General features: G+C 45.6%; 1 protein-coding gene across 1 annotated transcript; it reads left to right on the forward strand.

Moving 5' to 3' along the window:
* The first annotated feature begins 116,364 nt into the window (after positions 1-116,364).
* SLC35F3 (solute carrier family 35 member F3) lies at positions 116,365-238,979 on the forward strand. Its single transcript, XM_047703587.1, has 7 exons — positions 116,365-116,786; positions 132,178-132,502; positions 223,945-224,164; positions 230,500-230,625; positions 232,644-232,836; positions 233,602-233,691; positions 237,232-238,979. Exons 1-7 carry the CDS (start codon positions 116,711-116,713, stop codon positions 237,465-237,467), a joined length of 1,266 nt encoding a protein of 421 aa, XP_047559543.1. The 5' UTR covers positions 116,365-116,710; the 3' UTR covers positions 237,468-238,979.
* Positions 238,980-288,358: the final 49,379 nt, after the last annotated feature.

A 288,358-nucleotide genomic window follows, 5' to 3' on the forward strand; every position in this document is an offset into this window, starting at 1 on the left:
TGCTGAGACAAATGGAGATCCACGTGCAAATGAATGAAATTGGATCCCTATCTCTCACCACAAGATCCCTGTCCTATACCCCTCCACGCCATGGAGGGGCTAAAACTGAAACTCTTAGATGGAAACATAGAGGTAAATCTTCGTGATCTTGGATTATGCACATTTTCTTAAATATAGCACAAGGAGCATAAGCAATCAAAGAAAAATAGATAAATTGGATTATCCAAAGCAAAAACTTGTGTGTGTCAAAATGCAACCTGGAGAATGGGGAAAAAAAATCTGCAAATCATATATCTGATAAAGGTCAAGCATCCGGTATATCTAAAGAACTCTTACAATGCAACAATAAAAAGACAATCCAATTTTTAAAGGGACAAAGGCTTTGAATTGACAATTCTCCAAAAAAGATATGTAAATTTTCTACAAACATGTGAAAGAGGCACAACATCACTTATCATTAGGGAAATGTAAATCAGAATCACAGGGAGTTACCATTTCACACCCACTTAGGATGGCTAGAGTAAGTTTTTAATAAGCAGAAAATAACAGTGTTAGTGAGGATGTGGAGGAACTGGAACATATTTTGCCAGTGAGAAGATAAAATGGTTCAGCCGCTGTAGAAAATACGTTGGCAGTTCCTCAAAACCCTCCATGTAGATTCTGTTGGAGACCTATGTTCACACAAAAACCCGCACACGAATGTTCATGGCAGCATAATTCGTGATAGCTAAAGGGACAACCCTAATGTCCACCAACTGATGACAAGAGAGACAAACGTACTTGTGCTCTGTCCCCACAGTGGAATATCACTGAGCCATTAAAAGGAATGACGTCTTGATAAATGCTACCGTATGGATGAATTATGCAACGTGGAAGAAAAGTCAGACACAAAAAGCCAGGAATCTTATGATTTCTATGATCCGTTTCTATGAAATGTCTGAATAGGCAAATCCATGCAGAGAGAAAGTGGGTTGGTACTTGTTAAGGGTGGGGCGAGAGCAAAACCGTGAGAGGCTGCTAACAGGTATGGGGGCAACGGAAATGTTCTCAAAGTAGACCATGGTGCGGATTTCACAACACTCTGAATAGACCACGGTCCACTGGATTGTGTACTTTCAAATGATAAATTTTATGTCATGCAGATTTTATTCAATGAAAATATGCAGAAAAGGAAAAGACCTTCAGAGTAATATTTAATTCCTCTACCTCTCTGTCTTCCCCATCCCCTATCCACTCCTACAGAGCTAGGCTTACTTGGCAACATCTCATAAAGTTCCTTTCCTCCCCATTCCCACTGCCATACATTTAATGATAATACCTAGTAGGACTAATGGCCTTCTAACTGGGCCTCCTTCCTTGATGTCTTGACCCTTACTGACAGTCCAGCACTTCACAGCCTAATTCATTTGAGTACACTTTACCCCCAAAGCTCTTAAACCCTACATGAACCCATGCCTTGGCCAGAATGTTACAGGCTGTGACCAATTTACAAATGGTGTGCAGGCCAAGGGTCATTGGTTGCAATTCAGAACACATGTATACACTTGGGACCAGAATTCTCATAGAGAGAGGTTTGATCCCTAGGCAACTTGTAGGAGCATCATATGCCACTGTCAGATAACTGAGTCCCAGTGGCACTAGAGGACAGAATCCCAACAACACAGTGTTTTGTGGGACTTGTACACCCAGCTCCAAGCTGCCAGTGCTGGCTTCCATGACAAGATCCAGGACTTGGAAGAGGGGGCAAGGGATGGAGTTGGCTGCCCTGAGCCCCTGCGATGGGGTGAGCATCCTTTTGTTAGAACCACAGACCCTTCGCTATGGCTGGAGTCGCCCATTCATGGCTTTCCCGCAGACCGCCATTTCTTGATGCTTTTAGCCAGGACCTCTGCCCTTGCTCTGGGCCACTGTAAGACCACACACCTTCAAATCTCCTGCACCATCCAGATCTGGGCCCCTTGGGTGGGCTGGTAACTTGGCACCCCTTCCAAGCAGCACTCTCATATTTGTTCTATGAGGCCAGGGAAGAGTTGCTCTTTATATTAATATACAAAATAGATTCATGTAAAACATAATCCATGCCTACTAGTGAAAGTGTCCTTATAAGATTTGGTGAACCGTAGCTCACTTTTCTATAGCTTTCATCCCCTTCTCAGGTTCTCCTGTCATTTTTTGAACAACTTCTTGAAAAGTATACAAACGACTTCATGTGTAAGTAAAAACACCTGTAGGAACCATTACTTGGATGCATTCTTGGATTCTGAGGTATCCACTCCCTGCCTGCCCAGAGCTTAAATGAATTGCCTTTGTCACAAAAACTCAACCAAGACAGAGCAGTGAGGTGAAGACTGTTTGGCTTTACATTCACTTTGTTGGTTTTAATTCCCAGGCAAAGGGGTTGCCCTGTTGTTTACGTAAGCATTGGGTGTACAAACCCGAGGTAATCGGCATCCTTTTGTAGTATTTTCCCAGTGATATTTTAGCCCCGCTTAATTCTTACCTGTTGCCTGACCCAACGATCAGACAGCTTTGGGAGGCTTATCTGAGAATTTTATTTTATTTTTTACTCAAATTACCTATTGGGCGGGAAGAGGAAGAGATAAGAAGACATTTTCACTCTCTCTTTCTGATTTACCTTTTCTTCCTTAATTCTGCAGGAAATGATGAGGCCATGCTGATAAGAAAGCTGGCTTGGGCAGACGTCTGTTGTCCTGTGCAGCTCCTAAGCTGGCGTCCAGTGGTTGTCTGGTTATCCAGAGGTGACTTTTCATAGGTTTTAAAAAAGCAGGAATGCTCATTCCCAGAGCGCTCCTTGACAGGGTGTCCTCGCTGTTTTGTCACTCAGCCTCTTCCGTGCTGGTTTCCTATCACTTGTTCTGTTCTGCTTGGTGCTTTTTTGACATCTTCTGTTGGTTTTTGACCTGCATTGGAATGTTAGTGGCATCTGTCCTGCTGCTCACTGTTGGAGCTTGCCATTCTCCTGAGCCCACATACATCCTACAGAGTCTCTGACAGGGAAGTTGCACATGGGGCCTGAGTCATACAGATTCCCTCCTTTCTGTCCAAGTGTCTCCTGTGACCCCGCTGTCTTCATTCCAGAGAGCTTGTGGGGCTGGGCTGCCCATCCGATTTCCAGTCGTTTCTTGGGAAGGTTTGAATAAGCCTTGAACTTCTTCTGAGAAATCTCTCATTCATGTATCTATTTGATTCCAGAAGCCCTGCATTCTTGCCATCAGGATAGCTCTGTGCTTTGAGCTGTGGTTGATATACATTTTGGGTGGGAGAGGAGTTGTGAGGCAGGAAGTGAAGTAGCTTTCTGGTACAAACACAATTTTTTAAAAAAAAGTGATTATCAACCAAAAAAGAAAAAGAAGAGAAAGTAAGTGATTATCACTCTGATGAACCATTTTCTCTAATTCTTGGTCACGTTATTGCTGAGGAATTGCTCCAAAAAATGTGTGAGTGGAGTGGGGAGCAGATTGGTCACAAATAGTTTTTTGCCTTTAGATTTTGTATGTACCTGTGTGGTTAGGCCTCCCAGTGGATCCCACTCAACTGTGTCTAGGATGCCAGTACGAGGCACAGAATTAGCAATTCCAAAAGCCAATTCTACACAGTGAAAAACGACATATTTTCTGAGGCCTAGAACCAACTAACTTTGGTGGCCTAAGGACATGGCCTAAAGACATCTATATTTTTAAAGAAACCACTCTAAAGAAATAATGTACTGTAAATGGTTCCAGAGAACGTCTGGGTTTGTCTATGGCAGGGAAATTAGCAGAGGACAGAGGGAAACCCTTGATGGCCCAATTGAACTCCCAGCCTCCAGACTCTCCCAGGTCTTTCGACCCCTTGGCTTCATGGGTTCTGTTGAAATACAAAAGGGGTTGTCATGTTTCTAAATCTCAAAGACGTTAGATGGAACAGAGAGTTTAGAAACACCAGGCTGCCCAACCGAGACTGGTTGTTCTCGATGCTGGTTGAATATATTTTGGCATCTTCAGATTGGAGCACCTTTCTGGATCTGTTTTGAGGATTTTTGCCCTTAGAAGAACCAAAGAGTCATATCAGAAGTGGACATTCTAGACTCAGCCTGAATCCTGTATGTGTATGGCGAGAGGTTTAGGGGGCAGAGCAGAGAACACCAGTGGCATGGATTTCTGACGGTGTCTTGCAGAAACGCACCAGTTCTGTGCTTATGCCAAAGGCTTGCCTAGGCTTCCCCACTCAGTCTTTGGCTGAGAAAGGCTTCCATGGCTGTGAGATACAACTGCGCGGCCAAGTGGGAGGGGGTGGAGATTTCCCGTCTGGTGTTGACAATTAGAAATTATCCATACCTAGATCTTGATGATCAACTTGGGCCTTCAGTAATAATTGGGTTTTGTTTTCCAGGTCTTAATGGAATTTTTGACTAGCCAGATTTGGAGATAAGCATCCTCTCAAGAATTCTTGTACTAGGCCCCCTGTTTCTTTCCAGTCTTAATTGAAATGGGATATTACTGCTTGACTTGAGTCTGGGCCTGTCTAGCAACCAATTTTGTGGTGTAATATATATCCAAGCCATCTAGTACCCAGACTTTAGTGTCCCCACACTAGAGATTTCCTCTTATTTGAAGGCTATAAAGGTCATAAACCTTATGCCTCTGTCAACGATGTTTCCTTGAGTAGAGGCTCTCACTGTAAGCCCATTTTTATTATGGCTGCTCTCTGGGGAATTTCAGGTGCTGTCTGATTCTAAGAAGGGACAATTTCTGATCCATGGTTGAGAAATCACCTGGGAATAAGTGGTGTATAGCATAACTGTTGGGTTGAACCATATGGAAACACCATTTCTTAGGTCAAAAATAGTCAAATATCGGCAGTTCGGTATATTTTCATGGAAAAGAATATAAGCTCCTTGAGGTCAGAAGGTAACTTGTTCATTTTTGTTTGTACCCTTCCCTCACGGCATCTTAGCCAGTGCCTAGCAAAATTGTTGGAGAAATGAATGGATGGATGGATGGATGGATGGATGGATGAATGAATGGATAAATGAATGAATTTGGTCCCTGTTGGAATTGCTTTTGTCTAACTCAGGATCTGGATATATCCCCATATGCTGCATCCATCTCCTTAAAATCAGGTAACCCTTCATGACACCCAAACCATGTTCTAGAAATGGAAAGCTGTCTTATAGCGCTCAAGCCCGTGATGTGTGCTGCCGACAGGGGAAGAAGCAAGTGAAGGGCTGAGATTATGAAGGGCTTTGAGAGCCATGTCCAGGAATTTAGACCTTATTCCCTAGCCAGCTGGGGGTTGTCAGTGCGTTTTGAAGTGGAGGAGTTAGCTGAACATGTCTGTATTTTAAGAGGAAATGCTTTTCTTAACTTGATGGACAGAATGCTAATATTGAAAAGAGAGATGTATTTACCTCTAAGAAAGGGATAATTTGTGTGCATTCAGTCCTGTAGAATCTTTCCCATAACACAGTATAAGCTTGATTACACATGATTAACCATTGCGGGTTGCCAGGGTGCTGGGTTTCTTGGCTGGGATGTATTTGTCAATCATACAAGGTTTATCGAGGTTGCAGATCCATGTGTCAGCTAGAGAGTGGGTAGCTGGTGTAGTTGAATGTCATGACAATTAAGATAGTTGGTGGCATCTCAGAGATACCACCTGGGGCTGCCGGAAAATGAACAAGCTTGGTGGGTAGCTGAGAGATTCCCTGTGGCCCTCACTCTGCCCCATCCACAGCCTCGTCCTGCTTCCCAGGAATGTCTGACCCATTGTCACAGCATTGTCAGAATGTGAGGGAGACTCCTGGCAGGACTGTGAGTCAGATTTCTTTGGGTGTCATAAGTTGCCCCTTCGTCTCATGGTTTTATTTCAGATGCTGAGTCCTTTGAGAACTCTTTGAGACTGACCTGTGAGCCTGACATGACCTGTTTGCACTCCTGGCTGGGGCAGGTGCTTGACAAAGGCACAAATAAGAGGAAGTTTCTCTCCTTTGCTGCCCACCTTACTGGCCACCAACCCCCCCCCCCATCCCTAGGGTGACCTCTAAGCCTTGGGTGTGCCATGCCCCTTGGGGGTGCAGAGAAGGATATCTTTGTTAGTCAGTCATACCAAATAAGGATTATCTGATTCACCTGTGGAGCTTCTAGAAGTTTTTCATGTCTCATGCCAGCCCAGCCTTCTGTGACAATGATTAAACACTCACTTTAGCTGGTGGTGTACCTGTTAGGTGTTGACTAAGTGCTCAGTGCCCAGATTCTGAATGTTGGAGCTGGAATTACCCAATGGTCAGCAATCCAGGACTGCCCTTTCTCCTTGGAGAGGGGCACAGGGTCTCCCCGAGTGAAGTGTCCTTCCCCGTGTCACCCAGCTCTTCTTACGGAATAAGCCGGCTGGCTCCGGCATTCTGGACTTTATTCCACAGCTCCGTTGGGCTGGGCTTTCTTCATTCTGTTCATCAGGCAGCAGCTTTCCTGAGCCCTTCAATTCTAAACCAAACTGGATCATCCGATTGACTTTTCAATCTACCTAGAAGCAAGTCCATAGTCCTTACCTGCGACCCGGCCTTCTTCTGCCTCCTCTCCCCTGCCCTTTCCTGCTCACTCTGTCACAGCCATGGGGCTCCCTTGGTGACTGGGGACACACCCAAGTCATTGCTGTCTCAAGGCCTTCGCACACTTTTGTCCCGCCTGGACTGTGCCTGTCTCCCATAATTACACAGCCTTTCTTCATTCGTCGTTCAGGGAGCCCACCTCTGCTCACACCCCCTCTTCTTGATATAGTCCATATTTATTTCTTTGCATTTTCATTCCTGCCCCCAGTCGAATGTCAGCTCTATGAATACAAGGACTTTATGTCTTCCCTGCCATTGTACTTCCAGCGCCAACCACAGCGCCTGGAGCATACAAGGAACTCACTAAGCATTTTTGAGTCAATAAATGATTGGATTTGCTATAATAACATAGAAGCCATGGATTAGATTCTTTTTTTTTTTTTTTTAAGTTTAGTTTGTCTCATATTTTTGGAGGAAGCATTTTGGCCTTTGCAGTGTTGTATGTGTCTGTGTTCATAGGGAACTTCCAAGTTCCATAGGGAACCCTAGAGGTCTGTGAGGGTTCCATGTAATTATTCATGCACCTGGAAAGCTGGTGGCCTTCCCTCGGAGGGTTTCAGTGGCATCTTACAAGAATATCTTGCAAAATCTCACACATGGCGTGCTGTTCTCCACTTCTGTGTAATACTCAGCCATTTTGCTCTAGTTACCGGCTCAGCTCTTGAAGGCACCTGAGTGTCCTTCACCAGGAAGTCAGCGTGGGCTGTGGGGATGGAGAGAAGGCGGAGCTCTCGGTGGAAGGAGGCAATGAGGGCAGGCGTCTTGGGAATAGAGAAGGAGACAGTGGGCTTCCTGATGGGTGGCTGGCATGGCCAGCCCACCGAGCAGCAATGACCGTATTGGACGATGGGGGCCGTCAGATTGGGGGTGTTGAGGGCAAACAGGAGAGAAGGTGAACCCCTGGACTGTCTCACACCGTCACCCAGTGTTTGGGAAGGGCAGCGGCCTGAGGCATTTCAGAAGGTCCTTCGACCAGCTGCAGGAGGGCCAGGGGCCTGGGTGATCGAGTCTTGGGATGGACCAAGCTTGCCAGCATTTGTACCTCAAGGAAGACAAGAAAAGAGTGTGTGCAGGCACGAAGAGGCATCTGCCACGGGGGGCGGTGGGGGCAGTGGCCTCAGTCTCTGACCACCCAGGGATCAGTCACCTGGCACTCTGGTCACCATGTGGGCAACAAGTAGAAGCTGAGGTGTAGGGCACAGAAATAAAGGAGAGGACACACGTTGGTTTTGGTATGAAAGCAAGATAAAAAGGAATGCCAGCGTCAGCTCCGTGTGCTCAGGCCTTGGAAGCCAGGAGAGCTCCTTTTGAAAGAATGTCTTCTTTTGTAGATCATATGTATTTTTTAAAGTAGATGGAAAGGTCCAGTACTTGAAACTCTTGTTTAAAGAGCCGGGATATAAAGCTAAATTACAAATGGGCCTCTGGTCTGAGAGTTCGGCATGGTACTGGCAGTCACAGAGGGCCATCCAAGGTCACTGCCTCCGTTGCCCTGGGTGACCAGGTGTCACCTGTGCTTCATGCCATGCATGCAGTCAGTGTTACCAGGTTCCAGACACTGTGTGCTCTGTGCTAGAGGGACGGATTTGAGTAAGATTTATGTCCAACCCACGAAGCCTCCAGAGTCAAGCCAGGAAACAGGCAGGTGGACAGACTTTCGCTTTCCAGTTGGGGAGAGAGATGCACACAGCTATAGCAGAGCGGGGGCAAGGGAGATGTTCTTCCAAGGGTCCTGACACACTGTGGAGTTGTTCAGGCCTGAAACGTTAGTTGTGCAATAATGACTTCACTTTAGCTGTGGTTTTTTGTTTGTTTGGCTTTTTAATTATACAAGTAACACATGAATATGTTTGCATCGTAGAAGAGTCACTCTAAACCAAAATACGTGGAAGAAAAAGCAAAAGTTCACTTCATTTATTCCCACTCACCAAACCACGACTCCTCAGAAAAAAAACACGTTATTCATTTGGTCTGTGATCTTTGAGACCTTTCTCTACCCACTTAGAACATGCAGACATGGGGATTCCTTATGGGGGAAAGGGTGTTTGTATTTACATGGGATCTTTCTTCCTTCCATGTCATTTGATAACTTGCTTTTTTCCACTTACTCTGTCTTCAGTTTCCAAGCCTCTCCACAGCTGCCATAGACTGTGGCTTTAGTGTCCTGTGGGGTGGGTGGCGGGGCCGTGTTTAGCTGACCCTGCCCGACTTAGAGTCAGCACGCTGATTTCCTTGAGCCCCATTAGTGCCCATCTCATCCCCTGGGTTGCCTATAATTATGAGGAGCTGGTTTTCCTCCCATTAATGCTCAACATGAACTACTGTTCACGCCCCGTTGCCACACCACAAAGGGCTTCACTGTTTCATTTTTAGAATTACACTTCCAGGAGCGGGAAGGTCAGCCAGGCTGGCGGAAAGGTTGCTGGGCGCCTCTCCCAGGGAGCACGAGGCACACCCAGAGAGAAGCTCCTCCTTGAGATTTAAGTTCCAAGGATGGGCTCTTGGGTTCTAGAATTTCCCTACTGCAAGCCTGTCTCCACCTTGCTTTATCTGCAGGCTCCCCCGCAGAGGCGTCCGTAGGCTTTCATAGAAGCCGTGGAGTAAGGGATTGAGAGAGAGTTGACTGCTACTCTTGGTGTCCTCCCTCCCTTCTCTCTCCCACCTCTGCTGGAGCTCTTAGACCCAGACTGTTGTGCTCCCCAGCTGCCCCCATGTTTCTTGCCATTCTGAACCCCTGAGGGCACCGCTTTTAAGAATGTGATCTCAGGACCAGCACGGTGCTGAGAAGACTTGCCCAGGCTCCCCACCTGTTTTACCAAGGATGCAAAGTACTGCAAGGAAAAGTGAGGATTGGGTGGGGTGGGGGGGCGGGCACGTGGCTGGCTGGGTTGGAAAAGCATGTGACTCTTGATATTGGGGTGGCGAGTTCGAGCCCCACATTGGCCGTAGAGATTACTTCAGCTAAAAAACCTTAAAAAAAAAAGTGTCAGTCACTGAGAAGGCATCTGTGCTGTCCAGGTAGCGGAGTCTCCGTGGCTCCCTGTCTCCATGGCTCCATCCGTTTACACTCCCGGCCTCGCCCCTGTAGGTACTGGGTTTGCTTCGCTGTGGATGAACTCGGGAGTCTGGGCCTGCCCTTGCCCCATAGAGTCTCTGGATCATAAGAAACTTATTTCACATCTCTCAGCCTCGGTTTTCCTAATTTTTGGAAAGTTTCTCGGGATTCTCTGTGAAGTTAGCATGAGACCATGTCTGTTTCGGCCCCTGGAAGCTGTCAGGACCAACATGTGAACATGAGGGACATTGGAATATGCTCGTGTGTAACTCTTCCCGGTGTGCCTCCTGCCACCATCCCTTTGCCAGGACACATATTTGAGACCAAGACGCTTTATCTCACCTGGCGTGGAGCTCATCGACTCTAAGACAGCTTTCCTGACTTATTCCCACCCTGTTCTGAGGAGGTAATGTACGGGCACAGACACTCGCGAATGGAAAAGTGCTACAAGATGTCAGCACTGATAACCTGATCTGATTCATATTTCGTCTCCCACCAGCTCTCAGGCCCCATCGCCCTGCCCCACACTTGTCCAGCATTTTTCTGTGCTTATTTATTATTCGTTTCATGAGCAAAGACCAAGCTTTCCATTGTTTAGTTTCTCCCCTAGGATGGCTTAGGTCCCCCTGGAGAAGTGCAGATAGATCAGCTCCTTCATGGGGTGTGTCCCTGAAAAGGGGCCCAGGAGACAGTTGCAGGCTGCTGTCTCTGTTCTCCCATCTCCAGCTTGGGCCCCGGCAGCACCCCCTCTGGGCAGTTCCAAAGGGGGAGAATCGGTCCAGCTGAACAAGAAAGAAAACACCAGCCTCTTCGGTGCACTCTTGACAGGGACGTGGACAAGTGGGCCCACATTTTGCCATTTCCCGTGTATACGTGGCGGCAGGATGATCAGAATAAACTGGGAAGGGCAAGAAAGACTGGAATGCCGTTGGAGGGGGCGTCTGCAGCTGCGAGATGTTTTTGCCAGATGCAAACATGTTGGTCAAGGCCAGGCCTGCCGTTCACCAGGGCTGTCAGGGCAGTGGACCACCCAGGCAGTGGGGCAGCCAAGCTCCCTGCTCACATGGGCTATGTCAGGTCGGACATCCGAGGGACGGGTCAAGCCAGGGGTTCCCACATCTGCTCTCTGCAGTGCAAAGCCTTCACCTCTGGGAGCTGAGTGGTTGCCCAGAATTTGGTTCTGTCTGTTTCTGGCAGTCGCTCAATTTAGAGAGAAATCACAGAAGCCTGTGATTCTGAAGACAGATGAGGGAGTCTGTGCAGGTTCCTGCTCAGCCTCTGTCCTGGAGGGAGGCCAGATAAATGATATTCAACCTCAGAATCCAACTGGAACTGGTTGGAGATTGATTTGCCTTTTAAATCCTCTAACTCCACGCTTCATACCGTGAGTGATTTGAAGTTGGGCTTCAGAAAGCAGAAGCACGATGTGCTCCTGGCGATTTCTCCCACCAGCCACGTGTCGGAGGAGTGACGCTCTGCGATCAGAGGCCGTTGTGGGCACAGGACGCATTTCCCAGTTGATGCCTGCTTGCGTTGGTGACGGTCTCCATAGAAACAGCGAGTGACTGATAGCCGATTTCTGGGGACAGCACTCCCTAACCCTGGAGCAACTGTAAGGGCCTCCGGTTTCCAAACCTATCTCCCTCTCAGAAGTTCCTGGATGTCATGGCAGCATGGGAACGGGCTGGAAGGTTGGTGATGAAGCATCAGGGAGACCTGGGGGGATCCGTGGCAGTTGTGGAGGCAGATTTGTACCTAAAGGGGGCAGGAATGGCAAGTGATGGCTTAAGATGGTAATGGGGAACAATAGCTCTTTTTCATTGTCTCTGCCTACATGCATACACAAATCCACACACGTGTACACGTAGGTATCTCCATATGGACACATAACAGGGAAGAAAATGTGCCTCCTTATCTGCTACAGCCCTCATTTTTGGAGCTGGTCGTTGATACTAGAACTCCTGTGTCTCACCATGTGTCACGCTTGACCTTCACCCTCGGCCTGGGGGTACTTGCTGCTTCAACTGATGGGGTATCTCCAGATTGCGTTCCTGAAAGGTCTGAATTCTCAGCGGTCCTGCCATTTTTAGTTGCCATGGTTATCCATTAACTTTTACTGTTGGACCTGAAATCACCCCTGGAGAAGAAGGGAGTGGATCCTCCAGTTCTAGGAAACCATAGGAGGATTATGGGATGGCACCTCGAAGTTAGTGGTGTTTAACTTGACGTGGGCCAGCCAGCTTGGCTGGGTGCGGTGAGTTGGATTTAACCAGATTTGGGTTTTGCATGATGAGTATGAAAGAAGGAGGAGGTGGGAGAGCTGGGGACACGCACACGTGTATATCATGGCCCGCCACAGGGCCCACATGGGCTGAGGAGAGAAGAGCAGGCATCACTGGGGAAGGGGATGTGGAGAGCTGGGGAGGCCACTGGACTCCAAGTCAAGGGAGGTGACGTGATGTCACGTGTGACCCTACAAATCCGTGCACCCTGCCTGAGTCGGTTCTAATAATTTGGAGCCTACACGAATCTCTTAGAGAGGGAGATTTCATTTAAACAGATGATTTGATGCCAAAGAACTTGGGACTGCGTGTCACGAAGGGCAGATTATTGTCGTTGGTGGTGGTACCCCAGGAACCCAGCAGCCTGGGGGCCCATCACGATTCTGCCACTTCCTGGAAGAATTCTGCCAGGTTGTTAACCTCCCCGGGCCTCGGTTTCCTCCTCTGTAAAGTGGGAATAATGGTAGGATCCTTCGTAGAGAGGGGGTGAGGATGAAGGAGGTAATACATGGGAAGCACTTAGAAATGTGCTTATTAGCACGTAAGGACTCCTCAGGTCTGTCTGATGGGGTGAGTCCACTCCCCGTTCCACCCCGAAATAGGTGGAAGGTTCTGCTTAGATTTTTTCTTTGTATACGTTTGTGTCTGCCTAAGATAGAAAACTGTTTCTAGCCCCAGCCTCGGCAAGCTATGAAACAACACGCAGCTCGTATTTACGAACGTGGCCTTTCAGCGCCTTTTTCGCCTTCCTTTTGCTTGATCCTCCATGTGTTCTGTAAATATTTCCCTTCCCCCTTCTTTGTGTTCCCTCTGAAGCTCTTAGGGTCTGCAGGTTTCTCCTGAACTCATTTGTGTTTTGAGGAATCGAAACGTTAGCTACAAAATGGCCACCTCTCCTTTCCCACAGCACCCCCTCACCTCACCGTTCCCAGGCGCCCGGGAAAGGCAGCCAGCTCCTCCCTCAGTCTGACCAGAGATGAAGAACCAGTTGTGAAGCTTCCCTGGGAGAGGGATCCCTTCAGAGGGCGACTGGTCATGGCTCTGGTCAGGCTGTAGGGGGGCTTCCCCTCTGCTCACCTCGTGGTTCATCACCATGCCACCAGCTCTTTGTCACGTGGAACGACAGAGGGGGTAGCTCCATCTCTGTTTGGATGGGTTTGAATCCCTCCTCAGCCAGGATAGGAAGAACTGTATTTGCGGGACATGTGAGGAACTACACAGTGTTCATTGTGGCTGGAACAAAGGGCCCCGTAGCGGTTGTGGGAAGTGGGACTGGAGAGGTGGGGGGCACTGGATCCGGAGCCAGAACTACAGGCGTCATCGAAGCATCTTAGCTTGAGATGTGAGATGAGCCAATTCTGCCCTTTACAAAGGGGGCCCTCTCACGGGGTGCGGTACATGGAGATGAGGGTGGGGGGCCGGTGTGGAGGGGGGAGCCCCCTTACAGAGGACTTCACAAAGCTAATCGTGCAATGAGGGAAACAGCATTTTCTGTTTGTTGAGCACCTACGTGGTATGGAGCACTTTGTACACAACATTACCTTATCTAATCCTAGGAACAGCCAGAGCCCCAGCTATCACTGGCTCACTGTACAGAGGAACTGCTCATGCTGGGGGAAGTTACCAGATAGCGCAGGGTTTGGGGCTGAGACTTGAGCCAAAGCCCTCCCCACCCCCACCTTCTCCCAGCACAGCATACTTCTGCCACCAGTACTCCCCAGTCTGCAGATAAGTTATGGAAGTTGGACTCAGTCTGTGGCTGTGGGAGTGGAGAGGAGGAGGCAGGACGGACTTGGTGATGGATTTGTGGTGGAAGAGTTGAGGGAGAAGAAGTCCAGGGTGACTCCCAGGGCTTGAGTTCATCTGACTGGTGGATAGTAAAATGACTGACAAATATAGGCCGGTTTGGTGGAAATGAGAGAGAGATGGAGAGACCAGTCGGGGTGGACACACTTAAGGGACTTGCCACGTAGCGCTGGTGAAGTGGTGACAGTGGTGGTAAGGGTCATATTATAGAGTGTGATGGAGGTGGTGGTGGAGGTGAGGGGATGTTGGTGATGGTGATTGTGGTGATGGTGGTGGTGATGGTGGAAGGGATAGTTTGGACACTTGCCCATGTAGGAGGCCCCCTGCCTGGTGTGGGGAACACAGCTGAGGTTCTGTAACCCTTGGATGACTTGGTGGACACTTGCCCATATAGGAGGCCCCCTGCCTGGTGTGGGGAACACAGCTGAGGTTCTGTAACCCTTGGATTACTTGGAGGAACTGATGGGAAGATAAAAGATTGCAGAAGGTAAAATGGAAATGTTCTGCCCCTTTGAGTCGGTGTGAGTCTGTTATCACAAGCCTGACTTAGAAATACTGACTCTGTTGATGGCACAGAGCCTCCCAGAATTCTGTTAACGGTCCAAGAAAGCAGTGGGAGTGCCAGCGAGCTTTAAATAGCGATTGCTTTCCATAGTGCACTGCACACCATCCGACGTGCTCTGAACGACGAGGGTGTGAACTATCACGCAGTTATAGATTAGGTCTTTGCTGGTCAAAAACCATTACAGCTAGATAACCCTCAAAAGAAGAGAAAGGAACAGAATAGAAACGAGCGAATACTGTCCTCCTCCCCATCACCCCCTGGCTTTCCCTCAGCATTCTGAGACCTCCATGCAGAGATGCAGACCTTCTCAGATACTTGATATCTTTCTCCAGGATCCCCAGGATCCTGGTTTCAGTTTCTGCTGCAGTATTTCTGGGAGCAGTTATAATGGCTAGGGTACCTGTATCATCCTCTTGACATCTGTATGCTATTCCTCGAGTGGCATTTTTGTGTGGACTCCACTACATCTAGTAGAAGGATGCCCAGGAAGCCAGTTCTGGCTTGCAGAGAGTCATAAAGATTGGGTGGATATTCTTCTTTCCAGTGCCTGGGAGTTTTTGATCAGTTCCTTTGTGCCTTTTCCAGGGAAATGTGCAGAATCTTCCTGAAGTCTGTGTGTTGTTATAGTGAGTCTAAACAATCCTGGAACAACTTGGCTATCTAACTTAGAAATAAATAGATCGAGAGTGTGGACACATACGCCCATTTCTGTTCTGTGGGAGGGAGACGAGAAGCAAGCGGGGGAAGGAGGGACTCCTTCTCTCTTGGGTCTAAGCCAGTAAACGGAAACCTGGTCTCCCCGTGGCACCAGAAGTTGGTGCCATATGCAGGGTTTGGATTATGTATGTGTTTCTTTCTATGGGGCCTGTGACTTCTGCCAGAAGGAGCTGGGTCAGGGCGGGACCGGATGCCCACTAAGCCACGTGGTTATTCATGCTCTTTGCTGCATCCCCTCCAAGGGTTTTCTGGAGCCACTCTTTGGTGGTGACCTACCTCAGGAGCCCCTTCTCTCATCCCTCTTCATTCCACCAACTGCAACCACCTGGGTCCTCTGCCAGCCTCCGGAGCACTGGCTCCTTCCCACCAGATGGTCTCCACCCATGCCTTTCCCTCCACTGGGAATGCTTTCCCGCCTCGCCTTTCCATCCCGAATTAGCTAACTCCTTGTCATGCTCGAGGTCTCCAAAAAGGTATCCCTGAGCCACCGAACAGGTCTCAGTCTCTGTGCATTCCAGGACCCACTGCAGTGGTCATTCATTAAACAGCAGGATCCACATTCCTTTTCATCCTGGGAGCTCCATGTGGGCAGAGAGCCTCCCTTTCTTTAAATACTCTTTTTCAGTGAATACTTACCACTGATTGCATTTACAAAAGAAACACAGTGTCATGTTCTCCTCCTCAGGACCCCTGGGAACTGGGTAAAGCAGCGGTGCTGAGAGAACCTCGGCCAGGCTGCCATCACTGTCCTGCCACTCGCCCACCTATTACATGTGTGATTGGTGGGTCTCCTGCAGGTTCAAGGGGATTGGGGAAGTGCAACCAACATGTTCTTTTTTGTTTGTTTGTGTCAGAGAACCAACACATTCTTAGCAAAGTCACTGCAATATATGGGTCATCGTGAGGCTTAAATAAGAAAATGCATGTTTAGAATGGTTCTGGGCACACAGTAAGTGCTCAGTAAAGTTGCTTGTTTTCCTGAGCCGAGGAGGATCCAGAGTGCCCCTGCAGAGCTTGTGCCCAAGCGTTCTCAGGTATGGGGGTTGCCAGAATTTAACAAACTAGTCAGGGCACATTCTCTTTCTACATCAGTAGGACAGAAAACGTGTTGGAAGGCCTGGAGGTCAAATAACGGCCCGGAGGTAAGTTCAAACCAAGGTCCTTCTTCAGTGACCCTCAGTTAACTGTGGGCAAAGCATTTAAGTTTTGTCGTGGCCACAGCCAGAAAAACTTAAAATTGGCCAAGTGCGTCTTCTGCCCCCGATTCAGGAAGCCTAAAGCAGAGGCTGGAGAGCGGCTCCCACCCCATGGAGAGGAGATGCCACCTCCATTCCCCACACTGCTTTCGACTGGGGGAGCCCAGGGCCACTGTGCCACTTGTAACTGCTGTGCCACCATCTGGACTCAGCTCCCAGCCCTGCGGAAAGGATCAGCGCCAGCGGCGGCCCAGAAAGAACGGACTCTCCCCCTCTCCGCGTGTAAGCAAAAGAAGCCGCTCACGTCTCCCAGATCGGCTGCGGCACTCTTGAACAAAACTCGAGGACGAAATCTCAGTCCAGATTCGTATCTGGACCAGATCTGTTCAGGACGTTTTTGTTGTTGCCTTTTGGTTTTTCACTGCTGCCTCCTGGTTTGGGAGGAGACAGAGAAGCCAGATTCGGGAACATGCCCTGGGCTCTCAGAGCAAGAAAAGAGATAGAAGGCTTTTTCCAGAAGAGCCCAGCCCTGTGCAGGACCCAACCTTTCAGCAATGGTGTTTTCTCAGCCTGGGATGTTGGGACCCTTGTTTCCTCCCCGTGGTGGGTGACAGACGGGTGAGCGAGTGCCTGAGCTCCCTCACATCTCACTGACCGGCAGGTGAGTTTGAAAGCACCAGTAACCCAAAGACGTCATCGCACCGTGGCTGCTGCCCGTGCCGTGGTCAACTCTCGTGTCTCCCTCGGAGTCCTCCTGCAGCCGCGGACCCCCCAGACGAGCACGGAGGCAGGCCGCCCAAGCAGCTGCTGGCTTTCCACGTGGAGACTCCAAACCACAGCAGCTGAAGTCTCAACTTCTGAAAGTTTTTGGCAGGAAACACGCACAGATGGCCAAGCAAGCTCATTTATCTGCTTGAACTGAAATAGAAGCCAAACAAATGGGAGAGAAGGAAAGAGGGACAGGACAGAGCACGGGAAAATTCCCTGACAGTCATGATCATCTGCCATCAGATCGATACTAGGCAAAGTTCTATGTCACACTCTACATAGACATCCAGGTGCTTGTGGGGGGGAGGAAGGGGAGGAAAAAAGCTTCTGCAGAATATATATGTAAGATTAGCCTTGCTGGAAATAAGTGGAAGTTGGTGGAGAAGGAAGAGAGATGGGTGCGGCTTTGTGGGCAAAATTTGGAGCACAGTCTTTGGGTCAGTACACGAGAGAGATGGCAGTGAGCTGAGGTCCAGCCGGCCTGTCCCTGGGAAGGCCATCAGCCAATGGACGTGCGTTTGCCTGCCTTGGTTCTCCCCTTCTCAATGGTTCCCTGATGTTGCCTTGGCAATTCCGTGTCATTATTATTCACAGGAGAAACGCATGCATCTAAGCATCTGCCTCCAATCACAAGCACATCTGCCTTCAGGGCCACCCTCGGAGGCCGGGGGTCCCAGAGTGTGTGGGGAGGGGACAGTGGCCAGCCTCAGAGCTGTGCATAGGCAGACATGCTCGAGGACTCTGCAGCCTTCTGAGTCGTGGGCCTCCATGAGAGTAACTGATAAGTGTCGCCAGGCTCCATCACGATCACAGGTCTAGAGAAGTCCTGTAAGCCTTGATGGGTTTTTTTGTTTATTTGTTTCCTTTTATGTGACACAAGTGCCTGGCTCCAGTTTTGATTTGCTGAGGCATTCCTTCCAAAGAGCTATCACTTCTGCCGAGGCTCTCTTGCAGGACACACAACTAGATCAAGACCCAGGCTGCCTTCCCCAGCTGAAGCTTCTTTGTTTCAGAGACCTCGGTTGACTTCAGCAACCAACCATTTGGGCCACTTGCATTTTCTCTCCCCGTGCCTCTGTATCCCAGTAAAAGCAGAACCCCTGGCCTGGGAGCTCTCTGACTCTGTACCAGCGTGTAGACCCCAGGTGCGTGATGTAATTTCCAGGTCTTGCAAGTCATAAACCTTTATTTTTCAAAAGTTTCCCAATGATTGTTGCTGAAGGGCATCTTGGGATCATATTAAGAACCACAACATTTGGTCCAGTTGTCACATTGGTTTGGAAAGGGGAAAATGCAGCAAGAGAGTCAAAAAGAAACAGAGGAACTACAGAGTAACTGTAAGATGGCGGTGGTTAGTCTTTACATCTTAATAATTCTTTTTTTAACGATTTTTTTCTTTATTTGACAGAGAGAGACATAGCAACAATGTGGAGGGAGCTGGAGTGTATTATGTTAAGTGAAATAAGTCGATTGCAGAAAGACAAATACATACGATTTCACTCAAATGTGGCATTTAGGAAACAAAACAGATGAACATATGGGAAGGGGAAAGTAGAGAGAGAGGGAGGGAAGCAAACCATAAGAGACTCTTACTGATGGAGAACAAAGGGAGGGTTGATAGAGGGAGGTGGATGGGGGAGGGGCTCAGTGGGTGATGGGCATTAAGGAGGGCACTTGTGATGAGCACTGGGGGTTATATATGTAAGTGATGAATCCCTAAATTCTACTCCTGAAACCAGTATTACACTGTATGTTAACTAATTCGAATTTAAATAAAAATTTGGGGAAAAAAGGTAAAGTTAAAAACAAAGTTAAAAAGGAAACTACCAAAAAAAAAAAAATTAGTATGGATCCCAGCAAAAATACTGGCTCTGGAAAAAAAAAATGGACAGAGGATCTGAATAGACATTTTGGAGACTGGCCCTTAATCAGGTAGGTCATCTGCAAATCTCTTCTCCCATTCCATAGGCTGCCTTTCAGTTTTGTTGATTGTTTGCTTTGCTGTACAGCTTTTTATTTTGCTGTAGTCCAGGAGTTTATTTTTGCTTTTGTTTCCCTTGCCTCAGGGCACATATCTAGAAAAAAAAAAATGCTGGGGCACCTGGGTGGCTCAGTGGGTTAAGCCTCTGCCTTCGACTCAGGTCATGATCTCAGGGTCCTGGGATCGAGCCCCGCATCAGGCTCTCTGCTCAGTAGGGCGCCTGCTTTCCCTCTCCCCCTCTGCCTGCCTCTCTTTCTCTCTTTCTCTCTCTGTGCTCTTTCTCTTCCTGTCAAATAAATAAATAAAATCTTTTTTAAAAATTGCTAAGGCTAATGTCAAAGGAGTTAGGGTTTTTAGTGTTTCAGGTCTCACATTTAGGTCTCTAATCCATTTTGAATTTATTTTTTGTGTATCATTCTTTCGCACGTTGCTGTCCAGTTTTCCCAGCACCATTTGTTGAAGAGACTCTGTTTTTTCCTTTGGATATTCTTTCCTGCTTTGCCAAAGATTAATTGACCATAAAATTGTGGGTTTATTTCTGGATTTTCTGTTCTGTTCCATTGATCTATGTATCTGTTTTTGTGCCAGTACCATACTGTCTTGATGATTACAGCTCTGTAATAGAGCTTGAAGTCCGGAATTGTGATGCCACCAGCTTTGCTTTCCTTTTTCACAATTGCTTTGGCTATTTGAGGTGTCTTTTGTGGTTTCATACAAATTTTAGGATTGTCTGTTCTAGTTCTGTGAGAATGCTATTGGCGTTTTGATAGGGATTGCACTGAATGTGTAGCTTGCTTTGAGTAGTGGAGACATTCCAACAATATTTGTTCTTCTAATCCAGAAGCGTGAAAGTCTTTCCATTTATTTGTGTTGTCTTGGGTTTCTTTCATCAGTTTTTGTTACAGTTTTCAGAGTACAGATCTTTCATCTTTTTGGTGGGTTTGTTCATAGGTATCTTATGGGTTTTGGTGCAGCTGTAAATGGAATTGTTTCCTTAAATTCTCTTTCTGCTGTTTCATTATTAGTGTATGGAAATGGAATAGACTTATGTACATTGATTTCGTATCCTGTGACTTTACCGAATGTGTTTATCAGTTCTGGCAGTTTTTTGGTGGAGTCTTTCGAGTTTTCTATATGTAGTATGCCATCTGCAAATAGTGAATGTTTTACTTCTTTATTGTCAATTTGGATGCCTTTTGTTTCTTTTTGTTGTCTGATTGCTGTACTATGTTGAGTAAAAGTGGTGAGAGTGGACATCCTTGTCTTGTTCCTGATGTTAGGGGAAAAGCTCTCAGTTTTTCCTCATTAGGGATGGTGTTAGCTGTGGGTTTTTCACAGATGGCCTTTATTGTGTGGAAGTATGTTCCCTATAAACCTATTTTACCGAGGGGTTTTTTTTTCTTCATCATAAAAGGGTGTTGTACTTTGTCAAATGCTTTTTCTGCATCGATTGTAGTGGTCATATGGTTCTTTGTGATTTATCACATTAATTGATTTACAAATATTAAACCACCCTTGCAACCCAGGAGTAAATCCCAATTGATTGTGGTGAATGATTTTCTTTTAATTTTTTATTTTTTAAATTTCTTTTCAGTGTACCAGAATTCATTGTTTATGCACCACACCCAGTGCTCCATGCAATTTGTGCCCTCCATAATACCCACCATGAGGCTGACCCAACCTCTCAACCCCCTGCTTCAAAAACCCTCAGGTTGTTTTTCAGAGTCCATAATCTCTCATGGTTCACCTCCCCCTCCAATTTCCCCCAGCTCCCTTTTCCTCTCCATCTCCCCATGTCCTCAGTGTTATTTCTTATGTTCCACAAACAAGTGAAACCATATGATAATTGACTCTCCCTGCTTGACTTATTTCACTCAGCATAATCTCTTCCAGTCCCATCCATGTTGACACAAAATTTGGCTATTCATCCTTTCTGATGGAGGCATAATACTCCATAGTATAAATGGACCACATCTTCCTTATCCATTCATCCATTGGAGGGCATCTTGGTTCTTTCCACAGTTTGGCGACCATGGCCATTGCTGCTATGAACATTGGGGTACAGATGGCCCTTCTTTTCACTACATTTGTATCTTTGGGGTAAATACCCAGTAGTGCAATTCCAGGGTCATAGGGAAGCTCTATTTTTAATTTCTTAAGGAATCTCCACACTGTTTTCCAAAGTGGCTGCATCAACTTGCATTCCCACCAACAGTGTAAGGGGGTTCCCCTTTCTCCACATCCTCGCCAACACATGTTGTTTACTGTCTTGTTAATTTTGGCCATTCTAACTGGTGTAAGGTGATATCTCAATGTGGTTTTGATTTGAATCTCCCTGATGGCCAGTGATGATGAACATTTTTTCATGTGTCTGTTAGCCATTTGTATGCCTTCATTGGAGAAGTATCTATTCATGTCTTCTGCCCATTTTTTGACATGATTATCTGTTTTGTGTGTGTTGAGTTTGAGAAGTTCTTTATAGATCCTGGATATCAGCCCTTTGTCTGTACTGTCATTTGCAAATATCTTCTCCCATTCCGTGGGTTGCCTCTTTGTTTTGTTGACTATTTCCTTTGCTGTGCAGAAGCTTTTGATCTTAATGAGAATTGATTCCATTTACTATAGCACTAAGAACCATAAGATACCTGGGAATAACCCTAACCAAAGAGGTAAAGGATCTGTACTCAAGGAACTACAGAACACTCATGAAAGAAATCAAAGAAGACACAGAAAGATGGAAGACTGTTCCATGCTCATGGATCGGAAAAATAAACATTGTTAAAATATCTATACTGCCTAGAGCAATCTATACTTTCAGTGCCATTCCAATCAAAATTCTACAAGCATTTTTCAAAGAGCTGGAGCAAACAATCCTAAAATTTGTATGGAATCAGAAGAGGCCCTGAATTGCTAAGGAAATGTTGAAAAAGAAAAACAAAACTGGAGGCATCTTGTTGCCTGATTTCAAGCTTTACTACAAAGCTGTGATCACCAAGACAGCATGGTACTGGCATAAAAACAGACTCATCGACCAGTGAAACAGAGTAGAGAGCCCAGATACGGACCCTCAAGTCCATGGTCAAATAATCTTCGAAAAAGCAGGAAAAAATATAGTGGAAAAAAGAGTCTCTTCAATAAATGGTGCTGGGAAAATTGGACAGCTATATGTAGAAGAATGAAACTCGACCATTCTCTTACACCATACACAAAGAGAAACTCAAAATGGATAAAAGACCTCAACGTGAGGCAGGAATCCATCAGAATCATAGAGGAGAACATAGGCTCTTTGTTATCAGCCACAGCAACTTCTTTCAAGATATGTCTCCAAAGGCAAAGGAAACAAAAGCAAAAATGAATTTTCGTGAGTGATTCTTTTTAATGCATTGTTGAATTCAGTTTGCTGGTATTTTGTTGAGCATTTTTGCATCTATGTTTGTCAGGGATATTGGCCTGTAGTTCTCTTTTTTAGTGGTGTCTCTATTTGCTTTTGGTAATAAGGTAATGCTGAGCTCATATAATGAATCTGCAGATTTTCCTCCTTTTTCAATATTTTAGAATAGTTTGAGAAGAATAGGTATTAACTATTCTTTAAATGTTTGGTAGAATTCAGCTGTGAAGCCACCTGGTCCTTGACTTTTGTTTGTTGGGAGCTTATTACTGACTAAATTTCTTTGCTGTTTATTGGTCTCTTCAAATTTTCTGTTTCCTCCTATTTCATTTTTGGTAGTTTGTATATTTCTAAGAATTTATGCATTTCTTATATGTTGTCCAATTTGTTGGCATGTAATTTTTCATATTGTTCTCTTATGATTGTATTACTATTGTATTGGTTGTTATTTCTCCTCTCTTGTTTATGATTTTATTTGTCCAAGTTCTTTTTTTCTTGATAAGTCTAGCTATAAGTTTTATCAACTTTATTGATTTTTTTTTTGAAGAACAGCTCCTGGCTTCATTGAACTATTTCATTGATTCTACATTATTTATTTCTGCTCTCATCTTTATTATTTCCCTCAAAGGTTTTAAGTTGGTTTTAGGTTTTGTTTGTTGTTCTTTCGCTAGCTCCTTTGGGTGCAAGGTTAGGTTATTTGAGATTTTTCTTGCTTCTTGAGGTAGATCTGTATGGCTATAAACTTGCCTCTTAAAACTGCTTTTGCTGCATCCTAGAGTTTTTGGACCGTTGTGTTTTCCTTTTCATTTGCTTCCATGTACATTTTTATTTCTTCTTTGGTTTCCTGGTTGGCGTTTTCGTTGTTGTCTTGGTGTTGGTCTGCAACAGAGATGGATCTTGAGGACATTGTGCTAAGTGGTAGAAGTCAGAGTAAGACCGATACAGCTTGATATCACCTCCGTGTGGGATCTTAAAAAAAAAAAATCAAGCTTGTAGAAACAGAGAGTAGAATGATGATTACTGGGGTAGACAGGATGGGAGATGTCTAGAATACGAACTTATAGTTAGAAGATGAATAAGTTCTAGGGATCTAATTGACTATAAGTAACAATGCGGCACTGTATAGTTGAAAGTTGCTAAAAGGGTAGACCTTAAATCTTTTCACCACAAAATAAGAGATACTTATTATGTGACATTATGGAGGTATTAGTTAACACTATGGTGGCAATCATGTCATAGTAAATGAATGGTCAGATCAACACATTGGGCACCTTAAAATTATACAATGTTATATGTCAATTTTATCTCAGTGAAGATAGAAAGAAAAGGCAACCCTTGGACCCCAACCTTTTAAGGGTAGGAAGCAGGCCTAGACTGTGCCTCAGTTCCCAAAGAGAGAATATTCTCCAATGTTCTTTTCAGATTAGGCCAACAAAGATAATTTTAAAAAGGACCTTCTAGAGGATAGAGTCATTGGCCAGGAGACCAATAATGAGGAAGCTACTCCCGCAATGTAAGATCAGGGCCTCATCAAGGGAGACCCTCTGCCCCCAAGGCAGAATCTTGGGTCTTCAAGATAACTATGGTCACCAGTTAATCTATGTGTGCATTTCTTCCCCTTTCCAAATGGGAATTTTGGTCAAAGTGATTTTGCTCCTACCATCATACATTCACCATCATGTATCACATTTGGGGTGGGGGTGAGAAATGGTCTTCCAGTAAAGAAGAGTCATACATGTAACTCTTGGAAGATACTGCTAGGCACCACACAGAGGCTCCTGCATTTTGAGGTGGAAAGTGATAGTATGGGCTTTGGGAGCTACCTCTGAAGGAGGAGATGGGGGTGTTCTGCAGGTAGGAAGAGATGGGAGTATTTATGACCAGGAAGGCAAACTTGCAGATTGTATTACTATTAACGAAGATCAGTTTCCCCTCCCCAAGGGAAGATTGTCTTTCCTTGCCTTACTGCCATCAGGATTGACCATGAGATTTTCCCTGGCTAATGAAGTATGAATGGAGATCATACTTGTCAGTTCTGGGCAGAAGCCATAGAGCCAGCTTGTGGTTTATCCTGTTCTCTGTTCCATCAACCATGAGATCAGCCATGTTCCAGTCCCAGCCATGTTCTGTGTTCCACCATGCTGCGTGTCAGAGCAAAGAATATAGATTAGAGTTGTAGCCAATTCGTAGTAGGCAATGCCACATGACTCTGAAATAAACCTTTGTGGCAAACCACTGGAATTTGTAACTATAGAATACCCTGGCTTGCTCTGAAGGATACACACCCTAAATTTGGGCGGCGGTGTTCCCAGTCCTGGGTGATTCATCGTGATTGGTCAGAGGCAGTCATGGGAGTCCCATTCTTGTTTGCTAGTAATTGGTCTGAAGTGGTCATGTGACCAGTTCTAGTCAATGAGGTCTGAAATGGGAATCTGCTGGGGAACTTCTGGGAAAAATTTTCCTCAATGATGAAAGAGCAGTATTAAAGAATCTTGTTTGCCCCACTGGTCCAATCGGCTAAGGCTGCCATAACAGAATACCACAGGAAGCTAGAAGCCCAAGATCAAGATACCAGCAGATTGGTTTCTGGGGAGAGCTCCTGCATGCTTATAGATAGCGCTTTCTCTGTGTCCTCACCCGGCTTTTCCTCTATGTGTGTGCAAGTGCACAGAGAAAGAGTGAGCTCTGGTGTTTCTTCTTCTTATCAGGACACTAGTCCTACCAGATCAGGGCTTTACCCTTACTGCCTCATTTAACTGTGATTACCTCCTTAAAAATCTTATCTCCAAATACAGTCACATTGGGCTAGGGCTTCAAGAAAGGAATTGGAGGAAGAGGGCACAATTCAGTCTATAAGACCTACCATGTTTCTTTTTCCTTGCAATGCTGTCATGTGAAGACACAATGCATGGAACTGTTGCAGCCATCGGGCTCCCAGGAGAGGAGGCATGGCTGAGATCCTCGGGACAGCTGAGTGGTAGAGTGAAAAAGAATACTCATTTTTCTTGTCACCATGGATTCACCAAACCAGTCCTGGAACTACCAAACTTGATACCTCTTGCCGTGTGAATTTGTTTAAACTGTTTTAATCCATTCCATTGGTTGATATTAACACAGTGATACTCTCTAGCAAGCCATCTCAAAATCTCAGTGTCTTACAACAAAATCGTTATTCTTACGCTCACAGGTCTGAGCCTGGCAGATACGGGTGAGCTTGGCGGAGTGCCTCTGCTTTACACTGCAGGTGTCTGGGTTGGACTCTGGGCTGTGGGTCGGGTTCCACTTGGGACTCACCCTACGCACATGCTCTTGGCGAAGCAAGTAAATGGCCAAACCCAGCCATTTTCATGGGTTGGAAAAGTGCTCTCCATCCACAGTAAGGAGGGCCCTGCAGAGGTAGAGGACAGGCTACGGGGAGTGCAGAGCTGGGACCCAACAATCCTACCTCCCACACCAAGTGTCACGTTCTGCATCCAGCAGAGAGCGACCTCGTTGATTCAGTAGCACGTGTACGGCTGTGAAAGGAAGCCCAGAAGAATAGAGAGAACACGGGCCTAATTTACGTAGACCTGGAGTCAAACCCCAACTCCATGCATTTCTAACTCTTTGTCCTCAGTTTATTTAAATCTCTGAGCCTTGGTTTCCTTGGCTATAAAGCAAGTTTTACAGGTTAAATGAGAGAGCAAAGGAAGGCAGTTTGCAGGGCCCCGGCTTGGCCTTAGTAAACAGTAACACTGTTTCTCTCCCAGCCTTTTATTCATGGCAGCAGTCAGAGTACAAGTTATAAATCACTAGGACTAGACTGCATGAGAAGCTCCCTTTATGGCCCCTATTTATCGTATTTGGAAAATCCAACTTGCATATTTGGGCACTTGCCTGGTGAAACGGGGTCTGTAATTCCTTTTCTTTTCTCCCAGGTCTGAGTGATGAGTGTCATACGCATCAGCTCCCACAGAAAAAAAGACTGCCCAAATGCTATTATTTCCAGAAATAAGCCACTGAAAATCTATCATTCCTAATCTTTAGTAAAAAATATTGTCCACTTCCAATACAACCTCATGTTTGTGGCCAGAAAATAAATAAATAAATAAATAAACTGCTCTGTTTGTTGTGTGTGTTTTTTTTTAAACAAAGGGAAAAAAGACACAGTCCTAGAGAGGTCCCTGGTTGTCTTTGTAAACACACCTTCCAATTTTTAGATTTCCCCACATCTCCCACAAGTGATTGCTGTAGCAGTTACGAGATGTAGGGACACAGTTCTTCTAATTGTTTACGGACTGGATTTCGGGTAGCAGGTGGCCCGACAGAGCGTCTTGCTGGAGCAGGGTCTGAAATGGCTGTCAGAAATCTCAGGGGGGAGAATATTCTACTGAGAAGGTCATTCCGTTCCGACCACCCTGCAGGAGGCAGCCCCTGACACAGGCAGTTGGCACACACCAGACGGGATTTTCATGGCAGAAGGGCAACTGCTGGGAGCCGTCTTCCTGGCGGATCTGCGCTTGCAGTGGGAGGGAGTCAGGCCTTTGGCTTGAGGCCAGGATCAGGAAATCCTCGCCCTGCCGCGGGGTTGGTGCAAGAAAGAATTATCTTGCTAAAGTTTGTGCTCTTCAGTGGATTGGGGCAGGAAGGAATTCTAGAGTGTGTAGATGTCCTTTCTGGAATTTTTTCTTCAGAGCCTACGATTAAACCTCTTCTCTCACCCTTTGGATGTCCTCGGAAGGTACTAGACTTGGAGGACAGTACATGAAAGAACAGAGTCTCGGGTGTGTCCTGAAGCTCATCTCCCTTTGGCGGAAGGGTGGCCCGCAGCTGGGCCTCAGAGACTCCTGGAACTGGCCTTGAGCTTCTCATTGCCATTTCTGTCTGCGTTTGCAGACTGACTTCTCTACATGGCTGCTAGCACCTTCAGTTAGTTTCTTCATTCGTTCTCTGTTCCCGCAAACCTTTGTGGAGAGACAGCTGTATGGAAGGACTGTTCTAGGTGAAAGGATCCAAAAATGAGCACATCACCCTTGGCCCCTCAGTGGTGGCACCAAGGGGAAGGAGGTGAAGGAGACGCTTTGCTCTGGGCAGTCTGGGGAGGGTGCAGTGGACACCACCTGGTTCTAAAGTCAGGAATATCTGTGCCATGGGACCAGGGACAGCTTCCTGGTGAAGGAGGGGTTTGAGCTAGGCTTGGGTGGGGGGCTCTGGAGGCAGAGCTGTAGCGAAATCCCATGGCCCAGGCCACCCACTGCTAGAGAACAGCCCTGTTCAGAGGACAGCAGCTGGGTCAGGTTGGCAGCCATATGGCATGATGGGGAAGGTGATAGAAATAAGACTGGAAATGTAGGATGATTCCAGAAGCTTGGAGGCCTTGGAGCACCAGGTAGGGAATTTGAGGAGAAGGTGGAGAAAAGGGGGAGATTTCTGAGTAGAGGGAAGATAGAATATCGCAGCATAGAGCACATAAGCTGGATACATAGTAGGCTATCACTTTAGACCCCCCAATCCTTGCAAGAGCCCTTGGGTGCCAAGATAAGAGTTGGTGGCCATGGGAACAGAGCAAGGAGGATGAGTCGCAGAAACATGGAATCCAAGGTGAATTTCATAGAAAGTGGCTCCACACAATGTATTGCTCAAGATCACGCGTTAGGTTTGAGCACGATGTCCTACACATAGTAGGTGGTCAGTAAACATTTGCCGGATGGATGGATGGATGGATGAGCAGGTGTTTGAATAAAAACAATGCATAAAAATAGACAATAAATTCCATTTTTCTAGTAATCAAAAGAATCAGTAATGACATACAAGTTTTTGGCACATGACACAATAAAAAAGGTTCAGTAGGATGCTGTCAAACAGGCAATTTCATCCACAGCTGATGGTAACATGAGATGGAAGAGCTTTTAGCCAAACAGATTATACACACTTAGGTACAGTAATTTGCCTCCTGTAATTTGTCCTGAGGAAAGAATCCTAACTCCAGAACAAGTTGGAATTGTAACAAGTTGGCTGTTGTAACAAAAATTTTAAACACTCTAAAAAGGGTATTGATCAAGTTCATTAAATTAATAAAATAGAATTGTGTAGCCCCTTAAAGTTTGAAAAGATGGAAGACTCTGCTTTTTATAATTCTGTGAAAAATCTAGCATCAGCTCAATTGTATGAGCTGTGGTTCTCTCTGGGTGGTGTGCTTTTAGGACGTTATTATAGGAAACATGGGAAACAAGAGTTTAAGGTAGACAGTAAGTTAACCATTTCTTTTTTAATCAGAGGAAAGAAAAGCACAAGCGAATTTTACTTTGGGACTTTAGCTCCCACTTCGGGATAATAGGGCTTGTTTGCATGAGTTGAAGGAAAGGCTTCCTGGCTTTCTGCAAGCTTCTTTCTTGGGGGCCCCCCTCCCCAACCCAGAGCCAGAGCCAGCACACCGCGGGGCCCGTGCGCCCTCTGCTGGCTCATGGCACACTTTCCCCGGACCGGGGCTTCATTGCTGAGAACCACAGACAGCTCTGAGAATTTACTCCAAGGAAAGAAAAAGTCTTCTTTTTAAAGTAGAGGAAGTAGTGAGTTTGGTGTTTGAGGACACAGTGAGACCTTCGGGGAGGGATGACCCGCGGAATCCCCATTCGGATTCTGGGAGAATCCAGTGCATGGGAGGAGCTCCTCCTGGCCCTGGAGCAGGGTGTGTTAAGTTTCTGCAGCCCCGGCCCTGCAAGGCAGGTGGGTAAACGTGTGCTTGGATGCACAGCGGCTTGTTCCTGTCATTAAAACAGTGCACAGAACACCCCACTATCCCTTTTCTCACGGAAATCCTGTGTTGGAATTTACCTTCTGCCCCCTCCTTCCAAGAGAAATCTCAAACAGCCACCCTCTTGCATTCTAGTTGGGAGTTCTCCCCAGTCTCGGGGAGTGTCCAACTCGCCTTCTTAGTGGCTGGTTCCAGGAACAGCCGTCTCTGCCATTGCTTAAAGTTTCTGAGGGAAGCAGAGAAGCCTTATGAGCCTCTAATGATTCCCACATTTATCCCCTCTGCCTGGCGCAGATTAAATTCTTAGGGTCATCAACGTAAGCACTTGGCCTTACACCCAAGACACAGAAGAATCAGAATAGAGCCAGCACAGAGCTGGAGGTCCCTCAACCCTGGCCTTTTGCCTTTCTTCCTGAGAAATTTGGTTTTGGGGGTAGGGAAGCTCCACATACCCTCACTACAGGTTAATATTTGTAGTCTCTTAGCTTATGAGAAATTTAAGAAGAGATGAGAGATAAGAAAGGCATTGATACTGTAGATGGTGTTGGAAGGTGTAATTGGGATTAGAGGTGTTTAGGGGTTTCATGATAGGATGCCCTCAAATGAAGTCTTTCTCTTTAGCATGGGTGATGAGGTGCTCCCTCCTCCCCCACATAGTGCTGTGCAGGGGAACATTTCACAGCGGCTCTCCAGGAGTGGACTCGGTGGCCCCTGTCAGTTTCCACAGTGAAGCGGCTCCCCACCCCCCCAGCTGATTTCATGTGCCAGTGTGACGTCACTGAGCCTATGTTCGAGGACACGCGCACTGCGGTCTTAATGAGCAGCATGAAGTGGCTTGAGCACAGCTCGCATACCATTTATAGATCTCTCCTCTTATTTTGGAAGGTTCGAGCACATGTATTTAGGGCTGATGAAGATGCCTGATGCCTGTTTTGTATTTTTGCTCAAGTATAGAGTAAAACAAATCTGGATAATAGACACTTGAATATCTTTAAAAGGCTTATAACAATTTTCTTAAAAAAAAAAAAAAAAAGATTGTGTAGGGGCGCCTGGGTGGCTCAGTCAGTTAAGCACCTGCCTTCAGCTCAGGTCATGATCCTGGGGCATGGGATGGAGCCCCAAGTCTGGCTCCCTGCTCAGCGGGGGCCTGCTTCTTCCTCTGCCCCTCCCCCCTCGTGCTTACTATCATGTGCGCTCCCCTGCAAATAAATAAGTAAATAATCATTTTTAAAATTGTGTATTTGCTCCTTTAAAAATGAAGAAAGGGAAGTGAATAAAACTCTGTATTCTATAGGACTGATTTATCTTTGCAGATACACCTCATTTTCTTGTATTTTGCTTCATTGCCCTTGACAGATACATTTTTTACCCAGTGGTGCTCATGGCAGCCCTGTGTGGAGCAGGTCTGTCAGCAGCACCCTTTTTCCTACAGCATTTGTGCACTTGCATTTCTGGGTCACAGTTTGACCATTCTCGCACTATCTCTGACTTTGTCACTGTCATTCTGGGGGTTGTGGTGATCTGTGATCAGTGATTACAGCTTACTGAAAGCTCAGATGATCGTTAGCATTTTTTAGCAAGCAAGTATTTTAAAATTAAGATATGTGCGCTGTTTTTGAAATGTGATGCTATTGCACGCTTAGGGATTACAATGTGGTGTGAACATAAGGTGTATATGACCGGGAAACAAAAAATTCATTTTACTCACTTTATAGTCCTGTTCTGGAACTGAACCTTCAGTGTCTCTGAGGTAGGTCTGTAATTATAAACTGATGTATTTATGAGAGGTTCTGTTATAATGAAGGACTATTAGTTTGAGAGGAGAATTGCAAAATACCATATAATGGTTAAAATATCTAGGAGTGGTGACTGGTTTGGTTTTGCTCTTTTTACCTTGAGCAGAACCATGAATCTCTCCCTTGGATTCGCGAATGCTTGGCATTGAAAATGATGCCCTTGTTTGCTGACTGATTTCATGTGTTAAAAAAAATTAGCCTCAGAGTAAGATTTAAAGACCTGGCAGAATTTTAGGCTGGAATGCGAAGAAATGTCTTGTCTTAGGTGTTCAGGAAGAATTGGCAAGGGGATTTCGTCACATCCATGTGCAGACACAAGATGGTGCTAAAGGAGTATCTTTTAAACCTGGTTCCTTTGTTTGGAAACAGTCCGTAGAAATAACTAAGTAATGTGCTTTTTTGCCACAGGTTGGTTTTTTGTTTTTGTTTTTAAGTATCTCTTAGGGTGGAAATAACTACTGGCCTAGTGGGAGGAAAATGCACGTTAAGGTTTAGAAAACAAACAGATCAATGTGAGGAGGTCGTCAGGCTCTACCTCCCTTGCCCTGACTTCCTGTCCCTTCAGAGAAGCACATTAGTCTTGCCTGCTTTTGCTTGGGGCTGCCTAAGTGTGACGTTGGTTTCCCCTCCTGGAGAGAACATGACACACAAGCCTTCTGTCTGCCATCTGGGGGGCTTCAGAGTTTCCTTTCTGACCCCCCATCCCTTTCCTCATCCCTAGCTCTGCCCCTTCCCCCCACTGCTGACCATGTATCTGCTTCTGTGAGATGCCTCAGCTTGGGGTGCTTTTGGAATTTGTAGTTTTAATTTATGCCTCTCTTTGGTCTCTGGTCCCTGTGTGCATTTACACAGCAGAGTCCTCAGAGGACCAAAAATCCTGTCTGCTTTTGATGGCTGAGCCAAAGCATTTCCCTCAGACTGTTCCTCTGCTTGTGGTTGTGGTGGTGGTGGTTGTTGTTGTTGTTGTTGTTTGGCCTTGTATCAGGGCTTAGGACCCCAGTTTTTGCCCACTTCTGAGTTCTGAATTCAAATTACCACCCACTTCTGAAGTCTGAATGATGGAGAACAAGGTAAACCTAAGTTCAGGTAAGATTATTTTGAAGGAAGGTGAGACTTTGAAAAGTTATAAAGATAGCAAAGAATTGTCGTATACCATCAAATTCCCTAAATACTAATCATTTGCCATGCTTACTTTATGATTTTCTGTCTTTTCTGAACCATTTGAGAAAATGTTATGGGTCTAGTGCTTTTTTCCTTTACTTCTAAATACACTAAATGAAGACATTCCTCTATGACTGTGATACTTTCATCAACAGCAAGGAACACCAGTGTGGTGTTATTTTCTAATGGGCATACAACTCAGGTTTCACCAAGTGCCCTACTAGTGTCTTTTATAGGAAGGGAGAATGTGTTGTTGGTGCAGAACCTAGTCAAAAGTCACACATGGATTTAGTCATCATGTCTCTTTAATCTCCCCTAATTTGAAACCATTCCTCTGCCCATCGCTGTTGTCCATGGCCTTGACCCTTTTGAAGAGGCCATTTGTTTTGTAGCATGTCATCATTTGCTTTGATATTTCCCCATTATTAGATGCAGGCTATGCCTCTTTGTCAGAAACACAATGGAAGTCCCCCTGCTCTGTACCGGAAGGCACATAACAACATCACTGCTGATGTCACTGTCCCCTGCTAAAGTGGTGTCTACAGGTCTCTCTGGGACAAAGTTACTTTTTCTTACCTTTGCAATTAATAGATAGGCATTGAAAGATACAAGAGACTAGGTCAGTATCCTGCTTGTCATCAGTCGTCCCTCTAGTTTTACTATCCATTGTTGATTCATGTTGGAAACAAGTACTACTAGCGATCAACAAACCACATTTTTCAAAATGCTGCCATTTCTTCTGTACTTGTTGACTGGCTTTCAACTTTAAGGAGAAATTTTCCTTCCTCCTCCACTTATTTATTTCTTTGCCTTGGTCAATGTGGATTCATGCAATCTCATTATTATACAAACTATAGCTTATTACTATTACATTTTTTTCATGCTCACACTGCTCTACATTTGGCCCATGGAGTCTTCTTTTAAGATGGTGTTTGTGTCGTTTTGACGCATTCCAATCATTGTTTGATTAATTAGTTTCTTTCTACTGCAACAAGAAGTTCTAGGATCACGTAGAACTTTATTGGCCCAAGCCTTGAGGTCAGCCATGTCTTCAAACGGTCCAGTTCATTCGATGGCAGATGGGTTTTAGCAAGAGAGATCTATAGGGTACTACTGGAATTATCCCAAGGGAGATTGCTTTTTTATGACCTTTAGTCTTGTCACCAAAACCAGAACGAATTCAGTAAGAGAAATTTCATTCATATTTTTCCCTGGCTCCATCTGTGTATTCCATGCTTGACAATTTCTGGTGTCCTCTAAAATGCGAGACCAAGGACTCCTTTGTTGGGCTCGCCTTTCCTTCGAGGACACTGGGCATGACTCAGCTCTGAGTGCTAAATGCAGAGGTTGAGCCCATACAACATGACTCTGGCTTGAAGGGCTTCATGCAAGGATCCCATCCATAGAGTAGACAAGAAACCAAAAAAAATTTTGAGCTCTGTAGAAGGAGCCCATCTACCCCCAAACCCAGAGCTCCCTTCACTGTGCCAGGCTGTGATAAAACGTGGGGTACCCGAAGTCTGTCGAAATGACTGGTTGACATTTTTTGTGGGTTTTGTTTTGTTTTCACTTAAAGAGTATCTAGTCTTCCAGAAGATAAAATACTAATAGTGCAGCGAGTGAGAAAGGCCTAATGCCTTCCTTTCCACTACTGAGTGGAAGGGGGAGGGGGTTCCATTTCTTACGGAATGGACATGAATTCTCAAGTGTCTTCTCAAAGCATTGGAAATCGGCACTGCCAGCACCAGAACACAGACCATACTGGTTTATGTTGTTCTGGGAATTATATTAATAGTAGCAGACCTGCTCACATCTCTGGGGTATCTCCCATCATCCGGGAACTGCATTCAGCATGTTGGCCCATCAGTTTGAACCCTCCTTGGACCCTGAGCTCCCCTGAGCCTCTAGAACACAGATGCTGTTTCCCTTCTGACTATCAGGTACAGCCAAGTGTTCGAGTCCAAGGAGACAACTGCTGCTCTTGCCCCAAGCAATCAAGGTTCTCTGCACGTCTGGAGCCACCGTTACCTAGATGAACATGAGAACACTGGGTGTGGCGAGCGTTACTGGCCTCCTGTTGTAGAGGAAGAATCAGAAGCCCAAGGCCATTGCTATTCTTCTCCTCTGCCAGAGAGAGGCAGAGGCGGGCTGGACCTGTAGCTTCTGTGAATCACACCCGTGTTCTCTACAGGCCACCTCATGGCCAGAAACTGTCTGTGAAACAGTCCGATTACATTTTTCTACTCAAAATGCTCATCGACTGTGTTTGTCTTCAAGGGTCCTTGAAGCATTTACTAAATTGAGCAATTGCTAAATCTCATGCATTCTGCCAAATGCCTGAAAACGTTGGATTTTTTTGTGTCCCTTGCTATAGGTTTCCAGCAAATTCCTAACATTTGATCTCTTTGGGTTCCAGTGTGGGAGAGGATATATAAGAGAAACTCAGATGCTAAGCCTTTTCAGGCTTACCCATATTTACAGCTCCTTCAGTAGGAGAAAAAAGCACGTGATAGGTTTCCTTTTCTCTCACTTATGGCCATGTTATTTTCATCAGTTACAAAAATGAAAGATTATGTTTTTTAAGAGAGAGAGAAAGAGAAATTGGGTGGAGGGAGGGGTAGAGGCAGAGGGAGAGAGAGAATCCCAAGCAGACTCCATGCCCAGCATGTCCCCCATCGTGAGGCTTGATCTTAGGACCCTGAGATCATGACCTGAGCTGAAATCAAGAGTCAGGCACTTAACCGACTGAGCCAGCCAGGTGCCTCAGAAGTTTACTTTCTTGATGATAGAGCAAATGTCATGTATTTTTTTCTTTTATTACGAGAAACCTGGAAATGTCAGGTTAATCTTAATTAGAGATACTTATTAGAATAGTTTCATGTGGACTTTAACATTGTCAGTAATTAAGAGTTTTGCAGTCGTGCATTGTAACGATTTACCAGGGAACCTTTGCATAGAACCGGTTATGCTCTTTCTCCTTTTATAACTTGTGTGCCCCACCATGCTCACCAGAGATGAGAGGTACGATTTGCCTATACAGACAGATGACTGTACCAGATTTCAGTACTGAGTTTGGAAAAATCTTACACTTGGGTATATTTTGGAGTGTGGCAACATTAACGCATGTAGAATCGAACACTGATGCTTAGTCCAGACTATGTGATGATGTTCTCTCTGTCCGTAGAGGGGAATTAGGAGAAGGAAAGGAATTTAAAAAGGGCGGCAGGAGTGAGGGGTGGGGGGCAAAGGAACAACATGAGAGAAGAACAGGAAGGCCTATCTTTGGGCCCCCAGATCTGGGACGTGGGAGGTCAGCCCATCTGAGGCCCGGTGGGCAGCTTCTGCAGCTGTGATTTAAGAGAGAATTTGGTTTGAAAGACCCAGGGGGGTTATTAGCCATCTGAGCTAGCCAAGCAACCCACTGAGTCCGGGCAACCATCGGTCCTCTTGAGATGCGCTGTCTGCAGGTAGCATCTGGGAGTCTAACTTCCAGTTTTTGATGACGTCACAGGAGCCAGAGGCAGAGACAGAGGCAGAGTGTAAGTGTGATAGAGGGCGCAGAGTTCTCCCATGGAGCATCTTTGCTGCTGGTTTTTGCCAGTAACTTTGAGTGCTTACTGGATTCGCAGTGCTGGACACTGGGAAATAGACACAAAGAAGGCAGTGTCAGTGAGCTAGAAGCCCCCTGGGGGGCAGGCAGCTGCTGGACAGTTCCCGAATGCTCTATCCACAGCGCAGTCCTCTTGGATGGGGCGGCAGGGAGAGCCAAGACTGGCCAAGACTCAGAATTTAGAATTCTTAATCAGACGCCTCTGCACCAGTGTTCCTGCCGAGCTCTGCCTGCAGCTCCTGTCTGGACACCTTTGAACGTAAATGGGGACGTCACATTTGGCTTTCCTCTTCCTCTTCCCCCACCAACCTAGGATCCTGCATATTGTCCCCAAGAGGCTGAACTAAGTTATTACCCTGTTGTACAACGCACAGAGGAAAGATCATGAAAAGAGGTGAGGGAGGATTCTAGAGAAAGGATGCCGTGAAAGAGATTGTGAATCCCAAGATTCACCGCTCTGGTGGTGGAGACTGTGTGTGCACGCACATGTGTGTGTGTGCGCGCGCGCATGCGTGTGTGTGTGTGTGTGTGTGTTTACATGTAGCTACTGGCTGCACTCAACTTTTCCCAGCTCTGTTTTGGATCATAAGTGAACCCCTGGTGATCTCCAAAGTGGCAGATTCCAGGCATTGTGTGCTGTAGTTTATCAGTTCTACCAAAATTGGGAGAGAATGTCTCAGGAAGTCATCTGGTGTGACGCGGTTATGTCTCCGTGTGCACTGTCCCTCACAGTGACAAAACCACCACTCCCTCACAGTGACGAGACCGCCACTGCCGTGTTTCATAGCCTCACACCTGACCTGGCCCCCATGATCTTTCTCCTCACCTCACATCACCCTTCTTGGATCAGTCAGGGTTGCCTACTTTATGCTGCAGTAACGAATGAGCCCTAGATCTCAACAACTCACAACAACCCAAGTTTGTCTCTCCCTTAGCCTGTGTGTCCATTTTCAGTGGGCTTTGGCTCTCTCCCACATCATGTCATTGCAGGCCCCTTATGACATTTCAGATGACCCTTCTGGGCTTCATGTACTCAAGGGTATACTCTCCCTCCAGAGGGGCATGACTTGTCCTACAGCTGTATCTGATGTCCGTGGGGCAAAGAGATCTAACCCCCCAGGCAGAGGCTTAAATAAGACAATCTTGAGCAACAAGACACTCCGTTCAAGACTTCCTCAGCTCCTGACTGGCCAGTGACTGAGAGCCACTGTGCACGTAACCCTGCTCTCTGGTCTTCTCTTATCCCCAGACAACCTTCCACGGTGCCAGTGAAGTGATTTTCCTAGAGAACAGGTCTGAGCATGTCGCTTCTCCTCAGAAAGATTTTTCATCATGTTCACTACTCACAAATTATAATCAGAATGAGCACGGTACTGCGAGGCCTGATGGCTCCATTGGCTGGGCGTCCAACTCTTGATTTCAACTCAGGTCATGATCTCAGGGATGTGAGATTGAGAACCGTGTCGGGCTCCACGCTCAGAATGGAGTCTGCTTGGTATCCTTTCTCCCTCCCCCTCTGCTCTTCCCCTTGCTTGTGCTCTCTCTCTCTTTCTCTCAAATAAATAAATAAAACCTTTAAAAAAATTAGCACAGCACTCACAGCCTTCTGGGGTCTGGAAGCAAGCTGTCTCTCCATTTCCATTTACACCACAGCCCACAGCACCTTTACTCTGATTACTCAGAACTCCTCAGCTCCTCTGGGAACGTAAAGTATGTGGCTCAGAGCACATGGAGTTCTGCGGCTCTGGGCTCCAGGCCCTGTGCTTCTGCTGGTGGCAGGATCCTGGGCAAGGAGCCCCACCCTCTCACTCAACTGTTGAATGAGGATGATAATAGTATCCACCTCATGGGGTTGTGTGGTCTGATATTACTTAACAGGTGAAAAGCTCTATGCCTCGTCTCTGTTCTCCTCAATAATGGAAACCATGGTTTCTGCTGCTGTGACTGGATTTCTGTGACCATTTCCTGACCACGTCTTTAAGCTTCACGCGTCTCAACCCAATCTCTTCCTCCACTTTGAAGGTTTATCCTCCCATACGCACCCCCCCATACATCAGCTCATCTCTACCTGTTAAAGTCCTACTTATCTTTTTAACTGCATTTTTTGATGGAAATTATTGTAAATTGGCATGCTGTTATAAGCAATAACAGAGAGGTCCCATGTCCCCATTACCCAGTTCCCCCTTTGGTGATCTCTTGCTAAACTCTGGTAGAATATTGCAACCCGGGTGGAGATGGACATTGGTACAATTCGCTGATCTCACTCAGATGTCACCCGTTTGCCTTCTACTCATTTGTGGGTGTGCACATGTGCATTTGTGCATGCAGGCGTGGGTGTGTTTAGTTCTGTAGAGTTTTATCATCTAGGTTGGCACATGTGTCCACCACCACAGCCAACACACAGGAGAGTGGCTCCACCACTGGCTCACTGTTGTTGGCTTTTCAGAAGTACACCTGCCCCGACACCCACTCCCCCAATCCCTGGCAGCGCTCATCTGGTCGCCATTTCTGGAATCTTGTCATTTCCAGAATGCTGCATAAATGGAATCCTACAGCCTGCAGCCTTCTGGGATCAGCTTTTTCCACTCAGCATAATGCCCTGGAGAATCACCCACATCATTGTGTGTGTTAATCATCTCCTTCATATTGCTGCCTGCCTGTCTTACTTTCTAGGTTCCTCCACGGCACCTTCCCCATGGCCCCGGTTGGAACTACTCACTTCTTCCATGCTCGCTTCCCAATCATCAGTCCTTCTCTGTGATTCAGAGCTGTTTAATAGCCATGTCTTATATTTGCATAACTCTTAAGGGGTTTTCAAGTACTTCTGCATGCACAGCCGCATGCACTTGCATATAAATGTCCCTCCTGCCACTGCATGCATCTTGATGAAATAGAGATATGCCCTCTTTCCTCGCTTCGTGAACATCAAGTACAGCACCCATCACCATGACCCCCAGTAACTCCCTGCAGGCTGAAGTCCTTTCAGACGTATTTTTTGTAGAAAGCCTTCTCCCGGGCATGATTCAAGCAGACTTGATAATGCTGTCATTTCAGTGTAGCTGAAGGGGCAGATGTTCCTGGCCCTGTGTAAAAGAAAAAAATGTAGAACAAGGTGCTTAAAAAAAAAAAAAAAAGTAAGATAGCATCATAAGTGGACTGATTTAAAAGCCTCCTTTGTGGGATGATAACTTAGGTGAGGTGTGTCAGTATACAAGTATTACCATAATAGAAACAGAGTATCAAAAATATGATGCCCTAGATTTTCTTTGAAGGGAATAAATTGAACACAAGTTTACAGCAGAAGAGATTTGTAAGCATGGCAGTGTTCCTTTTTAGCATAAATCTGGAAAGATTATATGTTGCCTAAGAATACACTAGAAGTGTCAAAATAAATATTGCTCAAGTATCACGTACACATACATAAGCACACACATGCATGTTTATGAGCGAAGGTCCTAACATGGCATGAGGCAGCTCTACCTAGTGATTTCCAACATGTTTTCAAGAACCATCTGTCCATTGCTCCCTCAGAGGACCAGGACACACCCTGAGGGCCTGACCTCAGGGTAGTCCCAGGGTGAGGGTTCAGAGGGGAGAGATGTTTACCAGGAGTTGAAAGAGCCCGGGGCAAGTGTCGACCAGCTGTGTTCTCCAAGTGGCACGGGCATCCAGTCCAGAAAGAAGAGTCCAATCTAGAAAGGCCAGGAATGAGGTCTATTCAGAAAGACAGCAGGAGTTAGGAAGGAAGCGAAGATCCAAGACACTTCGTCTTCAGGGAGCTGGCAGGTCTAGGGTGTTTTGATTGGATTTACAACCGTGTGATACACGTTTTGCCCTTTGCTGTCTCTGTATCACCTGGCCAAGAGCAATAAAACCAGCACTAAGGGCCATGGTTTTTTGAATTGACAGATTATTATAAAGTCTACAGTAAGAAATGTAGGCTAACCGAGAACAAATTTACATAACCTACTATGAGATTCCAAAACTGACGAGGCTATGCTGATGAAGACGGTGTAGAATTGATGTTAAGATAGACAAACAGACAATGGAAAGGAATACAGAATTCATAAATCCAGCAAGTCCTGAAGCCACTTGATTTTCCGTGAAGGCACTAATGTCATCTGGATGCTAGAATATGGAAACAGCTGGATATGCACATGGGGCGTAATGAGCCTTGACCTGTACCTCCCACCGTGAATGAAAGCGGAATTGTAGACCTAAATGTAAAAGCAAAAACTGTAAAACCTTACAAGAAGTTGCAGAAAAATAACTTGATTACCTTGAGGTGATATTTCTTAGAAAGGACACAAAAGGCAGTAATAATAAAAAGAGAAAGTGAGAAACTCTCATTACCATATACAAACACTTGAAGACACTATTCAGAAAGACTAGGCACAAGTGCAGAAAAATATTTACAATGTGTACATCTGACCAAGAATGCACCTGGCACAGAAATCATTCTTCTACCTTCGTGATAAGAACTCAAACAGGCAGGGGCACCTGGGTGGCTCATTCGGTTGAGCATCTGCCTTCGGCTCAGGCCATGATCCTGGAGTCCCAGGATCGAGCTCCCTGCTCAGCAGGAGTCTACTTCTCCCTCTCCCTCTGCCTTTGCTCTCTGGCTCACTCAGTCTCTCAAATTAAGTAAATAACCTTTTTTCTTTTTAATTTTTTCCCAGTTTTTTGTTTTTAATTTGAGTGTAGTCAACATACAGTGTTACATTACTTTCTAGTATACAACTTAGTGACTCGACAGGTTTCCACATCATGCCATGTTCTTCACAAGTGAAGCTGCCATCAGGCCTGCTACATCACTTTTGCAGTATCATCAACTATATTCCTTATGCTGTCCCTTTTACTCTCGTGACCTCTGCTATTACTGTAGCAACGTCAGTTTCTCTTTTTGTGTCCATTGATATTTGCTTTATGTCTTTAGGTACTCATTGTTGGGTGTATAGGTATTTACAATTGCTATATCCGCTTGTTAGATTGGCACCCTTACTGTTACATAATGACTTTGTATCTTTTTTTTTTAAAAAGATTTTATTTATTTATTTGACAGAGAGAGATCACAAGCAGGCAGAGAGGCAGGTAGAGAGAGAGGAGGAAGCAGGCTCCCTGCTGAGCAGAGAGCCCGATGCAGGGCTCGATCCCAGGACCCTGAGATCATGACCTGAGCTGAAGACAGAGGCTTTAACCCACTGAGCCACCCAGGCACCCATGGTATAGGTATTTCTATCCTGGCCCTTCACTTTCAGACTATTCCAGTCTGGGCTTTTAAGGTGGAGTGGGAGAGAGTGTCCCCACAGCCCCAGCCCATCTACCCTTTAAAACCAAAACTTTCCGCCCCTCCCCCTAAATCCCAGTGCTACCTGGGCTGGTGTGGGCTTGGGGACCCTGGGCTTGCTGGGGTTACAAGGTCCCTGTGATGATGGGACCTGGCAGTTAAAGCATTGGGATCCGCCTGGTATGGCATCCAGACCTGCCCATTATGGGGTCCAGACTCCGCTCTGGGGTGGGTCTTTAAGGTGAGGTGGGAACAGAAATTGTGTCATTCTCCAGTCCCTCTAACCTGGAGAGCTTTCGGCCAGCTCCTCGGCTGCCTCGTGAGGTTCTAGTGTTGTCTCCTTTATATACTAGCTGCTCTTTTAAACCTCTGCTTTTTTTCCCGGGGCCCAAGGACGGAGGGATCTGTTCCAGTCTCTCAGTACTACCCCTCCCCGCAGCCCTTCACAGCATAGGGGGCAGGGGGTGCCCTTGTTACCGTGGCTCCTTCTCTTTTGCTGTCCTCTTGCCATTCGCTCTACCTTTGGTTGTTGGGTAGCTGTTGGGTCAGCCCTCAGCTCTTCTTTGGGAGCAAGTGTTCTATTACCAGGTGCAATTTAGGCGTGTTCCACAGAGGAGGTGACTTCTTCCCGTGTTGCCATGTTGGACTACAACTCCTCGGTGTCTTTCTTTAAAGCACATACGCACATGTGCGCACACACGCTTTCCTGGATGTGTGCATCTTTTTCTCTCCTGCAACCCTTTTAGCCTTTTTAAAAGAATTTATTTATTATTATTTTTTTAGTGCTCAGAGATTCATTAGTTGCATATAAAAAGAAAAGAATTCAAACAACCAGATTGGGCAAAAGACTTGAGTAGGCACTCTGGCATTTTACACATTTTGCAAAATAAATTCTCCAAATGGACAATAGGCATATGAGAAGTGGTCGGACATTGCTATCCAAAAACTACAGTTCATCCCACCTAATGTTTCTGCATCCAATTCCAGTGTAGGTGGTTGTTTTGTTTTTTTGTTTTTGCTTTTGTTTTTACACCCCACCAAGGAATTCACTCCATTCTGACCCTGTCTACCTAAATAGAGCATCACACCCACTAAGTCTGGGGCCCAGTGGTACAAGTCTGCCTCTCTTCCCGCCTGCCGATCATTGCCAGTCTCAAGTTCAGGCCAGCATCTGTGGTTCTGACCAACCAGCTGTAGACTGGAGGCTCCAATGAGACCCCACCCCCTCGGGTTGGAGTAATTTGCCAGAACAGCTCACAGAACTCTGAGACATATTTACTAACTAGATTACTGGTTCACATCACCACACACCCACTCAGTAATTTAAATTTTAAAAAGATGCTCAAGACCAAGCGTTGGCAAGGATGTGGAGCAAATGAAACTCTCCTACACCGATGGGTGTGTAAATTCACACGCTCACTTTGTAAAAAACTGTGTGACAGGATCATTAAAGCTGAATATGCTCGTGCCAGATGACCCAGCAATTCCGCTCTGAAATACACAGTATGCGTGGGCCAGAGACAGGTGTAGGAGGCAGTCCCGTAACAGCCGGGAACATGGAACCAGCTCTCGATGCGCTGGATAAGGAAATCGCCATATATTGACTGATGGGAATATTACACAGCATGAAAATAAAGAAATACTGTCAAATGGAACACGGGAAAAAAATCTCACAAATGAAAACACATCATATAATTTCAGGTTTGTATGATTCAGAAAGAAGCAAAATGATGTGTTAGAAGTGAGGATATTGGTTAACTTCAGGGTAAAGGAGGGAATGGAAGTAAGGAGGGTCATGGGGGGAGTTTCTGGGTCCTGGGATCTTCTATTTCTTGATGCATACACTTACCATTGGCTGCTTTTCAGTGTATGTGTTATGCCTGAATAAAAAGTTGTTGAAGACATTATATGATCTCCTTGAGAAATGTTGAAGAATTTAGAAAATATGGGAAAGCAAGTGAATTTTTGCCTATCTATGTTTCTGTTTTTTCCCTTGGGCCTGTAGGTGAAGGTCACAGACAGGCGGTTTGCTTCTCTCCCCCCCTGCCCTTACTGGGCTCGGGCTCCATGCACACAAGCCATCCTCCCTCCTCCAGCTTCCCTCCTCCCCAGCCCTGTCGCCACAGCAGAACTCTCCTGCTTGACATCCTTAGGGTGGGGCTGGGGGGGTTGTTGATGTCCACAGTGTGACTGAACCATATCCGCCAAGGTCAGAAAGAAACCGGAGATGGAGCTGGAGTTCGAGATGGTGACTGTCACCCTCCACACTGCTCTAAGCTCCCAGTTGCAGAGAGAAGGAGTCCACCATCCCTCGGTATCGATGTCGCTAGAATCTGTAACACATTCAACAGTGCTCTCCGCCCAGTGTCTCTCTCCTGGTTGCGGAGAGGAGTCTGCAAGGGGACAGCTTTTAATAGACCCCGACCTCCGAGCATTTCGCAGGTGGCTGTATCCCCCGGGAGCCAGGCACTTGTTAGTTGGCCTAATTTAGAACAGCTCACTTGTCGCTTTTTATAAAAGAACTGTTGACGCTCAGCAAATAGTAAGCAATAATAACAAGGTTCTCTCGTGAAAACAAAGTTTTTGTTTATTCTAGACTATGTATAAACGGCGGGGCGGAGGGAGGCCACACGTTTCTTTTTCCCCCAGCAGCAGCTGGGATGGGGAACATCAGAAACATTGCCTTAACACAGAGGTGAGGAGGAAAATAAGAGGAGGCTGGATTTGCTTCATCTCACAAGGTGGGAACCAGAGAGGATTGCCGAAACCCTCAGGTTCTTCTGCTGCCTTTTCTTCTCTCTTTTTTTCTATGTTATAACATTTTGCTTATCATGACATTAGTTCATGCCCAACAGGGAACATGTAAATAAGACAGGCATAAAGAACACACCTACCACCACCTCATTGCTCACAAATAACCCCCAGTTTTCCGTTATTTCTTCCTCTTTACATACGCTTTTTTTAAAAAAAGCTCCTATTGCACATCCTGTCATTGATTGCCTTATTCACTGAAAAATATGTTTTGAATGTTTGCTCGTATTATAGGACGCCGTGTTTCAACATCATTTGTAATGGCAGCCGAGGAAATTTGCTAATTTGAATTGTATCTTTTTGTTATATATATATTTTTAAAGATTTTATTTATTTATTTGTCAGAGAGAGAGAGAGAGAGAGAGCACAGGCAGACAGAGTGGCAGGCAGAGGCAGAGGGAGAAGCAGGCTCCCCACAGAACAAGGAGCCCGATGTGGGACTCGATCCCAGGACGCTGGGATCATGACCTGAGCCGAAGGCAGCTGCTTAACCAACTGAGCCACCCAGGCGTCCCTTGTTATATATTTTTGTCGGTTAAAATTGTTCATTGGTGTAAGTAATGCTTCAGGGAGCCTTGGTAGGTTTCCATAATTATCTTCCTATGGTAGCTTCTGGAAGTGGACTTGCTGAATCTAAGGGGATGAAAAATGTCAAGGTGAGGGGCACCAGGGTCGGTTAAGCATCTGCCTTCGGCTCAGGTCATGATCCTAGGGTCCTGGGATCGAGCCCCGCATCAGGCTCCCTGCTTGGCGGGAAGCCTGCTTCTCCCTCTCCCACTCCCCCTGCTTGTGTTCCCTCTCTCGCTATCTCTCTCTCTGTCTCTCTCTCTGTCAAATAAATAAATAAAATACTTAAAAAAAAAAAAAGAACGAAATGTCAAGGTGAAAAATGTCACACGTGTGGCCAGGTTGGGGTCCACATGTTACAACTCCTGGCAGCCTTTCCCTGCACTCTTGACAGTGTCCGCATTAGATTTCTTCAAAGCTTTGCAGTTTGGTTTGATAAAGGAACTGTGGCGTACCACGATTCCAATATGTATGTTTCCTTGAAACTTTTTCATGCTTTTGACCATATTTTTTCCATTTATCTACTAACTTCTAATCTTTTGTCCATTTTTATAGTGCTATTAATTGTTTCTTATTGTCGCTACATTGGAGCTCCTTATGTATTAAGAACGATATCCTGCATTGCAAAATTTTTTCTGCATTTTGCATTTGTGAATTTTAATTTCAATCTGGAGCACTATACTTAGAAAGGGCATTCCCGTTCCAATATTAGATGAACATGTTTCCTTCAGAGCTTTAATGTTTCAATTTTTACATGGAATTTCCAGTGATAGCTAGATATTTTTAAAATCACCAACAATCGTTGAGGGGTAACTTCATGCTAGGCACTGTTCAAAGTGTGTTACACATACTGAGTTATATAATCCTTGTAGCTGTCTCCAAGGTACACAACTGTTATGGTGCCAGATTTATAGGGGAGGCAAGTGCAGCACAAGGTGATTAAGTAAGTTGTTTAAGAAGCCAAAGCCAGGAAGCGACAAAGCAGGAATTTTAATGTTCTGAGCCTGATTCTGCACATATTTTCAGTTTTTATTTAGGAGGGAATGTCTTTCCAGAGAATTACAGCATCTCTCTTTTTTATGTGCATCAAATTCACCCCCAAAATAGCTGAAGTCATTTGGAATATGATCCCATTTGTTCAAAAAATTAAAAACAAAAGCAAAAACAAAAAAACAAAAACCTCGTACCTTGGCCTGCAGACGGAGGTGAAGAGTTGGCCCCCTGACCCCAAGCTGTCCTCGATGAAGCACTTTGTACCATGGGGGACCTGCAGGGTCCCCAGCTCTTCCTATGCAAGTTCCCCGTGGCACACGACAACAGAGAAAGCTGACCCAGGGTCAGTGCTGGAACTGCCACTTTGTCAGCCTGGAAGACCCGTCACTTCCCATTCTTGTCACCAGGGTCCCAACAACTGGCCCAGCTGATCAAGAGTTAAATGTAGGAAAAGCAAGATGCGTGCATCAGAAATGATGGTGGTGGGATGTCAGGCATTGTAACTGCTGGCAGTTTGAATCAAGGTGCCAAGCTAGGAGTAAGATCGTGGCTGTAACCCTCCCTTCCAGGGAGCTGTTCATCCAGGGGCTTAATTAAAACCAGTGGCTTAATTCGGTGGCTTAATTATCCTTGCTCTGAAATGTGGTTGATTTGATGAATCCAGGATGCATTCCATGCAGCCCGCGGGCTGAACACCTGCCTTGAGCAGAGCACCGTGCTAAGAGAGCCGGGGGAGACATGGGGCCTCTCATCTTGGAGATGAGGCAGAGGGATACGTGCCCAGATGGCGCCAGTAGAGAGACACTGATGAATATGAAAAATGAGGTAGAACCGAAATAGTCCACAATACGTGGAGTGTATATGAGAGAAGGGAATGAGAGCAGCAGGAAAAGGTGACTTTTTCAGATCACCGGGAGCACTGAATGCTATAGAAACAAAAATAATGTGTTCTTTCATTTAACAAATATTTACTGAGCATCCATTATGTGGCTAAGCACCAAAGACATCACACTGAACAAAAGAGACCAATTTCCTGCTCTTATCAAATGTGTTTTCTAATTGGAAAGACAGGCAACATTTTAAAAAAATAAAATAAAACTTCCCATGTAACACTGAGTGCAATGAAGGAAAATAAGCTAGAGTGAAGGACAGATCTGTGGCCCTCAGCTTCAACACTGCCTGCATGCTGAGGTCACCCGGAAGATGTGGAACACCCAGTGCCCAGACCCCTACCTGAGCACAAGGGGATTCAGACCTCATGGCTGGGTCCTAACCGTGATACCTTCTACCATGCAGTCAGGGTGAGAGGAAGGATGGTGCCTTGAGGCTCAGGGAGTGCCTGACCGAGGCGGAAGGATTAGGCCCTGAAGATCATGCGAAAAGCTATACTGTCAGCACCTGGCCCCACTTCTGGTACTTTGTAGGCATGGAAGAGTGAGTGATGGATGGATGGGTGGATGGTTGGATAGAAGGAAGGGTAGATGGATGGATGAATGAATAAAAGAGAAAGAGAGAAAGAAAGAAACTGCATTTGTATATGGAAAGGTAACAGAGAAGCTTGTTTGTTGAAGATGAAATTAACTGGGCTCCTTATGTGGGAGGTGCCCACACCCACCTGGGAATTGCAGGATTTACTAGGAGGACTCCCTACATTCAGGTTCATGACTACGGCCTATTGCAGCCAAAGGATACAAAGCAGACTCAGCAAAGGGAAAAGGCACATGTAAAATCTAGAGGAAACCAAGTGCAAGCCTCCAAGCGTTTCCCCCTTTGGTGGACTCCTATGCTTTAAGACTGAGAGCAGATGGGGGGCCTGGGTGGCTCAGTGGGTTGGGCCGCTGCCTTCGGCTCAGGTCATGATCTCGGGGTCCTGGGATCGAGCCCCGCATCGGGCTCTCTGCTCGGCGGGGAGCCTGCTTACTCCTCTCTCTCTGCCTGCCTCTCTGCCTGCTTGTGATCTCTCTCTGTCAAATAAATAAAATCTTTAAAAAAAAAAAAAAAAAAAGACTGAGAGCAGAGTCGTGATAGTGTAAAAGGTCATCTACCAAGGAGGCTCTTTAGGAACTCAGTGCTCACATGGTTTTGGGGACACTGGTCCTGTAGGCACCCTCTGCCTCACCGGTGCCAAGATTCCAGACCCCAGAAGGAAAGCAAGTGTTCAATATAAATCACATTGTTGGGCGCCTGGGTGGCCCAGTTGGTTAAACATCCGCCTTGGCTCAGGGCATGATCCCAGGAGATTGAGCCCGGCTTTGGGCTCCCTGCTCAGCGGGTAGTTTGCTTTTCTCTCTCTCTGTCCCTCCCCATGCTTGTGCTCTCTCTCTCTCGCTATCTCAAATAAATAAAATCTTAAAAAAAAAAAAGCCACATTGTGGTTTATTTCAAATTTGGAATCTGAGTTCACAGATGCCAGCCAAGGGTCAACCATGTGAACAGGCCTTTATTTATTTTTAAGATTTTATTTACTTATTTGACAAAGAGAGAGAGAACATGAGTGGGGGAGGAGCAGAGGGAGAGGGAGAAGCAGACTCCCCACTGGTGGACCCTGGTGTGGGGCTTAATCCCAGGACCCTAAAATCCTGACCTGACCTGAAGGCAGATGCTTAACCAACTGAGCCCCCCAGGTGCCCCTGAACAGGGCCTTCTAAGTAGAGTGATGTTGAACCTGCTGTCTTAATGACTCTTGTTCTCCACAGCAGCATAGACTAAGGACAAGATGGCCTCTTTATATTCCTATAACAACACTATATAATCCCAAAGTGGCCATTTCTTGTAAGTTGTTTAAAAGTTGGTGGACATAAGACTGAAATCTATCACTGTATTGCTATGCGTAGTTCCAGATTTTTCCTAACTGGAGACATTAGGACCATTTTTGAGAAATGTATAACATAACCTCTGATATCTCTTCTAGCTCAGCCTCCAGGTCACATACTTCTGTAAGATGGAGAAGACTCAGGGCATCTGGGGGGCTCAGTCAGTTAAGCATCTCTTCAGCTCAGATCATGAGCCCAGGGCCCCTGGGATCAAACCCTGCATGGGGCTCCCTGCTTAGTGGGGAGTCTGCTTCTCTCTCTGCCAGTCCCCCTGCTCCTGCTCTCTCTCTCTGTGTCAAATACATATAAAATCTTAAAAAAAAAAGATGTAGAAGACTCAAATGGGCAGTAAGAACTATAGCTATTCTTCCTGAAAGAACGCTGTATCTTCCAAAAAGACGTATTTTACACTTGAAAAAAGAAAGAAACCTCCAAATGAAGGCACTACAGGATTCTGTAGAAATGGCATACAGGACGCACTTGTAAGAAGGATGCACTTACAGGTTTTATATCAGCCTTTTATGTCAATTTTTCCTCTGTTCAGTGAATAAAGAAGAGTGAGACACTGTTTCAGAAATACAAGTTATAATGAAATGTGTCTCTACTCCCACGGGTCTGCTGCCCCCCATCCTTTCTAGATTTGGGGCTTCAGCAAGTCACACAGAGGTTCGGGAATGATAGAGGAGTGCGCGGTAAGATGGTCATAATAAAAGATCAGCCAGGGAAGCGGTTTGATGTATGGACTCAGTCATCCCTTGTCTGTGAGTCTCTCCTTCAGGTCCAGGAGACTTACTGAGCCTCCCTGCTTGATCTAAAACATAAGAATAATAAGTTTGACCCTGTCTGTCGCACAGGCCTTCCCTGACAATTTTGCCTGCAGGCAATTTGCCTGAAGCCTCGAGTTGCCAAGACGTCACCACTCCCCTGGGTTAACAAAACAATATACTGCACAGAAACCTCTTTGGAATCCCTGATGGGCGCACTTGGAACCTCCAAGAGAGAAGGATGACAAGGGTTGTTGGCAGCTATTAATTGGACGAAATTAAACGTATTGCTGGGCGTTGGGCACAGGGTGGCAATTCCATTACGAAGCCACCATGCGGTGTAGCAAAGACTGGTTTGTGGAGCGGTCACTGGGGATGGGCCTGGCAGAATGACAGGTCAGCACTTTCTCGCTGGCCGTGCCGATGGCGTCCTCCCCGGTGTCCTATCATCCGTTATCAGAGGAAGGCCGATAATCGACGAAAGCGTGAAACTGGAGGGGCTAATGAGTGATGTCCTGACTCAAGCCTTTGGGGTGTTTCGTAAGGCTCTTGCTGCGTGCGGTGGAGGGCGGAGGTGGAGACCCAGGCCCCTCACTGCCCCTCACTGGCCCTGCATCATGAGCAGCTCACCTCTCCTTGTCTGTGCCCCAGTGGCTCCATGTTCCTTTCGGATAGATTCCGAAGTAGGTTGCAAGGCTCTTTATCACCTGACACGGCTTGCCACTCCAGCCCATCTTTGGAGCGACCCCCCCGCCCCCCGCATCCAGGGTCCTCTTGGATCCCCAGGCAGTAAGCCCTTGGCCCGGAACACCCCTCTCCTCCTCCCCCTTTATGCCCTCGGCCCCTCTTGCTTCCATAGCACCTGCCACTCACCCTTTGGCCATAGGCTCAGTATCCGTTTCCCAACCCCGCCTCGGATCTCCCTGAGTCCCCTCCATTCCTCTCTGTCCTATCACTCATTTCACTGTCCTGTGCTGAGCCCAGCCACACCAAAAGCTACTTCAGTCCCTTTCACCACTCTGTCCCTTACCAGTCCCCAGTCAGTCCCCACCGAGCCTGGCAAATGGCCCTTCAGTAAAATACGCATAGAGCGGAAGAGTGTGGATTATCGGAAGGAGAAGCCCATGCGAACAGGAGGCAGAGGGAGAAACAGTTTTGTCTCACGTGGTTCGGAGCGCTGCACAGGGCTGGCTCGGGGCCGCAGACTTGACGGAGCACCTACCAGCTCCGGGTTTCCAGGCTGCGATTAGGGCCTGACGTGTTGGCTGGGAGAGAATGACAAATAGAGCTTTAAAAAAGGATGTGGGGCGCCTGTGTGGCTCCGCTGGTGAAGCATCTGCCTTCGGCTCAGGTCATGATCCCCAGGGTCCTGAGATCGGGTCCCGCGTGGGGCTCCCTGCTCAGCGAGAAGCCTGCTTCTGACTGTCGCTCTGCCTACTTGTGATCTCTCTCTCTCTCTCTCTCTCTCTCTAAATAAATAAATAAATAAATAAATATCTTTAAAAAAAAAAGAAGAAGAAGAAGAAGAAGGATGTGTTTGGTAGAGGGAGCTCATCAGTGAAATCTTTCCTCTGCCCAGAAGGTTGCCTCTCAGTCCCAGAGGCTCTGGTGAGAAGCGGTTCAGGAATCAGGAACAAGGAAGGCGCCCCCCCCACCCCCATTACAGGAATGAGCAGCCTTAGGCACTAGGAAGGGAGAAAGACACTGTTGTCTGTGTCAGCGCTGGGAGAGAGGGCCACCAGGATGCTGGATGCATCTGAAGGAAGGCTTCGAGCACCAGGGGCAGCCTGCTGGAACCCCGCGTGGTGCTCGCTCCGGGAAGGGAATCCCTTTTTGGTGGAATGGGAGTATTTCCTGCCCGAGGGCATCTGAGGAAGAGCAGTTTGCTGTTGGGAAGTGAGCCCGGGCTCCCGTGCTTTTGATAACACTTTTATGCCAGCCTGGAAAAGAGAGTGTGAGGTCAAACTCAGTATGAGGGACCCTCCTGATATGGTCGGAAGCCTTACAAATACAGTGCGGTCCCGCCTCCTAAATATGGCCGTTTTCCCACCGAGCTAGTCACCATAGCACTTACCCTGTCGTGGATCCCGGGTAACTGACCTCATCGTGGTTGCTCATGGCCAGATGTGTTACTACTGTCCTTGAGAGATCCGTGTCGTGGATTGGATTCGGGGGGCCTCTTCTTCAGAGGGGTCACGGGATGACACATGGGCAGGGCCCCGGGGGCGGTGGGGATGCTTCAGCAGTCAGGAGACAGTGTGCTCACATTCCCCTCCACTGGGCCCGAGGAGGGATCCCCGGGCCCCGGGGACGGAGATTCTGGAGGAGTGGAGCTGACCCTGGCAGGGGGCAGAATGCCCAGTGTCGTCTGAAGCACGTGTCCCCACTCTTGAGCAAAGTCTCAAGCTTCCTGAGCACGAAGTGCCACATCTAAGACTTTCAGCGCCCCGCACCTGAAACACAGAGCTGCCCGTGGTTTCATGTTGAGTGTTGGGATGTGCAGTGCTGACTTCAGGTTCCTACGGTTTCCAAACGTCGGAGCAGGTTGTCATGGGGGAGGCATGGGGTTAGCCCCTCTGAAACACAGAGCTCCTTGGAGAATGTCCTTTCTGCCTTCCCATGACAGATGGATGGTTCTGGGCTCTGACTCCTTCCTTGCAGTACAGTATCTGTACCTCTGCCCAGTGGCCTTTGTCCCTCGATCCTCTGTACTTGTGTGTGTTTCTCCACTTGCTGCCTTTGGTCAGGTGTGTTTATGGTCTGTGGACTGTTCCAGGCATCAGCCGAGTATTTCCAATCTTGCCGTTCCTCTAGCAGTTAAACACAGAATCTTTCTTTCTTTGATTAGCTTCTGATTCACTTAATAAATATTCAGTAAGAGCCGCTGCTCGAGTCCAGAGGTAGAGAATGACCAGATCCGCGCCCCTTTCTCCTGGAGCTGAGTCTGATGGAAGGGACGCAGGTGGAAACAGAAATGCCATATAACACGACCAGTGCAGTCATGGGGGAGTGTCCAGTAACCCGTCTAGGAAGTGGCACAGAGAACAGAGGGACAGTCAGCCAAGCGGATAAAGGATACATGGTGTTGGGATGAGAGAGTGTATGCCAGAAGCAGGAAATAGCATTTGGAAAGGAGAGTTACACTTGGTATAATCACCATCCCGGTTATATTGATCTTTGTGTGATTTTCACTGGGTCCTTTCGAATAAGACCTTGGTCTGCTCATCTTATCCTCCAGGTTGACAAAAGAAATGTTAAATAGCGCCAGACTGGGGACTGGCTTCCAGCACTGCAGCCCTGGGGCTTCCGCTGTATCCTGAGAAAATGCCTGGGAACCTCACAGCGACACTGGTTTTGAGCCCCTTCCCACACTGTAGTGCCCTAAGTGATACAGTGTTAGAATCAGACTCTTCCTTGGGGCGCCTGGGTGGCTCAGTGGGTTAAGCCGCTGCCTTCGGCTCAGGTCATGATCTCAGAGTCCTGGGATCGAGTCCCGCATCGGGCTCTCTGCTCAGCAGGGAGCCTGCTTCCTCCTCTCTCTCTGCCTGCCTCTCTGCCTGCTTGTGATCTCTCTCTGTCAAATAAATAAAATCTTTAAAAAAAAAAAAAAAAAAAAGAATCAGACTCTTCCAAAACTTCCAGGAACAAAATCCACTTGGAATGACATCCTAGATTGTCCCCTATTGAAAGAGTTTTGGACCGCAATGGATCAGACTTTGGGGAGCTCTGGAGCATTTTGAATTTAACAAGGCATCCACATGGTTTCTGGATCTGCAGTATGTTTCTTTTTTGTCTATTTGCTTAGCTTCTGAGAGGACAGTTGTAATGTCCATCTACAATTACAATTTTTTTTCTCCCTGTGGTTTGGTCTGTTGCTGCTTTTTCTGTTTCCAGGCTGAATTATTAGAGATAATGTCTTTATGATGGTTATATGATCTTCCTCTCTGTTCCTTTACCAAGTGCATTGTCCTCTTTTGTATCTTATGATAATTGTGGTCTTTAGTTGTATTTAGTAGTAAGATTTTACCCCATATTTCTTTCTAATTACATTTGCAGGGGGTCTCTTTTTCCATATTTTAAATGTCAGTTTTTAAATGTCACTTTAGTTTAATGTGAGCCTCTTACATACATGTAGTTGTGGGGTTTTTTTTTTTCTTCTTCTTTAATTGGTCTGTGGCTTCTGTTTATTGTTTATTTTTTATTTTTATTTTTAACCATTTAAATTAATGACAGTAACCACAACTTTAGAACAGTTTTCTACAGTTTTAGAACAGTTTTCTACAGTTTTATGTCATTTTCATTTAATGTATTTTTCTCTGTTACTGAATTCCACTGCATAAATGAACTTTTCTTTGGTTTCTTCTGATGAAATATGTTCCTCTGGTATCAGTCTCTACATTTAGAACCTCCATTAATTCTTTAAATATGTCAATATCCATCTCTTCCCAACTATAGGACAAGTATTTGGTCATGTGTAACAACCCTCTGTCTTTCCCATTCCTCTTCAACCCAAGAGTTTGCTATTGCCTGGATTTTTAGTTCTTTTTTTGTTTAATTATTTATTTATTTATTTGACAGACAGAGATCACAGGTAGGCAGAGAGGCAGGCAGAGAGGAGGAAGCAGGCTCCCTGCCGAGCAGAGAGCCCGACGCGGGGCCCGATCCCAGGACCCCGGGATCATGACCTGAGCCGAAGGCAGAGGCTTTAACCCACTGAGCCATCCAGGTGCCCCTAGATTTTTAGTTCTTAATTCTTATGGATATACTTTGTCTTTTGCCTTTTTTTCTGATCCTGCCTTTTTTTTCCCCCATAAAGCTAAAATAAAGGTTACCAACTATTTTTTTTTTCACCTTCCTTCCCATATTTTTTGTAGCATCAGTTTGTTTCTCTTCTCTTATTTAAGGGTGTTTTTGGTGTGGGTCATAGTGTAAAAAAACTCCTGATACATTTTATGCCTGAAAGAGTTTTGCTACATATTCAAGTGACAGTTTGGCTGGACATAAAATTCTAGGTTCCAAGACCCATAAAGCTATTACTCCACTGTCTTCTTCCACCCAATGCTGCTAATGTGGCTTCTGGCATCATTTTCTCCCAATGCCTTTATGGGTAATCTGCTCTTTTTCTAAAGAGACCAAAAATTTCTCCCATTTTTAATGTTGTTAAGTTTTACTATGTTTAATGATGGATTTATCCTTATCTCTCCTCTTTGGCACTCTTTAATTCTGAGAAATTAGTGACTTGTGCCCTTTCTGTGTGTCTGTTTTTTCTGCCCTCCTGGAATTCATAGAATCTAGTGTTGATATTTCTACCTCCATCCTTCATATCTGTTAGCTTTTATATAGTCTACATTCAGCTTGCTTTTTATCACATCTATTGTGTTTTTACTTCAAGTGTTACGATATCCAGAACTAATGTTACTTAGTTCTTTGTTACGGTTTCATATTCTTGCCTTACATTGATCTTCCTAAGTAGGGTTTTCTTATGTACTTTAAAGGTTTTGTGGATCTTTTTTTAATACCTCTGCTTTGCATGGTGTTTATTGTTTAGTTTTTTTGTCTTTCTATTTCCAGCTTACACTCCTCAATGTGGAATTATTTTGATCTGTAAGCTCATGTTTCCTTGGGAGAATCGGTTAGTCAGGTAATGATTTCAACAAAGGGCCCAAAGTCAGCTTAGGCCAGGAGAATTTAAGGATGAGACTGGGGAATAAACTCAAGACCAGCCAGGTCCTGAGGCATCACAAAGCCACCTTTGGTCATGCCCAGCCACCACTCTCCTGCTCAGGGTTTCACTTATAAACCCTTAGAGAGAGTTTCAGACTTCTGTTTGCTTCAGAATCCTGTGAAGAGAGAGCTTGTTACAGATTTCTGGGTCCCATCCGCACAGTCTCTTGTTGATATGGCTGGGGTGGACGTGATAATATGCATTTCTAGCAAGTTCCCTGGTGATGCAGGTGCTGCTGCCCCGGGGACCACACTTTGAGTGCTGTCTCAAGGAGATGCAACAGTGGGAGCAGGCAGGCTAATTCCACTGATTTATTATTATTATTACTCACTGATCCTAAGGGCAGGAAGGAGAAAGGAAGAGGGAGTGATTTCCCAGGACTGGCTGATCAGCACTCACCTGCCTTCATGGAAGGTTTACCCCAGGGGGCTTGGCACCTCCAAGCTAGTACAAACACTCATGCCTGTGCCCTAGGCTCTTGGTGCTGGCATCTGCAGTAGGGAATCAACAGTGATGGTCCACCAGAGGTTGTAAGAGAGAAGGGCAAGAGCAGGGAAGGCTTTCCTCTGACTGCCCTCGCTGTGGTCTCTAGCTACCCTCTCAGCACCTCACACATGGGTTCAGGATTCCTCAGGCTCTTTGGGGACCTCCCACAGGTTTGTTTCCCCTTTTGTTTTTGGTTATGAATTCTTGGTGCTCCTCCTTCAAGAGCTGGTTTGTGGGGAGGCAGCAGTAGTCAGTGGAGCTCACCAACTTGAACTCTAACACTATCTTCACTAAGAAAGCCTCTTCGACATTTTCCTCTTGAAGTTTAACTAGGGAGAGAAAAGCCACACATTAGAAGGAGCAGGAGGTAGACAGATCACCTCCCTGGAGAGCCAGGCTGCATGGGTGCTCCAGGATACCCGGGCTCATATCCAGCATAGTTAGAAATCTTGACCATGTATGCAGGAAAGAAACATCACCTGATTTACAGTTTAAGAAGGTAAACTCTGGTTGTTTTGTAAAGAAAACATGGTGGTTTGGTAAAATTAAAGCAGGGAGACCGGTCAAGAAGCTAATGTGGTAACCTAAGAGAATAGTGTTTTGGACTGTGGCGGTCCGAACAAAGGTTGAGAGAAAAGAATGAATTAGAAATATATTTTGGTGAGTGGGTAAATGAATGTCGGTGCCTCTAGACAATGGAATAATATTCAGTGCTAAAGAGAAGTGCACTTTCTAGTTATAGAAAGACCCTGAAGAACCTTAAATGCCTATTTCTGAGTGAAAGCAGCCAGTCTGAAAAGCCTACATACTTCTTGGCTCCAACTGTAGGATATTCTGGAAACAGCAAATTATGGGAACAGTGAACAGATCAGCGGTTGCTAGAGGTTAGGGGAGAGGGAAGGACGAATAGGTGTAGCACAGAGTATTTTTAGGGCATTGAAACCATACTGTACAGTCCCGTAGTGGTGGATCAATGTCATTGTACGTTTATTGAAACCCATAGAATCTATGGCGCTAGGAGTGGGCTCTAGTGTGAGCTGGGAACTCTGAGTGGGGACGATGATGTCAGCATAGCTTCATCAGTTGTAACAAATGTCCCCCTGTGGTCAGGGATGTTGAGAATAGAAAAGCCATACATGAGTGGGGGCAGGGAAGGTGGTGGGAAATCCCTGTACCTTATGTTCAATTTTGCTGTGGACCGAAGGGCTCCAAAAAAATAAAGTCTGCTTAAAACACCTATATAGTTTGGAGATCGGTATGATAGGTTGTACTGAGGAACTGGATATGGGAGTGAGAGGGGAAAAAAAAAGAAGCCAAATGAATTCCAGGTTTTTAGCTTGAGCAACAGGGTGTAGATGGGGCCGCTTCCTGGGATGGGACATCTAGGGAAACACATAGGGACGTAAAGTGGGGTAGGAGGTAGGGTGGGAACAGAGAATCCAGGGTTCTGTTTAGGACATAATTACACTTAAGATGCTTCGTCACCTCGTGGAGATGTCAAATGGGCAGCCAGCTGTATTGGAGTGTGAAAGGGAATCCAATCCAGGAGAGCCGTATAGGAGTCATGAGCACGCAAGTGGTTGACATCATGTAAGGAATCTGTGTCGGTAGGAAAGGGGGGGCGAGGACTAGATCTGAGTCCCGAGGCTGTTTGTGCCTCTGCGTTGTTCGAGCAAAGCTGGGTCCACACCTGTGTAGACAAGATTCCAACAAGTGGGAACTTGGACAGTGACTTTCTGGTCTCAAGCTTCCAAGGGTTTTTCTTTTCCCCAGAGTCCAATCTGAATTCTTAATCTTTCTTTATGGCATTGACCTTTTTAGCTGTTATGTGTTTTTCTAGACTTAGGAATGGTTTTAGGGCCTGCTGAGGTTCCTACAGACTGGTATGAGATATTCCAAAGGGCTTTGGTACTAGAACTATAACATATAAATTGGAGAATGGCTCTGACACAGTGACTCAGTCCCAGAACTCACTAACTGCTCTATGCCCAGCCATCAGCTCGTCTCTGATGACTTTCTTCAAGAACAAAGGAAAGACAACTGCTGACCCTATGAACCCCAGGACATTCATTTTTTGTGCTCTTTTCTTCCTCCCCTTGAAAAACACCCCTGAGCACGACGTTCTCACAACTGATATTTCCAAAGGAATGTGAGCTGCTTCACATCCCTGGCCGAATCCAGTAGAATCAGGAGTGGGTTTGTGTTGTTTTGAGTTTTCCTTTAGGAAGTCTAACATTATACATTTTAACATAGTTAAAATGTATAAATAACTATGTATTTTGCCATTCAAAAAGTATTCTATAAAAAAATAAAAAATTATTTTAAAAATATTTTAAAAACATGTAAAAATATAAAAAAGTTAAACAACAACAACAAAACAACAAAATGTATTATAACTGTCCAGAAGAGTCTAATCTCAAGAAGAGTAGATGGTACCTGGAAACCAGATCCTATCAGCAGAATGAGTGCTGCATGTGGCATGTTAGGCCTTCCTCCAGAGAGATTTCCAGGGCAGCTGCTCTGCCGTAGGAAGGTTCTAGAACCACCTAGGATTCTCATACATCCTGATCCCATGGGCTTTGGCTCTCGCCAAGACCACGTACGTAATCAGCAGTAAAGCCACGTTCTGATAGTCCTTTGCTTACCTAAACCTCATACTCAAAACAACAAGCTCTGGGCAACTAGATTTATTCTCTAACGGTTCAGCTAATTGTCCCCATTTAATTTTTACTCCAATGTCAGGGGTAACTCTCTACTTCCTGAGGCAGAACATGTGTATGAATGTAAATGCTCAGTCAATAAAGCAATGAATTTTTCTCTGAGAAGAAACGGGCAGCCTAATTTGATGACCCAAATTTTAGGGAAGGGTGGGATTGGTTTTGAGGCTGTGGGGTAGGAAGGCCTGGTAGACTATGTCTCTTTCTGAGCGTTTCTCGATCTCCAGCCAATGCTATACCATTATCTCATACATTTTTGTCAGGTCTGTGTCTGTATCTTCTCTGATTCTGTGCTATCAGGGTATACTCAGATGATCTCTGTGTGATCCCAAGATCTTTTTTTTTTTTAATGCTTGCTCATTTTCTTTTTCATTCCTTTGTGAGCTTTCATAGCTTGCCTCATTAGACAGTATCAATGGAATATATCCCATATCTGCCAACTGAAATCCACTACTGGTTGTTTAAAGGTCAGCCAGGGAGATGCCTGGGTGGCTCAGTCAGCTAAGCGTCTGCCTTCAGCTCCTGTTGTGATCGCAGGGTCCTGGGATCGAGTCCCGTGTTGGGCTCCCAGCCCAGCGGGGAGCCTTTTAAACCCGGCCTGCGCTCACTGTCTCTCTCTGTCTCTCTTCCTCTCTCAAATAAATAAAATCTTTTTAAAAACTAATTAATTAATTAATTAATATCAGCCAGTAAGGAGAGGATCCCAGGAAAATGGTAGCAGTGGCATTACAGTTTTCACTGTGTCTGTATTCCTGCACTGAAGTAAGAAACTAGATAGCAAAGACAAAAGCCCGTGGACATTGATAGTGAAACGAAATGAAAAGATATCCCCGCGATCCCAGAATGCACAGGTGGGATGGATGATGGGTCGTGCTGGTATCATTGTCTGTGGGAGAAAGAAAGAAACAGTGGAGCAGCTGCTGATAGACATGAGAACAGGAAGACCCCAAACAGCCAACAGGTGTTCTCTGGAAAGAACAGTCCCTTGTAAGAACCACACTCAAACTGGATGGGGTTTTGCTCACTCTGGTACCCGGTCAGCTCAAGGAGTCCATGGCAAGGAGGACTGAAGGGCCAGAGCCATTGAGCTAATGGGGCTGCTGGGAATTGACCCCCGGGGTTCCCTCTTAGGACAGAACCCCCACAAGAGGGACTTGGGGGAGGAGTCAAAATTGAACACGATGGCGAGGAACAGAGAGGGGAAGACTAATTCCAGAGGACAGCTGGGGAGGAAGATAGAGCCAGGAATTCCCAGAGAGCAAGTGGCCATATATGTAAACCACAGAAAACCGCAGAAAGAAGCCCTGTGAAGCTAGAGAAACATCCCTGAAACCCATCTTGTTCTAGAAGTTCAGAAGAACAAACTTCACATAAAAATAAACACCAGAAAAATATTAAAGTCAAATCCCAGGCAAAATTATTATAAGAAAAAAAGAGACCAGGGAGCAAAATAAAAACCCTACACAAGAGAACTGTGGTGGCAAGACACATCCCCAGACTGAACAAAACTGTAACCTGGCATTTCAAAATAGTAGAAAATTAGGTCAGATACAAAAGAACAATATAAATCAGAATAAGCGACCCTCAGAAATGAGGGGGCATAACTCAGGAAAGAATTAGAAATAAAATTTATTTCAGAAATTAAGACTAATCTAGGGACACCTGAGTGGTTCTTAAGATCTTGATTTTGGCTCCAGTCATGATCTCGGTGTCATGGGATTGAGCCCCCCTCCACCGGCCCACCACCACTGGGCTCTGTGCTCAGCGGGGAGTCTGCTGGAGATTTTCTCCCTCTCCCCCTGCCCCTCCCCGCCATTCATGCAGGCATGCTCTCTCTCTCTCAAATAATAAATCAGTCTTTTAAAAAAATTAAGATTGATCTAGAAGGAACAAACATAACATAATGCCTTAAGAGAAATAGAAGGTAAAAAAGAGGAAAATGGTGTTGGGTGATAGAAGTTCTTTATATATTTGGAATATTAACGTCTTATTGGATGTAAAATATCCAAATATCTTCTCCCATTCAGTAGGTTGCCTTTTTGTTTTGTTGATTGCTTCCCTGGCTGTGCAGAAGTTTGTTTGTTTGTTTGTTTGTTTTTATTTTGGTGTAGTCCCAACAGTTGAATTTTGCTGTTGTTTCCCTTGTCGGAGGACACTTATCTAGAAAAGTGTTTCTGTAACTGATGTCAGAGAAATTACTGCATGTGTTCTCTTGGAATTGTATGGTTTCAGGTCCCACATTTAGGCCTTTAATCCATTTTGCGTTTACTTTTGTGGATGGTGTAAGAAAGTTGGTGGGAATGCAAATTGGTATGGCCACTGTTGAGAAGAATATGGGGATTCCTCAAAAAATTAAAAATAGAATTACCATATGATCCAGTAATTCCACTACTGGGTATTTATCCAAAGAAAATGAAAATGCTATTTTGAAAAGATAGCTGCGTCCCAAGTTTATTGCAGTGTTATTTGCAATAGCCAAGATACAGAAGCAGTCTAAATGTCCAAACATAGATGAATGGATAAGGAAGATGTGGTGTACACACACACACACACACACACACACACACACACACATACACACACACAGTAGGATATTACTCAACCGTAAAAAGAATGAGATATTGCCCTTTGCAATAATATGGATGGACCTAGAGGGTATAATGCCAAGTGAAATTAGAGAAAGACAAATACCATATGATTTCACTCATATGTGGGATTTAACAAACAAAACAAATGACCAAACACAGAAAAAAGAAGCAAACAAGAAAACTCAGACTCTTAAATACAGAGAACAAATTGGTGCTTGCCAGAGGCGAAGTGGGGTGGGGGATGGGTAAAACAGATAAAAGGAATTAAGAGTATCCTTACTGTGATGAGCACAGAGTAATGTATAGAATTGTTGAATCGCTATTTGTACACCTGAAATTAATATAAACTGTATGTTAATTATACTTCAATTAAAAAAAGGAATGTGGTAAAGTCAGAAAGAGATAAAAAGAATTTGAGAGAAAGTTGCAAAATCCAAATATGGGCAAAGAAAGCTAGATCTTATGGCTTACAGGAGCTCTATAAGAAAAAACAAAGCAATGAAACATAAAACACCAAAAACTGTCATTAAAGAAAACTTTCTTGAAATAAGAAAAATTGAAGCAACATATGAAAAGTGTACACTGTATATTTGAGAATAACGGCCCCAGAATAACTAACACCAAGACATTTTCTTGTAGAACAACTGGATTTTAGAGAAAAAGAAAATAAATCCTTCCAGTATTAGAAGAAAAAAAGAGTAGGTGATTTAAAAGGGAAAGAAACTTTTCCACGATCTCAGAGGAAAATGGAATATAACATATTCATCTACTCAAGTAATGAAAGTTTGCCAAGGATTTTATACCAAGTATAAAGAGCATAAAAAGTATAAAAAGTAAACTCTTATCAACATGCAAGAACTCAAGGAATGTTGTTCCCATGAACACTTGAACACTTCCTGAAGAATCTTCTGGAAGAGTAGCTTCAGACAACCAACTGACTGAAGAGACACGGACATAAGGACTTGTGTTGAGCATTAAACTAAGTCAGGGTAAATTCAGAAGATATGACAGGTGTTCTGACAGTGTCACCGCCCAACTGTAACAATGGAGGGGGAGAATGTGGAGTGCTTACCCCCAAAACTGTGTTAGTGTTTTCAGGAATAGTGTGGGTGGCAACCAGGATTATTATTCAGGGACTCTTCTGTGTACGGTATAAGATAAATGAGCACAATACACTGCATTTTAATTCCACATCCCCTGTAAGTCTTTGAAAACCCACATTCCTAGTGCAAGAAAGAAGATCAGATACAACAGAAGTTAAATTAAAGCCCTGAAGTCTTAGATTTGAGCTGGGATTCTCAGTATGAACTGGCGAGGTATTTTATGTATGGGTCCATTTATCTGTTGCATACAAGTATTTCTTCATCCAGCGACCAGCCCGATAGCAGTGAGTGAGCCGCCCTTGCTCATTTTTAGAAACCTTTTGGAAAGGGCCTTTTGGAAAAAATATCTGATTCCTAGGTCTGGGCAGGAAATATGAAAAATGAACCTGAGCGCTCTTATAATACCAGTTAGTGAGGAAGCTGTCAGAAACCACAGGGGCCATGTGGGGCACCAAAAGCAAATACACGGAAAACAAATTTGATGTTCAACAGTCTTCTTGTTTCCCCCAAATCTAGCCATCATAGTTAAAAATCTAAAAATCGGGTTGCTGTCATTGTCAGATTTCCTTCCACTTATTTTACTCTCGACCAGTTTTATTTCAATACGTATCTTAATATGGGGTGCCCCTGTAATCTTTCGAGGACTTAGTATTTCTAAAGGTTTCAATCCAGCCACCTCCAGCCTATCCAGGAGCCCTGCCCTAGGCTTTAGAGGGGACCCTACCTGCTGTCATGACGAAAGAAATCCACCAGGGAGCAAAATAAACAGGTATGGGTAGAACTGGTTTCCCTGTTACTGTTTCTTTGTCTTATTTTGTTTTAGGACAACTTTATTTCAGGGAAAATTAGTACTTTGGGGCAGATGGTCTAATAAAGGTTTCTCTTGGGACTAGTTCCTTGTCCCGTCGTTTTAAAGAATCTTTTTTTTTTTTTTTTAAGATTTTACTTATTTATTTGACAGACAGAGATCACAAGTAGGCAGAGAGGCAGGCAGAGAGAGAGGAGGAAGCAGGCTCCCTGCTGAGCAGAGAGCCTGATGTGAGGCTCCATCCCAGGACTCTGGGATCATGACCTGAGCCAAAGGCAGAGGCTTTAACCCACTGAGCCACTCAGGCACCTCTGTTTTAAAGAATCTTGATAAACTTCCCTGTCCTTCTTAATGAACACTGCTCTTCAGTTGATAATGATTTTATATGTTGAATGAAATAGTTGGTTGAGCCCTGTGCTTTCTCAGTCATGAGCATGTACACCCCCCAAGATGTCCAGGGTAAAGTGATTGGAATATAAATTGGAAGTAGTTTAATTGGAAGCTAGTTCTATCCCTGATAATAACAGCTTTTGAAAATTGTTAGTCTGTCCTTCTTAAACTGACCCATTTCTGGGTTGTAAGAGTTTAGAGGATTTCCTTTCTTTGTATTAATAGTTCTACCAATGCCAAGCGGCTGCTCTCCTCCCAGCCTTCAGAAGTCAGATCTCCGTATTTACATAGTTGATTACCCTTGTCTTAGGGGCCAGTGTACTGTTCTAGTAAAATTTCTTGGATTCATTTGTAGCCCCTAAGGGGTAAATTTACATGCATTTCTGAATTGGGTTGTCCCATGAGTTTTACACTGCATTGCTCTAGCATCTACAGCACGAGCTCCTGACCTGGGGATCAGTGACCCGTGGGTCCTTTGTCCTGAGTCCTCTGTCCTAAGCCGCAGGGGGTTGAGAACACACCTTCACACCCTGTGAGACTCTCTTCTGTTGTTTCTAGAGTAGGGCCTAAGACCAAGTGTTGTCAGAAGCTCTCCAGGGGATCAGTGTGAGACCCAGCCCGATTTGCAGACCCCATGCCAGGTACCATGAGTGGACTGGAGGGGCCCAGGAACCTCTTAAAGTTTTCTGTTAAGGTGCTTACGTGTGCTTATGCATGTGTACAACTTTTGGGGCAGCAGGGGCTATAGTTTTTATCAGATTCCCCAAAATCTATAGCCCACAAAGGGTCATGAACCACAGTGGTATCAGACATGCTTCCTACCTCACTTCTGCAACCATCCTGGGTGCACCAGGGGACTGACCGCCACAGTGGTGACCAAGCATGTCTCCCTTCAGTGGAATTCTACCACTTCAAGTTCATAGCATCACTCGGGATCCTTGAGTGGACACAGGCTTCTGGGTAATAAAGTCTGTGGCCGAAAAGGCACTTGATGGCAAAGAACGAGGGGACATGAAGAGGTTCGTGAGCCTCTTAATTACCTGGTTTGCAGTACTCTGTGTGAGGTTTGCCTGAAGATCCTCTGAGAAAATACTAAAAGTTCTCGTTTCTGCATTTTAAGTTTTTTTCACTTGAGCCACTTATATACTTTGGGGAGTTGGCAGATTCCTGTTTGGCTATTAACCCGTCGATATAAATGTGGGACCTAGCTTGTGCAGAGTTGCTAATGATTACGATTGTAAGTAACTGTCAGGAAGGTGATGGTAGTATGAGTAAGAGGGCTTCCGCTTCAGAGTGCTCAAGGCAGTCTAGAATCCCAGCTTCATCCGAGTCCATCATTTCTGGGACACATAGGATCTTGTAAGTCTCGGTTCCAAACTATGGCAAACACGGCTAACCACCGCTGAAATGTAGTTAAGTATTCTTTCTCTTGCACTCCAAATGGCGGGACTGTAGAGCAAGGCCTCTCCTCCTGGGAATGACAGGGTTGGAGTGGAATGGGGAAATGGAAAGGGCATAGTTACTGAGGGCACGCCAAGGCTACCACCATGTGGTCCAAAGCACCCCCTACCCTGGGTTTACCAAATCCTGGCAGGTTAGCCTGAGAGAGGAAACAAAACAAACCTGTTAGAGAGATAAATGTAGACCTTCCAAATCAAAGATTAGCAAATCAAACCCAGCAGTATATGAAAATGGATAATGTAGTTTGGTTGACTAGGACTAATCCCCAAATACAAGAACCACCTGATGATGGGAAATCCCGTTGTCATCATTACGTGAATATACCAACAGTGCAAACCCATATGATTCCCTTGTTCTATGTTTAAGAAGTATTCAATGTGGTGGTAACTGATCGCTGATTTTAACACTTCTCAGGAAACTGGAAATTAGCAGGTCCTTCTTCCATACAATGACCATGGATGTATCTCAGACCCAGGGCCAGCATTGGACCTTGTGGGAAAGGAGAGGTATTCCTTAAAAAGCCAAAAGCAGCCAAAGGGTATCCACTGTGATTGTCCTTATTAATGTCTGAAAATCATGGCCAATGCAGAAAGAAGAAAGAAGAGGCATATATTAGGAAAGAAGCTGAAAGATTACTATTTGCAGGCAATTTGATTCTCTGCCTGGAAAACCTAAGAGAATCAGCTAAAATCTATTAGCATAACAGGCAGCAGTAGCTTTTCTAGCTACCAAAAGTAACCAGTAGGAAAAACATTACTTTTAAAATCTGATTCAGACCATCCACAAAATATAAAAGGTTTAAAATAAACTGAAAAGTATAGGATCAATGACAATAAAATAGCAAAACAGCCAGGAACCCTTTTTAAAAAGCCCAATGAATAAATAGAAAGTTCCCATGCCCTTCATTGCAAGATTCCATATTATAAAAATGGCTGGGCTTACACCCAAGTTAGTCTGATTTCAACTGTGTTACATTTGTAGATTATCAGTGCTTTCTTTTTTAAGGTGGAATCTGAAAAAAAGAAAATTCCTTTGATAGAAAATCAGGAGAAAATAATCAGGCAACTTCGAAGAGGGGAAAATCCTTAAGGGGATTTTTGGCTTAATAGTTTTTAAAATATGTTTATAACATACAATGATTAAAATATTGTAGTACCGTTTAAATACCTGTAGTTTAATGGAAAAGAATAGAAAGTAAAGAAAGGGATTCAAAAACACACAGATTAAATAAATGCTAACAATTGCCTGACAGATTTGTCAGAAAGGATGGATTATTGAAGGATGGAAACCTTAGAGATTTAAAAAAAAAAAAAACACACAAAAGAATTGGGGTGGAGTAATTTTGAAATGTGAAAATCAGAACATAAAATGACTATGGGAAAATTTTTTTTATAGTTATATGTTCTTGAGGGCAGTAAGACTTTTTCTAAGCATCATGTCAAATGTAGAAATGAAAAAATTTATGTTGATAAATATATCCATCTAAAATTTTTCACTTCTGTGTGGTGAAGAACTCCATAAGGAAAATCAAAAGGTAAATAACAAGTTGGAAAACATATCTGTAGCTGATACCAAAAAAGTTTCTGTCCTTAATGCATGAAATGTTCTTAAATATAAAATAGTGAACAGCTCCAATGAGCACATCAAACAGTAAGTCAGAGAAGTACAGCAAAAACAGAGGTAGCATTTTGTTTCCGTATTTTAAAAAAATGGAAAAAATAGTAATGCCCAGTGCTGGTGAGAATGTGGTGAAATCATTAATCATACACTATCCATGCAGTTACAAACTGGGACAACCTCTCTGGAAGATAATTTTACAATATACACCTGAAGCCTTTAAAAAGGACACAGTCTCTACCCAGCAGGGCCATTTCTCACCAGGTACCCTAAAGAGATCATCAGGGGTACGAGAGGGAATACAAAAATGTCCAGGATTAGAAGATAACATTTGGCAAGAATGTAGAGAAATCATAACCATCAGGCATAGCTGACGGAAATGTAAGTGGAAGACCATCTGGCAGTTTGACCAAAGGGTAGGCGTGGAGTTCCCTTACGACCGGGCCATTGGACGCCGAGGTGCATATCCAAGATGAACTGAAACATACATCCACAAAACAGTCTTACATGAATGGTCATAGCAGCATTATACTCATGAGAAGCCAGAAAGTGGAAACCGCCCAGATCTCCATCAGCTGATGAACGGATAAACAGAATATGGTCTATCTATACAGCGGGCTATTATTTGGAAGTAAAAGGAAGTGAAGTACACCGGGCAACATGGGCGAACCCTGAAAACATCATGGAAAGTGAAAGATGTCTGTGTCCAAAAAACCCACATATGGTAAGATGCCATTTATATGATGTGTCTAGAATCGGCAGATCCGTAGGGACAGAAAGTGAGTTGGTGGTTGCCTAGGGCTGGGGGTTTGGCAGGAAGAGGAGAGACACTGCTAACTGGTGCAGAAATTGGGGGGAGGACTACAAAAATGTTCTAAAATCGATTGTGGTGATGGTTGCCTAACAATGAATACGGTAAAAACCATGGAAGCATGCTTGCTAAGTTCATAAATTGTATGGGATGTGTCTTATATCTCAGTGCAGCTGTTGAGGGGAAAAGAGGGTTCAAGATGATTCTGCTTACAATAAGGGAAAATCTGTTTATGTTATCTCCTCTTCTGCTACCGCCTCATCCAAGCAGTGGCCTTCAGACTGGTTTCCTGTTCTATATTCTTGTCTCCTGCACAGTCCGTTTTCCACACGGAAGCCAGAATGACCCTTTGAAACATTAGGACGTCCCGCAGTTTCTCTGCTCAGAACTCCCCCGAGACTCCCAGCTAGTGCAGAGTTAAAGCACGGTTGTCCACTGGGCACTATAGTGGTCTGGCTCTTACCTTTGTGACATCGTCGATTTTTGTTATATGTTTGACACTTTTTCATAATTTAAGAAAAAGGAGGAACACCTGGGTGGCTCAGTGGGTTAAGCCTCTGCCTTCAGCTCAGGTCATGATCTCAGGGTCCTGGGATCGAGCCCCACATCAGGCTTCCTAGTCAGCGAGGAATCTGCTTCTCCCTCTCCCTCTGCCGCTCCCCCTCTTTGTGCTGGCTCTCTCACTCTCAAATAAATAAATGAATAAAATCCTAAAAAAATAATAATAAATAAAAAAGGAGAAGACAGGAGGAAAGCACCTACTTCCGCGGTATATGTTTATGTAAGAAGACCCTGATTCTGCAGACCCAGTGCAACAGCATGATTGCTTTCTCCTGGGGAAGAGTCACTGTTCGTTTGTCACATCAATGTCCTTACACAGCCTCTGAGCAAGGGGGACCGTTTCCTCTGAACATCATCTTTCCCATGGAGTTTGGGTTTCTGAGTTTGCATTCTTGGCTTCTTCGGTCTTTTGTTTCTCACACTGAGAAGTCATGATCCAGATTTCAAAAAAGATTCGTGCATTTCAACCAATATAAAGGAATGTGGGTGAGGGAATAACTTTATTTTCTCCACTCTTTTGGGTCATTTGAGTCAGATCATCTTATTTTTTCTAACTAGGCTGAGTACTTATTTTCACTGACAGGATTACTTAAGAATAGCTTTTATGGTTTGTTTGTTTTGTTATAAAATTAATACACATTCATTACAAAAGCTTGAGATACCACAGAAAATCAACTCTACTCATAACTCTACCCCAGCAATGTAGTATTTGTCTATCCTTTCAGTATTTCCTATGAATTTATATTTTACTTACATTAAACATTGAGATACTATTTTTTTAATTTAATTCTTATTTTTTAAATTATTTTTTTATTTTAGTTATTTTTATGTTATGTTAGTCACCATACAGTACTTCAGTAGTTTTTGTGTGGTGTTCCACAATCCATTGTTTGCACCCAGCTCATCACAACACATGCCCTCCTTAATACCCGTCACAGGGATAACACGTCTCCCCACCCCCCTGCCCTCTGAAATCCTCGGATTGCTTCCTGGAGTCTATCGTCTCTCATGGTTCGTCTCCCCCTCTGGTTTCCTGCCCCCTTCGTTTTTCCCTTCCTTCTCCTAATGTCCTCCTTGCTATTCCTTATGCCCCACAAGTAAGTGAGACCACATGATAATTGACTCTCTCTGCTTGACTTATTTCACTCAGCACAATCTCCTCCAGTCCCATCCATGTTGGTACAAAAGTTGGGGATTCATCCTTTCTGATGGAGGCATCATACTCCATTGTATATATGGACCATATCTTCTTTATCCATTCGTCTGTTGAAGTGCATCTTGGCTCTTTCCACAGTTTGGCTATTATGGACAAAGCTGCTCTGAACACTGGGGTGCATGTATCCCTTCTTTGCACTACATCTATATCTTTGGGGTAAATACCCAGTAGCATAATTGCTGAGTCATAATATTTTTAACTTTTAGAGGACCCTCCATGCTGTTTTCCAGAGTGGCTGCACCAGCTTGCATTCTCACCAACAGTGTAAGAGGGTTCCCCTTTCTCCGCATCCTCACCAGCATCTGTTGTTTCCTGCCTTATTAATTTTAGCCATTCTAACTGGTATAAGGTGGTATCTCAATGTGATTTTTATTTGAATTTCCCTGATGGCTAGTGATGTTGAACATTTTTTCATGTGTCTCTTAGTCATTTATATGCCTTCTTTGGAGAATTGTCTGTTCGTGTCTTCTGCCCATTTTTTTATTTATTTTGGGGGGAATGTTGAGTTTGAGACATTCTTTACAGACCTTGGATACCAGCCCTTTGTCTGTAGTGTCATTTGATATCTTCTCCCATTCCGTGGGTTGCCTCTTTGTTTTTTGTTTTGTTTTTTGTTTGTTTGTTTGTTTTACTATTTCCCTTGCTGTGCAGAAGCTTTTGATCTTAATGAAGTTCCAAAAGTTCATTTTTGCTCTTGTTTTCCTTACCTTTGGAGACATGTCCTGAAAGAAGTTGCCATGGCCGATGTCGAAGAGGTTACTGCCTATGTTCTCCTCTAGGATTCTGACGGATTCCTGCCTCACGTTGAGGTCTTTCACCCATTTTGAATTTATCTTTGCATATGGTGTAAGAGAATGGTCGAATTTCATTCTTCTACACATAGCTGTCCAATTTTCCCAGCACCATTTATTGAAGAGACTGTCTTTTTCCCATTGGCTGTTTTCTCCTGCTTTGCTGAAGATTAGTTGACCATAGGGTTGTGGGTCCATATCTGGGCCCTCTATTCTGTTCCACTGGTCTATGTGTCTGTTTTTATGCCAGTACCATGCTGTCTCGGTGATCACAGCTTTACAGTAAAGCTTAAAATCAGGCAACATGATGCCTCCAGTTTTGTTTTTCTTTTTCAACATTTCCTTAGCAATTCAGGGTCTCTTCTGATTCCATACAAATTTTAGGATTGTTTGCTCCAGCTCTCTGAAAAATGTTGATGGAATTTTAATTGGAATGGCATTAAAGGTATAGATTGCTCTAGGCAGTATAGACATTTTAACAATGTTTATCTTTCCGGTCCATGAGCATGGAATGGTCTTCCATCTTTTTGTGTCTTCTTCAGTTTCTTTCATGTGTGTTCTGTAGTTCCTCGAGTACAAATCCTTTACCTCTTTGGTTAGGTTTATTCCCTGGTATCCTATGGTTCTTGGTGCTATAGTAAATGGAATCAATTCTCCAATTTCCCTTTTTGTATTTCCATTGTTAGTGTGTAAGAAAGCAACTGATTTCTGTGCATTGTCTTCGTATCCTGCCACATTACTGAATTGCCTATGAGTTCCAGTAGTTTGGGGGTGGAGTCTTTTGGGTTTTCCATATAAAGTATGTCATCTGTGAAGAGAGAGAGTTTGACTTCTTCATTGCCAATTTGAATGCCTTTTATTTCTCTTTGTTGTCTGGCTGCTGTTGCTAGGACTTCTAATACTATGCGGAACAAGAGGTGCTTGGAGGTGCATGGTGGTATGATCCCAGGTTTGCAAATGGAGAAACAGCACAGAGGTGTTCACTGCTGGCCCAGGGTCAAACCGACAGTCAGCATGGGGATTGGGGTTCAAATTCAGATGTGTCTTTCTCCAGTGGTGGAGTTCTTAGCACTGCACCACCCTGCTTCCCATCATTTTGACAAACTATGCCTCTTTCTGGGATACAGCAGTGACCATCGACAGCTCTGCCCTCAAACCAGAACACCTTGGTTTGTAGTCAGTTCCTGGCCTCCGTGCCCCGTGTATCCTTTCTGGACCCACTGCAGCATCCAGGCTCTGATGTGTGCCTTCCTCACCCCCCACGTCCCCCTCATGGCCTCGGGGCAGCATCTGCTGGCTCGGTACCCACACACAGGTCCCCACGCCCAGCACAGGTGTGCGTGGTGCCTTCGCTCTGCCCTTGCCACTATCCTTGTCGTATTGTTCCTGGCTCTCTGGGGCCCACAGCTGCCTCTTGACATGAATTGCCCTGTGAGCACAGCTTGCCGTTCCTGGGAGGCAAGCTGCAAAAGCCTCCGGTGCTTGCTCTCGGGCCTGGTGCTCCCCGGCTGGCAGTGTAGATGCAGGTAAATACAGCACTGAGGGGCCCTCCAGCATGATGCGAGCTTGGGAATGCTGGCTACACATTCTCCCTCTCTGGGGGCTCATGTTTTCTCCTACATACCCCTCTCCCACCCACTCCTGACTCACTGAGCCCCCAGCGGAGGAGACGGCTTCAGGGATTCCAGAAACAAGGCTAGGTCTCTGGCCTAAGAGCAGGAGTCTTCAACAAGGACAGGAAAGAGTCCTAAGTAGAACGGGGCCAACAGCCTGTGGAGGCAGGCTGTCCCCACCTTGTGCAGGACAGGCTAGATCTGGACTGACTCCTTGCATCGCCGTCTTGGTCCATTTCTGCTCTCCCCATGCATCCTGGCCCCGCAGGCCAGCAGGGCTGACACGGGTCTGGGCTCAAGGGAGCTCAGGGTGAGCGGCAGAGGCTGCTTCTGGCCTGGACCTTAGGGGAAAAGACCATTTCACTTGGGCTTTCTCTTCACTTGCTCTTTCTAGCCCCCGAAGCCTTCATTCCTGGAGGCCTTAGAGAAAGAGATGAGGGATGCTGGTGCAGGAAAGTTACCGAGGAATGATCAAGGCCCAGCGTAGCGGGCTGAGACAACGCAGATGACAAGGGGCCAAGCCCTCTGTAGTTGATAAGCCCTGTCTGTTCGCCTGAGGTTCCCCCTGCCCCCCGATTTCCCCCGGAAATCCCAGCCATGAGGACAGCCTCCTCTGGCCTGATGAGCTGGCAGGCGTTCTGCACGCTGCTTCTCTTGGGTTCTGTCTAGTGCCGAGTGTAGTCACAATCCGCCCAGAGTGCACTCCCAAAGTGTGTTAAGTTGGTCGCAAGAACTAGACTCTGGGCTGTCCACCGCTGTGGGCGTGGCTGTTTGCACCCATAGCTCTGCTCCCTGGGGAACATGCCCTGCCTTGCTGTTTGCTCCACGCCTGTGCCCAAAAAGACTGTCCTCTTCCTAAGGCCTCAAGACATGTTGAACTCCCACCTGTTTCTTTCCCCTGGCAGTATTCGGTATTTCTAGCACGACTTGCCCCATCTGTTTGGATGCGGATGTCAGCACCTTCTCCCCTCCTCACCAGATGGGGTACGCCTCTTCCCTGTGAGCCACTGGGATTTAGCAGAACGTGGGAGAAAGCCGTGGATGCAGACAGGCCGGGGAAAAGGAAGACAGAGGTGAGGCCGGGGTAGATGCCCTGTACAGCAAGGCCAGCCATGCAGGGTCAGAGCGGGTAAGGGAGAGCATGGTTGTTAATTGCAGGGGGGGAAAGGCAGAGTGGGGGGGGAGGTCCACTCCCGCAGTGCCTGAAGTCACAGTGGCCTGGAGCGGCCACCCGTGTGCAGTGGACATGACCTGCATACACCCTCGTAGATTTCCGAGAGCAAAGTCCTCCTGTTAGAGGGGGAAGCCGTGAACCGAACAGATTTTCGTGGTGCCCCAGCGAGCAGATGGCCTTATTTTTAAATCCATCAGCCAGGTTTGGCAAAGCTCTCTCCCTCCCTAGCTGCCCTGTGGGCAGAACTGGTTCTGTTGCAGCCCAGCCACGCCGGCTCCCGGGAGGGCTCCCCTCTTGCTCGGACGAGCTCCGCTGCACCTCAGGCTGCTAGCGTCTTCCCGTTGCTCAGGCCTGGAGAGACAGAGCGCATTCAGACTCCGACTGCTTTCTCCCCTCAGCTTCAAAAATAAAAGTAATAGGCCTTCTCAGAAAGAAAGAGAAACAAAAAATCCCCTTGCTAATTAAAAAAAAAAAAAAAAACACCACCAACAAAACCCCAATTACAATGCAGGGGAGACTGTAGGGGAGGAATCGGGATTATAGAAATTCCCCCTCCCCTCTCATCCCCTCCCTTCCCCTTCCTCTCCTCCCCTCCCCATCCCAAGCTCAAGGTCGCATCTGAGCTCCTGCCCTCCACCACCTCCGCTCATGCCAGGCATGACAACAAGGTGGAGAGATTCCTTCTCTCTCTGGGGGTCAGACCTATAGCAGCGGCTGGGGTGGGAACCACAGACCACCTCGTTCTTCATTCTTCCTTCCCCCTCCTTCCTCTCACTGTCCCAGTCCTCCCCCCTCCCCCCAGCAGATCATTCACACCTTCCCAGTGGTTTAGTCCAGCCCTACCTGGAATCACAATGAAAACAACTGCTCGCACTTGAGGGCTTCCTGCTGGAAGCTCTCTCTGTCATTACCGCTCATTGTGCCCCTCCTCTGAGAAAGTGTGAGTGGCATCTCTGTCTTTCAAGCGAGGAACTGAGGCCCAGAGAGGCAGAGGGAATGCCCGTGGCCCTGCGGCTCCCATGGGCCGGAACCCTGAGGGGGAGGCAGGCTGCCCACGGAGGACGCTGGGGAAGGGCGCTGCGTCACAATCTGTGGCCAGGCAGGCTGCCCCATGACCAGCAACCCGTGCAGAACCATCCTGACTCAGCCGGGTGGGGCTCCACGCAGCTCGAGAATGATATTTGCAGTAGATTTACGACCACAAAACACCTTACCTTTGTAGTACGAAACATCTTTACCTTTTCGGGGCACTTTCCTATCTATGGTCAGATCATAACCCCTTTCAACACAGGGTGGCCGTCACAAGCCCCATTTCCTACTGAGCAGAAGGAAAAATTAGTATTGAGTACGTCCCTTATGCCAGGAATTCCCGTCACGTAGCCCCCCACTCCGCACACGCAACGTGGGTGTCACTGGGCTTGTTACACAGGGGAGAGCTCTGGAGCACAGTGAAGCCGGTTTGCTTATTGTACCTGGGGAAGCTGTCCTGTAGCCCAGCCCCTGTTCTGTCCCCAAGTCCAGGGGGTGGCCAGTTCTTTCTGGAAGTGACCTGATAGAACAACTTAAGGCTTCGTGGGCCATGGGGTCCCAGGCACAACCAGACATAGCCGTGCTGCCGACGACAGGGCCTGAGTTGGCGGGCCCCGCAGTGTCCCAGGACATGGCGGGCCACACTGGGCACTAGCCCCTGCCGCGGTCAGCGTGTTTGATTGGAGTCGAGAACCTCTGGTGTAGCTCACCGCCCTTCATTCAAGCCAGACACAAGTCCCAGGGCTAGGGCTCTGCACCCCAGGCCCAGAACGTGACTTCCAGGTGCTGTCTGAGGGTCACTAAAGATTCACTGCAGCTTCGTGTCATGGAGCCTCTCAGGGCACTGTGACAGCCAGGAGGCTCCCTCAGGGGTCTGAGTAGCTGGTGGCCCTCTAGTCCCTGATGGCCCCCACGTCACCCCACCCCCAACACAGCCAGGCTGCAGCTGCCTCCCCGGGAACCCCCACCCCTTCTCCCCTCTTCCCAAAATGAATGGAGCAGAAGTGTGGAGCCATGGCTTGGACCATCCTGTCCGTGTCACCGCTGTTCTGGCCCGCAGGCCTGTCTGATTAGTGCTCCAAGTGGACAGGACAGGACAGCCTGCCAGAGGGTCACTGTTACTTAGAGCAGCGGCTGTTAATGGCTCCTGGTAAGGGGAGCACGGCATCTGTGACTGCGTCGCCACCCGCCTGCCCGGAAGCGCGGGCTGAGAGTTCAAGGCTATACAGTCCTGGCTCTACACAGGGCCTCTGGGCCTGAGAGGCGGCTTTGGAGTCGCAGGGACCTAAGCATGTAGAGGAAAGCCAACCCCTGAGGACTCCGTCCAGCCAGCTCCCTCGAGGCTGGTGCAATCACGTGGCCAGACGCCCTATACCCCTGCCTGCCAGAGCTTGGGGCTTGGCACGTATAGAGGACACACAGCTGTCCTGCTGCCTCCAGTGGCTCGGCACCCGCACACACAGCTTTGGGGTGGGGGGCTGGTTGCCTTAGGCATCAAGGAACGTCTCCGAGAGGACCCAGAGATTTCAGGCAGTCCATGGGACCCAGAGATTTCAGGCAGTCCACGGGATCATGGGACAGCCAGTCTTGGGAGAGGCCAGGACCTCCGGGAGGCATACCCTGCAGCGTGACATCATGGCGTGGTTGGCCTCTCAAAGCGTGGCCCCCGGGAGTCCCAGTCTCTGCGATCTGTCCCTGTGATCCAATTCCCAGGAGAGGGAGTTAGACTGGGCTGGCTTTGGTCGGGCGTCTAAGCTGGACACCAGCTGGAACTAGGACACTGCCATGGCTGCCAGGGGCGGGAGGTGGGTGGGGGCAGGGGGCAGTCCTCAGATGTGTCTACAGCTTGATGTACGAGCTATAGTCAGAAGGCCTGGGCCTTCACCCGACCTCTGTAGCCAGTTAGCCATGTGACCTTGGGCAGGCCATCCTCCTCCCTGGGCCTCGGTTTTCCCATCAGGTCCTGTGGGCTCTGACATTCCGTGCTTCTGTAGTGATGGGCAGCCTAAAAATCAATAGACTCTACTTGGAAGATTCACTGGGTCCCCAGTGTGCCTGGCTAGGGGACACTGTCAGGGGATACCGCCTGAGAATAGTGCTCACTGATGCCTGTTAACCACAGGGTCCCCCGGGGGCCCGAACTCGCAGGCCGCCAGCCTCCGTGGAATCCAGTGGACAGATACCAGCCCCCAGGTGGCCGCACATCTTCTCCGGGTGGACGTCGCAGACCTCCACGTGTCTTCTCCAGCCCCGCTCCTTCTCGGCCTCTGTGATGATTAATTTTATGTGTCCGCTTGGCCGGTCACGGTCCCCAGATAGTGGTCAAACGCCAGTCTGGATGTTGCCCTGAGGCCCCTTTTCAGATGAGCTTGACATTTAAATCAATAAACTGGGGATAAAGCAAATTCCCTCCATGATGTCAGTGGGCCTCATCTCATCACATTGAAGGACTCAATGCATCACCAAAGCTGTTTCTTCCTCATTGCGCCACCTTCCAAGAAGACACTGAAGCTGAGTGGCCAGCAGACTCCAGGGTATGAAGTGCCCACTTGGACCCAAGACCAGTCCCAAGTGGCCGATGGACTGCTACCCAGGTGTCTATCCCTTTCCTGGGCAGAGAAGCAAAACCTCTGACTCCCTCTGGCATCCCCCAACCCCCCACCCTCTCCCTGTAGCCTTGTGCATCCTGGCTCCTAGCGGCCCCCGGGCTCCAGAATTCAGCCCTATAGGGCCAGGGTCCACAGCACACGCTGACCAGAAGCACTGAGGCCCAGGGTTACAAACAACATGACAGGGAGTGTCCAAAGTGCATTTACACCAAGGACTTCCAGTTCTAATAAAGCATCATTTCCTCTCCTCCCATGTCACTTTGACATGGCCCTGCCGTGGGGACAGTTGCCCTCTCAGGCTCTTGGCAGCCCAGACCGGTCCTTGTTGGGTGAAGCCAAGAGTTCAATTAAGAGATTTCATTTGCAAACTCATGCTTAGCTCACTGAGGAGAAAGTTCCATACATCCTGTTGTAGTAAGAATAGGCTACGTGTCTCTTCATTTTGCTCACTCTTGCCTCATCCGGTGGTTCTCAAAGTATGGTCCTCAGCCTGGCAGCCCAGCAACACCCCGGGGCCTGCTCGAAGCACACACTCCCAGGCCTCACTTTAGACCTCCTGAGTCCAAATCCCTGGGATGGGGAGGCCAGGGCTCGGGGTTGTGGCGAGCCTGCCAGGGGACCCTGATGCATGCGTCCCAGACTGGCTTGTTCAGTGTCATTCCTGAGGATCTCTGATGAGTACTGGTGCACCAGCCCAGCCTCGGAGGCCTTGGTTTTCTTAGTCTGGGAGCAACCTAGACATGAGTACTCTAGGAGGTGGCCTCACACTATGTTCACGCCAAGTGCATGGTTGAGGAGAGAACACATTAGTGCATCGATTTACGACCCAGACTACCTAACACACCGCAGCCAGCCTCTCTCACCGTGTCCCCATGTGATGGGTAGATTCAGTGTCTAGGCTTACTTAGGAATCAGGCACCTGCGTGCTTACCCATCAGAACCAGTGGGCTGGAGCAGGGGAGGCAATCCAGCAGAGTCTGGGCGGCCAAGGGTACAAGTAGCTGATGAATGAGCCATTGTGAGATACCCAGGGTGGCCGTGGGAGCCCTCGCCTAGTAGCTGGAAGGCTCTGGGTTTGAATCCAGGGCCATCAACTTTCTAGCTGTGCAGTCATAGGAAACTCGGTTAGCTTCTCTGAATCTGTCTTTTCATCAAAAGCATGAGGCTTCTAGTCTCTGCTTTGCCCTAACATGTTGTGATGAGTGAATGCTTCATGCCTACAAAGACCCTGGAGAGCACCCAGCAGAGCTGGCATTCGATACGTCAGCAACGTGTATTCATAAATCCACACCTCCGTTTGCTCTTCCCTTAAAACCCAATCCACCGTGGGCATGGGCAGCTCAAACAAATGGACCCTGCTCATGCTACCATCCCAGGGAAATTAATACGCCTGAACTTCAGGATTCCAGAAGTTGGGAAGTTGAGGTCCAAAACCTGTGGCAACTTTTCCCAGATTACGATGTATGTAAAAATTACCTAGAAAGTCTGTTCCAGATCCGGACCCTCCCAGAGATCCCCATTCTGTGCAGTGGGCTAGGTCTTGAGAATCTGCATTCACAAAACCTTCTGCAGATGATTTTTGAAGTAGTTGGTCTACCAGACTCCATATGAGAAATGTAGGCTCCAAACAGGCAGCTGCCCTTAGGCCCACTTTCATTCACAGGATGCAGAACGTGGATATATTTATTTCTTACGGCTGCTGTTAACAAATGCTGCAAATCTGGTGGCTGAGTTCTGGAGGCCACAAGTCAGAAATTAGGGCATTGGCAGGGCCGTGCTCCCTGCAAAGCCTCTAGGGAAGAATCCTTCTATGCCTCTTCCAGCTTCTGGTGGCTCCAGGAGCTGTTTGTTGACTTGTGACAGTGGTTTCACTGTCCAGTCTCTGACCCAGTCTTCCCTTGGCTGTCTCTCTGTGTCTGTCACTGTGTCTCTTCTCCTCATCTTGTGACGACGCCAGTCATATTGAATTAGGGGCTTTCCTACTCGAGCATGGCCATATCTTCATTAATTACATCTGCAATGATCCTATTTCCAAGTCAAGTCACTTCTGAGGTGCCAAGTGTTACGACTCCAGCATATTTTTTCGGGGAACATGGTTCAACCCCAACCATGGGCCAGGTTTGAGGGAACTCTAAGTGTTCAGATCGGGGAGGGCATAAGAGCTGTGGGAGTGGGGGCGCCTGGGTGGCTCAGTGGGTTAAGCCGCTGCCTTCGGCTCAGGTCATGATCCCAGGTCCTGGGTTCGAGCCCCACATCGGGCTTTCTGCTCAGCAGGAAGCCTGCTTCCTCCTCTCTCTCTCTGCCTGCCTCTCTGCCTACTTGTGATTTCTCTCTGTCAAATAAATAAATAAAATCTTTAAAAAAAAAAAAGAGCTGTGGGAGTGGATGGGCTGGGAAGCCTAATCTCCCCAGAGTAGAAGTAATTCTTCCTGCCTCCTTCCCAGAGCTAGGGCAGGGACGTGGGAGTGGGCAGGGGCCTGGTGGGCCCTGGGCCCTTGCTCCCTGGGCTCCTCCTCCTTCTCTCCAAGCCCCTGTTCTGTCTGTGAAATCTCTTGGCACTTATCTCTTGTCTGCGGGGCGGACAGCCCTGCTGAGCAAGAGAACAAAATGACATAGACCTCTTGTTTGGTCTGGTTTTTATTGAACAAACACCAGCCACTCATGGTCCTCACTTCATTCCATTGGGACAAGAGGACACCAAAAGCCATTCCTGGCAGAGCTGGGCACAGCTGGAACCATGCTACCAGCTCTGGCCCGTGAGGAGGGCCTCTGCACCCCCTCCTTGTGTCATTCTGTGGCAAAATATTGCATGGCCTGTACGAGGGCTGCCCCAGCCTACGAGTGCCGGGAGAAGTGGCAGTGGGATGGGGCCTCTGCCTCATTCTGCACAGGGCCATCATCTCTCCATTCTTAACCTTTCTTCTTCCTGAAGAGTGTCTGAGTTAAATAGAAGCTTCTGGGCCCAAGTGGGTGTGGTGACCGGGAGGTTAAAGGTCCAGTCCTGACTGCGGGGCTCGGTTCTCTACAAGCACTGGGGTCAGACAGCACCTCCCAGGGTAGCCAGGCACTCAGCGGCTGGTGTCTACTGTCCCCTCCTCAGCTGGCCTTGACAAGTGCCAGTTGTCCCAGGAGGCTCCGGGCAAGTGTCTGTGCCCTCTGGGCCGGTCACTCCTCTGCCGCCCTTACTTCCCCCACCCCCAGCCTCTACGCGAGTCAAAACCAGCATAGTAGTCACCAGAAAGGCAACCTGGGCCCTTTTTTTCACTCAGCAGGTATCTACTGAGTGTGAATTTTGTGTCAGGCACTTAACGATATTTGTTCCTTTGGCTCTTCGAGCTGCCGTGTGAAAGCTCTAGACGTCCTGAGTCCAGAACCGTGTACTTGGCCATCTCCTTAGAAAGACAGGGGACATTTGGGAATGTCCAGGGGCAGTTTTGGTTCTCACAGCTGGAGGCGAGGGCGCGGCTGCCAGCATCTAACCCTAGAGGTCAGAGTGCTGCTGACCATCCTGCGGGCACAGGACAGCCCCCAGAGCAAAGACTTATTGGCCCAAATGTCAAGAGTGCTGAGGCTGAGGAAGCCTGGTTTGGGAAATGCTTTTTCTAAAAGCTCTTCATCCACACTCCTTCTCTTCCCCGGCTTCCTTGCCTTGTCCACTGTGCCTTGGCCTGTTGGCCTTTGCTCCAGTCCTCGAGGCCAAGTTGTACCTTCCTTGGGACCCTGGCACATGCCGCACCCTCTTCCTGGAAGCTCATACCCTTGGAGATCTCCCCGGAGTTGTGTCTTCTTGTTACTTGGGTCTCCGTTTACGTGCCACCTCCTCAGTGAAGCCTTCCCTGACCTCCCAGACCGAAGTGCCCCACGTGCTCTCTATCACATTGCCATGCTTTTCTCCAGTCCTGGCACTACCACCACTGACCTGTTATTTACGTGTGTGTTATGGGGCTCCCCCTGTCGGATGGAAGCTTCATGAAAGCAGGTCCCTTGTTTGTCACCTGTCCTGCCTGGCTCTGGGTAAGTGTTAGTGATTCAAACAGTCGTATGGCTTTTCTGTTTAGTGATAGGCTCAGCATGAGCTACTAAAGGGCACCGGGGGAAGGGGAGCCACAGTCGGTTGAGCAGTCGGTTGGTTTCGGCTCAATTCGTGATCTTGTGGGTGGTGGGATCGAGCCCCATGTCAAGTTCCACACTCAGTGGGGAGTCTGCTTGGGGATTAGTTCCCTCTGCCCTCCCCTTGCTAGCACTCTCTCTCTCTCTCAAATAAATAAATCAATCTTAAAAAAAATCCGGTATTAATCATGTCTGAAGCAAAGCTGTGGCATCCTATCTACCACACAGGGTCATGCCACCTACAGTACCGGCTGACCACCCGTGCTTGAGCTCCCCTGTAGGCTCCCAAGTCTCACTCCCCAGTAACTTTCTGTCTTCCTCCACCTCGCGTCTATGAACTTGGTCCTCCTCCCACCCCAGGTCACATGACTGAAGGAACCCCTCTCCAGCATAGAGTGATAAGGAACATCCAGTCATGTCTCCTGTAGCTCACGGGTTTGCCTCTGACAGTTGCCTGTGTCAGACTGCATGGACTTCTGTGTCCCCACCTTTCCTGATCTCTAACCTCCATGCTAGTCATGAACACCCACCTTTTTCTTTATGTCCAGACTCCCACCTGCCCTCCTTGAGCTCACTCCGGTCCTTCTAGCTAGTTCCTGAGCTGAGATCTCAGATGGCTTATGTTGTGGTCAGTGTCACAGCCCCCAGAAACACAGCAATCACGTTTCTTCACTATTTATTTTGTAATCATTTTAGGCTCACAGGATATTGCAAAAACAATACAAAAGGTCCAGTGTGCCCTTCATCCAGCTTCCCCCAATGGCAGTGTCTTACTTGACCATAGCAGGAAATTGTCATTGGTCCAGCAGTGTAAACTAGACTGGAGACCTTATTCTGACTTTTCAGGCTTCTCTAATGCCCGTGTCCATTCACAAAGGGCTCTGATATCTAGCTTACCAGGGAATGGAGGTCCTTGTCCAGAGCTAGAAGAGAAGCTGGAATAAAAACCATGCCTTTCAGCTCCCACTTGAAAGCTCACAAATGAGAATCATAAAAATATAAAAAAACTTATGGTATGATTACATGCCAGGCACTATTCTTAGCACCTGATGTATATTAATTCTTTTAGTCCTTACAGAAGCCTCATAGTGTAGATACTCTTTTTATCATTTCAAGATTACAGATGAGGAGAGAGAGGCACAGAAAGGTTAAATGACTTATGCCAAGTCACACAGCAGCAAAGAAGGGAGCCAGAATCTGAGCCAGGCAGCTTGGCTGTGCCCCTTTAATTCTCTTAAACCCGTGTTTCCCAATCAAGGGCACAAACCATCTGGGGTCATAGGGTGGAAAGCCAGGGGGAGGGAGAACCAAAGCACGGGCTAAACATAGTGCCAGATTTGAGGAAGGTAGCATACCTGTTAGGTTAACAAGAGCATCCATAATAAAGATGAGAATGCAAAATCCTTGGAAAGTTTTAGGATATAATGTGGGATTTTATTTTATTTATTTGTTTATGTGTATTTATTTATTTATTTATTTGAGTCTGGGAAGGGGCAGAGGGGAAGGAGAGGGACAAGCAGATTCTGTGCTGAGCACAGAGCCTGATGCATGGCTCCATTGCACGACCCTGAGATCATGACCCAAGATGAAATCAAGATGTTCCCTGTCCCATCTGCCCCAGCCTTCTGGAAGGTTATTCCAACCTGACTTGGCATTAGTGGATGAAAAACTAGTAGTTTTACCCACTTTGGCTACATAATGATTATGGTAGCTGCTATTTATTGAGCACCTACTATGTGCCAGACAGTCTTTTGCGTTTGTGAGTTAAGGACACCATCTTATTTCATCGTACCTGGGTCTCTCTGAGAGGTGGTTATCATCCCCATTTTGCACAGGAGGAACCCGAGATTCAGAGAAGTTAGTGACCTGCCTGAGGGCACATGGTGAGCAGGTCCTGAAACAGATTCGACACCACTGCCTTGTATGTGTGTGAGCATCTGTGCCTAGAGACTCTCACGCCTCCAGCCAGAGGTCCTGAGGAAACCACGCCATGGAGCAGAGCCAGAGTATTTACGACTCAGAAACCTGGGAAGGCGTTTGTATGCACGGTCAGTCGCCGGTGGGATGCCTGTAAACCTGATTGAGGAACAGCCCCAGTGCTCACCCCCAAGAACAGTGGGGGGGCTTTTTGGGTTTTTGTTGTTGTTGTTTGTTTTTGTTTTTACTTAAACCACATAGGAAAAGCTTTCACAGTAGGGAATGAGGGAGAGAAGGCTGAGGCCCTGGTCTGACAGAGGCCAGTCCTAAGGGAGGCTACAAGGGAGATGGGAGGCTGCTTCCCATCTGAGATGGCAGCTGACCTGGAGGAGGATTTTATTGCTGCTTACCACCCTAAATTCTTTAGAGATCTGTGAATTTCAGAATTTTCTTAGACTCAGAAACAGGCATGCAGTTTCTGTATCTTGAGTGGGGACGTCACCATAGTTACCCTGCCCCATAAACTTTTTCATTAAATGCCTCTCACTTCATTGGTTGCTTTTATTCACCTCTCTTTGCAATCAAAGTAGCTCTGCAGTGTCTGCCCTGGGAAAATCCTTTTCATTCTGATCAAAAAGAATCATCTCTAGTAACTATTCTTTTCTTCTTACCGTGTCCAGAAGCAATAGGACAATTAATTATTTTTCATTCTTAAACACTATCTCATGTGCCCAGCCAGCAAGAACCATTTCTACATCTTTTGGCAAAGCAGAGGGGACTGGAGCAAGAGGAAGTGGTGGGTTAGAACTGGACTGCAAAGCCATCTGAGTCACCCTCTGTCCTGGAAGAAACAGTGGCTCCACACCAGCTGACTAGAATAGAGGTCCGGATAAGCCAGTGGGTCCAGAAGTATGTCCATGGTTTCTGGACAGCAAGGACCCACTGCCAGAGCCCAACTGTATGCGGAGGACAGACGCAGGACTGGGTGGTTAGGTGGGCAGCCCGTCTCAGTGCCCAGAGATACCAGCATGAAGGAATGACGGCTCAGGCCCAGGTCAGGAGTCCAGGAACACAGGGATCAGATCCAGACACACCACACCCTGTTTTCACTCCCAGTGCACAGTCAACACTCAGTATTTCTTGCCTCTTCTCTGCTTCATGTCTCTCCCTCCTCCACACCTTGGTGAACCCCACTGTGAGCCCATCCCTCCCCTCAAAGGTCCCCCAGCCTCAAAAGCTCTTCCCGACAGCAAGCACCCCATCCATATCTACCCCGGCCCTACAGCCCGAGGTTGAAGGGTACCAGAAGGCGGACCCTGGTCCTTTTTCTGGGACGTGATGGATCTCCTTCCTGAGCCATATGCTGACTTGTGTGTTAACCACACTGGGCCAAGAGGATCTGAAGACATCACACACACTTCTGCTTCCAAGGGCAGTTTTGCAGCCTTTACCAAGAGGGAACAATTTCACAGCGGTTGTGGGTGGCTTAGAGTTCAGGTGTCTTAAGTAGTTCATATTTGAGAACTGGAAACTGGTCCAGCTCTTCTTAGAGTGTCTGGACTCTACTGTGCACTGTGGAGAAAGCAATTTCCAAGTAGGGACAAAGAGAAAAATATTTACCATTTTTAGTGTGATGTTAAGAGTGAGTTAGTCAAGGGAAATCTGGGTTCCACTTGTGAAACTCTGAGGACCATCCACCCCATTGGCCATGAACGGTCCCTGGGCCCTCCTGATTGCCAGCTTCTGTGAAAGAGCAGGATCCCCTTCAGAACCTACTAGAAAGACCTTCAGACGGTCACTCTTCAAAGCCACCCCACAGTCTGATAGCTCACCGGGAGAGAACCCAGCCCCAGGGGACTGACAGGTAGCCCAGGGGCTGCTTTCTGTCATGAACCATTTACTTCAGACCCACTGAGTCTCCCCCGGGCCATTGTGGAAATGCATATTCCTGGGCCCTATCCCATGAATCCTGAATTAGAACCAGTGACCTGCCTTAAAAAATCATCTCCCAGGGACGCATTAACTGGCTCAGTCAGTTAAGTATCTGACTCTTGCTTTCAACTTGCGTCATGATTCCGGGTCGTGGGATCGAGCCCTGTCTCAGGCACCATGCTCAACATGGAGTCTGCTTGAGATTCTCTCTCTCTCTCTCTCTCTCTCTCTCTAAGATAGGTAAGTCTTTAAAAACGATAATCATAATCTCCAGGTTCTTGTTACATTCCCCAAACTCTGAAGACTACGGTCCCAGAGGTTCCAAGTCAGATCTGCCCCACTCCAAAATGGCTCCGTCGCTGGAAGTTGGTCTTTGCAGAATTATTCTAGGGGGTCTTGGAATGTTAGCTGGAGTCGTACCATAAATACTAGGGGGACGCACCATCAGGCCAGGTCCTGATAACAGATGAGCTCAAATAGTTGAGGTGACATGTTATGGTTTGGTAGTTTTTCCATTGAGCAAGCCGGAGTTCTGTTTTGCAGGTCTGGTTTCTCATTTCTCACAACCAGACAAGGAAGCCAGCTCATGGTTGCTTTCCAGTCCTGCCTCATTTGGGACATACTCTGGCTTCAAGCTCTCAACTCTTTGCAGAAACTAAAACCATACTCTAGCTTCAAACTTCCCTTCAACTCTTTGCAGAAACTAAAACCATACCGTGGGAATACTGAAGTAGGATCCTGGAAGCTTTGTTCCACAAAAAGAATTCCAAAAATGGTTGAGCAGTTGATAACATTTCAGTAAAAAGAGCACCATCCCCCAGGTGGGCCCTTCTGCAAGACCATTGTCACGTGGTTATGCGTGTTCTGCAGGGGTTGTGGTCCCACCGTGCCCTGGGATTGCTGCAGGGACAGGAGGGGCCACACCCAGCCCACAGTGCTGCACTGTGCTCCTGCCCCCTGCACCTGCCGTAGCCAACTGAAATAGGACTTTCAGGAACTACACATGTTTATCTGTTTTCAGCCATTTGTATGGTTTTTCTCATAGTTCAGTGAGAGAGAAGTTCATCTCAGTAATCCTATTAGACTGCTTCTACCATCTCCTTTAACAAAATAAATAAAAATAGTCTTCAGGGCATCTGGGTGGTGCAGTCCGTTAAGCATCCGACTCTTGTTTTGAACTCAGGTCATGATCTCAGGGTCGTGAGATCGAGCCCCGCATCAGGCTCTGTACTGGGCACAGAGTCCGCTTGAGATTCTCTCTGTCCGTCTCCCTCCCCCAACTTGCTCCCTCTCTCTAAAATAAATAAATAAATCTTTTTAAAAAAATTTAAAAATAGACTTCATATTTTTAGGGCAGTTTTGGGTTCACAGAAAAAGGGAGCCTACACACAGGTGCAGCCTCCCCCACTGTCCACATCCCCCACCAGAGTGGGACGTTTCTTACAATCAGGGAATCTGCATGGACACATCGTAGTCACCCCAGATCCATAGTTTACATTAGGTTCCGCTCCTGGTGTTGTACATTCTGTGGGTTTGGACAAATGTGTAATGACATCTGTCTACCAACGGACAGAGGAGTTTCACTGCCCTACAAATCCTCTGTGAGCTCCTGTTTATTCCTCCCTCCTGCTAACTCATGGCAACCGCTGAACCTTTCCCTCGCTCCGTAACTGTGCCTTTTCCAGAATGTTGTACAGTTGGACCGTCATATCCTAATGGACATGGAGACTGATGCAGAGAGGTGTGTGGCAGCACAGTACGACATGGCCAGAACCTGGATCTTCTGACCCCTGACCCCACACTCCCTCTGCGGGAATGCTGCCTGTGAATCCGTCCACCCCCCACTGAGATGATTTCAGACCTGGGTGGGACAGAAGTAAGGTGAGGGTTTCCATGAATGGAAGAATTTTAGAGGATGTTCAATTAGGTGGAAGGTCCATGGGCTTGATTTCCCAGCTCAAGGAAGCTGACAGATGGGAGCTTAAAAGCATTTTAAAACTAAGGCAAAAAAAAAAAAAAAAAGACATCGCTTCAAAAAATCACACCTAAATTCTTGGGACAGCAGGCTTAAGGCAAGTGTTCAGAAATTCCTTTACTAATACCTGCCTTTCTTATCAGCACCGAGTTGAGGCACACCGAGGGAAATTAGCTTTTGACGAGCCCAAGAGCATGGCGTTCAGCCTCTTGTATTTTTGCCAGTTACGTTAAAAATGACCTCATAGTTCCAGTTCAATTAAAGGAGAAAATACAGGGAGTGGAAGGGCAGGTAGGGGAAGGAATCATGCCAGTTCTCTGAGACTGATGGCCAAAGCCTCTTTGACTTAAGCGATGGAAGCCAGGATGCTTTATTAGCACAAAGCAAAAAGGTGGTGGTGGGGGGTGCCTCCCCTGACTCTGTCTTCCTAAGTTCCATGACCTTGAGTTGCCACTTAGACTCTCTGCAGAAGGACATTTGGGCAACAGTACACATAGAGCTCTGTTCTGGAATCGTGTGGACTCGATTTCTGGATAAGATGTTTTCATCCCCTGTCAACCTCAAGAAAGTGAGGGTGAGTAAAGGGAGCCCATGGTCTGGAAGTCACAGTCTGTAGCTCTAGGTTGGTTCATCTGTTGCTTCTGCACGTGAACTCTGATGGTCACTTCACTGCTCTGGGTCTTCTCTGACTTGCCTCCTTTTTGAAAGGAGGTGGCTAATTCTTCACACTAGATCTTCTCAAAGATGTCTGCATGGTCTAGGGGTCAGTGCCTCAATGGCCTTTCCTTGGGCACAAGTTTAGAGCTAGTGAGATGGGGATGGAGGGATGGCTGTCTTGACCTTCAGGTTTCCTAAAGCCTTCCCTAAAGAAGGAAGGAACCAGGAGGAGGAAAGGCATTTCTTCTGCATGACTCCTTGGAGGGAGGGCCTCTTTAGTGACTCAAGGAGGATACCTGTGCCCTACCAGGGCTTCGAAACACACACATACTCTCTCTCCAAATGCCTGGTTAGGGACTGAATTTAGAATCATCAGGTCACTGTGTATTTCAAGTCCTGGTCCTGGGGATTTCATTTCCCTCTCCTCTGTAGTTCCTCCATCTGCCACCTGAGAGCTGATCTATATTCCATGAAGTTCACAGAGTTCTTGGAGTAAAGAGTTTCAGAAATAGAAATCATCACACACCCAGGCAAGGAAGGAGGGCAAACGTAGGAGACTGTTATTCTTTTTTGTAAAAAATTTTCATTGCTTATTTATCTTTTAATTATGGAGAATGCCATGTCTACCAAGTGGAAAGAACAGTTCAAGGAACCACATGTATCCATTATCCAGATGTAGCAATTAGCAGCTGATGACTAGTCTCGTCTCAGCTGTCCTCCCATCCATTCTCCTCCCATCACATTGCTTGGAAGGCAATTCCAGATGTCATATCACTTCTTTTGAAGTATTTCTAAATGTATGTGTTTCTAAAATTAAAAATAAGTACCCCCTTTTTAAAAAAAAACCTTACAGCATCATATAAATTACTAGTGTTCAGATTCCCTGAATTATCTCATTTTTTTTTTTTTTGCAGTTTGTTGGAATCAGGATTTTTTTTTCTTAAGTTTTTATTTCAACTCCAGTTGGTTAACATACAACGTAATACTAGTTTCACGTGTACAATTTAGTGATTCAACACTTACATCCAACCCCCTGCGCTCAGCACAACAGGTGCCCTGCTTCCATCCCCTTCACCTGTTGCCCCCATCCTCCCACGCACCTCCCTTCTGGTGACCATCACTTTGCTCTCTGTAGCGAAGAGTCTGTTTCTTGGTTTGTCTCTCTCATTTTTTTCCTTTTGCTCATTTGTTTTGTTTCTTAAATTCCACATATGAGTGAAAGCATATGGTATTTGTCTTTTGACTGACTTATTTTGCTTAGCATAATACACTCTAGCTCCATCCGTGTTGTTGCAAATGGCAAGATTTCATTCTTTGTTATGGCTGAGTAATATTTCATTGTATGTAGATACCACATCTTCTTTATCCATTCGTCAGTGGGTGGACATTTGAGCCATTTCCATAATTTGCCTACTGTAGCTAATTCTGCTATAAGCATTGGGGTGCATGTCCCTTTGAATGAATGTCTTTGTATTCTCTGGGTAAATAGTAGTGCAGTTGGGAGATTGTAGCATAGTTCTATTTCTAGATTTTTTTGAGGACCCTCCATACTGTTTTCCAGAGTAGCTGCACCAGCTTCCATTCCCACCAGTTCCCCTTTCTTCACATCCTCGCCAACACCTGCTTTTTCCTGTGGGGATGGTTTTAGCCATTCTGACCCGTGTGAGATCGTATCTCGTGGTTTTGATTTGTATTTCCCTGATGCCGAGCAATGTGGAGCACTTTTTCACGTGCCTGTTGGCCATCCGAATCAGGATTTTTTTCTCTTTCTTTTTTCTTTATTTTTTTCCCCGTACAATTTATTTGTTGCAGAGAGAAGTTTATCGGTCTTGAGAGTGTTCCACGATCTGAATTTTTCGGATGACGGCTCTGTGGTGTCATCTGAAATATATTAAAATACATATGCCTTTGTCCTCTGTATTTCTATTAGATGTAATAGATAAAAGCTGGGTTGGATTCTGGTTTCATTCTCTATGTGCTTTTTGTTTTGTTTTTTGTTTTGCCAGAAAAATTCATATGTGGTTCTGTGTGTTTTCACCACAAGATGCATATTTTCAGGTTATTTGTTTACAATCCAGCAATTAATCAGAGACTGCAAAATAGTGATATTCTAGAATTTTCTTTTCATTTTACTCACTGGAAAACTTCTGTAATGAGTAATTTTCCCTTCATCAAATATTTCACTTTCCTGGAGTATAGTTCATGGTGAGATACATTAATTCTTTCCTGTTTTTTATCATTTTTTAAAAAATAATAAGTTGGCTTCATTCTCCAAAGGTAGCCGAGAAGTTCTTCCTAATGGATTTTTTTTTTTAAATAAACTAATGGATCCAGACTATTTGGGATTCCGACATACAAATACGTTTGAGTCTCTTCCAGTTTTTAGCTGTGTTGATATTCTATTGTCCCATCTTTGCCCAGAGGAATCGTGTGTCCTTTTGACCTGACTCTTTGATGGCTTCCTTTCCTTCTGCTATGACAGTGTGTTCCAGAATCATCTTGCACATTTATTGCTCCAGACTCAGAATCAGCCTTTTTTTTTTTTTTTTTTTTTTTCTAAGAAGCCCTGTGTCCTTTTAGTGGGAAAAGGTATTCTGAGGTCCCAGTCAGGGTTCAGGGAGTGCTGTTTGCTCTCTTCAGCTGCTGGAGATTCTGGCCTGTAATCGTGCCCTGGTTTACTCTCCAACCCCTAATGGTGAACTCTTGTCTTCTTTCCAGTCTTCTGCTGTTACAAGTAGTGCTGGAGCAGAAACCCTGTGCAAATGTCTTTTGGTATCTCTTGGGACTGATTGTCAGAAGTGGGATTATTAGAGCAGAAGGTAAATGCATACATCATTTTGCTGGACAATACCCACTGCCCCGTCGTAGGAGCTATACCATGTTACATCTGCACGTGCAATGATTCATAGTGTCTGTTTCCCTGCAGCCTTGCCAACTGCAGTATATTGTCAAACTTCTGGACTTTTGCCAATTTGGTAAGTGACAAATAGTGCAGTTTAAACTACATTTCTCCCATGAGGTTGATAGTTAAGTGCCACTTGCCATTCATTGTTTCCCCAGTTTTATTGAGATATAATTGGCATAACGTTGTACAATTTGAGGGTATATGATGTAAGGATCTATGTATATATTGCAAAATGATCAGCTCACAATAAGAATAGTTAATATCCATTGCTTCACACATAGTTAGAACTTTTTTCTTGTGTTGAGAACTTTCAACGTCTGCTGCTTCCGAATATACAACATGGTATTATTAACTATAATAACCAAACTGTACACGACATCCCAAGGTCATGTTTATCTTATATACATTTCTTTATCTGTGAACTGTCTGATCATATCTGCAGCCTATTTTTTGTAAGATTGTTTTGGTCTTTGTTTATCTAGTTTCAAAACCTCTTTTATATTAATGATACGAACTCTTTTGAGGTATAACTTACATGATTTCCCCGAAGTATTTATCTTTCTACTTTGCTTAGGGTGTTTTTTTTTTAAAGGATTGCAAACATTTTTATTTTCATGGGATCAAATTTATCAGTCTTTCCCCCGATCAGTCTTTGTCTGATTTTCAGATATACCGTCTCTGGAGAAAATACATATTTTTATATATTAAATACTTCAGAAAGATATATTTTAATTTTAAAAAGGGAGTTTTCTCATTTTATTGTCATTGTGAAAATTTAAGACCCCCCCAGGGCCTGATAGGGCATTGACAGATCCTTGTCTGAGTCAGCAATGCCTATAACCAGAGTTAGGTTGGGTAAGGACTCACCATACAAGATAGGGTCCATTATTTAATGGTGACTGTGGCAATCTGAGTGGGTTTGTCTCATATTTATAAAACTACTAATTTAAGTGCAAAACGACATTGTGGGCCCACCTGCAAGGCTGTGAGATGGCCCTGCTCATGCTCTTGTCCATCCATCCATCCATCCGTTCATCTGTGGTTAGAAACATTGCTTTGTTGACTATCTGCTATGCCCTGGGCACAGACCAGAGCAGTTCACCAGTTGTTATTTTTGTTTATCTGTTAACTTGCTTTCACTGGTATATTACGAGAGGTATGAGCTACAACAACAAAGGACACTCCGTTTAAATCTACGTTGATTAATGATTGTCTATATGCTAGATGTTATGAAAATATATCGAGATGTTTCTAATGGCATCGCTTTTCTAGTTCACTCTGTGCTGTCACACAACACGGTTTTATGTGTCATCGATCATCCTTAAGTGGGTCATTTATGAGCCGTGTGATGGCCGTCCTTTGCTGCTGTTATTTAGCTTATTGGTATTTTATGCTTTTCACAGAAAATAGATCTTCCTAAGTAAATATTCAGTCTCAGAGCACAATAGTCTTCCCCTGAGTAAGCTTGATTGTTGTAAGTATCCAAACTATTTTGCGTGCTCTGGGAAGCCTACAGAGCAGCATGGCTTCCACGATACAGCATCTACTGAGTCTACACAAGCTGTCAGACCTATGACTTTCATTTTTAGTCCTGATGAAGAAAAATTGAAAAATTAATCTCTAATGGGTGAGAGATTTTAATATTCTGAGTTTTTAAGACCCAACGTTTTGTCTCTTCTCTAATCCGCACATCACATAACGCCCATTGCATATGGTTTGACACATGGAGGGAACCCCTCCATGCAGCCCAAAGGCTAGAGCAGATGGGCTCAGAGGATGCTTGTGCCCATCCCAGCTGCCCGAAAGCCCACAGGCTGACACTCCACTTCTGGGGCCTGTGCTCATTTGTTCCTCAAAGGGGACTGAGGCTCCAGCTCCATGGGCCAGGGGAAGAATACAGACAACGGCACATAACCAGTAGCTATTTATTCAAAGTCTACCAGGATCCAGGCTCTGCCCTAAAATAAAAGTCCCGTGCTCCTTAGAGCACGGTCCCCAGACAAATGGCTTTGGTATCGCCTGAGAACTTGTTAGAAATGCAGAATCTCAGGGGTCTGTCCCAGGTGACCAACCAACTCGGGATCTGTAATTTCACAAGATCCCTGGGTGGTGGTTTTACATGGGAAGCCTGAGGAGCATTCTCTGGAGAATCAAGATGGACATGATCCCGTCCCTGCCTCAGAGAACCAGGACAATGGTCCCGCTCTAGGAGGTGAGCTGTGTCGTCCTCCCATCTCTAAGGAATAGATGGTGTACCATAGATATGGATTTGACAGATCAGTTCACAGGAAGGGGGGCTCTTCAGGCTGGAGTGGTCAGGATTGGCCTTCGGAGGGGATTCCAAGCGGTTCTGAGTGCTGGGTAGGCTTTGAGCTGACAGGAGGCGGAGGGCGTTTCTAGAGGCAAGACCGTGGCCGGGGCTGGAAAGGAAGCCGCAGACGTGCCCCGGGCTCAGTGAATGACCAGACTTGCCAGAAGCCAAGTGTGTTGCCAAGCAGTTTGCAGGACTGCTCCCTTCGCAGAGTAGAGAGAGGTATCCCCGAAAAAACGTGAGTGTTTGGGGGACTCGCAAATGTATTTCGTTGTATGACTTTAAGGTTGCTTATGTTGCACCCACGGCATTAGTTCCTGCCCTGAGGAAGAGCTTGTGGCTCAAGCCTGCCCCCGAGCCTGGCAGGGTGTGGGTCCCCTCAGGGAGCTCAGCCCACAGGGCCGCCACCCAGGGAGCCACTGGAGGGACTTCCGTCCTGGGGGCGGAGTGCTACCCACAGGGCCACTCTAGAAAAACCATCCTGCTCTGGAGAAGAGCCAGGGGTTCTGGTGGGGGCTTTGGAGGGGACGCTTAAAGCATCCTCATGTGTGCATCTAGGGTGTTGATTCTGAAGATGGTGAATGCTTTGGTTCCTCGGATCACACCAGCATCCGGGTACCTGCTACCTGCTGGGTACCTGAGTTCAGGCCCATGCTTGTGGTGGTTCTGTTCCGTGTTTATGCTGTCAGAAGTGTATTAAGATGACATTGCCCCTTTCTGACTCTAGCACTGATTCCTTTAGCCCTCACCTGGCCAGACAGCTGGTGGGTCCCGCTGGCTTTAATTCCCACAGCCTGCAAAAAGGAGACTTTTAACAAAGGCTTCTGCTCTACACTCTTACTAACACGGGCCAGGGTGGACACCATGTGCAGGCAGCATTTTACCAGTGGGCCCCACTGACAGACGAAAAGAGGCAGCAGGGAGAGGCCACTGCGGTCCACTCAGCTGCCAGCCAAGCCTTTCCCACGTAAGCACAGGGCTGTCAGGAACGCAACTAAATTGGAGAAGAAGAGAGGATTCCAGACCAAGAAAGGAAAATGAACGCACAGCTCCTGAGTACATGGAAGGTCAGCAAGACCCCTTCGGGGCTTAGGAATGGAACTGGGCACCAATGTGGGGGACCGTCCGGACATCTCCAGACCCTGTGATAGAAGGCGACTCACCTGTTTCCTCCAGCACATCCTGGTCTCATAATGTTCCACTTGTGATGATTTTTTTTTTAATTTTATTTATTTATTTGACAGAGAGAGAGATCAAGATCACAAGGAGGCAGAGAGGCAAGCAGAGAGAGAGGGGGAAGCAGGCTCCCTGCTGAGCAGGGAGCCTGATGCGGGGCTCCATCCCAGGACTCTGAGATCATGACCTGAGCCGAAGGCAGAGGCTTAACCCACTGAGCCACCCAGGTGCCCTCACTTGTGACGATTTTTAACCCATGTCCCTGTTCCTGTCATGGTAGCGCACCCCATGCCCAGTTCTGCAGGGCTGGTTAGGAAGACACAGAACAGCCTTCTGCTGCCACTCTTGGCCCAGACACCTCTTTCCAAGCAGGAGTACAGCAATGGCTCAGGATCCCTGCCTTTGAAAACTGCACACGGCCCTGAGAAGGACAAGGAAGACCAGCCACACCTCGGAAGCAAGTGAACAAGTGGGAAGGAGCGCCCAGAGGACAAATGTGGTCAGAGTCCTTCCCCTTGTCCATGCCACCCTTCACCCTGCCACGCTCCAGGCCAAAAAGCCCCCTGTGAACAGTTGCCAAGACAGTCCTTGTCTGAGAAGTCCCAGACCAGCTCGACCTCCGTTCCTTCCAGCCACGGAATGGTCCTGACCACCACATTACAAATTCACCTCTTGTCTTATTTCCACCAGATTTCCATGGCACAGTTTCTTGATTGAAACTTGACTTTATTCCACCTGATTTCCCCATCTCTCGGCTTCCAAGCATGAGCCCGGCAAGGAGCAGAACAAAATAAGGGAACGTTTTTTATTTTTTTATTTTTATTTATTTATTTATTTTTAAGATTTTTATTTATTTATTTGACAGAGATCACAGGTAGGCAGAGAGGCAGGCAGAGAGAAAGAAAGGGAAGCAGGCTCCCTGCCAAGCAGAGAGCCCAATGCGGGGCTCCATCCCAGGACCCCGGGATCACGACCTGGGCCGAAGGCAGAGGCTTAACTCCCTGAGCCACCCAGGCGCCCCAAGGGAACATTTTTTAAATCCAGATTTATCAAGGTGTCCAGTCCATGGGGCGTGTCTTCCTACCTGCTTTCCAGCCTCATTTCTCAGTGTACCTCCTGCTCGCTTTTCCTGTGACACCGTCGTCCTCTCCATGTTTCGCTTCTAGCTGGAATGCTCTTTGGCGAGCGCCTTAAATCCTGGCTTATTTTCCTCTCAACTTGCCGTTTAGTTTTCACATCCTTTAGGAGACCACCCCTGACACCCACAGACCTAGCACTTCACCCCATCTCCTCCTTTCACTTGCTCATTGTCTGGCTCTCCTGCTGAAATGTAAGCCCCACGAGGGCAGATGCTTTTTAGCCTGTCAAAGATGAACAACCAGACATTGGTTAAAACATTTTATACAGTGACAGGAGGAGAAAGTATTGAGTTCCATTCCAATTTGTGCAGAGGCTGACCAAGTGACTTAAAAGGAGAACGAGGAGGGGCGCCTGGGTGGCTCAGTTGCTTAAGCAACTGCCTTCGGCTCAGGTCATAATCCCAGGGTCCTGGGATCGATCCCCATGTTGGGCTCCTTGCTCAGCGGGGAGCCTGCTTCTCCCTCTCCCTCTGCCTGATACTCTGCCAGCTTGTGCTATCTCTCTCTATCAAATAACTAAATAAAATAAAATTTAAAAAAAGATTTAAAAGGAGAACGAGGAGTTGGGAGGGGGGATAATAGAGGGAGTCAGGGAAGGGGAAAATTATAAAAAGCAGGAAGAGCGGGTATTGATATGAAACCCACCAGAGTTTGCCAACTGGCACTTATCTAGTTAGGCTCCTACCCTCCCACAGAGGCTGGAAGATTGGAGCCATAGTTTCAAGTGTTGCCTAGAACAAACAGTAGATTCTTTGGGCATCCTTGAATCTTCTCTGACAGGCACTTGGAGGGAAGCTAGGGTCATCCCAGAGATGGGAGGCTTGAGCTCTTAGAAACTATGTCAGTGCCTGTTCAAGGCTTCATAGGCCAAGATTGAGGCTCAGTTGAGGCCTCAGAGGAGCCTGGCTAGAGTTTAGGTAAGAAGAGAATCTTTGTCAATGTCGACCCACCAGTACAGTACCAGACACGTAGGAAGTGCTCATTTAGTATTTATTGAATCGGTGTACAAATGAGTGAATGAATAACAGGAGGGGCGTGGGTAGAGGGGTGGGTGCAGAAGGGAGGGAGAAGCTCTTCCACCCATGGAGGACCCCAGGATGGAGGGCGACAGCTCAGCAGACCCTCAGGCCATAGAATGGGGTCCTGTGCCTGCTGGGCTCTCCCCCAGAGCTCTGCAATCTCTGTACAATGTGTGTTCACAGACATGCCTCAGAATCTTCATTGACCTTGACTCAATATCATTGATTTGAGGGAAAAGAAATTTCAAAAGAACCAGCATCAGGTTTTAATGCGAGCGTGTTTACAGCAATAACACATCTGTTGTGTTGAAAGACCAACCAGAAAAACAGAAGCAGCTGATCGACACCCACATTTTTATCCTTAACAAGATCAAATAGATCTATCCCTCTGATAAGCTATACAAACCGAGGTAGGAATTAACACTGAGCTACTAGAAAACCCTGCCAGGTCTCGTCCTCACCTGTGATGTACTGTAAATATAAGTAGGGGAAGAATGTGTTGGCATGTGGAAATCCACTGGGACTCCAGGGACACTGGAGAGATTTTTAGTAGGTGGTTAAACTGGTGAATATCAACTCTGGCGGCTGAGTGATTTCAGAGGAGAAAGAAAGGAAGCATCTAGGACAGCTGCAGTCATCATGTTGACCAGTACATCCCTAGTACTTATGGATCTTATAACTGGAATTTTGTGCCTTTTGACCATAGTTGTCCAGTCCCACCCACCCACCACTACCCCTGCTCAGACTCTGCTCACCACAGACTTGATCTCTTTCCCTATGACTTTGTTTTGGTTTGGTAATTTTTTTTAGATTTCACATGTAAGTGAGATCATAATAGTATTTACCTTTCTCTGTCTGATTTATTTCACTTAGCATAATGCCTTCAGGGTCCATCCATGTTACCATAGATGGGAGGATTTCTTTGCTTTTTTATGGCTAACTATTCCAGCGTGTGTGTGTGTGTGTGTGTGTGTGTGTGTGTGTGTGTGTGTGAACAGTGAGGGTTACATAAAATATTTTAAACTTATAATACCCTATTCTATTTTATTTTTTAAAAGATTTTATTTGAGAAAGAGAGAGAGAGACTACACATGCACACACGTCGGGGGAGAGACAGAGGGAGAGGGAGAGAGAGAATCTCAAGCAGACTCCCCGCTGAGGGCAGAGCCAGATGCACAGTTCGATCCCAGGACCCTGAGATCATGACCTGAGCCAAAATCAAGAGTGGGATGCTTAACTGACAGAGCCACACAGGCGCCCCTATAACACCCTATTTAAAACTGATAAATTAAGTTCAACAGAATTTGTAAACTTTACAATTTTCCTTCTTTTCTCCCTCAAATTTTAAGTTGTTGCTGTTAAGATTTACTTTTTTTTTTACTATTATATAACTTATAACAGATTATTATAATTATGGGGTTTTTTACTTCATTTTTTTTTTTAACTTTTAAACTAGAGTTGTAAATGAATTATGTACCACTATTACCATATTGGTGAATCTAACTTATGACTGTATATTTACCATTACCAGTGAGATGTACATGCCTTTTGTGTTGTTAATTAGCACTCTTTGACTTCCACACAAAGAACTCCCTTTTGTGCCCCTGGAAAGGCAAGTCTGGTAGTAATGAATTCCTTCAGCTTTTGTTTATTTGTGAGTCTTTATCTTTCCTTTGTTTCTGAAGGACAACTTCACCAGGTATAGGATTCCTGGTTGACAGTTAGTTTCCTTCAGTGTGTTGAGTATGTCATTCCTTTCTCTCTGGGCCTAAAAGTTTCAGCTGAGAAATTCACTATTAGCCTTGGGGAGATTCCCTTGAATGTAACTTCTCTCTCTTCTCTTGCTACTCTTAAAATTCTTTGTCTTTGACTTTTGACAATTTAAATATAATGTATCTCTGTGTAACCCTATTTAGGTTTAGTCTGTTTGGGATGCTTTAGACCTCATGGACCTGGATGTCCATTTCTCGCCCCAGGGTTAGGAAGTGTCTAACTATTATTGCTTTAAATATACTGTCTGACCCTTTCTCCTTCTCTTTTCTGGAATTCCCATAATGAGAATATTGCTTGTTTTCAGTGTGTTCCATAATTCTTGTAGGCTTTCTTTTTCATTCTTTTCTCTTTTTGTTCTTCTGACTGGGTGATTTCCAGTGTCCTATCCTCCAGGTCAATGACGATTTCTTCTGCACGGTCCAGTCTGTTTAAAACTCAGTGGAATTCTTCAGTTCAGTTCCTGTATTTTTCAGCTCTCAGAATTGTTTGTTGATGGCTGCTGTAACCTTTTTGGACATCTCATTTTTGTTCATGCATTGTTTTTCTAAAATCATTTTGTCGCCTGTGTGTGTCTCCTTGCTCCTTGCAGTTCACTAAGCTTCCTTAAAAGGATTATTCTGAATTATTTGACAGTTCATAGTTGTCCATTTTCTAGGGCCTGTTATTTGGAGCTTTATTAGTTTCCTTTGGTGGTGTCCTATTATAAAATCCTTTCAGATTTTCATGATCCTTGATTCCATACATTGGTAAATGTGCATTTGAGTAATGGGGTTCCTCTTTCAGACTCTACAGATTTGCTTTGGCAGAGGAAGGTCTTCATCAGTCAGCTCAGTTTGGGTTTCTGAGTGTTTCTGCTGGTAATGTCCTTGGGCAGGTGGGGCCTGCCATAGGGTCAGTTTTTTGGTGAGGCAAGTGTTTGAGCTCAGAAGACAAGGATCAGGAGGTGGGGAATGCCACTGGCTGAGAACAGTTGGATAGGTCTGCTGGTTTGATTCCCTGCCCAAGTGAGGGGAAACTGCCCAAACGTTTGCCTGGTTTCTCTGGTCATTCTGAGTAAGTGGTAGGAACTGGGTGCTATATTCAGTAGAGGGGGTCTATGAGTTAGCCTGCCTGGCCTGGAAGGGTTAATAGGCCAGGACCCAGAGCCTGTCATCTCATTGCATGGGAACCTGCATCAGTCCAGAGTATGCACTGAGCTCCCTGGTCAGGTGAGGCCACTGGCTTTGCTCTGTAGACAGCGGCAGCCAGGGACTATGCTCTGAGTTCGGTGCCCCTGTCTGTCTGTTGAATGGGCTTCAGAGCTTCCCATGTGCTGGTTAGCCTCTCTGGTCAGACATGCTGAAGGCTGTACTCAGCAATGAGCGGGGCTATGAATTGGATTCCCTCCCTCCAGACACAGCAGGGGAAGCAGCTCTAAAGCTGGTAAAGTTTTGTGTTGTTTTAACTCAAGCTGAACCACACTCCAAGTTCTCTGGCCAAACAGGGTCACTGGTGTTACTCTGCACACTATCAGCCCACCTGCCTCTCAGCTGGAATGTCACGGGGCCATTATAGCTTCTAGAATTTGCCTCCAGGCCTTTTGGGCAGACAGTCCAGAAAACACTCTGCGCAGAGGGCAGGGTCCTGTCTCAGCCCCCTTCTCTCCCTGGGAAGGGGTGGAGACATTCCAGGCTATTCTTAATTTCCCAAACCGGCTTTCCAGTTGGGAGGGGCCAGGAGCTGCCCTCTGCTTTGGCTGTGAGTAATCCCTCTCTGGGTACAAAGCCCAGGAATGCTCCCTGCTAAGTACTGGCTTTGTGTTGGGGGTGGGTGGGGGGGGTCAGTTCTGCCTGCCTGCCTCTTGGCTTGATTGCCTTTGAGCAGCACTGCTTCCAGTGGGAAGCATGGGGAAATCGGGTCTGGGAGGCCCTCCCCACAGCAGGTGGGGCTGTGACTCAGCACTCTGCCTGGGCGTGGGCAAGCTGGGCTCTTGGGCTGATGGAGCTCCTCGTTTGAGGATTCGAATCAGGCAGATCTGTGCGGTGCCAAGTTCCCTGGTCAGACTGTATCCTCCACCTGATTCTGCAGATGAACAAAACCGCTGGTTGGCATCACTGTTTGGGCACTGAGGTCTGAACTTGGCCTGCCGGGATCGGGGTGCTGGTTGTTGCAAAGCCCTCCGCCCTCCTCCATCACCGTCAGATTCCCAGTGGTTGAGACCCACAGATTCGCCTGCAAGCCCCGTGGTAGGAGATCAGAGTAGCGGCTCCTGCGAAGTGACCCACAGTGCTGGTGGAGGCTGATTTTTCCTCCTGGGTTCCCGCTGGAGGAACCAGAGACTTGGGGGACACCGCTCTGCATGGTGTTGCGCTGGCCTGAGGCAAAAGCAACACGGCCAGTGCGTAGCAGCTTCTCTTCCCCTCTGACACATCGATTCCAGTCTCTGTGGTGTAGGGGGGTCTGGGTTCTTCAGTCTCGCCTCCATGTCGCTGATTCTCTCGATGGTATCTTGTTCTTGAACAACCGTTAGCTGTGCTTGTGAGAGGGGGCGCGAGTCACGAATGTCCTGTGTCGTTGTCTTGGTGACATCACAAGTCCCTTTCTCCTTTTTTAATGCCTTCCGTCAGTTCTTGTGCAATGTCTGAGCAGCCTCTTATGTGCCCTGCATCCTGCAAGCGCCGGAGATGGGGCCAGAGACCAGACTCCTGCCCCCTGGGCTCATTCAGAGCAGCAAGACCGGAAACCAAAGAAATAGGTGCACAACAGCCAGTCTAGGGAAAGAGCGAGTACTACAGACAGGTGACCGCCCGTGAGTGACCGTCAGCACACTGACCTCACTTGGGGGATGGGAAGGCCCAGAGGAGGCATCCTCCAAGAAGTGACACTTAAGGTGAGGGCCAGAGAAGGAGTAGAAGAGAATGCACAGGTCAGAAAGAAAGCATGTTCCAGCAGAGATGAAGGTGCCAAAGGAAGAGGGTCATGTCTGCAGAGAGGAGGAGGGTGGGCAATGGGCAGGGACCGGATCAGTGGGGTCTGGAGGGCTTTCACTTTAGTGAGACCCCTCTGGTGGCAGCAAGCGGGGGAGAGGGGGTAGGACTCAGTGCCAAGAGGCCAGTTAAGACACCCTAATAATGGTGCTTGCCAGTGCACATTGGAAAAGGAATTGGATTTGAATTGGAATAGATGTAGAGGAGAGATGAGAGTATTTAAAACACATGGATAGGAGGGCATCAGCAGCATTTAGTGAAAAACTGTACTGGAAGAAAGAACGTTTGAGCTACACTGGACTAGATTACCAGTCTGCCCCTTTGTACACTGCAAGGCCCAGGCTGCCTGATGGAGAACAGGTTGGCCGGGTATCAGAGTGTGAGGGCCATGGTAGGCAGCTGGGATTAACGAAGTCTTTTATCAGTCCCCTTACTGATATGTACTCGGTCTCTGGTGCTGCAGTTGCTGAACTGGGTGATCCAAAATTTTATTATCATTAATGCCTCATTGAACACACCGTGTGGCATACTGAAGCTGGCTCATACCATCCCCTTCCAATCACACATCTCCTCCCAATTTCAAGTTCAGTGACATCACACTGATAGCTTGAAATCATCATCTTTACACCAAAGGAATGAAATAAATGCCACAAATCAAGGCTTTTATTTCCAGAGCTGGCAGACCACTTTCCAGGATATATAGTAAGACATCTGGGTTGTACCGTGTGAGGCCTTCAAGGATTTTGAAAAAAGGGGCACATACAAGACTCTTTTTGAAGACATTTATTTGTATGTTTGGTCATTAAAACCTCATCCTCTGTGGCTCTGATACACCAGTTCGCTTGGGAAGCCTCCCGCTTGGTGACCGAGAAATTGATGGAAGGTACGAGTCCTAATGAATTTGACTTCAGGCTCTAGGTATCTTTGTGAAGGGGTAGATGGTCTAGTTCCAAGAAAACGGTGTAATTATACTGTAGAAAATCATGCACCATAGGAAAAGGGGGAATGGGTCCTTATTTTTCTAATTATCATCCCCATTTTGGCACTTAGGAAAAATACACCGAAGGGGAAAAAATATATAAAGTCTTGGGTAGGTATTGGCAGAACACTTGAAAATCTATAGCAACCTTGATTAACTCTCGTATTTTGGCTGCATGTAACCACCCTTGATAATCAGTGAGGTAAGCAGCTCGTACCTTGCTGAGGGGTGGAACTGGCAGAATCACGTGGGCGGCCAGGCCAGCCCCAGCTGCCTCACCCAACCAACAGGTGAGCCAAGCATTTGGCCCTGCCCGGTTCCAGGTCCTTGCCACGCTAAGGAGTTCTCATTAAGTCTGGGTCCTGCTTAATCCTCCTTCCACCACCCCGCAAGGAGGTCAGGGCTGGGCCCATTTCACAGAGGCAGGAGCTGAAATACCTAGACAGAGAGTGTAATCCTCATCTCTAGTAATTTAATGGGCTCCGAGGGCAAATATTGTAAGAATGTAAAAGCCCGAGGGCATGCGTGATAGCGGGTAGGTGCGCTATCCGGCTGGAAAGGCTGTAAGCAGTCACTTGTAAAAACCGGCCTGTTTCTTTTTATAACATTTTGAGCACATATGTACTTAGGAAAAGTCAGTCCAAAAAAAAAAAAAAAAAAAAGAAGAAGAAGAAGAACAAGAGAAATAATTTTAAAAGTACTTGCTGAGGGGCGCCTGGGTGGCTCAGTTGAGCATCAGACTGTTGATTTCAGCTCAGGTCCTGATCTCTGGATGGTGGGATCAAGCGTGGAACTGGGCTTGCAGTCAGTAGGAAGTCTGCTTGTGCCCCTCCCCTTGCTCCTCCCCTGCTCATTCATTCACACGTGCTCTCTCTCTCAAATAAATAAACAAAATCTTTAAAAAAAAAAAAAGTCATCTGCTGTGCCACCAAACACAACAGCTACTACTATTTTTGTGAAAAACCTTGCATTATGTAATAATAGATACCAATACATATATATGACTATAGTTCAGAACAAACTTTTAACTTAGGTTTTAAGAAGCATACAGGTTATTTATTTATTTTATTTTACTTTATTTTTTAAAGATTTTATTTATTTATTTTAGAGAGAGAGAGAGAGCGTGCACACAAGTGGGGGCAGGGGCAGAGGAAGAGACAGGCTCCCTGATGCAGGGTTCGATCCCAGGACCCTGGGATCATGAGAAGGCAGATGCTTAACCAGCTGAGAGAGTCAGGTGCCCCAAGATGTATCCTTTTGGACTGATGGATCTGGCACTTTTTATTTAGCATAATGTTTTCAAGGCTCACCAATGTCTTAGCATATCTCAGTACTCGTTTGGTTATAGCTGAGTAATACTGTGTTCAGTGGATATACCGTGTCGTCTGTATTCGTGTATAGTCGATGGACACTCGGGATATTTCTGTTTGGGGCTAGTATGAATAATGCTGCTATGAACATTCATGCACAAGGGCTTGTATGGATGTACATTTTTATTTCTCTTGGCTATGTACCGAGATGGAAAATTGCTGGGTCATAGAGCAAAGTCTATATTTAACCTTTTCCAAAGTGTCTGTTTTCCAAAGTGGCTGCACATTTTACAGTTCCAGCAGCAGTGTATGAATTTTTCTCATGTTTGTCCACATCCTTCCCAACACTTATTATTATTGGCCAACATCTTGGTTCTAGCCATCCTAGTGGGTATAAGGTGGCTTCTCATTGTGGTTTTTATTTGCATTTCCCTGTTGTCTGTTGATGTTCTGTATCTTTTTGTGTGTGTGTGTGAAAGATTTTATTTGTTTATTTGACAGAGAGAGATCACAATTAGGGGTGGGAGGCAGGAAGCAGGCTTCCTGACGAGCAGGGAGCCCGATATGGGGCTTGATCCCAGGACCCTGAGATCATGACCTGAGCCGAAGGCAGAGGCTTTAACCCACTGAGCCACCCAGGCACCCCTGATGTTATGTATCTTTTTGTGTGCTTATAAGCCATTTGTGTATCTTCTTTGGAGAAATACCTATTCAGGTCCTTTGCTCATTTTTTCCCCACTTTTTTAAAGACTTTATTAGTTTAGAGCAGCTTTGGTTTACAACAAAATTGGGAGGAAGGTACAGATTTCCCGTGTACTCCCTGACCCTAAACATGCTTAACCTTCACCATTATCAACATCACTCACCAAAATGGTACATTATTTTGCCAAGGATTAACTACACAGACACAGCATAATCACCCAAAGTCCATAGTTTACCTTACGGTTCAGTCCTGGTGCTGTACATTCTGTGGTTTGGACAAATGTATCCTGACTTACATCCATCATTATCACATTATACAGAGTATTTTTGCTATCCTGAAAATGCTCTGTGCTCTGCTCATTCATCTCTCCCCTCTTTCCCTCACCCCGCCCCCAGTAACAGCTGATCCTTTTATGAAAGGATCATTAGTTTTGCCTTTTCCAGAATGTCGTATATTTAGAATCATATGTTATGTAGCCTTTTCCGATCAGCTTCTCTCACTTGGTAATAGGCATTTAAGATTCCTCAAGGCTGTTTGTGGCTTGAGAGCTGCTTTGTAGCACGAAATAATGCTCCACGGTATGGATGTACCACTAGTTCTTTATCTGTCTGCCTACCAAGAGACATGGTGATGGTTCTAAGTTTTGGCAGCTATGAATCAAGCTGCTGTCAACATCCATGTGCAGGCTTTAGTGTGGACATAACTTCCTCTGGGGAAGTACCAAGGAGCACGATGGCCGGGTCGTATGGTAAGAGTATGTTGAATTTTGAAAGAAACTGCCAAACTATGTTCCAAAGTGGCTGCACCATTTTGCATTCCCATAGTAGTGACTGAGAGTTCCCGTTGCTCCGCGTCCTCACCAGCATTCAATGCTGTCGGTTTTTTGGATTTGACCATGCTCATGGGTGTGCAATGGTATTTCAGTGTTGTTTTAATTTCCATTTCCCTGGTGATAGGTGCTATGGGGCATCATTTCTTGTGCAGATTTGCCATCTGCATATCTTCTCTGGTGAGGTGTTTGTGTGGTCTTTGGCCCATTTTAAAATCCCCTTTGCATGTTCTTTACGTGAGGTTTTGTCATCATCTTATGGAATTGTCAGAGTGCTTTATATATTTTAAGTAGAAGTCCTAATCATTTACATGACGTACAAATATTTTCTCCCATTCTCTTTGTTGTCTTTTCACATCCCTGTGGGGAGAAATCTACGACTTTGCTATTTTGCCTGTGCCCACTATGTTTGTGACAGAGCCAGAGCCCTCGTGCAGCCTTACCCGACGCCCTAATTTCCCTCCCACCTCCTAGAAGACTCCACTTGGAGTTAGGAAGCACTCACATTGCCTTTTATTTCTTAAGATTGGGTGGGGGGGATTTGGTTTGTTTTCCTAGAGATATAACAACTCCCTTTCCTAAAAACAAGGAGTCGCTTTGAAGACACTGTAATTTTCCTGCATCTGGTCCAAAGTTTACAACTGAAATCCAAGAAAGAGTGTTCTGTCTCTTTCACCTCCCGAAGAGTCTCTGAAATGCGGGCAGGTCTCATCGATCTGAAGTGTTCCCCGCTTCAAAGCAGCAGCTGTGGGACGGACTTTGTCACGTGGTCCCTCTGCACTCCTGGAGGTATATTTAGGTATAAATTTAGGGAAATAAATAAATATCTATATCTATATCTATATATATGTATGTATTATGTATGTATGTATATTATGTATGGAGTTCATTTATTTATTTCAGAGACAGAGGGAAAGAGCATGAGCAGGGGGAGGAGCTCAGGGAGAGGGAGAAGCAGGCTCCCAGCTAAGCAGGGCATGAGGCTCGATCCCGGGACCCCAGGATCACGACTTGAGCGAAAGGCAGATGCTCACCTGGCTAAGTGACCCAGGCACCTCTAGGATAGTGCATTTAGAATTTCCAGAATAGCCACAGCTTTTTGTTTCTCATGGTCCTCTCAGTTTTATTCTTTCCTGGCCCAAAGGAAGGGTGATGTACTAGGTCATTCACAAAACTCTTCCCACCTTGCAGAATTCTGTGCCTTTAAACAGTGTCCAGGCCCTCCTTTGCATGGGCACAGAATGTCACCTGTAAGACAATACCCAAAGCCTACTAGCATGCAGGGGAGGCCTGTCACCAAAATCCAAACAAGACCCCATGGCTGTGAGTTGGATTGGGCCCATGGACTCTGAATCCCAGTGTGATTTCGTCACCACTAACCAAATTCATAGAGAAGATTCCTGCAAATGAATACATCTGGGTGAAGACAGTGATACTTACCTATATCACTTCTGGGCAGGGTTATAGATAACCATTATGCAGTGAAAGTGGTTTTTTTCTTTTTATTCTAGTTTATCCTGACACCTTAAGTTTACCTATTTGTTGTCTTCACATAGCTCCAAGGACAGTTGAGTTGAACCCTTTGTGGTTTATTTCCCCCATGTCATTAAGGAATCAAGTGATGCTTCAAGGGCCATGGGTGAAGGGTGCCTTAAATTCTGCAAATGTCACTGCTGGAGACAGAATTTCAAGCTCCAGTCATTCTTTATGTCTTAGATGTTTTAGGTTGTTACTGATCCCAAATTAGACTTCTGCTATCAATAGAGCATCTGATGCCAGCTCCCTTTAAATAAGCAGTCAAGGTTAAAACAGAGATCGATGAGCTTGTCTTGTGAGTATCTCCCGTAAGCTAGCCTCCTCACAGAGCTGCCACCACGATGGGTCCTCCCCGCAGTGAGCAGGAAGCTTAAGACTTGAATGGATTGTACGTGCGCGATAAATTGCTTTTGTGTCTCATGTGTTCATTTTTGTACTTTTTCAGCAAGAGTGGGCTCCAAGTAGGGGGTAAGGTGTAGCCAAGAGGGGGCGTGTTTCAGGCAATTGGTTGAACTGTGGCACATTTGGCTCCTTTGAGCTTGCAGGAAGTGGAGAGAACATATCAGACCAAATAAATCCTTGCTGAGGAGTATTTACACTAATACAAAATACAGAATGGGTGTACAAAAATCCACTAATAAAAACTGTGCCTAATCATTTCTAACCTGTGACTGAAGTGGCTCATTGTGGTTGTGCTGAAAGGCGTGGAAGCGGTGCATTGTGGGGCCATTCAGCTGTTCTCCTGCATTCTGTCAGAATCCCCGCCTCTCTCACGGGGCGGAGCCCTCTGGGTTTCAAGCACCTGCCACTGCAGGGTGCCTGGGGCACCACAGAGCTGACCAGGACGCGAGGAGATGGTTGTCCTCTCATCTGAGACGATACTCAACTCAATAGCCTTTTCGCTCATGCACAACTCAAGACAGGATCTAAAACTCCATAGAAGCAGGAGTGAAGATACGAGGGAAGAGATTGACAAGATTTCACTGAGGTTGGAGCAAAGACAGAAGCATCCTAAGGAAGCAGTCCCAAGGGGAGGCACGTGGTCCTTGCCAGGCCAACAGGGCGCCTCCCACCGCCCCACCCACGGGGCTGGGGGTGGGGGCTCCACCAACTCAAAGCTCTGGGGGCGCATCCCTTTCACTCCCACAGGAAGAAGCCAACACTGGTACTCCTCTGCCCTCTCTGTGTTTCATTACTAGCATCTTCTGAAAACTTACCCAGCAAGGATATAAAAAGGATGGGAAGAAACAGGATATTCAAAATACGGAAAACAAAATTATATGTTCCTTTTGCTCTTGGAACAGACACTTCCATGAAGACAGAGAAACAATGGCTTTGAAAGCGTGGCTCTGAAAGGGTTTTCATATAAGAAGAACAGAAATTGTCTAAATATTTTAAAAGGAAAAAATAAATGTTTTAAGAGAAAAAAACAGTTGCAGCCTTATTTTACATACTCCTGTACATGAAGGCTTTTCCTATTTTATTAGTATTTGTATCTGCTTACAAGAGACACCTTTTAGACCCTTTAAACTATTCTCAGGCACCATTATTGGTCTCAACCCCATCTACTACTGAACTTCTAGAAGCAGATAAACGTCTCCTTTAAAGACGTGTCAAAGTCCACAGTCTCTCGTGGTTCGTCTCCCCCTCTGATTTCCCCCAACTCACTTCTCCTCTGCATGTCCTCCATGTTATTCCTTATGCTCCACAAGTAAATGAAACCATAGAATATTTGACTCTAAAATAAAATAAATTGGAAAAAAAAAAAAGACATGCCAAGAAGAAAGTAAATGAATCCATATTTTTGACAAAAAAGGGTAGTCTGTTTAGGTTTTTTCAGAATATATATTATATATACATACGTATGTGTGTGTATGTGAATAATATGGCCTACATATAAAACAAACATATAATATATGTAAAAATCATATTGGACATAAAATGCATGCCTTGTTTTTCTCTCCTTAGCATTTTCCCTGTGTTATTGGAAGCTCTTTTTTTTTTTTTTTTAAGATTTTATTTATTTATTTGACAGAGAGAGATCACGAGTAGACGGAGAGGAAGGCAGAGAGAGAGAGAGGGAAGCAGGCTTCTTGCTGAGCAGAGAGCCCGATGTGGGACTCGATCCCAGGACCCTGAGATCATGACCTGAGCCGAAGGCAGCAGCTTAACCCACTGAGCCACCCAGGCGCCCCCTTGGAAGCTCTTTTTATCAGCTGCCTTACACTCTTTTGTGTAAATACATCAAACTTTATTTTCCATTGCCCTGTTGTTGAGCCATTCTGTTGTTTCTTGTTTTTTACTTATAGTAAAATTTGGATAGACATCTTTGTCCCTGTATCTGTGTTCACATCAGATTATTTCTTGGCGAAATTCCTAAAACGGGAAATAGTGGCTAATAGGCCATAAACATTTGTACTTTTTTTGGAATTTTTATATATATTGCTCACGTTCAGAAGGGCCATATCCATTTCACCCCATCAGCAGTAGGTGAAATTTCCAAGGATCGTCGTCTTAAAATCAAAATGGGGATTGACCGAAGAATCCCCAAAACAGTGTTTGACTAGATAATTTCAAAAGGTTCCCATCAAGCTGGAAAATAATTATGGGGTTGATGTGCTGTAGCAAACCCAGCCAAGCCTGGTTATCTTGGCAGCAAGTGCTCTGGGCTGGTCACTCAGCGTCACATGGCCTCAGATCCCACCCCCACCCCCGGCCCCAGAGGACTGGCAAGCCAGTCTTTGTCAAAATGACAAGGAGCTAGTATCAGAAGTTCGTTTGGGAATCCATGAGACAGAAATATTGTGACACCAGCAAGATAATTTGGGGAACAAATCATGCATGCGTTTATTCCTCCAAACCCGACCAAGCACTACAGAGAATTCTTGCCCTACACTAGCCAGTCGTTTCTGGGGAAAGGCTTGACTGGCTGCCTCAGTCAGGAGCAGGATGGGTCTCCAGACCTCTGGCTTCTTCTTACTTTTGCCCACAATTGGTGGGACCTTCTCTTTGAGCCCTACAGCAAAAAGCAACCTTTGCCTTAACAGGATTTTTATTTGTTGGCTTTTAGAAGAAAGGGGAGAAAAAAAAAGAGGTGTGTTCTTCATATCCAGTTAAAGTGTAGACCCTCTCTCTCCCTTTGTCCTGCCTCTCTTTCCTCTGATGAGTACTGCAGTTTCATATGAACACCTGTGCCCACACATGCCCAGCGTAGGTCAACTAGTATCTTGTGCAAAATGAGGGAGAAAAATTGCAATTCTCAGGGCTGGTTTTAAGAAGATCCAATGTCTGGGAGCATTTTCTGGTTTTTGGCCAGTGGAATCATCTGGTAAGCCCTCGAGTACAAAATGTTGGTTCTTGCCTAGTGAGTTAACAGAGAGTTACAGGGGCTTGGCCAGCTGTGCTCTGAGGTAATGGTCTCTGCTTCTAGTGACAGTAGTTTGGCCAAGAACCAAACCCACTTGGGTGGGCACGTTGCTCTGTTCTTTGGGACAGGGGGCAGAGTGCACCAGAACACAGAGGACAGTTCCCCCTCAGGGGCAAAGTGAGCCTGGACCAAGACTTCAGGGAAGCAAGTCTAGCAGGGAGGAGGCTTTCGTCACGGGAATGCCAGGGGGCTTCCCCTTTCCCGTCAGGTCACCAGAAGATACTTCCTAGGAGGTTCTGCTTGGCCGGGAGGACCGTGAGCCTGGAGCCTGGCTTGAGGGAGCCATACTGGATAGAGGAAGGAGAAGGCGAGGGTGCCATGTGGATGCGGAGCCCCTGGGACTGGGAAAATGTGGGAGGTAGTTTACAGGCACCTGCGTGACACTCCGTGGCCCCCTTACCAGGAAACGCGTTACACAGTCTCCGTGGTCCTGGGAGGCTTCTGGTGACTTTCGATCACACGGAGGCACAGAGCTAGGCCAGGCATCAGGAGGGCCTACCTAAGTTCTAGATCCAGCCTCACTGGGGAATGAAGGACAAAAGCCAGGTTCTCGGGAGAGGAAAGAAGCCATGGGGACTCAGGGACGGTGTGAAGAGTGGGGTGCCCAGAGGTTGTCCACACAGACGGGGGGGTTGGGCTGCCTGGAGCTCCTTCAACAAATGGGTGGGATTTCCTGACTCCTGAAGGGGCTATGTCCAGGGCTAGTTCAGGAAGCTGATCCTGACAGTACCATCCCCTACAGACCTGCTGAATCTGGTTCTTCTTCCCTGGATTCAGCATCTTGTCCACTTGTACCTTGGGCAAGTTCCTGCTTCCTTCTGCCATGGCGATTTTTCGTCCATCCATCCATCCATCAGTGCTGATGGAGGCACTATTCATGGGCAAGTCCCTAATTCCCAGTGCTCACAGCCCAGCAGGAAGCTGAAGCAACTATACAGATTACTCTTGGGCAGGACCGACGGGGTCACCACCTTCAGAGAAGTGCAAAGAGCTCCTCGACTCCAGAGGAGGCCCTGCTCCCAGAGATCAGGACTTCGGAAACTCTATCCGCCCAACCCAGAGCCTCCTCCGTCCTCAGTGAACGTGCCCTTTGCCTGCTGATCCTGCCTTGCCTGGCGCTCGGGAACTAGAGTGGAGCAGGTGCCTTCCCAAACCTGTACATCTTTCTCATTTTCAAGGCAGTCTGATGGCCAGTCCCCTTGAGTCACCCTTGGAAACAAATACCAGCCAGGGGACTTTGCTGCTGGCATTGACCAGGATCCGATGTAGGTCAGTATTCTAGTTCCCGCTGCACAGAGGAGGAAGAGCAGAGGCACCAGTCCGGAGTCCAGCTGTGGTCGATGAATCACCCGGAATACAGCAAGCAGCTATTTCTGAACTAAATGGCATCAGATCTCTCTCCTCACCTTGAGTCGCTGTCCTGGTCTCCAAAGCACCTCCTCTGGGATGAAGCCAGCGAGGGGCAGAGAGCCCTGAGCAGAAGGGTGTTGGCAAGCGTTTTGTCACTGCCGTTCCCATGCCGGCACAGAGGGATAGTCTGGGAAGCGGCTGAAGCAGACAGTTCTAGAAAACTCCAGAATTCTGGGTCCTGTGAATATGCCCCTGGCTGGCTTCCTTACTCCCTCTTTTCCTCCCTTTTTTCCTTCCAAGCTTCCGGTTTCGAGCACCTGCGATATACTCCACATATGGTGCTTGGCACCGGAGAGATGACAAACCAGAGATGGCCCCGCCCCATTAAAGAACCTAGTGGGAGAGCCTGGAAATAATGACTCCTTTCTGAGTGCCGCCTCTCGGCCAGGTGCCCTGCCATGGAGCTCATGTGTATTCCTTTCTCTAATCTTCACAACAGCACTGGAGGGTGCCCGCTACTATAATCTCCATTGTGAGGATGAACGTTGAGCACGGGGAGATTAAACAGCTAGCCCAGATGACAGCACTGATGTGCGCTGCCCCCTTTGCAGACTGATCCACAGCATTGGAAGTTATCTGTGGAAGCTGGCTTCTTCATTTCCCAAAGTGGGAGAGAATGATCATTTCTTGAGTATTCTAGGGACCAGACATCATGTGGTTTCTCTATACTGAGGATCTGTATTGGCATTGCGGTAAGTCTCTGAAGGTCCCAGGAGAGGGAAACCCAGCCCTAACCCTAGTATCCCTTCTGACCTTGCTGCTACCTCAAGACAGCTGCCCCATTCTCAGTTCCCACCATTCCACTCCATTCCACCATGCCGAGGCCAGGTCCTGCAGAGGGCCACCTCATGGTGTCATGGATCCATAAAGGAAGTGACCAGACATCCCATTCCCATCTCCATGCCTCTGTTTTTGTTCATCATCATTCTGACTCTGGGCTCACAATGGCCACAAAGCTAGCTGTTGTCTGCTCCCCTTGGAGCAGTCATGAGGGTGCCCCAAGGGGCTGAATCTACAAGAACAATCTTGACATTACTTCTAGCAAAAGAGGAAGAATCCTAGTGGGGCCCTAATGAGTCTGAGCTTGTCCTGGTGATACTCATTGCTGGAGAAGGAACGTGTGAACCTGGGAAAGGCCACCGAGTGCTCTGTCTGGTGGTTCTCATTTCCCTGAACTTACACATGGAGTTGTTGAAAAAGGTTACCAATTATTCCTGCCAGATCAGAGGCATGAGCTGCCCAATGCATGGAGTTAATTTCTTTCAATCAGTAGATCTTCTCTCCTGTTGGAAATAGCAACGCATGCTCCACTTTGAAAGCTTCTAATGCTGCAGACTGATTTATTTGGGTAAAACTCCATTTCTGGTTCCTGGAATTACTTTAAGTGATTATTTTTAAACATTGGTAACCACAAAAATAATTTGTTATTCTTACTATTTAATACTGTGAAGGACTGTGAAATAGTGTTAATATTTCAGGGTAAATTAATTGAAGTGGTCTGTTTTCTGACTATTAAAAACCTTAGCTGCACTTCAAATTTTTTATTATTTATTTTGAAGAGATTAGGTAAAGCTGTCCTCATAACTTAAAAAGAATATAATTTTTAATAGTATTTTTCAAACCATATGGGTTATGACCAAGAGTGGATCATACTGAAACCAACTTACATTTTTTTTACAATGAAAGAGCAGAACAAGATAAATTGGAAGGGAATAAAATGGAGTAAAATAGAATAGAAGAGAAGTGTTCATGTCTGGTAAGGGTACTATTTTATTAATTATTCAAGTCACTTATTTTTTTTTAAGATTTTATTTATTTATTTGACAGAGATCACAAGTAGGAGAGAGGCAGGCAGAGAGGGAGAGAGGAGGAAGCAGGCTCCCTGCTGAGCAGAGAGCCTGATGTGGGACTCGATCCCAGGACCCTGAGATCATGACCTGAGCTGAAGGCAGAGGCTTAACCCACTGAGCCACCCAGGCGCCCCTCAAGTCACTTTATATATGTGTTTGTGTATATAAAATATATTTTTACCAATTTGTAAATTTATACATAATCTAGCAATAAAATTCATCCTTTTTAGTGTGAGACACTGTGAATTTTAACAAATTTCTGACTGTCAAAAAAGTGAGACAAACCACTTAAAGCTAGAGTCCATTTGAGTAACCAGAGATATTAATGAAGGATATGGTTCTATTAAGATCTTTGGAGGCCGTGACAACTGTCTTATCTTGGAAGATAATTTCATACACCCCAAATTTCAAAGCCAAATGAGGCCTTGGAGATTGTTCAGTCAATGGTTTTCTAAGCTTTTTTTGTACAGTGCCTACTTTTTTGTAAACTAAATCTAACATGGACCTCCCCCAACCTATAAAAGGAGAGTTGGCTTGCACAGAGACCAGGAAAAACGGTTTAAAAACTACCAATAGGGGTCTAACTGTCTTGTGCCCACGTTGGGAAACTGAGGCTAGAAAAGGATGAGTGACCCCTCAAGGTTAGCCACTCTTTTTGGCAGGGCTGGAGCTCAAACTCAAGCTGTCATTGGCTGTTATTCAGGGCATTTTTCATGTCTCTTGGGCTCAAGAGGATCATGAGTATTACTTCACCCCACCAAGGGGAGTGGATGGATACCTTTTTGGAATAGTGTAGTGTGTCTTCACATACCATTACAGAAGAAAGGATAGGCCAGTGATCACCATGGACAGCAGAAGTAGGAGTCAGTCCAAGAAGAACGGAACAGGTTGTTTGGACAACACTAATTATTTAGGGAAACTAGAGCCTCAGTACAGAGGCAGGCCTGGGAGCCCAGTACCAGAAACAAAAGTAGCAAGCAAGCCTCCAGAATGTCAGGAATCAAACAGGTTCTGAGAGCTACCCCCTTCCTGATAATTCATCCCTGGGTTGTCTGCCTCTCTCTTCCTAGAGGGCTGTGGCTAGGCCCCCACCTGGAGTTGCAACTTAAGTGTAGCCTGTTGGCTAATTTGTCTCCTTTCTCATCCGGGACTCCTCTTTCACTTCCTTACTCTTTGGTTTGTGAGTGGGAAGTGGGCAGGTCAGGGAATATAAAACTCACACTCATTGTTTGTAAGTTCTACATCATGGGCTTGTTACTCTCTGTATCCGTTCGGTGAACTTGCTTCAGTGTTTGGACCATAATGCTGAGAACACAAAACCCACCAACGCTTTATGAGCGCCTGCCATACCGGAATGCCACAGATTTCCATTAAATATCCCACCACCGCAACCTCATCAATGAAGAGAGAAAAACCGGAGAGTGAGGTTTGTGACAAAGAACATTCTTCCATCAGAGCAGATACCATGTCATGTAAAGCTGAGGAAATCCTGGGTTTGAAGAGCAAACCACTGTGCCATACATTTTTAGAAGATGACATGAATGAGTACGACCTTGAAAAAGTCACCCCAGCTCCTCTTTCAGATAGATTCCTATAGTACTAAATTGAGGACAGGTAAATACCCAGTGACACCATTGAGTTACTGGCTCACACCAACATTCTCCAAAGAGTTAATAGGGACAAATGAACCATCCTCTTGCCTAAACATTGTATATACAGGGTTGTTTCCACTGACAGTTCAGGAGTCATGTCTCTGTCTTTATTGAAAGAATTATTAACACCTCTTTTTTTTTTTTGTAATTTGAGATTTGAGTTTTTAAGTGGGGGAACTTGTGTGATTTTTCTAGGTATCCCTGAGTTAGTTCATGGTAGCCTCACTCTAGCATAGGGTTTTAAATTGTTGGAATCCTCAAATTACTACTGTTTGCTCATACACCAGCACACAGTTAACATTCTAGAATAATTAGATAATTTTCTTCATGTGAGTTTTTAACTAAGCAGCCTCACCACACCCACTGCCTGCAAAGGTGTGTACTGACGGGTATCACTTTTCGTACAGTTAAGTAGCAGAAACTCTTATTTTTAAAAGGAGTATAGGGAATATTTGGGGAGGTAAGATTTTTTTTGGTTGAAACAACACAAGTTGTGAGTGGATGGAGTGTAGAAAACAAGAAGCAGGAGCGCCTGGATGGCTCAGTTAGTTAAGCGTCTGCCTTCGGCTCACGTCAGGATCCCCGGGTCCTGGAATGGAGCCCCACATCAGGCTCCCTGCTCAGCAGGAAGCCTGTTCTCCCTCTCCCACTCTCCTTGCTTGTGTTCCCTCTCTCGCTGTGTCTCTCTCTGTCAAATAAATAAATAAAATCTTTAAAAAAAGAAGAAGAAGAAAACAAACAGCACTCAGTTCTTAAAATTAAGGGAGAACATTGAGATAACAATTGGTACCTCCTCTTCGATGAGCAGAAGTTGACAGACATAAGGAGGTGATGACCTCTCAGGTGTCAGAAGGTCCTGGGGGTATCCTGTAGGGGAGAAAGGCTTAGGTTTAATTAATTACTAAGTGAGTGAAGTCAATGATGCGAGTGTCTAACAATAATATTTAATCATCTATTTAACTTACACATGATGTTGCAATAAATAGAAAGCAGATCTGTAAAAAACAGATAAATATTTTGGGGGCACTTCTGTTGTGAGCTTCCCGGTAGAATGTGGACAGGCTAATTCGAAGTGCCGGGGGTGTTTGCTTCGGCAGCACATAAGCTCAAGATTGAGGTCCTGGGGGAGACCCAGACTCCAGGAGGTTCAAGAGCATGATGAAATCAATCAGAACCACCTTCAAGTGACAGGAAATGGATTATGGATTACTTGACTAGTATCTCCCACCTGAACCGGAATCGCTAAGTGGAATGTCTGCATTTTGCATCCACAACATAAGAGAAGAGCGTGGCAGGTTTTTGTAAATGCAGATGTGAGTGCAGGTGTTTGTTCATTCAGACTGTGGTTTGAATCCCTGCTTGGCCAGTTACTCACTCTTTGACCTGGGACATTTTATGTAATCTCTCTCAGCCTCAGGTTCCCCATCTATTAAAACAAACAACAATAACAACAATAACAACAAAAACGATCTCACAGAGCTTTTGTAAGTAATGAAGTGTCTTCTGTAAAACAAATTGACTTGGTACTTGATACACAGTAAGTACTCAACAAAAAGTTACTGCTATTCTGTTGTATCTGTTTTAGTTACTGTGTATATAATAAACGTTGATGAACTTGGTAAAACAGCACATAATATTGTTTATTAAAAAGATCCTCTTTAGGGGCGCCTGGGTGGCTCAGTGGGTTAAAGCCTCTGCCTTCGGCTCGGGTCGTGATCTCAGGGTCTTGGGATCAAGCCAGGGTCCTGGGATCAAGCCCTGCATGGGGCTCTCTGCTCAGCAGGGAGCCTGCTCCCCCCCCCCACCTCTGCCCGACTCTCTGCCTACTTGTGATCTCTGTCTGTCCAATAAATAAAATCTTTTTTTAAAAAAAAAGATCCTCTTTAAATAAGATGAAATTCTTTTGCCTTAGGCTTCTTTGTGCTGAATTGTTACAAATCTATTTCACAAAATTGACTTCAGAGTGTCATCTCTAGGGGTCTTGGGACAAGTTCCTTTTAGAGGCTTGTAGTGTAGAGGCTACCACTAGAGGGCTCTGCAGAGACCCTAAAATCCTTTCCTTGGCTTTAGAGATGAGGAAGCAACCTTGAGAAGCCGGATACTCAGGGACCATCCTGTCCATCATGGCTCTTCAAGAGGGCCAGTAATAACAGGACAACTTGTAGGAGCCACTTCCCCCAGAGACCTGGGGGTATACAGGTGGATGTCACCAGAACCCATTGCTCTGAGGTCGTTCTCTGCCTCTGCCGCTCCACTGAGTCACCCTTCAGGGGTTACGGGAATTAAATCGTACATAGAACACCAGCTTTGAATCAGGAAACCAGGTGGAGCTTATCAAACTCTGGGTAAGGACTTCACAATAAAGACAAAACCTACCTCGAAGGACCACCGAATCTTCAGTTTGCCAAGGAGGCTGGGACCCAAACTGATGCCTGGGCATGGGTGAGTGAGATGCCCGTAAAGCTTTGTGGACTTCTGGAGCTGCCCAAGCCCCGTGCATCCTACCTGCAGGGTGGTGGTAGGGCCCGTTTGCTAATGATGCATTATCGTTGGGTAAATCGTGGTCACTTAAAGATCAGTCAGCCAATGATGCAACAGCGATGTCATGGCATCCTTGGCCAGGACCTTACAGCTGGGGCTGAGTGGGAGCAGTGAGACCATTGCCTGCAGACGCTAGTGCCACACCGGGCCCCTGAGGCAGGAACCTGGGAGCTGGGCAGAAATGAAATTTTCTCCCCCTCCCAGGGAGTTGGGCCTCCCTGGACCCGGGCAGTGGAGACAAGAACAGAAATCTCAAGCCTTGGTTTTCTTCTTGCCACATTGGTCTGTGGATTCTGCATCTTCTACCCCCGCCCCCCCCCCAAAAAAAAATAGTCCACTGAGGCCAGACAAAATAATGGGGCTCCTAGACTCTCAAAGTCATGGGAAACTTTGCTTCCCCAACCCCCCGACTTCTTCGTGTAAACCCCGGTTCAGGACTTGGTGCAGGAAAGGGTCAGCTCTCAGTTCAAAGTCAGAAGCCTGGCTTTTTAAACTCGTGAAACACTGAGGCTAAGTTCTCGGGTCCCCCCTCCCAGGAGCTGGTGGCGGCAGAGGGCTGACCGGGGAGCCGCTGGCCAGCCCTGCCGCCCTGACCCGAGTCCACAGCCGCAACAGGGCCGGGAGGGAGGGCCCTGGCTGCAGGGCTGGGCGTCCCAGGGCGGGGGGCGGAGCAGGTGAGCCCGTGGGGTGGGCGTGGGGAGTGCACTTGTACGTGACGTTGGAGTTTGCAGCAACCTCCAGGCAGGAGGCTGTGGGCGCGTGTGTGGAGTGGCTGCGCGGCCGGGGAAGATGTGCTCGGAGGGGCGGCCGCCGCAGTGAGCCGCGCGGCGACAGGAGCCCGGCCGGCAGCCCCGGGGGCAGGGCCTGAGCGGCCAGCCGCTCGCGCTCCTCCGCGCGGGAGGCCACCGGGACCGGACCTGAGAGGCGCGCCCCGGCCGGCCGCAGGATGTAGGCGATCGGCGGAGGCGCTCCTGCAGGCGGACGGCTCATCATGAAGAAGCACTCGGCCAGGGTGGCCCCGCTCAGCGCCTGCAACAGTCCGGTCCTTACCCTCACCAAAGTGGAAGGTAACGGCCTGGGGCGGCGGGGGCTGGCGCGAAGTCGCTGCGCCCCGGCGGGGGGCTGCCTGGTGGCTGTGGGTGCCGCCGCGCTCCCCAGCAAGCGTCGCCCGCAGTGCAGCGCCCCGATGCCTGCTGCCTGCGGGGGGTGGCAGCTCACTAGCTCCTGGGCCGGGCTGAGCCGCTGCGGGTCTGCAGGGCTGTCCCCCGCGCTGCCAGAACACAGCGCTGGCTCCTTGCGTGGCCCCCACGCGCGTCTGACAGCAACAGGGGCCGCGACGGCCTGAGTTCCTGCGGGTCCTGTCCCGAGGCACCTGTCAGCTGGGGCCGGGGGGAAAGGGGGTCTGCAGACACTAACCAGTGCTCTCCTTCGCCCCGTGCCCCACACACACCGGCACACACACCCCACTTGAGTCCCCCGGGTCTGGAGCATCCCCCTTCACTGCCACCCCCACCCGGAGGCAGACCAGGGTACTGCTGAGTGGGTGGAGGCAGGAGATGCCGCAGGCCCAGTCCTCTCTCCTGCCCCTGAAGCCATCCAGCCCACCCGTGTGACCGCCCAGCTCCTGGGAATGGGCGGGCGAGCAGGTGAGAGAGAAGCCACCAGCAGCCTGTAAACGGGTCCTCTCCCCACTCAGGGGAGAGACACAGAAACATACTCAGACACAACTGTCATCTGCTGGTCTGGGAACTTCTCCTCTGAAGGGTGGTGGGCAGGGGGCTGTGGGGGATGGGGAGAGAGAGGAGTCTCAGTCCTTAAGTGCTCCTAACAGGAGGCGGAATAACCAGTCTCCATAGAGCTGGCCGTTTAGCCAAGTGAGGGCTGGCAAGGGGCCACCAGCCAGTGGGGAGAGGAGGGCAGACCCCCCTCCGGTCCAGGCCCTCGCTTATCCTGAACTAACAGAGCCATGTGCAGTCAGTGCATAAGGGAAAGCCCAGCTTCTGCCATGCCCTGGGACTACAACCTGGAGCCCGGACCTCTGTGTGATGGCTTCCAAGGACCTGTATCCCCTCACGAGTTCTTGTTTGTTACAGTGAGACAGAACCAGTAAGAACAAGACAGAAGCTAGTAGGGCACTGGTAGCCCACCCATGGAGGTCTCCCAGGAGCCATCCCGGTACCGTTACCCCCATCCTACAGATGAGGACTATGGGACCCGAAAAGGTCCGATTGACTCGTCCAAGACCTACAGCCAGCTAATAGTTGGTCAAACAGAAATGGTATCCTGGGCCCTCCCATCCCCAGCCCATGTTTTTCAGAACATTGTTCTGCACTAACCTGCAACTACTTACCTTTTTCATCATTTTCTGTCTATAGGAGGTTGATTATTCCCCACTTCGTGTAGCTGTCTCTTCCCCTCCCCCATCCCCATCTTGGGAGAGACTTGGTATCTGTCATCTACACCTCAACTGAGTGCAAGTGCCGACTTTCCTAAGGGGGTTTGCATTTCCAAGGCTTCTTGGAGACACCGCCCAGATGTACATGCCAGTTGGGGAGGGGAAGGATATATATTTCCCTTAGGGAACATGGAAGTGACTATCACTCCTGGGGTCCTTGTGGGAAGTCACCCCATGCCCACCTTTTAAGTAAGGCAGGTCAGTGCTGTCCCCAACAGCAGTGTCACCGCTGGTAATCCCCAACTCATCATTCAGGACAGGTCTGAGCTGCACTTGGGGTCAAGCTGGACATAGATGGTGAGGTCACCCAGGCTTGATGCCGTGACCCAGAGGTGCCACAGGAGGCAGCGAGTGACATGGCAGAGCCAGGTTCACCTCAAGGAATAAAAATGGGCTCCCTTCCCCAGTTCCCTTAGGGCTACTCTCAGGTGAGCTTCAAGCTTCCTGTCCACACTGACAACCCTAGCAAGCCTTGTTAACCAATGTTTGCACATACCTGGGTGTGGGTAGCAGACAGTGTGCCTGAGAATCAGAGAGAGCAGGGTTCAAGACTGCTTTTCCCATGTGCCACTGGATTTGTATAAACCATAAATGCTGGGCCTCGGTTACCTCGTTTGAGCCCCGGTGAAACAGAAGTAACAACCTACTTCAGCTGAGTGCTGGGAACGCAGTGAGGTTGGCTAGGTGATAATACCTAGCACCTGTCTGGCACACAGTAGGTACTTAATGAATGTCTGGCAGTCGTCCTGTCACAGATTGTCTTGCACCTTCGGCAAACCTTCTTGCTGTTCTCAAGGAGTACGTGTGTAGGGACAGTATCTAGAAGCATCTGCACGGTTCCGGTGATACTAGAAAGCCCCCAGTTCCCCTTTTGCGTGGGATCCCTAAGTGTTATGTCAGCAGAAGTCTTCAGGGCATGCCTGGGCATACGTGTAGCACTTTTTTCTCTGCCTGGTGTTTTTGGTTTTTTTTTTCCTTGGTGTTTTGTTCAGTTTGGCTTTTGGTCTATTTTTTGAAACATTTGCATCTTGGGTGCTTGCTGTGGAAGTGCTGAATCATTTTGTTTTTTCTTGGATGCACAGGGCAAGGTGGTCCTCATACTGTGGCTCTTTCTGTGGGGATGGCAGGCAGGCTACAGTGCTGGAACCCGGCCAGCAAGGAATATTTATTAGGGTTTGGAGTGTGTCTTCTATGGGGAGGCATGCGGTACATATAAAACCAAAATAGAAAATGCAATGCTTGGTTGAACTTCAACACGGAAAAATGACAAGATGACTTCCATTTACTCGCCAGATACCTCATCCAGCCCTACTCCATCCTACTCCATGTCCCCTGGTCATTTAGTGAGGCCCTAGAAATGCAAAAACAAACAGCGTTAGCTTCATTCCCTTAAAGAAGTTTTAGTTTGGAGGAAAAGAGACATGCAGACAAATATATTTTCTAGTATAGGATAGTAAGTTCTGGTTCAAAGCTAAGAATAGAGCATCACAGGGACAGTGATCATTAAGTAATGTGAGGAGGCCTTCCTGAGGAGGAGGCCTTCTTGAGGAGAAGACCTTCCTGAGCAGGAGGAGGCCTGTCTGAGTAGGTGACCTGTCCAAGGAGGCCTGTCCGAGGAGGAGGCCCGTCTGTGGAGGAGGCCTGTCTGAGGAGGAGGTTTGTCTGAGGAGGAGGCATTCTTGAGGAGAAGACTTTCCTGAGGAGGAGGGCTTCTTGAGGAAAAGGCCTTCCTGAGCAGGAGGAAGCCTGTCTGAAGAGGAGGTGACCTGTCTGAGGAGGACGCCTGTCTGAAGAGGAGGCCTGTCTGAGGAGGAGGCATTCTCGAGGAGAAGACTTTCCTGAGGAGGAGGAGGCCTCCCTGAGGAAGAAGCTTTCTGAGGTAGAGGTGTTGTAACCGAAGTGAGAAAACTTGTCAAGCACAGAAGGGAGGGAAGGCTGTTTCAGGCAGAAGGAATGGTGTGTGCACAGGCTTAGCCAGGAAGCCTGAGAAGGAGAGAGCATCTGGGCCCCAGTTAGGGCTCAAGGCTTGGAAAGTGGTTTCCAGCCAGGTTGATGGCATCTGTCCCGTCTGACGGCATATCTCGTTCTCATATCCTCTTCCTCTCTTTCCCATCGGACTGAGACGCTATCGATCAGTAACACATTTCTAGTTGAGGAGTATTTGCTGGGATCATCTGTGTTCACAACCAGCTAATTCACAGTCAGTACAGTTCCGTTCAGCAGGGATTAGTAGTTGAGCGTAACAGCTCTCGCTGAGAGGCCTGCAATGTGTGGTCAGGTGGGAAGAGGGAGGACTTTGAAAGGAGATGGAAGGGGTTAGCACCGACCGCTCAGCTCCTGCTGAGCCAAGTAACTTCGGCAAATGGCAGAAGCTCAGTGGGAATCTGTTCTCTCATATGGAAATGAGTGCGACAGTACAGTCCCTCTTACTAATGAGAGTATCTGAGTTTGTTTTTTTTTAAGATTTTATTTATTTATTTGACAGGCAGAGATCACAAGTAGACAGAGAGGCAGGCAGAGAGGGAGGAGGAAGTAGGCTCCCCGCTGAGCAGAGAGCCCCATGTGGGACTCGATCCCAGGACCCTGAGATCATGACCTGAGCGGAAGGCAGAGACTTAACCCTCTGAGCCTCCCAGGCGCCCCAATCTGGGATTTTTTTTTTTTTTTTTTTTTGGCCCTACCAGGGTTTTTTTTTTTGAACCTACCACGGTGCAGGCAGTGGTCTGGGGAGATCGCTGCCTTACTGGTATTTCCCCCAAAGGAAGGGTAGCCATTGTCACCCCCGTTTACAAACAAGGAAGCTGAGTTTCAAAGAACTCATTCACACAAGGTCATGCGGTTGGAAAGCGAGGGTGCTGGGTCCCATGTCCGTATCCACCGGCCTCCGAAAGGTGGCAACAGCCGGTACAAATGCATTTCATTGGAGAAGCAGCGAGAGAATCGCATCTGCTCATGGCACTTGTAAGCGCTCAGCTAAAGGTTTGCTCACGGGAGCTCCCGCTACATTGGGAGGTAGAGGTCTGGACCCCCCTGGGGCTCCCTGTGGTTGATATTCTCCTGCTCCTGGGGCAGTTGGCCTGTCTCAGCCACCCCCACTGTGGATGTGGCTGCTTTGTTTCTGTTCATGGGGTACAGCTGTCATCCTGGGTGCTCCGTGATCATGTCAGCAGAGACCCAGCCCTGCTGGTCCGATGTGAGAGGAGTCTTGAAAATATACCGCCAAAGTGTTCCTGTACCCAAAAATGTTTCCCAGGTTGAATTGTCCAAGACTTGAAACCTCAATAGCAAAAGTCATTGTATATTGTGTATTGAACAAATGTGTTCCCTAATCGGATATCAGTAAGGATGAACCAGATATCACTGAGGACGCCAGGGGGTCAATTCTAAATCCTTGACTCAACAGAGCTTCCAAACAAATGAGAAATGTCACAAAAGCATATAAATAACAATTACACTTTGGAATCTCATTTTTTTTTTTTAATTCCATGAAGGGATTGTAAAATAAATGGCGTGTTTCAGCAAAGGGCGAACTCACTTCTGGCTGGGTCACATCACAGATGGCCACTACGCGGCTCTCTTGTCCCTGTTCCCCCCTGCTTTGCCGAAATGCTCTCATCTAATGACAGTCTTTCCCGCTGAGCCTGGATATGGCCTCAGAATCCTCCTCCTCACCCAAATCCCGGTGATGACGATCCGTTCTTCGGACTTGGACTTCGGCATGAGCAGGGCGGCGTGGAAGAGGCTGTTCTGTGCCCTCCGCTGTCATGGGCGGGAGGTGTGAACGCTTTGTTCCTGGCAGAGGCGGCCACAGACAGAGGTGCAGAGCCGGGAGGGGCTGGCACCTGTGAGCCATCTGCTGGGGCCAGAGCTCGTGTTATCTGCAGAAGTTGGGGGGCAGGGAAAGGGCCAGGGTTCGGGGGCCTCCTGAGTGCTGGGCTCCGGAGAGTAGACGTGAGCAGGGAGGAAGGGGAAGGGCACCATCAAAGCCTGAGAACATTGGACAGTCTTTTATAGCTGCGTGTTCGAAATGGGTCACGAAGTCTATTTCAACAGTCACAATAAATATTTTTTTAATAAAGGATATTTTTGATAGAATCAAAAATACCAAAGCGTCTCACAGATGCAATTTCAGCCAGAGGGCTGGAAAGGGGGCCATCGAAGACAGCTCTGAAGGTTAAGCCTGAGCAGCTCAGGGAACAGAGGGGCCGTTAACAGCAAAAGGAACAGCAAGGGTAGGAGGGGAAGCGCATCCCCGAGGGAGAGACCGGAAGTCAGATTGAGCTGGACTGAGCTGCCAGCTCCGGCAGTGGCTTCAGTGCGGAGCCGGCTGGGAGGGAGAGGGAGAGGTGCTGAAGGCCGAGTGAATGGTGCGGTGAGAGCAGTGGGCAGGCACGGGTTCCTGAGAGCCACAGGGAGGGCAGGAGAGAAGTCTGATGGGCTGCACAGAGGACCCACAACCTATGGCATCGTAGAAGCCGTGGGAAGGGAGCGTGATGTGGCATCACATCAGCCGAGGAGGGCGGTTTTGCAGAAACAGTTTGAAGCGGGTGCTGGTCTGGAAGCCAGATGGCAAGGGGCGCGTGGTGGGCGCGGGAGGAGAGCAGCAGTTGTGGGATCGCTGGTGAATGTGTTTGGCAGCGAGAGCAGTTCTCTACCTTCGGAGGCACGGGGGGAGGGTTTTGAGAAAGCTGGCCGTCGCTCTTAACCCGAGGAGGAAGATTCCAGCACAGGTGTGAGGTTGCCTTAAGAGAAAGGAGGTTGATGCAGCAGCGGGCTGGGGTAGGGGGCGAGGGGCTTGGGGCGGTGGGGAGGGAGAACCGTCGGCTTTGAGAAGGGGAAAGAGGAGAGATGATGGGCGAAGACACGGAGAAATGTGGAGACGTCGGGGAGGGAAGCCAGGGACCTGAACTGGCAGTGTTCGTCTCCTTTGTGACGTAGGAAGTGGGATCAACTGCCTAAAATCATGGATGGGAATTAAAGGCCTACAGAAGTCGGAGCAGGTTCAGGACAGCTGCGTTGGAAGAGCCAAGAAGAGATGTAATTCTTAAAAGCCTTTTTGGCAAGTGATACGTTTTCAGTGGTTAAGACATCGTGTGACTTGGGAGAAGATGTGCGGGGAAGAACGTTGAGTGAGAATCAGGACCCTGACCTCTCCTTTCCTGCCCCAGCACCCCTGCCCCTGCTTGCTCATTAATACACCAGACATGCCGCCTCACCTATGCCAGCCCAGCCTTCTCCTCTCTGCAAAGATAGGGGATTCGAATAGATCTTCTATGGGCTCTTTCTCAGGAAACATTGTCAGTCTGCTAAGTAGCTTACTCATTAGCAGGGATGGGTTTATCTGATTAAAACCCTTCACTGGCTGTCCTCAGAGTGCAGAGCTCCGAGAGAATGAAACCTGGGACAAGTAAGAAGAGATTGGGGCTGTGTGTGCATGTGCTCCTGCTTGTGTATCTGCGGGCGCGGCAGGCATGTTCGTGCAGGTGCACCTAGTTTCAGGGGTGACTTTGGTATTTGAGCATGGGGAGGAAAGCCAGCTGCGTGGGTACAACTTGCCCCATGATCTTGAGCGGGAGGGAACTGCTGGCCCCGCGGTGATAGTGTGGTGCAAACAAGAGGTTTGAGACATGCCGCTAACTTCTAAGCTTTGCTCCGGGCAGGCTGGGTGTCTTCCTGGAAAAGCCTCATGGCTCAGGATTAGCTGAGCCACGTCAGCCCCAGTTGGTGCAGAAGGTGGGAGATAAAGCCTAGAAAGAGGAGTTTCACAAAGTGCACCCCACGTCAGAGCGTGTTCAGCCAGCCTGTGCAGGAAAGGAGAGGTCAGGGTCCTTCCCTGCCAGTGCTGGGAAGCTGGAGCTCCGTTCAGAAAACCGTGCTTCCTTCTTCAAGATAAATTGAGTAAGCAAGCTCCCATGCTGCCAGTTAAAATACGGCCCTGTTGTCCCAGGAGAGGGCCCCAGGGGTCACCCCTTTCTACCTGCAGAGCTGCATTCTGCCTGGAGGGGCCATCCCCTGCCTACAGTCTGCCCTCTTGGAACGGTGGCTCTCCCTGTGAGCTCCCCAGCCTCAGCTCCAGTCCAAGGGTAAACCTCAGCAGCAGGGGCTGTGTGCGTGCTCGCCTGTGTCCGTGTGCGGGTCGTTGGCAGCCCCCCAGATATCACTGGTCTGCATGTGATGACACCTGTCGTGTGGACAGGCACGCAGATGGAGAGGTTCCCGGGGCCGCAAGGACCACACCGGGCCAGACACATGGATTCAAGCGGGATGCCAGCGAGCTGGCTCAGACCCAGCCCTCACTCCCCTCCCAAGACAGACATCAACCTTTCCTTCCCCGGGGAACACACACAGCTTTATTTAAAGCTTACCTGCCAGACATTTTCCCACATGTCCTGTTCGCTAGAAGCTGTGTCTGCGCCAGGACAGTCCTAAATCCGCTGCACGAGGTGGTGTTGTTTGGACACTAGGGAGTCGCATGAGGACCTCCAAGGACACGGGGAGTGCGGTGCAAATGCCCGTGCAGACGTCTGAGATGTCTTTACTGACATGGAGGAGATGGCAGGGGCAGCCAGCCCGACGTAGGCGTGATTCAGTCCAGCTTGCGAACTGCCACAGGGTAGGGCTTCGGGGGGATCGGGGAGAAGTCTCCCACCCTCCCACTCCACCCCGCCGAAAAGCGGCCTCCATTCACCTCCCAATTCTGCATCCACACCCGGGAAGACATTCGGGTTTTTAAAAACAACTTCACAGCTGCCATGTGTCCCATCCTCTGCAAACTACCTCCGGGACTCGCTCTCCAGTGAAGGCGTAAGCGACATGCGGGAGGCAGGCACATGGGAGACGGTATGTAATATTGAAAATCTAGCAGGGTGGTTCTTTCTCCTCCTCAAAGGTATTCTAGATACCTACTCTGTCATCCCAGCTTGTCCCCACGTCCTGCACGGAGGCGCTCATGGTCTGTGTGTCACAGGCCCACAAGCACAGTGCACACCGCGGGGACCTCCCCAGGCTTGTGGGCTCTGGCTGCCGTGAGTGAGTACCACATGCTGGGTGACTTCTACGGCACACTGATTTTCTCGGTTCTGGAGGCTGGAGTCCAAGAGCAGGGTGTTAGCCGACGTGGTTCCTGGCTGGGGGATGGCCACCCCCTCGCTCTGTCCTCATGGGGCCTTCCTTCCACGTGCACCCAGGGAGAGCGGGAGCACGAGTGCTCTGCCAGCTCTCCTTATAAGGCCACACCCTGTCAGATCAGCGCCCCACCCACATTTACAACTTCCCTGGACCTTACCTTCTTAGAGGCTCCATCTCCAGAGGCAGCCACCCTGGGGCAGGGCTGGGGGTGGTATAGGGCTGCAGTGGGTAAATTTGGTAAGGAGGACACAAATGGCCAGTTCGTCACAACCTTGATTCCTGAGCGCCACGTCCTGGCCCAGAGTCCCAAACCCAGTCAGGCTCTTCCAAGTTTAAAAACGGGGTCTGTCGTCTGGAAACATGAAGTCCATTTTTAGTGCTCTATGCTTCTGACAGTGGTGTTTGGCACCATGAGCCTATATCAATGCTCCCCCTGTTTGTGCTCTCTCACTCCGTCAAATAAATTAATTCTTTAGGAAAAAAAAAAGATCTTATTTACTTGAGAGAGAGCATGAGCTGGGGGAGAGGCAGATGGAGAGGGGGAAGCAGACTTCCCCCCAAGCAGGGAGCCCGATGTGGGGCTCGATCCCAGGACCCTAGGATCATGACCTGAGCTGAAGACAGATGCTTAACCGACTGAGCCACCCAGGTGCTCCAACCTCCAACTCTAATTACCTATAGATTCTGTTCTTTCGCTCTGCCCAGTGCTAGTCAGGAGCATGATGGGGCCTCAGCCATGTCCAAATAATGGACATACTTTCTGACCTCAAATCCAGAAGTCCAAACAGATGGTCCGGCAAGTTCAGGTGTCCATAGTGGGTCAGTATAAGTGAAATGCGGATTGCTTTGAGACATCCAGTGCCTGTAGTGACCTTCTACATGTGACAGCCTCTTCTTCCCTCTTCTCCAAACCACTACTTAAACAAAACAAAACAAAAAAATAGTCACATGCAAACTCACTGAGCAAGTGTTTAAAGAGGATATGAGATAAAACCAGGAGTGCATTTTTAGGAGATGAATTACACTTGCAAACGGCCATGAACAAAAGTCTTCCTCTAAGCACTTCGTTTTACGAGAGGTATTTAGTTGGGCGGCCTGGCCCTGAACTGGTGTATGCATCTGTGATCAATAAATGGGGATTGTAGGCCCTCTTCCCCTGGGAAGTCCAGGAAAAACAGAGGGGAGACTCTAGTTCTCAGAGCAACTCTCCACTGCGTCCTGTTTGGAAGTAGCTAGAGGCACCAGCCCCTCTTAGACATGGGCACATAGCCACCAGGCCCCTTTGTGCTTCACAGCAGGTGTCAGTAAATATTAGTGGGATATGCAACCCCAAAACATAGCTAGTCCACCCAAGAGAAATGAAAACCTATAAGTCACACAGAGAATTTTATGTCAGCGTTCACAGCAGCATTATTCACAGTAGCCAAACATGGGGAATGATGTGTGTGTGTCCATCAGCAGACAAATGGAGAAACCCAGTGTAAGCATATCTGTAGAACGGAATGCTCCCCAGCCATGGAAGAGAATGAACTGTAGCCACGTGCTACAGCATGGACGGACCCCAGAGACATGATGGTAAATGAAAGAAGCCAGAGGCAGAAGTCATGTAGGAAATATCCAGAAATAGGTGAATCAGTGGAGATAGCAGCTTTGTGGCTGCCTGGAGGTGGGGGGGTGGGGAGGTAGGGGCAGTGCCAGAAGGTGGGCATTGGGACTCATGTAGATGTGATAGAAATGCTCTAAAACTGGATAGTGGTGATCATTTCACAGTTCTGTAAATTTAGTGAAAATCATAAACTATATCCTAAAACAAGTGAATTTTATGGTTATGAAATGTATGCCTCAAAACTATATAAAAAATAGCTCTATAGGTCTCATTAATGGAGGTGTCAGTGGGGGCTGCCCCCTCCTGGTCTCTGTACAAGGGAATGGCTTTGCCTCCAGGAGGCTGGGACCATGCCAGCCCATGGGCCTTTGATCCCAGCTCTGGATCCCTTACCCCTAAGACATGACTTGGGCACTTTCTAAGCACAAACTTCCCAGATGCTTTTTCATAGAGAGCTAGTCACCAAGGGTCCACTTATTTTCAGGAGACCTAAAAAAAAAAAAAAAATGTTACCCTTCTGGAAGTTTGGAAGAGCCATTTCATGAGAAATGAGTTAAGAGTGAATGCTTTCCCAGTTTTTCTTGCTTTCTCATTCTAGAAACGGGCTTTACCAGAAGAAACACAAAAGCCCCCAATTTATCATTTTCTCAGGGGAAAGCAGTGGACAACTCAGGAGGCAGAGGACTTGCCTTGGTGCCAGAATGGGTTGGTCGCCAAACCAGACCGCCAGCTCACCCATCAGGACCTAGAGTTTCCTCATCCTGAGCAGACCCTGTCTCTAGGAGCTGTGTGTACTTGACCCAAGAGGGTGAATTCTTTTTTTTTTTTTTAAGATTTATTTTATTTATTTATTTATTTATTATTTTTTTTGACAGAAAGTGATCATAAGCAGGCAGGCAGTGGGGGGGAGGGGAAGCAGGCTCCCTGCCGAGCAGAGAGCTCGGGGCTCCACCCCAGGACCCCAACATCATGACCTGAGCTGAAGGCAGACGCTTACCCCACTGAGCCACTCAGGCGCCCCAAGATGGTGAGTTCTTTGTAAGCAGAGGGGCAAGGTTCGGGTGGAAGCCACAAGCTCATCAGGAGAGGGGTAGTGAGCAGGAAGGGGTGTTGAAGAGGGAGGGGGACATAAATAGAATCCCTAGTCGTATAATAATGGTGAGAGGAGCTGGAACAGGAAACAGAGTGAGGCTAATTCAGCACTGATTTCTTGGAGGCACTCGGCACTGGCTCTTTCAGCCATTATATATACCAAAGGACTGAAATCAAATGCAGAGGAATCGCTTGACTTGCAATTTAGGAGGGGAAGGAAAGTCAGCGAGCGTTTCCTGCACCTGAAGATTGGAGGAGCTCTTGAGAAGGGATACTGCCCACACCCTCGTTGTCATTCCTCCTCTCTGGAGCCTGGGCATAAATTGAACAGTGCATTGAAATGACCCCGAGAATAGTGCATGACATGGGACTCATTTGCCACCTTTCAATAGTGGAAAAGGAGTGCACCTGCAAACCGAATATATCATATCACTGTATACTTATTCCTTAACTCATTTTAGCTGTTTGTTAGAGACACTGGGGTGTGTACTTCCTAATAAGTAGGACTAACATCTGATTCTTCTCTGTTCCTCTTGGCCTGAATGTCTGACCAAGGCAACATTGGGTGTCCCGGTGGGGCAAGGCGGCAGTGGTGCTCTGATCCCACAGCCTCGCTCACTGCCCCTCGGCAGACCATGTGTATTCCTGACCCTGAACTCTGCTCCCCTTTTTACTCAGAGCCTTTCTGTCTTTCAAGAGCCCGGCCAGGTTTCTGCGTCATCTGGTTCTTTCCACTGTTATCACAGCCCACGCTGGCCATGCTCTGTTCAGGATTTCCGTTAAAGCCAAAATCTGCTTTGCACATAATTGTTCCATAATGCTTTCCTAGGTTTGTTTGTCACTTCCAGACAGACTAAGTTCCTGAAGAGTAATCATGCTTTGTATTTATTTTATTGACTGTCCAGGGCGGATGGCACAGGGCGGATGCTCATGGCTGTTCCCTAGCCAACTGAGACGTTCCTGTGGTACATCACACTGTGTGTAGCCCTCTGAGACTGAGAAAGTCCGTGCCTTTGTGCATTCGGTTAAATGAATGCTGGATGAAATATAATATCCCAGTTTTGCTGTGTGTGTGTGTGTGTGGTACAAAGACACAAAAGACTAGGGAAAATGCCGCAAAATCTCAACAGTATTATCTCTGAGCACTCAGATTAGTATGTATTCTTTATTAGTTATGCTCTTCGGTACTTTTATAAATGACGTACAAAGAATATTTTTTAGTTTATGGGAAGTAGGTCTACTCTAACAGAAGTATTAGGAAGGAGTGAGGTAATGAAATTGATAAGTAATTATTATCATCATAAGAGGATCAGTACACTGAAATGGAAAGTTTGTGATGAATTCGGTTTAAATACCTAGGATCCTTTGTGGCTCTATTCCAGTGTTTCCCAAAGTGCGTCCCAAGGGGTACCATTCCTACCGCAGGCATTACATTTAAATAATATGGGAAACAAAGGCACCTGGGTGGCTCAGTTGGTTGGACGGCCAACTCTTGATTTCAGCTCAGGTCATGATCTCAGGGTCATGAGATCGAGCCCCGTGTCAGGCTTTGTGCTCAGTACAGAGTCTGCTTGAGATTCTCTCCTTCTCTCTCTGCCCCTCCCCAACTCAGGTACGCATGTGTGTGCACTCTCTCTCTCTCAAATAATCTTTAATAATAATAATAATAATAATAATAATAATAAAGGAAACACACATTCTATGGCTGTGGAAATTCACAACGTCCATTAGCCCTGAATATTCCTAAAGCAAAGGAACCTGGATCTACCTAGTATTTTCCAAACTTTTCTGATCATGGAATCCTTTTTTCTTATAATGCCTGTTAACATGTTGGGAAGCATTGTTCTATCTGATTTTTAAAGAACAGCATAGATTTTAGCTTTGGATATCTTTGTATTGCTTCTATATTATTAAGGATTACTTTGGTTAAATGATCTGAAAGGGTGACAAAGTTAAGAGTATGACTTCTTTATTCCACATCTATGGGAGCATTTTAACACAATATCATATGATCTGGTGACTTTCTCTGTCATCATCTCACGACATGGCATCTGTCATCACTTAATTCTTTGAGCTTTAAAACTGAATTTGCCACAATGAAGAACTAAATGAAAAAAACAAGCCATAGCCTGAATTTACTCACCCTCCTCCAGAGTCCATCTTCAGTAGGAAGTTAGTTGTGTGAAACTGTATTTTCTTTTTCCACAGATTTTTTTTATCTCCATAATTGTCTTTTCCATATGAGTTTTTTTTGTTTGTTTGTTTGTTTTTTTTTTTTTTTTTTACAGAGATTACAAGCAGGCAGAGAGACAGTCAGAGAGAGGAGGAAGCAGGCTCCCTGGCGAGCAGAGAGCCCGATGCGGGGCTCGATCCCAGGACCCTGGGATCACGACCCGAGCTGAAGGCAGAGGCTTTAACCCACTGAGCCACCCAGGCGCCCCTCCATATGAGTTTTTGACAGTGGTAATGATAGTTGAGAGATCACCCCCAGCACTGCCTGGAAATTATCCCAATAATGAAAGGTTGCGGGCTCACCCATGATGTCAGGCAGTCAGTGTATAAATTGAAACGTGCACGCTTCTATCTGAATTTGCCTTAAGTTGTGGGGATTTACTGAGAACAACGTCCAGACATCCTGGTGGGAGGGCATAACACAGAAGGATGGGACCCTGCCTTACTTTCACCCTCCTGTGCCTCTCCCCGTCCTCTCTTCCATGACGGAAACACACACCTTGCTGGAAACTCAGAGAATGGTTATGCATTTGATTCTCCAGAGGCTTCCTGGCTATCCTACATACTCGCATGAGAAGTAAGAGGAAGACGGATATTAAACATTAATAAAGCAGTTTAGGAAGCACAATACAGAGAGGGCCGAGTAGGATTGGGGCTAATAAAGGATGTGATCTCTCCCTCACAAGCCGCATAAGGCTTGGGATTACCCTTGGCTAAAACAGGTACAGCCGGGGCTGGCCGTTCATTCATCACAGGATTAGCTAACACCTGAATTAGAGGCTGCTTTCAGGATTTGCCACGTGAAATTACTGTGTTTTAGGAATTACGAGCTTGGTTTAATGTCATTAAACAAAATATACAGAGTAGGTGTGACCCTGGTATATTTTGCATGATCTCCTGTACCCCTGTGGTAGAGACCACCTTTTAGCACTGGGCACCCCCCATTCAGCCAAGGGCCAGGCTGAGCAGATGGCAGGCAAGTACGCTATCTCCCGGATACTTGCGTCTGTCCGTGGTGACACCCTGTGCACGTTACAGCTCTGTTTGAATTTCCAGCTGACTGACAGGCACACAATCATGAATGAAAACCCAACAGTGGGAAATAAGGTCTCTTCACCCCCTCGCGGGCTGTGGGAACAGCGCTGCCCCCAGAGCCATGCTGTGGGCTGCAGCCTGGTTTCCAGAAGTCACGTGGCTTGGGATGGCGTGTCTGAGGCCTTCCACAGCAGCGGCTGCCAGAGGTTGTGGTTTTTAAGTAACACTTCGAGGTGGAACCAAAGGCCATCAGCAGGAAGACGAGGCAGATAAGAGATCAGAGAGCAAGGTCTATTTTTGCCAGGAACGCAAAAATACGATGGGCGTCTCGGCATTTGTGCCCATAAGTAACAGGCGGGAAGAGCTTCTCGCAGTGTCCTGGGAGCCTTTAGAGGTCAGGGGCTATGACCTTCTCATGCAGGCAGCCCCGGCCCCTGGCATGCCCGGTGCCCCTGTTGCACGGCAGGACAGGTGAGCTGACACGGACCAGAGTGGAAAGACTTCAGCCCGAGTGAGCTGGAGATGTGCTTCCCAGTGCTGATGTGCACCCAGATCACCTGTTGAAATGCAGCTTCGGCTTCTGGGCTGCGGGAGCAGGGCCTGAGATGCTCCGTTTCCAGCAAGCTGGGGGGGTGGGTGCCGATGCTGCTAGCCCACGGACCACACTGTGAAGGTCAGGATCCTGGAGGGTAACGAGACCCGTGAAAAATGTCTTCTGTTTAAGTTCTGGTTCAGAAAGCTGCTGCCACAACCCCTCATTCGCACCCCCCCATCCCCACACCCAGGGTGGCAGGCCATGACTGTGGCAGTGGGGTCAGGTGCCTCCTTGCTCCTGCTCACGCCTTGGTCTGGGGCAGCGAGGGGAAGGTATGGAGGCCCCCCAGTTAACCAACCCCTTCTCTTCCCCCAGGGGAGGAGCGCCCCCGGGACTCCCCGGGCCCGGCGGAGGCCCAGGCGCCGGCTGGGGCGGATGCCAGCGGCCGAACGAGCCACCCCTGCTGGAGATGCTCCCGGGCACAGCTCAAGAAGATTTTCTGGGGCGTGGCGGTGGTGCTGTGCGTGTGTTCCTCCTGGGCGGGTTCCACGCAGCTCGCCAAGCTGACCTTCAGGAAGTTCGATGCTCCCTTCACCTTGACGTGGTTTGCCACCAACTGGAACTTTCTGTTTTTCCCGTTGTATTATGTGGGGCACGTCTGCAAGTCGGAGGAGAAGCAATCTGTGAGGCAGAGATACAGGTAGGCAGCTTGTGGACGGCAGGCCCTGAGCTCTGGGCTGCTCTCCCGAGTGCTGATGCCCCTGGGCTGTCCTGGCAGCCGGCGCTGTGTTGGGCTGGTGGGAGCACTGGGGAGAGGTCCCAGAGTCACCTGCTGTCTGAGTGGAGCTACGATTGGGATTCTCTCCCCCCTGGGGATGGTAAACACCAGCTTCCAGTGTCTTCCGCCCTAAGAACTCCTTTATACAAAACAAAAGGCAACATCTTCTAGAGAGAGCCCGTGGTGGGTCCTCCTCAGGCTGGGGTTAGCACCATGAGTCCATGGGGCCAGGGGACATGGCTGCTTCCTGTGGCTCCCCTCCCCTCGGGGAGATGTTCGCTGCAAAGAATTGATTACTCATTCCCCTTCCAACCCAAGACATTCCCTCCTTTGGTGATGGGATTGCCTGGGTCCGGTTACCCTACAGCGTGGCTCTCAAAATCAAAGCAGTATCTGAATTTTGTTGACTCTTCTTTCTCATATGGAGTCCACTGGTGTGGCTTTCCTTGCACAAAGAAGCCAGGAACCCTGACAAACCTTGCTCCTCAACAGACGGCAGGGTTCCCCCAGCCCCCCTCAGAAGTCAGATCGTTGGTGTTGACCTTGAGTCCTCATCCCAGGCCAGTTGTGGGATCTCACGGTTGTCCTAGTTGGAGGACCTCTGTGGGCTGTGGCAAGGGCTTCCTGCTGGCCCAAATCTGACCTAGTCGGAAAAGAAATGGGAAAGAATGCTGGCCAAGGTGACCTAGTGGGCCCTGGGAGCTTAGCTGGGGTCAGCCCCAAAAGGGGGGGGCGGGGATTTTCAAAGTTGAAAGTTCTTCACTCCTTCACTACCACCTTCTTCCCCACTTCACCCCACCTCACCAAACACGCACCCCGTAAACCAGCAGGTCTCCCGTACTATCTGCTTCAAGCTTCAGCCCTCTTCTGATGTTGCCATCAGAAGTTATAAGATAACTAAAAACACCACGGGTCCAGGGAGCCAAGGGTTCGGGGAACGGAGGTCCAGACTCAGATCAGGATCTTTGGTTCTCCAGGAACCAACCATTAGATGTCCCTGTAAAGTTACAGGTGGCGGTGTGAGATCCCCAACTTTTGTACAGCTTGGAGGTAATTTGGACTGGCTCCTCTGGGAAACCAAGTTGTAAATCAGACCACTGCATCTAGAGGAAAGGGCTGCGTGAGCGTGGACTGAGTCACGAGGCAGCCTCGCACGTCCCCTTAGGGGAAAGGATTCAGAGCAAAATCTGAGGACGGGGTCTGGTGCAGGAGTGAGGGGCCTGGAGTGTAGAACCAGGGCCCAAGCCTGCGGTGTTCTCAATATTAAATTAAACCAGTAGCTCATGGACCAGCCAGAAATTACCAAAGATGCACTTAATGTACCTTTCTTGAAGAGCAGCCAAAAGCCGACTGAAACAGGTTTAGCAACTTTGGTAAGACCCACAATTGTCCCCAGGGCAAGAGGGAAATAACAGTCTGCTTTTGGTCACAGATGAGAACCAGTATTCAGTAAACGATGTATTTGACGGTTGTGTAGCTCTCAGCATAGTTGGTCATTAGAAGTTCCCCTTTCCTTAAACCGACTAGAATATCGAGCTCCTTCTTCTTAACAAAGAGCTGAAAGTGAGCGTATGCGGCATTTCTTGAGAGAGGGCCACTGGCAGAGAAGGCGACACGTGCTTCCCTGCTCCCTTCACCCCTTGTGCTGAAACAAGGCCTCCCCTGAGGGCAGGACGGGGCGGCCACCTTACACACATGTCCCACATGTGACCACTGCTCACCTCGGGACAAAGACAGGCACTGCTGACCACTTGAGACAGGCCCCGCAGCCCTTAACTGACTGCTAAGAACAACACAGAAGGACCCACGCTCTGTGGTGGTTAAAGAGTCCAGGTGGGGAAAAGGAGAGGTCACTCACTTGGATTAGTTCAACACAGGCCTCAGCCACCATGACCTTGGCTCCTTGTGTCCCTGTAGAAAGTGTCTGGGAAGGACCATGAACAGATGATGGAGGTAGAGTCAGCTGGAGAGTGGTGGCGGGCAGGGCCGATAATCACAACATGATCAGAGAAGCCGGCTAACACCCTGCCCAGTTTCTCCAATAAATCTAAGCTCCACCTCTTTAAAAAAAAAAAAAGAAAAACTTTCATAAAATCTTCCTTGAAAATCCACTCTGAGCAGAGCTGTCCATTCACCAACCGTTATGGTAGCCAGTCAAGCCGCGCACACCACTGGAGGGGCAAGGAAAGATTCTTCCGCAGGAAAGGGAGACAAACACTTAAACATCACTGACTTGACTTAAGAGATGGTGACTCTGTCACAGCTCACATCAGCAGTTCTCGAAACTGACTTTGGGATTCCTGGAAGCCAAGGAGAACAGAAATCACACCTTCCATTTTGGGGCTTTTGTCGGAATGAGTGCCGGTGAGGGAAAGATCTAGAGGGAGCTGAGGACATGTGTGTCTGGCTAAAAGAAGTGTTTCAGCAAGAGACTGGGCAGAAAAGAGCAAAGATAGAAACCTTTTTCACAGAGAGGGAAGCAGTGAAGACAGCTTTTCTTGGGGCTGTCAGGAAGCCATCAGACGGAAGTTTCATTTCCCCAAGCCCTCCCCCCGCTAGGCTAGGTTTCCCCAACGTGAAGCTAGAAATGGCAGCCAAAGCAGAGAGGAAAGAGTCCACTGCCTGGCACAGAGCCCTGGAAACCCAGCGAGGGCACCTGGGATCTTGCCGAAGAGCGGACGCTGATTAATTTGGTAGGTCTGGGTGGATCAGAGATTATGCCTTTCTGACAAGCTTCCCAGGGATGCTGCTGGTGCTGCTACTGGCCCTGGGGCCGCTGTTGGACTCTAACAGCCCTGGAGGTGGGAGACTTGGCTACAGGTTTTTAAACGCTGCCAGTGTGACCGAGTGCAGGAGTCAGGATTCACCATACCACATAGCACTGATGAGTGACTCACTTCGGGCTCTGGGGATGTTTGACCCCCGGTCCTGCTACTTTCGAGGGAGGAGGGGCTCCACGGGTGGTCCTGGAAGCTCCGCGAACTTCGGATGCTCGTTTGTAAGTGGAACATGATGACACACGCACTGTCTCGCACACGAGATTGTTGGGTGATCAGATGAGACACTGTACACGCAAGTGCCCTAGCAGCCGTGAAACACCATTAAAATGCGTGGCACCGTCACTGCCTTGTGCTGTCCTCGGTGGGTTACATCCAAGCACGTATCCCAGGCCTCATTTATCGGGTGCCTTGCGATCATCTATTTACACGGCAGGAGTGGGTCTTAGAGCAAGCGCTGAGTCATGCAGGGTCATGCAGGGTCATGCAGGGGCGATTCCCTGGAGAAATCCACTCCGGATGCACCAGGCCTCCTGGGATTGAACCAGGCTTCTCATGCTGGGGCACCGTTGTCAGGAATTAGGAGCGTGAGTGTGAAAACCCTCCTGCCCAACCATCCCGGGTTTCCAGTCTCAAGCCTGTGGTCCCGTTCCTTGCTGACATGCGCCAAGGAAGCAGCAGTGCCCAGGACCCAGGACAGGCTCTGGCCATGGAGATGCTTGTGGGCAGTGTAGGAAACTGCAGGCACAACTGAAAGGCAGAGGGGAGGGAGTCCCCAGAGTCTCTTCCACACCTGGGCACCTGGAGAATAGCTACATCAGGTCTGTGCCCTGGAGAGGTATAACTTTCTGGGACAGGAGGACAGCGTCTCAGATCCCAGGGGCCGCCACAGGCAGCAGAGATCAGCCAGAGCAGGTCCAGGGCTCCTGCACGCTTGTCAGAAGGCCTTCCAAGAATTTTTACCCATAGTGACCTCTTTTCATAAGCAAATGCTAGGACCTTCTGCTGTGGCGCAGCTGCCAAGAAAGTGAACGATACAGTGGTGACAGAGTTTTCTTCTGCCTTTTGTAGTTCTGGGCTTCTGTAAGCTAGCCAACAGATTCTGTGTTAGAAACACTGAGAAACGGTCAGAGCCATGGAAGGGGAAAGGGCAGTTTTGATGCCTTTCATCTTAAATCCTTCCGGGACCCAGTGTGTACGTAGCTGTGCGGACTTAACGCAGGAACTGTGTGGTCTTGTAGCTCTGACATTCGGGTCTGTGGAGCAGAGTGGAGCAGTTGGGATCCAAAGGTTTGTTCCTTCTGCAAGAGGCATCGCACGTCTCCTTTGGGCAAGGCACTAGGGACATAGTAATAAATGAGCACCCGTTATGGGAGTCAGGCAAGCAAGGTGGGCGGGGTGCACAGGGGAGCCTGGGGAAGAGGCCAGGTGCCTGGGTCCTGGGGCAGGTTGGGAAGGTTTCTTCGAGATGACCAAGGAACAGCCTCTTTGAAAGCAAGCACACAGCACTTGGATGCTGGTCCCCGGCAGGAGGAGTGGTGCAGTTGGACAAACACTTGTTGACTTCCACGTATGGGGCATGCGGGCACACGTGGGGAATGCAGGTGATATTCCTCGCTGTAGGAGCTCACAACTGATTGGGATAAAGACCCACATGAAAACCAGAATGAGCTGTAAAGAGGAGTCAGGTAGGAAGGTGGGCAGCAGCTGGAGTGCGTGGACAGGGCAAGGGCAGACGTTAGATCTGTACCAGACTCAAGCCCAGAGCGGAAGGTCTTTGGGTGCTGTTGGATCAAGGGCTTTATTCTGGAAGCAATGGGATCCTTGGGGGCATTTGGAGCTGAGGACAGAGATCATCAGAGCTGTTTGCAGAAGTAAGGCTCCAAGCGCTAATTCCATAATAGCTTACAGAATATGCCCCATTTCACATCAACAGTACAGTGACTCACATGTTTTCACTTTTTATTTCTTTGGGTTTTTTTTTTTTCTTTTTTGGGGTGGTGGGGAGTGAGAACCCAGTTTCTGAGAAATGCCGAGATTATAAGTGTACATCTTGAAGTATTACACAGTCAGATCTCTTGCTCTGAATGGTCACTTTTTCTTCATCCTAAAGCACCCTAATGCTTTTGGTGAAAAGCATTTTGGTGGTCATTTCCTCAGCACACTCAGCATTCTGAAAAGAGGGGGAGAATCTTCTTTCTAGGAAACTTTGGCACATGTTAGTGGGGCCCAATGTGAATGCTAAGGCATCACCAAAGCAGCCCTAATTAGCAATGCCCCAGCATGGGACCTTCTGTCTGATGCGAGCTGGTGGTCTCCTTTGGTTGACTTTTCTTACTCTGAGCCCCGGACATGCTCTGGCCTGTTCTCAGCTCTTTATAGGCTGAAGGCACTGTGCAATCAAGGTACAGTGGCCTTCCACTCTAGGAGGATGGAGATAGGCCATCATTTGTTCTACAAAATCTGCCAAGGTTCTAAGTGTTATGGATAAGAACAGTGACCAAAACAAGTGAAAATCCCTGCCTTTGTGGATCTTACATTTTAGTGGGGAAGCAAACAATAAACAAATAAAATATGATATGTCCCATGAAGCAAGGCTGGAGGGTTGGGGTGCTGAGTGGGGAGGCGATGGTGTCAAGCTGGGGACCCGTCTGTTGAGGAGGCCTGTGGTTACCCCAGCATCTCCCTACCCCACCCAGACCCAAATGCCTGGGGTTAGCCCTGCTTACCCACCGGCTCATTCCTTCTTGATTTCTACAGGCATTCATTTCTGCAGTAAGCCCTCACCGGCTGTCTACTCTGACCCTGCACACAGGGCACTGGGGAACGGAAGTTCCAACCACATTCTTGCCCTCAAGTTGCTCATAACCCAGTGGGGGGGGGGGGGCTACCTTTGCACCCCTGGATACAGGGTCAGGTGGCAAGGAGGCCTGATCCTTTGGGCCTCCAGTGGGACCCGAGAACCCTGGTTGAGCCACCAGCATCAGAGGGTCCAACTGGTGGAGGGAGGCACAAACTGTCCCGTGTTTAGGGCCTCCTCCTGCCTTCCCCCTTCCTCCTGACTCAGAGCAGTCTTACTTCCTGTGTTCTTCTCCAAAATCATCTACTCCCAAAGCAGCGACACGTCCAGAGCCCTTTCAGTTGTTGGTTGATGTTTCGTTGTTTGTTTTTATAACCGGTTTAGAAAAAAAAAATGGGCAAAAATTGGGGAACTTTAGTTCTTAATCGGCCTGTGTCTTCCGCTGGGTGGTAAATAATGGCAGTGGTCTGTCACCATCTTTGTGCCAAGAGATTTAGGTCAGGCTCGCTGCTGAGACAGAGCACCTCCTCCCTACCCGCCCCAGAGACTGCACACGTGGTCACACGGGCACACACACGCACAGACGCATGCACACGGAGCCATCGGCACACACAAGCCGCATGCTCCAGGTCTGAATGGGAAGTCGTAATGGGTTCCAGTGTCAGCCAAAGAAGAAACGAGGCAGGCGTGGCTGACACAGGTTTAGATCATCTCTGCCTGCTTTAAGGTATCATTTGAAGTATTCAAGGATGCGTTAGTGGAGAAATGAGACATGGAGCACTGTCATTGTGACCCAGTGGTGACAAGCACCCTCCATGCTCCACAGGGTCCTCTCCTCATGGTGCTGGTAGTTTAGCTCATTTGTTTCTCCCCATGTATCATCCCCACCTCACCCCTGCATCTCAGCTAGACAGCTGCTCATTCCATCCCAGGGAGATTCAGTGGCAGCCAGACAGTCCAGAATATTCCACAAGTGGTTGACCAGCTGTCCCTAAGGCAAGTAGTAAATACCGTGTTAGCTCCTGATCTCTGCTCTCACTGTACTTCAGCCTCCGTCCATCCCCGGTTTTCTCAGGTCTTTGGTAATCCCTGAGGGATGTCAGGGGTTTGTCTTTGAAGTTCAGTAGTTTACAAAGGTGATGTAATTTAACCTTGTCCTTTCAGAGCACGTCAAATTTGGCTACAACAAGGTTACGCTTTCCCATGTGAGTTCATGGAAGTTTTGCAAAAGGTCAGATCCAATACTCGTGCTTGTGGGTTTGAAGACTAGTATCCATTAAAATAATTGCCATATCAATGGGATTAGGGCCCTTTGGGGGTCCAGATGTCTTAGGCTACACTTGTCAACAAGAAATATGGTAAAAATTTTTAGCACAAAGTGCCAAGGCCCTTGTGAACCTTTGCTAAGGTCCAAGTTGCAGTGGCACGAAAGGTGTAGAGCAAGAAGGAGTCGCTTTCCAGAGCAGGGATCCTGGAGGAGCAGAATTAACATTTGTACAAGTCAGATGATGGAGAAGGGGCCCTGTGCATGGATGCGGGAAGGTTCGGAGAGGCACACACAGGTGTGTATGGGCTGCTGGAAGATGCCTGCAGTGGGAGACACAGACCCAGCCCAGCCCACCTAGCTAGTGTTGAGCCATTTCTTACTTTCCATGTGATTCTTAGTCAGAGTCAAGGCTAGTAAGCCAGCTCACAGGCATATTGAAATTTAAAAATTTCACCACATTTAGGGGAAAAAAATCACCTGCACGGAGATCTTAAAAGATCAGGAAGGGACTTTGAGGATTCTCTGATCCAACTCATCCATATTATCAAAGAGGCCCCAGATGCTCAGAGAAGGGGTGTGAGACCTTTGTTCTCTTCAGTTCCAGATCTCTTTAGATACACTGCCAGGAAGGAAATAGGTCAACACTCTTTTCTTATGGGGAAGAACAAGGAGGCAGTTCCTGGGCAGGACAGAGAAACAGTGGATAAGAAAGCCACCCACCGACACTAGGGGCACAGTATTAAAATGGTAAGGATGTAGGCTTGTCCTTGGACAGCTCAGGTTCAAAGCCCAGCTTTGCCTTTATTTCACTAGATGGCCATAGATTGGTCACCAAAAGCTCCAAGCTTCACGCCTTCTCTGTAAAACAGAGCCCCCAATACCAGCCTCTGGGGGTTGTAGCTGGGATTGTCTTTCCTCTGGGCTCTGAAGAGCTCTTGTCTAGATCTTGTGTTCCAGTTGCACAGGCTTAAATATGATGGTTTGTATAAAGCTCCAAACTACACTTGGTCCAGAGGTCTTGTATCCCTCTTCAGTTGACTTCATATGTGAATCCCCAGACTCACACAAACCATGGCTCCCATTCTCTGCAGATTGTAAGATGGTGATGGTGGTGGTGAAGATGATAGAGATGATGGTGATCATGGTGATGATGATGATGGTGATGATGACGGTGATGATGGTGATGATGGGGATGATGATGGTGATGATGACGGTGATGATGGGGATGACGATGATGATCGGGATGACGGTGATGATGGGGATGATGGTGATAACGGTGATGATGGGGATGACGGTGATGATGGGGATGACGGTGATGATGGGGATGACGAGGATGATGTGGATGATGAGGATGATGGGGATGACAGTGATGATGGGGATGACGATGATGATGGTGGTGGTGATGTAGGTGACGGTGATGGTGGTAATAATGATGGAGAATATCCCAAACACAGAAAACGGAGTCTTTCTTCTCATGAGTATTCAGCTAAGCCACATGGCTGGTGTGGAGCCCATAGCAGAGAGAACGGTATCCTGCCCTGTCATTATTTTGGGCTGTCTGGATGGGGGCATTTCTTGGCAGAGGTGAGATTTGAGACAAGTTTGACAGGAAAAGGGCAGGGAACTCATGTGTTACATGAGTTGAAAGCCAGACAGAAATTCAGGGTGATTCATTTGTCTAAAAAGCAGTGTCCTGTCAAGCCCTTGTTCTTTTTGATTTTTTGGAAGCCAAAAAAAGGAAAAGGGGGGGAATGCTGGTGCTGAGCAGAATGCTAAAGCAGAGGCACGTCAGTTTTCTTCCACTGGAACTACCTAAGCCTTTGTTGTACACGACTCTTAGCTAAACTGGAATAGCCACCCATGTCTATGGGAACAGGTGTTATAATGGCTTCCAAAGTCTTCACCGCTCATCCTGCCCCATACTATGTGCACCTACTAGTGGCATCCCACACCAGGCCCCAGGGATACAGGGAGGAAGGAGGCCACATGGCCAAGGGAAGAGGGACCCCATGCACTGGGGTCAGGCTGGTTCACATTCTCAGATCCACCACTTACAAACTGTGCAACTTTGGATAAGTTGTTTATAAGCTCTCCTTTCGCTTTAGTGTTCTCATATTTAAGAATGGGGGATGGGGTGCCTGGGTGGCTCAGTTGGTTAAGCATCTGACTCTTGGTTTTGGCTCAGGTCATGATCTCAGGGTCATGGGATCAATACCCTTGTCAGACTCCATGCTCAGTGGAGAGGCTGCTGGAGGTTCTCTCTCTCTCTCTCCCTCTGCACCTTCCACTTATGTGTGCTCTCTCTCTCACTTTCTCTCTCTAAAATAAATAAATATTTGAAAGAAAGAAAGAGGGGGAAAGAGAGAAAGAAAAAAAAAGAAAAGGGGGGGAAAGGAAGGAAAGAAGGGGGGGGATGTAGGAAGGAAGAAAGAAAGGGGCCAATAAAGCCTATTTCCACAGGCTGACTGCAAGGTAAGGGGGAACCTTGCACAAATCAGCTTGCCTGCCAGGAACTTGGCCATTGGTCGGTGTTGAATTGGTAGTGGTCACTGCTCCCCGGACTGCTGGAGTTGTGGTTACAGTGGTGGTGGTGGTGGTGGTGAATTTTCATTCTCTGCCTCAACAGCCTTACCACACCTACCATATTTCTTTTAGCTGTTTTCTTTCCAGTGGGGCCACAGAGCAAAGGGGTTTTCAGCACTTGAATTTTCTCCAGTGTTATTTCTTTATATTACATTCCACGTGGATTTTCCTCAGCTGAGGATTCGGGAGCCCATGGGCAAAGCAGTCACCAGAAATTGTTAGGCCCAATTCTCAACAGAGAATCAAACCAAACCCTCTCCTACAGCCGGCATCCATGCCGAGTGCTTCACAGGGACAGCCCCTGCTGATCACCAGAATACATCTTACCCACTTCCGGCTTCAGCCAGTGCAGAACAGGTCCTGTGTGCAGACCCTCTCGGGCCGGCCCTCCATCCACCCACCCTCCCACCAACCAAACCCCTCCAGGTCTGGGACTGAGAGGGTGGAGGCTTTCCAGCGGACTCCGTGGGAAACTTCAGATGCATTTTCCAGCCCAGGTCATCAGTGGTTAGTGGCTTCCCTATGCCTTGGAGTGGATGGGCCTGGTCCTGAGAATGCATATTGGTTTGGTGGCCACACCCCAGACGATCTAGTCGACTTTGTCACAGAAGATGACAGATCTGGCCAGAATCAGCTGCCTTTTTCAGTGTTTGCACAAATTCTATTCTCGTGCTTCCTGGACCTTTTAAAATAGAATTATAGTAATTACATTTACCTCCTGAGCTGTTCTCTGCTTTAAGTAGAGGGAAAACAAAATGATTTATATACTTAATATAACATTTAGGAGCCCATCAGGATCGTTTCACGCTTTTCTTATCTGAGTGCCTTACTTTATGACACTTACATTTAATGAGTTACTCTCCATCACAAATACATTATTAATTTATAACATAAAATAAATTAAAAGCAATGGAAACTAAAGCTCCCTTGTTGCAGGAACACATTGTTATATGGTATTACTCCGCTACAGGTTTTTCTGGAAGGGAAATAGAAGAGAATTTTTTTTTTTTTTTTCCAGAGAAAGCCTTTAACTTCTCCACCAACAGAATGGGGACAAACTTCTTAATATTTTGTTATGAATTAATGTGGAGGGGATTTGGATATTTTAAATGCTTATTTGTTTTTTTATTCATTTGCTCTTATGAAAGCCAGTGAGTTGCAACCCGGAGGTCCTTGTTCCTTAGTAAAGATGTTTTCTCTCATGTAGGTAGCAGAGGGAATTGACAAGGCAGACAGGGGCATACGCGCATATGCTTTTTACAAAATCTTTTCTGGGGACTTGTGGGGCTTTATAAGGGATCTTTTCTACAGAGGTGGGATGAGACCCCCCCCACACCTAGGTTTCCTGACCAAGCCCCCAGCTCTCAGGAGTCCCAAGCAAGCCACTGTCATCCCCTCATGTCCTGGCACCGAGATAGATTAGAATCATCCAACAGCAGGGATGGGGACTGCATGACATTACAAAGATCCCTGGTTCTCACTGTGGTACAGGGTTGTTGCAAGGAGGGGCTCCCTGGCCAAGGACTGTATCTCCCTGCTTCCCTTGGCATCTAAATTGGGCCCAATGACTTCTCTCCAAAGTTTTCTGTATCAGCCAAGGCAGATAAAAAGCAAGTGGGCATTTTCTCCAGCCCTTCCTCTTCCCTGTTCCACTGGCTACACACACAGGAATCCCAGGCTCCAGGGGACCACAGAGCCACTAAAAGAAGGAAAATCACCGAGTGGGGAAATGCCACCTGTCTCCCACACCATGAATCAGAACTGAACTTCTGTGCCAGGCTCCGACTTTGGGGCGTTGACCCTGCAGCCAGCATTAGGCTAATGAACATAGGCCCCGTGCTCCTGGCCCAGCCCACAGAGTCAGAGTTGATCTGAAAATCTATACCCTTGACGGGGTGTGCATGGACAACCTCACTACCCAAGAGCTCCCATGGGGTTTATGTGAATTCTGAGTAGGCAAAAATTTTTAAGAATTTACAGACATAAAATGGCAGTTTTATTTATTATTTTATTAACATATAATGTATTACTTGTTTCATGGTGCAGGTCTGTGAATCATCAGTCTTAGACAATTCACAGCACTCACCATAGCACGTACCCTTCCCAATGTCCATAATCTAGCCACCCTATTCCCTCTGCCCTCAGCAACCCTCAGGTTTTTTCCTGAGATTAAGAGTCTTATGGTTTGTCTCCCTCTGTTTTCATCTTGTTTCATTTTCCACTTCTTCCCCTATGATTGTCTGCCTTGTTTCTCAAATTCATCATATCAGTGAGATCATATGATAGTTGTGTTTCTCTGAATGACTTATTTCCCTCAGCATAATACCCTCTAGTTCCATCCATGTTGTTGCAAATGGCAAGATTTCATTTCTGTTGATGGCTGCATAGTATGCCATTGTATATATATACCACATCTTCTTTACTCATTCATCTGTTGATGGACATCTAGGTTCTTTTCATAGTTTGGCTATTGTGGACATTGCTGCTATAAACACTCAGGTGCACGTGCCCCTTCAGATGGCTACGTTTGTATCGTTAGGGTAAATACCCAGTAGTGCGATTGCTGGGTCATAGGGTAGCTCTATTTTCAATTTTTTGAGGAACCTCTGTACTGTTTTCCAGAGTGGCTGCACAAACTTGCATTCCCACCAATATGTGGGAGGCTTCCCCTTCTCCACATCCTCACCAACATCTGTTGCTTCCTGACTGGTTAATTTTAGCCATTTTGACCAGTGTAAGGTGGTATCTACTGTGGTTTTGATTTGTATTTCCCTGATGCCGAGTGATGTCGAGCACTTTCTCGTGTGTCTGTTGGAAATGGCAGCTTTCAAACACAAGGATAGGGATCACTGTCTGTTTTGCTCCCCTGCCAATCCCCAGCAGCTGGCTCAGTACGTGGCCCAGAGGAGACATAGTGGACACTGAAAGGAGGGAGGGAAGTGGGAGAATGGAAGGAAGAGGTGATCACAGGGCAGTGTCGGGGTTGTCTCCTCATACTCACGTCAGCTGCTGTCATCCAGAACAACATACTGATCCCGTCCTGAAAGAGCTCTTCAATGATAAAGTAGTTTCAGAAAAAGAAATGCTTGATGGTCATTTTTTAGAATGAGTGCAGTCTATAATTAGTAGCTTGCAGCTCAAGCAGGGGCTGAGGAGGTGGGGCGGTGCCTCCCTGTGCTGTGTGATTAAAGCCAGGCTACGACCCCCCTCCCCGAAGATTCATGTGGGCATTTATACTGGCTGGAATTTCACATTCTCTTAAAACCGTGGCCTCACATGTCCGAGAGCAGAGGATTCCCGGGGACCAGTGTGTTTAGGATCCTAAAAGTGTTGCACACATTTTAACCTGCTATTAAATCTGAGACTTGACATCTGTTCCAATTACTGTTGCTGTTTAACGAGATGCCCTACAACGTAATGGTGCAAACACCCTTCTTGTTAAACTCCAGGACTCGGTGGGTCAGGAATTCCAACAGAGCATCAGGGATGGCTCTCCTCTGCTCCACGATGTTGGGAGCCTCCACTGGGGAGATCTGATCTGAGGAGGAGTAGCTCGACAGCTGGGGGCTGCAATTATCTGGGCCATCTTTTCTCAATATCTGGTTGTTGTCACTGGCTGTCACCTGCTGCCTCAGCTGGGGCGGTCAACCTGAGCCCGTTGACATGGCCTCTTTGGGTGGCCCAGACTTCTCACAGCATGGTGGTCCAGAGGAATCAGATTGCTTTCACGGTAGCTCAGGGGCCCAGCAGGGACAAGAGGCCTCGTTCCTCTCAGCACCTAGCCTCAGAAGTCATTGATGGCATCTCCACTATCCCTTTGCTGTCAAGGCAGCCATGTTGAGCTGTCGAGGCCACCCGGTTTCACCGGAGACATAGACCCCACCCCTCAACCAGAGGATGACAAGATCCCTGGGGAATGAGCACAGAGATTAGGAGGTATTGTTGCCACTCACTTAGAAAATACAGCCTACCACAGCGTCTCAAGCAGTGTCGTGTGTGAGGGAGAGTGGGAGGCCTGCCTCATGAGAAAGAGGTGCTTCTGGGCTGCATGAAGCTTGGGGTAGAGGAGACAGACATGGTCCCGGAGAAGGATTCCCGAGGAACCGATCTCATCCTGACCTGGGAGAGAAGTCAGAATGCAGGTTTGTTCCAGAAGCCGGGGGACCTGGGCCTGGCTAGCCTTCAAGCCCACATGGACGCTGTGGGGTCTCTGGGCCCGATGTCTGCTCTCTGTCCACCCTACGCTCCTTTCTCCGAGAAGTGTGGCCTTTGTCAGTAAAGCAGAAAATAATGTCAGCCTGGATGAGAAGGCTAATAAAAGTGATAACAGATGACTCAGCAGGTAGAAAACGACTCAGGAATGGCCAAAGCAGACGAAGGGAGACATGATGTGTTTACTTTACAGGTATCTCCTTGATCCCTGCTTCCATACTGCTTTTTTCCCCTTCTAAATATCTGGATTATTTTTATGCAAATAGTGTTCAAGGATTGCAGCATTCTAGGCTATTGTGAACACAGTAATTTATAACCCAAGTCACATCTCTTTATGCACTGAACTGCCAGAAGACCTAGCATTAGCAAAAACCACACATAAGACAAAAACAGCCATTTCATGAGTTAAGGCGTGAATAGAAGCTTGCTCCCAGAAGCAGCGAGGACAGGAGGGCAGAGTGTTTTTGTGGGTCTGTGGGATTGAGCACTCGGAGACCTGGGAGCCTGTGTCGGCTGCCATGTGCATTCAAGTCAGGCTATAGACATAGAGCTGCTAAGGCTGTCCTTGGACCCAGGGCAGGGCACAGGAGAGGCGCAGCACAGCAGGATGGGGTGCCCCGAAGGAGCAAAATTCAAAGCCAAGTTCAAGACGGTAGCCCATGACAGTGCAGGCACCGGCCGTGGCTTCCTACAAAGTTCAAGGCTAAGTGCATGGGTATACTGGGTGCCGAGTGCCTAGAACAGAAAAGAGAGAGATGGGGGAGAAGAGCAGTGGATTTATTCTTTGTGTGACAGGTTGGTTAGTTAGGTGCGCAGTCAGGAGACTGGTTAGTTGGTCAGTTAGTTTTGGTCGGTTGATTGGTTTCTTTGGTTGATTGGCTAGTTTTTGTTTGGGGGGTTTTAGCAGAGGAATACTTCCTTCTAATAAAAAAAAAAAAAATTACCCAGGGAAATGCAACATGGAAGAGCCATTCCAGGCGCACCTGGGTGGCTCCATCAGTTAAGCTCTGCCTTCAGCTCAGGTCCTGATCTCAGGGTCCTGGGATCGAGCCCCACGTTGGGCCCAGTGCTCAGCCGGGAGTCTGTTTCTCTGTCTCCCTCTGCCCTTCTCCCCAGCTTGTAATCTCTTTCTCTGTCTATCGATCTCAAATAAATAAAGAAAATCTTTAAAAAAAATAAAAAGGAGAAGAGCTGTCCTGGCTGGATGCGGAAGGCACTGATCTTTCTCCCCGGCATGTTTCTGTTCTTCTCAATCAGATGCAAAGGCCCAAGATGCCAGTCTGTTCCCCCAGAAGCACCACATCACAGCTCAGAAACCAAACTGTCCTTTGCTGCCACAAAATGTGCTCCCCCACCCCCGGCCCCTCCAGAGTCAAGGACCCCACTCAGAATAAAGGCCAAGTGAAAACCTCACCTCTGCAGCCTTAATAAAGCCCTTGCAGAGGCCTGCGAGGTAGAGTCCAGGTTTCTTCTGGCAGAATCTCTTGCGAGTTCTTGTATCAAGAGGAGGGCAGAATTGCTCCTTGCTCTGTGGGTGAGTCGGTGAACAGGCCGCTAAGAAGCAGTGGTCGTGGGTGAGGAAGTCGGAATTCCTAAACGGCTACAGGGAGGTGGGCCTGGCACAGTCCCCTGCGTCTCCTCCTGGGATGTCTTACCCCATCCCACTCACTGGGGCCCATGGGGTCTCCCAGATGCGCCAGCAGTGGTGGGCACGGAGAGCCTCGTCCTCCTCTCCAGCTGCAGGCATGGAGACTCTGTTCTACTTCCCTCATCCTCGTGTGTTTCCAGCTTCTTCCCTCGTTGTTCCCTCTCTCACGTAGAAGCCTCCATGCCATCGTGAGTAAGAGCAAATGTCTCACTTCCCTTTCCTCCTGCTCTGGCAGGGAGGCCTGCGCGCAGGTGTGCTCACATCACTGGGCCCTCAGCCTGGAGAGACGCCTCTCTCTTGCCTTGTGGGTCTGAGAAGAGTCCTTTTGGCTTTCACTTCCAGTGACAGTTGGTGGGTGTCTCGCTGGATAGGGGCCTCTTGCCCTTCCCAGTCTAGGACTCGGTGCCTGCCTGCCTGGAGCTTGTAGTCCCTTGGGGTCGCCCATCTGGTGTGGGTCGGGGCAGGAGGCCCGTAGGAAGGGGAGGCTGACCGCCCTGCCATGGCCATCCCCCCATATTTGCAGTCCACTGAAAATAAAAGTGGACTCTGCAGATTATGTGGTCGTCCTGAATGAGCACGTTTGAATTTAAATGTTCTATCCCAGTTCACAGTTCATAGGTGAACTTGGTCCTTGAGCCCAGGTAGGTAACTGACATCACAGGTGTCCCCAGCAGAGAGTGACTCAGGCGGACTGGGGAGCTGATTGTCTCAGAGGCACCCTGAGCTGTGTGCCACAGAACGCGAGTCATGCAGGGTGTTAATTAACTAGACTTCTGTGGTCACATCACCCTGGGAAACGTGGAAGTTCTTTTTTACTGCAGAACTTCTCTGTCTTTAAAGCATTAACACGCACTGGGACCTCACAAATGGCGTATAGCCTGGGGCACCTCCCAGTGTCCCCGTAGAGCCCTCTCTGTGCCACACAGGACATGTGTGCTCTCCAGCGTTCCAAGAAGCACAGTTTTGAAGATAATGTTAAAATAATGATTCCAAGCAAACAAAGAAGTTGTTGGGATCCTACAGTAAAAGGAGATGCACTATGGGGCAGAAGGTAAGTCTAGTGGTGGATGAAGGTCAAGCAAAGGCAAAGAGGAGGGCAGGGGGAGCTGGCCCTGGCTGGCCCTGGCTGGCCCTGGTTGGCCCAGGCTGCAGATCATGGCACTGGCAGACCACCGAGAACAGGCAAGTGCAGTGGAATGTTTCAGCGTCTTGATCTTTGGATACCTTGTTAAGCTGAACGGAGGTCCTCTGATAAATCTGATGTTCTTTAGGATCATCTCACCACTCAAGAGGGAAAGGAAGTGCCTAGAAGTGGTGCAGTTTGACTAGTAAGGAAAGACAAGCTTACAGCAGGTGCAGGTGGTGGAAACAGCAGGGACGGCAGCCCCGGTGCTCCTGAAGCTGTGAGCAACAAGCACATGGTCTGTGGGCAGATCACCTGCATTGGACCCTTTGGCCCTATGGGCTCATGATGGCAGCAGCAACCAGACAGAAACTATGTAAAAGAAAAGAGCCTCTGTACAAGCTCAGCCAAAATGATTCCAAAGCCCTGATAATAAACACAATCGCAACTTATAGGACCTGGATGAAGGAAAATGTTGAAACTCTTTGCCCGAGATGCAACAGCATAAAAATGTCAGTCCTCCCAACATTCATTTATGGGTGCCGTGCTCTCCCAGCTCAAATCAGGTTTGTTTTACTCTGAGAAAGAAGAGCAGGAAGGAGAACCAGCTGTCCATTAACTGTTCCGGAGGTAAAATGTGCAGTGACATCTCAGGAATACCGATGGAATGTTCTAGAACATCCACAAGTGGACCTCAACGCGGGAACTCGAGTCTATGGTCAATGTGGTGTCATGTCTAAGTGAAGGAAAGAAGAGCTATTTAGTAAGTGACATCGGGACAAGGGGGGAGCCATCTAGGGGAAAAATGACTCAACCTCCTGCCGTAAGCCTAGATAAATTCCAAATAGACTGTAGGTGTAAAATCTGAAATCTTATGAGTACTTGATAAAAACATTAGGTAATCCTTTTATTACCCTTCTCACTGTGCTACAAAGCCAGGGAATCATCGACGGAAAGATTATTAAGTTATAAATTAAACGGCATTCTTTTTAAAGCCCTAAAGTCTAGTCCTTGGCAAAAAAAAAAAAAAAAAGTGGAAAATAAAAATAAATATCACCATAGACAAAGTGAAAAAAAAGCAAACTGACAAACTGGGGAAACTATTTGCAATTCATGTAAGGGGCAAAGAATTAAACTCTCAAAGAGCCCTTATAAATCAATATAACCAACAACTCACCAGAAAAATGTGTGAAGTGTGTGATGGGTAGTTCATAGGAAAGGAAATGGAAATGACCTATGAATGTATGGAAAAAGTGCTTAATCTCACTCATTGTGAGAGAACTGTAAATTAAAACTGACTTTCTTGGGTTTTACCTGTCCGATTGACAAAGAAAAATAAATGAATAAAAAGAAGATCTGATAATATGCTGTGTTGACAAGACTTTGAAGAAACAGTACACTGCCAGGAGAGCGTAAATTAGTAACCCTTGTGGAAGGCAGTTTGTATGGGAGTATTATCAAAATCACACATTCAAACCTGTTTTGGCCTATTACTTCCCTTTTAGGAATTCACGTTACCAGTAAGCATGGGTCGTGAAGTATGAGCAGGATATGCATTAAATAATAACGCAGCATTATTTGTAATCAGCTAAAGATTAGAAATAACCTGAAATGTTCTTCAGTGGGGGACTAGCTAAAAAGGTACAAGCTTACAGTGGAATGCTATTCACCGTTCGACTGTAGATAAACAGCAGGTGTTTCCTGCCCATGTCAGCTAAATCCATTTCCCATTCCCTTTTGGCTGGCTTCCTTCCTTCCTTCCTTCCTTCCTTTCTTCAAGTTTTACTTATTTTAGAGACAGAGTGTGAGTGAGGGGAAGGACGGGGGGAGGAGGAGGGAGAATCTTCAAGCAGACACCCTACTTAGTATGGAGCCCAATGCAAGCCTTGATCTCAGGACCCATGAGGTCATGACCTGAGCCAAAACCAAGAGTCAGGTGCTTAACCGACTGAGCCACCCAGGTGCCCCTCGACCCATCTTTCAGACCTCAGTTCTCCATCCTCTACTCAGACACGTTAAGTCAAATACCGTCACAGATGCTGAATGAACTTGATGCTAATTTCAAACCTTTTCACAAATAGGAGTCCTGCTTCTGTTTGCCAACATGGGTAGAATGGCTAGGCCTCTTACACAGCAAAGACCAGTTTGATGATACCCCAGAGCAGAATTTGGCAGTCTCATATGCTCTGGTGAGGGGGTAAATTGGTACAATAATTCTGGAGGACAATTTGACAATAGCTATTGATATTTTTTTAATTTAAATCCAGTTTAATTAACATATAGTCTTTTGTTAGTTTCAGAGGTAGAATTTAGTGATTCATCGTTACATACAACACCCAGTGCTCATTCCATCCAGTGCCCTCCTTAATGCCCATCACCCAGCCACCCATCCTCCTACCAGCCTCCCCTCCAGCAACCCTCAGTTTGTTCTCTATAGTTAAGAGTCTCTTACGGTTTGTCTCCCTCTCTATTTTCATCTTATTTTTCCTTCCCCTCCCTTGTGTTCATCTGTTTTGTTTCTTAAATTGCACATATGAGTGATATCATAAGATAATTGTCTTTCTCTGGCTGACTTATTTTACTGAGCATAATACCCTCTCGTTCCATCCACATCATTGCAGATGGCAAGATTTCATTCTTTTTGATGTCTGTGTAACATTCCATTGTGTGTGTATGTGTGTACACTTCTTTATCCATTGAAATTTTAAATGCCCATTAACCAATCGATTCTTTTTCTAGAAATTTATCATACTGACTCCTACATTTATAAGGATGCTCAGTGTGTTATTTAGCTTGGCTCTAGAGATTTTGGGTCCGTGTTGAATGGCACTAAGAAAGAAGTCCTAATGCCTTTATCTGTCTGTGGCTCATCTCTACCCGCAACACAAGCTAGTCTGTGTAGCTAATATTGCCATCAGATTACCAATTTTACAGCAAGAGAAGAAACATTGACTATGGGTCAGTCAGTAAAGAAGGATCCTCCTGATAGAAACCAAAACCTTTTACCTAAATTCAGTCTTGTCTTCTGTCTTTCAGGATATAATCTAGAACACTAGTTCCCCAGTGATGATACTGCGGTATCCAGGTGTTCCAACTCATAACTGTAACCAAGGAATTCATTGAGGGTTTATTATTTGACCTAATTAATTGAAGATACTCATTCAAGAAAAAGTAACTGAAGAAAAAAAAAGAAATCTGTTATTTTACTGTAAAAAAAACTAAAGAAATTAAGGCTCTAGAGACAAGGAAAACAAAGGTGCATGGTTGTTTTACAAGGTAGCCCAAAATTCTTTGATATTCTTCCCTTCAAGAGATGGAGCTTGACTATCCTACCCTTATGTAATGGGTTGGACTTAGTGACTCTTCCAGTGAGTAGAACATGGTGGAACTGATGGTGGGTGACCTGGTCCTCAGAGACGATGTGGCATCCTCATTGCTTTGTCTTGGATCATTTGCTCCAGGGGAAAGGCTGCTGCCCTGTTGTGAAGACACTTGGGTGTCCTGTGGAGAACAAAGCAAATGGTTGAGGACTCCTTCCAACCCCCACTCATATCTTGACAGCAAAACCTGAGAAACTGAACCAGAGCCACCCACCCCCTCCCAAGTTCCTGACTCTCAAGAATTGTAAAATGATAACTGCATTTTCCTTTCAGCTGCTAAGTTTGGGAGTGATTGTGTTATGCATCAAGAGCTATCTAATACAAATATCTTCTTCAAAGAGGAAAAAAAGCAATTGCAGGTTAATAAAGAAGGTGCTTCACTGATGAATGTTCTGCCCACCCTATGCTCGGGGAATGACTTTGGTAAGCCCCATTTTCTAAGATGTGTTGTCAAGGCTCCCCCATGGCAAGTATTATTACTGTGGTCAGGGTTGGATATTAGGTTATGGTGTATAATTTGGTATGACAGAATAATCTGAAGAAATTTAAGTTACAGGAATCTTCTGATGCTTTTCAGGTAGTATTTGATCACACTGTATTTTGCCTTAAATTTTCATCTCTCATATCCTTAACCACCAAAGAATTTTGATGATTGGCATTTTACATTACAATTTCCTAATAAAACCTCATCAATCTAAATAACCCAAACCTTTAACAAATGAATGAATGAATGAATAAACAAACATTGGGTACACATGCGATGATACAAAAACATCTCCAAGAAATATTGTTCAGGGAAAAAGCAAGGTATACTACTAATTGTACTTAAAACATGAAAAGAACAACAGCAAAAAGAATAGACACATATATTACTTGAATATGCTTTAGAAATTTCTGGAAGGATAAATAAGAAACTAAAAACACTGGTTACCAGGGCACCTGACTGGCTCAGTCAGAAGATTGTGTAACTCTTAATCTCAGGGTTGTGAGTTTGAGCCCCCTATTGGATATAAGGTTTAGGTAAATAAAAAATGAAAACAAAAACACTGGTTATCTATTAGTGGGATTGGAACAGAGCAAACAATTGAAGGTGTCATGTAGTCAAAAAGAAATACACTTTTTAAAAATTAAACAAATAAAATGAATAGGGTCACCAAGCACATGAGTATGGAAATCCAGGATGCTGTCTGATAGAGCTCAGAGTTTTTTAAAAGCAGGTACAGAAAATAAGAAAGGCTCACAACCAAGGCTTGATGCCAAATAAGGGCAAGTAAAAACCCCCAGGATGAGCTAAGGCTCATGAAAGATTTCAGGCACAGAACTATTTTTGGTTGTTCCAAGTGAGAACGTAACAAGAAAGGCTCATGCCATCACTGCTGGGGAAAGACGGCAGGATGCTAATTGGTGACAGACAGAAAGTAGAATTGCTTTCTTGTTGTGACCCCACTGATTCTTACATGTGGATTTTTTAAGCTCTGCTTGTACTTGGGCCTCTTACCTTCTCCCAATTCCAAAACCAGACAAAGGCTGTCCAGTGATGGAGAGATACTGCCAAGATCAGAAGGTGCCCAGGTGGTTCTCCCTCATGTGGCTATCAGGGTTCATTGATTTATGCAAAGACTGGCCTTGGTTATTTCATTTCATTTCATTTCATTTTGTCTTATTTTATTTTATTTTATTTGGCTTAATGCCCTTAATGGCTTAATGGGAATACTATATTTGACTTGTCCATGTTCCTGTGGGCTGGTTGTCCCCTCTGTGCTTTTGGCTCCTTCAAAACCAAAATGTTTGCCTTCTGTATCCTTGAGTACTGTTCACACTCTCCTCTGGTCTCAACCTCCTGCAACTCATTTCAGCCTCCAAGCAGCTTCAGCAGACCTTCTGAGTCAAGTGTGAGTGCCTCCCCCTCACTCTTTCCAGAGGCCACTAGTAGTGCAGGTGTGGGTTTCACCCTGGGAGTACCAAACCATTGGAGAGAAGTGTGTCACCATCTTCTCCAATCCCAGAAGGATAGTCTTCACGTAGAGTAAGAAAAGTAAAACACAAACTGTATGAAGAAGGAGTTAAAATCTAAGAAAGAAGACAAGATTGAAGAAGTAGGTTTAGCCATTCTAAACACCTTCAAGTCTTGAGGCCCAAGTTAGTTCTACCCCAGGATAGTGAAAAGGCTTGCAGACACAATTGTGGAAGATATTATAAGGTAAGAAAAAGACATTGGAAGATCATTCCTCGGTCTTCCAAATGATGAAAAAGAACTCTTTACCAAGGAGGCATAATGTTGATCCATGGTAAAACTCAGGAATGAGTTATTAAATGCTCTGTGAGTACTTTAACAAGAAGAGCATAACTAGAAGCCACCATGATTCATTTATAGAATAAGCCAGATGAGTTGTGGAATCCTGATCAACAGGATTGTTGGTTTTATTTATTTATTTTTGTTGTTGTTTGAGTATAGTTGACATACAATGTTACATTAGTTTCAGGTGTATGACATGGTGATTCAACAACTCTATACATTATGCTATGCTCACCGCAAATGTAACTACCACTTGTCACTGTACAGTACCATTACGATACTGTTTACTGTATCCCCAGTGCTGTGCCTTTATTCCCATGACTGACTCATTCTGAAACTGGAAGCCTGTGTCTCCCACTCCTTTTCCCCCTTTCTGCCATCCCTCCCCGTCCTTCCTTCTGGCAACCATGAGTTTGTTCCCTATATCTATAGGTCTGACTCTGCCTTTTGTTTGTTTGTTCGTTCATTTGTTTGTTTGTTTTAGATTCCACATAGGGGTGAAATCATACGACGATTGTCTTTCTCAGTCTGAATTATTTCACTTAGCATAATACCCTCTAGGTCCATCCATGTTGCCATAAATGGCACAGTCTCATCCTTTTTATGGCTGAGTAATATTCCTGTGTGTGTGTGTGTGTGTGTGTGTGTGTGTGTGTGTGCGCATAACACATCTTTATCCACTTTATTGATGGACACTTAGGTTGCTTCCATATCTTGGCTACTACAAATAATGTTGCAATAAACATAGGGGGGGTACCTGTATCTTTTTGAATTAGTGTTTTCATTTTCTTTGGATAAATACCCAATGGTGGAATTTTTTTAAGTATATGGTAATACTATTTTTAATATTTTGAGGGCCCTCCATACCATTTTCACAGTGGCTACACTAATTTATATTCCTGCCAACAGTTCGTAAGCATTCCCTTTTGTCTACATCCTTCCCAACAGTTGTTATTTCCTGTCTTTTTTAGGCATTATAACAGGTATAAGGTGATGCCTCATTCTGGGTTTGATTTATATTTCTCTGATGATTATTGATATTGAACATCTTTTCATGTGTCTGTTGGTCATCTGTATATCTTCTTTGGAAAAATGTCCATTTATGTTTAAGTTGATCATTGTCAACCCAGAGGGAAATATCCAATACTCAGCCCCTCTGAACCATCCTAATACATAGAATGAAAATACGGACCAGTGATTGGGGATGAGGGAGGTGAGTGGAGGGACAAATAGGGAAAGTACCAGGGGTGTTTTAGGGCAGAAAAACAATTCTGTATGATACTGCAGTGGGGGATAACATGACACTGTGCATCTATAAAAAGCAAATGAAAGAAACCTTATATGATACAGAGTGAACCCTCCTTTAAAATACAGACTTTAGTTGGGGCATGTGGGTGGCATAGTTGGCTGAGCATCAGACTCATGGTTTCGGCTGAGGTCATGATCTTGAGGTGGTGAGATCAAGGACCCCAAAGGGCTCTGTGCTCAATGGGGAGTCTGCTTGAGACTCTCTCCCTTCCCCTCCCCCCCCCCACTGCGTGCACGTGCGTGAATGTCTTTCGCTCTGTCTCTATCTCGGAAATAAATAAATCTTTAAAATATATATAGACTTTAGTTAATAACAATGTATTAATACTGGTTCTTCAGTTGTAACAAATGTACCACCAGCCCAAGATGATGATAATAATGGAAGAGGTGGAATATGTGGAAACTCTGTACTCTCTTCTCAGTTTTTCTGCAAACCTAAAACTGCTCTGAAAATTAAAAGTCTCTCTACTTTTTAATCTCAAAATTGAAGGTAGAAACAATATTTGATTGAGAACTTTTCTGAAAATAAAACTAAAAGTTATGAAAATAAGGTTTTTTAAGTGAATATTATTTAATTTTTTGTAATTGTTTATTAAATTCTTTTAATTTAATTTACTTTAATTTTTTTCAGTGTTCAAAAATTCATTGTTTATGCGCCACACCCAGTGCTCCATGCAATATGTGCCCTCCTTAATACCCACCACCAGGCTCACCCAATACCTCAACCCACCCCGCCAAAACCCTCTTAAAATGAGTTTATAGGGGCTCCTGGGTGGTACAGTCAGTTGAGCATCCAACTCCTGGTTTCAGTCCGGGTCGTGATCTCAAGGTCATGATATCGAGCCCCGTGTAAGGTTCTGGGCTCAGCGGGGAGTATGCTTGAGATTTTCTCCCTCTCCCTCCGCTGCTCCCACTGCCCCCTCCCCCAAAATAAATAAATAAAATCTTAAAATAATATAAAATGTAGCTTATAAATGTAGCAGTGAATTAGAATGAACTGAAAGTGAATCAAGTAACTTTCCAGGGTGATGAAAGTTCTTTATCTCGAGAGTGACAATACTGTCATGGTTGCATAAACTCATCAAAAATCATGGATATTTATAACTTAAAATGCATTCACTGTATAGTATGTAAATTATATCCGATGAAGTTAAATTTTTTTTAGTTAGGTGAGTGATTTGGGATGTAATTGTTATGCCAAAACTGTATGAAAGCCGTGTGTATCATTCTTCATGTTTGACTTTGCTGAGCAATTCTAAAGTGAATTATTTTCATAAGAGCCTAATCAGGTTTTCCCAAGTCTTCTCTAACTAAATTCCTGATATTCAGCCCATTCCCTTTAAAACCCTCTTTGAAGTCGCTGTCCTCGTTAGCCATTATCTACTTCACTTGCTAACTCCTCAGTTCCTCTGACCCTCATTGACCAGCAGAGTACTGTGCAACCTTATCTGTTCTCCAACACCACTCCCACAGAGTGAGCATTGGTTTGTTTTGATTTGGGGATTTATTTTTTTGACAAGACTCACCATTTACTGTAACTAATTGCCCTGTGTTTGCACTCCATAGAGGAAGATAGACAGGGATGTTGAATCAACGCATGGGCACAGATGCTAGCGTTGACTGGGGAAAGATACTTGAGTAGGAAATATTTTTCTCTTGTGCTGGAGTTGGTTCATTAGGGAACAGCGTCATGTTAGGATGATTTTTGCTTTCCCCTACAACTTTGTAACTCCAGAGACTGAAGTAATAAAGGTGTGAGAATGCCTTAGTAAAACAGGTGTCTTTTTGAGAGAGAGAGAGACAGAGACAGAGAGCACAAGCAGTGGGGTTAGGGGCAGAGGGAGAGAGAAAGAGACTCTCCAGCAGGCTCCACACCCAGTGCAGAGCCTGATGGAGGGCTCGAGCTCATGACCCGAGCCAAAATCAAAAGGCAGACACTCAACCAACTGAGCCACCAGGTTCCCCCCCACCCCAGGATGCATTTTTTAAATCAAATAGGTGGATGAAATCAACCTGAACTTAAGTGGATGGCTCCATCGGGATTCAAAAAGATACTGACAAGATGGAAATGATGCATGTAAACCAGCAAACGGAGATTTAATACGCATTACCTGTAATACATAACCTATTTAAGTAGAAAATGCTCATTCCAAGTGCTCAGGGAAGATTACACCTGTGGCTTTTTGTACCAGTGCTGACAGGGTAAGTCTTGCTTTTAGTGCCCAGGTAGAAGGCAAGCTGACAGCATCAGACAGCTCCATGAAAGGGGGATGTCCTTCTTGTCTGGGCTGATTAAAAATACCCCGTCCTGGCTGGTGGAGACAGGAGTCATGCTGCATTCTGCGCTGATGGGACCACGTGGAATAGTGTGTCCTATTCTGCACTCCACCGATTCAGAGGGCTTTTGATAAATTACTGTGTTTCCAGAGGAAGCTGATTGGGATAGTTGAGGAGGGCCGTGGCGCTCAAAGCTACTTCATAATGAAGAATGTTTGACAGACAGAACTGAGAATATTTATCCTGGACAAAGCAAGACCCTAGAGAGTTTGATGGTTGCCTTCGGACGTTCAAACCGGAAAAGAATTCTGGCATTCTGCTGTAGGACGAGATGACCTCTAAGTGTCCTTCCCCTGGAAGATCCTGATTCTCACTGCTGTATGAAATCTGCACTCTAAAAGATCTTGTCTCTTACAGTCTAATTCTCCCCGCAGTGTTCTGTGTACGCCTTAAACAAAAGCATATCCGTGCAGTTTGGTATCAGGCTAATCACTTCCCACCTCCCATTAGCTAATTGAAACCGACAATAAAAGGAGGGAAACGAAAGAGGGTTTTTATTCAAAGCAAACTGCTGTGCACGGAACTGAGCCCTTCTAAGTACAGTTTCCGAGTGCTTTCTCCAGATGAGGGTGGGGACACGCGGGCTCCTCTGGGGCTCGGTTGTTTGAACATAAAGAAGCCGTCTCCTGATTTATGCTGACACCCTTGTCTAGGCAGAGTCGGGCTATTTTTATTCTCTGGTGGTTGTGTTTCTATTAGTCAGACTGCTATAATCAGTGATCTCTTTGTTTGGATGCTGATGCCCTCACCCAGTGAAATCACAGCCTTAGTACAGCTAAATCTTATTAATTCGGGCACCTTTAGTTCAGGATTAATGTCGACAGAGATCAAACTGCAGTATTTTGAGCTACTCCTCAAGAGAAAGTTTGCTGAAGGCATGGATAGTGTACGTAAGTGGGGCGGGAGGACAGTGTCAAAGTGGAGGGAAAAATGAACCGTTTTTTGCATCTGTTTGAAAGAACCAGCGACTTGGTCACCTCAGCAGCTCCGTCAGTTAAAGGATCTGACTCTTTGATTTTGGTTCAGGTCATGATCTCAGGGTCGTGGGATTGAGCCCTGTGACGGGCTCAGCTCTGGGTGTGGAGCCTGCTTGAGACTCTGTCTCCCCCTCCTTTTACCCCTTCCCTGCTCATACGCACTCTTCTCCTTGCTCTCTCTCCCCCAAAAAATAAATAATAAATAATAATAATAAATAAAAATGTTTAAAAAGCCATCTATTCGAAATTAGCTGGTATGATAACTGAGTATCCTCTCTTCTTGTGCATCGACTCTGTAGTACTTTAGTACTCTGTAGTACTTTTGTACTCTTTAGTACTGGTTACTGTGTCTCACCAGTTCTCAGTGTTTGGTGTGTCAAAGAATCACTTGGGCAGCTGGTTCAGATGGGATTGCAAGGCTCCGTGTCTCGACGTTCTGAGTCCTGCCCCGTGTGGACCTGGGACTCTGGTTTCGTAACAAATGTCCCAGATGATTCCATATTTCATAAAAAGGTGCTCTATGGGATAAAATTCCAATGTCAGGGCTTGGCGTGTGGAATTCAGATATCTGAGTACTATGGGCAGTTTGCTTAACCTGTGGGAGCCTGGACTTTTCCACCTATGGAGATGGGGAAACAAATCATCTGAACAGTGTAAGGCTAATAGGCGGCTTGGGTGAGTTCATGAATGAGCATGTAGCCCATGGGAGAAGCCTACCACCTGAGCTCATCTCCTCTTCATTTCCCATGTGCTGTGATCTTCCAAGAACAGAACAAGTGGCTTGACTGGGCTTCTCCACGCTTGCTTCCCTCGAGGGTAGCCTCACGTGTCCACAAAAGGCTTCCCAGTAGAGGGAAGAGGTACAAATCAAAACATCAATATGGGCAACTTTTCTTTCTTTGCTTTGCTTTTAAGTAGGAGGCTAAACCAATGAAAGTGGAAAGGTTTAGGGACCAAAATTCTTTTTCTCCTAACAATGAAAATAATAAGGGGTACTTGATTGGTCCTTTCGGTTAAGTGTCTGCCTTTGGCTTAGGTCATCATCCCAGATTCCTAGAATCAAGCCCCATGTTGGGCTCCCTGCTCAGCCGGGAGTCTCTTTCTCCCTCTCCCTCTGCCTGCCATTCCCTCTACTTGTGCTCTCTCGCTCTCTCTCTCTGTCAAGTAAAATCTTTAAAAAGATGAAAATAGGGACGCCTGGGTGGCTCAGTTGGTTAAGCAGCTGCCTTCGGCTCAGGTCATGATCCCAGCGTCCTGGGATCGAGTCCCACATCGGGCTCCTTGCTTGGCAGGGAGCCTGCTTGTCCCTCTGCCTCTGCCTGCCACTCTGTCTGCCTGTGCTCGCTCTCGCTTCTCTATGACAAATAAATAAAATAAATTAAAAAATAAAAAATAAATAAAAAGATGAAAATAATTGTACTAAGTACAGTTTTGGTTAACACAGTGCCAGACAGGGCTTGCTGCTGGTGGACCACTCAGGCTGCCTTCAGCACCCTTGGAATCCCCATGGTGATCCCGTGGGTCAGGCCCGGGTGTTACTGTATGGGGACACTACTGCACCCACCCTCATGGATATGCATGGATAAGCAAACAGAAAGACCAAAGGATTTACCTAGTGTCCTCAAGCTGGCAGGTCTGAGACTCAAATCTGGGTGGGCAGGTGAGAAATCGTAGGTGCCCTTATATCCTCATGAAATTGACATCTCGCTGGCTTCTCTGGCTCCCCCCGGGACTGTTTGCTGGCTGGGTACGGAGGCGGCTCTTGGGGCTCAACCGTCAAGGCATTCCATGAAGCTCCAAGATACACCCACTGTGGTGCTGACTCGATGTATTTCTTCGGAGCAGTGGTGTTCTTACCTGTGAGATGGGGTTCATAGCACTGGCATGACAGGGTTGTTTGTTGTGACTGTGGGAAAACTGTGAGCATTTGTAAAGAGCGTATATAGAGCCATAGCCGGTGGCTGGCACGGACTTGGCGCTCAAGAATTGGTGGAGGTGGGGGTTGTGATGGTGGTGGCTGGGAATGGCAGCTTGCAGAAGTGACAGGTGGCAGCTCATCTTGCAGGAGAGGGAAACAGCTCCCTTTCCTTCCAGGTGAGCTGTCCTCATTATCCCCCTCATGGCCCTTGGGAGGTCCTCTGGCGTGCATTTTGGCAGAATCAGGACCCGAGTGTGCCAAATGAAACCTCTCTTGTGCGCGTCCCATCAGCTCATTTCCTGCAGGTAAGCTCTGATGTACGATAGCTTCAGCTGCTGCTTCCAGAACAAGCTTCTGCTTGCGGCTTTGGCGCTGATGATAGGACCCTCAGCAGTGCCCAGGCATGGGCCCTGTTCCCCACCTTCTTATTCCTCCCAGCCCCCAGGTGGGGGCCGAACTCAGCCTGCTTTAGGGAATCAGAACTGTTTGTGTTCTAACATGTTAGAAGTTAAGTCAAATAGTGTCCAGTTTTTATGAGGCAAATAGCTATTTGACTAATGGGTTTGGCCTTGGAGCAGGAGCGGGTTGCTTACATTTCCAGGTTGCTGCAGTTCTGGGTTACAGTTTGTATCTGGAGCAGGTGTGCCCCTGGTCATGGGGCTCTGCATCTGGTTACCTTGCTGATGGGATCATACACACACACACACACACACACACACACACACACACACTCACGCGATGGCTGGTGAAAGAAAAGAGCTGCTGTGTACAATAACTCAGATGATTGATCCTCTCAGCCCCGCTCCCTGTGCAGAGCCCTGCCTGCAGGGCAAGACTGAGCAAGCGCCATCTGAGACAGGGGAGAGTCATAAAGAGGCACAGAAAGGAAATTCCAGAGTCGGGGACTAGAAGTCAGGGAAGATTTCATTGAGAGTAAGGTGTGCTTAAAAGAAAGCAGGAAAGGGGTTCCTGGGTGGTGCAGTTGGTTAAGCATCCAGACTCCTGATTTCGGCTCAGGTCATGATCTCAGGGTCCTGGGATCATAGGGTTCCACGCTCAGTGAGGAGTCTGCTTGAGATTCTCTCCTTCTGCCTCTGTCCCTCCCCAGGTTCGCATATGCACACATGCACGCCCTCTCTCTCTCTCAAATAAATAATCTTTAAAAAGAGAGAGAGGAAAGGAAAATTGTAAAGAAGAAGAATGTGAACAAGAGGTAGAAGAATTTTAAAGGGGAACAGAAATTTTATATCGTTAAAATGTCCATGCTACCCAAAGCAATCTACAGGTTCACTGCAACCCTTATCAAAATACCAACAGTGTTTTTTCACAGAACTAGAATAAATAATCCTGAAATTTGTATGGAACCACATGAGAATTTTAATTCTTAAGATTATCGGCCAGTATGCAACATAAACCCCCCGTTCCACGTCCCATGTGAAACCTTGGGTGAAATTTTTCTTGCTTGCTTCTGTGCTGTTTTTTAAATAACCACAATACCACCTCCATACCTAAAATAATTAATAATTCCTTAACAGTATCAAATATCCAGGCAGTGTTCACATTTCCAACTGTCTCCTAAATTCACTTGTCAAGGGGCACCTGGGTGGCTCAGTCAGTTAAATGTCTGCCTTCAGCTCAGGTCATGATCTCAGGGTCCTGGGATCGAGCCCCACATCAACCTCTCTACTCAGCGCGGAGTCTGCTTCTCCATCTGCCACTCCCCCTTACTCATGCTTTCTTTCTCTCTCTCTCTCTCAGATAAACAAATGAAATCTTTAAAAAAATTGACGACGCCTGGGTGGCTCAGTCGGTTAAGCGTCTGCCTTCAGCTCAGGCCATGATCCCAGGGTACTTGGACTGAGTCCCATTTTGGGCTTCCTGCTCAGTGGGGAGCCTGCTTCTCTCTCTCCCCCTGCTTATGTGCGCTCTTTCGCTCTCTCTCTCTCAAATAAGTAAATAAAATCTTTTTTAAAAATTGGAAGAAAGACAAGGAGTGAGTCATAAATGAGAAGACAGAGAAAAGACAGGAGATATTTGAAGTGTGAGAGGGATTTGACCTACTTTTGATGGTTTTAAAGATGGAAGAAGGGGACACACCAAGCATGGGGTAGCTTGTGGACAGGCTTAGCTGACGGGCAGCAGGGAAATGGGGACCTCAGTCCTACAAACACAAGGCACTGAATTCAGCCAATATCCCAGATGAACAAGGAAATGGATTCTTCCCCAGAGCTTGCAGGGAGCAGACACCTTGATTTCAGTTCAGTAAGACCTTGTGTTGGAGTTCGGAGCTACAGAACTGTAGGAGAATTTGTGGTGCTTAAGCCTTTTTTTTTTTTTTTTAATGGTAATATATTACAGCAGCAATAGGAAACTAATACAGCATATTTTTTTAAAGACAGGCTTGGAAAAGCACCAAGCAAAATCTATAAATAAAATGTGTGATAATTGAAAACTTACACTCAATAAACAGATTAAAAAGTAGATTATACTTGGCTAAAGAGAAAACTCATAAATTCAAGGGAAGTCTGAAGAATTTACTGAGAATGCAGCACAAGGAGGATGGGATGAGAAACCATGGATGTACAAAGACATTGGTAATAATTACTGACTACAAAAAAATTAATGGAGGATAAAAATGAGGTGGAACTAAAGTCTGAATTATAATAACATGTAAAATAAAAATGGGAATTTCAGAGGGAAGTTAGATATTCTATAGTCCTTTTCTTTTTAAAGAAAAAGCTAGACATATTGATAAACTTCTTAGACTTAAGAAATATGCAAGGTTATATTTTCATGCTAAAAATGTAAAGATAACTACTGTTAAAAATAATATACCTGAAATGTGTAGAGGAAATCAGTCCCACAGAACATAGGAAAAGAGAAAGAGAAATAATTTTCTTACTTGCCAAGCATGATACATACACACAGTAAGATGGTAGAAGTCAATCCAGACATACCACTAATTAAATTAAATCATAACATAAACAGATCTAGTTGGTCTATTAGGTGAAGAGACTCAAGTTAGATCTTTAAAACTCAGCTATATGCTATTTTCAAAGGAGGTGAAGTAAAGTCCTTGGGGTTTGTGTAGAACATTATAGGGAGAGAGTTCCCCAGGACTGGCACTGTTCGCCTGGGAGAATGGATTTCAAGCCCAGAGAGAAAGAGCTTTCAGGAAGGATCTCTGTGGGCCATATGGCTGTCCAACCTGAGGGTCACCTACCCAGCCCTACAGTGGAGAATGTCCAGTGGGCCAGGCATCCTTCCAAAGACAAGTCCATGGCTCAGCTCACACAGGGCGGATGGGAGCTGGGATCCCTCCGATGATACCTTGGAGTGAAGAGACTGTTCACAAATCAGAGTTTCAGAGTCTTTCTCTCTCCAGTTTCTTTTTTAGAAACGTCAGTCATGACTTCTGTTTCTGGCAAGTATAGTGTTGATATCCTGAAAAACCTTCCAAATGAAAATGATGCTGTTTAAAACTTAATTTTTTTTTTAAATGAAGAAGCCCAAACTGCAATGACTGCAAGAATCCAGCACTCTAGATGAGCCTGGAAGACATGGGCCCAACTCCATGACTGTGAGCTTCCATCCCATCAGCCCTGTGGGGTTCGGAGGTAGGCCAACCAATCCAAGGGTGTGCATGGCCAGGAAGGACGTCCGTAGTTCATAAAGTGAAGATTGGTCAATTTGACTACATTAAAATTAAGAATATCTTTCATTCAGAGTAGATTGGGAGAAAACAATTAGTGACACAAATGATTGACAAAGGACTAATATCCTGAATTCCATTCACTATGCTCCTCTCTGGCGCCTGCCCTCCAGGTGTACGCCGGGGATCTTCCCTTTCTCTCTCCTCAAGGACATCAGCCCCACAGTTGTCCTCACTATCTCCTGCTAATCAACTTCTCCCTCTTGGTGGAACGTTTCTATCAGCCAGTTATAACATGATAGCTCTGAGAATTAAAAAATACCCTTGACCAGGAGCCACTTCGTTAGTCTCTCTGAATAACAAACTACAAAAGTGTAGTGTTGTACTCTCTGCCTCCTCTGTTCTCTTAAACACTCATTACTAACACTAAGCTCTTTTCAAAGGCATAGGTTGCCAAATCCAGTGGTCGTGCTGAGTTCTGGTCTTACTTAACCTATTGCTTGATCATTCCTCCCTTCCAGAGACACTTTCTTCCCCTGGCTTCTGGGACACCATACTTGGTGTCAACCCCTTTCCATCCTGGCTGTTCCTTCTCAGGCTGCTCTACTGGTTCCTCCTGCCCCCCGTCCCACGAGCAGTCCAGGGCCTGGCGCTCATCCTCTATCCTCAAGTCTACAATATCTACATTTGCTCACGCGTGGTGGGAAGGGGTCTCCCACTCTCATGCCTACAAAATGAAGACTCCCAAATACGTGTCCTCAGCTGGGACCTCTTGTGAATTTCAGCACATACAACCAACTGCCCACCCAACATCTCCCCCTTGAAGACCTAAAAAGACATCTCCAACATAACACATCAAAAATCAGACTCCTTAATCACCTTCCCCACTGTTCTTTTCACAGTCTCCCTCCATCTCAAGTTATGACAACTCCATCCTTGCACCGACTCAGGCCAAATATCTCAGCATTCTCTTCGATGCCTGCCTTTCCCTCGTGCCCCCATCCAATCCACCAGGGATCCAGCTGACTGGGATGGCATGATAGATCTAAAACTGACCACCTCTCACCACGCCCACTATATCCAGCTCGGACCAACCCTTTATTCTCTCTCCCCAGATAACTGACTGAGCCTCCAGATGGTCCCCCGTTCTCCTTTCCGTGCCTGCCTGCAGGCTGTTTTCAACACAGCACAATGTGAACCACTCCAAACAGAGTCCTCTTGCCACTCCTGGACTCAGACCCCTGCAGTGACCTCCTGCATCGCTCAGAATAAAAGCCAAAGTCTACACCCCATGATCAAGGCCCTGATCCTTCTCCCCGCTCATCCCGACTCTCCCTCCAGGGAATTCAGCTCCACACCTACTCCAGCCTCTTCGTGTCTTAAACCAGTCATGAATACTCCTGCCTCTGGGTCCCTGCTCTGTCTTCCCTCTTCCTAGGAGTCTCTCCCCAGGCATCTGCACAGCTTATTCTCCGAACTCTCAGTGAGGCTTTTCCTGACCCTGCAGCCCAGCATTCCCTGTCTCTCTCTCCCTGCTGTTTTCTCTGCAGCATTCAGAAGCCTCTGGGACACTGTATTTGCTCATGTGTCTGCTTGTTTATTCTCTCTACCAGGAAGTCCAAGGAGAAGGACTTTGTCTTGTACACTGCTATATCCCAGAACCTAGCATAGAGCCTGGCAGAGAACAGGCATTTCCATTTTTTTAATTTATGCTAGAATACACATTACATCAACTTCACCATCTTCATCATGTTTAATTGTACAGGTCAATGGCCTTAAGTACCTCACAGTGTTTTTTCTTAATTTTTAAATTTTTTTTAATAAACATATAATGTATTATTAGCCCCAGGGGTACAGATCTGTGAGTCATCAGGTTTACACACTTCGCAGCACTCACCATAGCACATACTCTCCCCAATGTCCATAACCCCGCCATCCTCTCCCGACCCCCCTCTCCCCCGGCAACCCTCAGTTTGTTTTGTGAGATTGAGAGTCTCTTACAGTTTGTCTCCTTCCCGATCCCATCTTGTTTCATTTATTCTTTTCCTACCCCCCAAACCCCCCATGTTGCATCTCCACTTCTCATATCAGGGAGATCATATGATCATTCTCTTTCTCTGACTGACTTATTTCGCTAAGCATAATACCCTCTAGTTCCATCCACGTCATTGCAAATGGCAAGATTTCATTTTTGATGGCTGCGTAGTATTCCATTTTGTGTGTGTGTGTGTGTGTGTGTGTATACATATATCTATATATGTATATATATAGATATACCACATCTTCTTTATCCATTCATCTGTTGATGGACATCTAGGTTCTTTCCATAGTTTGGCTATACATCACAGTGTTTTATAACCGTCACCTCTATCCATCTCAAGAACTTTCTCATCTTCCCAAACCAAAACCCCGTTCCCATTAAACTCTAACTCCCGTTTCCCCTCCCTCAGCCCCTGGTCACCGTTCGACCTTCTGTTTTTGTGTATATAACCACTCTGGGTACCTCATACCAGTAGAATCACACAGCATTTGTCTTTTTGTGATTGGCTTATTTCCCTTAGCATTATGCCCCTTATGTCACTTGTTTTCCCACTTAGCACTGCACAAAATTAATGTTGTAGCCTCAGGGTTCATCCGTGCTGTAGCATATGTCTGAATTGTCTTCCTTTTTTAAGGCTGAATATTCCATTGTGTATATAGCCCACATTTTGTTTACCCGCTATTCTGTCAAAGGTCACTAGGTTCCTTCTACCTTTTGACTATCGTGAACAATGCTGCCATGTGCAAATCCCTCTGCGAGATGCTGCTTTCAATTCTTCTGGGTTTATATATGGAATAGAGGCACCTGGCTGGTTCAGTGGGATACATATGTGAATTTGCTGAACCACAGGGTAATTCCATTTTTAACTTTTTAAGGAACTGCCATACGGTTTTCCGTAGTGGCTGCTCTGTGGTACATTCCTACCAAAAAAATTTCCTCCCATTCTTTAAATTGTCTCTTCGCTCTGTTGGTTGTGTCTTTGATGCCCATGATTGTTTTCTTTTGATGTTAGTCCAGTTTATCTACTTTTTTTCTCTGGTTGCCTGTGCTTTTGGTGGCACAGCCAAGAAATCGTTACCAAATCCATTTGAGATGAGACTTTACGTCTCCTGTGTTTTCTTCCAAAAGTTTTAGGTCTTATGTTTAGATCTTTGAATTGTTCTGAATTAATTTTTGTGTGTCACCAAATTCATTCATTGGCAAGTAGTTTCCCAATACCATTTGTTGAAGAGACTGTCCCCTCCCCCACTGAATGGACCTCTGTCAAAAATCATTTGACCATATATGCTAGGATTTTTTTTCTGGGATCCGTTTTATTTTATTTTGTTCTATATGCCTGTCTTTATGTCAGTACCACACTATTTTGGTTACTGTAGCTTTACAATAGATTTTGAAATTGGAAGAACATTTTTTTTGTTCTTTTTTAGGACTATTTTGGCTATTTGACATCCTTTGAGATTCTATGTGAATTTTAAGATGACTTTTTTTATTTCCTAGAATGTTCTATTTCTTTTTTTCCATCTTTAGTTTTTCTATTTCCTTGTTTTTAAATCAAACTTAAAAATATTTAAATATCTTACATATTATCAAAAAATAGAAAATGAGCAAAAAGGTTAACCTGCGTATTATGGAAGGGAAAACACATTGGCCAACCCATAAACATAGGAAATGCTAAACCTCATATAGTAGTCTAAGAACTTCACGTGAAAATCAGGGGGAGATGCCTTTTGCGCCCACTAGATACACAAAAATTAACAAATCAGTTGGTATCAGGTGAAGAGAGGATGTGTAACATCTAGAACTCACATTCATTGTTGGAAGAAGGATAAAAACCTTCGACTTTACATACATATACAGACCTATGGCCTAGCGATTTCATTCCTAGACTTACACCCTAGAGAAATGTTCCCACTTGAGTCCAAATAAACTGTACAAAAAAGGGTTTCATAGCACCAAAATGTTTGTAATAATGAAACACCAGAAAATAACCTAAGTACCCCTAAGTACCCCAATAGGAGTGTGAAAGTAATCTGTGGTGCACACACATGGCAGAAAACTACAGAGTAGTGAAAAGTGAATGAAAATCAGACCTTAGCATCTCCAGGATGACTCTATGGAACGTGGTGTTAAACCAAAAAAAAAAAAAAAAAGGAAATAAAAGAAAAGGCAAATCGCAGAAGAATACAGCCCGTGTTATTCCACTGATGTGAAGTCTAAAGCATGTAAAATTGAGCTCCGTATTTACTAGGGATATGTATGTATATGTAGGTACTGTATGTTGTGTATATTTACTACAAAGATATTCACTATAAAGAAACATACAGGACAAGTCCAGGATATCAGAAACCTGCTGGGAGGAGGAAAAGACACATGACATGGAAGGCTGGAGGGGTTTGGAGTTGCTGGAAGTATTTTGATTCTTTCTGTAGAGAAATTCACTCTTACAGGGGTCCTCTTGTATGTGACTTCTTTCTTTTCTCTTTCTGATCTTCAAATTCTTTCTTTGTCTGTGACTTTGGACAATTTAATAATAATACATCTTCATGTAGCCCTGTGGGTCTTCAAAATATTTTATTGGGATCCTTTGGGCCTTATGGATCTGGGTGTCCATCTTTCTCCCCAGGTTTGGGAAATTTTTAGCCACTGTTGCTTTAAATATGGTGTCTGTCCCTTTCTCTTTCTCTTTTCCTTCTGGAATTCCCATAGTGTGAATATTGTTTCTTTTTAGTGTGGCCCATAAACTCCTCTAGGCCTTCTGCACTCTTTTTCATTCTTTCTTGTTTGCTCCCTGGACTGGGTAATTTCAGTGTCCTGTCCTCCAGGTCACTGATTGTTTCTTTCATATGGTCAAGTTTACTTTTGAAATTCTCTATTGAGTTCTTCAGTTCAATTTTTGTATTTTTCAACTCTAGAATTTTGGGGTTTGTTTTTGATGGTTGCTATTTCCTTGCCAAATTCTCATTTTCTTCATGAATTATTTTCCTAATTTTATTTAGCTGTCTGTGTTTTCTTAAGATTATTCTGAATTCATCGTCTGACTATTCACAGGTCTTCATTTCGTTCAGGTCAGTTATTGGAGCTTTATTAGTTTCCGGTGGCAGTGTTGTGTCTACCTTACTTTTCACGACCTTCGGTGCCTTGCATTGCTGCCTGCACATTGGAGTAATCAGGTCCCTCTTCCAGACTTCACAGATTTCCTTTGGCAGGGACAGTTCACCGGTCAGCTCAGTTTGGATTTCTGAGTGTTTCTGCTGGTAATGTGCTTGGCAGGTGGGGCCTGCTGTTATGGTCTGTTTTGGAGCAAGGCAAGTGTTTGAGCTCAGGGGACGAGGATAGAGGGGTTGTATCACTGGCTGAGAACTGTTGGGTAGGACTGCTGGGTTTGTTCCCTGCCCATGTGAGGCTATAGGATGGGCTCCACAGTTGCCTGGATTCTCTGGTCAGTCTTACCAGATGGTTGGAACTAGGTGCTATATTCAGTAATAAAGAGGGCTATGAATGAGCCTCCTTGCCCTGGCGGGGCAACAGAATGGGACCCGGGGCCTGTAGTTCTCATCATTTCGTGACCTGAATCAGTCCTGAGTGTGCACTAAATTCCCTGGTCAGATGAGGCTCTGGGCCTTGCTCTGTAGACTCGGCTCTGCCCTGCCTTCTCTCAGCCAGGGTGCCGCTGGGCTGCACAGCTCCCAGCCATTTTTGCCAGCCCTTCTGTTCCTGCAGTGCTCAGAGCCAGAGCGGTAGGGCTGTGTCTCAGCCCTCTGGCCTGGGTGGGAAGGGGAGAGGCTACTCCAGGCTGCTCTCAATTTCCCAAACAGGTGCGAAGGACTGGGAGCTACCTTTAGCCTTGGGCATGAATGACTCCCTCCCTGATTCTGTGTAGAGCACAGAATCACTCCATGCCTGTTCCTGGCTTTGCTCTGGGGGCAGTCAGCCCTACCACCTCTCAGCTCAAGGCCTACGGGATGCAACTGGACTTGGGGGCCAGCAGAACTCTTCATCTAAGGCTCTAAATCAGGCACATCTGTACCCTGCCAAGGTCAGAGTGCACCCCCCGGCTTGGCTCTGCATTTGATTAGAGCTGCTCTTTGGGGTTATAGCTTGGACACTGCAGATGTGAACTCGGTCTGCTAAGACCCACATGGTGGTTGTTGCAAGCTCCCGCTCCCCCCCCCCCATTTCTGTGTCAGTCAGATTCCCAGTGACTGAGACCCACAGGCTCCAGTACAGTCCCCACAGTGCAAGATCAGACTTGGGGCTTCCACAAAGCAGCCCACAATTCTGTGGAGGGCCTACCTGTCCCCCCTGGGTTCTCCTTTTCCACTGGAAGAACTCGGGGCTCAGGGAGACGTCTCTGCAGGGTACTGTGCTGTTCTGGGGAAGGGGCATCGCAGGTGATGCGTACGTAGCCACTCTTCTTACCCTTGTGATGCAGTCTGCCTTGGTCTCTGAGGCATGGGGGGCGGGGGTGCTTCAGCCTCACCTCCATGTTCTAGGATTCTCTCAGAGGTGTTTTGTTCTTGCATAATTGTTAGTTCCTCTTGTGATGGGGAGTAAAGGACCTGTGTTGCCATCTCGACTATGTTGGAAATGTTCTAGTTCTTTTTTTTTTTTCAAGAGTTTTATTTATTTTTCACCTGAGAGAGAGCATGCGCAGGAGAACACAAGCAGGGGGAGAGGCTGAGGGGGAGGGAGAAGCAGGCTCCCTACTGAGTAAGGAGCCTGACACGGGACTCGATCTCAGGATCCTGAGATCATGACCTGAGCCGAAGGCAGATGCTTCACTCACTGAGTCACCCAGGAGCCCAGAAAGTGTTCTGGTTCTCAACCTCATTGTTGAGCCTTCTATTATTTGCCCTCTACATATTATAGATATTTGCTTCTACGTATCTAATAATTTAACACTTTAAGGAGTGAGAATCCCACTATGAACAATTGGATAGAAGTATTTGACAGAAGGAGAACCGTCTCCTATATAGAACTACTAACAGGTGTAGTGAAAGGCCCTCACCCTTCCCACAATGAGAAGAGGTTAGAGCAGACCCTCAAAGCCATGACGGCTGAGAGCCAGCGTCTGGAGAGGCTCCTACAGGCAAAGGAGGAGGAAACCAGAGCAGAATAGAATTGTCAAGTGCGGGGCAAGCGCATGCTGAGAACACAGACTGACCTATTTTGGCCACTTTCCTCGCTTCCTTGAGGCCCATCCGTCCCAAATGCCAGCCATCTCTCCAGGGCCGCCACACTCTCCTTCTACATTCCGCAAACCGGCGCCACCTGCTGAGATCAGAACATCCTACATCCCTAACCGTCACTTCATTTAAGCCCACAAACCTATGCTCCAAAATTTCACTTACTATCTTGGGATAAATTAAGTTACAAGGAGTGTGTTCTGATTTTTTAAAACCCCATTAATGTGCAAGATCTCTCTCATGTGTGCATCTGTTTCGGTTGATTCTGGTCATACAGACCTTTTGGCACCCCTCAGCTCATTCCGTTCCGAGAAACGAACCCCCAGCCCTTGTGGTCCTGCCAGGGAATCAGAAAACCACTCTGGCTTCAGAGGGGGCATCAGCCAGCCTCAAGGAAAAGGTTTTGTCCCACAAACCTTGCCAATGAGTTTTTAAGCCATCTCACCTTCTCAGAGATAAAAACAAATAAATCTATCACATTGTTTACCTACTGATAGCTGTGTCAGAGTGTGTGGGTTGGGGGCATGGTTAGCGATACAAATAGAATATTTTAGGATTACTTAACCATTTCGCTGAGGGGGGGTGATCTGGGGCAGTGTGAAGCTTTCCGACCATAATGACTGCTGTTCGGATGACAGTCTCTTCACCCTGGCCCTCCAGGGTCCCCCGTGGGAAGGCTGGTAATTCCCCACAAAGCTCAGTGCACGTTCCAGAGGCCTGTGCTGGCCCAGACTTGCTAATTGTGATGGATGGCCTTTCCAGGCTGAGGCCAGAGTCAAGCCTCTCTGGGAAAGATCATTTCAGGTCCCCGCCCCCCCCACCCCCGAAAGTGTTCCGTGTAACAACTCTCAGGGCCACACGGAGATGGTACCTGCCTGACACAAGGTCTCTTGAAGGTGGGAGGCAGATGTCATGGAAGCCCAGGAGAGGGGGGCTTGATAAATGGTTCAGAAGCGGTACTCATCATGCTTATGGGTGTTCAGTGTGAAGCAAGGCTAATTCCACGCAGGTTTTAAAATTGAAAAGTATGTCCTCTTCTCCCACGGAAGCAGGGATCATCTTGCCTCCAGCAACACAGTTCCAACAACAGATCATTTATCATAAGCAGTAGCCTGAGTGCACCCTTCTTGCGTTCTTTATACCTTTGCCTTTGGAATTTTATTGCAGTTAAAAATTAGGTAAAATTCAAATCAGAAGCTTCCTAAAATAACAGGAGAGTAGCTGTACATTTGAAGATGGGCAGGGGGGCAGGAGGGGGGCATGGTTGATGTAATCCACTAAGCGACCCTGGTGGTTACACCAGGATAGATTTTTCCATCGAGGCTTACCTCTACTTTCGTGAAGGAGTCCTGAGTGGGGGCAAGGACTGAGACAAAGAGCTGTTATTTTGTACCATGTACCGAACACCAACAGTGTGATGAGTCATTCTTTATTTTTTTCAGATAGTTAAAAAAAAATGTCTTAAAATATTTGTCACTGGAATCTTAGCCCAGTCAATATAGAAACTGAAGGCATCTACATTTTGGTCTTGTTGACTAATGGACACATTCTTGGGATTATTAGTAAATGTCTTGTTCAGAGATTCTTCCTTTTGAAAAATAGAGATAATGCTTTTTCTTTTATCTCTTGCTTTATAGCTTTGTGAGGTCCTTTGAGACCCATAAGGGAAAAATGGAAAAGACGCTGTAAAATTCCAAGTGTAATTTGTTATGGGTATTTTTTTTTAAGATTTATTTTATTTATTTATTTGACAGAGATCACAAGTTGGTGAGAGGCAGGCAGAGAGAGAGGAGGAAGCAGGCTCCCCGCAGAGCAGAGAGCCCGATGAAGGGCTCGATCCCAGGACCCTGGGATCATGACCTGAGCTGAAGGCAGTGGCTTAATCCACTGAGCCACCCAGGCGCCCCATGTTATGGGTATTATTTAAAATAAATCTAGCCTAAAGCAAAAATCTCATTCACCAGAGATTTGAGTCTCGAGCTTCGTCCTAGTATTAATAGACTCCACTTGCACAGAAAAACCAAAATAGTGCCAGAGAATCTGAAGTCATCATCCCCGTGAATAATGCAGGTCCCTTAATTTTCAACTCAGTGACTGAGCTCTACTAAAATAAATGTGTGAGGACCACCGGCAGAGAGTGATAGGACCCATGAGCATTAAGAATCATTGGCTGGCCATCCTAATGGAATATTCTAGAACTAAGTGTGCTTGCCAGAGTATGGAACTTAAGATGATAAGAGAGTGGTGGATCACCCTGAGTGAAACTCTTCAGAGAAGATGAGTAATAGAACAGTAGGATGTTCTAGGAGCAGAAAAGCTTACTTCAGCCGTAGATGACAGGCGCATAACAGTCAAGAAGTACATCACAAACATTTTCTACGCTACCTTCGCACCGTCCTCTCGGAACACTCTTACACCTGTGACCTCTTTGTCGTCCTTTCTTGCATTTGAAGCTGTCCTGGGACACAGTGGGTAGAAGGCGGGCTGAGGGTCAGGCGCAAGTGTAGGCCAGGGCAGCCACTGTCAGATGAGTCACAAAGGAAATCAAGAGATGGATGTGGGGTTGGCCCGTGTCCTTAAGATCTCTCTGCCCCTGAGAGCCCCTGAGTGACTCTGTGGTCAGCACTCACCAGTGCCTCTCTTGCTTTTCCCTCAGCATCTTCCTTCTGCTTTGCTCTCCATTATTTCATCACTGGACCATTATGTCATTTCATACCGCCTGCCTTCCAGAGGTATACCAGCACTGGCTCATTGGCTGCCCCTGCCAGTGAACCTCCCTCCTTTGATGCGCTGGCACTCTCTCTCTCTCTCTCTCTCTTTTTAAAATTTAAATTCTAGGTAGCTGATGTACGGTTCAATATTGGTTTCCGGAGTCGAGTTCAGTGGTTCATCATTTACATAGAACACCCAGTGCTCATCCTAACAGGTGCGCTCCTCAGTCCCCATCACCCATCCAGCCCGTCCCCACCCACTTCCCTCCATCAACTGTTAGTTTGTTCTGTATCATTAGTCTTTCATGATTTGTCCCCCCTCCTTTTGGCCCCACCCATAGAGTCATCTCTTTTGTTTCTTAAATTCTACAGGAGCGAAATCACATGGTGTTTCTCTTTGACTGACTTATTTCCCTTAGCGTGATGCCCTCTCATTCCATCCATGTCACTGCAAGTGGCTGTATTTCATTGTGCTGGATGCTGAGTTGTGTTCCATTGTATATATACCACATCTTCTCTCTCTGTTCGTCAGTCGATGGGCATTTGGGGCTCTCCATAGTTTGGCTGTTGTGGATAATGCTGCTCTAAACATCAGGTGCCTTTACCCCTTCCAATGTCCATTTTTGTGTCCTTTGGGTAAATGCCTAGCCGTGCAGTTATAGATCATAGAGTAGTTCTATTTTTTGCTTTTTTGAGGAACTGCCTTCTTGTTCTCCAGAGTGGCTGCACCTGTTTGCCTTCCCAGCAACAGCAATGGGCTGATTTTTCACTTGACTTGTTTCCGAAGCCAGGTGTCTGACTCCCACCTGTGTCTTTACTTGTTTTTCCTTCCCTTCACATAGGCTGTGGCTTAGGTGACTTCAGATTCTCAGTGATGGACCATGACCCACAGAAGGGCGGGCACAAGCGGGAGTCCTGTTATGTGCTACAGATTATAAATGGTGTAGGATTGGGGGCGGGTCACAGTGAAGGCTGGAATGGGTGGGACTGGGGGGAAGGGTGGCTGCAGGCATCCACGCACAACCTTGTGAGGGCCCAAAGTAAGGTAGGAGTGAGTGGGGGAGACACTTGAAGGAACGTGGAGCCTTGTGGAATGATAGCGCATTCAGGAAATGAGAGCTAGAGCAGCTGGAGATGTGGAGGGGAGGGGACGAGCAGTCTGGGAAGTCACCTTGCCCAAGGGTGCCAATAATCAGCTCCTGGGGACACCCAAGTCCAGGAGAAGTGAAGACTGACCGTAGTTTCGTGCCCCCTTACTTATCACAAACCATTCAGTAACATTTGTGTACAAAACAGGCTACACTCGAAGACGTAGAATTCTTAAAAAGTTATTTGTATACATTGAAGTCTGCTTTAAAAAGGGAAACACAGAGGGGTGCCTGGGTCGCTCGGTTGGTTAAGCGTCCAACTTTTTATTTCAGCTCCGGTCATGATCTCGGGGTCATGGGATGGAGCCCTGGCTTGGGCTCCCTGCTCAACGAGAGTCTGCTTGAGATTCTCTCTCTCCCTCTCCTTGTGCCCCTGTCCCCGTTCATGCATGCACATGCTCTCTCTCTCTCTCTTTCTCTCTCTCTCTCTCTGTCTCAAATGAATAAGTAAATCTTGAAAAAACAAAAATAATTGAAAAAGAAGAAAAGAAAACACAGTGATGAAGTAAGCAGCCTGTGATATGGCTCAACTCTTAAAATTGTTGGTGGCAACATTTTGATAGTTTTCAAGGGAATTTTTGATCTAATTAAAAATATCCCATTGGGAGTTTTGGGGCTACTAGGAAACAAATGCAGAGTCTTTTTTTTTTTTTAATTTTTTTATTTATTCATTTGACAGATAGAGATCACAAGTAGGCAGAGGGGCAGGCAGCGAGAGAGGAGGAAGCAGGCTCCCTGCTGAGCAGAGAGCCCGATGTGGGGCTCGATCCCAGGACCCTGGAACCATGACCTGAGCCGAAGGCAGAGGCTTTAGCCCACTGAGCCACCCAGGCGCCCCTGCAGAGTCTTAATAATGACTTGCTATGAGCTGTACACCAGTGCACGCGGGCACTGGTGTAGGCATCAGGAAAGATGGAAACACATACACACAAAAGACATGGTCTGGTCACCCCAGGCAGAGTATGATCCCTTGAGGAAAACAGACAACACAGAGTGAGATGAGTAAATCAGTAATCTTGAGGCGGGGGGAGTCTCTGTGAACAAGCACGCCCCATCAGGGCCATGCGACCGTGGCACTCCCTGCCATCAGTAAGATGGCACACGGCTCTGCCCGTCCCCAAACCCCAGCAGACCAAGCCATCAGAGCAAAGGCAAGTGAGATGGTGCAAACTGCATTTGCTGAGGAAAAGCACCCAGTTGGGGGCTGCGCCCCTCACCACAGTCTGTCTTATCCTCCCGAACGTTCGTCTTCCCTGCTGCACGCAGAAGCCAGAAGCTGCCTTTCAGGGACTTCACAGCTCATTAATTGAGTAGAATTCCTTCAGCTACCAGTTTCATTCCCCTGAATTCCTCACCGTAGGCCATTCCTAGTTAAGGGCACACGGGTTCTCTTTCAATATTGCAGACACGAAGGAGCACTCAGAGCTCCTACAGCAGCTTGCCAGGTAGGTACATACGTGCATACATACATACATACATGCAGGCCATGGGTGCATCAGTGTATCGATAGACGGGGTGGTGGGTGGATGCATGGATAGATGGACAGACGGACAGGTGGGCAGACTGATATCTATGTGTGTGTGTGCACATTCACGCACATGTGTATACATATGTGGAACACACACACACACGTCAGGTGAGAGAGTGGAGCCCAACCCAGGTGCTCTAGGCCCCGAGCCCCCACGCTTACTCCTTTGTACACAAGATAACACTGTGGTAGTGATCACGCCAAGCCTGGTGACAGTCCCTGCACTGGCATTTTATTACCTCTTCATGGTCAAGTAAGTGGACTGCTTTTATACGACAGAAATCAGAAAAAGGAATCTCTAGTTCAGATACGCCCATAGTGGCCTAGATTTCAGGCCCTCTGGTGCAACGTGGCCTTGGACCTGAGATGAGCCCTCAGCGCCCATCTGTTCTCATGCCTGTGAGACTGACCCAGCAGAAACTGTGGGCGCTCAGAGCCGAGGGGCGAAGGGGCTGGAGGGGGTAACGGGCTGCGGAACTTGGAGGGCCGGTGCCCGGAGCTCCTCCCAGCATCTCAGTGGTTCTTTGTCTCTGCCTTGCACAAGACACGTTGCTACTCTCCCTGACAGCACATCAGAACTTGCACATGCTTTCCAAGCAACTCAGCGGAAAGCTCCATGAAGCCAGAATCCATGTTGATCTCTCCATGTCCTCAGGGCCTGGCCCAGTGCCCGAGACAGAGTAGATCCCGCAAACAAACTCCAGTGGGCGAAGGACAGGAGAACAGGCAGAATGAGCCTTCCGCCGTCTCATTCCAGCGGCCTCGAGCAGACGCATTCCTGGGGCAGGCCACTCTGTGTGCCTCCATTGCTGTATTTTACACGGCTTCCAGGGCTGGAGGAAGCCAAGGGAGAAGAGAAGAGTATCATGCAGAAGAAAAGATAGAGATTTTATTTGAGTTACATGAAAAATGAGCTTCGGCTGTTCATGGAATCCAGCGAGTGCCTTGTTGTAAATAACATTTGGTGCCAGTTAAGGCCGGCGTCTGACCCCTTGCCACCGGCATCAAGACTGAAGGCAGTGGGATGCACAAAGGGGCCCCGTGCAGAATTGCTCTGGGCAGTTTCGAGCTGTTTCTTTCCCTCTCCACCCCCCAACCCCACCCAGTGCTGGGCTCTGAACACTGGTAACTTAAAATAACAATGTCTCCGTTGTTTAAGAGAAAAGGGAGAGAGACCAGAGCCATTCATACAGGGATGATGCCACCTTCTCCGACATCACCACGGACAGGACGAGCCTGAGGGAAGGGTGGGAGGTCTTCACAAAATTCTTCATCACACACAGTCCAGTGATGGAAAAGCAAAGCCGCCAGGACTCTGTGTCGCCCAGAGGGTCAACACCAGGGGGCGCATCTGACACTTGGAGCCTAAGTGAATGTTGGCTGCAGGGCAGGTATCTGCCTGGGAGAGGGGGCGGTTACTTAGCATGACTTTGAAGGTGACCCCTCTCCATCAAATACCATGTTCAGAGTAGCGATGAATTTCACACAGAGTGCCTTATAATTCCTGTTGACCCACGAGCTTGGGTGATGCTCTCGCCACACCCCGCCATGGGTCAGGACCTCGAGTGACAGAGGAGCCTGGATTGGGGATTCTGTGACCTGGTGCCCATCCGCAAAATGGGAGGAGATTCTGAACACCTCCCCGATTTTTCTCCTACTTTATTTCCGATCCATTGGTTTATTCAACTACTTACTGGGGTTTGGGGGCCAGTTTTACTGAGATATAATTGGCATATAACTTACTCGTTCTTTCACCTAATATTTACTGAATGTCTAGAATGTACCAAGCACCGTTCCAGACTCTCATGATTGCACAGCAAGCAGGACCGAGTGCCTGCCCCGCTCCGTGTCCGTTCTCATAACTGCGAATCCACACTCACAGGCACACGCATGCAGGCACACACCCACACAGGGACACCTGTACGCACCCATGTACACACACATATACACACAGACGGATATACAAATATATGCACATGTATCTTACATATAGAAAGATATGCAAATGCATTTATAATAAAGCTGACCCTCGAACAAGGGGGGGGGGGTTAGAGGCGCCAACCCCTGCCCTCAAAAGTCCGCATATAATCATAGACTCACCAGAGCTTAACTACTCACACGCTACTACTGACTGGAAGCTTACCGATGACATATAGTCGATGAACGCGTATTTTGTATGTTGTGTGTTAGACTCTAGCCGTAAAGCGAGAGAAAAGAAAATGTTGGGAAGAAACTCGTGAGGATAGATGCCGACGACCGCGCCCCGCTGTGAAAGATAAGCACGGACTGGAGCTGAGCGGTCAGACCCCGGGCGTTCAGGGCTCCGCTGTCTACACGTTCAGGGGACTTCGTGCCATGTGGTCCCCAGAAGCAAATCATTAAGAAGGACTCCAGGGCCATGACAGGCTTGACGGATGGAAGGACAAAAGCAGGGCGGCGTGGCAGGGTGCAGGGAGTGGGGACGCGGGTAGCGCAGGGCCTGGAGGTCTCCCAGCGCAGTGGAGGTGCGCCATAAGGCTGTGGGAAAAGGGACTCCCAGAGTCGTGTCCACGATTTGTCAGACTTGCGCAGCGTGTTATTTGGGAGAGCATGTATCTCACCCAGTTCCCTGGTTTTAGTGACACGGGAAAAAACCCAAGTAGGTTATGCAGTCACCCCGGGGTTAGACAGAACTGGGACCCAGCCGCCAAACCCCTAACTGGGCTTCTTCGGACTCATGCTTATGCCATTCCACTGGGAACCTCTGGCTCTTCCCACTCCTATCCCCCACCCAATCTCGATCCTCAGCCATCGAAAAATATTCTCTCCCCGGCTTCGTTTCCTCTGCTTGCATGGCCACCAGCGTGCCCAGCTCTAGGTCCCACGTGACAGCTGCCCGTGGCTGTTCACCTAGCGTGGGTCCAGTCCATTGCTCTGCTGGGGATCAGACAAAGGCGTCCCAACAAAGGCGTGTTCCCAAGGCAGGTGGTAAGTTGCAGACGGTTCTCAGCAATGCCCTTCCCCAGGAGCTGCTGCGGCTTCCTCCCCGACATGCCAAGGCCATGGGTCCAGAAATCCCAACCCAGCAGAATCTGGAGGTGCGGATGAAGTCACTGGGCTCCAGAGGCGACCCCGGTACAGAGGGAACAGAGGAAGGGACAGAAGCCTGCTTTCATTTGCAAGACGAAACACACCTATGCAGGCTCCTACGCATCTGGAAAGTCTATGGGAGTCTCTGCTTTTCAAAGGGAACACCACAAAGGAGCCTGTCCTTCAAAGCGATGGCTGTTTCTGAAAATAGGAGTGGGCCACCTTCATCTAAATCTCTTGGGGAGCTCATTCAAGTGCAGAGTCCTAGGTCCCAGCCCAGACTTGCTAAATCAGAATTTCTGGGGGTCATTTCAATTCCAAATTCGGTTCTTTGGTTTCAGGTGTTGAATATTGTAGTCCAAATTACCATAATTAGCCCAACTACATACACTGGAATTATTACCCAATAAGTGCTGCATTTTAAGGATTCTGGTAAGAATTAGAGGCCCTAATGGTGGGAGACATGCATCTTTGGCAGAAGTGGAACCTCAGTTCTTATAAAGATAGATGCTGTCTCCCCACATCTCCTCCATAATAGTGTCTTGGTTGGTCTAACAAGGCAGCCAGAGCGCTCTGGACCTAAGGCAGTGTTAGCAGACTTTTCCTGAAAAGAGCCAGATAGTGAATACTTTCCGTTTCTGCTGTACCTACTAAGCTGTAGAGACAGCCACCAGAAATACACAAATGAACGAGTGTGGCTGTGTGTTGGGCAAACTTTATTTACAAAGCATCCATTGGGCTGGATTTGGCCATGAGACATCGCTTACAGAAACCTCTGTCTAAGGTATTACACCCTGAAACTAAGTTCCGTATTTAAAAACAAAATACACGGGGGTGCCTGGGTGGCTCAGTGGGTTAAGGCTCTGCCTTTGGCTCAGGTCATGATCTCAGAGTCCTGGGATCGAGCCCCACATCAGGCTCTCTGCTCAGCAGGGAGCCTGCTTCCCCTTCTCTCTCTGCCCACCTCTCTGCCTACTTGTGATTTCTCTCTCTGTCAAATAAATAAATAAAATCTTAAAAAAAAAAATACACGATTCCCAGTAAATCCCCGGACCTAGAAGGGTATGTGTATTCAGCTTGGCCACAAGCGCTAACGATTGCTCAGAATTCTGCACCAGAGTGACCAAATTTAGAGTGTGGGCTGGTGTCTGTTCACCGTTCCTTGAGAGCATGTACAGAGGAGGATGATCATGATGGTGATCTATCTAGAATATGTGTCAGCTGGACCCTGGTTGACCCTTAGAGTGGTCCAACCAACAGAACTTCCTGCCACGGTGGACATGTTTTGTCTGCACTGTCCAGCAAAGCCTCCACTGGGCACATGTTACTTGCACATGCAAAATAGGGCTAGTTCCACCGAGAAGCTAAATTTTTAGGTTTCATTTTTCATTTTACTTAACTTAGACATAAAAAACCACATGTGGCTAGTGGCTACTATATTATACAGCAGACTTTAGGGAGAATTTAACTTGAAGAGAAGAGTCTGGGAGAAAGGTATCTGTCTCCAGTGTTTCCAAATATTTGGGGGCGTTAAACTTATACTACTTTTTAAGTTGCTTCAGAAGGCAAAATTCCTGCTCTCCAAGAAGCCTGGATATTGCTTGTGACGCTTGTGAACACAGACAGTGGAGTCCAGTGTCTTGAGTTCAAATCCAGCTTCACCACTGTGTAGACTTGTAGCCTCCATAATTGTTATCCTTAATTATTTATACCATGATGTCACTACGCAAAGACTCAATAAAAGAAGAATGTCTCAATCTTGAAGCTGTACAATAGCGGAACGGCCTTCCCACCCCTGGAGAGGTCGATGAGCTCACCGAGCCCCCGCCAGGACTCGTAGAGGTGAATGAGGCCAGGAGGAGAGGCAGGTCACCCCCAGACGGCGTGGAAGAACAGTGATGCTGAAGTCTGAAAGGGTCTGAGAGCAGAGAGTGGCTGTAAGTGGGACCTCCCCAGGTGAATTCAGGGACTTTAGGGAGCAGGTGCCAGTAACTGAGAGGTCAGAGTTCTGGAGGGCCTTTGAGGGGAGGAGCTGGAAAGGAGGACCAGCTTGGGATTGCTGGCAAGGATGTTGGTACGTCCAACAGAAGAGCTTCTGGGACCCTGTTAAGCACATCTGCAGACAGCACGAGGGGCAGAAAGCTATCAGAAAGTAACTTGGACCTGTATTCCCAAGACCGAGGACCCCAAAGGAAAGCCATATGCTTTCTTGAGGACAGAGAAATGGAAGGGGAATGCCTCCTCGGCGGTACTGAGGAGATGATGGTGAAGCAGAACCAGCAGGAAGGAGGGATCTTCATAGGATCTGGTCCCAGGAGGAGCCTGGGGTGCTTGGAAGAGATTTTCAGCCACATTAAGTTGACCCAAGTTGCAGGACACGTGCCACGTGACTCAAGTCTATCCATTTTGTAGCCAGCTGGTGCCCTCCAAGTCGCAGTCGTTTCAACAGCATTTTAATCGCTGACAGCACATCCCTGTACAACAGGCCAGGGCTGGGGTAGGGGTGGTGTAAGAGGAAACAAGAAGAAAGACCCTCCAATCCCAGGAGCCTGGCCTCTGGAGAAGTCCTGTCTGCCTCCTGTGGGTAGTGTCGTAGGGAGGGAGCGGCGGGCAGTGAAATCGTGGAGGTGGAGATAGGACTCCAACGTGGTTCAGAGGCCACTTGAACCACATTTGTCCCATGCTGTTCCTTTCTAATTAGGGAGCTTTAGAGTGAAGGCAGCTCCTCAACCAGCCACAGTTTGTTTTGTTGTGATCTTCCAAGGGGGAAGAGGAGGAGAAAAGGTCACATGAGATAGGAGTGTGGAGACAAACACTTTGTACTGTAGTACAAACACTTTGTATAGTACAAACACTTTGTTCTGTAACCAGAATCTCGAGGTGAAGAGAGTGTTCCTCACACCCAGACACACGGGCGACTCAGCCTTCACTCAAAGCCCTATTTACATCGGTCCCATGTAGGTGGTGAAGAGTTTCCATGCTTTGGGCCCTTTGCTTTAATACTCCTCTAAATGCCAGCTTTGGGCTCTAGCCTCAAGTCTTCTTAGATGCTCATCCCACTCTTCTGAAGGGGAAACAACAGAGGGCACCCCTAATTGATCCCACCCTATAAAACCTTCCATATAGATTTCTCTCATTCTTGCATTATAACCAAGTGAGTAGGATCTGCCCGAAAGAGATGGGACAAAGAATTGTGGCTAGAAATTAGGACCCATGGGAGTCCTGGTTTTATACTGGTTTTCTGGAAGGCAAAAGACGGTGCAAAATGAGAGAGGGAATGGCTGAGGCCACAGTGACTCACTCTCTAGGGGGACCCGGCATCATTTGGAAGAGGAAAAGTAGCGATGTTGCAGTGTTGTCATTCGGGTGTCCTCCTAAGGTAACTTTTTATGCAGTTAGTTTGGCTCCATGTGTTTTCTAAAAGCAGATGGAAAGACAGAGGGGAGACGACCACGTGGCTTCCAGCTCCGGACTCCCGGCTGGGCTGAGGGCCCCTGGGAGCACTGTGCCAGCGAGCAAGTGTCCCGGAGCGCTAGTGGGCGTGGTGGGTCACAGATCAGACAGGAGCATTCACGCAAAGCAACTACCAGAGACCTGCACGGAGGCCAGGAGTCATGGGGGGAGCGAGGCCAGGGCCCGCACAGAGCAGACATGCGCAGGACATTGGGGAAATGTCCAGGCTGCCTGTGGAGGCGAGGTCTAGAACAGGAAGACAAAATAAGGACGGTCTCACCGTTGAGAACAGCAGAGACTGGACACGCTCACCGTGAATCGGTCCCATCTGCAGCTGTGCAACCAGAGCGCGGCTTGGCTCCACTGTGTGAGCAAGTGATGTGTTTTTATGTCACAGCACATTAGTTAGACTTTCCTGGATTCGCCGGCACATCAGGCACCGTTACCCAGTTCGTCCTCGTCCGGGGAGCAGATGCTCGTGCTTGGCCGTGGCTGTGGAAAAGGCATCTGGCTCGTTAACTGGCCCACCATTGTTCCGGTGGCTGGAGAGTCCTTGACCCCTCATCCCCCACAAGCCACTGGCCGTCAGGATAGGACACATTAGCATTTCGGTGGCCAAGAGTCCTCCTTTGCTTCTCTCTGGGGCACTGGGGATGGAGGTGTCTCCTGCCCATTCTCAGCTCATGGCTTCACCCCACCGAGGACACTCCCTAGATCACTCCGGGGGACAGATGGGTGTCCTCCTACACAGCCCCTGGGTGATATTGTCCTTGTTCTTGTTGGCCGTGTCCTCCCAGATGCCCGGGCACATTCACAGTGTGGAGAGGAGCCGTGACGAGCGGAGTGAATGGTTGCTGTAGGCTTTCTAGTGGGATTCATCACTGAATGAACTCACCCCATAGCAGGGCTGGCTTCATTCATCACTAGCCAGTGGAGGAAGTGACAGGGGGATGCCCTTGCCCCCAGAAAGGCCCAGAGTGTTATTAATGGAGCCGCAGGCTTTCCAAGAGCGGAGTGTGACTGGAAAATGGGTGGTTTAGCCCTGAATTGAAGGAAGACGGGAGCAGGGTGCCTAGGCCCTTGGACATCCTGGGATGACCCTCCCACGGGACGTTCTCTTTACTGTGTACATCATCATGAACAGCCCATCCCTGAGCACTGGCCAGGTGCCAGCCTGACGCGTAGCACATATACGTACTTCGTCCGGTCTCCACCGCCCGGTCAGCCAAGGAGGTAAGTATCGTTGGCATCTCCTTCTTAAAGATGGAGAAACTGAGTCTTGGGTAGGTTGAAGACTTGCCAGTTACCGTCGGCAGGATTCGAACCCAAGTGTGACTCCAGATGCCCCCTTGCTTCCCTATGACATCCTTCTCGTCCCCCCTGGAATGCTTCGGGTCTGTCTGCAGTGGCCGGGCTGCCGGGACACTTGTGAGAAGTCCCTGCAAATTCCGCGTGGCAACCTGGCTTCTTTGTAGGTGTCCTCCTGGGAGCGAACATCAACACCAGGCACAGTGGGAACCACAGAGTGCCTTTCCGGGGTCACATGAGGGTTACAGGCTGAGCAGGGTGCCCCTGCCATTCAGGTGTCGGCGTTCCAGCACCCAGTGCTCAGAACATGACTGTATTTGGAACTCGGGCCTTGACAGAGGCAACTGAGTTCAAACGAGCGGGCCCAGATCCACAGTGAGTGGTGTCCTTATACCAAAGGGAGACTAGGACACAGACAAGTGGAGGGACGAGCACGTGAGGACAGAGGGAGAACATGGCCATCTATAAGCCCAGGAGGAAGGCCCCAGGAGACACCAAATCTTCCAGCACCTTCCTCTAGGACTTCCAGCCTCCAGAACCGTGAGGAAGTGAATTTCTGTTTCCAAACCACCCAGCCTGTGGTAATCTGTTACAGTAGCCTGAGCCCACACATCCACACGGTCTGAGGCTTTGTCCCCAGGTCTTTGTCCCCTGAGGTCTGAAGTTTGTCTCCAGTTGGCAGAGAGAGGAGTGGACATAAAGTCAACGTACATCAATGATACTGCATTGGAAAAACAGAGATTTCATGAAGTGTTAAAACAGACTTTTTAAAAAGTCTTAGAACAAAAAAAAAGCTGGTGGTTTTTAAAATAGAATCTTTAGACACACATCATGGAATAAGTGTATGGAAACAAAGTAGGCAGCTCAGGGTTCTTGAACCGGAAAGGGGTCTATGGTCGGTGGTAAAACAACCCTCACCGCCAAGGTGACCTTGAAAGTGGCTTAGCCTTTCCCTGGGAAAGAGGCCTCTTCCACTGTCAGCTCCTGTGAAGCGGTGAGTGATCGTATCAAGGTTATGTGAAGACTTTTGTGTACTTTGTCTGAGGATTACGGGGCCTTGTGAAGCCCCAGCCAAGCACTCGCTCATTTATTATACATCATGTCAAATTACTGTCAGAGCTGCAGGCCCGGCCAGGGGGCAAGGAACATGCTTTGGCTGCTGGGCCGAAGCTGAGCTTAAGCCTTTGGTTCTTTTCCGATGCAAACATTTCTGGGTACATAGCGTAGAGGAATTCCTGGCCTCCCAGCCCTGTCGCGTGAGATGCCAGACAGAATCAAGCCCCCCTCCCAGCATTTAACATGGTTTCACACAAATGCATACAAGTCCCAGTTGGTCACTCTCTACAGGAAGGAAGGAACCATAAATCTTTCACCAGGATCACCGCTGTGCTTGATTCTGGAGGAATAAATAAGAATTTGGAGGACCCACGGAATGGATACACCAGTCCCTGTTGCTAGCCAAGCATACAGCCTCAAGTGCTCATTTGGTCCACAGACCTCACAATGGACCTGTGGGACCCTATATGCCTCTTCCTGGGTTTTTAGCTGTTGATCCAGATGAAGTTAGAACTGGTAATTTCCTACCCATGCTCTTGACCTGAGTCTGTCCTTGATGGAAGAGCCCTTCTCCTTGGTCTAGAACAGAGCCTTTCCACAGGCCTGATAAAAGACTGCGTCCCTAGTCATCCTTCACCAGGCTGGCCCAAGCTGGAGTGTACATGGCCATACGCCAAGCCTTGATTTTGCAGGAACTATCTCGAACAAACTACCTTACCTCATATGACTTAACCAGTAGATATTCTTAAAACACAAAGGACAAGTGTTTTGTGCCAATGACTGCCATTTTCTCCACAAATGACTAGGAACAAACAAGGGCACAACTCACTGCTACTTCATCGCTGTGAATTTACGTCTACTTGAGGCTTTACTGAAAGTACTGGGGAATGCAGAATAGTGCCAGAGACCAACAGACAATTGGGTTGATCCATTAGGCAGATCCTAATAACAGAGGGATTGAATGGATTCCATAATGTGGGCCACCGTTGAGAGGCAGCTGAATTCCAGAATACTTGAAAGGGGGAAAAAAACCTTTGAAGGCAGAAGAAGCCAGCCTTCCAGAGAGTATGGGCCTGGGAGATCAGTCCTCCCAATTCTGATCACTGGCAACAACGGGCAGGCACACTCCATGGAGAAGCTGATTGTGGTGAAAGTATGGTCCCTGGGAGTGTGGGAACGGTCGCCCTCCATGCCGAGAATGTGTAAGCCACAATAATTGCTTTGATGATAGTGATTATCATTGACAGAACCAGCAGCAGATACCACTTGGGAAGCACTTATTACTAACTAAATAGTGATCAGAACTTTTAAGATATGAGTAAAACCATATGATAATTGTCTTTCTCTGCTTGAATTATTTCATTCAGCATAATCCCCTCCAGTTCCATTCATGTCGATGCAGATAGTAGGTACTCATCCTTTCTGGTGGCTGAGTAATATCCTGTTGTATACATGGACCACATCTTCTTTTTTTTTTATTAATTTCATTTTTTATAAACATATATTTTTATCCCCAGGGGTACAGGTCTGTGAATCACCAGGTTTACACACTTCACAGCACTCACCATAGCACATACCCTCCCCAGTGTCCATAATCCCACCCCCCTCCCAACCCCCCTCCCCCCATCAACCCTCAGTTTGTTTTGTGAGATTAAGAGTCACTTACAGTTTGTCTCCCTCCCAATTCCATCTTGTTTCATTTACTCTTCTCCTACCCCCTTAACCCCCCATGTTGCATCTCCTCTCCCTCATATCAGGGAGATCATATGATAGTTGTCTTTCTCCAACTGACTTATTTCGCTAAGCATGATACCCTCTAGTTCCATCCACGTCGTCACAAATGGCAAGATTTCATTTCTTTTGATGGCTGCATAGTATTCCATTGTGTATATATACCACATCTTCTTTATCCATTCATCTGTTCATGGACATCTAGGTTCTTTCCATAGTTTGGCTATGTAGACATTGCTGCTATAAACATTCGGGTGCACGTGCCCCTTTGGATCACTACGTTTGTATCTTTAGGGTAAATACCCAGCAGTGCAATTGCTGGGTCATAGGGTAGTTCTATTTTCAACATTTTGAGGAACCTCCATGCTGTTTTCCAGAGTGGTTGCACCAGCTTGCATTCCCACCAAGAGCGTAGGAGGGTTCCCCTTTCTCCGCATCCTCGCCAGCATCTGTCCTTTCCTGACTTGTTAATTTTAGCCATTCTGACTGGTGTGAGGTGATATCTCATTATGGTTTTGATTTGTATTTCCCTGATGCCGAGTGATGTGGAGCACTTTTTCATGTGTCTGTTGGCCATCTGGATGTCTTCTTTGCAGAAATGTCTGTTCATGTCTTCTGCCCATTTCTTGATTGGATTATTTGTTCTTTGGGTGTTGAGTTTGCTAAGTTCTTTATAGATTTTGGACACTAGCCCTTTATCTGATATGTCATTTGCAAATATCTTCTCCCATTCTGTCAGTTTTCTTTTGGTTTTGTTAAGCTTTTGATCTTGATAAAATCCCAATAGTTCATTTTTGCCCTTGTTTCCTTGCTTTTGGCGATGTTCCTAGGAAGACGTTGCTGCGGCTGAGGTCGAAGAGGTTGTTGCCTGTGTTCTCCTCAAGGATTTTGATGGATTCCTTTCTCACATTGAGATCCTTCATCCATTTTGAGTCTATTTTCATGTGTGGTGTAAGGAAATGATCCAATTTCATTTTTCTGCATGTGGCTGTCCAATTTTCCCAACACCATTTATTGAAGAGGCTGTCTTTTTTCCATTGGACATTCTTTCCTGCTTTGTCGAAGATGAGTTGACGATAGAGTTGAGGGTCTATTTCTGGGCTCTCTATTCTGTTCCATTGATCTATGTGTCTGTTTTTGTGCCAGTACCATGCTGTCTTGAGGATGACAGCTTTGGAATAGAGCTTGAAGTCCGGAATTGTGATGCCACCAACTTTGGCTTTCTTTTTCAATATTGCTTTGGCTATTCGAGGTCTTTTCTGGTTCCATAAAATTTTAGGATTATTTGTTCCATTTCTTTGAAAAAAAATGGATGGTACTTTGATAGGAATTGCATTAAATGTGTAGATTGCTTTAGGTAGCATAGACATTTTCACAATATTTATTCTTCCAATCCAGGAGCATGAAACATTTTTCCATTTCTTTGTGTCTTCCTCAATTTCTTTCATGAGTACTTTATAGTTTTCTGTGTATAGATTCTTAGTCTCTTTGGCTAGGTTTATTCCTAGGTATCTTATAGTTTTGGGTGCATTTGTAAATGGGATTGCCTCCTTAATTTATCTTTCATCTGTCTTGTTGGTGGTGTAAAGAAATGCAACTGATTTCTGTGCATTGATTTTATATCCTGACACTTTACTGAATTCCTGTACAAGTTCTAGCAGTTTTGGAGTGGAGTCTTTTGGGTTTTCCACATATAGTATCATATCATCTGCGAAGAGTGATAGTTTGACTTCTTCTTTGCCAATTTGGATGCCTTTAATTTCCTTTTGTTGTCTGATTGCTGAGGCTAGGACTTCTAGTACTAAGTTGAATAGCAGTGGTGATAACGGACATCCCTGCCGTGTTCCTGACCTTAGCGGAAAAGCTTTCAGTTTTTCTCCATTGAGAATGATATTTGCGGTGGGTTTTTCATAGATGGCTTTGATAATATTGAGGTATGTGCCGTCGATCCCTACACTTTGAAGAGTTTTGATCAGGAAGGGATGCTGTACTTTGTCAAATGCTTTTTCAGCATCTATGGAGAGTATCATATGGTTCTTGTTCTTTCTTTTATTAATGTGTTGTATCACATTGATTGATTTGCGGATGTTGAACCAGCCTTGCAGCCCTGGAATAAATCCCACTTGGTCGTGGTGAATAATCCTTTTAATGTACTGTTGAATCCTATTGGCTAGTATTTTGGCGAGAATTTTTGCATCTGTGTTCATCAAGGATATTGGTCTGTAGTTCTCTTTTTTGATGGGATCCTTGTCTGGTTTTGGGATCAAGGTGATGCTGGCCTCATAAAATGAGTTTGGAAGTTTTCCTTCCATTTCTTTTTTTTGGAAGAGTTTCAGGAGAATAGGAATTAGTTCTTCTTTAAATGTTTGGTAGAATTCCCCCGGGAAGCCATCTGGCCCTGGGCTTTTGTTTGTTTGGAGATTTTTGATGACTGTTTCAATCTCTTTACTGGTTATGGGTCTGTTCAGGCTTTCTATTTCTTCCTGGTTCAGTTGTGGTAGTTTATAGGTCTCTAGGAATGCATCCATTTCTTCCAGATTGTCAAATTTGTTGGCGTAGAGTTGCTCATAGTCTGTTCTTATAATTGTCTGTATTTCTTTGATGTTCGTTGTGATCTCTCCTCTTTCATTCATGATTTTATTTATTTGGGTCCTCTCTCTTTTCTTTTTGATAAGTCTGGCCAGGGGTTTATCAATCTTATTAATTCTTTCAAAGAACCAGCTCCTAGTTTCGTTGATTTGTTCTATTGTTTTTTTGGTTTCTATTTCATTGATTTCTGCTCTGATCTTTATGATTTCTCTTCTCCTGCTGGGTTTAGGGTTTCTTTCTTGTTCTTTCTCCAGCTTCTTTAGGTGTAGGGTTAGGTTGTGTACCTGAGACCTTTCTTGTTTCTTGAGAAAGGCTTGTACCGCTATATATTTTCCTCTCAGGACTGCCTTTGTTGTGTCCCACAGATTTTGAACCATTGTGTTTTCATTATCATTTGTTTCCATGAATTTTTTCAATTCTTCTTTAATTTCCTGGTTGACCCATTCATTCTTTAGAAGGGTGCTGTTTAGTCTCCATGTATTTGGGTTCTTTCCAAATTTCCTCTTGTGATTGAGTTCTAGCTTCAGAGCATTGTGGTCTGAAAATATGCAGGGAATGATTCCAATCTTTTGATAATAGTTGAGACCTGATTTAGGACCAAGAATGTGATCTATTCTGGAGAATGTTCCATGTGCACTAGAGAAGAATGTGTATTCTGTTGCTTTGGGATGAAAAGTTCTGAATATATCTGTGATGTCCATCTGGTCCAGTGTGTCATTTAAGGCCTTTATTTCCTTGTTGATCTTTTGCTTGGATCATCTGTCCATTTCAGTGAGGGGAGTGTTAAAGTCCCCTACTATTATTGTATTATTGTCAATATGTTTCTTTGATTTTGTTATTAATTGGTTTATATAGTTGGCTTTTCCCACGTTAGGGGCATAGATATTTAAAATTGTTAGATCTTCTTGTTGGATAGTTCCTTTGAGTATGATACAGTGTCCTTCCTCATCTGTTATTGTAGTCTTTGGCTTAAAATCTAATTGATCTGATAGAAGGATTGCCACTCCTGCTTTCTTCTGATGTCCATTAGCATGGTAAATTCTTTTCCACCCCCTCACTTTAAATCTGGAGGTGTCTTCGGGTTTAAGATGAGTTTCTTGCAGGCAACATATAGATGGGTTTTGTTTTTTTATCCATTCTGATACCCTGTGTCTTTTGACTGGGGCATTTAGCCCATTAACATTCAGGGTAAGTATTGAGAGATATGAATTTAGTGCCATTGTATTGCCTGTAAGGTGACTGTTATTGTATATTGTCTCTGTTTCTTTCTGATCTACTTCTTTTAGGGTCTCTCTTTGCTTAGAGGACCCCTTTCAATATTTCCTGTAGAGCTGGTTTGGTATTTGCAAATTCTTTCAGTTTTTGTTTGTCCTGGAAGCTTTTAATCTCTCCTTCTATTTTCAATGATAGCCTAGCTGGATATAGTATTCTTGGCTGCATGTTTTTCTCGTTTAGTACTCTGAATATATCATGCCAGCTCTTTCTAGCCTGCCAGGTCTCTGTGGATAAGTCTGCTGCCAATCTAATATTTTTACCATTGTATGTTACAGACTTCTTTTCCCTGGCTGCTTTCAGGATCTTCTCTTTGTCACTAAGACTTGTCAATTTTACTATTAGGTGATGGGGTGTGGACCTATTCTTATTGATCTTGAGGGGGGTTCTCTGAACCTCCTGGATTTTGATGCTTGTTCCCTTTGCCATATTGGGGAAATTCTCTCCAATAATTCTCTCCAATATACCTTCTGCTCCCTACTCTGTTTCCTCTTCTTCTGGAATCCCAATTATTCTAATGTTGTTTCGTCTTATGGTGTCACTTATCTCTCGAATTCTCCCCTCGTGGTCCAGTAGCTGTTTGTCCCTCTTTTGCTCAGCTTCTTTATTCTCTGTCATTTGGTCTTCTATATCGCTAATTCTTTCTTCTGCCTCATTTATCCTAGCAGTGAGAGCCTCCATTTTTGATTGCACCTCATTAATAGCTTTTTTGATTTCAACTTGGTTAGATTTTAGTTCTTTTATTTCTCCAGAAAGGGCTTTTATATCTCCCGAGAGGGTTTCTCTAATTTCTTCCATGCCTTTTTTGAGCCCGGCTAGAACCTTGAGAATCGTCATTCTGAACTCTGGATCTGACATATTGCCAATGTCTGTATTGATTAGGTCCCTAGCCTTTGGTACTGCCTCTTGTTCTTTTTTTTTGTGGTGAATTTTTCCGCCTTGTCATTTTGTCCAGATAAGAGTATATGAAGGAGCAAGTAAAATACTAAAAGGGTGGCAACAACCCCAGGAAAATATGCTTTAGCCAAAGCAGAAGAGATCCCAAATTGTGGGGGGGAGAAAGGGGATAAAAAGAGGTTCAGAAAGAAAGAAAAAAAATTAAAAAAAGAAAACCAGTAAAGAAAAAGTATAAAAAGGAAAAAAAAAATATATATATATATATATTAGATAAACTAGTTAAAAATGTTAAAAAAGAAAAGGGTAAAAGTTAAAAAATTTAGCAGAAGAAGAAAAAAAAATTGAAAAAGAAAAGAAAAAAAAAATTAATTTAACTGCAAGGCTAAAGAATCATGGGGAGAAAGCCATGAGTTCCATGCTTTGCTTTCTCCTCCTCTGGAATTCCGCCGCTCTCCTTGGTATTGAAACTGCACTCCGTGGTAGGTGAAATTGGTCCTGGCTGGGTTTCTCGTTGATCTTCTGGGGGAGGGGCCTGTTGTAGTGATTCTCAAACGTCTTTGCCCCAGGCAGAGTTGCACCGCCCTTACCCGGGGCCCCGCTGAGTAATCCGCTCGGGTTTGCTGGGTTTGCTTTCTGGAGCTTTTGTTCCCTGAGCGCTTTCTGTAGAGTCCGGAGGGCGGGAATGAAGATGGCGGCCTCCCAATCTCAGGCCCGGAGGAGCCGAGAGCCCGGGGCCCCACTCCTCAATGCGCCCCCAGAGAACAGCGCCCAATGACTCCCGTAACCCTGGCCTCCGGCCGCGCTCCGAGCTGACCAAGCCTGCGACCGGTTCAAGGCAACCCCGAGCTGAGAGTCACTCCTCGCTCTGTCTCTGTAGCCGGCTTCCCCGTTCTAATACCTGTGAGCTCTGCGACACTCAGACACCCCCGATCCTTCTGTGACCCTGCGGGACCTGAGGCCACGCTGACCCCGCGTGGGCTTCACCCCGGTTAAGCCTCTGGAGCAATGTCCCTCAGCGGAACAGACTTTTAAAAGTCCCGATTTTGTGCTCCGTTGCTCCGCCGCTCGCCGGGAGTGGCCCCTCCCCCCGCGGTCTATCTTCCCGTCGCTTTGGATTCACTTCTCCGCCAGTCCTACCTTCCAGAAAGTGGTTGATTTTCTGTTTCTAGAGTTGCTGTTCTTCTTCTCTTCAATCTCCCGTTGGATTTGTAGGTGTTTGTAATCTTTAGATAAGCTATCTAGCTGATCTCCCGCTACCTGAAGCAGTCTCAGCCTGCTACTTCTCCGCCATCTTGACTCCTCCTCCTGGACCACATCTTCTTTATCCATTCATCTGTTGAAGGGCATCCCTGCTCTTTCTACAGTTTGGCTATTGTGAACATGGCTGCTATGAACATTGGGAGGTGTGTGCCCCTTTTTTTCACTACATCTGTATTTTTCAGGTAAATACCTACTAGTGTGATTGCTGGGTTGTAGGGTGGCTCTATTTTTAACGTCTTGAGGAGCCTCCACACTGTTTTCCAGAGTGGCTGCACCAGCTTGCATTCCCACCAACAGGGTAGAAGGGTTCCACTTTCTCCACATCCTTGCCAACATTTGTTGTTTCCTGTTTTGTTAGTTTTTGCCATTCTGACTGGTGTAAGGTGGGATCTCATTGTGGCTTTGATTTAAATTTCCCTGATGCCGAGTGATGTTGAGCACTTTTTCATGTGTGTGGTAGCCATTTGTGTGTCTTCTTTGAAGAAGTGTCTCTTCATGTCTTCTGCCCATTTTTTGACTGGGTTATTTGTTTTTTGAGTGTTGGGTTTGAGGAGTTTTTTATAGATCTTGGATACCAGCCTTTGTCTGTATTGTCATTTGCAAATATCTTCTCCCATTTTATGGGTTGCCTCTTGGTTTTGTGGACTGTTTCCCACATAAGCAATAGCACAGAGGATCATGGGGAAGGGAGGGAAATCTGGAGGGGGAGAAATCAGAGAGGGAGACGAACTGTGAGAGGCTATGGGCCCCGGGAAACAAACTGAGGGTTTCAGAGGGGAGGTGGGTAGAGGGATGGGGTAACGGTGATGGGTATTAAGTAGAGCATGTGTTGTGATGAGCACTGGGTGTTACACACAACTAATGAATCATTGAACGCTACATCAAAAATTCATCATGTATTATACAGTGGCTAACTGTACATAAATAAATGAATAAGTAAATAAGTAAATAAATACTTTTTAAGATAGATTATAAAGGATGAAATTTCATAAATCTTATAAATGACAAAATTGACACTCAGAGAAGGAAATTAACTTTCCCGAGATCACACAAGTAGAAAGTGATAAGGGCCGAATTCATGCCCAGGTGTGTCTGATGTCTAAGTCCAGGCACAAAGCACCTGTTTGCTGTATAGCACATACCAGCTCCTCCTACTCTGGCAACACCTAGATGCTGACCTTGGACTCTTCACCTCCCCATGTGAGTTGTTCCTGGAACTGCTAGTTTGGTTTCAAATAGAACTCATACAGCAAATGTTAATTGAACTCCTTCCTTCTACATGCCTGACCTTTCTCCTGGCTTGGGCAATGTGGGATGACCTAGAAGAGAAGGCGGAAAGTCTCTAATTCTGTGATAAAGATTCGAAAGAGGGACACCTGGTTGGCTTAGTTGGTCAAGCCACCAGCTCTTGATTTTAGCTCAGGTCATGATCTCAGGGTTGTGAGATCAGCCCCGGGATGGGCTCTGCACTCAGCACAGAGGCTGCTTGATGATTCTCTCTCTCCCTCTCCCTCTGCCCCTCCCTCCACTCTCTCCCTCTTTCTGTCTCAAAAATAAATAAATAAATTTTCTAAAAAATGCAAAAGAAAGGAGAGAAGCACCCAAGGCCATCGAAAGCCCAAAGTAGGAGATGAGAGAGTGCCTGGCTTCTCTGAATGCAGGTGTCCAGGTCACTTGGACCAAAGGATGATGTTCCAGGGTACCAGTTAGGGGGTCTCAGACGAGCTCTGGGAAGAGGGTGAGGGGCAAGAGAGTAAGGACAGGCAAGGGAAGAAGAAAGGCTCCACAAGTTCCAACTCGTGTGCAAGATGTCTCAAATCACATGCGAGGCCAGATTAGTAAGGGGATCGTTGTGAGCCTTTAAATGACCACGAGTGGTGATTGCTAGGAAGCTGCTCACATTTTCCAAGCATCTGTCTTGTCAACTGGGCTCTTTTTTTTTTCCTGGTACTCTTCTTCAACATTTTTATTAATGACTTTGGTAAAAACATAAAAGTTGTATTTGTCAAATTTGTAAATGACAGAAAATCTAGGGGGATACTGGTATTTTCCCTGATAAAATTGGGATCCAGAAAGATCTGGCCGGCTAGAAAGCAGGGTCAACTATAACAAGAAAGTTAATAGAATGAATGTCATGTCTCTACATATGCACAAGGAGCAAAGCTGGGTACAGGGGATGGGATAGCCCAACAGCCACACATGGGAGAAGACTTCAGTTGATTCTAACTATAACAGGAGTTACTTGTGTGATGAAGTCATCAACACTGTTTATTTAATCCGGTTTACATAACAAAGTCTAATACTTTGAACCAGGGAACTGACACTTTTGTCTGCTTTTCTAATGACCAGATTTTACTGGTAGTGTCGTATGGGGTCACATTTTAAGAGACACACAAATGAGTGGTGTGGGTGGAAAGACGACCCCAAAATCAAGTCTGACAAGATGTGACAGAAACCAGGAATAATTAGTCCAGAGAGGAGAAACTTCCAAATACTTGTTTTTCTAATTAAATAGAAAAAGTATGAGATTGGGTTTAATAGGTAGAATTAGGACCTGTAGGTACTAGTCATATGAAGCTAGATCATAAATCAAGATAAAAAGAGAACATTTCCTCAGAGCTCCCTGGATGTCCCCGGAAGTAGTGGGCTTCTCATTAGTAGGAAAAGTAATATTTAGGAAGCACCAGTCAGATACTGCACTTTCCCACATACTTTCTTATTTTACCTTCACGGTAATCCCACAAATCATGCCTTATGCCCATATTGGACATAAGGAAACAGATACATTAGAGGAATCACACAGCTAATGAACAGAAGCGTCTAGATCTGCCCGACACCCAAATCCATGCTCTACCAGGACACGCTGCCTAATGAGCCTTCCTGAGCAGGTCAGGGCTTCATACGCTGAAAACAACTAATCACAGTCATAATGGCTCGTGCTTACTGAATGCTTACTATGCACCAGGCACTAATCCAAGCACCCTAATACAAGCAATTCATTTAACAACCATATATAGTAGATACTATTATTCCCATTTTCCAGATGATGAAACTGAGACGCAGACAGGTTACGTAACTGACCCGAGTCCCTATCCTACCCAGCATTCAGACCCAGATGCTCTGGCTCCAGAGCCTATGCCTTTAACCAGCTGTTTTTGCCCCCCTGTCTGCATTATAGGCACTAATGAAGGGCTGCTGGGCTGTAGTAAAAACTGCGGATGGGAGACATCAGTATCTGGATAGGAGCGTTCACTTTGACTTCACGCTTAAATTCCAATTCCTGTGTTTCATGACTTTGGGTTGAAAGACACTTGCCTCCCCTTTGAGATTGGTGTGCGGCAAATATCTCTGTTGCCCAAGGGTTCCGGTGCAGGGTCTGTGCCACGGTGTGGACGCCCCTTCCCCCAGCCAGAGCACTGTACCCGTGAAAACAAAGAAGGTGATACCACTCGCCGTGTTGGGAAATTCTACTGAATACAGTATAGAACCTGGTAGAACTTTGATTAAGTGCTCAGGATGTAAGTCATTATACATTTAGTACTTTTAAAAAATTCCTTGTGAATTCTGTGGTTTAGTGACTATTAATAAAACTCTCCAAAGTGCAGTCAGACTAATCACTGTGTCTGCTGTGATTTGGTATGAAATGCTAAGGACATTTTTAGTCCATGACTCTAGGCAGCATGAGAGATTAGACTTAAGCCTCAAAGTCATTTCCTTAAATTGAAGTCTGTCCTCTTTGAAGGGAGGGATGTGGGGGAGGATGGTATATAAGGAGTTTCTGCCATATCAGCCACTTTGGTGATTGCTCAACTCATATAATTTCATTAACCACCACTGTGGTCCTCTAAGGTTACTACTAAAATACCCATTTTTCTGATGATGAACTTAAGACTCCTCAAATTCTGTAAGATGCTTATGGCCCCTTCATGATAGGTAGTGAAGCAGGGTTTAATCTTTTGTTTCTCTGCCTTGAAAAATTGTGTTTTACACACCAGCTCACTCCCCATCCACGAGCAGAGACTGGAAACACCACCTACAAAACCACGGGTGTGGCTCCCAGGCGGGATGAGAGCAACAGGGGAACAGGAGGGGATGGGCGGCAGAGGGCGACGCTGTCAGTCTTGGCTCCAGGAACACCCAGAGCTCACAGTCTCAACCATGCCAGCGTGGCTGGGCTGCGGGTCGGGTGGCTGGTGCTTGTGGGTCTTGGGATGAGGCGGGTGGGAAATTGTGAGACCTTTATTCATCTATCCCTGTAGACGTGCTCCTGGTACCTGTCTGCTGCCTTGTGTGCCGAGTTTTGACCACTCACCATGTTCAGGGCCTTGGCAAGCCTAGCAGTGGTGGAGGCTGATCCCTGCCAAGGGGCCGAGGACAACAGGGAAGCCACCTGCTCCTGAGCTGTGGCTCTCTGCAGACCAGTGGGGGGGGTCTCGATTCCAGGCTGCCCAGAACGTGGGCAGAGAAGATTTTGGCTTGCATTGTCATCTGCTTCCTGAGCTGTTACCCAAACTGGCAGAAATGGTTGTGGGGCTTGTGGGGCATCCTGCAAGGCCGGGATGGACATGAGAGTCTGGTACATGGTGTGTCCCAAAGGCAGCCCCGTGAGAGGGGAAGGGCCCTGCCCATTTGCAGCACAGGGCCTGGGGTCCACACTGAGCTGGGATCAATATTCCCAGGTAAAGGCTCATCGATGGTTGGGGCAGCCCCTGGGATCAGAGAGGAAGGGGCTGTGCAGGCTTGACCCATCCTCCCGCTGCCTAACTGACCAGAGCCTTCCTTCAGGAGAGCCCGGGCCTCTTCTCTAGGGAGGTACTTCCAGCTCTAGACCTTGAATCCACTAGGATGTGAATCCCACATTTATAGATGATTGACTGTAAAAGCATTATCTGAACTGGTCCTGCATTTCACAGATGAAAAAAAAAAAGACCTAGAGACATATGGCTTATTCATTTTTCAATTAAGATTCCTAAGGCCTAGGTTAAAAGTAGTTGGGTTTCCTTATAAATCATAATATGCTTGTAGAAATTTCTTATTTTCTCAGTTCTGTGATTGTATTTTTCACAATGGATTTATGATGATCTGTGACCGATAATGTTGCTAGGAAAAAATAATAAATGCTTCCACAAGGGAAGCATTTCTTTCCTGTTCTTTGCTTTTTTTTTTTTAAGACCAGAGAGGTAAAATTTAAAGTTATTTTTCTTCTCGTAGAGTGTAGGTTATGAACAATTTTCACCTTCCCTTGAAAAGTGTCATAAATCATGCTGACAGTTTTAAATCTCCAAAATCTGCATCTGATTGTTTTTAATTCTCACTGTATTTTGTTCAGTCACACAATATTTTAAAAAGGTCTTGATCAGCTTCAAATACTGAAACGCTGATTAGATGGATAATATGCTCTTCACTGAGATGTTTCCATATAAACAAAATACTTATTTTACAAGGTGAATAAAGTAACATTTTTTTAATAGGCTGCCCACAATAGATTAACATCAATTGTGTTCCAAAAGAAAAAAAAAAAAAAAACAGAGAGATCAAGAGTGAGAGAGAGAGAGAAAAGAAAAGACTCCTACGTCTACGTTTTATTATCATCAGGTTTCCAGAAAGGGCACTCAAGCAAGATTCTGACTTGAGACATCTCTGCCACCCACGGAAGATGGGGTTACTTTCCTTTGAAAACCTTTGAAAAACTTCGCTTTCCTGGAAAATGTAGGCTATCGGTCTCATGCAACCAGAGCTGTCTTGAACTGGGTGCGTGTGGACTCTGGGTGAACAGAAAGGAACTGTAACTAGGAATTGCAGTGAGACCGGAAATAGGAAGGCCCATCAAGAAGACTCTGGAGTAAACGGGACCCCTGAGAACACCAGTTCCTTGGGAGCAGGTCTGAGTCTAGTAAGCAGAGAGAGAGGAGGAAGCAGGCTCCCCACTGAGCAGAGAGCGGGATGCGGGGCTCGATCCCAGGACCCTGAGACCATGACCTGAGCTGAAGGCAAAGGCTTAACCCACTGAGCCACCCAGGCGTACCGCCCCCCCCGCCACAGTCTTCTCTTAAGCTAGAGAAATGCCCCAAAGCAAGGACAGCTTTCCCTCAGCCATTTTTTTATTCTTGAATCTCAGGGAGCCACCAGGGACTTCCTCAAGGGTAAACAATGTGTGTCTTCAGTCAGTAACACAGGACCAACCAGTATGCTTTTAGACAGCTCCTAAGGTCCAATCTTAATTTATTTTTCAAAGGAGCTGTTGGCGTATGCCATGGAAATCCATCCAATTCTAAAGCAATCAATCTCTGCTGTTCATTTGGATCGGGCAGTTATGGCTGTGTGTGTAAGGGAAAGACAGACAGACACACACACACACACACAGGAAAACAACCTGCAGAATCAGTGGACACCCATCCACACACCAGGCTCCTGATGCCAGCCTTGAAAAGCTACATAGTTAATACAAATAAGTTCTTTCCACAATGGCCCATTATGGAATTATCCCTAGCGGGGAGCATTTCTGTCCTTGAGAGACAACAGGATTTCATCTCAGCTTTTGTGAAATTCTTCTCCTTAGTAACAACACTGATTTTTTTCAGTCCCTCTTGAGTTTGTGTCATCTTTGCTTTACTCTGGGTTCAAGATCAAGAAAACACCGCCTGTTCCTCTGACACTGCATTACACAAATCTTTACATTTCTTCACTCTGAAGAAAGCTGCATTTTAAAAGCAGAAATCTGTGGGTAAAGCCAGAGGGGTAGCCTTGAGGCTAACTTCGCTGAATTTTTCTTTATAAAGATAAATTTATGTCCATGGTTTTAAATAGCTTTGACACATCTCCTGAAAATAGCAAAGAGCATTGCCTACACATCTGCGTGATTAGTTGCAGGGAATATACCCTCAATCCACATGCCCACTCGTGCAAAGCCCAGAGAAGCAGGTTCTTTGCACTCAGCACTACACACACACACACACACACACACACACACACACACACACACACACACACCCTTTGATGATCGCAGAGCCTCAAGCAGCAAGGGAATCATTGCAAAAGGGCTCTGGTTTGTTTTCTCATTCTGTCCTGGCCAGTGGGGTCGGGGGAGAGCTACTCATTCCATGATAAGGAGAGTCCCCTTTACCTGGCACGTTGGCCACCACTAAGGTTTCACTAAAATAAATGCAGAGCGTGGGGCAATGAATCAGAATCCCTTGGTTCTAGACTCAGCTCTGCTACTAAGCAGCTCCCCAGCCCCAGCTTGTCACCTCTGTGCCTGAGCTTGCCTACATCTGAAATAAGGAAGCTGCATCTCTTACATCCCTGCCAGCGCTGATAGTCTGCAGTTCTATCATAGTCACTTGCTAATCTTTCTGGAAGTATAAATGTACTGGCATTGGCAAAATATGCCTAAATATATCGGGAACTAAGTTGTGTGATGTACTCACTGGTGTCTATTGAGTACAGGGTTGAGTCGGGCGCTGTCCTAGGTCCTGGAGGGCGCACAGGTGACTGAGACACAGGCTCCTTCTTCCGGGAAGAAACCAGTGGCCCTAGTGGAAGAGACACTGATGCAAAAAGTATTATAAAAGTCTGTGGAGGGAGGGAGACCCAGAGGATTAAGGGGCAGATCTGCAGGGTGCCTCCAGGGATCTAGAGGTTGAAGAGGAAGCCCTGGAGGAAGAGATACCTGGAGCCTCCGTGAAGGGGACAGCAATAGAGGGGTGACTCCAAACTTCTGAAGCCCACGGGAGTGTGGCTGTAAGCAGAACTGAGTCCACCCCAGTAGAGAGAAAGGCCTTGGTTCCTAACAAGGCAGGGTCCCCTCTCTGTGCTTTGCTTTCCAAACTGGGCTCTGTGACAGGAGCTCTGCCTTCCTGCAGCCAGCTTTAGTGGACAGATGATAGGACAAGATATTGCTCGTGTTCCTCTGCAAAAGGCCTAAGGAGAGCAGATGCATGATAAAAGGACTAAGTCAGACTAAAGGCCTTTTAGAATCCCCATAGTGTAACTTAACTATTGTACCACTCTTAAATACGTGTGGAGTGGCTCTGTGAGACAGCTATATGACATATGTCATTGTACACTGCATTACTCCTTTGCAAAGCCTGGGCTCTGAAGATTGCCATTCTGGCCACTGACCTTTGCCAAAATGCCATTGCCTTTCAGATGACAGATGCAGATCTGTCCGGTCATTGGCCCAGGCCTCAGTCTCAAGCCGTGGACTCTCTACTGCCACAATGGGAGACAGCCTGAAACAGAGGGAGGGCTGCTCACCCAAGGTCTTCAGGAAATTCAGTCAGATTTTTGGAGTTTCTACTGGTCATCTCTCCACACTGATAGAATCCCAGACACCTGAAGGATGGTACAGAAGAACCAAAGCAGACCCAGTGTTGGAGCCCCAGTTCTTCTCTTGTTGAGCAATTATTAGAAGTTATCTTCCTTATTGTGACCTAATAGGCTTCTTTCTACCATTCCAGAGCCCTAAGCAAATAACCACCCACTGGGAAGAAAGTGGAGCTGGCCAGCAGGTGAATGCAGGCATCTGCTAAGGCTGTAGGATTCAATTCTGGGACTTTGATGGCACCCAACAGATTCCGTATCATCCCACCCTCCCAAAGTCTGAGTTCCAGCTTATTTTAGAAAGCCCGGGAGAGGTCTGCCGGATCTGCCATGCCTTCTCCACTCTGTGATAAAAATGCTGTTGGGTCATGTGTTATAAAACTGTATTCCTGGTTCAACTCTTGACCGCTTTACAAAACTCAGAACAGGTCATTGCTGAAGTAGAGGTAGCAAAAAAGAAGTAAAAACCCAGCAGCTGTTATTTTCTGGGCCCTGGTGAACCAGTGCTTGGTGCTTCTCAGGGGGATGTGCGTCATTAAAGCAGGTTGACTTTTTCCTGAGCCAGTGGTTCCATTTCAGGACTGAATGACTCTCATAAGAACCCACCTCCAGCCGTTTGATCTCCTACCTGTGCAGGAGAGAAGTCGTGTCCTGCCATGGATGGTCCTGTGTGTCTCTCTGCTCCAGAAAACCTTATCCAGTCTCCTGGGCTAAATGGACTATCACAAACAAGAATTCTCAGAGGAGCTTTATTCCACGTAGCAGATATTTGAGTGAACTGCCTACAGCGGGCAGAATAGTTTCTAGTATCGAGAGTTTGTTTCAGATCAGGACAGAACGCACAGACATTCTGAGAGTTCCTCTTTCCTGAGTGGCCAGGCTACTTCAGTCTGCACTTTAGTCACTGTGCATGGATGGAAGCAGTGGGTCATCCTGTCTTTGATGCTTTGATCTCCACCTTTGGCACGGAATGCAGAATTTCTTCATTCTAACTAGCAGATTAGCCAGGAGCCATATGGACAAGGTGATGTTCACTCTCTGCAGTTTTCAGATACTTCTGTTGTTTGATCATGCCTGCAAAAGAACCAGCTAAGCCCCAAACAAAGAACAGATTCCTGTGGAGGAGGCTGTGAAGTTCCTAGCTAATGGGACATGTATGCAACCTGTGCTTTTTGAACATTCCCTCTCCAAGACATGCTTAAAGCTGAACCGTCCCTAGGGGGAAGTCTCAGGGATTGAAATTCTTTGTGTGCTGTTAATGCCCTCTATTTATCTTGGATTCCTTTCCAAAAAGGACATTGCCACTAATTTTTTTCTGCCTCTAAATGTCTCAGGCATGCATTTTCAGAACTGACCAATAATTAGATGGCTAGCTAGCTAGCTAGCTAGCTAGCTAGCTAAACTAGCTAGATAGCTGCACACAATCAAAGTTCTGGACTCACTGGTAACAAAACTAGTTGCTTAGAAAACCTACATGTAATGTAAGAAATCAAGCTTAATAAAATGATTCAGTATTTTGTTTCTAGTTGTGCTGTAAAAGTTAATCTTTTTGGCTGTTCAGGCAAGTCTTTGCAACTTGATTCTAACATACAATGATACTTCAGCCAAGCCTGGATCTGCTACAGAGGGGAGATCTGTAACATTGAAACATACTCATAGAAAATGCAAATACACTTTCACTTACTTATGAGCAGTAGTGGCTTATACAGGGAAACGATTCTCCTTAAAATCCCCCCAAAAGATATCTTAACATTTTCAAAATAAATGCCTAATTCAAGACTTTGGTAACTGGCCTCTGCTGCTTCTGTCTGCTTAAACTCTAAATAAATGGGTGGGGGGTGTGTGGGAGAGGAAATAAACATTTACCCAACAGTTCACTACTTCTAGCTGGAAGCCACTCTTAGCTTTTGCCTGTTAGAGAGATTTTATTTTCTAATTTCAGAATCTCAAGGTTGAAACACATTCAATTTCATAGAGCCCAACTTTTCTGCTAATGCTGGAGTGAATATCTTTCATAACCACCTTTCAGTCTGCTTCTTGATACTGGATGAAGATATGAACTGATCTAGGCCATATAAATATGCTATACTGCTAGGCTATCCTGCTATCTCTTTTCAGTAAAATCCTGCAGTAGATACTGAAGTCTGGGGAACTACCCCTTGAATGCAAAGTGATCATCCAGACACCCCATAGGGGTCTGGGACCTCATTCTCTCCATGGCATGTGTTTTCTTTATACTACAGATGTGCTCTAATCGTGTGAGTTGGTGGGGGACATTTATAAACATTTGAGTCATCTGTAATTCCCCCCAATATTCTATTATGAATACAATTATTCTTCAGGAAAAATTCTAAAATTTATAGAAAATTATGCACAAGAAGATATTTGTCACCTTTTTTATTAAAATAAAGAAAAATTGGGAGCAACGTAGTATCCAGCTGCATAGTGAGACTGTCACACTATATTCACCAGCCCTAATTCGATGCAGAATATCCCCAGAATATCTATGCAGGTGGCAGTCAGAAGATTTCCAGCCCCAGTTCTACACAAAAACAAACTCAGCAAGCAGAAAACCGTGTGATCCCAAAGGAACATTCTTAGGAGACATCGCCAGTTAAGAGACAAGATACGGCCTTGCATGTGCACAATGATCACATGTGGGTAGACACATCTATATGGGGGAAAGAAGAATGTGTCAAAATCACAACTGAGTTGAAATGATTTCATCATGAGTAACACTACTTTTCTCCTTTCATATTTTTCTTTTGCACTATGTTTTTTAAAATTCCTTTAAGAAAACAATCAAAATGTTCCACGTAGTTAACCTTTTTAAAAGCCCATTATAGAGAAGAGGAATCTGCTGCATCATTTCTTGAAATAAAAGTGCAGCCTCCTGTGGGCCCTGAACTTAAGTTTTCTTTTATTTGATTATTTACCTTTATTTCTCCTTCCTCTTCACCCGATAGGGCAGGCACAGGCCATAGGGCACAGGCCACCCCCAATGCCTACAGCCATTCATCGTGATTCTTTAATTAGGGCCCTTCAAAGGTGAAGGGATTATTTTACATCCTTAATCACACTGTGGATAAGTTTATTACTTTACTATATAAATTGAATTATATATAAATATCTGTGTGGCTAAAAAAAAAAGTATCCACTTATGTTTGACTCTGAATAGGCTCTTCTCAGAAGGCAGAAAACTGTCGTGGTGGTTGACCCCAAGGAGATCTGGGAATTGGGGGTTAGGAGCAGAAGATGGTTCATTTTCAGGACCCTTCTGTCATCCAGGTTGTTGTTGTTGTTGTTGTTGTTATTGTTGTTGTTGTTTTACCATATGGAAGAAGTTTAAGAATGGTAACTCAAACAAAACCATCATGACAATGAGATTCGGTATCTACCTGAGCTTTGACCACAACCCACATGACTAGGCTGCTCATTGGCTTTTCCAGTCCCCGGGGTGAGGTCAGTGTTTCTGTTTTTCTGTCCTATGATCATATATTCTCCCTTTTCTGGCTTTCTTATGAGGTTCCAGCCTTGGTCTGTAAATGTCTCCATGAGAGGCTCTTCCTTCTGGGGGCTTGGCTACCCTTGCTGCAAACCTAATTAGCTCTTTTTTAGTGTGAAATGCTTTTCTTTTTTATAATGATGAATGAGCTTCTCACAAACCTCATTTTGGCTAAAAGAAGTAACTTCCAGGCAAAAAGTCCTACCTTAGGGAAACAAGATATATCTTTGAGTTAGGACGCTCCTAACCTCCCTTGTCTCCTCTCCTTCCACAAAATGGCGGTACCCCCAAGCTCTGGAAGATGGGCAGGAGCTTCCTCCTGGCTTCACTCTCTTGCTTTCCTGTCTCCTGTGTGATTATTGCAAAATTATGGTTGACATCACCTTTAAATGCATTCCTAGTGCAGATGCTTCATCACCTGTTTTGGATTAATCTTCTTGTTGAAAGTGAATGCTGGTAATGGTCTAGAAAGTGAGATCCAGTCCCTGTTTTCCTAGGGATGTACTGATCTGGTGGTTTGCATTTTTGAATGAATGACCATGGCTCAGCTCAAGGACTGTACTTAGAGTGCTTGTAGGGTGAGGTAACTTTTTGGAATCCCGGACGAATAAAACTTTTTTATTTCCTAAAATCTTGATCAATCCGATATGTAAATCATCCACGAACAGCAAGCACATTGCCTTTCAGACCAGTCACAAAATGTGTAGGTGTCAAATTTCGTCTGAGTTCTTCCAAGCTTGCCCAACCCACTTGGCTTCTCCTTGATGCCTCTGTTGATATATGGATCAAGTAGGTGGTCTTTTGTTCATCTGCTGAAGGCAGGCTATGCCACAGTGCTTCTTCCATTGTAACAGGAAAGCTAGCCTGTCCACAAGGCTGTGTGCCCATCCCATCTACCATGTGCGGAGGGATTCTGGCATTTCCCAAAGTCTCCTTGGGAGGCTGTGGTAGAAATGCACTTCTTTTCCAAGAGACAAGTTTCCTTCCCCTTTGGATCCCAGAGATTCTCTGAGCCTGTTGCTGAGTAATACTTTGGGAATGTATCCTCTATCTCTACATCCCCACCCACCCCTGCCTATCCCAACTACTGCTTGGTTGATTTACTGTCTTGATTTTTCAGAAACTATTTTCATTTCTTCCTTATCACAGTTCTCTAGTTTTTCTATTCTTCAGTTAGTTGCCTTCTTTTAATTCTTCCACGTCTTCCTTTTAATGCCTTCTGAGCCAGAACCCACACAGTGAACTGTCTTTTGCATATCAAATATATTGAAATGACATTTTACCTTAACTGACTGTATTCCTTAAGACCTTGCCAAGGAGGGAGAAAAAAAGGTATATCTGGGAAAATTGTTCCAATTCTGCTCTGCTAATATTTCCAATCATTATTTTTTTTTTTTTTTTTTTTTTTTTTTAATTTTTTTATTTTTTTCAGCATAACAGTATTCATTATTTTTGCACCACACCCAGTGCTCCATGCAATCCGTGCCCTCTACAATACCCACCACCTGGTGCCCCCAACCTCCCACCCCCCACCCCTTCAAAATTCTCAGATCGTTTTTCAGAGTCCATAGTCTCTCATGGTTCACCTCCCCTTCCAATTTCCCTCAACTCCCTTCTCCTCTCCATCTCCCCTTGTCCTCCATGCTATTTGTTATGATCCACAAATAAGTGAAACCATATGATAATTGACTCTCTCTGCTTGACTTATTTCACTCAGCATAATCTCTTCCAGTCCCGTCCATGTTGCTACAAAACTTGGGGATTCATCCTTTCTTTCTTTCTTTTTTTTTTTTTTTTTTTTTTTTTTTTTTACAGCGTTATAAACATATATTTTTATCCCCAGGGGTACAGGTCTGCGAATCGCCAGGTTTACACACTTCACAACACTCACCATAGCACATACCCTCCCCGATATCCATAACCCCACCCCCTCTCCCAACCCCCTCCCCCCATCAACCCTCAGTTTGTTTTGTGAAATTAAGAGTCACTTATGGTTTGTCTCCCTCCCAATCCCATCTTGTTTCATTTACTCTTCTCCTACCCCCTCAACCCCCCATGTTGCATCTCCTCTCCCTCATATCAGGGAGATCATATGATAGTTGTCTTTCTCCGATTGACTTATTTCGCTAAGCATGATACCCTCTAGTTCCATCCACGTCGTCGCAAATGGCAAGATTTCATTTCTTTTGATGGCTGCATAGTATTCCATTGTGTATATATACCACATCTTCTTTATCCATTCGTCTGTTGATGGACATCTAGGTTCTTTCCATAGTTTGGCTATCGTAGACATTGCTGCTATAAACATTCGGGTGCACGTGCCCCTTCGGATCACTACGTTTGTATCTTTAGGGTAAATACCCAGCAGTGCAATTGCAGGGTCATAGGGTAGTTCTATTTTCAACATTTTGAGGAACCTCCATGCTGTTTTCCAGAGTGGTTGCACCAGCTTGCATTCCCACCAACAGTGTAGGAGGGTTCCCCTTTCTCCGCATCCTCGCCAGCATCTGTCATTTCCTGACTTGTTAATTTTAGCCATTCTGACTGGTGTGAGGTGATATCTCATGGTGGTTTTGATTTGTATTTCCCTGATGCCGAGTGATATGGAGCACTTTTTCATGTGTCTGTTGGCCATCTGGATGTCTTCTTTGCAGAAATGTCTGTTCATGTCCTCTGCCCATTTCTTGATTGGATTCTTTGTTCTTTGGGTGTTGAGTTTGCTAAGTTCTTTATAGATTTTGGACACTAGCCCTTTATCTGATATGTCATTTGCAAATATCTTCTCCCATTCTGTCAGTTGTCTTTTGGTTTTTTTAACTGTTTCCTTTGCTGTGCAAAAGCTTTTGATCTTGATGAAGTCCCAAAAGTTCATTTTTGCCCTTGCTTCCCTTGCCTTTGGTGATGTTCCTAGGAAGATGTTGCTGCGGCTGACGTCGAAGAGGTTGCTGCCTGTGTTCTCCTCAAGGATTTTGATGGATTCCTTTCTCACATTGAGATCCTTCATCCATTTTGAGTCTATTTTCGTGTGTGGTGTAAGGAAATGATCCAATTTCATTTTTCTGCATGTGGCTGTCCAATTTTCCCAACACCATTTATTGAAGAGGCTGTCTTTGTTCCATTGGACATTCTTTCCTGCTTTGTCGAAGATGAGTTGACCATAGAGTTGAGGGTCCATTTCTGGGCTCTCTATTCTGTTCCATTGATCTATGTGTCTGTTTTTGTGCCAGTACCATGCTGTCTTGATGATGACAGCTTTGTAATAGAGCTTGAAGTCCGGAATTGTGATGCCACCAACTTTGGCTTTCTTTTTCAATATTCCTTTGGCTATTCGAGGTCTTTTCTGGTTCCATATAAATTTTAGGATTATTTGTTCCATTTCTTTGAAAAAAATGGATGGTACTTTGATAGGAATTGCATTAAATGTGTAGATTGCTTTAGGTAGCATAGACATTTTCACAATATTTATTCTTCCAATCCAGGAGCATGGAACATTTTTCCATTTCTTTGTGTCTTCCTCAATTTCTTTCATGAGTACTTTATAGTTTTCTGAGTATAGATTCTTAGTCTCTTTGGTTAGGTTTATTCCTAGGTATCTTATAGTTTTGGGTGCAATTGTAAATGGGATGGACTCCTTAATTTCTCTTTCTTCTGTCTTGTTGTTGGTGTAGAGAAATGCAACTGATTTCTGTGCATTGATTTTATATCCTGACACTTTACTGAATTCCTGGACAAGTTCTAGCAGTTTTGGAGTGGAGTCTTTTGGGTTTTCCACATACAGTATCATATCATCTGCGAAGAGTGATAGTTTGACTTCTTCTTTGCCGATTTGGATGCCTTTAATTTCCTTTTGTTGTCTGATTGCTGAGGCTAGGACTTCTAGTACTATGTTGAATAGCAGTGGTGATAACGGACATCCCTGCCGTGTTCCTGACCTTAGCGGAAAAGCTTTCAGTTTTTCTCCATTGAGAATGATATTTGCGGTGGGTTTTTCATAGATGGCTTTGATAATATTGAGGTATGTGCCGTCTATCCCTACACTTTGAAGAGTTTTGATCAGGAAGGGATGCTGTACTTTGTCAAATGCTTTTTCAGCATCTATGGAGAGTATCATATGGTTCTTGTTCTTTCTTTTATTAATGTGTTGTATCACATTGATTGATTTGCGGATGTTGAACCAGCCTTGCAGCCCTGGAATAAATCCCACTTGGTCGTGATGAATAATCCTTTTAACGTACTGTTGAATCCTATTGGCTAGTATTTTGGCGAGAATTTTTGCATCTGTGTTCATCAAGGATATTGGTCTGTAGTTCTCTTTTTTGTTGGGATCCTTGTCTGGTTTTGGGATCAAGGTGATGCTGGCCTCATAAAATGAGTTTGGAAGTTTTCCTTCTATTGCTATTTTTTGGAACAGTTTCAGGAGAATAGGAATTAGTTCTTCTTTAAATGTTTGGTAGAATTCCCCCGGGAAGCCATCTGGCCCTGGGCTTTTGTTTGTTTGGAGATTTTTGATGACTGTTTCAATCTCCTTACTGGTTATGGGTCTGTTCAGGCTTTCTATTTCTTCCTGGTTCAGTTGTGGTAGTTTATATGTCTCTAGGAATGCATCCATTTCTTCCAGATTGTCAAATTTGTTGGCGTAGAGTTGCTCATAGTATGTTCTTATAATTGTCTGTATTTCTTTGGTGTTCGTTGTGATCTCTCCTCTTTCATTCATGATTTTATTTATTTGGGTCCTCTCTCTTTTCTTTTTGATAAGTCTGGCCAGGGGTTTATCAATCTTATTAATTCTTTCAAAGAACCAGCTCCTAGTTTCGTTGATTTGTTCTATTGTTTTTTTGGTTTCTATTTCATTGATTTCTGCTCTGATCTTTATGATTTCTCTTCTCCTGCTGGGTTTAGGGTTTCTTTCTTGTTCTTTCTCCAGCTCCTTTAGGTGTAGGGTTAGGTTGTGTACCTGAGACCTTTCTTGTTTCTTGAGAAAGGCTTGTACCGCTATATATTTTCCTCTCAGGACTGCCTTTGTTGTGTCCCACAGATTCTGAACTGTTGTGTTTTCATTATCATTTGTTTCCATAAATTTTTTCAATTCTTCTTTGATTTCCTGGTTGACCCATTCATTCTTTAGAAGGATGCTGTTTAGTCTCCATGTATTTGGGTTCTTTCCAAATTTCCTCTTGTGATTGAGTTCTAGCTTTAGAGCATTGTGGTCTGAAAATATGCAGGGAATGATCCCAATCTTTTGATACCGGTTGAGACTTGATTTAGGACCAAGAATGTGATCTATTCTGGAGAATGTTCCATGTGCACTAGAGAAGAATGTGTATTCTGTTGCTTTGGGATGAAATGTTCTGAATATATCTGTGATGTCCATCTGGTCCAGTGTGTCATTTAAGGCCTTGATTTCCTTGTTGATCTTTTGCTTGGATGATCTGTCCATTTCAGTGAGGGGAGTGTTAAAATCCCCTACTATTATTGTATTCTTGTCGATGTGTTTCTTTGATTTTGTTATTAATTGGTTTATATAGTTGGCTGCTCCCATGTTAGGGGCATAGATATTTAAAATTGTTAGATCTTCTTGTTGGACAGTTCCTTTGAGTATGATATAGTGTCCTTCCTCATCTCCTATTATAATCTTTGGCTTAAAATCTAATTGATCTGATATAAGGATTGCCACTCCTGCTTTCTTCTGATGTCCATTAGCATGGTAAATTCTTTTCCACCCCCTCACTTTAAACCTGGAGGTGTCTTCGGGTTTAAGATGAGTTTCTTGTAGGCAACATATAGATGGGTTTTGTTTTTTTATCCATTCTGATACCCTGTGTCTTTTGATTGGGGCATTTAGCCCATTAACATTCAGGGTAAGTATTGAGAGATATGAATTTAGTGCCATTGTATTGCCTGTAAGGTGACTGTTATTGTATATTGTCTCTGTTTCTTTCTGATCTACTACTTTGAGGGTCTCTCTTTGCTTAGAGGACCCCTTTCAATATTTCCTGTAGAGCTGGTTTGGTATTTGCAAATTCTTTCAGTTTTTGTTTGTCCTGAAAGCTTTTAATCTCTCCGTCTATTTTCAATGATAGCCTAGCTGGATATAGTATTCTTGGCTGCATGTTTTTCTCATTTAGTACTCTGAATATATCATGCCAGCTCTTTCTGGCCTGCCAGGTCTCTGTGGATAAGTCTGCTGCCAATCTAATATTTTTACCATTGTACGTTACAGACTTCTTTTCCCGGGCTGCTTTCAGGATCTTTTCTTTGTCACTAAGACTTGTCAATTTTACTATTAGGTGACGGGGTGTAGACCTATTCTTATTGATTTTGAGGGGGGTTCTCTGAACCTCCTGGATTTTGATGCTTGTTCCCTTTGCCATATTGGGGAAATTCTCTCCAATAATTCTCTCCAATATACCTTCTGCTCCCCTCTCTGTTTCCTCTTCTTCTGGAATCCCAATTATTCTAATGTTGTTTCGTCTTATGGTGTCACTTATCTCTCGAATTCTCCCCTCGTGGTCCAGTAGCTGTTTGTCCCTCTTTTGCTCAGCTTCTTTATTCTCTGTCATTTGGTCTTCTATATCGCTAATTCTTTCTTCTGCCTCATTTATCCTAGCAGTGAGAGCCTCCATTTTTGATTGCACCTCATTAATAGCTTTTTTGATTTCAACTTGGTTAGATTTTAGTTCTTTTATTTCTCCAGAGAGGGCTTTTATATCTCCCGAGAGGGTTGCTTTAATATCTTCCATGCCTTTTTCAAGCCCGGCTAGAACCTTGAGAATCATCATTCTGAACTCTATATCTGACATATTACCAATGTCTGTATTGATTAGGTCCCTAGCCTTTGGTATTGCCTCTTGTTCTTTTTTTTGTTGTGAATTTTTCCGCCTTGTCATTTTGTCCAGATAAGAGTTTATGAAGGAGCAAGTAAAATACTAAAAGGGTGGCAACAACCCCAGGAAAATATGCTTTAGCCAAATCAGAAGAGATCCTGAATTGTGAGGGGGGAGAAAGGGGATAAAAAGGGGTTCAGAAAGAAAGAAAAAAAGAAAAAAAAAAAAAACTATTAAAAAAAAGAAAGCCGATAAAGAAAAAATATAAAAAGAGGAAAAAATATATATATATTAGATAAACTATTTTAAAAACGTTAAAAAAAGAAAACGGTAAAAGTTAAAAAAAATTTAGCAGAAGAAGAGAAAAAGAAAAAAAAAATTGAAAAAGAAAAAAAAATTAAATTAACTGCAAGGCTAAAAAATCATGGGGAGAAAGCCATGAGTTCCGTGCTTTGCTTTCTTCTCCTCTGGAATTCCGCCGTTCTCCTTGGTAGGTGAACTTGGTCCTGGCTGGGTTTCCCGTAGATCTTCTGGGGGAGGGGCCCGTTGTAGTGATTCTCAAGCGTCTTTGCCCCAGGCGGAGTTGCACCGCCCTTACCCGGGGTCGCGCTGAGTCATCCGCTCGGGTTCGCTTTGGGGAGCTTTTGTTCCCTGAGCGCTTTCCGTAGAGTCCGGAGGACGGGAATAAAGATGGCGGCCTCCTGGTCTCCGGCCCGGAGGAGCCGAGAGCCCGGGGCCCCACTCCTCAGTGCGCCCTCAGAGAACAGTGCCAAATGACTACCGTCACCCTGGCCTACGGCTGCGCTCCGAGCTGACCGAGCCTGCGACCGGTTCACGGCAACCCGGAGCTGAGAGTCACTCCTCGGCTCTGTCTCTGCAGCCGGCTTCCCCGTTCTAATACCGGTAAGCTCTGCGACACTGAGACACCCCCGATCCTTCTGCGACCCTGCGGGACCTGAGGCCGCGCTTACCCCGCCTGGGCTTCACCCCAGTTAAGCCTCTGGAGCGATGTCCCTCCGCGGAACAGACTTTTAAAAGTCCTGATTTTGCTCCGTTGCTTCGCCGCTCGCCGGGAGCCGGCCCCTCCCCCCGCGGTCTATCTTCCCGTCGCTTTGGATTCACTTCTCCGCCAGTCCTACCTTGCAGAAAGTGGTTGATTTTCTGTTTCTGGAATTGCTGTTCTTCTTCTCTTCAATCTCCCGTTGGATTTGTAGGTGTTTGCAATCTTTAGATAAGCTATTTAGCTGATCTCCCGCTACCCGAAGTAGTCTCAGCCTGCTACTTCTCCGCCATCTTGACTCCTCCCTCCTCCAATCATTATTTTTATTTTCAATAAATATGGGTTTGTATTTGTGACCCAAGGGAAGCCCAAATTAGTTATTTAATTTTTTTATTTTTTACACTACTCCATCGGTCTCTTTTTCTATCTTTCTACATAAATCTATAGATTTTTGATTTCCTACTATGTTTGTGTGTATTCCCTAAAATTGGATAATACATTGTATCACCACCAATATATACTAAGAGTAATGTAAGCTTATTTCAGTACAAGCCATGGACAGAGATGGTGGGGGTTAAAAACATTGGCTGATGGAATTATTCTCAATGAGCCCACAGAAAGAGCCTCGTACAGAGATTGAGCCTATCATAAGTACAAAAGAAGCCCAGAGTTGCTCAGTACAGAGAGATCCAAGAGAAAATGAGTAGTCTTCCTGTCTAATGCTCAAGACTGGCTTTGTTCCCTAAGGATCTTCCTGCCCTGGCATGGAATCACATCTCCCTGGCACCATGCCATGTTCAGCGGATCTCTGCCTGGTGTCCGCAGGCCTGTCCCAGACAGACTGATGTGGTTTTCACAGTGAGCCCTTTAGAAACCAGCATTAAGGTGTTTCTGAACAAAATGTACGAGTCTATGTGCCACAGGGACTTTCCACATCTCCCAGAGCCATCTTCACTGTTTGCACTAAACTTCTTGGGTTACTCCACGCCCTGCTAGCATGAAAGTAGCCCATCTGTTTGCCTCACGTTTTTGTTGTTGTTGTTTTTCTAGAACGTGAGATCTTGCTCATGTTTTCTTTCAGCAAGTGCTATCCTAATGGTTTGTATTTCTTGTCGTGTAGTTCACACATAGTTCTTGCACATGAACAAACTTAAGAGTCTGGTTTCTCACCTGGGCGTTGAGCTATCTGGGGCGCCTTAGCATCTGCAGGAGTGATATTCCTTCTGTCTTAACCCCCACCCCACTTGCCTTCTCCAGAGACTGCATTTGACATAATCAATGAAAATACATATTTCCATTTCCATCTTCACGAATGGTAGTAGGAATCCTCTACTTCAGAAATCAATCACTCTAGATTTTTTTTTTCTTAATATGACAAGAAAATAAAACACCAATTTGCACAACAGCATTAGGTAGATCAATAACCAAGTTCTGGAAATGACAAGATATTAAATAACCTGGACTCTAATTTGAAGAGTCCTATCTTTAGGGCACCTGGGTGGCTCCGTAGGTTAGGTGCCCAACTCTTGATTTTGGCTCCAGTCGTGATCTCAGGTCATGAGATCAAGCCCCACATCGGGCTCCACACTGGGTGGGAAGCCCACTCAGGATTCTCTCTCTCCCTTGGCCCCTCCCCTACCTCTCTCTGTCTCACTCTGTCTCTCACTCTCTGTCTCCCTGTTTAAAAATAATAAAAAATAAAAATAGAGAATCCCATCTTTGATAATCTATCAAAGTAGCATTAGTTATGTCACATTTAAGCCACAGCTGTTTCTATAAACTTTTCCTTCAGGAAATTATCTTTTTTTTCTTCATTTCATTTTAAACATTTTAATACAATAAGCAAGACAAACATACATACATCAAAAAAGTAACACACACATAAATACACACACACAGAGCTTAGAACCCCTTTCATTTCTTTGCGTTAATTCTCTGAGAATACCAATGTTCCTGGCATAGCCAGGAATAGGATAACACACACTTGAAACTAAAGATGGAGGATATCTATAGGTTTCATTGGTTTACATTTGAATTTTTTTTTTTACCATTTAAAACTAATTTTTGTATATGAATTGTGTAGGAGAATTTGGAGTACAGACGTTCAAGATAATGGGTAAAAATGCCTATTTCTGGCCTTACACCCGCAAATTCTAATTCAGCCATCTGGTATGGAAACAGAAATTCACTTTGTCCACAAGTATTTATAGAATACTTACGGTGCACTGGGCATTATTCTAGGCTCTGGGGATTCAGCAGTAAATAAAGTTGCTGCCTTCATGATGTTCATATTTTGCTGGAAGAACAAAGACAATTGAAACAACGTGAAAGTAAAATATGTCACAGAGTGTGAGTCCAAGTGATGAAGAAATGAGGGGGTGGTTGAGGTTTTATAGGAGGGTCTGGGAAGACCTCTCTGACGTTTGAGCAGAGACCTGAGGGGGTGAGGGAGAGAACCATGTGCCAATCTTCCCTCAGATTTACATTTTTTACTCTGGTATCTTATTGATTAAAAGAAACCAGACATAAAAAAGCAAATAATGGAGGTGCCTGGGTGGCTTATTGGTTAAAGCCTCTGCCTTCGGCTCAGGTCATGATCTCAGGGTCTGGGATCAAGCCCCACATCTGGTTCTCTCCTCAGCAGGGAGTATGCTCCCCCACCCCCTGCCCCTCTGCCTGCCTCTCTGCCTACTTGTGATCTCTGTCTGTCGAATAAATAAATAAAATCTTTTTTTAAAAGAAGTAAATAAGGCGTGGTTCCATCTTCATAAAGGTAAAGTAAACTATTGAAATAGAACTCTCCATAATGATTATATTTAGAGGGGCTGGTAATGACTAAGAGAGGGCACAGGGCAAGTTTCTGGAGTGCTGGCATATTCTGTATCATGGTGGAAACTGTGTTACATGTATGATTTTTCTTTATAAAAATTAATCAAACCTTAATCTCTGTGCACTAAAAGAAATATATTTTATATTTCAATTTTTAATTTATGTCTAAAAAAGAAAGACAAGAAAACAATTACATCAAAAAGGATAAAATACTCAAAAGCAAACTTAACCCAGGAAGTGAAAGACGTGTATATGGAAACTACACAGTGTTCCTAAAAGAAATTAAAGAAGACACAAAACAAAGGGAAGGACATTCAGTGTTCATCGATTGGAAGACTTAATATTGATAAGATATCAGGAGTGACCAAAGTGATCTACAAATTTAACACAATCCCTATCAAAATTCCAATAGCATTTTTTTCCAGAAATAGAATAATCCATCCCAAAATTCATATAGAATGTCAAGGAACTCCAAATAGCCAAAATAATGTTGAAAAAGAAGAACAAAACCAGAGGTTTCTCATTTCTTGATTTCCCAAACTTATTGTAAAGCTACAGTAATCAGAATGGACATGAAGTGTGATACTGGCCTAAAGACAGATTTAGAGGCCAGCAGAATTGAATAGAGAACCCGGAAATAAACGCTGACATTCATGGTCAAACAATTTTTAACAAGGATGCTAAGATTATTCAATGAAGAAAGGACACTGTTTTCAACAAATAGTTCTAGGAAATGTTATATAGATTTTACCACAATTTTAAAAAAATTGTAAAGAAAGAAATCAGGGAGACACAGGCAGCATGAACTTTTGGACCCAAACTTAGGTGCAAATGAAAATCCTTTGGAATTTTTTAAAAATACAGCACAGTCACATTTTAATTCAAATTCATAATAACAAAATATAACGATGACTAATGTTTCATTTATATGTAAAAGTTTCATTTATGCATAAAATAATGTGGCTCTCTCAAGATTTTAAAAGTTAAACAAGAATCACCGTATCAACTCTGGGAGTCCAAGGGAACTAGAAATGCCAGGTGGCAGGGTTAATATTAGCTGGAAGACAGAAATACAGTATGCCATGAGAAAACCAATCAAGATTTGTAAATTTTGAACTATGAAATGTTGCCAAGAATGTACCCCTTCTATAAACTGCACCCTTCTCTACAGAATTCTAGGCCCCTTACTAGACAGTTTGATCAAGTATATCTAGGGTTGAATCCAAGCAATTCTTATTTTTAAAAGCTCCCTGGAATGTCTAAGACTAATGGTCTATGCATCGTTGTTTAAAAACTACCAGTCCTCCATAAAAGAATAAGCACATTCATTCTGTGTAAAAAGGAAAAAAAAGTTATTGACATATATTGTGTCTTAGGCTATGAGGTTATAAGATGAAGCAAAAGTGTCATGACCACATGAAGCTTAAGCTTTAGTGAAGAAGTCAGATGAAGCAGATATAGTGAAGTGTAGTTATAATAGACATTACTGTATATATAATAAGGAGTTTGGTCACATGGGGAGCACATATCAGGGGCACTTCACTGAAGGGGGCATATGAACTGGTTCCCAATGGATGGAAAGAAACCAGCCAACCAAAAAGGGAAAAAGTGAGAGTGTTTCCAGAAAAAGAAATAGAGAATCTGTTGGGACCTAGAGCAGAGTTGAAGAAAGAGCACTGAATTCACAGAATTAAAATGAGTTCAAGATGAGGGAAATTCAGAGTAAGGATGGAGAAGTGGTGATGCATAAAGCCAAGGATAAGGCCAGGTCAGGAAGGACCTGGCAAGCCTGGTGGGGAGCTTGACCATTCTCCTAAGGGAAAGTGAGTGGAGAGGAAGACCTCCCCAGTGGTAGCATGGAGAATGTGATGGACTGGGTTGGAGAAGAGACAACAGTGGAGAGAAAACCTCAATTAGGTTTTAGCAGCAGGGGTCCAAATGAGAGAGGAAGAGGCATGGGCTGGGGTAGTGGCCACAGGAATAAGATATTTAGGAGACATAATCTATAGGCCTTGGTGATGAATTAGATATGAAAAGGGAAAAGAAGTTAAGAATGATTCCCAAATATATAGCTTGGGTAGAAATACGAGTCATGGTACCATGTTGTTATTGAGGGTTGAGGGGGAAGATATCACATCTATTTGGGAGGGCTGAATTTTGAGGGGTCTGGGATGTCCAGGATGCAGGATGGTATCCAGTGGAAGGTGGTGTCTTAACTAGAGATTCATCAGTTGAGCTTTGAAAGCAAAACAGTGACTGTTTGCAGGATAAAGAGAGGAAGAAGTAGAAGAGAAATCTAGAAAATACCAGAGAAGTCATTCAAAGAAGACTTGGTGGTGCGTGGAGAGGTTGGAGGACACCAAGAGGGGTATACTGAATGGGAAGCCTAGAAGGCTGTATCAAGGAGGAACAGTCAACAGTATGAGAGACTTCCAAGAGAAAGATGAACCCCAGCAGGTGCCTGTTGGATTTAGCAATACAGAGCTCATTAGTAATCAGCCAAAGGTGTGGGTGAGTGATGAGAGCTGACACTGGGTTAGCAAGCTGAAGAGTGAGAGAGGCTGTCATGGCAGGCGTGAGTGCTGACCACCATTCTGAAAAAGCTCGGCTCTGAGAGAGAGGCTGAGGGAGGACAGGGGGCTGACCAGATGCTTGCTTTCGCTTTGGGGGTGTAATTTAATGTTGGTGAGGCTTAGACCTATCTAAATGGTTATAGAAAGGATCCAAAAGAGAGGAGGGATTAAAAAAAAAAAAACAGAAAGAGAGAGAGAGAGGAAGGAAGGAAGGAAAGAAGGAAGGAAGGAAGGAAAGAAGAGAAGAGAAAAGAGAAAAGAAAAGAAAGACAAGACGGGATCATTGAGTGTTCAGTGGGGAGTGAGCACAGGCTGGCTCCAGCACCGTCTGGCCTTGAGGGCATGGTTTGATCTGTCTGGGCTCTGGCGTCTTTATCTGTAACTTGTGGGGTTGCTCTTTGTCTGTGGTTTCCAAACGGCAGTCCTCAGAACTGTCTCAGAACACTCATGTTTCAGCTTTTGCCACAGCGACTTGACCTCTCTCTTACGTGTTTTTAAATAATTTTTTATTTCTAGTAATTTAATACATGTACATACTTTGGACAAGCAAAATAGCAGTAAAAGAATCCTAAAAAACAGCAACCCCTGTCCATACCTGCTCACTCTCAGCCACTCCCAATTCTTGTAGTATTTATGCCAATTTTTGTAAATTAAAGTCTTCTCTCCGTATGTCTTAAATGTAGACATCTACTGATGTCCGTCCCATCCTATGCCCACTTGCCCTGATTCTGATCCTTCCAACACAATGCCATCCCAGCGTTTGGTTAACTGTGTTCTCATTATTATAAGCATGGAAATATTGCTCACCAACTCTTGTTTCCTTTTGTGAACAACCTGTCATTTCCCCTGCCAGTAATATTTGCTTCTTTTGTCTCATTTACCCTGATTTCTATTAATGGTTGCTATTTTTTCCCTAAGTGTTCTGCCTTCTCAAAAACCTATCAGTATACTCCCTGTGCTGGTGTAATCACAAGACTTCCCCAGAGACTCCACTCCCGGAGACCTATGTGGTCTGCCACGGAGCCTCCTCTTGGCACTAGCTTTGACTCTTGGCCCTGTCAGAGCCTCATCTTCTGCTGCCATACCTTCCTCTTCCTTGTTTTACACCCTTGTGTTGGTGTGGCATGGGAGTCGGTGTTTTCAAGTCCTGCAGAGCTGAAAATATCTTATTCTACCATCCCATTTGGTTGAGGGTTGGCTGCTAATAGAATTCTGGCTTGCAAAAAAACTTTGCCTTGAAAAATGTCAAGGCCATTGTTGTTTTGCTTCCATTTTGGTTGTTGAGATGTCAGAAGCCATCACAGTTTCCTACCCCTCGGACATACTGGGTTTTATTTCTCTTGGGAGATTTTTATTTTTATTTTTATCCCCTCATGTCCCAAGTATGTGCCTTGTTTTGGTTCTTTCTTCATTCGTTTTTCTTGGTACCTGGTAGGCCCTTTTGTTATGAAGATTCATACCCCATATTTCTAAGGAACTTTCTCGATTTCTCTCTTTTATAATTCTCTCCATTTTATTTTCCCCATTCTCTCTTTCTGGAGTTTCTTTTAGTTTAATATTGGACCTTCTGGCTTGACCTTCTAATTTTCTCTTTCTCTCTCTCTCTCACTCTCAGGAAATTATCTTCGCTTTATATCCCAACTCTTCTACCTAATTTCTTTAACTTATCTTTTATTTGATTTCCAAGATTATTTCCTTTTTTATTTCCATTCACTCTTGTTTTGTTGATACAATTTCTTCTCTTCTCTCTCCAAGGATACTCTCTCTCCCCCAAGCCTAACTAAAATCCTGCCTATCCTTGAAGGTTTGACTCAAAATCCCTATCTTGTATGAGGCCTTCTCCAATCAGTTCAAATCTCTCCACTAAACATGAATTCTATAGCATTATTATATTCCATACCATCTAATATGTGATTATATTTAAACTTGCATTGCTTTCAGTTGAGGAAATCAGTTGTATCTCCCCGATTACACTATGATCTTCTCAAGAGCAGGGACTGTTTGCTTGTTCTGTATCAGCCAGAGTGCCTTATCTAGAACTGTGAATAAAACAAGTTATGAACAAGTGCTTACTGATTTGAAAAAAAAAAATGATTGGCCATCTTAATTCCACCAAACCAGGCTCTCCTAGTCAGGGTTCTTTAAGGAGTACCAAGAGCATAGGTATTTGCCAAATAATAGAGGAGTTTAGAACTTACAGATGTTTGCAGTTCTTCCTGTCTTACACAGTGTTTCATTCATACCTAATTCAAGAGCAATATTTTAGTGACTTGTTTTATTGACTCTTCCCTGAAATGCTCAACTTAGATTTCATAGGAAAAACACTTTCTTTTCTCACATTTCATTGGTTTAGGAAATATTTAATAAATTATGCAGTCGAAATAACCAAGAACAATTAGCTCAAGCAGGATTGGAAACAAACAACATCTAAATCTTGGCCAGCACATGACTCAGTTGGTAGGAACCAAAGGGCTTGGGCATGCTGGAGTGTAATCTACTGGCCTTGGGCACTTAACCTGCCAAGGAAAGAAGGACATTCAGCTGTCATGTCATTTGTGGAAACCAGTCAAGATCTACTATACTCTAGTCTTTGTATACCAAGAAGAGGTATCTGGAAGAAATTAATTTGTGCCCATCATCTCTCTTGGGTCTTCTTGCAATCAAGGGTACATGTGGCCAACCCAGCTGACATATATTAGTGACAGCCTTTGGTCTGAAAACAGCACGAGACTCATTGGCTCAGGGGCCAGTCATCTTTGTCCGCTTAGAACCAAGATCTCCCCACTGAGCTGTACTTCCCTGCCACGAGTCTACGAAGGGCCAACAGAGCTCTACTGGACCCAGAAATCTTGCCTTTTCTGTCTCCAGGATGGATCCCTCTTCCCCACACTTCTATAATCATCACACTTTGGAAGAATCACACATAGATTCTCAGAGAGGACATGGATTATCCACTGGACTTTGGAGGGCCCCTGCCCCAATATGAATCATTTTTTATAATAGTCCAGGGAACTTGGAAATCCTACTTAAACTGTGGTCCCTTAAGAAGGTTAACCTCTAAATAGAGTTAAAATAGGTTGACATTAGGGGCATCTGGGCTAGGCGTCCAACTCTTGATCTCAGCTTAGGTCTCCATCCCAGGGCAGTGAGTTCAAGCCCCGCATTGGACTCTATGCTGGGTGTAGAGCCTACTTTAAAAAAAATGTAAAATAGGTTGACATTAATGGTAAGAAAGAAGATTTGTATTTCCTGTTGATCATGCTAGAAGGACTGGCACCACTTTATAGCTACTGAAAATCCCAAACGTGAAGGAAGTATCACCCCTGGTCATTTTCCCCAAGGGAGAGAAGACTGTTCTCTGAACAGGGGTTTGAGAAAACCCCATAGAAAACGGAAAATACCGTATGAAAATCAGGCAGCAACAGAAATATCAGTCTGTCAGATGAGAGTTTTGTCTCTATAAAGCCAAACTGGAACCAATTCAGTTGAATTGGTTTCGGGGTAAATTTAGTGATGCAAACATTTTCCCTGGTGCCGGTTTAGAAGCCACGTAGGACTGAGTTCAGTGAAAGGTAATGAGTTTCCTTCTTCTGTGGCTATCCTACAGTCGGGTAATGAACAAAGGCGGATTTCATTTTGGATTGGTGATAAGAACAAATTGAATTATATTAAAAATCACACCGATTTGCAAGATGACTCTTGCTTTTAATTTTCCTCTTTTCCGGCGGCATTTAGGTCTTAAGTGGCAGAGGCCACAGCTGTTCTCCCATGCTGGGGTATTTGGCTTATTCTAGTTTTATCTTACCTGTGCTGGGCCCTGCCTATGAGCCTGGGTGTCTGCGGCCATAATAGGCACGCACCTCACTCATCTGGCTTGTCTGGCTCTCAGGGCAGCAGAGCAATGACCTTGGCTCCCCAGCAGTCCAGGTCCCAGACCAAGCCCTTCTCAGGGCTCTCTCCACTCTGTCTGCCAGCCGGCCTCCTCTGCTGCCTTCTTCCATGTGTGGAAGGGTGGCTTTGTTTTTTGGAAGTGGGTTTTCGTACACCGATGATCCTTTCCCTTGGAATCGAGAATGACATTGAAAACCTTCCTTCTACAGCTGTTTCTTCATCTCATGCTCTGTTCAGAGGCTGAACTCTTCTTGGACCTGTGCTAGTTTCTCAGGGGACGTGGACACATGGACGTCCACGCAGTGGAGTAACGGATTCTAAAAACGGCCTCACGGAGAAAATGCTTAGATCGTTAGCACTAGTGGTATGACAGCCAAAACGTATTAGATGCTCCCAAGGATGGACGGCCCCTGCCTGGCCACAAAGACAATTCCAACAGGAGGCAAATTTTTAAACAACATATGTCTCAGGGAGTTTTTGTCAAGTGTCCTTTCCCCACAATAGAGGTCTAGTGACTTCCTTCTCTTACCAGGCAAGTGACAGGATTCCTCAGTGAGTCGCCATGAAACTGGGCCCTCTTCCTATCAGATAATCACAACACTCCACTGCCTTCTGTCTAGAACCATTGGTTCCAAACATAGCGTGAGCAGAAGGAATAAAAATCTATGATGTTAGATCATCATGGGACATTTTCTTCAATGGACTAAAGCAAAAGGTCGAAGAGCTACTTAATAGACGCTCATAAAAAAAAATAAATACAGAATTTAAAAAATCAGAATAAACGTCTCCCACCCTCCCCCTTCCTCATTTGCTTTAAAAATGGGCATAGGGGGATAAAATGGTCTGTCTCAACCCAAGAATATAATAACACTGCCTCTCTTTCCTTGTTTTAGGGAATGCTGTCGATTTTTTGGAGACAATGGCTTGACTTTGAAGGTGTTTTTTACCAAGGCAGCACCCTTTGGTGTTCTTTGGACACTCACAAACTACTTGTACTTACATGCAATAAAGAAAGTAAACACTACGGATGTCTCCGTGTTGTTCTGCTGCAACAAAGCTTTTGTGTTCTTGCTCTCATGGATCGTTCTCAGGGACAGGTTCATGGGAGTGAGGGTAAGTTCCTTATTATCTGTCTTCCTCCCTCACTCGGTCATGTCAACCAAAACCTGCCCATTGGCTTGCTTAGCTCCATGTGCTGCATCCTGAGCATACACTGCTGACCACTGTCCTGCCGATCTGCGGCAGAAAAGGAGCCTGAGGTCTCAGTGTGCCTTGCCAACTTTCTCGCTTGCAAACCATACTCGACAAGCATTCATTAAAGCACCTTTCATTTCGAGCATTTCAACAAGCATTCCCTAAAGTGTGTGCCCGTCGGGGACCCCTCCTAGGGATGGCGATATTCTCCCCTCTCTGCGTGCTCCCCCCGTCTCTCCCGAGGGCAGCCACGCCCTGCCGCCGGGAGCTCTCTGCTAACCCTGTCCCTCTTTGCTTAGGATGCATCTGAAAGCCGGAGGATCCCTCCGCATCCACATGGACGGTCTCGGTGGGTCCACTGTCTGGACCGTGTGTACGGAGCCGAAATGGGCCAGAGACGCTTTTGCTAAGTCCAGATGGTGGACGGACAGTTTCCTTCCCTTCACACCCCAGGCGAAGGGAGACTGAAATTCTTGTGTCCTCAAAGTACCTCTTGTTGTCAGAACCGAGACTTGGCAAGTCCCATTAAAATCCAGTCAAACAGCTAGCCAGATGTCTGACAGCGGTGTGAAATATGATTGTGTGACCTATACAGGGACTCACCCCAGTAAAAGGAGCGAGGGGACTGTTCTTATTGACTGAATCCTGGTGGCTTCTGCTTGTCTCCCTCTGGTGGCCAAGGGCTGCTACTACCCCACCACCACCTTGGCAGGGACACAAGGACAAAGGATTTGGATTTGGCCTTGAAGCTAGATCTCTTGGTTGGGGGGCAGTGGGGAGGAGAGGCGTGGATCACTAACTCCTTCCTGCATTTGCAGGCCGTGTTTCAGGCCCGGTGGGCCGGCCAGGCACCTGAGAGCCCTTTCAATGGGCAGTCACCATTCCCTTGAACCGCGCTGGCACCAGTCAGGGGGCAGACTCCCGGCCCTCTGTTACTTGTGTCCTTTGCTCATTGTCCTGGGAACAATGACATCACCCTGGTGGAGGATTCACACCCACCTAGTTACTCAAACAGCAGTGGGGACATGAGTCAACGGCTGAGGATAATTTTTAGCTTGCAGTAGGGGGAAAATTTGTTTTGAGACTTAATGTTAATTCTGGAATAAAAACTCACTCCCTGTGCTAACCACCCAGAAAAGCTTTCAGCAAATAAATTATCTAATGCACCTCCCCAAGAAATGCGGGTACTTCCAGCAGTAGTCTGTCCGTCTGCCCGCCTGGCTGGACTCTGAAGACTCAGAGGTCCCAGGGCCCATCGTGACTTTATTTGGATGCAGCATCCCAAGGGAATTCATAAAACTTTTTGGCAAGATTCTGATGTCCAAAGCAAATTCCAAACGGGATCCTGTTCATTGGGAAGAGAAACTTCAAGGTGAATTCTGTCTCTAAGCAGGACTTTTTTTTTTTTTTTTTTTTTTTTGAGGTTAAGAGAAGGAGTTGGAAAACACTTGAAACCCTCCTAGACTCAGAGAGACCAGCATGGCACACTCAGATCTTTTCTTTGTCGCTGCTCATGGATGAGAGGGTTGTCTCCCCCGATAGTGATCCAGTCCAGCCATCCTGGGCACTTGGCCAGTTTGGTCTGAGCTGACTGCTATGTATGGAACAAAATCCTGCACTGAAGCCATCGCTAGGCCGGTCCCGAGATGAAGGTCTAAGAGGCTGGTGTTGGCGATGGGATTGTGTGTGGTTGTGGGTCTCTAACGATCATCACTCCTCTGAGAAGCGTGTGACCTGTCATCTGAGGGCTTCCGGCTCCAAGTCACTGTGGATTCCCCTCTTCTCCTCTTTAGGAGTTCAGAGAGCTAGAAAAGTCTGGAAGACTCCCTCAGTGGCTGGTAGGATGGGAAATTTCCCCTTGAGAACAGATGGAAACTCAGATCCCAGATAATATCTAACTGGTACGAGGGTTCTCTTAAGGTTTCTCTTAGACTGTTGGGGTAGCTGGCGCAGAATTTCCAAAGATTGAAGGGAACTGACCCATTCCCCTTCCCGGAGGGCCAAGCTTATAAGCCTGAGAGACAAAAAGCAGCTGAAGGAGGCTCAGCATTATGCTGGTGGGAACAGCTGTTCTGGTGGGAACCGACTGCATGGCCCACCTGTGTTTATTCAGACGATGACTCACATCACAAGGGCTGTGGTTCCTGCAAAACATCCAACTGGTCCAGGTCCCATGGACTGACCAAGCAGCAGCAAACATCTTCTCACGCCTGAGCGATCCAGATCCCGGCCACGTAGGGCATCAGAGGTGACCATCGAAAGGAGCCCAGGTTGGCCACTGTGTCACCCTTCGACTCTGTGCTGTGTGTTCCCTGGCTCTCCAGACTCGGGCTTTCTGACCCCGCAGGGAGGTGCTCTCGTCTAGTGTCAGGGGACCAGGGTTTGGATCTTGATTCCACTCTCATAAGCTGTTGGGCCTTGAGCAAGTCACTGAACATCTCTGAGCCTCTGTTACCTCATTTTAAGGTAGACGAGCACTCGTTTCGGAGAACAGCAGTGAGAATCAAATAAAATGGTGTATGCCCGACGTAACATCCACTAACGGTTCTCTTTCTCGGTGTTACTTCTGTCGTTCTTTCTCAGTTGGAGGGCTTCGATGGATCAGCCCAGTGTTTTTGGTGACCGTGTCAGAGCAGATGAACGTCGGAGGCAGTTTTATGTAGGAAAAGCAGCAATAAAATGAGAGCAAGTAGAACTCGGGGTGCATGAAGCCAAAGCCACCCAGCTGTGGTCAGCAGCTGGAGAGAGAGCAGGCATTTGGGATGAAACCTCCCCCAGCCCAGCTCAGGGGACACGGAAGATGGGATTCTCTACAGGCCAAGGAGCTAATGGCGACCACCCACCATAGTCAGGGCTCTCCAACCAGGAGGGACTGGCGCAGGAGCAAGAGAGGTCTGAGAGATCATTCTGGTGGGCCCTCAAACCCCCGTAGCCCATTCCTGGGGGTCCTGTGCCTTTTCCAAGACCAGTTCCCATCTCGGGTTCTAGGTGATGTTTTTGGTAATGACAGCGCCCTCGGCGTCTCACGAGGGTCCGTCCCTGAACGGTAGCTCTTGCATCTGATCCCAACTGCCTTGCGTCTGGGAGGCTGTCCCCTGCCACCTGGGGAGGATCCAGAGCACCCACAGAGCCTGGGGGAGCCCTGGAGGGCTCACCACTGGCCCCTTCCCATGCCCTGAAATCAGAAGGGTCCACTAGACGATCCCCACTGAAATTTAATAGTCTGAGTGGGTAAGAGCAGCCAGGAGCTGGGAGGGGGCATATATTTCCAATTTGTCCTTTCTGTGGCTCAGAATTGCCCCAGGATGTACACATCCACAGCACAGCACACGGGGCTCGGTGTGGCAGAGGACGCACAGCCCGTCCCAGTCTGAGCAGAGCGGAGAGCTTGTCTGAGAGGTGGTCAGACTCTGTGCTGCTCCCACCTCTCTCATTCCTCCTTGAGTTTGCCTCCTGCCCCTCAGCCTGACATTGGAGAGGGAGCAGGGGACCATGGGGGAGGCAGGGAAGAGCCCCGGGGGCCTGGCAGCTATCGTGGGTTCACCAGGGAAGGTGAGGCTATACCAGCAAGAGGGTGATGGGCAACGTGCTGACCTCGGTGTCTCCTGCGCCTACGTTTCCTCCCCCTCCAGCTAACGCCCCACCACCCCCGGCCCCCTCTGCCGAAGTAGAGATGGTGGTGCTCACCCTTCCCAGGGCTAGGGCCACTGTTACCCATGAGTCTGAAGCCCCGACTCCCTGTTTTCGGACAGATCCACGGGATACGTGGAGGGTGGTGGAAGGTGGGGAAAAAGAGAGGCAGGGACAAGTTCAGTTGTCTACTTTCCTTTATTTTCTTCTCCAACTCAGCATTCTCTCGATGGGGGGCATGTGAAACCATAGGACAGGCCCCCCTGGCCTTCCTGGAAAGTACATCATAGTGCAGCAAATAGGCAGCCAACATTCCCAAGTGCAAACCAAGAAACCTGGGTATGTTATGGTATAAATGTAAAGTATACATTTAAGTCATTTTTAAGGACAGAACTGGGATCTTGAAGGGAATGTCACGCTTGAAGAATGTCTAGGCCCTGCCCCCCCAATTCATAGGGTGTTTCAGCTCTGCTCTGCTGTCCAGGGCATGAAGAGTGAACTTGGCTCCAGCACATTGGGTGGGCCCCAGGCTCAGGGCCAGGGGGTCCCAGCAGGGCTACTGGCTCTAGGAGACGGGGTGCCCCACAATATAGAGCAGGCAGGTCCTGTGACCTAGGACAGGACTCCTAAGAGGAGAGCTAGAGCTGGGAGCTGGGGGACCACCGTCTCCTGATGCCACCTGTCACAATGACCTCTGGGGTCCTGGACTCCTCAAGTATGGCCTGGAGAGCTCTACCTGTCCCCCGCCAGCCCCTACACTCAGCTCTGCGGCACAGCACAGCCCTGGGTAGGGGCGGGGGGAGGAGGGACCTCACAGCCCTTTATTACTGAATCAGTAGAGACGACAAAGGAAGAGGCTGGAGTCAGCCTTGTAAGTCCTCAGGAGAAAATCAACCCCTGGGCTCCTTCACATCCTCGAAACTAAAGCCCCAAGTTTGGAAAAACTCAGGCACCTTTGGAAATGCACCAAATCATCTGAAATCCAGCTCTCTTCTTCCCTTCCTCTTTTTTCTAGTTATTTCTCTCCCTGTGGACCTCGGGTGCCTCGCGAGGTCAACCCGTTCCAAGCAGCATCTTTGCATTATCTGTGTCCCCTGGGCCAGGAGCCTACCTCTTTCCCTTCCTGCCTTGTCACGTGCCCCTTTCTTCTCCTGGAGGGAAGAAAAAGTCGCTTGTCTTCCTGATCTCTGTTTCCTTCTCTCGGTGAACAGTTGTACACAGTGCAGGTAGCATATGCATAAGAAACATAGTCAGCCTGTGATGCAGAATGAGGGCTGACAGTGATCTACGAATCAGGAAGGACAAGTGGGCAGTCAGTTCCCTGGTGCCCCTCTCAGAGCCTCGGTGTTGCTGTTGCATGGGCAGAGTTTGCATCACAGGAAGATACTGCACAAGGAATATTCTAGAAGCATGCAACTCACAGTGCGTGAGACTCTGCCACACTACCTTTCGCTAACCTGAGAACATTATGCTGAAGTCAGAAAGGAAACCTCAGTTCAAACCTCAGAGTTGGCTGTAGCCAACTATTCTGTGAATCCTGCTTTTCCTGTTTCTGTAGATCAACACGGATTTTGCAATCAGCCCTGAAATTTTACATCCCCGCTCAGCCACACACCAGCTCTGTGACTTTGGGCACGTTGCCGTGACCTCTCTGAGCCAAAGTTTTCATGTTTACAAAATGAAATGGATGATATGATCACATAGAAAACACTTAGTAGACGGGGGCTACTTGAGGTTGTTATCGGTAGCCGGGGTCAATTTTGAATGAGCCGTTAAGAGGGATAGCGCTGTCAAGTGAATCCAGTCGAGGCAACATCTCTGTTCTGCCCACAGCATTCCCAGCCCCATTTTGCACCAGTGACGTTTATGTAGCTCCATGACCACCCCAAGTTAGAACCTGTACTTACTCTCTGTAAGGATGCATTTCTCCTTTTCAGAATTTGTCCCAAGTAGTCAGTCTCCTGTGTAATCAACTACCTCACTTTGCGCAGCAGCAGAAACGTGTACATCTCCCTGGGGCGTCCGTTCAACGTGGGAAGTCTGGGTGAGGACAATCCCAGGATGGAGGGGGCTGTGGGGAAGCGCCCCGTCGCAGCTCAGGAAAGGCCCAGCACCCCCAGGGGTAGAACACCGTGGCCCTTTGGCACATGACACTCGCTCTTTCAGAAGACCCTACCACCGGCGCGCTAAGTGGGCCCCACGTCCAGTCCCCTCTCTGTTAAAATACAACGTGTCTAAGAGGCAAGATGTTATGTGCTCTCAGAAGTTTCGGCAGGAACTGGGGTCATTCCGAGGATGGTCTACCAAACCTTGTCAGGGCCAGGGCCCCTGCTGTTGGCATCATGACCGCCTTCTCTGCGGTCTCCCAGCACCACGGGGACGGGCCACCAGCTGACGCCAGGCCACAGCAGGGCTCCTTGCTGCTAGCTGTTCCAGGGGTTCCATCGCACTAAGCTTTCCTAAGCAAGAACAGAAATCCCATTTGTTTTCCAGAGAACTGGAAAGGAGACCCCACTCTCTTCCCTCGCATGAGACTCTCCTGAGCGTTTCCACCTCCGTGGACCCTCAGTGGCCCATCACATGGCCCCCCACCCTCTCACCTCTGTTTCCTCCCTTCTGTGCAGATCGTGGCCGCCATCCTCGCCATTGCTGGGATTGTGATGATGACCTACGCCGATGGCTTCCACAGCCACTCTGTCATCGGCATAGCACTGGTGGTGGGCTCTGCGTCCATGTCTGCCCTCTACAAGGTAAGCGCGGGGAGCGAGCCCTCAGAGCAGTGGGTCTCAGCCAGCTGGCCTGTCTCATGTGGGGCATCTTTGATGGCATCTGTGCCTTAAGCCAAGCAGCTGTTCTCAGTGTGTGGACAGACTCGCAGGGATGAGGCGCGCACCCGCTCTTGGCTTTGGCTCTGGCTCTCTAGACCTTTCCATCAAGGGCCATCTCTTTGCAGCTCTGGGCATAAAACAGGCAGAACAGTGGACAGGCAGCGACTAATTTTCATGACTTCTTTGGTTGGCAAGGACTGGAGAAGGACCGGGGCCCCCGGGGGGGCTGGCTCGGTGTTTGGAGAGATGATGCAAATACTTGGGGCAGCCTCGTCACTGAAATCTTTCATGGCACGGTTTTGGCAGCCAGCGGGACTCAGAGTGAATCCGCATGCCTTTTAAGCATTGCCCGTAGGCTGAATAAATAGAAACCCAACTCCTGTGATACGGCTATTATAACACATTTTTGACAAAATGTGGGGAAGCCCTAGAAAGCATGTCCCAACTGCAGGGCTGGATGAAGCCATGTTTGACCCCCACCTCTCCCCTCCCCCATCACGGCTCTGGCTGCTGCTCTCCCTCCTCCTTCCTCGCTTCCTCTCTCATCCTTTCACCTCCAGAGGGAAGACTCCAGATCTTCTCGGGCCTCCAAGTTGGAACCCCGACCTGGAGGATGCAACGAAGAATGAGGGTTTAGCTTGGAGACTCACGGCCCTTCGTGGATCCAAGCAGTAAGACAGAGGAAAATTAAGTACGGGAGAGAGTTAGAAAAGGGACTTTGTTTTTTTCCAGCTCTGTGTGTAACACATTCTATGGTTTGAGAATGAGAAATGACTGTGCCTTCCCGTCCTCATCAGCTCCCCGCCCTCACTGCCCACAGCCAGAGGCACACACGCCGTCTACCTGCTCTGGGACCCATCTCCCTAGGAAGACACAATCGCCCCACACCACTGTGAGACATCAAAGCCACTATTCGAATGCAGAAAATGGGACCAGGCCACACTCTGCTGGCCTCACTCAGCTGCATGCTAATGGGAAGCAGGGCGCATACAGAAATGCAATCTGCGATGAACACAGATCATTCTGATTTCGACTCCCCTTTCCCATCTCCCCCACGGCCTGATCTTTTTCCAGAGGGGCCAGTGGGTGGAAGGCTGAAAGCAATTTATTCCTCTTTTCATGCTTCATGCACAAATGCCCAGAAATACCTGAAAAGATTGGTGAAGTGGCTGAAAAAGGAAGAGGCAGGTGAAGTAGGAGGCACAACCGTGCAGAGACTCGAGCTGGACCCAAATCCGTTCCCTGGTTGTGGCTGGGTCCCTGAAACACGGTGGCACCTGCCCCTGTCATCCCAGCTTCCCGGCCACTCCAGGCACGTCTGTCCCTCTTCTGGGCCTCACACACCTGCCATACGTACAGATAAGAACAGGTGCAAGAAATCAAAGCGGGGTGCACTCTGCTAAACCCCATGCTGTTTCTGGAACGGGGTGGGTGGGGTGGAGCAGAGATGAGCTGTGAGCGTTACAATCTCTCTACCTTCGATTTATAGAAAATGTCTTCGCAGCCAAAGCCCTTTGCCCTGGGGGTCTGGCTGTGTTGTACAAAACCGAGGTCCCCAGAGGAATGCATCCTCGTGGCAGCTCTTTCTAAGTTCTGTGGCATCCCCGTCTTCGGACGCTCTGAAGCTGGGACGTGCTGTCATGACTGCAACACAGACAAAGGGAGCCTAGTGTCAGAGCCGTGACTCCCGGAGATGCCCTCCATGAGGCCAGAGATATGTCGCTGTCTCCCCGGGCGCTGCTGAGATCCGGTGCTTGTACCTCGCACCCAGCACTGACCCCACCACCCTCTCCCTGAAGGCCGAGTGAGGCCGGATTTGCCCGTCCCCCAGCTACGGCCCTGCACCCCCGGCCCAGCCTCGTCGGGCGCACCCCCTGCCACTGTGGCACGACGGCTGCGGGGGCGAGCCGTCACCTACCCTCCTCCGCTTTCTCTGGCAGGTTCTGTTCAAGCTCCTCCTGGGCAGTGCTAAGTTCGGAGAAGCCGCCTTATTTTTGTCCATCTTGGGCGTGTTTAACATCCTTTTCATCACCTGTATTCCCGTCATCCTCTACTTCACCAAAGTGGAATACTGGAGCTCGTTCCATGACATTCCATGGGGGAACCTTTGTGGATTTTCAGTCCTCTTGTTGAGTAAGTGCTGATTGCCCCTGCCCCAAGCGACACGGACTAGCGGGCCCCGGGCAGCTCCAGGGTCATCTGGAAACCGTGCCCTAAAGAAGAGCAGCAGTCTGTCGTTAAGTCCCCAGTGCTCTTCAAGACCCTTGTGTCCACTGGGTTCTAATTCCAGAACTGCAGGCTTGGCAGTAGTAGCCAGGGGCACCGCTACTCCGGACAGTGCTGCCTGTGACCTCCTGACAGCAGAACAGTACTTACAGGCCCGGGAGGGAGCTGGCTGGTGAAGGTCTGAGGGGGTCAGAGCCCAGTGCATTTTCTCAGTTATCATTACCATGAATATCGTCACCACAATTACTTGGTAGGAGGCGGGTCCTAGGCAGGAAAGTAGCCAAGGATGGGTCTCACCCAGTCTCCATCTCAGAATGCATAACCCAAGGCACCTGGCCGTCCTCATTCCAGAGTCACCACCGGCAACGGAGAAAAGCCAAGTTAGTGGCATGAGTCAACGGTCCCAGTCCTCTCTTCCAGGGTCTTTCACTGACGACCTTTTCCGAATTTCTTTGCTCTTCGTCAGAGCTCAGGAAGGGAGGAGGAATGCTGCTTCATTGGGATTTTTGTCCCTGATCCCCACCCAGGCTGCCTGAGTCAGAGCAAAGGGCAGTAGTAAGTCCCATGACTCCAGCCTCACCAGAAAAGCTGGGGGTGGGGGGTGCAGACCAGGGAGGGTGGCAAGTCCAGGGCCAGGCACGAATAATACCCTTCTTCTGTTCTTTATTTCAGCATTCAATATTGTATTAAATTTTGGAATCGCTGTTACGTATCCCACTCTGATGTCTGTTGGAATCGTCCTCAGTGTACCTGTGAATGCAGGTAAGCCTGTATGGCTTCCTCTCTCTGCTTGAAAACACACACACACACTCGCACACACACTCACTCACACACTCACACACACACATACTCCTACTCCCAAACACACACACTCGCATGCAGTCTTGCTGTGCCTATATGGAAAGCACCGTTGCCCTTCGGTGTAGAAAGAAGGCACTTGGGTAGAATGTTGGTGTGTGTTGCATACACGGTGTCTCTCCAGACTGCCTGGGTTTTCACTCACCACCCCGACATATGACGGTCTCCAGCCATCTAGGTTCTAACTGGTGTGGGAACCAGAGATGAATCTCATTAATCTTAGTAATAAGCTTGGAAAATGATGTAGCAGGAAAAAAATTCAGTTTTGTAAGTGACTTTCTAGAGGGGAAAGTGTGCTCGGGCTGTGACAGGGATGGTGTAGTGTTTGTAAACTGAGGAAACACAAACATTGTTCTGCACCTCCCAGAAGCTCATGAGCACGCTGGCCAGTTCCTCCGGACCTTGCTCTGCTTTCTCCCTGAGGACTCCCCAGAACACTCACCTGGCAGCTCGGCTATTCCAAAAACCTGTGGTCGACAGCCCCTCCCCTCCTTCCTTTTCCTGGTTCATTCTGGTGTCTGTTTTGGATTTTCTTCCCGGAGCCCCCTCCTCACCCCTGACGGCCCCGTCCGGCCTGTTCTTAGCCAGAGGAGGGTTCGTAAGTCTATAAGTCGGGTCTCTCCATCACACTCACCCGCTTGGCCCTGGCACAGGCCCCTCCCCCAAAGCCACGTCCATCCCGAGCCTCCTACCCACAGGCCACTAGAGGATTCACCCCCAGGCAATGGCAAGTCCTTATCCTGTCCCATGGGGCATCAGTGAGCAAAACAGCTCTCAGTTTCCTAAGCCTTTTCTTGTGATTTGTTTCTTCTCTCCTCCTGTCCCACGTGTTCTGCACATGCCTCTCCCTGGCCCCAGACTCTTTTCGGGGTACCTTGGGGCAGTGTGTGGAAGAAGGCCTGGCTGGGGCATCCGGGCACTAGCCCTGCCCACCTGGAGGATGGTGGTCCCAGCTCATCACCCCTCCGGGCCTTAGCTTGTCTCCCGTAAAAGTGAAGGCAGTACCTACCCTCACCCGACATTTCAAAATGCTGAAAGTCCCAGAGCTGCTGGAGAGCTGGTGCGAAGTGGTCCAACCTGTCGGGCTCCAGACGCTTCTACCTTCGGAAAAATAACTCATCAGCTTACCCGCTACACCTCACTGCATCGTTGTAGTCGCAGCAGTCACACTGCAAGGAAGCATGTAAGGACTTTTATTGAGGGACATTCATGAGCTCCTAGGTGGAAGCCCACTTGGCCTGTCTCATACAGCCAGATGTCGGAGAAGTCAGTGAGAATCCCTTCTTATTACTCACCTGCACGGTTTGATTGTGTGTCCGAGGAAGGAATCACATTCAGTTCGCAACTGGAGAAGAGAAGCAAAGGGGTCCACCACTGCCCGATGTATGAGAGCGGGGTCGGGTGGCTTTCCCACATGCCATGATGTTTACTGCTGGAGCTGCTCGTGTGCCCTGCTCATTGATGGTCCCCGTGTGCCAAATGTACCAAATGTTCTGTCATTATTGAAAAGTCAAGTATTTCTTTTTTTTTTTTAAGATTTTATTTATTTATTTGATAGACAGAGATCACAAGTAGGCAGAGAGAGAGAGAGGGAAGCATGTTCCCTGCTGAGCAGAGAGCCCGACGCGGGACTTGATCCCAGGACCCCAAGATCACGACCTGAGCCGAAGGCAGAGACTTAATGACTGAGCCACCCAGGCACCCCAAAAATTCAAGTATTTCTGAATTAAAGTGAGATAAAAGAGGCACTTTATTATTTTTTATATCTCAAATGATGTTCTTATTTCTTTTTTTTAAATTTCATTTAAATTCAAGTTAGTTAGCATATAGTATATTACTAGTTGCAGAGGTAGAATTTAGTGATTCAGTAGTTGCATAGAACACCCAGGGCTCGCTCCATTGAGTGCCCTCCCTAATGCCTGCCACCCAGCTACCCCGTCACCCCACCAACCTGCCCCTTCCCCTCCGGCAACCCTCAGTGTGTTCCGTAGAGTTGAAAGTCTCTTAAGGTTTGCCCCCCTCTCTGTTTTTAATACTTTATTTTTCCTTCCCTTCCTCTATGTTCATCTGTTTTGTTTCTTAAATTCCACATATGAGTGAAATCATATGATATTTGTCTTCCTCTGCCTGACTTATTTAAAAGAGGCACTTTAATTCCACAAAAGGGCTGCTAACTTTTTTTTTTTTTCCGGGTTTAACTTTCATCCCTTTCTCTTTCTCTGATGCCCTGTAGACAAGGTGAGAGTCAGGCGGGGAGGAGGAGGGGGAAGGCAGGGGAAGCGGAGAACCCTGAGGGGAGAAGTGGGGAACCGGGCCACCTCCTGGGCAGCTGGAGGAGGCCCACAGGTGGCAGCGGGCAGTTTTCCAAGGCCTCCTGCTCTAACTCAGCAAACCCTCTTTCACCAAATGATATAAAAGAAACGCAGTGGGTGCCTCTTGCGCAAAGGGCAGGCCCCAAATCTGCTTTGTCGAGCTTAACTAAGAAAACAGGGAATTAAAACAAAAAAAAACAACAAAAAAAGGAAAAACAAAACCCCAATATCCCCTATGTTTTTGACCATTTAGCTGTGGAGAGAATGGTGAGGTGGATTCTTATTAAGGGACCTTCAGCCTCTTTCGCGATTCGTCCCCTCACCTCATGTGAGTCAGGTAGCAGCCATGTGCCCTGGAGACCTTTAATAGGCCTTAATAGTGATGACCCAGGGGGCTTCAGAGCCTCGTGCTAATGGTGCCCTGGGGCAGAACAAGAATTTACATCTTCTAAAAACCAGTGTGAGTCTGATCTTCAAATTGTATATATGCATATACTGGGTAATAATGCTTTTAAATTATAAATATAAAATGCCATTGTAGGAGTGCCCCCCTGGGGTGGGGGGGCTCAGTTGGTTAAGCGTCCACCATCAGCTCAGGTCATGGTCTGAGGGTCCTGGGATCGAGCTCCACGTTGGGGGGTGGGGCTCCCTGCTCCACGGGGAGTCTGCTTCTCCCTCTCCCTCTGCCCCTCCCCGCTGCTGGTTCTCGCTCTCCCTCACTCTATCTCAAATAAGTAAAAAGTTTAAAAAAATCATTGTAGAAGACGCGAAAACTACTAAAACTATGAAGAAAGCAGTCACGTTTTCAGTGTCCTGCCACCCAGGGGTGGCCCCAGTTAAACTTGGGGTGCTGTGTGTGTGCCTATCTCCAATTGCCCAGTTGTTCCGTCCCTCACGCAAGTCAGTGTCTGAACTGCGGCGCCAGGTCAGTCTGGAGGAGTTTCACACCCGAGGGCTGTTACAAAATTTCGAGGCCTCCCGCGCCCGCCAGGAGCAAAGCCACGCCGAGGAAGATTCCACGGTCTAGCAAGACCGCAGCTCCGCGCCGGCGCACTAGGGGCCCACGGGCCCCGCCCTGCGCCCGGGCCTGGCCGGGTCTAGGAGTAACCCGGCTTCTCTCTGTCTCACGCAGTGGTGGATCACTACACCAGTAAGATAGTCTTCAACGGGGTGCGGGTCATCGCCATCATCATCATCGGCCTGGGCTTCCTCCTCCTGCTCCTGCCCGAGGAGTGGGACGTCTGGCTCATCAAGCTTCTCACCCGCCTCAAAGTGAGGAAGAAGGAGGAGACGGCGGAGGGCGGTGCGGACCCGGGCTCGGGGCCTCAGAGCAAGAGCCGAAGGGCCCGGCCCTCCTTCGCGCGCTGACCGCGGCCCTGCAGGACTCTGCGGCGATCACTCACGCTCGGGTTAGGGCCTCGGAGGTCTGCTCCGGACGGGGGACCCTCGGTTGGGTAAGGTGTGTACATACCTGTACAGTTCCGGTAACCTGCGGTAAGTTATACGGTATTTATTGGCATGTCCAATTTGCTTGCACTTTTCCCACATCAGACCTTTCACCTAAGGGTACCAGTTCCAAGTGGAAGAGAAGAGACGAGCCTCCGGCCCTTTCGAAATGAATGTCAATGTCAGTGTCAGTGTTCGGGGGGACAAGAGGCAGGGCGCGTGTTTTGAATCTTAGCAACTGCAAATGACATTGCACACTGTGATTATTTTCCAGCTATGGTAGGGTCACATTTTGTTTTATACCAGAGCTGTACTCTTAATTTTAAGGGATTTCAAATGAACCAAAAGACAACTGTAAGTCACTTTGAGTGGTTGGAGGATGGATGGAGGGATGGATGCGAAGAGAGGAAGCAGAAAGGCAAAAACGGACTTCGGGACCCACCGGCAGTGGCTGACCCCGGGGGTGGCAGGGGAAGGAGGACAGGCCCCGGCCAGGTTAGAGAGAGGGAAGGAGGAGTTGGAGCCCCAGCTGGCCTGCTCTCACGTGAGTGTGTAAGATCGTGCAAGAGAAATTATAGTGCCTTCTACAGAATTTTTGTCCTTACCTACGTGAAGCAAGGTGACATTGTAAGTCACTGGCGCCGTCTTATAATTTAGATGTACAAAATCTTTAGAAACAAAACTATGTGTGTGTATGTGTACAAAAACAACAGGCTGACGACCAGTATAAGGGAACATGGCTAGCGGTGTGCATTGCACATGTCAGATGGACACGGCGAGACTGTGAACTGCTGGTTGCTTTTACTCCATGACCAAGATCGAAAAATTATCTACCGAATCTGTAAACCTTTTTATGAAACTTTTAAAGCACCAGGCTGTTTACTTACACAGTTTAGGTCTGCCAGAAAATTCTATCTGTGATAGATCTGTCAAGAGGGACACGGGGGTTAGAGTTTACTATTTTTGAAGTTTACATTGTTACATACGAAATGGAAACCTTATTTTGAAATGTTGTCATAACCCAGTGGTGCATTCTGTGACCATGGAGTCTTTCGTTTCCTAGGGGAAAGGGGCATTCATGACCTGAACTTTGTAGCAAATTATTATTCTGTTTCCATTACCTGTTTGGCCAAACAGATTAATAAACTATTTAAAAAAGAAGCGTTCTGCACCGCGTTGGTGGCCACTTTGTCACAACCCCACTGTGCCCATTCCCTCCTCGCCTTAACCCTGGCTCCCAGTAGGTCCCACCCTCCTGAACCATCAGGCACGCAAACCCGCCCAGACACCTCAGAGGAAGAAAATTCTTACTGGAACAACAGAGTTGACGGTCTCGAAAGCAAAACATGGGCAGGGGCTCCTAAACTCACCTCCATCTCTCCTTTGTCCCCCTCTCCTTTCCCTCCAGGCGCCTGCCTGCCCCATCCCTCCCCACTCAGCCCTGGGTGTCACTGTTCTCTCTCATTTTTCCGCATGGACTCGTTCATCCAAGCAACTTGCACCAGCCTCTCCTAGCTGCCTCCAAGCGGCAGCCGCAGTCCCCATGTGGACATGATTTTCCAGCTCCCCTCCCCGCCTCCCTTCTGCCTGTGCATCCTAACCCCGTTCCAGCTCTGGAGAGTTTGTTGTACCGGCTTCGGTAGCACGCACACTTTTCTGTTCCAGGCAGCTCCAGCCGGGGGCTGTGAAGTTCAATGTCTCTCACTCTGCAGCTGCAAACAGAGGTGTTCTAAGGGTGGGAGGGGGGCGTGAGCAGAGAGAGCAGATGGCGAGGACACCTCATCCTTCCAGCCACACCTAGAGAGGCTCCTCCACACCATGGGGTGTTTGCTTGCTACGTGGGGTCGGAAACCGGGAGCTGAGCTGTCCAAGGCAGAGAGGTCCCTGCCTGACGTGTCCAGTGTGTGCTGTGAGGGGGATCCCCTCCACCCCCTCAGCGGAGCCGGGATGAGTCCCCTCCAGAATTCTGTCTGGGCTCCAGACCCCTCCGGTGTCCTCAAGGGGCCAAGCAAACATTTTGGAGGTAAGCCATAATGTGAAAACATTGGGAAACCCAGCCCTGGAGTAGAGTCACCTCATTCTCCCATTGGCATAAAAGGCCATGAAGACCCAAAATTATTGCAAGCAGGGGCTCGAAGGGATATTTGTACACTCTGGTCACCGAAGCCTTGTTCTCAGCAGCCGAGGGTTGGAGACCACCCAAGCATCCACCAATGGCTGAATAGACAACATGTACACAAACAGAATAGTATTCAGCCTTAAAAAAACAAAAAAATTAAAAAAAGGGAAATCTGACGATGCTGCCACATGGATGAATCTTGAAGACATAATGCCGAATGAAGTAAGTCACAAAAATCCACAAATATAGGATTCTCTTTATGTGAGGTACCCAGAGTCGTCAAATTCATAGATCCAGAAGGTAGAATGGTGGTTACTAGGGGCTGGGGATGAAGAGTTATCGTTCAGTGAGGACAGAGTTTTAATTTTGTAAAATAAAAATGTTCTGGGAGGTGGGTGGTGGTGATGGCCGCCCAATAATGTGAATGTACTTAATGCCCCTGAACCGTACCCCTAAAAATCCTTACATAGTAAATTTCATGTATATTTTATCATAATAATAAAAAAAAAAAACTTTGAAGGCTAAGTATGTGAAATAAAAAAGGTTAGAACTCTAGGAATGGTTAAAGGCTCTTTCAGGAATAAAGTAGGGGAGATTTGAGATGTTTCTTTCCAGAAAGAAGCCAAACCACAACCTCTGATCCCTACCCCAAGCAGGTTTCAAGGACTGGGATGAGCTGTGGCCAACCCGGAAGGAATCTAGACTCCCTCCCAGAGAAGACTCCCTCCCAGGGGAACCATTGGGGTGACTCTGGGAAAACAGCCTCCATCTCCGCTCTGTCTGGGGAAATCGTCTGCCCTCTAGAGGCCAGTCTGGATAGCAAGGCAGGGATTCTTGGATTTCCACTCCTTTTGAGGATTAGGAGGGAAGACAGAAGATACAAAGGGGATTAAGGGGCCTCCGCTGCTGATCAAGGTGCCAGACCCTCAGAGCCTCCAGCCCTACCTCCTGCTCCATCAGAATACGGTCCTGTGCAGCCAGAGGGTGCGAAGTGACCAGCCGCCTTGCTACAACCCGTTAAGAGTGGTCTCTAGGAGCTCCTACCTGCTCACATCTGCCGTGCAGATGCCAGGATAAAGAGAATCAGGAGAGAAGACATTGTTGCCAGAGACCTCCCGCCCTGGAGAACAGGTGTGTTTCCAAATCTAGCCAAAGATGCATAATAGGGAGTTCTGCATATTCAATTTTGAAAATAAATGATTTGTTCTAAAATTGGAATGTGGTGGTGGTTGCACCGTTCTGTGAATATTTTAAAATTCAATGAAATTAGACACTTTAAATGGAGAATTTCATGGCACGTGGATTATAGCTCAGTAAAGTGGTTTGAAAAATAAATGATAAAAAATAGATGATGGATGGATGGATGGATAGATGGTAGATAGATAGATAATAGAGAAATGGTTGCCCCACACAAAATGAGTTAAAATTCCTTTGCCAAAATCTTACAAGCAGAGAGGACATTTCCTGGGTCATTGGCTTGTTTTTGGCTGCCCACCATGTGATCCCTATTTGAAACAGCATGTTCCATTGTTTCAGAAGCTGAAGGGAACAGATGCTCCAACGTGGACCCACCGCTATCCAGGGGAGGGAGGAAGGGTTGGACTCCTCTTGGCTGGCAGGCTGTGATCTCCCGGGACTGTGGCTCTGGAGCCAGGCATGCCAGACCCTGGAGGACCACGCCAACCAGCTGTCCCCCGGGCTCCCTGCCTGTGACCCCAGGCTCCTCCCGGTGTGAAGATCGGTGGTTGCTGCCCCTTTCCAAAGGGATCCTTCCAACTCACACTCCCACAGATCCTTCCCATGCAGCTGGGCTTGCAACGGCCCAGCAGGCTCCTCGGTCAAACTGCTTTAAAGAATTGATAGGAATGATTTAGAAGAAATGCACCAATGATATATAAGGAGGATGTTCCTCACAGTGCTTAAAACGTGGTTGTTTTTTTTTTTAAAGAATTTATTTATTTATTTGACAGACAGAGATCACAAGTAGGCAGAGAGGCAGGCAGAGAGAGGAAGGGAAGCAGGCTCCCTGCTGAGCAGAGAGCCCGATGCAGGCCTCGATCCCAGGACCCTGAGATCATGACCTGAGCCGAAGGCAGCGGCTTAACCCACTGAGCCACCCAGGTGCCCTTAAAACGTGTTTTTAAAGAAATTTTGAACAATGGTATTTTGCCTTACCTAATTTTTTTATGTATTTAGCATTGTCAAATTCTCAAGAAAACCTTTTCCGTTTTTTTTTTTTTTTTAAAGTAGATCCCTGTACCCAACGTGAGTCTCAAGCGTATGACCCCAAGATCAAGAGTTTGGGGAACCAGCTAGGCACCCCAAAAAAACCCTTCTCTTGAGTTAAAATACCAGTAAACGTCAGTCGAGGTCCATCTTCTCTAAATTATAAAAAAAAAACAAGTTCCTAAAATCATAGGAAATGAGATTTCATGTAGTTACAATGTAATGAGTTGTGAATTTTAGCTCAGAACCAAAACATGGTAATTTTTTTTTCTCTTCTTGAAAAAAGAATATGTTTCCCGGGGATATTTGGAAATACCCATAAAGCCACAAGCCAGCAAGTGCCGTGTTGAAGAATACAGTCATCTTAGGAGCCTCAGTAAGTCATAGCTGGAGCCCTGTGATGGAGGAGAGTGGCCCCAGAGGGATCCCCGCCACTGAGGAATTGCCCTGCGAAGGGCTTGAGGGAATTCCCAGGTGCTTCTCTCTGAGAGTGACAGGAGGACATAAGAAACTAAGTGTACCTCCTTAGTTTTTGACTTGTCTTTGTATCTCCACAGAAGGGCATCCTAAAGAAGAGGTTCTTCACCATAAGGAAAAAAACCAGAGGAACATAAAAATCTCTAGAAGGACATTCCAGGAATCCCCAATGTTTCCTCCTCATTAGAAATAGAAGAACAGCTGGTCACTTGATCTCTTCAGTTTCTTAGGAATCTACTGAGAGCTAGTGATGTGGGGGATATCAGAGGCTGGGGGGAACTACAGTTAACCCATAGCTCTGGAAACCCTGTTTATGCCCACCTGCAGTAGCATGCCTGAGGGGAGAGGGGGCATTTTGTGATACCAGGTGCCATCAGACACATGCCTAGTGAGTAGCCCAAACTCATTCATGTCCAAAACATACTCCTGGTCACCAGAGAGCTCTCCCCTGCGCAACGGCTCTGGGACCCAGACCCCTTCCATGTGTCTCTTCATCTTCAACGTGCAATTTCAAAATGGCGGTGCTCCTTGACAGGCCAGAGAGGAGAGTCCTGGAAGTAGCTCTTCTCACTTCTGCTAGAAGTTCAGAAAATGGGTCAGTTTGATGGACCTTCTGGCTGGTCTGTGCCCACCAAGAAGGGGGCAATTTGGGTATAAAGAAAGAAAAGATAGTGGTATATCACTATGGTGTTCTCTTTTTTTTTTTTTCAAGATTTTTTATTTATTGAAGAGAGAGAGCATGAGTGGGGGGACAGAAGGCAGAAGGAGAGGGGGCAGACTTCCTGCTGAGCCAGGAGCCCGACTCAGGATTCCATCCCAGGACCCCAAGATCATGACCTGAGCAGAAGGCAGACGCATAACTGACTGAGTCACCCAGGTACCCCCATGGTCTTCTTTTCTCAATTGACACCTCTATGTCAGGAATTAGAGTTTGGTTTTTTTAATCCCCTGACCACTGGTCTCTTGCACCTCCATTTACAAGAACTGTAAGCTCAGTTATGCTAACCGGATGTACCTACTCAGCGTTCCCTCATTCTCCGCGTTCTCTGATTTATTGAATTTGCAGAGGACCTTGTATAATCTGGAGTGTGTAGAACAGGCTGCCCTGTGGGAATGGAAATTCAGCCATTGTCAAGGATTTTGCAACTATTTGTGCCTTGGAGGTAACCCTGCTGAATGGCATTCCGCCAGATGGTCCCTGTGTGTGGGAGAGGGGTGCATGCACATGTGCCTTTGCTGCACTTACTATGGGCTCTTGATTACTACTTCTTTCCAGCCATTAGGCTGCTTCCATTTGTTAACAAATTTTGTTTAAATAAGTCATCCACAAAAAGCTAATCACTGTATAAACATCACAAATTTTGTATAAATGATACCATTTAGGGCTGGATATTGACTCATCCAGCAGCTACTGCCCAGTGACCATCTCTGGAAATCCAAATTAATTTTTTTTAAACCAGATCTTACCACTAGCCCCTATTTAAAGTCCAAAGCACATTTAGACATTTAACCATCCCCAGATCCAACTCACCGAAGGACATTATTGCCTCAAAAGCTTTTACAGGTTAATTTTTGGATTTGTAGACTTCTAGACTTCCCCAAATTCTAGGTTTTATCTGTTACAGAGCATTTGTCTTGGTGTTTCTAAGAACTTAGCAAATAACCTATGTTCTGCTATCTTTTATCCTATAGGAAAATGCTATTCGAATTTTAGATGCCAAAAGGTAACTTAAAAAAAATTTTTGGACCTGTACCCTGGGGCTAATAATACATTATATGTTTATAATTTGATCAAGACTTCCGAGCACAAGATGAATAGAAAGATTTTGAAGGCAGAAACAGTAAGAAGGACATCTGCTTCTTAAATGTCAAATGCTACGATTAATCAAATACATAATATGCTATGAAACTCTGGTCCCCAGGGTTCTCAGGTATAGGTTTGTGAAAGCAGCTTACAATCTTTAGAATGTTCTTTAGCTCTAATAAGTCATTATCAAGGGACTTGCCCAAGGCCATGTGGCTAGGAGAGGCAGAGCAGGCTGCCTTCATCGACCCCCCCCCAACTTTTGGGCTGTGGGGAGACCACACAGAGGGAAAGGCTCTAAGGGTATGCTTCTCTGCTGAGTGATTTTTGTCTAGGGCTTTCCTGGAAGCTTGGCAAATAGAAAGGTCTCCTGGGACTTCGAAAGCACTCATTGAGTACGAAAGCTCTGTAAAGGCTGGGCATTTTCTACAAATGCCATCGTGCCCACAAAGTTCCTTTCTGGTATAGATTTCTAACAGAAGCTAATGGCAGTTTTTTTCCCACCCCAGCAAAGTTACAAGGCTACCCTTCCCCGACTTCTCTTGTCAGCCTCTCTGCCATCATGGACTTGGTTCCTTCTCTTTCGCTTCCACTCCCAGTTCTCTCCTGCTTCTGTCCCACTGACTCTGCTTCCCTTTGCGTGCACCTAACAGCACCACCACGACCACCCCCAACACAGCAGCAGCAAGAATCAATATTTGTACGTGTTTGCAGCTCACCAAGCACTCCTCATAAGTGTGTTCCCACACCCAGGTGTGGTCCCCACAGCTCTTCCTGGACTTAATTGACCAGCCTCTTGCCTGCTACAGCTCTGACTATGGGACATGCCCACTTGTTTATATTTCTTTTTTTTTTTTTAAATCTCATTTTTTTTTAAAGATTTTTATTTATGTGAGCATGAGAGCATGAGCAGGGAGGGGCAGAGGGAGAGAGGGAGAGAATCTGAAGCAGACTCCACATTGAGCGCAGAGCCCAATGCAAGGCTGGATCCTGTGACTGTAAGACCATGACCTGAGCCAAAAGCAAGAGTTGGACATTTGACGGACTGAGCCACCAGGTGCCCTGGTTTATATTTCCGAATACACTGGTGGGTAATACACTCAGTCCACCTTGCTCAAAACCCTCAGAAGTGGAGGTTTGATGATCCATTCATATTCCCCACGTTGCCCTGAATGACGAGAACATTTGTTTGGAAGACTGAATTTGCAGCACAAAGAAATGGATCATTTAGTCTTACACCTGGATGAATTCAGCACACACTGATGCCACTTTACCATCTCTGTGTCTCTAACCCTTCTTCTCTTTTCCTTGGTTCATAGTCTTTGTCTTCAAATTCCTAGAAATAGAGTCTCACCAGGTTCAGGGCAGAGCTACAGCACAAGAATGCTGTGGTTGATAACATGGAATTTGGGGGCAGAGGGAACTGGATTCAGAGCCCAGCTCTACAATTTAGAGTTTCGTGACCGTAGGCAAGTCACCTGACATGACTGAGTCTCAGTTTTCTCACCTGTCAAATAAGAATAAAAACAGCCTAACTTAGAAGATCGTCAAGGTAAAACAAAAGAATATGTATGAAAATTTAGCACTGTCTCTCGACGTAAGTAGGTGCCCAGTAAATGAAGTCATCATCTTCATCATCATCATCCTCACTGCCATCACTGTAGCACGTCTTCCAGCCTTGAGCAATTATTTCCTTTGAAGAACATTCTAGCCCATCCTTTTCCATCCCAGGCCACCTTGTCTCCATTTTCATCCAGTTTTGTAACTCTAATTTTCATGCCCTTGAAAATCACTTCCAAATCTCGGCCAGTCCTTCAAATCTGAGTTTTTAACCATATCCCAGACATTTCTCTCCATGTGTCCCTCCATGTTAACCTGTCCCAAGCTATACAATTTATTTTCTCACCCAGAGAACTACTCCTCCTTCTTACCCTATTGGCGTTAATTGGCATTAATATGATTTTACGATAATGCATAAAATCTTAATACCACCCTTAACTTCTTCCTTATTCTTACACCAGCAACCACTATGCTATTCACATCCAAATCAGTAGTATCGTAACTCCAAATCATGTGTAAGCCCTCCCCTGCACTCCATCCCCAACACCACTATCCTACTTCATTTCCTAATACATATCACCCAGGCTGTTATGAGTCTTCTGATCTGTCCTCCACATCCTGTAGAGCTGGGGTTTTGTCATTGTCTTACCCAAAGATCTTCAGTGTCTTCTCATGCTTTATTAAATAAACCTGTAATCTCTATCCTGGATTCAAGGCCCACCATAATTTAGCAGTAATTAATCCTTCCAAACTCACCTGTCATTACAACACCCCACATCTCCTGCCCTTCAACCCCACAGGACTGCTGATTATTTCCCAAAGATACTCTATTTTCTTTTGTCTTGGTAGTGCTGTTAATTCTCCATGGAATTCTTCCTTCTGTCCCTCTTTCTGCCTGGCAAAATTTTACATGTTCTTACATATGTACTTCAGATGTTTCCTCCTTAATGAAACCTTCCTCATTCCCCCCTGACTATTAACATGCCTGCTTTGTAACCCACAATTTCTCTTTGTCTTGTACCATACATTGTAGTCGAGACTTCTCCCTCCTTCTAGTATTAACACCCTTAAGAACAAAACAAAACAAAACAAATTTGTGTTTCTTACATTGTTGCCTTTGCACCCAGCAGAGTCCCACATAAATAATAGAACATAAATGTGTATTGAATTGGCTCTTGTTCTCATAAACTTTTAAATAATTGAACATAGTTTATAACAATTATGTTAGTTCTCCTTGGACAGTACAGGGTAAACATCTCAGGAATCTTAAATATCCCAATAATCAGCATCAGAGAATTCTCCTAGGGCCTTGTCAAATAATGATTAAGTTTACCTATTTCACCCAAAGTGATCCTAGTGTTTCCCCTATAACCCTAAGATTCATGAAAATGTTGGTACATAGTGGACAAAGATAAGACACTTCCTATTCAATGTGAACTGTGTATCCCCTGGGTTTCCCCAGGCACATAGGGTCTAGTGTCCCCATTTTCTATGGGAATCCTTGACATGCTAGTTGTTAATGTCTATAGTGAATATTGGAAAGGGGGCTCACTGGTGCAAGTTGATACTAACAACACTTAATGCAGAGCTGACACAGGAAAGACTGAATCTAAAATGATCGTTCCTAAATTGGGGGATTGCTTGGCTACTGATGCAACCCAAACTTCAGTTGCTAGGAATGGCCTGGATGTTGTTAAATGTCCTTCAGTGGTCTCTGAGTCATTTCAGTTGTTTCCCCCAATAAAGACACTGAGGCTCTGTCAGGAAATTCCTGCATAATGGAAACTCCGACTTCTAAACTATGTCCAAGCCTCTAAGCCAAACTCCTAGTGAAAGCCCAGAGTTCTCCACATTGAACTCAATGTTGAGTCTTGGCAAAATCTCCACTTACTATCCAATAATCTCCACTTACTACCCAATACTATCAGATAAGGGTTTAATATCCAGAATGTATAAAGAACTAACACTCAACAACAAGACTAGCCACCCAATTAAAAAATGGGCCAAGGATTTGAATAAGTATTTCTCCAGTAAAGATACACAAGTCACCAAAAAGCACATGATAGTATGCTCAACATCTTTAGTCAACATCAAGATTTTTAGTCGTCAGGGAAATGCAAATTAAAATACAGTTTTAACCCCTCCTCCCCTGAGTATCTTTTCATTCTTCTCCCTCCACCTCGGTTCTTATCCTAACATGAATTAAATAACATTGAATATCAATCATGTGTAGATGTGAGAGGACGCCTTGAATAAGAAATTCAAAACTCAGAAGAGAAATGGACCAAAAAAATGAAAATGTGGAATAAGAGTTAAACAAACTCAAGAAATGAAGGGAAAAAACCATCTCAGAAATGAAGACTTTATAAAATACCTAGAGAGAATAGATTTGAAAATGTAGAGACCAAGTAGAAGAATTAGAAAAATCAAGACTAAAGATAAATCAATGAATAGGTACAAAAGGATATGGCCAAAGCTATAGATATATAAAATCCACAAAGAAAACCCAACGTTTGCAACTTATGAATTATTGAAGTCCCCTGAAAAGAAAACAAAACAATGGGTCATTATATTTAAATTAGTAATTCAAGAAAATTTTATGGAAATAAAAGATCTGTACACAGAAAAGAACAAATGTATACCTGAGACAGTTGACCCAGAATGGCCAATCCCAAAATATATTTCTAGTAAAATCATTGGACTTTAAGGGAAAAAAAAATGGCTGGAACTCCAGCAAAGATGAGTCCACTCACAAAGCTTAAAAAAAAAAATGATCAGATTGGCATTAGATGTCTCAATAATGACATAAAAAACAAGATAGTAATGGAGAAATATTTCCTAAAAACTGAAGAGAAAAGTGAGAACCAAGGATGTTATATCCTGCCAAAATGTTCTTTAAATACCAAGCTGCAGAACAACAGTTAGCCAATTTCAACTATAAAGGAACAGGTAGTAAAATTTTAGGCTTTGCAGACTGTATGGTCTTTGTCATAACTATTCAACTCTATGTCATAGCACAAAAGACGCCAAAGATGATATATAGATGATAGAGTAGTGGTGTTCCAATTAAATGTGTTTTACAAAAACTTACATCAGACCAGATTTAGCCATTGGGATGCAATTTGCTGACTCCTTGTGTAGTCTGTTGGGCTTGGCGATATTACGCCTTCTTTAAACAAGGAATAAAAATTGAAGTATTTTGTCAAAGTACTTCTACCACTTGCAGTGATAATTAAACCATCCCATGATACTGATACACATTAGGGTTAACGAACTTTCCCACATGCACACATCATCCTGAAGCATTTGAAGAAGAATCATCATAAATATAATATAGCAGAACATGTTTACACTCAAGTTTCTGGATTTGGACATTTGTGACTCCTCGTGATCTCAGTTTTCTGCAGTTTCTGGTCTGTGCCAGTCCCCAGATTCTTTGTTCCTCAGTGGTCCTTCCAGAGCCTTGAAGTTCCCAGAAAGCTTTAGGCTCGCATCCATGTGCTGTGTTAGCCTAGATGCTCACGAAGATTGCCGTGTGTATTCAGTATTTATTTAGCTCTTCTCTTGTTCCAACCATTGTATTGTCTCCTAGGCATAATGGGATTACAAGAGCTCAGCTTTCAAGAAATGTGGACTAGACTGATATCAGAAAATTGGTAGGAAAGGCAGCTCCAAGTTCTTGATACGCTCCCCCCAGAAACATGGAAAACCAAGAATTGTCAGTACCAACTTTACCAGAACTCTGGAAAACAGTCAAAAGTTTATGGCAACCAAATGAGCACAGACTCAAAAATGGGAATTTCAAAATGGTGGGAAATTTCATGGTGATCTTTTTACTTGTCTTTCCCCCATGTCCTCCCCAGTACAGCAGCAGTGTTGGTCTTAAAACCTCAGCAGTCCACATTTCTGGTCCCTGGCTCTGGAGGGAGTTGTGGAGACTTTACCCTCAAGTCATTATGTGTTATGGACTGAATCACACCCCCCTCAAAATTCATATGTTGAAGCCCTAACCCCCGATGTGATGGTATTGGAGAAAGGGCCTTAAGGGAAAGAACTAAGGTTAATTGAGGTCACAAGGGTGGGACCCTAATCCAGTAGGATGGGTGTCCTTATAAGAAGAGCCTGTGTGAGGACACAGCAAGACAACAGCCCTCTGTAAGCCAGGAAGAGTGGCTTTACCCGAAACCAACCCTGATAGCAACTGAACCTTGGACTTCTAGCTTCTAGAACTGTGAAGAAATAAAATCTGTTGTTTATTCTACCCAGTCCGTGGTATTTTGTTACAGCAGCCTTTGAAGACCAATACACAGTGTATGTATATCTGTTCTAACCGGTCCGGTGGGTACATGGAGGACTGATGCAAGGCTCTCATCTCTGTTTTACCTAATGCAGAACTCAGGCCAAAAAAGTGATGGACATTGCTGAAAACACTGCAGGTTGAACTAACGATGCGTAGCTGCATGAGGCAAAAGATTATAGCTTAAACCTGTATTAGACTCTCTAAAGCAAAAGTTGACATAAGTTTCTTTGGGAAATTAGAATATTCAAATCCACCCAGTGTATACTGGGGAATTGAGAAAGCCATATGCATGTCAAGGACAAAACTCATGCTCAGAAAAAAACCCTGAGCTTTCACTTTGGGTCTTTTCAGAGAGACCCTAAATGTTCAGCCTTGGCTTGATCTCCAAGCTCAGTGCAAACCTCTCTGAATGCTGAAGGAGGCCACTGACACAGATCCAATCTACAAAGATTGCAAGAGGTGATTTTTTCCATCTCTCTTATTGTGTGTTTGATTGCGGTGTGTGTGTTTGGTGGCATCCAAAGAAATCTCTGTCAAAATACTAGCCAAACAAAAGACAAGGAACAGACTTTAGTGACCACACAGGGCAAGAAATACATTCTTTGCAATAATAGTTTGGGAAAGTCACTAAACAAATGGACAACTATGGCTTTCAACAACCAAAAACACAACACAAACACAGAACAAGACAGAAAAAGTAAGGGAGAGAGTATTAGTTCCAAAGTTGCACATTAGAATATAAAAATGTCCAGTTTTCAACCAAAAATCACAAGAAACATGAAAGTATGGCCAATTCAAAGGAACAAAATAAATGGACAGAAACTGTCCTGAGGCTCCAGTCATTACACTTACCAGATAAAACCTTAAAAACAATTGTCTTAAATATGCTGAAAGAGAGAAAGGGAAACAGGGAACAGAAAGAAATTATGTGAACTATGTATCAAAAATGAAAGTATCAATGAAGAGATATAAAAAGGAGCCAACAGATCTTCTGGAGCCGAAAAGTACAATAGCTGAAAGGAAAATATACCAGTAGGGTTCAACAGCAGATTTAAGCAGGCAGAAAGGGAAAAATCAGCACAGTTGGTGATAGGACAATTGAATTACCAAGTTGAGGAACAGGAAAAAAAAAAGAATGTAGAGGGGAGGAGTCAAGATGGCGGAGAAGTAGCAGCTGAGACTACTTCAGGTAGCGGAGATCAGCTAGATAGCTTATCTAAAGATTGCAAACACCTACAAATCCAACGGGAGATCGAAGAGAAGAACAGCAATTCTAGAAACAGAAAATCAACCACTTTCTGAAAGGTAGGACTGGCGGAGAAGTGAATCCAAAGCGACGGGAAGATAGACTGCAGGGGGAGGGGCCGGCTCCCGGCGAGCGGCGGAGCAACGGAGCACAAAATCGGGACTTTTAAAAGTCTGTTCCGCTGAGGGACATTGCTCCAGAGGCTTAACCGGGGTGAAGCCCACGCGGGGTCAGCGTGGCCTCAGGTCCCGCAGGGTCACAGAAGGATCAGGGTGGCTGAGTGTCGCAGAGCTCACAGGTATTAGAACGGGGAAGCCGGCTACAGAGACAGAGCCAAGGAGTGAGCTCTCAGCTCGGGGTTACCTTGAACCGGTCGCAGGCTCGGTCAGCTCGGAGCGCGGCCGGAGGCCAGGGTGACAGGAGTCATTGGGCGCTGTTCTCTGAGGGCGCACTGAGGAGTGGGGCCCCAGGCTCTCGGCTCCTCCGGGCCTGAGATTGGGAGGCCGCCATCTTCATTCCCGCCCTCCGGAACTCTACAGAAAGTGCTCAGGGAACAAAAGCTCCCGAAAGCAAACCCAGCAAACCCGAGCGGATTACTCAGCCCGGCCGTGGGTAAGGGCGGTGCAACTCCGCCTGGGGCAAAGACGCTTGAGAATCACTACAACAGGCCCCTCCCCCAGAAGATCAACGGGAAACCCAGCCAGGACCAAGTTCACCTACCAAGGAGTGCAGTTTCAATACCAAGGAGAGCAGCGGAATTCCAGAGGAGGAGAAAGCAAAGCACGGAATTCATGGCTTTCTCCCCATGATTTTCTAGCCTTGCAGTTAATTTAATTTTTTTTCTTTTTCAAATTTTGTTTCTTCTTCTGCTAATTTTTTTTAACTTTTACCCTTTTCTTTTTTAACATTTTCTAACTAGTTTATCTAATATATATATATTTTTTTCCTTTGTATATTTTTTCTTTATTGGTTTTCTTTTTTTAATTGTTTCTTCTTTTTTTTTTTTTCTTTTTTCTTTCTGAACCTCTTTTTATCCCCTTTCTCTCCCCTCACGATTTGGGATCTCTTCTGATTTGGGTAAAGCATATTTTCCTGGGGTTGTTGCCAACCTTTTAGTATTTTACTTGCTCCTTCATATACTCTTATCTGGACAAAATGACAAGGCGGAAAAATTCACCACAAAAAAAAGAACAAGAGGCAGTACCAAAGGCTAGGGACCTAATCAATACAGACATTGGCAATATGTCAGATCCAGAGTTCAGAATGACGATTCTCAAGGTTCTAGCCGGGCTCGAAAAAGGCATGGAAGAAATTAGAGAAACCCTCTCGGGAGATATAAAAGCCCTTTCTGGAGAAATAAAAGAACTAAAATCTAACCAAGTTGAAATCAAAAAAGCTATTAATGAGGTGCAATAAAAAATGGAGGCTCTCACTGCTAGGATAAATGAGGCAGAAGAAAGAATTAGCGATATAGAAGACCAAATGACAGAGAATAAAGAAGCTGAGCAAAAGAGGGACAAACAGCTACTGGACCACGAGGGGAGAATTCGAGAGATAAGTGACACCATAAGACGAAACAACATTAGAATAATTGGGATTCCAGAAGAAGAGGAAACAGAGAAGGGAGCAGAAGGTATATTGGAGAGAATTATTGGAGAGAATTTCCCCAATATGGCAAAGGGAACAAGCATCAAAATCCAGGAGGTTCAGAGAACCCCCCTCAAGATCAATAAGAATAGGTCCACACCCCGTCACCTAATAGTAAAATTGACAAGTCTTAGTGACAGAAGATCCTGAAGGCAGCCTGGGAAAAGAAGTCTGTAACGTACAATGGTAAAAATATTAGATTGGCAGCAGACTTATCCACAGAGACCTGGCAGGCCAGAAAGAGCTGGCATGATATATTCAGAGTACTAAACGAGAAAAACATGCAGCCAAGAATACTATATCCAGCTAGGCTATCATTGAAAATAGACGGAGAGATTAAAAGCTTCCAGGACAAACAAAAACTGAAAGAATTTGCAAATACCAAACCATCTCTACAGGAAATATTGAAAGGGGTCCTCTAAGCAAAGAGAGACCCTAAAAGTAGTAGATCAGAAAGAAACAGAGACAATATACAATAACAGTCACCTTACAGGCAATACAATGGCACTAAATTCATATCTCTCAATACTTACCCTGAATGTTAATGGGCTAAATGCCCCAATCAAAAGACACAGGGTATCAGAATGGATAAAAAAAACAAAACCCATCTATATGTTGCCTACAAGAAACTCATCTTAAACCTGAAAACACCTCCAGATTTAAAGTGAGGGGGTGGAAAAGAATTTACCATGCTAATGGACATCAAAAGAAAGCAGGAGTGGCAATCCTTATATCAGATCAATTAGATTTTAAGCCAAAGACTATAATAAGAGATGAGGAAGGACACTATATCGTACTCAAAGGGTCTGTCCAACAAGAAGATCTAACAATTTTAAATATCTATGCCCCTAACGTGGGAGCAGCCAACTATATAAACCAATTAATAACAAAATCAAAGAAACACATCGACAATAATACAATAATAGTGGGGGACTTTAACACTCCCCTCACTGAAATGGACAGATGATCCAAGCAAAAGATCAACAAGGAAAAAAAGGCCTTAAATGACACACTGGACCAGATGGACATCACAGATATATTCAGAACATTTCATCCCAAAGCAACAGAATACACATTCTTCTCTAGTGCACATGGAACATTCTCCAGAATAGATCACATTCTTGGTCCTAAATCAGGTCTCAACTGGTATCAAAAGATTGGAATCATTCCCTGCATATTTTCAGACCACAATGCTCTGAAGCTAGAACTCAATCACAAGAGGAAATTTGGAAAGAACCCAAATACATGGAGACTAAACAGCATCCTTCTAAAGAATGAATGGGTCAACCAGGAAATTAAAGAAGAATTGAAAAAATTTATGGAAACAAATGATAATGAAAACACAACGGTCAGAATCTGTGGGACACAACAAAGGCAGTCCTGAGAGGAAAATATATAGCAGTACAAGCCTTTCTCAAGAAACAAGAAAGGTCTCAGGTATACAACCTACCCTACACCTAAAGGAGCTGGAGAAAGAACAAGAAAGAAACCCTATACCCAGTAGGAGAAGAGAAATCATAAAGATCAGAGCAGAAATCAATGAAATAGAAACCAAAAAAACAATAGAACAAATCAATGAAACTAGGAGCTGGTTCTTTGAAAGAATTAATAAGATCGATAAACCCCTGGCCAGACTTATCAAAAAGAAAAGAGAGAGGACCCAAATAAATAAAATCATGAATGAAAGAGGAGAGATCACAACTAACACCAAAGAAATACAGACAATTATAAGAACATACTATGAGCAACTCTATGCCAACAAATTTGACAATCTGGAAGAAATGGATGCATTCCTAGAGACATATAAACTACCACAACTGAACCAGGAAGAAATAGAGCCTGAACAGACCCATAACCAGTAAGGAGATTGAAACAGGCATCAAAAATCTCCAAACAAACAAAAACCCAGGGCCAGATGGCTTCCCGGGGGAATTCTATCAAACATTTAAAGAAGAACTAATTCCTATTCTCCTGAAACTCTTCCAAAAAATAGAAATGGAAGGAAAACTTCCAAACTCATTTTATGAGGCCAGCATCACCTTGATCCCAAAACCAGACAAGGATCCCATCAAGAAAGAGAACTACAGACCAATATCCTTGATGAACACAGATGCAAAAATTCTCGCCAAAATACTAGCCAATAGGATTCAACAGTACATTAAAAGGATTATTCACCACGACCAAGTGGGATTTATTCCAGGGCTGCAAGGTTGGTTCAACATCCGCAAATCAATCAGTGTGATACAACACATTAATAAAAGAAAGAACAAGAACCATACGATACTCTCCAGAGATGCTGAAAAAGCACTTGACAAAGTACAGCATCCCTTCCTGATCAAAACTCTTCAAAGTGTAGGGATAGAGGGCACATACCTCAATATTATCAAAGCCATCTATGAAAAACCCACCGCAAATATCATTCTCAATGGAGAAAAACTGAAAGCTTCTCCGCTAAGGTCAGGAACACGGCAGGGATGTCCGTTATCACCACTGCTATTCAACTTAGTACTAGAAGTCCTAGCCTCAGCAATCAGACAACAAAAGGAAATTAAAGGCATCCAAATTGGCAAAGAAGAAGTCAAACTATCACTCTTCGCAGATGATATGATACTATATGTGGAAAACCCAAAAGACTCCACTCCAAAACTGCTAGAACTTGTACAGGAATTCAGTAAAGTGTCAGGATATAAAATCAATGCACAGAAATCAGTTGCATTTCTACACCACCAACAAGACAGAAGAAAGAGAAATTAAGGAGTCAATCCCATTTACAATTGCACCCAAAACTATAAGATACCTAGGAATAAACCTAACCAAAGAGACTAAGAATCTATACACAGAAAACTATAACGTACTCATGAAAGAAATTGAGGAAGACACAAAGAAATGGAAAAATGTCCCATGCTCCTGGATTGGAAGAATAAATATTGTGAAAATGTCTATGCTACCTAAAGCAATCTACACATTTAATGCAATTCCTATCAAAGTACCATCCATTTTTTTCAAAGAAATGGAACAAATAATCCTAAAATTTATATGGAACCAGAAAAGACCTCGAATAGCCAAAGGAATATTGAAAAAGAAAGCCAAAGTTGGTGGCATCACAATTCCGGACTTCAAGCTCTATTCCAAAGCTGTCATCCTCAAGACAGCATGGTACTGGCACAAAAACAGACACATAGATCAATGGAACAGAATAGAGAGCCCAGAAATAGACCCTCAACTCTATGGTCAACTCATCTTCGACAAAGCAGGAAAGAATGTCCAATGGGAAAAAGACAGCCTCTTCAATAAATGGTGTTGGGATAATTGGACAGCCACATGCAGAAAAATGAAATTGGATCATTTCCTTACACCACACATGAAAATAGACTCAAAATGGATGAAGGATCTCAATGTGAGAAAGGAATCCATCAAAATCCTTGAGGAGAACATAGGCAGCAACCTCTTCGACCTCAGCCGCAGCAACGTCTTCCTAGGAACTTCGCCAAAGGCAAGGGAAGCAAGGGCAAAAATGAACTATTGGGATTTTATCAAGATCAAAAGCTTTTGCACAGCAAAGGAAACAGTGAACAAAACCAAAAGACAACTGACAGAATGGGAGAAGATATTTGCAAATGACATATCAGATAAAGGGCTAGTGTCCAAAATCTATAAAGAACTTAGCAAACTCAACACCCAAAGAACAAATAATCCAATCAAGAAATGGGCAGAGGACATGAACAGACATTTCTGCAAAGAAGACATCCAGATGGCCAACAGACACATGAAAAAGTGCTCCACATCACTCGGCATCAGGGAAATACAAATCAAAACCACCATGAGATATCACCTCACACCAGTCAGAATGGCTAAAATTAACAAGTCAGGAAAGGACAGATGCTGGCGAGGATGCGGAGAAAGGGGAACCCTCCTACACTGTTGGTGGGAATGCAAGCTGGTGCAACCACTCTGGAAAACAGCATGGAGGTTCCTCAAAATGTTGAAAATAGAACTACCCTATGACCCAGCAATTGCACTGCTGGGTATTTACCCTAAAGATACAAACGTAGTGATCCGAAGGGGCACGTGCACCCAAATGTTTATAGCAGCAATGTCCACAATAGCCAAACTATGGAAAGAACCTAGATGTCCATGAACAGATGAATGGATAAAGAAGATGTGGTATATATACACAATGGAATACTATGCAGCCATCAAAAGAAATGAAATCTTGCCATTTGCGACGACGTGGATGGAACTAGAGGGTATCATGCTTAGTGAAATAAGTCAATCGGAGAAAGACAACTATCATATGATCTCCCTGATATGAGGGAGAGGAGATGCAATATGGGGGGTTAAGGGGTAGGAGAAGAGTAAATGAAACAAGATGGGATTAGGAGGGAGACAAACTGTAAGTGACTCTTAATCTCACAAAACAAACTGAGGGTTGATGGGGGGAGGGGGTTTGGGAGAGGGGGGTGGAGTTATGGACATTGGGGAGGGTATGTGCTATGGTGAGTGCTGTGAAGTGTGTAAATCTGGCGATTCACAGACCTGTACCCCTGGGAATAAAAATATATGTTTATAAAAAATAAAATTTAAAAAAATGGCTAAGATCTATTTTATTACAATTTTTCTTTAAAATCTCAGTGTTATGAGATCAAGCCCTGCATCAGGCTCTGCACCGGGCATGGAGCCTGCCTGAGATTCTCTCTTTCCCTCTCCCGTTGCCTCACCCACTCCTCATTCCCATGCATGTGCAAACGTTTGCACTCTCTCTCTCTAAAATAAAACAAAATAACAAAAAGTAGTAAGTCAAAAGTTAAGAATTGGTGACATCCAAGTTGTGTTTTATATACATTGGTGACATACATAGTTGTTTTATTTGCACCTTTTTCTATGTAGAATTTATTTTCTTTTTTCTGGTTTTATTGAGCTATAGTTGGCATATAACATCTTGACATAGAACGTTGTATTATTATCTTAAGGCGTACCACTTAACGATTTGATATATTTGTATATTGTGAAATGATTTCCATAATAAATTTAGTCAACATCCATCACCTCACACATAGTTACATTTTTGGTTGTGGTAATAACTTTTGAAAACTACTGTCTTAGCAACTTTCAAGTATGCAGTATTGTTAACTGTAGTCACCATACCACACAAGACAGTGATTTCCTTTCCTTTGGCTATATCCCCAAAGGTAGAATCCAGTGATCGATACTGCTTCAATAATGCTGATCGAGTGAGAGCTGGATTGTACAGTTGTTCTATTTTTAATTTTTGAGGACCAACCCCTCCCTGCATACTGTTTCCCACAATGGCTGTACCAGTTTCCATTCCCTGAATCAAAGGAAGGCATTTGAGCCAACATTTTTAAATTGGGAGACTTCCCTTGAATGACTTCTCTTGAAAGAAACTTCCAGCAATTGGGCCCGCATTTCACTGCAAAGATCAACCAGCTCTACCTGTGGCTACACCCTTCAGCCAGACCACTCAGTAGTATTTGCATGCGTATTTGCACTGGCCTTTGCTTCTTTGCCTTACTTACCTGGGCTCTGTGCGCCTTTGAGATTACTGCTTATGCTGGATAGAGTTGAGGAGGTAGGTGCCTAAGACAAAGAGCTAGGTAAATATAGATGAGCCATCCATAGACACAGCAGTAAACAGGGCATAAAGTGTGTATGTCCATTAATATCTGTGGCAAAAGATAAGGCTGCAGAGAAAGAAAGAGGCCAAATCATGAATAATCCCTTCAAAGACCTACGGTTTTCTGGCTAATACAGACCGAGTTCTGGCTAAAAGGAACTTGGGCCAAGCATCCAAGGCACCGTGATGGAACTCCAGTGGGGAGCAGGCCACAGATAGCTGTCTGCACGGTTTACAAGGAGCAGGAAGAAGCAGGGGCGACTTCACGCTGTCAGAAAGGGGGGACGCAGGCTGGTCCTAGCATCCCACCCGGGACTGCACGTGGGCGCCAACGCTCATCACATTAGCTAATGGACCTGAGAGTGAGCTGCTTTCAACACAGCCATGCGACCCGATCGATCCAGCAAGCAACAGCACAAACACCCAAGAATCAATGCGGAGGGCACTTCGGCATCCTGGCCAAGGTCTCACGGAGAGGGCGCAGTGTGGATTTCTGATGAAAAGCAATCAAGCAGGAGAGTCAAAACTAAAAATAGAAACTCTTTCAACTTTTGTGGGAACTCAGACGTGTATGCTATATGGATGATTTTATTCACATTAGAATTAATAATAGATGTTTGCAGGAAACACTACGTATTTCCAAACAGCTCAACCATAGGGGATCCCAAGACTCTTAGGCTGTTGCCAGGTCATTTTATACCTCACTTAGGAGAAATCCATTCTCGAAATTCTGTCTGTATGAGTGAGCATGCTGGGGACCCTGTATACAGGCACTCTTTCATCTGTCGTCTATTACTCCTGTAGGAATTCCTACTCATGTAGGAATCTGGGAAGTGCTTTAAGCATTTAAAACTAAGCACTAGAAATTAAATTTCTTCAGCACCTATGATGTTTTGCTCCAGTGGATTTCTTTTGAGATTCTACTCAGTAAATTTAGTAGGCAATAGAGTTCCAGTTTACAGCCCCCATAAGAAATAGTTACAATTTCTACTCTCCAGTCTCTTCTACCCAGCCTCTGAGCCTCTCCCTGAGTGGGGGAGGGGAAGAAGACTCTTCAGATCTAGAAAAGACCATGATGGAATATAACTCTCTTGAGGCATAGCACACCCGCTGCAGAAAAGCCTTTTTGAAATTCACCATCAGTATCTGGAAGGAGGACCCCACTGAGCTCACGGAGCCCATTTGTTTAACCAGCATACCTACTCTGGTTAATATACCTATTCAGTGACCAGCCATGAAGTCACTTAGTAAACCCCTGAAAGAATGGGACATAGGGCGGCTAGGCTTTTCTCCTTAATCAGATATGGCCCCAGTAGTGCTGCATTAAATATCCACTTGGCACGCAGGGGCCTCTAACAAGCGAGTGTTTGCTCGAGCTCCCAGATCTGCAGGTGGTTGCCCTTTGGCCGACTTAGCTTGGCGATGGGTTGACGGCAGGGCTCAGCTCCTCGGGATGCTCAGGTCTTTTCCATGTATGTAGCGGCCCCTGTTCTTTGTGGTTTTGCTTTCATGGTTTTAATCATTGTATATGATTCCATTTTCTCGCCTTTGTTAGTATATCAGTTATCCTTATTTTAAAACCTTTTTTAGTGATTGCTCTAGAGTTTATGATATCTATTTGCAACTCATCCAGCTACTTCCAAATAACACTACTCTATGTTGTGTGTGATGTGCGTACATTATAATCATAAAATACTTCTAATTCTTGGATTAGGTCATTCATGTCCTTTCCATACAAGCAGACATACGCACATAGACGCATGTATAAACGTGCACGAAGCGTACATAATCAAATACATTGTTGCTCTTATTATTTTGAGCAAACTGTTACCTGCTGGATCAATTAGGAAAAAGACAAATACGAGTTTTTATTTTATCTTCGTTTATTCCTTTTTTCCATGGTCTTCCTTTCTTTATGTAGCTCTAAGTTTCTGACCTCTTTTATTTTTATTTCCTCAATTTTTAATTATTTCTCAATCTTTGAGGGATAATTCTGTGGGGTACAGATTTCCAGATTGGTGGGGGCTTTTTTTCCCTTCCACACTTCAGATGTTTCCCTCCCTCCCTTGTTTGCATGGTTTTGAGAAGTTGGTTGTAATTCTTATCTTTGTTTCTCTAAAGGTAAGGTGATTTTCCTCTGGTTTCCTTCAGGATTTTTTTTCTTCCTCTTTGATTTTCTACAGTTTAGAAATGACACTCCCAGGAATAGTTTTTGTTTGTTTTGTTCTGTTTTTGCTTTCTTGGCACTCACCCTGCTTCATGTTCTCTGAGTTTCCCGGATCTGTAGTTTGACATCCACCATTAATGTGGGGAAAATTCTCGTAGTTCCAAATATTCCTTCTGTTCTTCTCCTGGTGTCCCTATTATGGATATATACCCCTTTTGTAGCTGTCCCACAGCCCTTGGATAGTCTCTTTTGGTTTTTATTCCTTTTGCTTTCCAGTTTGAGAGGTTTCTGTTGACAAATCCTGCAACTCGGAGCATCTTACATGGGCTGTGTCCAGTCTGCTCAGAAGCCCATCGAAGGCACTCTTCGTTCTATTACAGCTCAGCTGTTTGTTTGTTTTATCTCTAGCATTTCTTTTATGTTCTCTCTGGGGATTTCCATCTCTGCTTACACTGCCCATCTGCTCTACCCGCCGTCGACTTTATCCATCCTAATCTTAGTTGTTATAAATTCCTGGTCTCATAATTCCAACTTCCCTGCTATGTTTGGTTCTAGTGCTTACTCTGTCTCCTTGAGTTTTGTTGTATTTTGTTTGTTTTTGGCTTGTAGGGAGGCCTGGTAAATTTTTTTCTTGATAGCCAGATATGATGTACCAAATAAAAGGAACCACTGTAAATAAATCTCCCTTATAAGACTAAAGGACGTGATGATGAGGTATGAGGGGAGACGGACAATCCCGTAGTCCTATAATCGGGTCTGTGTGTTTTGGTGAGGCTGTGCTTCTGGAATCTAGACTTCTCAAAGGGGGCTTAGAATTTTTCCCCTCTCTTAGGTGGGAGAGGATGGCTAGCAGGGCTGGAGTTGAGTATTTCCACGTGGGGAAACTGGCTGCCGCTGGCCTCTGCTGCCGGCCTCCATTTCCCTTCCCCCTGATCAGTTAGGCTCTGATAATGGCCGGCTGGCTGGGCTCTGGTTAACTAGTTTCCCCTGAGGGCAAGCCTGATTAAGAAGAACAATGCCCTGAGACATTTTAAAAATGTCTCATTAAAAAATGGTTCCTCCTTCCCTCCTGCCGCCAGAAGCCTGTGAGGAGAATTTTCTCTAATATCTACTATGAGACCCTGGTCAAGACCCCGGAGGTAAGTTTCACAGTGTGTGGGGCCCACCCATGACTGGGTCCCTGGGAGGTTGTAACCCTCGGAGTTCTCTGCCCTGAGCCTCCAGCAATTTTTCGATTCAGTTCTGGTTTTCCTCCTCCCAAGGTTCAAGTGGCCCTTTCTGCTTGTTGGCCGCGGCTCTGGTAGGCTTTCTCTGTATTTCATTGTCTCCCCAGTCCTGGGGGCAGTGGTTTGCCCTCGGTCCTTCCCTCTCTCACAGGTCCTAGGAGAGTTGTTGTTTTTTGAGTCTGTTTAGCTTTTTACTTGTTGTGAGGAAGGGGTAGTGACTTCCAAGCTCCTTATAGGCAGACCTGGAAACCAGAGGGCTTCCTTTCCTTTTCAAAAAAAAACTTTAAGAAAGACCATGGTGAGGGAAAACAGAAATGATTGCAGAAGACACAAACTGCACCAAAAGAAACTCTTCTCCCATGGACCCTCTGATCCCTCAGTGACAGGACTCCTAGGCTCCACCGGCTCCGGGCTTCCCCTCCCCCTCCTCCAGCAGCCCTCCTTCATGGCTCTTGTTTGACCCACGGAAATTCAGCCTAACTTCCATGGAAGTCACCACTCTTGTGCTCCCATCCCAATTCAGGGTGCTCAGACTGTCCCTCACAGCCAGCAATATGTTTATTTCCCAACATAAGGTGAGCCCAATCCTTTGTTGGCCAGCATGTCCCCCTTCCAGCCATAACCAGGGACTAAGACTCAAGCTCCTTGGTCCCTGTAGGTCCAAGGATGTGTCGAGATTTAATCAGATTCCAGAGTAAGGAATGTGTTTTTGTCCTCAAGGTTTATGAGCATTCACCACCCTACAGGTGAAACCCTTTTCCCTCTGACCCTAAGCTTATTTTCTAGTGATCCTTTAAGCATTCAGTAATCTCCGAGGCTGTGTAGAGTAATTGCCTCACATCTGGTAACACAAGAGCTGTTCTCTCCTCTGGACAGTGTGGTCTGCGTTTACATGAGCTTTCGGTACTGGCTGTATTTATGACTTCTTCTAGTTAGAGTCAACCAAAACCCCTAAGATTTGGTTAATTGTGTGTTCTGTCCTATTCAACTAATATTGCTTTGTTTTGAACACAAACAGGATTTCACACTTACCATGTATTTATTTGTTCCATACTCACTTTTATTTTATTTCTTTATTATGTTAGTCACCATATGGTACATCATTAGTTTTTGATGTAGTGTTCCATGATTCATTGTTTGTGTATAATACCCAGTGTTCCATGCAACACATGCCCTCCTTAATACCCATCACCGGGCTCGCCCCTCCCTCCACCACCATCCCCTCTAAAGCCCTCAGTTTATTTCCCAGAATCCATAGTCTCTCATGGTTTGTCTCTCCGATTCCACCCCCCCTTCATTTTTCCCTTCCTTCTCCCAATGTCCGCCATGCTATTCCTTATGCTCCACATATAAGTGAAATCATATGATAATTGACTTTCTCTGCTTGACTTATTTCACTCAGCATAATCTCCTCCAGTCCTGTCCATGTTGATGCAAGTGGTGGATTATTCATCCTTTCTGATGGCTGAGTAATATTCCGTTGTATACATGGACCACATCTTCTTTATCCATTCTTCTGTTGAAGGGATTCTCTGCTCTTTCCACAGTTTGGCTATGGTGGGCATTGCTGCTGTGAATATTGGGGTGCGTGTGGCCTTTCTTGTCATTATATCTGTCTCTTTGGAGTAAATACCCAGAAATTGCTGGGTCATAAGGTAGCTCTATTTTTAACTTTTTGAGGAAACTGCACACTGTTTTCCAGAGTAGCTATACCAACTAGCATTCCCACCAACAGCATAAGAGGGTTCCCCTTTCTCCACATCCTCCCCAACATTTGTTGTTTACTGTCGTGTTAATTTTGGCCATTCTAACTGGTGTAAGGTGGTATCTCAATGTGGTTTTGACTTGAATTTCCTTGATGGCTAATAATGTTGAACATTTTTTCATGTGTCTGTTAGCCATTTGTATGTCTTCATTGGAGAAGCGTCTGTTCATGTCTTCTGCCCGTTTTTTGACTTAATTATTTGGTTTTGGGGTGTTGAGTTTCAGAAGTTCTTCATAATGCTTTTAAAAATGGAATCTGTATAACTGAAACAGCTCCTGTCTTTAAGAAACTTAGAAATAATAAGCAGACTGATCAAGGTCACCAAGACCTCTAATACAAAGAGTGTGACACAATTGACTCTTAGTGTCTGACTTTGTGCTGTTCTGACCTGGAGGGATTGGGAACCACTTCATGAAGGACATAACTTTTTGAGTTAAGCCTAACAGGATGAATAGGATTTTCAGAAACAGATGGATGACAAGGCCATTTGGATGAACACCAAACAGCAAGAGAGGCAGAGTGTTAAGGATGAGATCTGGCAAAAGCAAATAGCACAGAAAAAGAGCTAGGCATCTGGACAAGGGTGATGATAAAATCAGAAAACAGGGTAAGTCCCAATGAGAGGGTCTTCAGTGCCACGCTGAGACCTCAGAAGAGTCGCTGGAAGTGATTAAGTAGAACCGTAGCATGATTACATGCTATCTTACTGATTCTAGCCCATCACCGGAGTCCCTTGAAGTCCTTTGATCTTGAGCTTGTCTTGAAAACTATGAGCTCTCTTCTCCACCTCCAGATCCCCTGAAAGTTTGATATGCATCTTGAATATGCTTCTCTAATTCAACTACGAAATGTACAAAAGGTATATAGCCCTGGTCATAGCCCTAAAAGTATGACCTCCCTCTAGGCCGATGATTACTCAAATTCTTTTTTTTTTTTTTTAAAGATTTTATTTATTTATTTGTCAGAGAGAGAGAGAGGGAGAGGGAGCAAGCACAGGCAGACAGAATGGCAGGCAGAGGCAGAGGGAGAAGCAGGCTCCCCGATGAGCAAGGAGCCCGATGTGGGACTCGATCCCAGGACGCTGGGATCATGACCTGAGCCGAAGGCAGCTGCTTAACCAACTGAGCCACCCAGGCGTCCCTGATTACTCAAATTCTTTGAGCTATGCCTATTCAAACACATACATAATACCCATGTATAAAAGCACCAGGGGTGCATGGGTGGCTCAGTGGGTTAAAGCCTCTGCCTTCGGCTCAGGTCATGATCCCAGGGTCCTGGGATTGAGCCCCTCATGGGGCTCTCTGCTCAGCAGGGAACCTGCTTCCCTTCCTCTCTCTCTCTCTCTGCCTGCCTCTCTGCCTACTTATGATCTCTGTCAAATAAATAAAATCTTAAAAAAAAAAAAAGCATCCAGTCCACAGTTCTCAGTAATAGCAGATATTATTTTATATCAAGACACATGATTTATATTTATTACCTTATTTAAACCTTTCACTAACCCCATGTGATAAGGCTACTAACAACCTGCATTTCTGTAAACTACAGTGTCTTTCCTTTCCAGACTCTTAAAACTCCATTCTGTTACTTGGTTTTCAATCAACCTCCAAAGAAAATACAGATTTCATCAAATAGATTAATCAAGAAACCTTCAGGCAACTGCAACTCCTTTAATGTCTATCTCGTTAATATGAAGTTGTAGCACTCACAATATCAATTAGAAACTTCATTTTTGGGTTTACTGGGCTAAATCAAAAGTTTTAAATTTGGCACAAGGGAGTAGTCAAATAGAGTTTTAACTTAGCCAAGAAGGATGATTTTTATCTAAGTAGACCTGAATTTTCTAAAAATTTAGAATAATCTAACACTGCCAGCATGAGCCTTTAGTTGCCTAGGTAATAAAGCAGGTTTCCATGGAAACCCCGTGGGTCTGTATCAAAGAAATGTCTTGAATTTTAATGATATAAAAGAGTATCATCTAAGAAATACCCCATCTTGATTGCCAACTGAATTTCTTGGTAGCGATGGTGAGCCTTTTATGCTCATGTCTGTTAATAGTGGTGATTGTTTTCACCAGAAAACAATCTGTAGATGCGCCAAGAACGGTAATAGCTAATAGATTCCCTACCTCTGTGCCCCACAGAGTTTCTCTCTTCACGTATTTTGACCTTTACTGTAGAGAAATAGGTTGTCTTCCTGATTATTTCATACTTTTGCGTGTGAGGAGTCAAATTATAAGACCATTCTTACCAATTCTCACCGCGAGATTATTAAATGGGTCCATAGCCAGACTATGATCCTGTGATCTGTCTTCTAAGTACGTGAGACTTAAGAACATAACGAAGGACCCGGACAGGGGTGGGTTCGGTTTCAGCACACATTTTCTGTTTTATAGATGGTTCTCAGCATGCCCTGCTCCCTGTTTCAGGAGCTGTTCAGGGGGACACCTAACAGCTGAGAGCTTATCTAACACTGCATTGATGACTGTTCTGTAAAAGCCAATCCACAAGGCCATAGAGCATCAACCATAGATTTCCTCGCTACAACTCCTAGCCAATAAGCACAAAGATCTACAACTTGGTAAAATTCATGTTGCTACTAAATAGCAGATGTAGGATTTGAACCTCTGGAGTCTATTATAGAAAATAATAACAAGTGCGCAGCTTGAAAACCCTTTACATGTGATCATCACCCAGATCATGATATAAAACATATCTACCCTCCCCCCCAGAAAGCTGCCTTAGGCTCTTTGCCCATCAGTACCCTCCTCCCACAAGAAGGAATCACTATTCTGACACCTACCAACATAGGTTAGCTTGGGTTGTTCAATTGTTCTATCAATGGAAATCTACAACATGTACTAGTTTGTGTCTGCCGTCTTTGTTCATCATGATTTTTAGGAAATTCATCTATGCTATTGCATGTGTCAGTAGCTCTTTTTTTTTTATTGTTTAGTAGGATTGCATCATATGAATATACCATATCTTTCTGTGTTATTTGTAATGGACAAGTAGGTTGTTTCCAGGATTTAGCCATTATGAGCTAAGATTCAACAAACATTGTTTTATAAGCGTTTTTGTACATATTTGCATTGATTTCTCCTTGCTATATACCCAGAAGTAAAATGCCAGTTATAAATTGGTATATATTGGGGCGCCTGGGTGGCTCAGTGGGTTAAGCCTCTGCCTTCAGCTCAGGTCATGGTCTCAGGGTCCTGGGATGGAGCCCCGAGTCAGGCTCTCTGCTCAGCAGGGAACCTGCTTCCCTTCCTCTCTCTCTCTCTCTGCCTGCCTCTCTGCCTACTTGTGATCTCTGTCAAATAAATAAATAAAATCTTAAAAAAAAATAAATTGGTATATATTTATTAGAAATTGCCAGTTTTCTGAGATAGTTTTACCATTTTATCGTGAGCACGTCAGAAGCTCAACATCCTTATCAAAACTTGATACTGTCAGTATTTTTAAATTTTAGCCATTCTGATAGGATAACTGTATCTCGTTTAGCTTTAGTTTCATTTTTCCTAACGACTACTGATGGTAAGCTTGTTTTTATATGCTTTTTGGACCTTTCTCTATATTCTGTATATTCATTTGTAAAGGATCTATTGAGTAAAGGATCTACTTGAGTCTTTTAAATTAAATTTAAAAAATTCAGTTCTTTTTATTTTTCTTGTCGATTTGTACTAGAGCCTTTTTATGTTTTGTATTAGTCTTTTGTTAGATTTAGTTACTACTCGTGTTTTTTTCTAAGTCTTTGGCTTGCCTTTTCATTTCTTAGCAAGTCATTAATGAGTATCAGTTTTTAATTTTTGTGGAGAGTCTGTTACCATTTTTTTTCTTTTCAGTTAATACAATTTGTGTCATGTGGATAAAGACTCTGTAGATTTGAAAAAGATATTTATCCTGCTCTCAGTTTTGGAAGTTTTTCTTAGCCCCTGATTGTCATTTATATATATGTAACATTCTACCTTGCTTTTTTGGATGCACATTTTCTTTTTAATCTCTGAGAAGACAAATTATCTTTTTTGTAATTTTCTTCTCTCTGTGTCCTCTGTTTACTTCTAGCTCTTTACACGCTTTGTTATAGTCTCTTTCTTCATTCTGGAAGTCTTTTTGAAACATTAGGTGGTTCTTGGCTGGGTGCAAAGTCAGGCACTGAATAGTGGACTTCTTGCTCTGTTGGGTGGGTGGAATCAGTGACTAGTGGGCTGCCATATGCAATGGTCAAGGAGCAAACTAGGCTTTCTGAGGAAACTTCATAAACCAGTACCTCAAACATTCTTCTCTGGAGCCCCTTGAATTCTCTACAATGGGATTTTCACTATCTTGCCTAGGCATAGTAGAGGGGTGGGAAATCTCTACCTGACACTGGCCTTATGGAATCAGGACTAGAGAATGGAACTGAAGGTCAGACAATTGAGCAGACAGACTTTCACTGAATTCTCTTGTGCCTGCCTTCTTTTGTATCCTCCATGTCACAGTTTCTCATGATCAATTTCTTCTGTGAATTCATTAGTTCATCCCAAAATGATTGGCTTCTATATGCCAACTGCTGTCCACAGTGCTCAGAATAGGCAGTAAACAAAATAAGGTCACCGATCACATGGGCTTAGATTTTCCTTGGTGGAGATAGAAGGAAATAAAATCAACAAATATAGATCACATTACGACAAATACAATAAAATAAGGGGGATAGTGACCGAGGGTGCTATTTTTGTGGGAGCCTCTCTCATGGGAGCCTCTCATGGGAGACCTAATAGAAGAAAGGAAATAAGTCATGTGACTACTTAGTGGGAGTGTGTTCTAGAGAGAGGGAATGGTTGTGCAAGACTCCACAGTGAGCATGAGCCTGTGGACAGTAGGGGCTGTGTGTATCGGAAGGGAGTTGAGCCTCCAGGTCCTTGTCTTGAGAATTTCATCCATTCCCCTGACCACATTTGCAGGCTTGTGCCTTTCCCAGAGCACTCTAATAGAGATCTACACCCACACTTGATCATATTTTTTTTCTTTTCAGCGTAACAGTATTCATTGTTTTTGCACCACACCCAGTGCTCCATGCACTCCGTGCCCTCTCTAATACCCACCACCTGGCTCCCCCAACCTCCCACCCCCCAACCCCTTCAAAACCCTCAGGTTGTTTTTCAGAGTCCATAGTCTCTCATGGTTCACCTCCCCTTCCAATTTCCCTCAACTCCCTTCTCCTCTCCATCTTATTTTTAAAATTATTTAAGTAATAATACATCGATCGTGGGGCTCGAACTCACGACCCTGAGATCAAGAGCCACATGCTTTTCTGACTGAGGCAACCAGATGTCTCTGGCCTTGATCTTATTTTAAATACTCCTCTTCTCTACAATAAAATCATTTTCAGTCATAATCGTAAAATGAAATAATGATAATGACTAGAAAAGAAACAGTGAGCATTTTCTTTTATTGGGCTTTATATATATAATCAATAAAGTCAACGTAATATATAAATATTGCAGTACAAAAAAGGAAAAATATAAATGGATAATGCTTTTGCTCCATGAGTATATTTTTTTAAAATCAAGTGTATTCCTATATATGGACTTGTCACAGTAATGAATATGGAACGTAAGCATTTATGTATTCAAGCCTTAACTTGGGCAAAATTTTCAGTGACTTTGTCAAAATGAATCTTCTTTATATATTTATGCTTCTTAGATATTTATAGCCAGATAGGTCAATCTATCTTCAATTGTAGCTGATCAAAACCACATATTATTAAATTTATTTCAATTTTCCTCCTGCAAAGAGAAGATATATAAATGTTTAGAAAAAGTCTTAAGTGTAAGTTTGGCAGATGTTCGTAAAAACCCAATTTAACAGTGAGTTCCAGAAATTGCAATATTGTCCATATTTTTGTTTTTGGAGGGCTCCATTCCAGCAGCTTCCAAACTGTCTCTGCAGTCAAATAAATTCCACTGGACTATCTCCATCTGAAAATCCATTGTAAATTTCTATTATGTTTGTTAAAACTTCTGAAGTTTTTCTTCTGCAAAAATTAGAGAAAAGCACTGAGCTATAATGAACATTGACATTATTTTATTGCTTTAGAATGGGTACCCAGCTCTTGGTGGAAGTACTTGAGGTTTCCAAACATTACTCTTGTGATTTCCTCTGGCAATGTATGCACAGCCGCTTTCATAATTCCTCTTTGCATTCGTCTTGTAAATGTCGTTCTCCCAGGTGCATCTCCGTTTTCCTTACATTATGTTATTGCGCAGATACTGACCTTCACCACATATTTGGTGCACACGTTTTTAAGGAACAGTGTTAAGTGCTCGCTTCGGCAGCACATATACTAAAATAGGAACAGTGTTAAATCATGGTGTTTTATTCCCCATTGTTTAAGCCTGAATCTGGCTGTTGGCAAATATTTGGGGGCCTGATTAATCTTTTCTAAAAGTTCACACCAAAAGACTACTGTTGGGTCCATGGCTCCAGGAATGCAGGAGGAGCAATAGAAATGACTGCTGGGGCCACCATCTTCCAGCCCCCTTCCCTCCCTCCCTCAACCCTGACTCTCCCACCAAAAGGATGTATGCCCAAGTCTCGTTTCCATAGGTAACCTGATACCTATGCAGGAAACAGAAGTATCAGGACCCCCCACCCTATACCCTCTGATCACCAAATATGGATGTGAACCCATGCCCTGCCTTGGCCGGATAAAAGACCCCCACCGACTCCCTCCCATTGCGACTTCCCCGACCGCTTTCTAGAGTCTTGGAACCTCAGCAGAGGGTGCCCACCTCCTCCCGGTGCGACTTTCCTGGCTCCCCTTCTCCTGAGCCCTGAAACTTCGCGGGAGGCGCCTTTAATAAATCTTGCCTTGCACCCACCTTGCCTGGAGTTGTGTTTACCTCCCCTGTGAAACTTTACAACTACTAAGTTTTACCTCTGAAATAATGTTTCCTTTTTTTTTTTTTTTTAACATACAGTGTTTGTTAGTTTCAGGCGTATAATGTAATGACTCAGCTTTTCCCGACATCAGGCGGAGCTCACACGTGCATACCTTAATCCCCATCACCTGTTTTGCCCACATGTTTTATTTTCTTGATTCCTTCTTTAGGTTTAAGGCAATTAACAATTAAAAGGTACATTTTAGTATTAAATGCTTCAAATAGCAGTAAAATGTTTCAGGTGGAAAGGAAAATGTGTGCTTCCCAAACAACAACATTGCCCCTTGCAGTTTTCCCTCTGCTTAATCACAAACACAAGAAGTGCGAATTGTCGCATAGAATGGCAGGACGAAAGTTACTTTGTCTTAACAGGCCCTGGGCTGTCCTTTAGGTCAAGCCTATTGTTTAAATGTAAAACTATGTTGGGGTCAGGAAATCTAACTCTGCAGAATGCTGGATATTTCGATACAAATTTAGGCTTGAAAAGAATGGGCACCACCGAGTCTCTGTATGTCTGTCCGAGGCTGACTGTAACTGGGAGGCACCTGAATTAACTTCCAGGTGGAATATAATGTTCATTAAGGAATAAGTAATAGGGGCGCCTGGGTGGCCCAGTTGGTGAAGTGACTGCTTTCAGCTCAGGTCTTGATCTCCAGGTCCTCCGACTGATGGAGCCGGGCACTGGCTCCCTGCTCAGTGGGGAGCTGGCTTCTCCCTCCCCCTCTCCCTCTGCCCCTCCTTCCCCTATTCATGGTTGGTCTAGCTCTCTCTCAAAAAAAATAAATAAAATCTTAAAAAAAAAAGAAAAGGAATAAAAGTGCCAGTGTGGAGCATATATGTGCATGTGCATATGTTGTTATGCATATATTATCATATAATATGTATATGTTATTACTGTTAACCTTAAAAATAAAAACTACCAGTTATTTCACCAGCAAAAGACGGGTTTATTCGGGAATAGCTGAGAATTGCAATCCAGGACAAGCAAGCTGTAGCAAGACCCCCAGACAAGTCCAGGGAACACAAGACAGGATGCTTTTTAAGGAGAAAAGGGGTAAGTTGGGAAAGCTGTTATAAACTAAAAATCCATTGAAGTAAACCAGGAGTTCCAAGTATGGGGGCCTCTCATGGACTGAGCTGTTGGGGGGCTTCGGGGTTCGGACACTTTCTAAGGAAAGTGTCTCTTCCTCCAGCTGGAAGAGTAGTAAACACAAGCAAGTCCACATAAGGTCAAGTCTGGCTCTTCCCGTTGGGTCCGCCATTGACACTGACTGGTAAGGCACGAGAGCAACCTTGTTGAAACCTCCTGACTGCATTTTAGTGAGTTCTCCCTTACTAATTTTCACAAGATCTACAGATGCTAGAAACTCTAAGACCATGCTCTCCCTTTGGCTCCACTGGGCTCTTCCCGCCACCGCCCCACCGCTGCTGCTCAGGCCCATCTGTCCTGAACCCTGGCGCTGCCCAACTGCAGCCTCAGGATCCCTGCAGAGCCGGGAACCAGCAGCCCCTGAACTTTGCAGGCACTTTCCCTCCACTCTGCAGGCACTTTCCCTCCACTCTGCTCTTTATAGTTCCTGGACAAGAGGGAAACCAGAGAATGTTCTTGAACACCTAATATTGCTTTGCTTTTTTTCTGGTAAAGAGGATGACCTTAGGTCCTTTTATTTTAAGGAAAGCTGCCCAGCCAGGGGTCTACCCTCATTGTGGTGTGGAGGGGCAGGGGTTGGGGAAGGAAAGTTGACAGACGGTGTACAGTGGGGAAAGTAGAGTCCAAAAGACCCGTGTTCACAACTTGACTCTGCCGGGTACCAGCTTTGTAACCATGAGCAAGCTATTTAATTTCTCTGGGACCTCTTCTTCAACGGTAGAATAAAATTCTCACCTCACAGGCCAGTGCAGATTAAATGAGCTAATATACACGGAACGTGCTCTTTAAACAGTGAAATACTAAAAACCATGAAACCTGAGCTTCTCTTTTGCTGGCTTACATCTTCTAACTGAATTCATTAGAATAGAAACATGGTCAACTTAACACGCATCTCACCAAGGTATAAAAACTTTTCACAAACTGGCTCCTTCTGAAGAATAACGTCCTTTACGCTAGGGCCTGGAAATGAAACTGGCACCAAGGCTAGGTCTTATCATTTATAAAATGCCATTGGAAGCAAGCAGTTAGGTCTCCTACCTGGAGGTATGCAGTGAATTGGCTATTTGATTAACACTGGTTTCTAGAACACGGAATTTCATTCTCAGAAGTATCCGAAGGTCTATTATTTTCAGTGTGTTTAATGGAAAAGAAGCTATTTCCTGTTTTTTCTTCTCAAACAGAGGACTCTGGTAGGAGAAAATGAAAGAGTAGCCTATTAAGACTCCAAGTGTTCGCATGGACTGTGTATAAATAGAGCAGTTGCTTTGCAAAGAAAGATTTCATATTCTCCCCTCAAAGGCTGTCATAGGCTTGGGGGGATCAAGTGGGACCATCTAGGGGCTTTTTCCTTCCAAGCTTACTTCCACTATGGGTGAGATACATTCTGTTCTCTTTCCTCAGCTCCAGCCCCGTCTCTCCCTCTCTCCTGTTTCCAAAGAAATTTCCATTAGTAGCCATCTTCAGAAACCCCTTGGCATGTCTATTGCCTTAATTTCCAGAAAACTCTAAATTTTTCTGACAACCTGTTTGCTGCTGTGAAGATTTTCGGACTGAGCAATCAATGAGCAGAGTTGCATTTTCTACGATGGGGAAGGTCTGGGAATAATGGATTTGAGGGGAAGTCGAGAGTATAGGTCTGCATATGTCAGTGTGAGATAACCTGTCCTGTGGGGGATGTTACTATGCTGTTCGATACACGACTTGGGAATTTAGGAGAGAAGTCAAGGGTAGGGCTGTCAATCTGGGAATCGTGACTGTCTGTCTGTGGTCTCGAAAGCCTAAGTTTGTGACTAGAGCAATTTCTGCTACAAAAACAGAGCTTGATTTTTACAATAGTTTTCTCTCGATTCAATAGTGACTATTGGATGATTTTAATTCTGTGTGGCATTCTAAGGCAATCCGAGAGCATCCCCAGTGTGAGTAGGCCTGTGGACCTTAAGTACTTAAGGTCCTTAATAAGTACATAAATAACTTAATAAGTACATTAAGTACTTATTTCTGCTGCCACCTTACCTGCCCAGAGGTATCCTTCGAGACGGGTATCACTGTCTACCCTCCCTGAGGGAAGGAGTCATGATTTAGTGCCTTTCTTTCTTTCCCACCACTATACGGAAATGCTGACATATTATTCAGGAAGTGTTCACTCACCACCCCGATGTAGTTGGGGCGGGGTATATTTTCCCTGTGACACTGACTTTGGGCTTGGCCACAAGTCTTCTTTGGCCAAAAGCATGACCTGAGTGGCTGTGACGGGCAGGCAGGCGTCAAGGGTGCTGGAAGAGTTTGGAGTGACTTTTTCTAACATACTGATTTGATGTTTGTATATGCGGCCAAACAATCACCATAATAAGTCTAGTTAACATTCATCACCATACAGTTACAGAATTTGTTTCTTGTCATGACTTTTTTTAAAAGATCTTATTTTTATTTTAGAGACAGAGAAAGAAAGAGTGAGCTTGAGCGTGGGAGAAGCAGAGGGAGATTATCTCCAGCAGACTCCACACTGGGCCCCCTTGTCATGACAACATTTGAAATTTACTCTTCAGGGCGCCTGGGTGTCTCAGTTGGTTAAGCCTCCGATTCTTGATTTTTGGCTGAGGTCATGATCTCAGGGTCATACGATGGAGCCCTGGATTGGGTTCCGTGCTTAGCACAGAGTCTGCTTGTCCCTGTCCTCTCTCTCTCAAATACATAAATGATATTTACTCTCTTAGCAATTTTCAAATACACAATTACAGTGTTATTTGCTCTAGTCACCATGCTGTACGGTACCTTGCCATGACTTACTTATCATAACTGGAAGTTTGTACCTTTTGACCCGTTTCACCCATATTGCCTACCCCCTGCCCTTCACCTCTGACAACCACCGATCTATTCTCTGTAGCTATGAGATTTTGTTTTTTTGATTCCATGTATAAGTGAGGTCATACAGTATTTGTCTCTCTGATTTATTTCACTTAGCATAACGCCCTCAAAATTCAGCCATGTGGTTGCAATGGCAAGATCTCATTCTTGTTTATGGCTAAACAATATTCCATTGTGTACACACACACACACACGCACGCACGCACATTTTCTTTATCCATTTATCTATCAATGGACATTTACCTTGTTTCCATATCTTGGCTATTGTAATTAATGCTGCAAAGAACATGGGGGTGCATATATCTTTTTGAGTTAGTGTTTTTGCGTTCTTTGGATAAATACCAAGAAGTGGAATTGCTGGATCACATGGTCGTTCTATTTTTTTTTTTTTTAATTTTTTTATTTTTTTTCAGCATAACAGTATTAATTATTTTTGCACCACACCCAGTGCTCCATGCAATCCGTGCCCTCTACAATACCCACCACCTGGTGCCCCCAACCTCCCACCCCCCACCCCTTCAAAATTCTCAGATCGTTTTTCAGAATCCATAGTCTCTCATGGTTCACCTCCCCTTCCAATTTCCCTCAACTCAATTCTCCTCTCCATCTCCCCTTGTCCTCCATGCTATTTGTTATGCTCCACAAATAAGTGAAACCATATGATAATTGACTCTCTCTGCTTGACTTATTTCACTCAGCATAATCTCTTCCAGTCCCGTCCATGTTGCTACAAAACTTGGGGATTCATCCTTTCTTTCTTTTTTTTTTTTTTTTTACAGCTTTATAAACATATATTTTTATCCCCAGGGGTACAGGTCTGCGAATCGCCAGGTTTACACACTTCACAACACTCACCATAGCACATACCCTCCCCAATATCCATAACCCCACCCCCTCTCCCAACCCCCTCCCCCCATCAACCCTCAGTTTGTTTTGTGAGATTAAGAGTCACTTATGGTTTGTCTCCCTCCCAATCCCATCTTGTTTCATTTACTCTTCTCCTACCCCCTCGACCCCCCATGTTGCATCTCCTCTCCCTCATATCAGGGAGATCATATGATAGTTGTCTTTCTCCGATTGACTTATTTCGCTAAGCATGATACCCTCTAGTTCCATCCACGTCGTCGCAAATGGCAAGATTTCATTTCTTTTGATGGCTGCATAGTATTCCATTGTGTATATATACCACATCTTCTTTATCCATTCGTCTGTAGATGGACATCTAGGTTCTTTCCATAGTTTGGCGATTGTAGACATTGCTGCTATAAACATTCGGGTGCATGTGCCCCTTCGGATCTCTATGTTTGTATCTTTAGGGTAAATACCCAGCAGTGCAATTGCAGGGTCATAGGGTAGTTCTATTTTCAACATTTTGAGGAACCTCCATGCTGTTTTCCAGAGTGGTTGCACCAGCTTGCATTCCCACCAACAGTGTAGGAGGGTTCCCCTTTCTCCGCATCCTCGCCAGCATCTGTCATTTCCTGACTTGTTAATTTTGGCCATTCTGACTGGTGTGAGGTGATATCTCATTGTGGTTTTGATTTGTATTTCCCTGATGCCGAGTGATATGGAGCACTTTTTCATGTGTCTATTGGCCATCTGGATGTCTTCTTTGCAGAAATGTCTGTTCATGTCCTCTGCCCATTTCTTGATTGGATTATTTGTTCTTTGGGTGTTGAGTTTGCTAAGTTCTTTATAGATTTTGGACACTAGCCCTTTATCTGATATGTCATTTGCAAATATCTTCTCCCATTCTGCCAGTTGTCTTTTGGTTTTGTTAACTGTTTCCTTTGCTGTGCAAAAGCTTTTGATCTTGATAAAATCCCAAAAGTTCATTTTTGCCCTTGCTTCCCTTGCCTTTGGTGATGTTCCTAGGAAGATGTTGCTGCGGCTGACGTCGAAGAGGTTGCTGCCTGTGTTCTCCTCGAGGATTTTGATGGATTCCTTTCTCACATTAAGATCCTTCATCCATTTTGAGTCTATTTTCGTGTGTGGTGTAAGGAAATGATCCAATTTCATTTTTCTGCATGTGGCTGTCCAATTTTCCCAACACCATTTATTGAAGAGGCTGTCTTTGTTCCATTGGATATTCTTTCCTGCTTTGTCGAAGATGAGTTGACCATAGAGTTGAGGGTCCATTTCTGGGCTCTCTATTCTGTTCCATTGATCTATGTGTCTGTTTTTGTGCCAGTACCATGCTGTCTTGAGGATGACAGCTTTGGAATAGAGCTTGAAGTCCGGAATTGTGATGCCACCAACTTTGGCTTTCTTTTTCAATATTCCTTTGGCTATTCAAGGTCTTTTCTGGTTCCATATAAATTTGAGGATTATTTGTTCCATTTCTTTGAAAAAAATGGATGGTACTTTGATAGGAATTGCATTAAATGTGTAGATTGCTTTAGGTAGCATAGACATTTTCACAATATTTATTCTTCCAATCCAGGAGCATGGAACATTTTTCCATTTCTTTGTGTCTTCCTCAATTTCTTTCATGAGTACTTTATAGTTTTCTGAGTATAGATTCTTAGTCTCTTTGGTTAGGTTTATTCCTAGGTATCTTATAGTTTTGGGTGCAATTGTAAATGGGATGGACTCCTTAATTTCTCTTTCTTCTGTCTTGTTGTTGGTGTAGAGAAATGCAACTGATTTCTGTGCATTGATTTTATATCCTGACACTTTACTGAATTCCTGTACAAGTTCTAACAGTTTTGGAGTGGAGTCTTTTGGGTTTTCCACATAGAGTATCATATCATCTGCGAAGAGTGATAGTTTGACTTCTTCTTTGCCGATTTGGATGCCTTTAATTTCCTTTTGTTGTCTGATTGCTGAGGCTAGGACTTCTAGTACTATGTTGAATAGCAGTGGTGATAACGGACATCCCTGCCGTGTTCCTGACCTTAGCGGAAAAGCTTTCAGTTTTTCTCCATTGAGAATGATATTTGCGGTGGGTTTTTCATAGATGGCTTTGATAATATTGAGGTATGTGCCGTCTATCCCTACACTTTGAAGAGTTTTGATCAGGAAGGGATGCTGTACTTTGTCAAATGCTTTTTCAGCATCTATGGAGAGTATCATATGGTTCTTGTTCTTTCTTTTATTAATGTGTTGTATCACATTGATTGATTTGCGGATGTTGAACCAGCCTTGCAGCCCTGGAATAAATCCCACTTGGTCGTGGTGAATAATCCTTTTAACGTACTGTTGAATCCTATTGGCTAGTATTTTGGCGAGAATTTTTGCATCTGTGTTCATCAAGGATATTGGTCTGTAGTTCTCTTTTTTGTTGCGATCCTTGTCTGGTTTTGGGATCAAGGTGATGCTGGCCTCATAAAATGAGTTTGGAAGTTTTCCTTCTATTGCTATTTTTTGGAACAGTTTCAGGAGAATAGGAATTAGTTCTTCTTTAAATGTTTGGTAGAATTCCCCCGGGAAGCCGTCTGGCCCTGGGCTTTTGTTTGTTTGGAGATTTTTGATGACTGTTTCAATCTCCTTACTGGTTATGGGTCTGTTCAGGCTTTCTATTTCTTCCTGGTTCAGTTGTGGTAGTTTATATGTCTCTAGGAATGCATCCATTTCTTCCAGATTGTCAAATTTGTTGGCGTAGAGTTGCTCATAGTATGTTCTTATAATTGTCTGTATTTCTTTGGTGTTCGTTGTGATCTCTCCTCTTTCATTCATGATTTTATTTATTTGGGTCCTCTCTCTTTTCTTTTTGATAAGTCTGGCCAGGGGTTTATCAATCTTATTAATTCTTTCAAAGAACCAGCTCCTAGTTTCGTTGATTTGTTCTATTGTTTTTTTGGTTTCTATTTCATTGATTTCTGCTCTGATCTTTATGATTTCTCTTCTCCTGCTGGGTTTAGGGTTTCTTTCTTGTTCTTTCTCCAGCTCCTTTAGGTGTAGGGTTAGGTTGTGTACCTGAGACCTTTCTTGTTTCTTGAGAAAGGCTTGTACCGCTATATATTTTCCTCTCAGGACTGCCTTTGTTGTGTCCCACAGATTCTGAACTGTTGTGTTTTCATTATCATTTGTTTCCATAAATTTTTTCAATTCTTCTTTGATTTCCTGGTTGACCCATTCATTCTTTAGAAGGATGCTGTTTAGTCTCCATGTATTTGGGTTCTTTCCAAATTTCCTCTTGTGATTGAGTTCTAGCTTTAGAGCATTGTGGTCTGAAAATATGCAGGGAATGATCCCAATCTTTTGATACCGGTTGAGACTTGATTTAGGACCAAGAATGTGATCTATTCTGGAGAATGTTCCATGTGCACTAGAGAAGAATGTGTATTCTGTTGCTTTGGGATGAAATGTTCTGAATATATCTGTGATGTCCATCTGGTCCAGTGTGTCATTTAAGGCCTTGATTTCCTTGTTGATCTTTTGCTTGGATGATCTGTCCATTTCAGTGAGGGGAGTGTTAAAATCCCCTACTATTATTGTATTCTTGTCGATGTGTTTCTTTGATTTTGTTATTAATTGGTTTATATAGTTGGCTGCTCCCACGTTAGGGGCATAGATATTTAAAATTGTTAGATCTTCTTGTTGGACAGTTCCTTTGAGTATGATATAGTGTCCTTCCTCATCTCTTATTATAGTGTTTGGCTTAAAATCTAATTGATCTGATATAAGGATTGCCACTCCTGCTTTCTTCTGATGTCCATTAGCATGGTAAATTCTTTTCCACCCCCTCACTTTAAACCTGGAGGTGTCTTCAGGTGTAAGATGAGTTTCTTGGAGGCAACATATAGATGGGTTTTGTTTTTTTTATCCATTCTGATACCCTGTGTCTTTTGATTGGGGCATTTAGCCCATTAACATTCAGGGTAAGTATTGAGAGATATGAATTTAGTGCCATTGTATTGCCTGTAAGGTGACTGTTATTGTATATTGTCTCTGTTTCTTTCTGATCTACTACTTTTAGGGTCTCTCTTTGCTTAGAGGACCCCTTTCAATATTTCCTGTAGAGCTGGTTTGGTATTTGCAAATTCTTTCAGTTTTTGTTTGTCCTGGAAGCTTTTAATCTCTCCGTCTATTTTCAATGATAGCCTAGCTGGATATAGTATTCTTGGCTGCATGTTTTTCTCATTTAGTACTCTGAATATATCATGCCAGCTCTTTCTGGCCTGCCAGGTCTCTGTGGATAAGTCTGCTGCCAATCTAATATTTTTACCATTGTACGTTACAGACTTCTTTTCCCGGGCTGCTTTCAGGATCTTTTCTTTGTCACTAAGACTTGTCAATTTTACTATTAGGTGACGGGGTGTAGACCTATTCTTATTGATCTTGAGGGGGGTTCTCTGAACCTCCTGGATTTTGATGCTTGTTCCCTTTGCCATATTGGGGAAATTCTCTCCAATAATTCTCTCCAATATACCTTCTGCTCCCTTCTCTGTTTCCTCTTCTTCTGGAATCCCAATTATTCTAATGTTGTTTCGTCTTATGGTGTCACTTATCTCTCGAATTCTCCCCTCGTGGTCCAGTAGCTGTTTGTCCCTCTTTTGCTCAGCTTCTTTATTCTCTGTCATTTGGTCTTCTATATCGCTAATTCTTTCTTCTGCCTCATTTATCCTAGCAGTGAGAGCCTCCATTTTTGATTGCACCTCATTAATAGCTTTTTTGATTTCAACTTGGTTAGATTTTAGTTCTTTTATTTCTCCAGAAAGGGCTTTTATATCTCCCGAGAGGGTTGCTGTAATATCTTCCATGCCTTTTTCAAGCCCGGCTAGAACCTTGAGAATCATCATTCTGAACTCTAGATCTGACATATTACCAATGTCTGTATTGATTAGGTCCCTAGCCTTTGGTATTGCCTCTTGTTCTTTTTTTTGTTGTGAATTTTTCCGCCTTGTCATTTTGTCCAGATAAGAGTTTATGAAGGAGCAAGTAAAATACTAAAAGGGTGGCAACAACCCCAGGAAAATATGCTTTAGCCAAATCAGAAGAGATCCTGAATTGTGAGGGGGGAGAAAGGGGATAAAAAGGGGTTCAGAAAGAAAGAAAAAAAAAACTATTAAAAAAAAGAAAGCCGATAAAGAAAAAATATAAAAAGAGGAAAAAATATATTTATATATTAGATAAACTATTTAAAAAGCGTTAAAAAAAGAAAACGGTAAAAGTTAAAAAAAATTTAGCAGAAGAAGAGAAAAAGAAAAAAAAAATTGAAAAAGAAAAAAAAAATTAAATTAACTGCAAGGCTAAAAAATCATGGGGAGAAAGCCATGAGTTCCGTGCTTTGCTTTCTTCTCTTCTGGAATTCCGCCGTTCTCCTTGGTAGGTGAACTTGGTCCTGGCTGGGTTTCCCGTTGATCTTCTGGGGGAGGGGCCCGTTGTAGTGATTCTCCAGCGTCTTTGCCCCAGGCGGAGTTGCACCGCCCTTACCCGGGGCCGCGCTGAGTAATCCGCTCGGGTTTGCTTTCGGGAGCTTTTGTTCCCTGAGCGCTTTCCGTAGAGTCCGGAGGACGGGAATAAAGATGGCGGCCTCCCGGTCTCCGGCCCGGAGGAGCCGAGAGCCCGGGGCCCCACTCCTCAGTGCGCCCTCAGAGAACAGCGCCAAATGACTCCCGTCACCCTGGCCTCCGGCCGCGCTCCGAGCTGACCGAGCCTGCGACCGGTTCAAGGCAACCCCGAGCTGAGAGTCACTCCTCGGCTCTGTCTCTGCAGCCGGCTTCCCCGTTCTAATACCGGTAAGCTCTGCGACACTGAGACACCCCCGATCCTTCTGCGATCCTGCGGGACCTGAGGCCGCGCTTACCCCGCCTGGGCCTCACCCCAGTTAAGCCTCTGGAGCGATGTCCCTCAGCGGAACAGACTTTTAAAAGTCCTGATTTTGCTCCGTTGCTCCGCCGCTCGCCGGGAGCCGGCCCCTCCCCCCGCGGTCTATCTTCCCGTCGCTTTGGATTCACTTCTCCGCCAGTCCTACCTTGCAGAAAGTGGTTGATTTTCTGTTTCTGGAATTGCTGTTCTTCTTCTCTTCAATCTCCCGTTGGATTTGTAGGTGTTTGCAATCTTTAGATAAGCTCTTTAGCTGATCTCCCGCTACCCGAAGTAGTCTCAGCCTGCTACTTCTCCGCCATCTTGACTCCTCCCCCGGTCGTTCTATTTTTAACTTTTTGAAAAACTTCCATACTATTTTGCATAGTGGCTGCACCAATTTACATTTCCACCAAGAGTTCACAAGGATTCCCTTTCCTCCACATCCGCAGCAACAGTTATCTCATGTGTGTGTGCACGTGCGTGCGTGTGTAATACAGCCATTCTAAAAGGTGTCAGGTGATACCTCATTGTGGTTGTGATTTGCATTTCCCTGATGGTGAGTGACGTTGAGTATCTTCGCACGATGATGAGTGATTCTTGGCCATCTGGATGCTTTCTCCAGGAAACATCTGTTCAATTCCTCCACCCATTTTTTTAACATTTGGTTTTTTGCTATGGAGTTGTAGGAGTTTTTTTAATATATTTTGTTGTTAACCCCCATCAGATATATGATTTACAGATATTTTCTCCTATTCAGTATGTTGCCTTTTCATTTTGTTGTTGATTTCCTTTGATGTGTAGAAGCTTCTTAGTCTGATGTAATCCCACTTGTTTGTTTTCCTTTTTTTTGCCTTTGCTTTTGGTGTCCAGTCTAAGAAGTCATTACTAAGACCTACGTCAAGGAGCTTACTTCCTGTTTTCTTCTAGGAGTTTTATGGTGTTTGATCTTACGTTTGAGTCGTTAATCCATTTGGAGTTAAATTTTGTGTATGGTGTAAGAAAGCGGTCCAGTTTCCTTCTTTTATATGTAGCTGTCCAGTTTTCCCAACGCCATTTCTTGAAGAAACTGTCCTTTCCCCTTTTCTATATTCTTGCCTCCTCTGCTGTAGATTAATTGACGAACATATATGTGGGTTTATTTCTGGGCTCCTTATTCTGTTTCATTTACCTTTGTCTGTTTTAATGCCAATACCATACTTTTCCAATTCCATAGCTTTGTAATATAGTTTGAAATCAGGGCGTGTGACATCTCCAGTTTTGTTCTATCTTAAGATTGCTTTGTCTATTCAGATATTTTTGTGGTTTCATACAAATTTTAGAATTTCTTGTTCTATTTCTCTGAAAATACCATTGGAATTTTTATAGAAATTGCCTTGAATATGTAGATTGCTTTGAGCGGTGTGGACATTTTAACAATATTAATTGTTCCAATCCATGAGCCTGGAGTATCTCTTCATTTATTTGTGTCACCTTTCACCGGCATCTTATAATTTTCAGTGTACAGGTCTTTCACGTCCTTGGTTTGATGTATTCCTAAGTATTTTATTCTTTTTATGCCAATGTAAATGGGATTGTTTTCTTTTTTTCTCTTTCTGATAGTTTGTTATCAGTGTCCAGAAACAACAGATTTCTGTATATTGATTTTATATCCTGCTAATTTACTGAATTCATTTATTCTGGGTTTTTTTGGTAGTATCTGTAGGGTTTTCAATGTTTACTCTCATGTCATCTGCAAATAGTGACAGTTTTACTTCTTCCTTTCCAGTTGGGATGCCTTTTATTTCTTTTCCCAACTTAATTTCTCAGGCTAGGACTTCTGATACTGTATTGAGAGTGGGTATCTTCGTCTATTTCCTGATCTTGTGGGGAAAAGCTTTCAGCTTTCACAGTTGTATATGTTAGCTGTGGACTTGTCATCTAAGACCTTTGCTATGTTGAGGTGCAGTCCCCTTACAGACATTTTTTTTTTTTTTTTGAGAGTTTTGGTCATAGACTTTGTTGAATTTAGCCAAGTGCTTTTTCTGCGTCTTTTGAGATGATCACAAGTTCATTTTGTTGATTACATTGGTTGTTTTGAAGACTGAGCCACTTTTGCACCCCTAAATGACACTTGATCATGGTGTGTGGTCCTTTTAACGTATTGTTGAGTTCAGTTTGCTAATATTTTGTTAATTTCTGCATATGTTCACCAGGGATATTGGCCTGTGTTTTCTTTTCTCGTGGTGGCCTTGTCTGTTTTTGGTATCAGTCCTATGCTGGCCTAATAAAATGAGTTTGGAAATATTCCCTTCTCTTGATTTTTTGTTTTGTTTTGTTGTTGTTGTTTTGGAAAAGAGAGAAGGATTGGTATTAATTTTCTTTGAATGTTTGGTAGAATTCACCAGTGAAGCCATCTGGTCCTGGGTTTTTGTTTATTGGGAGATTTTTGATGACTCATTCAATCTCTCCCTCCCATACACCAAATGGGATTTATTCCAAGGATCCAAGGCTAATCCAATATTTTAAAGTCAATCAATGCAAACTCATTCAATCTCCTTACTAGTAAGTTGGTCTATTAAGCTTTCTATTTCTTCATAATTCAACCTTGGCAAGTTGTATGTTTCTAGGAATTCATTCATTTCTTCTACGTTGTTCAATTTGTTAATATTTAACTGTTCTTAGAACTCTCTTATGATCCTTTCTATTTCCATGGTATTGTCAACATCTGCTTCTTCACTTCTGATTTTATTTATTTGAGTCCTGGTGAGTCTAGCTAAAGGTTCTTCAATTTTGTTTATAAAGAACCAGCTCTCGGTTCCTTCTATTTTCCTTCTAGCCACTATTTTATTTATTTCTGCTCTGATCTCTGTTATTTCCGTCCTTTTGCTAACTTTGAGCTTCACTAGTTCTTCTTTCTCTAGTTTCTTGAGATGTGAAATTAGGTTGTTTGAAATTTTTCTGGTTTTTTATCTTAATTCCAGAGTAGCTAACCCAGTGTTATATTTGTCCTGACATACAATACGGTGATTCATCAGTTCCACACGTCACCCTGTGCTCTCCTGAGTCCCCATCACCTATTTCCCTACCCACCTCCCTCTGGTAACCATCAGTCTGAGCTCTATAATTAAGAATCTGTTTCTTGGTTTCTGTCTCTCATTTTTTTCCTTTTGCTCATGTGTTTTATTTCCAAAATTCCACATATGAGTGAAATTATATGGTATTTGTCTTTCTCTAACTCATTTCACTCAGCATATTTTCTTTTTTCTTTCTTTCTTCTTTCTTTTTTCTTCCTATCTTCTTTCTTGAGCTCCATCCATATAATTGAAAATGGTGAGATTTCATTCCTTTTTATGGCTGAGCATAGATATAGACATATGTATGCATATAGATATAGAACAGATCAGTGAAACCAGGGCCTGGTTCTTTGAATAGATCAACAAAATTGATAAACCTCTAGCCAGACTCACCAGAGAGAGAGAGAGAAAGGACTCAAACAAAATCATGAGGGAAAGAGGAAAAATAACAACCAGCAGCACAGAAATACAAACCATTGTGGGGTTTTTTTTAAAGATTTTATTTGTTTATTTGAGAGAGAGAGAGAATGAGAAAGAGAGCGTGAGAGGGGAGAGGGTCAGAGGGAGAAGCAGATTCTCCAGTTGAGCAGGGAACCTGATGCATGACTCGTTCCTGTGACTCCAGGATCCTGACCTGAGCCAAGGGAATTGCTTAACCAACTGAGCCACCCAGGTGCCCGAAATATAGGCACTTGTAAGAGAATATTAGGAAAAACTATATGCCAACAAAGTGGACAACCTAGAAGAAATGGATAAATTTCTAGAAACCTGTAACCAACCAAAACTGAATCAGGAAGAAATTGAAAATTTGAACAGACCAATTTCCAGCAAAGAGATTGAATATATATATACCATATATCTATATACTGTATATATGTATATGGATGTACATATGTGTACAGATACATCTCACGTATACAAGTAGATCTCACATATATATATATATCTGAGTATGAGACAGAGATATATATCATTGTACAATATATCACATCTTCTTTATCCATTCATCAATCCATGGACACTAGGGCTGCTTCCCTAATTTGGCTATTGTGGATAATGCTACAGTATACATAAGAGTGCATGCATCCCTTTGAATTCATGCTTTTGTATTTTGGAGCTAAATGCCCAGTAGTGTAATTAATGGATCCAAAAAAATGGATTTTAACTTCTGAGGAACCTCAATACTCTTTTCCACAGTGGCTGCCCCCATATACATTCCCACCAACAGTGCACGAGGGTTCTTTTTCCTCTAGATCCTCTCCAGTACTTGCTATGTTTTGTGTTTTTGGTTTCAGCCATTCTGACAGGTGCGAGGTGATCTCTTAATTGTGGTTTTGATTTGCATTTCCCTGATGGTGAGTGATGTTGAACATCTTTTCATGTCTGTCGGCCATCCAGATGTCTTCTTTGGAGAAATTGCTGTTCATGTCTTCTGCCCATTTTTTAATTGGGTTATTTGTTTTTTGGGTGTTGAATTATATGAGTTCTTTGTACATTTTGGATACTAACCTTTTATGCAATAAGTCATTTGCAAATATCTTTTCCCATTCCATAGGTTGCCTTTTAGTTTTGTTGATAGTTTTCTTCACCATGAGGAAGCTTTGTATTTTGGTGTAGTCCCAATACTTGATGTTGCTTTTGTTTCCTTTCCTTCCAGAGACCTATCTAGAAAAAAATGTTGCTTTGACCAATGTCTGAGACATTACTGCCTCTGCTCTCTTCTCAGGTCTCACATTTAGGTCTTTATTTATTTTTTTTTGAGGATTTTATTTATTTATTTGTCAGAGAGAGAGAGAACACAGGCAGGCGAGGCAGAGGGAGAAGCAGGCTCCTTGCCGAGCAAGGAGCCTGATGTGGGACTCGATCCCAGGACACTGGGATCATGATCTGAGCCAAAGGCCGCCACTTAACCAACTGAGCCACCCAGGTACCCCACACATTTAGGTTTTTAATCAATTTTGAGTTTATTTTTTGTATGGTGTAAGGGTCCAGTTTCATTCTTTTACATGTAGCTAACAGGTTTTTACAATACCATTTGTTGAAGAGACTATCTTTTTCCCATTGGATATTCTTCCCTCCTCTGTCAAAGATTGACCATATAATTGTAGGTTTATTTCTAAGCTCTCTATTTTGTTCCATTAATCTATGTGTCTGTTTTTGTGCCAGTACCGTACTGTTTTGATTCCTACGGCTTTGTAAAACAGCTTGAAATCTGGAATTGTGGTATACCCAGCTTTGCTTTTCTTTTTCAATATTACTTTCACTATTCAGATTCTTTGGTCTTTCCATGTAAACGTTAGGATGGTTTGTTCTAGTTCTGTTTAAAAAAAGTGCTCTTGGCATTTTGATAGGGATTGCATTAGATGTGTGGATTGTTCTGAGTAGTATAGACATTTTAACAATATTCTTCGAATCTATGAGCATGGAATGTCTCCATTTCTTTCTGTCATCTTCAATTACTTTTGTCAATGTTTTATGGTTCTCAGAGTACAGGTCTTTGACCTCTTTGGTTAGGTTTATTCCTAGGTATCTTATTATTTTTGGTGCAATTGTAAATGGGATAGATTCCTTGATTTCCCTTCCTGCTGCTTCATTATTAGTGTAGAGAAATGCAACAGACTTCTGTACATTGATTCCATATCCTATAACTTTACTGAATTTATTTACTGGTTCTAGCAAGGGTTTTTTGGTGGAGTCTTCCAGGTTTTCTAAATAGAGTATCGTGTCATCTGCAAATAGTGAAAGTTTTACTTCTTCCTTACCAATCTGAATGTTTATTTCTTTTTGTTGTCTGATTGCTGGGGCTGGGAGTGCCAGTATTGTGTTGGATAAAAGTGGTGAGAGTAGACATCCTTGTCTTATTCCTGACCTTAAGGGGAAAACTCTCAGTTTTTTCCCCACTGAGTGTGATGTTCACTGTGTGCTTTACATATATGGACTTTATTATGTCGAGGTATGTTTTAAACCTACTTTGTGTACGACTTTTATCATGAAGGGATGTTGTAGTTTGTCAAATGCTTTTTCTGTGTCTTGTGTACTTTTGTCTTTTTGTCCTTTGTACATTGTCAGATGCTTCTTCTGTGTGTATTGAAATGATCATATGTTCTTTATCCTTTCTCTTATCAATATGATATATCACTTTTGCATTGATCAACTTGCAAATATTGAATCACACTTGCATCCTGGGAATAAATCCACTTAATCATGGTGAATTATTTTTTTAATGCATTGTTGGATTCTGTTTGCTAGTATTTTATTGAGGATTTTTGCATCTATGTTCATCAGAGGTATTGGACTGTAGCTCTTTTTATCTGTTGTGTCTTTATCTGGTTTTCGTGTCAGGGTGATATTGTCCTCATAAAGGAATTTGGAAGTTTTCTTTTTTCTTCTACTTTTTGGAATAGTTTGAGAAGAATAGGTATTAATTCTTCTTTAAAATACTTGGTAGAATTTGCCTGTGAAGCCATCTGGTCCTGGATCATTATTTGTTAGGAAACTGCTTTGTTGAGTGAGTGAGAGAGAGAGAGAACACAGGGAGGGGAGGAGCAGAGGGAGAGCGAGAATCTTAAGCAGGCTCCAAGCCCATCACAGGGCTCTATCTCACGACCCTGAGATCATGACCTGAGCCAAAACCAAGAGTTGGTTGCTAACCTGACTGAACCACCTAGACACCCCTGTTTGTTGGGAGATTTTTGATTATTAATTCAGGTTCCTTGCTGGTAATTTGTTCAAATTTTCTGTTTCTTTGTGGTTCAGTTTTGGTTACATGTTTCTAAGAATTTATTCATTTCTTCTAGGTTGTCCAATTTGTTGGCATATAGTTTTTCCTAATATTCTCGTACAATTGTTTGTATTTCTGTGGTGTTGGTTGTTATTTGTCCTCTTTCACTCATGATTTTGT

This window comes from Lutra lutra, chromosome 14, assembly GCF_902655055.1.
Source record: "Lutra lutra chromosome 14, mLutLut1.2, whole genome shotgun sequence".
NCBI lineage: Eukaryota > Metazoa > Chordata > Mammalia > Carnivora > Mustelidae > Lutra > Lutra lutra.

Excerpts from the sequence above, each read along its gene's own strand:
- SLC35F3 (XM_047703587.1), top strand. The coding sequence starts at position 116,711 with ATGAAGAAGCACTCGGCCAGGGTGGCCCCGCTCAGCGCCTGCAACAGT. Across the intron at positions 132,503-223,944 it reads TCTGTGAGGCAGAGATACAG|GGAATGCTGTCGATTTTTTG; the intron begins GTAGGCAGCTTG and ends TCCTTGTTTTAG. Across the intron at positions 230,626-232,643 it reads CCATGTCTGCCCTCTACAAG|GTTCTGTTCAAGCTCCTCCT; the intron begins GTAAGCGCGGGG and ends TTTCTCTGGCAG.